The sequence below is a fragment of the Mustela lutreola genome, chromosome 8 (assembly GCF_030435805.1).
Source record: "Mustela lutreola isolate mMusLut2 chromosome 8, mMusLut2.pri, whole genome shotgun sequence".
Classification (NCBI taxonomy): domain Eukaryota; kingdom Metazoa; phylum Chordata; class Mammalia; order Carnivora; family Mustelidae; genus Mustela; species Mustela lutreola.
In genome coordinates this window covers 116,282,136-116,570,493 of record NC_081297.1, presented here as the reverse complement: position 1 = coordinate 116,570,493, position 288,358 = coordinate 116,282,136, and the positions used below count along the sequence as shown (strand labels likewise).

Sequence of the window (288,358 nt, the reverse complement as noted above, 5' to 3'; positions counted from 1 at the left end):
TGTTTCAACTGCATTACTGGAGAATACAACTCATTAACTTCATTCAAGAAAGACTGAGAAAAGCAATTAACATTAATTCCTCTGCCTTTCTATGTATCAGAAGAGAAGTTTTTAGCGTTCCACAAATGTAGATGTAAACCAGAATTTAGAAGTGATGCTAAGTAAATATGATGTAGCATGTGTCAATTCACTTAGGAAACTGGGTTTCAGATAAAATTCGTATCACTCACCTTTTTAGGGTGCCTGGGGGGCTCATTTGGTTTGGCAACTACCTTCAGCTGAGGTCATGATCCTAGGGTTCTGGGTTCTAGTCCCACATTGGGCTCCCCCTGCTGTGTGGGGAGCCTTCTTCTCCTTCTCCCTCTGCCTGCCGTTTCCTCGCTTGTGCTCGCTCTCTTTCTGTCAGATAAATAAATAAAATCTTAAAAAGAAATATCTCAACATTGGGAAAAAACCAAAAAAAATTGTTACCACATATTAATATATATATTTAATACATAATCCAAAGAAAAGATTCTCATAATCATTCACATGCCCACAATTTATAATATATTTATATTTCAGTGTAGAAGGATATATGAACATAGTATTTGTTTAGCTTTAAATATATATGCAATGTATTTGTAAGTTTAATTAAAATGTTTAATCATGCCATTTACTTTTATAGAAAAACGTTTATTATATTATATATTATATTATATAACTTTTATATTAATACTAATTTTTATTTACTTTTAGGGTGTCTTTTGAAAAGATATAATATTGTTTCACCTTGCAATTATATGTGTGACACATTAAATGTTTTTCCTCCTAATGTTCAGCTTCTCTTCCTCTTTCTTTTCTTTTCCTTTTCATCCTCTTACCAGTGATGAGGATGTACTCTGTGGCATTATATCAAGCATTTTATACAGAAACGTTATGTGAACCCCATCACATATACAAGCATTAACCATCCACATGTGTTATCCTTCTTATTGAGAAGGAAATAAAAATTTAGGGAAATTAAGTAACTTGCAGCCATTCAATTAGGTGGCAATTAATAAATGAAGTCCGTTTGTGAGCAGTATTGCCTTATCAGAGTTAATAACATTCCCTATAAGATACTCAGTTTTCACAAATTCTGTAGCTTCATGTGGCTCATAGTGGAAGAAAGAATAAACTCTCAGCATCATGTAGTCATTCTCAGTTGTGGTCCCTGGACCGGCAAGGTCAGCATCACCTGAGTACTTGTTGGAAATACAGATCTCTGGGCCCTGTACTGAATCAGAAACTCTAACTGCAACCCAAGCAGCCTATGTTTTAATTAAGACTTCCAGGACATTCTAGCTAAATTTGAAAATCAAAATCTTTGAGTACCTCCTCTCCCTAACTTATTGATATTTGTATCTCATAATGAAAATACTCCTTGATGGGAAAGGTTAATCTGGAAGGATTAATAACTAATTTGGGGGAAAAACACCTTATAGTTGAAGAGAAATGAGTGCAAAAAAATTAAATGAACTTCTTATACATTCCTTGAGGAGAAGGTTTTCACTCAAAATATTTCTAGCTATTGTGTCCTCAAATTTATGAATTGATAGATGCCTATAGTGATAGGAAGATGAGTATCGACGTTAGAGTAGAGACAGAAAGGATCTACACAGAAGACAATGAAAGAGGATGAGGCTGGTATGCAGTGATGGGGACTGAAAGAGAAATAAGCCACAAGGCCAACAGGAGCTACTTTCTATGGATGTTGAGCCATTCCAAGGACCTTCTTACCTACTTTTATGCTTTTCTTTTCTTTTTTTCTTTTTTAAGATTTTATTTATTTCTTTATTTGAGAGAGAAAGTGAGAGAGCGTGAGAGCCGGGAGCATCAGAGGGAGAAGCAGACTCCCCGCTGAGCAGGGAGCCTGATGTAGGACTCCATCCTGGGACTCCAGGATCATGACCTGAGCCAAAAGCAGTTGCTTAACCAACTGAGCCACCCAGGCACCCTATGCTTTTCTTTTGATTCATTCATTTTGTCTTTTTTTTTCCTCCTGATAGTCACTCTAGGTTATTACTTACTTAATAGGATTCACTTCATTTTGGTTATTTCTATTAATACTTGTTCAATGACTTAATTGACTTTCTAGTTCTATCTTATTTAAAATTTTATTTCGGTTCACCAGCATCACTTTATTTGCCTTCTTAATTTTACTCTTATGTTTTAGTTTTACTTATTCTAGGTATTTCTTAGTTGCAGACTATTTTTCTGTATTTCCCTGTCTCTTCATTTTTAACTTCATGTACTTTAAGACTATATAGAATAATACAAACATTTCTTTTTTTTTTTTTTAAAGATTGTATTTATTTATGTATTTGAGAGAGAGAGAGAGAAACCACAAGGGGAGCGGGGCAGGGTCAGAGGGAGAGCAGACTCCCTGCTGAGCAGGGAGCCTGAATGCAGGACTGGATCCTGGGACAACAGGATTATGACCTGAGCTGAAGGCACTTAACCAACTGAACCACCCAGGTGCTCCGAAGCAAACATTTCTGTACATATACTTTCCAGTCTTGATCACCTGGTATTACATTTACTTATGCTAAAATAAATGTTTAGGCCTCTGCTTTTAGCCAGCAAACATGAAGGGAAACTATGCTTAACTTTCCTGACCATGCTTTTAAAAATTGAAACTCCTTCTGAACATTCTATCTCCATTCTCTGCTTTAAATTTTACCATAAATTTTAGCACTGAATAAAATGTTTTAATTACTTCCCTCTAGAGTCTCAGTTCTCTGAGACTAGGTGTTTATTTCATTATTTATTTCTGTGTTCTCAGGTTTTATTTCAGAGCTTTGTACGAGGTTCAGTATATATATTTATGAAATAAATTATTTTTTCTCGCTAAATAATGATTCTTTCACTCAGTTCTTCCTTCAGTATGCTGTTTTCTTCATCCTGGTATTTCCACTAGTGAAGACAAATTGATGGTAAACATCCTTAGTTTGTAAAAATAAAAATAAAATAACCACTTCTACTTTGAATAATAGGTTAGATATTTTGACACACTCCATAATGTGATGTTATTTTTCCCACACTTTCATAAATGTTGTGGTTACAGATGAGAATCTGCTGTCAGTGTTACTTCTAGGTAAAATGTCTTTTCTTAGATTGCTTTAAGGTCATCTTTTAACTTTTGTGATCTTCAGTTTCACAGATGCCTAAGTATCAATTTCTTATTACCTATGTGGGACATAATGTGCTTCCTTAATATGGCTCTTTCATCAGATCCAAAACATTGTTATTTTTTGTGCCTCTCTTCTGGGCACAAAGAGAAGCAAAATGTGCCTCTCTTCTGGGACTCCTAGTAAAAGTATTTTGGCCCCTCTGAATCCAAGAGGAAGAACGGGTAGCTAGCTATGCCCTCTAGTCTCATTTAATAATTCTCTTCTGCTTTTCTTGACAGATTAATCATACTATGTGTTTCTGTCTGCTGTTGATATCATAGTAGCATGCTTCCCCTTGTATTTTTTTTATTTTAGATTAAAAGCTTATATTTGGTGGGACTTTATCTCAGAAACCCTGAGTTGCCTGAGTTCCCAGACCTCACAAGTAAAGTAGTGTAAATATTAATACAAAATCAATGTGACTAGGCACATATGGTCACAAAATATTAGAGGAAATATTTTTTCTTCCCTATCAATAGCCAAACCTCAAACAGACAATATTATTTTTATTTCCTGTTGAAGATAGGCATTTGCTGTTGTTGTGATTTTGGTTTGGTTTGGTTTGGTTTACATTTATAGAGGTTAGAGACTCTTTGAGAGTCTGTACGTCATGCGAGATTCTCTTTCTCAAATTCTCATATTCCATTTTGACCTGTACTTAGATGACTATTAGCATCCAAGCCATGATGATGACCATGATCAACAAATACCACCAGGCACAACTAAAATATCAGTACTCACTTCCTTCCCCAGTTTTCAACTTACACTGTGTCTTTTGGACCATTTTGAGCAGGCTTTGGTACCATTATAAACACCTCCTAGCATAGCTGCTACATCAGTTTTCCCTTCCTACTCTTTGTTTTTGGACCCAAGGTGCTGTACTTCAATCCTAAAAATTTCAGTATATACTTGTAGTGATATTTGCTATATTCTATCCAACATTGCGTTTTGTCACAAAAGAATTTTCAAAGTACCTTGTCTTCTATTTTTCTGAAACAGTTTTCCCCCTTTATCTTCTTTCCCTTACTTTCATAATATTTTAAGAATTTTAATAACCATAATTTAACAATGTTTAAAGTTAGTTGTTATGATTGGTTTCCCCCAAGATAGGCAAGTTTATTATCTATTACCTCCAATTACTCCACTCTCTCCTGTCTTACACAATTTTCCTGTCCATAAATTTTTTTATATTTTTAAAATTTAGGTAAGCCTTAATTAGATTTCCCATACTTCTAACGGATTTTTGATCACTGTTTATCTAGTTTGTATTCCTTGAATCATATTCCTTGTATCATATTCCTTCCTCTTATGTAGAAATTTCTTCCTCCTAAATGAAATCCTTAGTAAGTTTTTTGTTTTGTTTTGTTGGTTTTGTTTTATTTTGTTTTTTATGAATGTCTGGAATGATGGTGTCTCCTTTTTTTTTTAATAAGAAAATATCTATTTTATACCTACTTTTTTTAACAAGCTTTAATTCACTTTATTTTTCTTAGGTAGATATTTATTTTATGCTACTCTTAATGACAGTTAACCTGGGAATGGAATTCCGTACTAATAATCCTTTTTTTTTTTTTTTCTGAGTACCGTGAATGTAACATTGTCTTCTACATTTTAATGATATCAAATTTAATATATCAAGTTTATTGTTGTTGTTGTTGTTGTTGTTTTAGTTATCCAGTCTTTTTCCTCAGGCTGTTTAAGAAATTTATTGTTATTTATCTTATTTAGGACTGACTATACTTCTAGGAACTAATGATTCAGGATAATTCTGGAGCAGTTTTACTTTATGTCTTATATTACCTTTTTACTTTTTTCAAAGAGACTCCATTACATAATGCCCGACTATATAATTTTTGCCCGTAAGTTTCTTAAACCTCACATATTTTTTTTTCATCCTTTTCACTCTGATCTGCATTCTCTTTAGTCTTTTCTTCTAGTTAACTAATTCCATCTAAAATTGTTTCCAAGCTACTTTTACCCATGTAATGTGTTTTAATATTTTATAATTTTATTCCTAAAATTCTATTTTTAAACCTATATTCACTGCCCATGGTATCTTATTTTATGATTTTAAGATTATGTCTTAATCATTTAACATATTCATTTTTTTAAAGATTTTATGTATTTATTTGACAGAGAAAGACATAGCAAGAGAGAGAACACAAGCAGGGGGAGTGGGAGAGGAAGAAGCAGACTTCCTGTAGACCAGGGAGCCCGATGTGGGGCTCGATTCCAGGACCCTGGGATCATGACCTGAGCCAAAGGCAGATGCTTAATGACTGAGCCACCCAGGCACCCTTAACATATTCATTTTACTATCATAATGCTTCTATAAACACTTGATATTCTAAACCTATTTTTAATTAATATTCATTACATTCAATATTGTTAGATTATTTCCTAATGGGCTTTGTAATTTTACATTTTTAGCTCATAATTTGTCATGAATATCTATGAAAATGTAAAACTTGTCAGAGAGGAAAATCAAGAACCCAGAAGTCAAACCCAAGGGCCACAGGAAAAATAAAGAAACAAAAGAAAACAAAAACCCAAAACATTAGATTGAGTCTTCATCAAGGACCTGCCAACATGTACCTGACTGTATTTCAGAATTCCTGTTGGACCAAACACTATTACATAGCACTGCTGGGGTGGTGGTGGTGGGGGACTTTTTAAGTGGGTTTATCAGTAGCAATTATCCAATACCTGTATCACCATAGATGTTGCATATGTTTGGGAGAGGAGTGTGGGCAGAGAGGACAGAAAAAGTATCCCTTTGCTTTACAGATCTTCGTATCAAGGGTATCTGTACATAAAGAACTTAATCTGACATGGATCTGATTTAGATTGAGATCCTAAGCCTTGCTCTGAACCTAATGTTATAATTTTTGAGGAGTCTTGAGAGAAGATAAGTATATTTTGTAAGTGGGAGGAATATAAATCATTTATAGTTAATGCAGATTGTGGTAGTTTTAAAAAACATCCACAAATCCTTTAACACTGTTCTCCTTGAGGATAGTTTCTGTGTCTCCTTTCCTTTGAATCACAGCTGATATAAATAACTCATTTTGAATAGACTATAGTGAATAAATAGACTCAAGGCCTCTGAAACCACCTCATTAAAGGCAGAGTTGATTCTGACTTGTTCACTTGGATACTTCCTTCTGGAATCTTTGGGCTATCATGTAGCAGAAGGCCAAGGAGCATTGAAAGGCCATCTTGGTGTTCCTGTGGACTCCAGATGAGTTCCTAGACAACAGCCAAAATCAACTCACAGGCAATGTAAAGACTTTTGTTGATTCCAGCCACCAACCATGGAGTCACCCCTACCTCTCAAGTCTCCACAAGCCTATGCCCCAGGCATCATGCAACAAATAAAATATAACTGTTATGCTCTTTCTGAATTCTAAGCCCAAAGAACTCATGAATATATAAAATAGTTGTTTTAAGCCAGTAGCTTTGTGAGAATTTGTTTTACAGAGATAGAAACTCTAATAGGCTTTGTAAATTTGTTTATCTATTATAAGCCAGGAATTTGTAATACTTTATCCTGAAACGCTTGTGTAGCCTGGATTTAAGTTTGTCTTGGCATAAAAATGTAATTAGTTCAGGATGTAATTTTATATTTATCAGCTAGACTTGTGTGGGTCAAGTTTTAGTAGACACTGAAGCCACACTTACTGGATGGTACACATGTAGTTACAAATGTTTAGAAGACATTCCAGCTGCAGTCCAAGCAGCGGGGGGAGGACATAAATATGCTTGTCATTTCCCTGTGTTTGCTGGTGGATATTTTAACCAGTGTTCACATTGCAGATTATTTTTATGGTAAGGGTTTCATTTTCAAACAATGCCCCTTCAGGATCCCAATACATAGTTCTTATTCCTGTATAGATAGTAAAACCCAAGCTTCCAGGTTATAGAAAAGCTCCCCATCCATCTTCATATAGTCATTCATTTAGGGAAGCTACAACACCAACTTGGATGCTTATTGAACATGTTTTGAACTCTTTCTTTTTGTGGAATATAAGAAATTGTGCTTTCCCATATAAATTGTTCTTTCCCTCAATTGCATACATACAAAAATGCTTGATATAATTTGTCTTGCATATCCAGTTGTTATCGTAGAAGGATTTTCAGATTATTTATTCATGCATATTGCTATCCCAATATTTTATTTTTTTGTTATGAACTAAAGTAGTATCTTTCAGAAAATATAGATATGCATATGGAAAAAGGATTCATTTTTGTATGTATGGATAAATCAAATATCCATATATTACATTTTAAAGAGTTTCTTCTATAGCCTTTCAAATTTTTCTGCTATATATATATGTTTGAATAATGATAAATGTTTTTATTTTGCCCAAATGAAGTCATACCAAACATAATGTCTTAGAACTCATTTTATTTAAAATATATATTAGATATAGTATTCATATTGTTAAATAAGTATTTACTACTCATCATTTTTATTGTCTCTATAAATTTTTTACTATTAGACTATATCAAAATTTTTTGTTACTGCTTTAATGTTGTATGGTTATATTTCAAATATTTTAAAATTAAAAGCAGACTTGTGATGATTATCTGAATGTTCTGTTACATGTGCTCTATACTTTGGCTTAAGATAAAAGCTTGATTTACCTCCAAGTACAGTTAGTTTTGTATTATTTAGGCATTCATCTTTGTTATATACCTCAGTTTATATAATACTGTTTTAACCCAGTACCTAGCTTGATTGTTATGTAGATGTGCTACTTTAGTCAACTAGGAACAGACTAGCAACTTCCCAGATACTGTGGAGCTGGACTGTTCAATACAGTAGACACTAGCCACATTTGGCTCTCGACAGCACTTGAAATGTAGCTAGTCTTAATTGAGATATTCTGTAAAATCTGAATTTTGAAAATTTAGTATAAGAAAAGAAGTTGAAATATATCATTAATAGGTATAATAAGTACATATTGAAATTACAAATTTTTGGAATATAGAGTTAAATAAAATAGAATTTCACCATTTTATTTTTACTTCTATTTTTAATACTTACTACTCAGCATTATATAATAGTCTTCAATGCGAGAATGTCGTCATTCTCAGAAGAGTAAGGGACCACTGAAAGGCCAAATAGTGAATAGAAAGTTCTTTTGATAGCAAACGTTCAGAACGTTTCAAGAGGAGCCAGAGGAGGGGATTACAAGCTAAACAAGTTTGATCCTAATCATATTTATCCCTCCACCTGATACTGGATAGAGATGAAGTTTTGACCCAAGTACTTTAGCCATTAGAAGCTCTTTATAAAATAAATTCATATCTAGCTAAGAAAATCATTTATTTTTATTCTGGTCCCATGGATATGTCTGAGAGATAAAATTAATAATAAAGTTTTACATTACACATTGTTGTAGCCATTCAAAATACATATTAAAAAAAGACAATTTAGTAAAACACATTTATAGCATTTTTTTCATTTTAGAATCTTCCAAAAGTGGCTTTTTTCAGATTCAAAAGAAGAAATGAATTTGCTTCAACTCTTTAATATTATTAGATGAGATCAGAACTGAAAAATTACATCACTTAAACATAATAATAAACATTTGTTTTAAAATTGCCAAATAAACACTTTTGCCAAATGAACAAATAAAAATGCTGTTATGAGATGATACTATTCCTATTATTCCTTTATATGCTTTCAGGAACATATATGTAATATGTAAATTATCCCCATTAATTTTCTCTTTTTTACTGCCTAATATTTTCTCACAGGAATAAAAGAGTTATTGACATCTACCTTGTCTATTCTATTGTCTCAGTAAGAAAAACAGATTTAATGGCAATAGCAAAGAATCAACAAATATATAAAAGTTATAATGCCTGATAGCACGTTGTTAAGCCATCTGTCCAATGCATCATGGGTGCATTAGTCCCTTTATGTTCTCACAGAAACATCTATAGATCTGTAAGTTTTCTATAAATACTTATGTGTTCTAGTGTAGTACTATTTAAACTGCAATATCTGTTTTCATAACATTTTCCAGAATGCTTAGGTATAGTTTTTGAAAGCATATTTTTTAAAAACTGTATATTGCAAGCTTCTATTATAATTCTTGAAGTGGTGTATGTTTTCTAGAGTTTAAAAAATTACTTTGAATTTATAAAAAGATGTTTTGTAAATATTAAGTAGTCAATTAACATATGTATATAGGTTACTTAAATAGAGCCTAAAATAATACTTAACACTCAACAAGTATATATTGAATGAATAAATAACTTTTGATGACTTCAGCAGATCCTAGTGGTTGGCTAATCAATTTCCATCCCCAAGGATGTTCTGCCTCTCCCATCTGCCAGCAGTGGAGGCTAGAATAGTCAGGTCTCACGGTCCGGGTCTAACATTACCCTTGCGGAGGGAATCACATGACATAATTCTGAACAATAAGATGTATATGAAAATCCACAAGGGATACTCATGAGAAAACTTGTTTCCATATAAAAGGGACAATCCCCTCTTCCTGTGACTCAAGGTTATTTTTACTGGAGCCATGGTGGTCTTCTTAGGATCTCTGGGAGAGCCTGTAAGAATCACAGATACAGAAGAATGCAAGAATATTGAGCGCCTATAGCTATTATCATAACCATCTCTTCTTGTCACTTGATAAAAATAAGAAAAAAAAACTAATTTGTTTAAGCCACTGATACCTAGAGTTTCCTTGATAATGACTAAATAATAAGTAATATAATGACCATGATGATAATTATAGAATAAAACATTTGAAAGCCAGGTGGTAGATAATACTCAAAACAGTGACTGACCCCATTCATTATTATATCATATTGCCTTCCTGCCTCAAACCTCTGATCTCTGCTTCCCTCAAAGAACAAAACAGAGCCAATGATTATAAGACTTCTGTGGTCACATAGACTGTATATATGAGCAAGATATGTCAGTTTCAATCCCCTTATATAAAAATGTGTACTGCAGAGAGTCAATCTATTAGGATGCTCAGAGAAAAATTTTAATATAATTTGAACATAGATCTCATGCCCCTAAATTCAGATGTTTTAGATGATGCAATTTTTTTTTATTTTTAGGAAAGAAATAATGGCGAGAGGAACTTAATCCAATGAGCCAATGTTTTTATCATTCATTTTTGTCTCTACTATTAGAAAAAAATGCAATGAGTGATGGAACTTGAGTAATGACCTAGTACCTATTATTGTTCATGGTTTCCATTGTAATTCTACTTTTATTTTTGTCAAGGTCTTTATCATTTGTTTCTCTCCACAGTATGATAGCTAAGGTGTTGTTTGACCTATGTTTTGCAATATTTAAAATATAATTTGTGGACACTGACACTTCTTTCTATGTGCAGCTGCCAGATGAGGGGTTTCCCTAAAAATGAATTTTCCAGACCTCCTGTCTGCCCATTTATTGTAAAATAGTTCCCTCCAGGTATTTTAGCAGATTCAGGAAACAATTTTGCTAACATTAGCTTCACCATGTTGGGTCAGAGGCGCTTCATAAACCCTTGCATGGTCATTTTAATTTTATGGCTTTTATTGAGAGAAAATCATAAAGTAGTCTAAACCATAAAAGTATCAAAGACTAACATGCCTGTGCTTTACAAAGGCATATTTTCTATTATTTGAATATTTCAAGGTCTGAACAAATGTATTGAATATGTCATAACCCCTTTTAAATTTCTGGATCATTAAGAAAAGTTGAGAAAAATGAAAACTGCCCACTGAAACCTCACAGAAAATTGCCTGAACAAACTGATTGGAGAAATATTAAATAATATTAGTATTAAATATTAAAATAAAGTTATTTTATATTAAAATTCTAGTTATGGAATACTTGCTATATGACCTATCCCAATAAAAACATGATTAATTTTTTTAGCCAGGAAGAAGGTTTTAGTTTGCTTAAAATAATTAAATCTTCTCTTTTGTCATGAAGAGAATTATAAAATAGAATAGTTTTAGGTTAAATATTTAAGGTACAAGTTGTTTTCTGCAATGTGAATAATCATAACTAATATTAACAGTCACATTTCCTTCTACCTCCAACGTAGGTATCTAATTGCAAAGATGCATAACTGTGATATTTTCTGAAATGAAAATAAAAAAACACATGATTAGATTAAAAATGAATGTGCTCTTACACTCTAAGAAAATTATCTCTTAAACATTTCAGGAACTATTTCATACATAAAATAGAATAAACATAATATATAATATAAAAGAGATTGTGAATACTTGTGAATCAAATAGCTAATAACAAAACATTACATAGTATTTGAAATTTCCTTTCTTTCTTACTCAATAAAATATATTATCATTTCTTCTTATTTAGATCATTTCAAATAAATAATGCATTATAAATTTTCCCTCTTATTGATGTCAATCTATTTGAATCATATAATGCATACTTTTAGAGCACATTTGTTTTTCATGTTTGCTACTGTTTTTATAGTCATTTCTTCTTTCCATTTTTAATACTTTAAAGTGTTTCTCTGGTGGGTTTTTATTTTTCCTCATGACATTTTTGAGAGTTTGCTAGATATTGTCCAACTTTTCAAAGATGAAACTTCTAGTTTGTTTATTTTCTCTATTTGTTGATTTTAATCCATTTTATTTAATCCATTGATTACTGCTCATCTTCACCATTAAACTTCTTAACTTTTTGCATCACTCTATTTTGTCTGTAGCACTTAAATATGGACACAAGGTTATTATTTTTAGTCTTTTTTCTTTTAAATGTATGTAGTAAGTGATATGAGTTCTATGAAGACGATGTAACCTATAAAATTTGATATTATTTAATATCATGTATAACCTCAGTGTATACATATTGGAGGTGTGATATTTTTCTTTAGCACTTAAAAGATATTCTTCTTTTTTCTGCCATCTGTGTCGTTGCTGAGAAGTCAGCTATCAGTCTCACTGATCTTCTCTCCTAAGCAATTCTATTCTGTGTTGAGGTTAAGATGTTCTCCTTGACTTGGATGCAATATAGTTTCTATATAATTGGTATTGTTTAGGATGTGTTGGGTTCTGTGAATCTGAGAATTCACAGAAACACCAGGACATTTTGTTTGATGCCATATTCATTCAGAAGGTTGTGTTACTTTGGCCAGCTTCCTGGGTAGCTCAGTGGCTGGATTCATCTGAAGGCTCACTCACATGCATAGTACCCGCATTAGAAAACTCAAACAGCTGGGGACTAGAACAGTTGGACTTCCTCAGTTAGCTCTCTGTGTGTTCTCTCCAACCTAAAATCTTCAGGCTACCCATATTTCTTATATTGCCCCTTAGAATTCCAAAGGTACCTGTCCTAAGTGATACAGCTAGGTTTCGTATTACCTCTTATGACCTCTCCTCAGAAGTCGCATGGTGTCATTTCTGCCATGCTCTGTGACATGAAGTTTAAGAGATATATCCAGTTGAAGACGAGAGGGTTTTGTTAGAAGAGGCTGTGGAACAGGAAATGCATTGGTGAGGCCATTTGGAAATTACAATCCGCTATAAGGTGCAAACCACTTGACAAGTTTTCAGAAAGTTTCTTGGCTATAATTTATTTTGGAGATTCAGATAACATGCATCTGAACTTTGAACCCTCATGAGGGGTAATTATGATTTCAAATTTTCAGGGGAGTCTCATTTTCAATTTAAGACCAATACATATAATTCCCCTTTGTGGATTGAATTGTGTGCTGTTGTGGTGGTGGTAAAGTTTGTCATTTATTGAGCAATAGCCCTTCTTTAGCTGGGCTCTCCTGTTTCAACTCCCTACCCTGCCCTAACAAATTGTAAACTCAAAGCCTTTTTTTTCATCCTTCTATGCTTTTTAAAACTCAAACTTGTTAGGTTTCACTGTGGGAGAGAAATGGACTAGAGATAAAGGAATAATGAAGGAAATTTTGGGGTTTTGTAAATATTTTATTTCTTAATGTGGGTACTAATTAAACAGCGAAGTTCACTTTATGAAGATTTATCTGTACCTTTGTAATTTACACTTGATTTTGTCTTGTGCTCTACTTCAATAGAATTTAAAACAATCCAAAAAATGAATGAAAGTCTGTGAATAACAGATTTATAAATCATTTATAAATGATTTCATAAAGCTGTCTCCTATTTCAGCATTTAATTCTTTGTGGTTAGAGTATTTTCATTTTCTAATTTCTATTGCTAAAACTGGATGAATGGAAGTATAGAATTTCTCATAATAAATTCTTTTGAAAATGTTACTGTTTTTAATTTACCCAGGTCTGCCACCATTTAACTAGTGTATCATCCCTGTGAGAAGTAATAACAAAATTCATAGAAAGTTTTACATTATCAAAGTATATACCAAACCATATTTTGGTTTAAACTATGAACATGCACAAAAATTGTTGTATCCATGATAGAAGCAGGAATGTCATATTAAAGTATTAAAGTCAAAGAATGGATCTCTCATTGAAAAAAAAAAAAAAAAAAGGAGATAAGGAGAAAACTAGGTTTCCTAAGAATATTTTTTTAAAAAGGAAGTATAGCATTGTTATTCATACAATTTACAAATTAATTTCAAAGAAATTATTTTATTTTAGATTCTCACACAAAAATGTGTGATATATATTCTACTACCAGAGTTAAGGGTTCTACTCGCTCTAGGTAAACACCCTACATTGTCTCTGGCTTAGTGTCTGGTATTTACTTATTACAAATTTATTATAGTAATGTAATGATATAATAATATTAATATAATAATTTATTATAAATAATATTTATTCTGGTATTTAATTTCTGCTATTGTTAATTTCATACCATACACACATATAGGACTTACATGTGAAGCTCTGAACCCACTGATACTCATCAGCAAACCTGCAGTTTGCTATACTTAGCTGCATTGCCCTGAAGGAGGAGGTTTATTACTCATTTGACTTTACCCAGGATAAGACTGCTAGCCCTGCCCTAAATTGCATTTCCACCCACTGCTGTTCAAACATTAATGTTTTAATGGGCCATATAAAAGATATAGGAAATGAGAATTAGGTTCTAGATTTTTTTTTAAATTTTAATCCCCCAGTGCCCATCATGACAAGTGCAGTTCTTAATCCCCATCACCTACTTCACCCATCCCCCCAGCTCCCTGCCTTCTGCTAACCACGAGTTTGTTATCTATAGCTAAAAGTCGGGGGGGGGGGTTGTTTGTTTCTTTTTTTTACCCCATTGCTTTTTGTTTTTTAATTTCTTAAATTCCACGTGAGTGAAATCAAATGGTATTTGTCCTTCTCTAACTTATTTCACTTAGCATTATACTCTCTAGCATTATCCATATCCTTGCAAATGGCAAGATTTCATTCTTTTTTTAAGGCTAAATAATTTCCATTATATACCTATATCTATATCTATCTATCTATCTCACATCTTCTTTATCCATTCGTCAGCTGATTGAAAATTGGGCTGCTTCCGTATCTTGGCTATTGTAATTAATGCTACAATAAACATAGGAGTGCATATATCCCTTTGGATTAGTGTTTTTATATTCTTTGGGTAAATACCTAGTAGTGAGATTGCCAGAGTTGTAGGGTAGCTCTATTATTAACTTTTAAGGAAGCTTCATACTGTTTTTCACAGTGGCTGCACCAGTTTGCATTCCCACCAACAGTGCACAAGTGTTTCTTTTTCTCCATGTCCTCACCAATACCAATTGTTTTCTGTTTTTGATTTTCGCCATTCTGACAGGTGTGAGGTAGTATCTCATTTTAGTTTTGATTTGTATTTCCCTGATGATGAGTGTTGGTGAGCTTTTGTTCACATATCTGTTGGCCATCTGTATGTCTTCTTTGAAGAAATGTCTGTTCATGTCTTCTGCCCATTTTTTAAATTATTTGTTTTTTGGGCATTGAGTTGTATCAGTTCTTTATATATTTTGGATAATAACCTTTATCGAATATCTTCTCCCATTCCATAGGTGCCTATAGTTGGTTTGTGTATGTGTGTGTATGTGTGTGCAGAAGCTTTTTATTTTTTATATTTTTAATGCTTTTTATTTAGGTGAGAGAGAGAACACAGAGCATGAGGGGAGCATAAGGAGATGGGCAAGCAGATTCTCTACTGAGCACAAAGCCTAACACGGGCTCATCCCGGGGCACTGAGATCATAACCTGAGTTGAAGTCAGACACTTAACAAACTGAAGCAGGCATAAATACCCTCAGAAGCTTTTTATTTTGATATAGTTCTAGTAGTTTATTTTTGCTTTTATTTCCCTTGCTTCAGAGAACCTCTCTAGGTTCTATGCTATGGCCAAAGGCAGAAAAATTACTACCTGTGAACTCTTCTAAGGAATTTATGGTTTCAGGTCTCACATTTAGGTCATTCATCCATTTTGAGTTTATTTTTATGCATAGTGTAAGAAAGCGGTCCAGTTTCATTCTTGTTGCATGTTGCTGTCTAGTTTTTCCCAACATCATTTGTTGAAGAGACTATTTTCTCATCGCATATTGTTTCCTCTTTTGTTGAAGATTAAATGACCATATAATTAAGAGTTTATTTCTGTGTTTTCTATTCTGTTCCTTTGATCTATGTGTCGATTTTTGTGCCAATACCATACTCTTTTGGTTACTACAGCTTTTTTTTTTTTTTTTTTTTTTTTTTTTTTTTTTTTTTTTAGATTGTCTTTTTTTTTTTTTTTTTTTTTTTTTTATTTTTTATTTTTTATAAACATATATTTTTTATATACATATATTTTTATCCCCAGGTCTGTGAATCACCAGGTTTACACACTTCACAGCACTCACCAAATCACATACCCTCCCCAATGTCCATAATCCCACCCCCTTCTCCCCAACCCCCTCCCCCCGGCAACCCTCAGTTTGTTTTGTGAGATTAAGAGTCACTTATGGTTTGTCTCCCTCCCAATCTGCAAAGAAGACATCCAGATGGCCAACAGACACATGGTTACTACAGCTTTTTAATATAACTTGAAGTCTGGATTTATGATACCTCTAGCTTTGCTTTTCTTTTTAAGATTGCTTTGGCTATTCAAGGTCTTTTGTGTTTCCATACAAATTTTAGGATTCTTTGTTTTAGCTCTGTGAAAAATGTTCCTGATATTTTGGTAGGGATTGCATTAAATATGTAGACTGCTTTTGGTAATATAAACATTTAACAATATATTTTCTTCAACATGAACATGGGATGTCTATTTCTTTGTGTCCTCTTTAATTTCTTCCATCAGTTTTTATAGTTTTCAGAGTATAGTTCTTTTACCTTTTTTGCTTAGATTTATTCCTTGATATTTTATTAATTTTTGGTGCAACCATAAATGGTCAATTTCCTTAATGTCTTTTTCTGCTGCTTCATTGTTAGTATATAGAAATGCAACAGATTTCTGTACATTTATTTTGTATCTTGTGATTTTATGGAATTTGTTTATGATTTCCACTGGAAATCATAAACAAATTTATGTTTTTTGGTGGAGTCTTTTTGGTTTTCTGTATATAGTATCATGTCATCTGCAAATAGTGAAAATTTTACTTCTTCCTAACCAATTTGGATGCCTCTTTTTGTTGTTGTTGTTATTGCTTGATTACAGGCTCTAGAATTCTTAATACTTCTTTGGAAATTTAGACTATAGTAGATATTTGAGAAAAAAAATACTTAAATTTGCTCAACCAGTGAAAAATTTCTGAATTGTTCATGTTCCAGGTTTACCTCCAAGTTATGAATGTACAAAGATTGCTAAGACATAACTTACTGACTTCAGAGAACACATTGGATGGTTTTCTAATGTGGTAACATTCAGAAGAAAACTTGAGAATACTATTTAGTTAAAAAGACACCCCTCCTTTTTAAAGGATTTTATTTATTTATTTGAGATAGAGAGTGAAGGAGAAAGCACCAGTGGGCGGTGGAGAAGCAGAAGGAAAGTGAGAAGCAAGCTCTCCACTGAGCAGGGAGCCTGACATGGGGCTTGATCCGAGGATCCTGGGATCATGACTTGAGCCAAAGACAGGTGCTTAACCAACTGAGCCACCCAGGCACTTCAACACTTCCCTTTTCTATCCATGACTCTTATGTCTTTTTCAGTTTTCAAAAATAGTAAGAAAAATTAAATGTGTATGATGGTTGGGATTGCATGCTTTAATATAAATGTTCCTGGAATTTCATTTTATTTTTTAATGTGCCTGGAATTTTAAATCACTGCTCTTTCCACTATGCAATATAGCATGCTATATGTTGGCTTTTCTCAGTAAAAGCCTATGCTTCAAGGCAGGTGATGATGTGGCAAGTCCAGCCCCCATCCAGTTCAGCCTATAATTCTAAACTGAAAATAAAATATAGTAGACATTGTGATCCCCCAAGAGAACTTGGCATATGCCCCGTGTAAAGGCCAACATCAGCTGTAATTAATGTCTTACCCATGCCCCAAGCTTAGGCACCTTTGCTTTTTCTACATGAGACAAGTCATTCAGATCTCATTGGAAACTGGTCTTTTTTTTTTTCTGAAATACTTTTACCAGGCCGATCAACTGTCAAAAAGATGGATTGAATTTGATTGTGATTGGCATTAAATAAGAATTTTATACAATTTCAGATAAATTTTTTAAATTCTACCAAATGTTTTTATGTTGAACCTTAGGCATGTCACTGATAAAGTAGCTGAAGAAAATATCTGAAATTTAAGCAAAGGAATAGCATTAATTTATTAGGTTGAACACCTCATTAGTCACATTATTTGGAAATGCATTTTTCATAGATACAGATTGTTCTTTGGGTTCTCTGCACTAGACATGTATTTATTAAATCTATGTGTAATACATGTATTTTTATATTCATCCTTTCCTGGAAGACAGAGAGTATAAGATGCTATTCGGTTTTTATCAAAACAAGTTGTACCCTGCACCCAGCCACACCAAACTACATATGTTTCTAGAATATGGCTTCAGTTCATGCTGGGCCTTCTGCCTAGAATCACATTTCCTTCCCTCCTCTAATCCACACATATATAAAGTGATTTTTTTCTGCCTTGTAAACAGTGATTCATTTTGCATTATCATAAGGTTCTTATGGGTTTTGATTTGTTAATCTTTAAACTCCTCACAAGAGAATCTGCTATATAGTAGATACTCATTGAAAAATTAGGAAGGAAGGCAGGCAGGCAGGCAGGACAAGTGAACAGACATAACCAGTATATGGAATATATTCAGTAAAACATAATAGTAAAGATTCATAATATTTACTTCCCTTAAATGACTAATTTGGAGATTTTAAAGCATATAAAACCTAATGAATAAGTGAGCAAAAATGTTTTCAATTATCACCAATTCATGAAAAATTGGAATATTGAAAACAATCCTAAGCATGAAATAGTGTGTGAAATCATTAAAGAACTCAAATCTGATATTATCTGTTGGTGAAATAGCAGATTGAGAAGAGAGAGGGAAAGAGTGTTTTATATACGAGAAAAATAATTGAAATTAAAGAGATTAAAGCATAAAATGTGTAAACTTTCCACAAAAAAAAAAAAAATAAAAAGAGTCTCCAGCAATGATAAGATTATATAAGAAGTATCTTGGCATGATGCAAAGACACTTAAAATTTTAGAAGTCACAGCAGGAAAACTATTAGCAATATAAATGAACACATAAAGTTAAGCATTTCAAGATGCATGCACATGGCAGGTTTTTAGTTAAAAAAATATTAAGAATCAGAACTTTAAAAAAAAATTGGCTTTTAAGCTTATGGCAAAAAGCAAATATAAAATAGACTAGAGCTTAAGGATTCTTTTATCTTCTGCCATACCTGTATTTAATGATTGTGGAAAAAATACGTATTAGCTCTTTGTGATTAAAATTATATTATTTGGGAAAAGTCAGAGTGCCTTATTGATAATATGAATATATTGTTTATATATATAATTGTTTACCATTGTTTAAAAAACAGAATTTTGCTTCTCTTGTCTATAATTTATTTATTCATTGTCAGCATAAGAAAACCCCCCCTGGGGCATGTGAATGAATTTTGAAGAGTACTGTGTGCTTTAAAGTTACTCCAGTTTTTTTCTACTCCCATATTTTTCTTTCAGTATGAGTTGGTGTTTTGAGATTCATATCTAGTAGGAACTCATTAATCTGTGATTTCCCTTATTTGTTACCATATGCAGAGGTCTCCAGAGTCATGTAAATTATTTCAAAACACGTGTAGAAATGTGTCTTTTGTTAATGGGTGCCCAGTGCTTCCAGATCTTACCTAAGTCTATGTAATTTACATCTATTATATATGTAATAAAATCACGATTTTCCTACTCTTAAAAGAAAATTACAGTGTTCTCTGATGTAGCCTCAGTTGGATGGCTCTGGAGACTGGAGTGTCCCATGAATGAAACCTAGGAAAATATAAGTTTACTATTCCCCACTAGATATTATAGACACCACATTTTAAATTCAGGTGTTTCCTAGAATGAAACATTTGGGAAAGACTGAGATAATTCACTGATGAAAGCATATTCAAATTAATTATGAAACTGGTAATTGTTTTATGCATCTCCCTTCTTTATAGGTCCTTTTTATTTAAAATGTGCTATAATTTACTCAGATTTTATGGAACATGAGATGTTTTCATTCGAATTTACCCACTTCCCTTTACAGTACAAAATAACATAACAAAAACACCACCAGGAAATAATAAAAGTGAAAATCAAAAAGAAAACACTGACCTATACTGTTGTTATACTGAAGCCTTAAAACCAATCTGTATTACATTACGTCCTACTTGAGGAGGCATTTGGCAAAGAAAAAAGGAGAGTAACAGAGGGGTGTAGAGATGGGAATTCCAGAGTTAACCTGTTGTCTTGAAAACATCCAAACTTCATGGGACTTGGTATCCTTATGTACTGGTGTGAACTCTATTGTGTCCAAAGTGCCAGAACCAGGGAACACAAGAATTAGCTGTATACTTTACCAGAACATCGATTTACATATTGATAATCCTAGATTGTCTACGGTGAGGTTTATCTTATGTAAAAGCCCTTACATTTAGCCCCTAAAAGTAAGGGTTTTTATATATGTGCCTTCTTCAGAAAGCAAGTTCATCTACTTATCACTCAGTTTTAAAACTGACTCAGTTTTTCCTGAGAGTTGCATAGATACTTGGAAACATTTTTTACTATAACATATTTTAAGTACATCTGTATATATTCATATTGTAAATCAGTTACTGTCTCTAATCCTCAGACTTATTCTTTAGCAAATCTTTTTTGATTAGTCATTTGTTAGTGGAAACATTTTGCCTTTTTTCTTTTACCTTTATCTTTTTTTTCTTTTTGGAAAATTAAAAAGAAAAAAATCAAACAAAAGAGAAAAAAAATATTTGTGATAGCCATACCCTGGAAATGTGATTAATATCAGATCTTATATTATGTATATGTAAAATTGTTATTACAATACTCTGAAAATGTGATAGCTTTTACTACAATAATTTTTCTCAAATATTACATCTTAATATTTCTGACATTAAATATGTTTTGAAAACATTATTAAAACCTGTAGAATAACTTAAGAAGTAGTTAAAGATACTTCAATAAACCCTGACATGCTTTTATGTAGAATTTGAATTACATTTAGTTTATTGTTATTTTAAATAATTTTAACATTGATAGACTTACATTCCTCTTTAATTATTACCTCAGAATAAATTGCTAAGTATTGTGTCTGCTCAATTATTATCTAGTTAGTTCCACATTTTTATTGGTCAGTTTTGGTTTCAGAGCTACATTCCTTTAATTATCATAACTTTTAAAATGTATTAAAATATATATTCTTCAGTTCATATTCTCTATCCTTATTCTTATTTTACAAATGTTTTTTGGGCAATCTCCATGAGATTATGGGATTTTCAGCTCCTAGGATATGTTGACAATTATTTTTTCTGTATATAATCATCCTGATTTCTAATTGTCCTTAGTTATATTTTCTCACTTCATTCTTTTTCATTTTTTATGACTCAATTTCTTAAAAGCATATTACTTGTTTGGTCATCAGGAAGCAATATGCTACACATCTTATATATGCTATTTTGATAGTTTAATCTTTATACAGATACTTTGTTAGACTGCAGATATGTTAGGAAATTTGTTATTCCTTTGGTTTGATTGTGACCCATTATAACTTTTTAAATTTCAAATAATGAAAAATAGGAACTTAAATCTTATTACATGTGCTATAAAGACAATGATATTAAAAATCAATGACAATGATATATTTAGAAAATAAATAAACACTTAGATGTAAAAATACATTTCTAAATAGCCCATGAGTTGAAAATGTTACAAAGGAAATCAGGAAGTATTGCAAGATGTAAAAATGGAAATACTTATATTTGTGTACTACTACTAAAGCAGTATGTAGAGGGAAATTTATAGCTTTAAATGCTTATATTATTGAGAAAAATGATCAAAGTCAGTGATCTAAACTGTTACCTTAGAAGCTAGTAAAAAGAGTAATTTTAACCTAAAGCATATATATCTCAATAATGTAAAGACAAACCAATGAACAAAGATGGGCAAATACTTGTGTTCCAAAATCCCTCAGTCCAAAATACTTTCTGATATTCTTTTGATTTATTTTTGACCCATGGGCTATTTAAAAGTGTGTTATTAAGTTGTAGGACTTCTGCAGGAGGTAGATTTGTCTTTTAGTTTTGTCTGGAATAGCCTTATGTTTATCTATAAGGACTTTTAGAATTCTGGTACTGACGTTTAGATTAAGATAAGGCTGAGATGTGTTCCAAGTAATGTATAATATATGGTTTAAATTTTGAAATACCCCTGGTGACACCTATGGCAAGTATGTTTATATCATTTAAGGATGTGTCAGTTGATGTCTTACAACTTACTTTAATTGGTTTGCTGATTAGTTTGGCTACTTGAACAGTAAGTAGATTTACAAGATAAAATACAGGATAATCATACATTATCTGGCACTAACATGTATAGAAAAAAAAGAACATTGTTTTTCTGAAATTGAAATTTAACAGGGATCTTATATTTTGTATGCTAATTCAGGCAACCTTATCAATAGGGCATCAAAGACTCTACTTGAGGGCATCTGGGTGGCTCAGTGGGTTAAGCCTCTGCTTTCAGCTCAGGTTGTGATCTCAGGGTCCTGGGATCGAGCCCCCCATCAGGCTCTCTGCTCAGCAGGGAGCCTGCTTCGCCCTATCTCTCTCCACCTGCCTCTCAGCCTACTTGTGATCTCTGTCAAATAAATAAATAAAATCTTAAAAATAAAAAAAGACTCTACTTGAAATATTTCCCAAATTCTCCTGAAACAAAGATTCCTCACACATATCTTGATAGTTGATAATCCAGACACAAAGTGCTCCCTTTATGACCAATGACACCATAGAGGTAGTAAAGTGCCTTGAATCTAAATACTTATGTATACTTTCTTTTTCAATTATACGTACATTACTTTGACTAAAGCTTTATATAATTATGCTCTATCAAGTCTTGAGAGTTCTCTCAATTATTACAACCTGTGAATTTCTTTAATATTCTGGATAATATTGTATTATTATATTACATTATATTATGTCACATATATCATATATAAGCTATAGTTATATATTATACTTATACATTACATGTGATATATACTGTATTATATAGAATTGCATGTATTCTGTATACATACAATATATGTACACATATAATAATTACATATTACATATAATTGTATATGTTTTGTTATATATAAGTAATTTCTAATACATACACACACACGGAATTTTAATGGAGTCAACCTGAAGAGCCTCTCACTGGCAAAATATGCATAAATAAATGCACAGAAGAAATTGGAAAACACTTTCTTAGAATAGAATGCTTGCTATTAAATACAGAAGGACTAAAGTGGTTAGATAATCATTGTTAGATGCTAAAAGTAATTGATGAAAGTTTGATGAGAAGCAAGATATTTAAGTAGTCCTAAAATATATACCCATAAATTAGTTATTAATTTCTAAAGAATCCATAATAAATCCTCAGTGAAGAGATTAGGTCGACCTTACCTTAAACAGATGATCAAACCCAACCATTCTCTATAAGGGGACAAACACTGATCATGTACCTCCTAAAGCTATAACCTAAGACAGATTGATTACTTTGGGGCTACCCTTGACAAAAAAAAAAAAAAAAAAATTAGGACCTTCTACAAAATAGTGAATTTGTACTCTAAAAATATTAAAGTTAAAAAGACAAAAAAGATGAAATGTTCCAAATTAAAGAAGACTAAAGGATCATAAAAGTAAATAAAATGCGTGATCTTGGATTTGATCTAAAACCTGATAAAAACATGGGGCGCCTGGGTGGCTCAGTGGGTTAAGCCTCTGCCTTCGGCTCAGATCATGATCTCAGGGTCCTCGGATTGAGCCCAGCATCAGGCTCTCTGGCTCAACAGGGAGCCTGCTTCCCCCTCTTTCTCTGCCTGCCTCTCTGCCTACTTGTGATCTTTGTCTGTCAAATAAATAAATAAACTCTTTGAAAAAATAAAATAAAATAAAACCTGATAAAAACAATATATTGGGACATTTGACAAAATTCGAAGTTTATAAATACTGTGCATAATTAAATTTCCAGATAAGATGGTTAAACACATTAAAATATTTATTCAAAAGAAAAACCTTGATTTGGAAATATGTTTTGAAGTATGTAGGGGTAAAGGCACATGATAATTTCAATTTACTTTCAAGTTTTTAAAAAAAAATTTCATCTATTTCTAAAAAAAATTTCATCTATTTCTAGATATATAAATGATAGATACTTATATCTTCACTATTTTCACTTTATATATCTAACCATATAGATACTGGATATAATTATCTAGCATGAAAGGAAGAGAGAAGATTAAGAGCCAAATATAAATAACTGGTTAATCTGGATAGGGGATATATGAGAGTTTATTTATTATTTTTGCATCTTTTCTTTAATTTGGAATTAAAGTAAAAATCAGCATTAGCAATTATCAATAATTTTGATATTTTTATAAGAAAACCAGTGTAAATTAGGAAGGACTTAAGTTATATCCATTTTGTTTCCTTTTCCTTTATTGAAATTAAAAATAATATAATTTAAATTAAGGCATGCTTCATGTTAATATGAGTTTAACTACATGTAAGTTGGTCACCTCAGAAATAATTTTGGTTTAATATTGTTTTAATTTTATTATCTGGTACAAATTTTACAAAAGTTGCTGCATTTTTTTTTTAAAAGAACCCATTTCTTTAAACAAGAGCCACTTATGAAAGAAAACAAAAGAAAGAAGTCAGGAAATGTTAATTTAGACAAGTGAGGAATGTCAATTTAGTTTAAAACAATAGTAATTCCTCAGCTTCTAAATTGTTAACATTCATGGACTTTGCTTCCTGGGGTTTCATATTCAATGATCTCCCAATATATTGCTCAAAAGAGACATGAACCTGTGGAAATTGTTTTCATAATTAATCATAAATTATACTTGCTACTCTAAAGGCAATGATCTGTAAAAATTTAATTAAGAAATAAATAGTGCCAAGTCTCAATTCTGATTCAATAGCTCTTTGATTCATTTGTTCCATTGTATTTATTTAAATAAATATCTTGGCAATAAAATGGAAAAATGTCATAGTGGCTGCCTCAGAGATTTAACTCTTTCTTATTCAGCTTAGAGCTATCTACTTAGAATTTGGTAATGTTATATAATTACCAAGATCCCATATAACTAAATCCAAACCTTACCAACTTCTCAATATGGAAAAGCAGTTATTATACTACCCAAGAAAGCAGCCATATCATTCTCACTTGACTCTGGTTTTTGGAAGCCCAGGACTCTGTTTCATACTTAGTTTATTTCTAATAAACTTAACACAGAGCCCCACTCATAGTAAGTTTTGATATTCTTTTTGGGGGGGGGATTTTATTTCTTTATTTGACAGAGAGAGAGAGCACAAGCAGGCAGAGTGGCAGGCAGAGGGAGAGGGGAGAAGCAGGCTCTCCATTGAGTAGGGAGCCTGATGCAGTGTTCAGTCCCAGGACCCTGGGATCATGATTTGAGCAGAAGGCAGACACTTAATCGACTGAGCCACACAGGAACCCCTATAAATTCTTAATGAATTAATTAACTATGAGTACAAGGTCAACGCAGTGACTTCATACCATAATAATTATTTGAACATATACCATATAATACACATTAACACCAGTGTTGGGAATGTAATGACGAATATTACTTTTGATTAACTTAGAAATATTGGGCAACATAAAGACTTACTTCTTCCCTTGATCTTATATTTAATCAAAACCCATATAGTCCTGATTGTTTGATTTCTCCTTCACAACTTTTAAAGTTGTGTGTGAAAGTTTGCATATTGGGGAATTTTAAGATGTAAAGAAGCACACTGCCAGTGGCCTATCTTTGAAGGAATGTGAGACTGAGACATGAAGAGTGACTCCAGTTTTAAATAGAACACATAGGGTGAGCAGGGCAGTACAGACATACCTCAAAAATATTGTGGGTTCATTTATAGGCCACTGAATAAAGAAAGTAATGCAAATAAGTGAATCAAATTAATTCTTTGGCTTTCTTGTGCATATAAAAGTTACGGTGCCACTCTACTGCAGTCTATTAAATATGCAATAGCATTATATCTGAAAAACAATGCATATGCATTAATTAAATTTACCTGATCACTAAAAAATGCTAACCATCATTTGAACTTCCAACAAATCATAATTTTTTTTTGTTGGTGGAGGGTCTTGCCTCACTGTTCATGACTGCTGACTGATCAGCATGGTGGTTGCTAAAGGTTGGGGTGGCTGCAACAATTTCTTAAAATAAGAAAAAAATGATGTTTGGCAATATATTGATTCTTCCTCTCAGGGATGATTTATCTGTAGCATAAGATGCTGTTAATAGCATTTTACTCACAGTAGAACTTCTTTCAAAATTGGAGTTAATCTTCTCAACCCCAGCTATTGCTTTATTAAATAATTTATATAAGGAGAGTCTGGCTGGCTTAGTCAGTAGAGCATGCAACTCTTGATCTTGAAATCATGAATTCAGGCCCCACATTCAGTGTAGAGCTTACTTAAAATAAATAATAATAATAAGTGGTTTATGTAGTATTCTAAACTGTCATTTTATTTGTTGTCCTTTCAAAAGTCTTCACAGCATCTTCATCAGGAATAGATTCCATCTCAAGAAACCACTTTCTTTGCTCACCCATAAGAAGCTACTCCTCATCCATTAAAATTTTATCATGAGATTATAGCAATTCAGTACATCCTCAGGTTCCACTCCCAATTCCAGCTCTCTTGCTTTGCCCACCACATTTGCAGTTACCTCCTCCATAAGTCTTAAACCCCTCAAAGTCACCCAAGAAGACTGGAATCACCTTCCACACTCCTGTTAATGTCAACATATTTTGACCTCTTTCTATGAATAATGAATGTTTTAATAGCATCTAGAATGGTGAATTGTCTCTAGGTTTTCAATTTACCCAGATCCATCAGAGGAATAATTGTCTATGGCAACTATAGCCTTCAAAATATATTTCATAAATTCTTAAATAGGAAGATTTAAAGTCAAAATTACTCCTTGATTCATGGGCTACAAAACGGATGTTGTGTGACTAGACCTAAAAATAATATTGATCTCATACGTCTCAATCAGAGCTTTTGGATGACCAGGTGTATTGTCAATAAGCACTAATATTTTGAAAGAATTTCTTTTTTTCTGAGTAGATGCTCTCCACAATGGGCTTAAAATATTCATTAAACCATGTTCTAAACAGATGTGCTGTCATCCAGGCTTTGTTGTTCCATTTATAGTACACAAACAGAATAGATTTTACATAACTCGTAAGTGCTCTAGGATTTACAGAATTGTAAATTAGCATCTACTTCAACTGAAAGTCAACTGCCTTAGCTCTTAACAAGAATGTCACCCTCTCCTTTGAAGCTTTAAAGCCAGGCATTGACTTCTCTCTAGCTGTGAAAGGCCTAGATGGTATCTTTTTCCAATAGAAGGCTGTTTGATCTACACTGAAAATCTGTTGTTTACTGTAGCCCCTTTCATTAATGATCATAGGTAGATCTTTCGGATAACATGCTGCAGCTTCTACATCAGCACTAGCCCCTTCACCCTGCTCTTTTCTGTTAATGGAGATGCCTTCTTTCCTTAAACCTCATGAACCAATCTCTGCTAGTGTCAGATTTTTCTTCTGGAGCTTCCTACCCCTTCTTAGCTTTCATAGAATTGAAGGGAATTGGGACCTTGCCCTGGATTAGACTTTGCCTAAGGGAATGTTGTGGCTGGTTTGATCTATAGGGACCACTCAGCCTTTCTTCATGTCATGCTGTTTTGCTTTCTTATCATTCATATGTTCATGAAAGTAGCACTTTTAATTCCCTTCAAGAACTTTTTGCTTGAATACTCAGTTGTTTGGCACAAAAACACTAGTTTTCACTCTGTCTCAGCTTTCAACATGCATCCTCACAAAACCTAATCATTATATTGAGTATCTACTAGATTCAAAGCAAGATTATAGGGTCTAGACTATAAAAATAAAAGTTATAATGATATCAGTATTTTAGTGAAAGAATGTGCATATAAAGAAAAAAACATTTTGACATATAAGTCTGAAATTAGATACACATTATTGGAATTCAGATGAAATTAAATCTTTAATAAAATTTGTATTTTCAAACTTAGTCACATTCCTTATGCAATAGGCTAAGCTTTTTTTTTTTTTTTTAAATGTACTAACTTTGGTTGGTTAAATGTGTTCTTATTCATGTTTAGGACTCTTCTGGCTAGACAACCATAGTAGGATTATTGCTGAAGCTGAAATGATTGATTTATTTAAACCCACTGTGAGTTTACAGCTCTTAGACTGATTTTAAATGCAAATATAAACATTTTCTTTTAAATTCTAGGAATTGATCATTTCCCTAACATCTGAGGAATTATATATCTCAAAAACCTTAGTCAAAAATAGTGTGTGTGTGTGTGTATACATATATATATATATAATATATATATATAATATACCTTAGTTGGGGGTTCTTCTAGAACCAGTCTCTGGGACAAAGATTTGAATACATGTGGTTTACTTGAGAGGTAGAATAAATATCTTTAGACAATTTGGAGGTTAAGTTACAGAAGGGAGGACAACAAACAACAACAAAAATGGGTGCATTATCTAACCAGTCATCATTGTAGTAAATGCTTAATGTTAAAAAAATAGAAAAAAATTATATATATATAAAATATATAAAATTTATACACACACACACACACATATGTTGTACCTGGGAAGATAATATTAAGACTGAAATCCTAGAAGCTACAAAAGAAAAGACATCCTTATTTGAACGTATAAACAAATTTTAAAATTATATAGTAAAAGATATAAATCAAAAGAAAATAAATAAGGATAGCAGACAATGTATTAATACCTATGTTTTCCAAGATCATCTGCATGTTTAAAACTGTAAGATAAATATTCTACGAGAAAATTATACAAATTAACAATTCAAAGAGGAGTTCATTTAAATAAACTCTAAGTATACCAGATGATGTTCAATCTCACTATAAGCTGAGGACAAAACTGATTTAAGACATAAAGTAATAATGGAAAGTCACTTATTACCTATACAAAATGTCAATAGATAATAACACTTATTACAGTACCTACTATTAGAAGCTGCTCTTGTATATGTAGACTTGTAGAAATTTGCATCATTCCCTTAAGTGAAACAATTTAGTGATATTAATTATAGTCAATTATAGGTAAAAAATGCTCTTTATTCCAATGCTCCCATTCATGAGTATCTATTTCATAAAAACAAGAGGATCGATAGGCACAGAAATGTAAAATGTAGTTTATTTTTGAATTACATGTTGAAAACAAAAATTAGAAGACAAATAAATGTTGATCAATAGGAAGGGGTTGAAAATACTGATTTTTATTGTGTAACATGGAATTTTTCCCTTAAAAAAATGCTTATATCTATGCCATTGACTTGAAGAAATTTACATGAGGTGCTTTTTTCAAAGATTTTATTTATTTATTTATTTATTTGCTGTTAAGTGGGTGGAGGAGCAGAGCGAGAGAGAGAGAATCTTAAGCAGGCTTCATGCTCAGCACATACCCAAGGTGGGGCTCAATCTCATGACCCTGAGATCATGACCTGAGCCAAAATTGAAAGTCAGACGCTCTTCTGATGAGTTATCTAGGCACCCCTTCATAAGGCATTTTTAAAGTTAGGCAAAATGTTGTCTGAACAATATATAATATTACCATTGCAAAAGAATCATACTAAATCCTTGTGTGTGTGTATATGTGTGAATGAGACAGTTTTTGTTTATGGTTATATGGAAAAAAGTGCTGGAGGAAATCCACTTAGTCAGTTAGTTGTTAACTTTAGTTTTCCTTTGGTTGGAGATGAATTAGGCTAAGAAATCAGATAAAAAATGGCTTTTTAAAAAGTTATCTGTTATAAAAATAACACAAAAGATCTCCTACAAGGACATATGTATAAATGTGAGCATAGGAAATCAAAACAATATAATTAACTAAATAACAAGCTTTATTTGTATTCAAATAATTTTTTCCCTTTTTCTCATTAATGTCCTTTCTCTTTACGAACTCAATCAGAATTGTACATTTCGCATAATTCTCATGTCTTCTCAACCTCCTACACTTTGTAGCATCTTTTAGTCTTTTCTTATCTTTCAAGACATTCTCATCTTTGAGAGGTACTGGTCAAGTTTTTTTTTTGTTTTGTTTTGTTTTTGTTGTTGTTTTTGTCTTTGTTTTTGTTTTTCAGAAAATCCCTCAAGTTGGATTGTCTGATGTTTTCTCATAACTGGATTGATGTGGCACATTTTTGGCAAGAATATCAGAAAGGTTATATGCCCTTCTCAATACATCTTATTGGGATGTATGATGCCAATGAAACTTATGAGAAGTTGGATTTTAATAAATATTTTTATTTTCTTAATATATTTCTTCCATATTGCCATAATAAACACATATAAGTTATATAATCAGTATATAATCAGTTATATAATCAGTAAAAACAAGAGACAATGAATGGAAATTTGGAGCTGGTGCACTAATTAAGTTGTTTATTAACCTAGTTTATAGCCCTTTATAGGTTTCCAGTTTTGTGGAAACTTTTTAATTTTCTTATTCAAATTCCCAGCTGAATAGTATTTATTCAAAATAGAATAGTGTTTATTGCAAATAAATTGAGGCATGGCAAAACAAAAGGATTCTCATCATGTTTAAGATTTCCAAATCAGTGTAATAAAATTTCTTTCCATATCCATACACACACACGCACACACACACACACACACACAAAAGCAGTGATTTAAAAACAACACAGTGCAATTATTTTTATGTTCGTGAGAGCAAGGCCATCAATCTGATATTCAAGTTAATGGGGTCTGTTAGAAGGCACCATTTTCATTTGTGTTTTACAGTAAAATGATGAAGGAGTTTTGGAAACCACATCCCCCCTCCAAAGGAAAAAAAAAAAAATCCTAAGTATTCTTTTTAAAAGAAATTGAGTAGTGTTTAGTGATTGACCTGGCACTCTCTTGATTTCAGACGAAACAAAATAGGCCGTCTTCCAGTTCATTAAAAATATCTGATGCTAGCCAACTTTTTCCAGTATTAAATGTGTTATAGTCCTCAATTGTACGTCAAAGCTACATTATATAAATATTACAGTAATCAACTGTGAAGGTCCCAGATGCATTGTAGAAGAGAAAGGGAAGCCTTTTATCAAACGCCAGTTCCTGCTTCCTGAACAATAATACAGTTTCTTCAGTTTCTCTCTAGAGAATTGAATCTAGTTAGTATTCATGGAATGAGAAAATGAAATTTTACTACACACATGTATGCAAGTACGTGTGCTCGTGCACACAAACACACACACACACACTATGCACTCAGATTTTTCAGTGACCTTAATAACCTTTTTCCTTTATAGTTGTTTCATTGCTTTAGTGAGACATATGTGCTGGAAGTGTATGTTTTAAGACAATTTTTAATGATCTTCTAGGAAGGAGTGCTATTGCTTTATTTTTCCTTTGAAAAAGAATTTTACCTTCTGTTGCTCATCTAAATTGTAGCATGAAGTTAGTATAATGACCAGATGTTATGGTAATTTAACTAGGCCATCTTTAGTTCACTCAAATTACTACAAATTTTTTCTCAAACAACAAGAAAATTTACAGTGTTCATGTTGTCTAATTAACTTTAGTTATTTAACATGGAAGCTCAGGGCAATATCTTGAAAAAGTTAGATTTGTTATTACCATGCTAACAAGAAATCTCACGCTATCACTTAATCATTATAAGCTTTTATAGAAGTCTGAAATGTACTTTACTACCTTAAATGTATTTGTTTAGTTTCAGGCCTTGGTACAAAACGTATTTGCTTTCTAAGTGTTCATTTGGCAAATATTCAATGCTTTCTGACAGTGTATTAGAGATATAAGTATGTCAAAAACATAGTCCCTGCCTTGGAAAATCTCACTGTAGTTGTTTATGTACATAATAATATAGGGATAGATATTTTTTCCCCTGAGCTACCTTTCATATGAGAATATTGTATGTGTGTGTGTGTCTATGTTTGAAGGGCTGAGAACATTTTGAATTTGTTTTCAGTCTTGCTCTGGACATATAGACTATTATGTCCAAACCTAAGGTGAAGAAATTTTCCTATTGGTATCCCACCTTAGAGAGGCCCTGGGGGTAAACTCCTTTCCCTGTTATACCATCAAAACCAAAAGTTCATATTTGGCTGGATATGTAAATTCTAGTGTTCTTCAGGTTCCCCAGGAAAGGGACTCAGAGATACATTTTTCTTGGCAGATTTATAGGGGAGTGCTCATGGGAATGCTATAGGTGAAGAAATTAGGAAAGTAAAACATTACCTGATACCTTGGGAAGCTCTGAAGCTGAGTGGCAAAATGTTGACAAGAGAACCAATCATTAGAAAAGAATTGTACCCAAGGTGGCTCAGCAGGCTACACACCTGACTCTTGGTTTTGGCTCAGGTCCTGTCTCATGGGTCTTGAGATCAAGCCCTGCATAGGGCTCCATGCTCAGCAGGAGTCTGCTTGGGGTATGATAATCTCTCCTTCTACCCCTTCCCTTGCTTGTATTCTCTCTCTTAAAAATAAATAAATATATCTTTAAAAAAAATGAATTGTACCCAGGAAAGGTACAATGTTGACCAAGGTAGCTATTGGGAATAAGGTAGCCTAGGTCATATATATGTATTTTTATACGTATATGATTGTAATTGTATCATTATGTATATGCAAATGTACATGTATTTTGGGTATTTGTGCTTTTTCATATAAGTGATCCAAGTTTTTATATGATAAATGCTTCATTAAAATAGTCACACGTAAAAAAATTCAATACAAATAAACATAAGAAAGCATATGTAGGACCTTTCTGAAAAACTCTTCCAAATAAAACAGTACTTAAATACTATAAAGAGGATAGTTTACCAAAAATCCCTCTATAAATTCAAATACAATTTTATTAAAATTATAAAATAGCTATCAGAACCTTTATAAGAATAGCTAAGAAATTTTAAAAAGAGAGTCTAAACATAGAGTTTTTACAAAATTTAAAGAATAATTTTATTATTGTGCTACATGGAGAAATATTCATGTAAAGGAAATAAAGAAATTATTTTTAAAAATTCATCTAATAGGATGCCTGGGTGGTTCAGTGAGTTAAAACATCTGCCTTCTGCTCAGGTTCTGATCCAGTGGTCCTGGGATTCAAGTCCTGCTTCGCTGGGCTCCCTGCTTAGCGGGGAGTCTGTTTCTCACTCTCCCTGAGTGCCATCCCCACTCATTTTCTCTCTCTCTCTCTCACATAAATAAGTAAAATTAATTTTTAAAATGAGCAGAAGGGCCTACAGAAATACTAATTGAATTTAAGAGCTAAAATTCATCTAATAAAGAATTGTCTGAGGAAACAATTTCTGTCTACATTAAAATTAATTATAAAATCTCATTAAATATATTAGTGTCCCATTAGAAGAGGAATATACAAAGAAATCAATAAAAAAAGCATACACTAAACCAAAGGATTATGAAACTGACAGCACAAATCACTGGTAAAGAAGAATTTTGGTTAAGTGTTATTTAATAACAAATGAAATCTAATTAGAAAATTTCAATTACAACTCCAACATGTACTATGGAAATTTACTACAATTAAATTAAGCAAAAAAATTAATTTACTTAACAAATATGTGTTAACAGAACTTTTTTTTTTTTTTTAATTTATTTATTTATTTGTCAGAGAGAGAGCGAGTGAGAGCACAGGCAGACAGAGTGGAAGGAAGAGTCAGACGGAGAAGCAGGCTCCCTGCGGAGCAAGGAGCCCGATGTGGGACTCGATCCCTGGACGCTGGGATCATGACCTGAGCCGAAGGCAGCTGCTTAACCAACTGAGCCACCCAGGCGTCCCAACAGAACTTTTTTTAAGTGAAGAATCAGGTCTAAGGAAAGGTAGTCTGGGTGGATTTTGCAATCGAGGTATTAGAAAATAATGACAGTCATTTCAGTGGTGCTCCTGACAATTTGTGTGGCTCCTACAATTTTTGGTGTTTGTATTTTTTATTCAAAATTCAAAAGCCATCTATTATAAACATTTCATATCTTCAATAAGGTAGAAGTAAAGATGAGCATGATAAAGAGAAAAAAACTAAGATAAGAAAAATGCCAAATGAAACTTCTAGAGAATACAAACATCTTATATATAAAATATACTAGAGAGATATACATCAGATTAGATTTTAGATTTATAAATGAGAATATCAGTAAATTTGGACATACATAGGACAAATGTATACTATAAACCCTACAGAAACCAATAAAAATTAAAAATGAGTAATAGATAATAAGCTAATCGTAAAAATAAAACAGAATAATAGAAATACCTAATATCAAATTTTAAAAATGGAGAAAGGAATAAAAAAAGAAGATAAATAGAAAACAAATAATATAGGAGATTTAAACCAAAAATATTAAAAATGACATTAAATATAAAAGTCTAGATGCTTGAATTAAATGCTAGATTAGATTAAAAGGGCAATAGCTAACTATACGCTGCCTGAAAAATATCACTTAACAAATGGATTTTAATAGTTAAAAATAAAAGGATAGCAAATGACATACCATGCAAACCCTAATGAAAGTAAAGCTGGAGTGGTTATATTAATACCTGACATCTTAATGGTAACAATTATAGCTGGAAATGTTGATGCCTCATTTTCTATAATTAATAACAAAAGTAGAGAGTAAGTCAGGCTATGAAGACTAGAACAACACCATCAACCAACTGACCATATTAACATTTATAGAACACTCCATCCAATAATAAAGAATACATGTTTTTATCAAGGGCACCCAGAGAACTAAGTAAAGACTTTATTATGAGACATAAGACAACTCTCAATAAATTTAAGAGAACTAATATTATATAAGGTATGTTCTCTGACCATAAGAGAATTAAACTAGAACATAATAATAGAAATAGAACTGCAAAACTCTCCCAATATTTGGAAGTTGACTCACGGATCAGAGAGGAAATCACAAAATGTATTAGAAAATGTTTTAATCCGAAGGAATATAAAAAATGCAATATGTCAAAATTTGTGGAATGCAACTAAAGCAGTGTTTCGTTTATAGCATTGAATATTTGTATTACAAAAGATCTCTAATCATTATCTCAGCTTCCACAATAAGAAACTATAAAAAGAAGAGAAAATTAAGCCCAAACTACAGAAAAAAAATAAACAAATAAAAGCTACCTTTTTTAAACACTTAGAAAATAAAGGCAAAATTCAAAACCCGGAGCACAAGTATCTAGTTGTTCTAAATTGGGTCATGTGCCTTGCTTGGGGGAAAACAGAACAAAACAAAACAAGGTACCTTGCTTAATTCTCAAAAGATGAAGACAATTGCAATATATCTAGTTCTCTAAAAGGAACTACAGCACCATTACCACAAGAAAGAAAATGAAAGCATCATTAGCCAAAATAACAAATTTTCACCACTTTCTTATAAAATGAGCATTCTCCCCCCCAGTGAGAATACTCAAAGCCATGCTTTCTTTCTCTTTACTTTTCTGTACTATTTTACTCTTGTGGTTCATCTCATTGTATTAAATGAAAAATAATATTGCTTTCTTTCATTTGCCAAAAGTAATTATGAAATAAAGAAAAATAGACTTAAAGATGTGACCACTATACAACTAGAAATGGATAGGAGAATAAACAAATGAAGGAGTATACCAATTTGCCTTTATTATAATATAAAATTGTTATATCTTTTTAGCAATAATATTTCATTTAAAAAAGAAGCTATGGGGGCACCTGGGTGGCTCAGTGGGTTAAAGTCTCTGCCTTCGGCTCAGGTCATGATCTCAGGGTCCTGAGATCGAGTCCCACATCGGGCTCTCTGCTCAGCAGGGAGCCTGCTTCCTCCTCTCTCTCTCTCTGCCTACTTGTGATCTCTGTCTGTCAAATAAATAAATAATATCTTTAAAAAAAAAAAAAAGAAGCTATGAAAATCATCTTGTTAGAAATTTTATATAATACCTTCTGAAAATGTTACACTTAAAAACTACAATAAATGAGTTTAGATTTACCAGTCTTGAGCATTTTGTTCTACTTAAATTACTAATGATTGATATAATTAAGTAGTATTATCCATAAGTTATCACATTACTATAGGCATGTTTTTAAATTAAAAGCTTCTTATTTTATAAAAAGCTTTGAAATACATCACTTTTAATTTCTCTCTCAGGAGAATTTCCCTCTCATGCTGTTTATTTACTCCATGACTAAACCTGTTGATGAAATTTAATCATGGTGGTAAAGTAAAATCACAAATCGTATGAATAAACGAAGAAGATATTCAAATGAATAAATAAAGAATATATTCTATGTACTATATGTATAAATAGGTTTCTTTAAACATATTTTATTTATCTATTTATTAGAAAGAGTGAGAGCACAAGCAGGGGGAGCAGCAGACAGAGGGAGAAACAGCCTCCCCGCTAGGCAAGGAGCCCATGCAGGACTCCATCCCAGATCCCAACCTGAACCGAAGGCAGACATTTAAGCAACTGAGCCAGTTAGACATACCTATAAATAAGTTTTTTAAAAATTTTAGCCACATACTTAACAAATGGAAAAAATAAATACTATAAATGAATAATTGCAACCAATAAATCATCAAAACTTTTTGAAAATACCAATTGCAACATTTTTTTCAGCTCATTTCAGTAATGAGATTTGGATGGAGATACATTTTAAAGCACTTCACATCAGTCGAGAAAACTTAAGTATTTTAACGGCAAGCTATACAAAAGAAATACATGATACAAATAATAAGCCAGAGGACATTTTCATAATGTGCAATAATTTATTACTGCTAATCTAGTCCACACTTTATCAAATATTTATCCATAGATGGATTATACTAGGTAGCAGTTGGTAACAGAACATCTTGACAGTCATTTTTTCTAGTGAAACCCATGAAAATTTAAACATATATAATTCGAGATGTAATAATCCTTGAAATTTTCTTATGCATGGTAATTGTTCATGAATGGTTCCAGGGCTTAGTAGATAAGAACTTGGGAATTTTTATTCCAATTCTATTTATCCAATATATCAATTTTGTTGTTGTTACAGAATCCCTGAAGATTGAGAATCTAATGAAAGACCCTATTCCTAAAAAATAAGCAAGCACTTAAAATATTTATTCCTAAAAAATAAGCAAGCACTTAAAATATTTAAAACATGGGGTGCCTGGGTGGCTCAGTGGGTTAAAGCCTCTGCCTTCGGCTCAGGTCATGATGCCAGGGTCCTGGGATGGAGTCCAGCATTGGCTCTCTGCTCAGCAGGGAGCCTGCTTCCCCCCTCTCTCTCTGTCTGCCTCTCTGCCTGCTAGTCATCTCTGTCTGTCAAATAAATAAATAAAATATTTTAAAAAAATAAATAAAATATTTAAAATGTATATCATGTTGCTTAAATTTCCAAGAGGTTTTGAAGCCACTTGGAACTAGTTATTATTCCAATAAAATTAAATGTATATATGAAAATTAAATATTTTAATTATCTAAGTACAATTTTTAAAAAAACACAATAAAATTTAATATTTACAATGTCAAAATCTTTGAAAACTATCATGTACAAAGTATATCAGTTCGAGGAGGTTTATCATTGCATTATTATATATTTTAAAGTTAGTTATCTAGTGGAGAAAGCATCCAGTTAAACCTGATGGATTATATAAGCACTTACTTCTAATTCCTCTCATAACTCAATTAAAACAGTAGTTGAATGAATTCTTACAAAAAATAACCCACATTAACAGACAAATGGTAGAAAAGGTAATAACAGAGGAAAGATGTCAACAAAATTTAGAAAGATAAATGGGTATGGAGTAGTGGCTGTTGACTTAGCATGAGAAGTTGAAACCTAAGTGCCTATGTCAGAGCAAACTTAGCAAGAAGCTAGTAGATTTATGTCCCAAAACTCCAACAAAAATGAATAATTGACTCAACAAGTACCTTTGGAGGATGGAGGGGAAATGGAACTAAAACCAAAAAAAGATTTAAAGTTTGTGTTAGAGCAGTTAAGGATCTCAACTCTCTTCCATTAGTCCTTGCAACAAGGGAAACTGTCCTTCTTGTCTACCTGCATTCTGCAGATAGAAGGAAGATTCATCTCTGGAGAGGCCTATCAGATGGATATAGGTTCATTCTGCAAATGAATGCTACCAGAATGCCAATTCAACTTTTCAATTCACTGCATGACAGTTCCACAACACTTGATTAATTGAAAACCAATTAATTGCTCCAGTTGGCTAATATACTAACTAGTCAATTTTTGGAATGATTAATTGGCTCATTAACTTGTTTCTTTTAACTATTACCTTTAAAAATATTTCATATAAATACACACATGTGTTTATATTATAAATTATTTGTATTGAAGCATATATTTGAGAATGCATTCATGAACATTGTTAATTTATCTCTAAGAATATTAGATGTACAAAATATAGATTCAGAATTTTTTTTCAACATGATTTAGGAGAATATATGTTTAGACTTGTACTTCCAACAATACTGTGAGCCACATATTCAGAGGAAAGCTTAAATACAGCTTAAGCATTATATAAAATATGGTTTTTAAATATAGCTATATTTTTTAAATGTAGGATTTTTTGTTTTGTAATACTGCTTAGTTTTAAAATATAGTTTTAAAGATTGTTTCTCATCTCTAGTTTTGTGGAGGTAATGAAGAATATTTACTGAGGTCAAAAATGACAAGAAAGTGCAAGTCCATAGGAGTAATACTTTGGAGATGTGATCAGTCAGGGTTTATCTGCCCATCTCTGGAGCACTAAAATATACCTTTGATTAATCAAGTGAACCTCGTGTAGGGCCAAATCCCAGCACAGGAGGGGTGAGGGGAGCAAGGGCTGGGGCACAGAACTGGGTGGGGTTTCCGATATGATCATTCACATAAAGTCAGTATCTGTGGAGAGTAATAATTTCAGCGAGTACATGAAGAGGAGCCTACTGCAGAGGAGGGGGTAATACCTACCTGAACTTTGGCTCTGGGCAATTCCGAGAAAAGCACTGAATACAAAAAGGAATAGTTATTAAATAAAATGCTTAACTTTTGGCTAAAACGAATAAATGTTGACTGTATAAAACAGTAAAAATAATACCTTAGTTTGTTTAAAAAGTCAAAGTAGAATTGAAGTAGGAGTACCTGGGTGGCTCAGTTAGTTAAATATCTGCCTTTATCTCAGGTCATGATCCCAGGGCCTTGGGACAGACCACCACATTGGACTCCCTACTCCTCAGGGAGTCTGCTTCTTCCTTTCCCTCTTCACCTGCTTGTGCACAGTCTCTCTGTCTCTTTGTCAAATAAATAAAATACTTTTTTTTAAAAAAGAAATAACCCTGGATGAGCATGCTATGCTCACAAAATTCATGGGTGAAAGGGATAATCAAGTCAATAATTATGAAATAAATGGGAAAAGTTCATAATAAAATTTGTAAATAAAAGGCAAAAATCTGTATTACCTTACATAGACTAATATGTTGTTTTTCTTGTACTATTGATAAATGCTTAAAATTTCTATGATTTTGGCAGTAATTTCTATAAACTATTTTGAGAGCAAATCCAAACTTCTAAGTGAAAGTAATAGACGGCAAAATGAATTCACAAAATAAAACCTCAAAACAAAAACAAACCAAAAAATGTTCAAATCCATTTCTGTGAACCAAAGCCTTTAAGTTTTGCTTAAGTTAGTTCAGACAGGGTTTAGATAAAATGTGAACTTTGGTCTCTAACCAAACCAAATGAAAGGAGAAAATCCTTGACATTGTCAGAATACTCTTAATAACTTCAACATTTATTATTCCATATTCTTCTGTCTACAAAATATGGGAGAATAATAGGCAAATGTACATTGCCTTCATAATTATACCTGTGCTTGCTATTAGCAAACTATACCATAATTAATAGTTTAAAAATTTTTGGATGAAGTGACTTGTAAAATAAAAATTAATATCTCCATTTTTACCCTAATCTGGAGTAACCAATCTCATTAATATCTGCTAGATTCAAAATCTTAAGGAAAAACATACAGATTCTAAAATAAATCCTAGCTGGCCAACTGGAAACAGATATATTCTCACATTACAATAGTTAGAAGATGGTTTATGGGTAAGGGATTAATTACATTGGTGTAATGTATGGAGAGAGTAAAAGGGATAGTGCAGAAACAGAGCTAGAGCAATGGACTGGCATCTGTGCCAGGCCCAAGGGACAAGAGGAGAGATGTTATGAAAACCGGAAGGAAGGAAATCCAGGTATAGTTAACCTCATTGAACACAGCAGTGATCTTCCTTTTCAGGAAAGTGAGTCCTGGTGATTTCAAGGAACCAGGAATTAAATACCTGACTTCTCTTTCTTCCTTCCCATGTCTTGACTGGTGTCCTATTGGCACAACTCAAACTGAAGGCAGAGTCCTGATTACGGTGATGCAATGCATGAATACCAATATCCTGTTTAGAGATCAGAGTTGGAAAAGGTGGAAGACTGGACAGGTAATTGAAGAAAAGCAACACACTCTAATATTTTGAGCTTTGAGTAGCAAGCTACGTTATAGAAGAAAAATCTAGAGTACAATAAATAAGTTAGTTGTATCACTTCCTTTTATGTATACATATATGCTTAAGTATTTCCTTTTCCTTTTGAAGTAGAGTTAATGAAATAATGTTTTTAAAATGCTTTAAATATTTAATATCTACATGAAAAGGTATTATAACTCTATTACTATAATCATTCTTCTAAGATAATAAAAATTCCATTGTAATGAATATTTCCATAATAAAATGAAATATGCCATTTTTCCTGAATAATTAAATTCATGTAATAGGCCTTATAGGAATTTTTTAAAATTTATAATATTCTAAGTAATAAAAAGTTCAGATAATAAACAGTTAATATTAAAACCCAGGTATAAATTTTAAGGTTTCATTTCACTTTATCTTCAGGATTCCAAAGACATTTACAGGATTATTAAAGTTTATTTCCCTCCTTATAGAGCAAATCGGGAAAATTTTTTAAATGAGTTCTATTTTCTTACAATTTTACATAAATATTTCATTCCTTTTGTTAAACAAGAAGCAGAATCAAAATGGAGGAATTGTGTTTCTTGGTGAAATACAGATATATGGCACCATTTTTTATTTGTTTTTGTTATTTTACTATGGCTAGGAATACTACCTCTGCAACCACAGAAACCTGGATTAAAATTCTGACTTGAGCAATTTTTTTCTGTAAATAGGCAAGATACTTAGTGTCCATAAACTCCAGCTTCTTCATTTTAAAATAAAGATAATTGGAATATTATTAATAATAACAATCATAGAAAATAATATATATGTATCTCGTGTTTTTAAAGACAAATATCTCATTAATTTTCCACCCACAACACCAACCAACAGAGCAGATCTAAATATCTACTACCTCCTAATAGATTTAAGCAGGTTTCTGCTAGGAAAAAAACTACCTGAAAGTCTCTGTTTGAGATACTTAGCAAATTCTTTGATTGGAATGTGGTACCAGAGCAGAAGTGCTATGAGGGAATTACTTGTTCATACTACACTTGGAAAAAGTAAGGCAGATTTTAATAGAACACTTTAAGAGCCTACTATCTCTCAGCTCATCTAATAAATTATTTTTTTATGAAACATAAAGCTTATCTGTATTCGTCAAGGTTCTTCATAGACACATAACCAACAGGAGATTATATATATAACTTTTAATGTATACTTGGGCCATACATTTAATGTGTAAATGTTTGCTTATAAAATTTCAGTTTATGTTTGCTGAAGCTGCATTTATTACAGAAAGGTTAAGTGAAGTTGGACGAGTGAACGAGTCTATAAATGAAACCATTAGCTCACAGAATGCTACAGATTTTATTTTGTTGCAACATGAGTGAGTCATTTGCAAAACCTGATCATTTACTGAAACAAGGAAATTTTATCTTACTTGAATTCATAAATATCTATCTTGGACTTACTTAAAACATATATAATTTAACTGAAAAAATATGTCTTATTTTTAGTGTATAAACATATGTTAGCTTGTATTAGGTAAGAAACTATTTTTATTGCCAAAAAATGAGGTTTTTATTATAGATTAGTTGGAAATTTTACTGTTAGATATCAATTCTGTTTATTATATAGCTCAAAACAAAGATATGAATATAAATTATTTATTATTGTGAATCGATAATCTTTTTTCAGTCTACCAATCTCTATCTTGGACTTTCCTAATTTAAATATTCTGACAAGTAGTCTTTATCCATACATTTGTAAATCCTATGTTTGGTTTGGAAAATATTGCCACTGTATAAGTGCTAAAATACTTGGGGTAGTGGAAAATATTTAGAAATACTACTTATCAAGGCACTTAGGTGGCTCAGTCATTAGGCGTCTGCCTTCAGCTCAGGTCATGATACCAGAGTCCTGGAATCAAACCCCACATGGGAGCCTACTTCTCCCTCTCCCACTCCCCCTGCTTGTGTTCCCTCTCTCGCTGTCTCTCTCTCTGTCAAATAAATAAATAAAGTCTTAAAAGAAAGAAAGAAAGAAAGAAAGAAAGAAAGAAAGAAAGAAAGAAAGAAAGAAAGAAAGAAAGAAAGAAAGAAAGAAATACTAGTGTATCACAATGTGTCAACTTAATTTTTCTTTACATCCCACTATTAATCTTTTTACCCTTTTTCCTTCTTGGGTAGATTATCCTTGCTCTCAATTTCATATCAGATATGAATTTGCAAAGTCTGCATATTCTGACTATATTCCTTTTAATTAAAATCATTTAGTCTATATAATTCATTATAAGTTAAATCTAGGCATCGAATGCATTGTCTTTATTTTTACTAAAATTAAAAAAAATAAGGCAATAAAAGAAGAGATTTTGCAAATAGTAAGTGATGTATGCATTAGCTTTCAATATTCTTTATATTGCACAGTATAGATTTGTAAATATTCTAAATTAAACACCACAATCCTTCTTTAATATTATTTCCTCTAGGTATTTAATAGCACCTGAAACTTGCAGGTGCTATTACTAAGAAACTTGCAAAATCATGAAATTCTAGAAAATTGTAGATTTTTTTCCTCCAAGGAGTATCGCAAAAGTGCTAGCTGTTCGCCAAAATCTGTTTACTTCTTTTTCTTCATGGCCACTTAATCAGTTAGCCTGAGCTCTATAACAATCCATCCCAGAATTAATGGTTCAAATAAACAATCTTCTTCTTTTTTTTTTTTTTTTTCAGTTTCTAATTCTATGAGGTAGCAGTTTGGACTGGGATCAGTGGAGGTGTTTTTATGGTCTGTGTTGGTCTTACTAAGGCACCTGCAGTCACATGCTAGACCTACTAGAGCTGAATGGTCTAGGATGGCCTCCCATGTCTGAGGTTTGGCAGATCCTTGGCCAGGTTCTCCTCCATGTAGTCACTCCATCCACTTTAGACTGATTTCCAATCTCTGCACTATTGCAAAGGAGAGCAGAGGCTGCAAATCTCTTCTTAAGTCCTAGGCTCAAAATGTGCACAAGTCATTTACATCACATTCTTTTGGTTAACACTAGTCATTTAGGCAAGATCAGATTCCAGGTGTGAGGAAAAAGACCCCACCTCTTGATGGGAGAGGCTGTAGAAAAATTTTAAATTTAACATAGATACACAATTAATCTAGCTGTTCCAGCTGAATGTGGCCACATGACCAAGTTCTAGCCTGTGAAATATTGAGATTAAATGATGATCATGTTTGGTTTCAGCTGATTGAAACTTCCAAAGATACCTTTCCAAGTTTTTTCTCCTCTAATTCATCAAGACTGCAATACCTAAGGTGGCATAAGAACCAGGCAATGAGGATCAAACATTCCTCAGCCTGAGCCTATGAATAACTGTGTAAAGAGAGCATCCCATCTACCCCCCAACCCTGCACACACCCCTATTCTGCCTTCTTGAGGCAATCTTAAACTGCATGTGAGTAAATTATAATAATAATAATAAATAGATAATATAATAATTAAAATATAATAACATTAAACTGTTACTATTTGGACTGAATATCTAGTATAGGCTAACTTACCGTAATTACTATAATGACTTGACTTGGCTTTTTTTGTATAATAAATATTTTTAATAGCAAAATTATTTTCCCTTAGCAGATGTTTTTGGATTAAGAAGTCCATTCTAAAATGGAAACAACTGCATTTTATTGAAGGCAAATTTCTATGTGTGAACACAAACTTTGTTGATAAAATTATTGTAGACATGTGCAACAACTGCACATTTTCCACATAAGCCCTATGCTATTCTAAAGTCTTTGTAGAGAGATTCTTCTTTAAATCTTGTTCTGTATGTATGGTTAAATCTGATCCTTAACAGAGTTAAGGGCTGTTGAAAAATCTTCCATGATAGGTACACTATTCTTTCAAATTGGAAATCCAGAAATAACTATTTCAGGAAAAAATGAAATAATCTTTGAGTAAAATCCTCAGAGTATTCAACACTGATTTCTTTCAGAAACTCATCAGTCTTGAGAAGAAATCAGAATGCTAAAAAAAAAAGACCCTCTTAAACTCCACACAATTATTATCAGTAGCACTGAGTTTTTGAAAAAAAAGTCTTTAAAATACTGGAGTATCTTTTTATATGTATAGCACTGTCATGGCATTATAATGTAGATTTTTTCAAAGTTTTTAATTTTAATTCCAGTACAGTCAATATACAGTCTTCTGTTTGTTTCAGATGTACAATATAGTGATTTAGCAATTCTATACATTGCTCCTGGCTCATGGGGTAAGTGTTCTCTTTAATCCCTGGCATATTTCATTCACGCATGCCCACCTCTTGTCTGGTAACCATTGGTTGGTCTCTACCCTTTAGAGTCTGTTTCTTGGTTTGTCTCCTTCTGTTCCCCTCCCCCACCCCATTTGTTTTGTTTCTTAAATTTCACATATGAGTGAAATCATATGGGATTTGTCTTTCTCTGACTTATTTTGCTTAGTGTTATACTCTCTGGCTCTATCCATGTTGTTGCAGATGGGAAGATTTCGTTCTTTTTTATGGTTGCGTAATACTCCATTGTATATATTTACCATCTCTTCTTAATCAACTCATCTATCACTGGATCGCTGGGCTGCTACTAAGTTTGGGTATTGTAAATAATGTTGCAGTTAACATAGGGGTGCATGTATCCCTTTGAATTACTGTTTTTGTATTCTTTGGGTAAATACCTGGTAGGGTGATTACTAGGTCATATGGTAGTTCTAGTTTTAACTTTTTGAGGAAGCTTCATACTATTTTCCACACTGGCTGCACCAGTTTGCATTCTCACCAACAGTGCACTCGGGTTCTCTTTTTCTCCACATCCTCAACAACACTTGTTGTTTCTTCTGATTTTGATTTTAGCCATTCCAATAAATATGAGGTGATATCTCATTATGGTTTTAATTTGTATTTCCCTGATGACGAATTGTGTCAAGCATCTTTTCATATGTCTGCTGGCCATCTGTATATCTTCTTTAGAGAAACGTCTGTTAATGTCATCTGCCCATTTTTGATTTGGACTATTTGTTTTTTGGATGTTGCGTTGTTTCAAGTCTTTATATATTTTGGGTGCTAACTATTGAATATGTAATTTGCAAATATCATCTCCCATTCAGTAGGTTGCTTTTAATTTTGTTGATTGATTCCTTGGCTGTGAAGAAGATTTTTATTTTGGTGTTGTCCCAATAATTTATCTTTGCTTTTGTTTCTTTTGCTTCAAGGAACCTGTCTAGAAAAATGTTGCTATGACCCATGTCAGAGAAATTATTGCTTGTGCTCTCTTTTAGGATTTTTATGATTTCAGGTCTCACTAAATGTCATTCATCTATTTTTGTTATGGTGTAAGAAAGTGGTCCAGATTCATTCTTTTGCATGTGGCTGCCCAGTTTTCCCAACACCATTTGTGGAGGAGAGGGCCTTATTCCCATTGCATATTCTTTCCTCCTATGTTGAAGATTAATTGACCATATAACTGCAGGTTTATTTCTGGGTTTTCTATTTCTGGTCTATTGCTTTGTGTGTGTATTTTTGTGCCATTACTATACTGTTTTGATTGCTACAGCTTTGTAGTATAATTTGAAGCTTGGACTCTCCAGTTCTTTTTTTTTTTTTTTCTTTTTCAAGATTGCTTTGGCTATACAGGGTCTTTTGTAGTGCCATACAAATTTTGGAATTGTTTGTTCCAGTGCTGTGTAAAATGCTGTTGGTATTTTGATAGGGATTGCATTAAATATGTAGATTGCTTTGGGTAATATAAGTATCTTAGTAATATTTGTTCTTCCAAACCATGAGCAGAGAATGTCTATCCATTTCTTTATGTCATCTTAAATTTCTTTCATCAGTGTTTTAGAGTTTTTAGCATACAGATTTTTTGCCTCTTTGGTTTTATTCCTAGGTACTTTATTATTTTGGATGTAATTATAAATGGAAGTGTTTTCTTAATTTCTCTTTCTGCTGCTTCATTATTAGTGTCTAGAAATACAATAGATGTCTGTACATTGTGTATCATGGGATTTTACTGAATTAATTTATTAATTCTAGTAGTTTAATGGTGGAATTTTTAATGTTTTCTGTATATAATATCATGGCATCTACAAATAGTGAAAGCTTCAATTCTTTACCAATTTAGATGTCTTTGTTGTTGTTGTCTGAAAATATAGATCACTTTTAATAAATGTATTTATAGGGTTTTTTCTTTTTAAAGTAATTTATGTATATATTAAAATCCACATAGTACAGAGGATATAAATGAAAATTAAATGACTCTCTCTTCATGACCTTAACTCCCTCCATTGCTAAAAAAAAAAAAAAAAAAAAAAAAAATCTACTCTCCACAAGAGACTTCAAGCAAATTTTGTTACTTTTTTTTTTTTCACATTTTCTGTAACTGGAACTTTTACTTAATATTATAGTTTAGAGATAATCCTATCAAAAATGGGCATAAATCTCCCTTTTATGACTTTTCAACTTTAGACATTTTTGTTGACTTTTCTATGAAATGTAAGGAGGTTAGCACACTTACAGAGTTCTGTTATTTCTCTTCCACCATTTTCCCCAAATACTTCATGTATTGTTTTTATATTGTCAAGATTTAAGACATTGATGTATGCTCTATACATTAAATTATCATAAGTATTTCATTACAGTTTTTTTTAAATTTAAATGTTTTTCATTCTCACTGTCATTCCTTTTACCAATTTCTCTAAAACTGAACAAAGTATTACTATTATTTTGATTCATCTCTAGTAGGCTGAATTTCAACCACAGGTTTTATTAATTTGCATCTTAAATTGCTAATAAATTGTCTGGGAACAAAATAATTAATCATATCTTAGGTCTCAACATTTTTTAGACCTGGCAAATGTATCTTCTAGTATTGACAAATAAATGGAATGCAATAAGCTGTAAAGCCAAATTAATTTTTTTGGTTGTTTTCACTAATAAGTGATTGGCTTTTTTGTATTTGGAGACCATAGAATTTTGGCTTTGAAATGAAAACAACAATAAAACATTATATCATGTTGTTGATCATCCTGTACTAAGGTTTCTTTAGAGCTTCATTTGTCCTTTCAATCTAAAGTTTTACATTGTAATAATGTTCTGTTCCCCCTATATCATTTCAATTACCTTTATCATTTTCATGAATGCCAACTTATACTCAAAACAATAAGCACCTGAGTCTCTCTGTTAGCAGCTGTCCTCAGGTTATCAGATTCATTTTGTCTGCTCTTGAAAAACTAGAATCCCTGAGGTTTTATATCCCCACCTGGACTGAGAATAGCTATTAAACAGTGACTGATGCATGCAGGATATAAATGCTATGGTTCCCTTGCCTCTGAGTGGAACAGTTCTCAGATATGAGCTATATTGTCTCCAAAGCTACCCTGAGAGATTATGTTCATGTTTTTCCCTTCTGGTAATTTGGTATCATATGACTGTTTGGCTTCCTTCCATTTCTGTTTCCATTTCTCTACTTCCCTACTGGTCTTATCTTGGAAAAACTCATTATCTTTTTCATAGATTCTTCACCTAAAAATTTGCTTCTGGTGTATTCTTTTATTTCAGGAGAGTTTCTCCTTTTATATCAGAATATTTTTTAGTTTATTGGCTATTTTCTAGTTTTAAGGAATAGCAATTATGAATTTCCTTTTTTATTCTTACCTATCATAATTTCTTTCATCACATTCTTTACTATGATTTCTTTATCATTTTATTTTATATAATTTCTTTTAGCCAGTAATAAATATATTTGACTTCAATTTTAATTATCTATTTTATATTTTATTGTATAAAACTTATATTTACGGGGGTGCCTGGGTGACTCAGTTAGTTAAGTCTCTGACTCTGGTTTTGTCTCAGGTCATGATCTCAGGGTCCTGAGATTGAGCCCCATGTTGATTGGGCTCCTCCCCCTGGATGGAATCTGCTTGAGATTCCTCTCCCTCTCCCTTTGCTCCTCCTCCCACTCATGTACACACACTCTCTCTCTAAAATAAATGAATAAATGAATTAATTAATTAATACAATCTTAAAAAATATATATTTTATTTTATTTTTATTTTTAGTATGGTTTTCATGTCTAAGACATCTTTATTATTATGTTTCACTTATTTTCAAATTTCTTCCAGTTTACTTCTCATACTCCTTTTCAGTCTATTTCTTCTTTGTTATCTTTTCATTTCTTCCTCTCTCTTTTCTTTTTTTTTTTTTAAATATTTTATTTATTTATTTGACAGAGAGAGAGATCCCAAGTAGGCAGAGAGGCAGGCAGAGAGAGAGGGGGAAGCAGGCTCCTTGCTGAGCAAAGAGCCCAATGCGGGGCTCGATCCCAGGACCCTGAGACCATGACCCGAGCTGAAGGCAGAGGCTTTAACCCACTGAACTACCCAGGTGCCCTCTCTCTTGTTTTTCTTTAACACATTCTGTTTTCTGTTTTATTCTCAATCTCTCTCCCTCAACACTTTCAGAGTCTGTATTTTTTTTTCATTTCTTTGAAAGTGGTGACTTTTTTTTGAAACGTCCACTCTTTTCTGAATTAATTCTTCATATAATTCTTGTATATATTATGGATGTGCTTTCTGTTTATATGTGATTTGCTTCCATTTTAAACATTGATTTTAAGAGATGTCTACTTAACAACTATAAGGTTTCAGGGTTAATTACAGAATTTCCTTTGTTAGATTACAAAGCAACAGTACAGTAAGTGCTTTTGATATACCATATCACTTAATTTCCACAAAAAAATATAAGTTTATTTCTATCCCTAATTTATAAATGCAGAAATTAGGTATTAATGAGATTATATATGCTGATGCTGAAAAATTAATATAAGAAATACTTTTTCTGGCTATTATTCAGTTTTATAGAGTTAGTTTTATGTTAGAATTCATGTGCCATAGTTGTAATCACAAACAACTGTTTGCTAAAATTAAGAATATAGTATTACAAATATATTATGAATTCTGGGAAGTGTCTGGGCTTTTCTTCTACTAAAACTTGTTTTAAAATTATCTCATGGCAACAGTATTTCAGAGGTCTATTTGGACCACACTCAAAAGGAAATGAAAAAAAGAAAAGAAAGCTTAGCATCATACATTAATATTTTTAGTTCCATAATACCACATAATGTATTGCAGTGCACATAATAGATATTTAACACATTTTGATTGTATGTAATCCTAATAGTGCCATATCTGAAAATACCTTGTCAAGCCAATCTGATAACCATACAATACATTTTTCCTTTTATTTAATAATGCAAGGGAATATTTTTATATAGTATATCTGATAACAGATTGGAAAGCACTGAACAGTTTTTAAATGAAAGAGTGGAGAGAGGAAGAGAGATGGGGTAGGAAGAGAAAGGGAATGAAAGGAAGACAAAGAGGAGAGATGTGAGGGGAGGAAGAAAGGGAGAAAGGTAAGGGGGAGCAGAGAGAAAGAAGGAGAGAGGGAAAAAGAGAGAAAGAGTGAGGACATACAGTTCATCTCTACTTCCAGGGACATAGGAGTATTCTTGCTTTTTTTTTTTTTTTTTTTTTAAGATTTTATTTATTTGACAGACAGAGATCACAAGTAGGCAGAGAGGCAGGCAGAGAGAGAGGAGGAAAGGGGCCTCCTGCTGAGCAGAGAGCCCAATGTGGGGCCCAATCCCAGGACCCTGAGATCTTGACCTGAGCCGAAGGCAGAGGCTTAACCCACTGAGCCACCCAGGTGCCCCGGATTCTTGCTTCTTATTTGGAAGTTGGTTGTGGCTATATGACTTTAGCCAAGAAAATTTAAGTGGAAGTATTTACATCATTCCTTTGCCTCTTTTAATACATTTAGTCATGGAGATGGAAATTTAATTACATTTATAATTCTTAGCTTTTTGTACTGAAAACAATAAAGATACTTGTATATTTTCTTTTTTGGTAAAGTTATCCAAATTTATCTTTACTTTTTTTTTTCTTCTTCTTTTTTTTTAATCATTTGAAATGAGCTTGTATTTCTAGCTAGATAGAGTCAGGATTTTTTTTTTTTCTGTAAAATTCAATAATGCCAGTGTCATAAAGATTGTTAGGGAAGAGAAAAGAATTTCGTGAGCGCTCTGTGCTTTTGAGCTTTGTTTTTGTAAGATTTTTGTTGGGTCCCAAGCATATGGTCTGCTCCTCCACATGAAAAGCTTAACGTGTTCTCTGAGGGATGAGATGTCACTTTGGTTTGATTTGATCTCTTCCTTAGGGTAGCATCAAATTTGGTGAGATGCCTGGTCATAATTACAGCCCTATAGACCATAGGCTGTACTATTCGTGTTCAATATATGATTATCATTGCGCAGATACCTCTTTTCTATAGTTCAACACCAGAATAATGTGTACAACTCACCCCTCCCAGTTAGGAAATTGATTCAGGAGTAAAAAGCAAATAAACAAACATAATTAGCTGAGAAATTTCTTCTCCAAGGTTACTTTCTCCAGCAATTGCAGTAGATTAATATTTAGATCCAAAAGAGGTTTTGCAGAATCTTCATATAGCCTACGTAAATCTTTAAATATGTCCTGCCAACCTTATTATTATGGAAGAACTCTTAAGAATTTATTTCATTTCCCAATCTACTATGACTCATTGTATTTCTGAACTAGGGACTTCAGTTTATTATGAAAATTCTCTTTCTGTTATCTTCATTTTAAACACCTGATAACTATTCTTTGATATGAGTGGAGGATGTGAACACATGTGAAATGTTATTTCCTTTTTAACTATATTTAACTTGCTGAATAGTTTCTTATTTTATGCTTTTTGTTTATTTTTACATAAATATTTTTTGTATTATATGTGTGATTTTGTTTTTGTTTTTGTTTTTTTGCTTGAGAAAAGTAGGATTTTAGTAAAGATCACACACTCTCAGGAAGACTAAGTTCAAATACTGGCTCTGTGGTTAGGTTTAGTTATTTTTTCTTTAATTTTTTATTTTTTATAAACATATATTTTTATCCCCAGGGGTACAGGTCTGTGAATCACCAGGTATACACACTTCACAGCACTCACCAAAGCACATACCCTCCCCAATGTCCATAATCCCACCCCCTTCTCCCAAACCCCCTCCCCCCAGCAACCCTCAGTTTGTTTTGTGAGATTAAGAGTCACTTATGGTTTGTCTCCCTCCCAATCCCATCTTGTTTCATTGATTTTTCTCCTACTGACTTAAGCCCCCATGTTGCATCACCACTTCCTCATATCAGGGAGATCATATGATAGTTGTCTTTCTCTGCTTGACTTATTTCGCTAAGCATGATACGCTCTAGTTCCATCCATGTTGTCGCAAATGGTAAGATTTCATTTCTTTTGATGGCTGCATAGTATTCCATTGTGTATATATACCACTTCTTCTTGATCCATTCATAAGTTGATGGACATCTAGGTTCTTTCCATAGTTTGGCTATTGTGGACATTGCTGCTATAAACATTCGGGTGCACGTGCCCCTTTGGATCACTACGTTTGTATCTTTAGGGTAAATACCCATTAGTGCAATTGCTGGGTCATAGGACAGTTCTATTTTCAACATTTTGAAGAACCTCCATGCTGTTTTCCAGAGTGGCTGCACCAGCTTGCATTCCCACCAACAGTGTAGGAGGGTTCCCCTTTCTCCACATCCTCGCCAGCATCTGTCATTTCCTGACTTGTTGATTTTAGCCATTCTGACTGGTGTGAGGTGATATCTCATTGTGGTTTTGATTTGTATTTCCCTGATGCCGAGTGATATGGAGCACTTTTTCATGTGTCTGTTGGCCATCTGGATGTCTTCTTTGCAGAAATGTCTGTTCATGTCCTCTGCCCATTTCTTGATTGGATTATTTGTTCTTTGGGTGTTGAGTTTGCTGAGTTCTTTATAGATTCTGGACACTAGTCCTTTATCTGATATGTCGTTTGCAAATATCTTCTCCCATTCTGTCAGTTGTCTTTTGGTTTTGTTAACTGTTTCCTTTGCTGTGCAAAAGCTTTTGATCTTGATGAAATCCCAATAGTTCATTTTTTCCCTTGCTTCCTTTGCCTTATGCGTTGTTCCTAGGAAGATGTTGCTGCAGCTGAGGTCGAAGAGGTTGCTGCCTGTGTTCTCCTCAAGGATTTTGATGGATTCCTTTCACACATTGAGGTCCTTCATCCATTTTGAGTCTATTTTTGTGTGTGGTGTAAGGAAATGGTCCAATTTCATTTTTCTGCATGTGGCTGTCCAATTTTCCCAGCACCATTTATTGAAGAGGCTGTCTTTTTTCCATTGGACATTCTTTCCTGCTTTGTCGAAGATTAGTTGACCATAGAGTTGAGGGTCTATTTCTGGGCTCTCCATTCTGTTCCATTGATCTATGTGTCTGTTTTTGTGCCAGTACCATGCTGTCTTGATGATGAGAGCTTTGTAATAGAGCTTGAAGTCCGGAATTGTGATGCCACCAACGTTGGCTTTCTTTTTCAATATCCCTTTGGCTATTCGAGGTCTTTTCTGGTTCCATATAAATTTTAGAATTATTTGTTCCATTTCTTTGAAAAATATGGATGGTACTTTGATAGGAATTGCATTAAATGTGTAGATTGCTTTAGGTAGCATAGACATTTTCACAATATTTATTCTTCCAATCCAGGAGCATGGAACATTTTTCCATTTCTTTGTGTCTTCCTCAATTTCTTTCATGAGTACTTTATAGTTTTCTGAGTATAGATTCTGTGCCTCTTCGGTGAGGTTTATTCCTAGGTATCTTATGGTTTTGGATGCAATTGTAAATGGGATTGACTCCTTAATTTCTCTTTCTTCTGTCTTGCTGTTGGTGTAGAGAAATGCAACTTATTTCTGTGCATTGATTTTATATCCTGACACTTTACTGAATTCCTGTATAAGTTCTACCAGTTTTGGAGTGGAGTCTTTTGGGTTTTCCACATATAGTGCCATATCATCTGCGAAGAGTGATAATTTGACTTCTTCTTTGCCGATTTGGATGCCTTTAATTTCCTTTTGTTGTCTGATTGCTGAGGCTAGGACCTCTAGTACTATGTTGAATAGCAGTGGTGATAATGGACATCCCTGCCGTGTTCCTGACCTTAGCGGAAAAGCTTTCAGTTTTTCTCCATTGAGAATGATATTTGCGGTGGATTTTTCATAGATGGCTTTGATGATATTGAGGTATGTGCCCTCTATCCCTACACTTTGAAGAGTTTTGATCAGGAAGGGATGCTGTACTTTGTCAAATTCTTTTTCAGCATCTATGGAGAGCATCATATGGTTCTTGTTCTTTCTTTTATTGATGTGTTGTATCACATTGACTGATTTGGGGATGTTGAACCAACCTTGCAGCCCTGGAATAAATCCCACTTGATCGTGGTGAATAATCCTTTTAATGTACTGTTTAATCCTATTGGCTAGTATTTTGTTGAGTATTTTCACATCTGTGTTCATCAAGGATATTGGTCTATAGCTCTCTTTTTTGATGGAATCCTTGTTTGGTTTTGGGATCAAGATGATGCTGGCCTCATAAAATGAGTTTGGAAGTTTTCCTTCCATTTCTATTTTTTGGAACAGTTTCAGGAGAATAGGAATTAGTTCTTCTTTAAATGTTTGGTAGAATTACCCAGGGAAGCCGTCTGGCCCTGGGCTTTTGTTTGTTTGGAGATTTTTAATGACTGTTTCAATCTCCTTACTGGTTATGGTTCTGTTAAGGCTTTCTATTTCTTCCTGATTCACTTGTGGTAGTTTATATGTTTCTAGGAATGGATCCATTTCTTCCAGATTGTCAAATTTATTGGCGTAGAGTTGCTCCTAGTATGTTCTTATAATAGTTTGTATTTCTTTGGTGTTAGTTGTGATCTCTCCTCTTTCATTCATAATTTTATTTATTTGGGTCCTTTCTCTTTTCTTTTTGATAAGTCGGGCCAGGGGTTTATCAATTTTATTAATTCTTTCAAAGAACCAGCTCCTAGTTTCGTTGATTTGTTCTATTGTTTTTTTGGTTTCTATTTCATTGATTTCTGCTCTGATCTTTATGATTTCTCTTCTCATGCGGAGCTTAGGGTTTCTTTCTTGTTCTTTCTCCAGCTCCTGTAGGTTTAGGGTTAGGTTGTGTACCTGAGACCTTTCTTGTTTCTTGAGAAAGGCTTGTACCGCTATATATTTTCCTCTCAGGACTGCCTTTGTTGTGTCCCACAGATTTTGAACCATTGTATTTTCATTATCATTTGTTTCCATGATTTTTTTCAATTCTTCTTTAATTCCCCAGTTGACCCATTCATTCTTTAGAAGGATGCTGTTTAGTCTCCATGTATTTGGGTTCTTTCCAAACTTCCTTTTGTGGTTGAGTTCTAGCTTTAGAGCATTGTGGTCTGAAAATATGCAGGGAATGATCCTAATCTTTCGATACCGGTTGAGTCCTGATTTAGGACCGAGGATGTGATCTATTCTGGAGAATGTTCCATGTGCACTAGAGAAGAATGTGTCTTCTGTTGCTTTGGGATGAAATGTTCTGAATACCTGAGACCTTTCTTGTTTCTTGAGAAAGGCTTGTACCGCTATATATTTTCCTCTCAGGACTGCCTTTGTTGTGTCCCACAGATTTTGAACCGTTGTATTTTCATTATCATTTGTTTCCATGATTTTTTTCAATTCTTCTTTAATTTCCCGGTTGACCCATTCATTCTTTAGAAGGATACTGTTTAGTCTCCATGTATTTGGGTTCTTTCCAAACTTCCTTTTGTGGTTGAGTTCTAGCTTTAGAGCATTGTGGTCTGAAAATATGCAGGGAATGATCCCAATCTTTTGATACTGGTTGAGTCCTGATTTAGGACCGAGGATGTGATCTATTCTGGAGAATGTTCCATGTGCACTAGAGAAGAATGTGTATTCTGTTGCTTTGGGATGAAATATTCTGAATATATCTGTGATGTCCATCTGGTCCAGTGTGTCGTTTAAGGCCTTTATTTCCTTGCTGATCTTTTGCTGGATGACCTGTCCATTTCAGTGAGGGGAGTGTTAAAGTCCCCTACTATTATTGTATTATTGTTGATGTGTTTCTTTGATTTTGTTATTAATTGGTTTATATAGTTGTCTGCTCCCACATTGGGGGCATAGATATTTAAAATTGTTAAATCTTCTTGTTGGACAGACCCTTTGAGTATGATATAGTGTCCTTCCTCATCTCTTATTATAGTCTTTGGCTTAAAATCTAATTGATCTGATATAAGGATTGCCACTCCTGCTTTCTTCTGATGTCCATTAGCATGGTAAATTCTTTTCCATCCCCTCACTTTAAATCTGGAGGTGTCTTCGGGCTTAAAATGTGTTTCTTGGAGGCAACATATAGATGGGTTTTGTTTTTTTATCCATTCTGATACCCTGTGTCTTTTGACAGGGGCATTTAGCCCATTCACATTCAGGGTAACTATTGAGAGATATGAATTTAGTGCCATTGTATTGCCTGTAAGGTGACTGTTACTGTATATGGTCTCTGTTCCTTTCTGATCTACCACTTGTAGGCTCTCTCTTTGCTTAGAGGACCCCTTTCAATATTTCCTGTAGAGCTGGTTTGGTATTTGCAAATTCTTTCAGTTGTTGTTTGTTCTGGAAGCTTTTAATCTCTCCTTCTATTTTCAATGATAACCCTACACCTAAAGGAGCTGGAGAAAGAACAAGAAAGAAACCCTAAGCCCAGCAGGAGAAGAGAAATCATAAAGATCAGAGCAGAAATCAATGAAATAGAAACCAAAAAAACAATAGAACAAATCAACGAAACTAGGAGCTGGTTCTTTGAAAGAATTAATAAAATTGATAAACCCCTGGCCCGACTTATCAAAAAGAAAAGAGAAAGGACCCAAATAAGTAAAATCATGAATGAAAGAGGAGAGATCACAACTAACACCAAAGAAATACAAACTATTATAAGAACATACTATGAGCAACTCTACGGCAATAAATTTGACAATCTGGAAGAAATGGATGCATTCCTAGAAACATATAAACTACCACAACTGAGCCAGGAAGAAATAGAAAGCCTGAACAGACCCATAACCAGTAAGGAGATTGAAACAGTCATTAAAAATCTCCAAACAAACAAAAGCCCAGGGCCAGACGGCTTCCCGGGGGAATTCTACCAAACATTTAAAGAAGAACTAATTCCTATTCTCCTGAAACTGTTCCAAAAAATAGAAATGGAAGGAAAACTTCCAAACTCATTTTATGAGGCCAGCATCACCTTGATCCCAAAACCAGACAAGGATCCCACCAAAAAAGAGAGCTATAGACCGATATCCTTGATGAACACAGATGCGAAAATACTCAACAAAATACTAGCCAATAGGATTCAACAGTACATTAAAAGGATTATTCACCACGACCAAGTGGGATTTATTCCAGGGCTGCAAGGTTGGTTCAACATCCGCAAATCAGTCAATGTGATACAACACATCAATAAAAGAAAGAACAAGAACCATATGATACTCTCAATAGATGCTGAAAAAGCATTTGACAAAGTACAACATCCCTTCCTGATCAAAACTCTTCAAAGTGTAGGGATAGAGGGCACATACCTCAATATCATCAAAGCCATCTATGAAAAACCCACTGCAAATATCATTCTCAATGGAGAAAAACTGAAAGCTTTTCCGCTAAGGTCAGGAACACGGCAGGGATGTCCATTATCACCACTGCTTTTCAACATCGTACTAGAGGTCCTAGCCTCAGCAATCAGACAACAAAAGGAAATTAAAGGCATCCAAATCGGCAAAGAAGAAGTCAAATTATCACTCTTCGCAGATGATATGATACTATATGTGGAAAACCCAAAAGACTCCACTCCAAAACTGCTAGAACTTATACAGGAATTCAGTAAAGTGTCAGGATATAAAATCAATGCACAGAAATCAGTTGCATTTCTCTACACCAACAGCAAGACAGAAGAAAGAGATATTAAGGAGTCAATCCCATTTACAATTGCATCCAAAACCATAAGATACCTAGGAATAAACCTAACCAAAGAGACACAGAATCTATACTCAGAAAACTATAAAGTACTCAGGAAAGAAATTGAGGAAGACACCAAGAAATGGAAAAATGTTCCATGCTCCTGGATTGGAAGAATAAATATTGTGAAAATGTCTATGCTACCTAAAGCAATCTACACATTTAATGCAATTCCTATCAAAGTACCATCCATCTTTTTCAAAGAAATGGAACAAATAATGCTAAAATTTATATGGAACCAGAAAAGACCTCGAATAGCCAAAGGGATATTGAAAAAGAAAGCCAACGTTGGTGGCATCACAATTCCGGACTTCAGGCTCTATTACAAAGCTGTCATCCTCAAGACAGCATGGTACTGGCACAAAAGCAGACACATAGATCAATGGAACAGAATAGAGAGCCCAGAAATAGACCCTCAAATCTATGGTCAACTAATCTTCGACAAAGCAGGAAAGAATGTCCAATGGAAAAAAGACAGCCTTTTCAATAAATGGTGCTGGGAAAATTGGACAGCCACATGCAGAAAAATGAAATTGGACCATTCCCTTACACCACACACAAAAATAGACTCAAAATGGATGAAGGACCTCAATGTACGAAAGGAATCCATCAAAATCCTTGAGGAGAACACGGGCAGCAACCTCTTCGACCTCTGCCGCAGCAACATCTTCCTAGGAACAACGCCAAAGGCAAGGGAAGCAAGGGCAAAAATGAACTACTGGGATTTCATCAAGATCAAAAGCTTTTGCACAGCAAAGGAAACAGCCAACAAAACCAAAAGACAACTGACAGAATGGGAGAAGATATTTGCAAACGACATATCAGATAAAGGACTAGTGTCCAGAATCTATAAAGAACTTAGCAAACTCAACACCCAAAGAACAAATAATCCAATCAAGAAATGGGCAGAGGACATGAACAGACATTTCTGCAAAGAAGACATCCAGATGGCGAACAGACACATGAAAAAGTGCTCCATATCACTCGGCATCAGGGAAATACAAATCAAAACCACAATGAGATATCACCTCACACCAGTCAGAATGGCTAAAATCAACAAGTCAGGAAATGACAGATGCTGGCGAGGATGCGGAGAAAGGGGAACCCTCCTCCATTGTTGGTGGGAATGCAAGCTGGTGCAGCCACTCTGGAAAACAGCATGGAGGTTCCTCAAAATGTTGAAAATAGAACTGCCCTATGACCCAGCAATTGCACTATTGGGTATTTACCCTAAAGATACAAATGTAGTGATCCAAAGGGGCACGTGCACCCGAATGTTTATAGCAGCAATGTCCACAATAGCCAAACTATGGAAAGAACCTAGATGCCCATCAACAGATGAATGGATCAAGAAGATGTGGTATATATACACAATGGAATACTATGCAGCCATCAAAAGAAATGAAATCTTGCCATTTGCAACAACATGGATGGAACTAGAGCGTATCATGCTTAGCGAAATAAGTCAAGCAGAGAAAGACAACTATCATATGATCTCCCTGATATGAGGAAGTGGTGATACAACATGGAGGCTTAAGTGGGTAGAAGAAGAATAAATGAAACAAGATGGGATTGGGAGGGAGACAAACCATAAGTGACTCTTAATCTCACAAAACAAACTGAGGGTTGCTGGGGGGAGGGGATTTGGGAGAAGGGGGTGGGATTATGGACATTGGGGAGGGTATGTGATTTGGTGAGTGCTGTGAATTGTGTAAACCTGGTGATTCACAGACCTGTACCCCTGGGGATAAAAATATATGTTTATAAAAAATAAAAAATTAAAAAAAAAAAAAAAAAAAAAAAAAAAAAAAAAGAAATGTTCTGAATATATCTGTGATGTCCATCTGGTCCAGTGTGTCGTTTAAGGCCTTTATTTCCTTGCTGATCTTTTGCTTGGATGATCTGTCCATTTCAGTAAGGGGAGTGTTAAAGTCCCCTACTATTATTGTATTATTGTTGATGTGTTTCTTTGATTTTGTTATTAATTGGTTTATATAGTTGTCTGCTCCCACATTGGGGGCATAGATATTTAAAATTGTTAAATCTTCTTGTTGGACAGACCCTTTGAGTATGATATAGTGTCCTTCCTCATCTCTTATTATAGTCTTTGGCTTAAAATCTAGTTGATCTGATATAAGGATTGCCACTCCTGCTTTCTTCTGATGTCCATTAGCATGGTAAATTCTTTTCCACCCCCTCACTTTAAATCTGGAGGTGTCTTCGGGCTTAAAATGAGTTTCTTGGAGGCAACATATAGATGGGTTTTGTTTTTTTATCCATTCTGATACCCTGTGTCTTTTGACAGGGGCATTTAGCCCATTCACATTCAGGGTAACTATTGAGAGATATGAATTTAGTGCCATTGTATTGCCTGTAAGGTGACTGTTATTGTATATGGTCTCTGTTCCTTTCTGATCTACCACTTGTAGGCTCTCTCTTTGCTTAGAGGACCCCTTTCAAGATTTCCTGTAGAGCTGGTTTGGTGTTTGCAAATTCTTTCAGTTTTTGTTTGTCCTGGAAGCTTTTAATCTCTCCTTCTATTTTCAATGATAGCCTAGCTGGATATAGTATTCTTGGCTGCATGTTTTTCTCATTTAGTGCTCTGAAAATATCATGCCGGCTCTTTCTGGCCTGCCAGGTCTCTGTGGATAAGTCAGCTGCCAATCTAATATTTTTACCATTGTATGTTACAGACTTCTTTTCCCGGGCTGCTTTCAGGATTTTCTCTTTGTCACTGAGACTTGTAAATTTTACTATTAGGTGACGGGGTGTGGGCCTATTCTTATTGATTTTGAAGGGCATTCTCTGAACCTCCTGAATTTTGATGCTCGTTCCCTTTGCCATATTGGGGAAATTCTCCCCAATAATTCTCTCTAGTATACCTTCTGCTCCCCTCTCTCTTTCTTCTTCTTCTGGAATCCCAATTATTCTAATGTTGTTTCGTCTTATGGTGTCACTTATCTCTCGAATTCTCCCCTCGTGGTCCACTAGCTGTTTGTCCCTCTTTTGCTCAGCTTCTTTATTCTCTGTCATTTGTTCTTCTGTATCACTAATTCTTTCTTCTGCCTCATTTATCCTAGCAGTGAGAGCCTCCATTTTTTATTGCACCTCATTAATAACTTTTTTGATTTCAACCTGGTTAGATTTTAGTTCTTTTATTTCTCCAGAAAGGGCTTTTATATCTCTCGAGAGGGTTTCTCTAATATCTTCCATGCCTTTTTCGAGCCCGGCTAGAACCTTGAGAATTGTCATTCTGAACTCTAGATCTGACATATTACCAATGTCTGTATTGATTAGGTCCCTAGCCTTCGGTACTGCCTCTTGTTCTTTTTTTTTGTGTTGAATTTTTCCGTCTTGTCATTTTGTCCAGATAAGAGTATATGAAGGAGCAAGGAAAATACTAAAAGGGTGGCAACAACCCCAGGAAAATATGCATTAACCAAATTAGAAGAGATCCCAAATCGTGAGGGGGGAGAAAGGGGATAAAAAGAGGTTCAAAAAGGAAGAAAAAAAAAAAAAGAAAAAGAAAAAGAAAAGAAAAGAATTAAAAAAAAAAAGAAAACAAATAAGAAAAATATAAAAAGAAAAAATATATATATTAGAAAAACTAGTTAAAAAATGTTAAAAAAAGAAAAAGGTAAAAGTTTAAAAAAAATTTAACCAGAAGGCGAGAAAAAAAAACAAAAAATGAAAAAGAATATAATTAAATTAACTGCAAGACTAAAAAAAATCACAGGGAAAAAGCCATGAGTTCCGTGCTTTGCTTTCTCCTCCTCTGGAATTCTGCTGCTCTCCTTGGTATTGAAACCAAACTCCTTGGTAGGTGAACTTGGTCTCGGCTGGATTTCTTATTGATCTTCTGGGGGAGGGGCCTGTTGTAGTGATTCTCAAGTGTCTTTGCCCCAGGCGGAATTGCACCGCCCTTATCAGGGGCCGGGGTGAGTAATCTGCTCGGGTTTGCTTTCAGGAGCTTTTGTTCCCTGAGCGCTTTCCTTAGAGTTCCGGAGGTTGGGAATACAAATGGCGGCCTCCTGGTCTCCGGCCCGGAGGAGCCGAGCCCCGGGGCCCCACTCCTCAGTGCGCCCTCAGAGAACAGTGCCCAGTTACTCCCGTCTGCCTGACCTCCGGCCGCGCTCCGAGCTCACCGAGCCTGCGACCGGCTCAAGGTAACACCGAGCTGTGAGCTTACTGTTGGCTCTGTCTCTGTAGCCGGCTTTCCTGTTCCAATACCCGCAAGCTCTGCGGCACTCAGACACCCCCGATCCTTCTGTGACCCTGCGGGACCTGAGGCCACGCTGACCCCGCGTGGGCTTCGCCCCGGTTTTAGTCTCTGGAGCGATGTCCCTCAGCGGAACAGACTTTTACAAGTCCTGATTTTGTGCGTATTGCTCCGCTGCTTGCCGGGAGCCGGCCCCTCCCCCCAGGGTCTATCTTCCCGTCGCTTTGGATTCACTTCTCTGCCGGTCCTACCTTTCAGAAAGTGGTTGTTTTTCTGTTTCCAGAATTGCTGTTCTTCTTCTCTTCGATCTGCCGATGGATTTTCAGGTGTTTGCAATCTTTAGATAAGCTATCTAGCTGATCTCCGGCTAGCTGAAGTAGTCTCAGCCTGCTACTTCTCCGCCATCTTGACTCCTCCCCAGGTTTAGTTATTAAACTCTCTGTTTTGTTATCTGTAAAATGGGGATAATTTTATTAGTCAATTTATGGTATTATTTTGAAGATCAAATATGTTCATTCATAAACTGTGCTGAGTTTAAAATTGGTACACAGTAAGCATTTGATAATTATTGGGTGCTATTAACGATCATCCTTTTTTTTTTTAAAGATTTTATTTATTTATTTGACAGACAGAGATCACAAGTAGGCAGAGGGGCAGGCAGAGAGAGAGGAGGAAGCAGGCTCCCCGAGGAGTAGAGAGCCCGATGCGGAGCTCAATCCCAGGACTCTGGGATCATGACCTGAGCCAAAGGGAGAGGCTTTAACCCACTGAGCCACCCAGGCGCCCCTATTAACAATCATCTTTATTGGAATTCCCTGATGCTGTTCTGTATCTACCTTATTACATCTAGTCCTCCTAATAGTACTATAATTGAATATAAGCTTCATTTTACACATGAGAAAGCCACAACTCACAGACTTTAATTCATTTGGCCAAATTTTATTGACAGAAAGTGACCAAACCAGTACTGAAAGCCAATGTTAATCAATTTTTCAAAAGTCAAAAATGTGTTTTCAACAAATAACAGAGCCCTTTGTAATTTTCATAAGCATTGCTGAACATTTTTCCTTGCCTCAGCAATTATTTGAAAATTTCTTCCCAGAACACATCTCATGGACATGAGATGTTGAGTATGGCAAAAGAGACAAAGTTATTCTAGTAGACTTATAAAACAGCAAAAATGTTAATTTCAGGTTTTTGAACATGATACTATAAATAATTTAGTTTCAAACTCTAAAGACATCAAGTTGACTATATTTCTACTTTAGGTTCTACCACAATTACAAATAACTGCCTTATTTATTTTTTCATTTTTCTGGAGACTATGAACTAGTGATTCTATGAAGTACTCACAAAACAGGTCACAGTGATGTCATCTCCGAGAGAGAGAGAGAGAGAAATACACAGAAGAGCGAGAAAGAGGGGACAGTGGATGAGGTAAAGTGAGAGATCCTTCCAAATGGAGACTTTCCTACAGCAGCTCTCTCAATTTACACGTTGTTTGCAATGTCTTTTTGATGTTGTCATGCCTTACTTTATAAAGCACTGGTCTAAAAAAATCAGGAAAATTTGTAATAGTCACTTAGTTTTCTTACATTGTCTTTTATTTTCACAATGTACTTCTTCCATTCTAAACATTATTTTAAGGCTCATACCTTTCAGTTTTAAGAAAAAGAATAAAAAAGTCCCTGATGGAGTTCTGAAATCCATGCAAATGTTAAGAATGCCAATCAAGTTTGTTTAGGAACTAATTAATTCTAAACTTACTTTTGGGCAAATAGTCTGATCTTTACTTCTTTATTATTGAACTTCCCTGTATCACCCTAAACTGGATCTATTCCAATTATCCCCTATAATTTATTTCAGAAATGTCTGATGCCCCATACCTTAATTCACTGTACATTCAATACACTTTTGTAGTCAGAAAAACATTGGTTTGAACTCATTTCTGCTTTAATCTCCCAGACCCGGGACAGGGAAAGTAATCTCTTTAGTTTTCTAACTGTAAAATGAGAAAAATAATACTAACATAGAAATTTTGGGTGAAGGTCAAAGTGCGCTAATGCATGTTGAGAACAAATACTCTTAGCATATAGTAGATAAATGATAGCTGGCATTATTCTTTTTGTTTATGTTTGTCTTACTCGAGCCACTACTTTCTGTCTTGTGTCCTATTTAAATTATCAACCTTATTAATCACAAAGAGAAGTCTACAGTTTGAGATTTCAGTGCTACAAAAGGACCCTACCTTTCATGATAAATAATATAAATAATAGTGAACCTAAAAAATATTACATTTTTTTAAATTTAGAAAAACATTTTAATAACTATCTCTGGGTGGTAGAGATAAGGGGAGAGTGTGAACAGGACAGACAAGAGGAGTAGGCTTAAAGTGTTGCAATACCTGGTGAGATATAAGATTACTAATAATAAATGTCAAAAATTCAACTACATAGTATAATGTCCATGACACATTGTTAAATTTGAAAAAAAAAAGGAAATAGAACAAAATATAGTACGAATATTTTTGTGTAAAAAAACAGATACACAAATGTACACTATTTGAGATGTTTCTCATTTGATTCTCAATGTCAGAATGCTGATTCGAGACTCCTTAACTAAAAGAAGGGAATTTGAATTTTCATATTCAAATATAAAAGCATATTTGAATTGTTCATATAATAACAAAACCAAAGGCAAAGCATGAATCTATTTAGGACTTGCAGAACCAAATACTCAGCATCTTTTCTTTTTTTTTCTTGTCTTTCTCTCCCTTCCTTCTCTTTTATCTGCATAACGACTTCATCTTTCCTTCTGTAGATCACCTGCTGCTGTTAGTCCATATCATGGCTGCCAACAATTCTCTCCCACTTGGCATATACACCAGAGAGAGGCCAGTCTCCTTTTTTCTAAATCCCAGCTAGAAAGCACTGGTGAGGAATTCTGAAAATCTCAACTAAACCAGGTTTTTACCCACTCATATTCAATCATTAATTGAATACAAGGAAATGTTGTCAAGCAATACAGACATTGGCCTTGAGACCTCATTATATACATTGTATCTATATGTAAATATATATCTGTTTTTATATATAAATATATGAAATAGAATGGAGGGGAAGAGGGTTGTAGGGAAAAAAAGCAAGAAAGATGGGGACATTTACTTTTACCTAATAGCCTTATGTCTATTAGAATTTTAAGGATATTGTTTGAGGTGGCCAGATTGCCCACAATAAATTATTTGGTGGCTGCCCAAAAAAAAAAAAAAAAGTTAATGTGTGCTTAGATTGTTTAGGCTGCCTTACTTCTCATGGAGTCTCCAGAATAATGTGGGAACGCCTATTTTAATCCAATTAGACCACATTTGAAATGTTTGTGCTGTTGTAGCCAAACTCTAGCAGATCTAGTGAAGAATAATCAACAAGGGGAAGGAAACCTGTAATGGGAGAAGGAGTTCCCCAAGAAGAGAAGTTAAAGCAATAGCTGAAGTTAAGTTTATTGTGCATGATATTCATGCATCAGAAGGATGACTGTTAAATCAGTATTTGTTAAACTCAAAGCTAAACTGAAAAGCTTCAGTATCAGTTATGCTTTTGTCTGATGGTGCACATTTGGTGTAAGATAGCATTTTATCAAATTTCCTTTCCAAATTTCCTTTTAAGTTTGAAAATGACATTAGGTGACTCTGAGTTCTTTTCTCCTTAATTAGTTTCCCCCCTTACAGCAACCATGCCTGAAACCAATACATCTCAGTGCTGAGTAAAAATGAGATGAATAATAATTTAATTTTACTGCATCTATAAATGAGAGATTACAAAGACATTCTCAAATTCTGTGGCACATTATGGTATATCAAGCACAAATGTAAAAGAAAATTTTGCCTACATCCAAATAGTACATATTATTTTGTTGGGGACTATTTTGCTATTTACACTGAGATAACATTGTTTTATCCTGAAGAAAAGTAGGAAAGCAAAATTAGACATTTTGGTTGAGTTAAAAACATTAAACAAAACAAAACAATAGAATAAGGAACCAGACTGAATTAAATCCTAAGAAGATAATTGTAAATTTAAATAGAAGGAAAAAAAAAGTTAAAAAACCCTTTAAAAGAAGAGGGGGAAAAAAAGAACATATCTTCCAAAATTTGTTTTTCCTTTCTGTGTAATTCAGTGTGAAAAAGGTAACTGAAAAATCAAAATGAATTCAATATAGTCACCGTATAATTCATTCATCAACAAGTGTTTTTCATATCTACTACTTATTCCTAGAGCAAGAGTCCTAGAAGGTTTTATAGGGTTGCATAATAGTACATAATGGAGGTAAGGTAGTGCCATCTAAGAGAACAGATCGTGAATGCACAAACAGGAAGAATTGACATGACATACTCAATTTTACTATAAGAAAGTCAGTATCATTATAAAATATTCTCCAGCTATATCCAGCTTGTCCAGAAGAAGGAGTTACAGAACACATTTTTAAACCGAACTGGCTTTGCAAGTAGAGGTGTAAAGGAGTTGAAGATGACTGCAGGGATATGTATTTGTTGTATAAAATAAATGCACACAATTTATCCTGGAAAGGAGGGAAATGTTTTTGGAAAAAAGTGAAAGTATTCTAGGATTAATGGATTTTAATTCTTGATGGAGTTGAAGGATTATTCAAATTTGTAGAAAGAATGAGCTGGAATGGGAAGATGGGAAGGTGGGTTTGAGATTTTTGATACTTAAACACCTCCCCCACCAAAAAAATCCCAATCCAGATTAAATTCTTTTTACATTCTTTTAAGACACCAGAACAACTCACCATATTTATAGAAACACAGCTCAAAGCATATGTTCTAGACATGGAGGACCAAGAGAATGAACAACAGCGTGCTTCTGTCATTGCCAAAGGTGTTGAGAAAGCTTTCCTTTCTCAGCCAGTAGAATCTTCAGCAGCAGATGTGTTGCTAATAATAACAAACATCTTAAATATACCCTGCTTGTTAAGGAACTCTTAGCAGCCAAGATAATGATAATCTTTTGCATAGAATGAAATAGAAATGCAGGTCAATCACATTTTCTGTAACTTTGTAAAAGTCACTTGTAAAAGCAAAAGCCTTTTACTTTTAATTAAGCATTCATATTATATAGTAAATACATATTCTTAAATATAAAATTCAGATGGGGTGAACAAAAATTAAAAGCACCTCTCTCACTACATTATACATCTTGATATAAATCTTAATAGTGTCCTATAAATATATTTATGAAATATTTAAAATATCATTTAATTTAGCAAAATATAAATTCCTGAACAAAATTATGAGCCAAAGAACTACAGTTAAATCCATAAAGATGAACAGGTATGTTTTAAAAATGTTAGACTATGACACACATGGATTATAAAAAATAACTTGTGAGAACAAATAAATGTACCTTGAAAAATGTTTTATGCCAAGTTATAGAGATTAATCCTTCTATTTAATTGCAGTACCATACTGTTTCAGTGCCTGAAAAAAAAAAAGTGGAGGGAGACCTGGGTGGCTCAATTGGTTAAGCGTCTCCCTTTGGCTCAGGTTATGATCCCAGGGTCCTGGGATCAAGTCCCACATTGGACTCCATGCTCATTGAGGAGTCTGCTTTTCCCTCTGACTGCTGCTCCCCCTGCTTGTGCTCTCATGTTCTCTCTCGCTCACAAATAAAATCTTTAAAAGAAAGGAAGAAAGGAAGAAAGAAAGGAAGGAAGGAAGGAGTAGGTACAGTTTTGACTTCTAAGAATGTTCCTTCATTATTAAATATTTTCATGCACTAATAATCTTATTTTGAGAAATTATATCTAAACACAGTATTTCATTTTTTCCACAAATGGAGTTTTATTGAAAAGCAAAGTGAGACGACTTGTCTGTATCCAGATGTTTGCCTAAACACCTGTGTATACCACCAAACTTTCAAGTACACCAAATTTTAACCTGAAAATTATTTCTCACATGTACACTCTAATCTAGGAACATGAATACATCAAGGGGAGACCATATCCTCCAACAAATACATCCTTGTATTTGATACGAATTACCATTTTTTTCTTATGCTAGCAGTTTGAATTTCTATATTCATTCTGATTGCTAAGTCAGACTCCTGCTTTGTATATATCTGAAGTACCATTACACTAAAGGAATTACCTGGAAGAACTATTGGGAGAAAGAAAAAACAGACAACTCACCTTCGATTGTACACAAGTTATATAATTAAATGTCCACATGGGCATAAACTATTCAAGTAAAAACAAACAAACAAAAAAAACCCCTCCAAACTCAAAGTTATTCTTCACTGATTGAGAAAATAAGAAAAAATAAAACAACCTAAAGTACTCAGAGAGAAAGAACCCATTACAACTTCTACCTCACTGCCATATTGGTTCTTTTACTGCTTTAATAACTCCCCACTGCCATCACCACATTCTGGAAGATTCAAGACAAAAGGCTCTAAACTTTTCAACATTTTTCCTGTTAGAACACATATTACCACATTTGTTTCAGGTTGATATAATTGGATGGAGATCTGAATAATTTTTGCTTTACTTGAGTCTTCTAGAGATCTGGGGTATAAAGATACATACCTATCTAGATGAGTGGTAGTGGTTAAAAACTTCATGTCAGCAGTTATGGGTGAGAAAACTTTCCTCTTCTACATACTAAATTTCTGACCCTGGGTAGGTCACTGTCTTCCTTAGCCCCCTTTTACTCATCTGAAAAATGGGCGTAATATCTGCCTATGTTGTTAGCATTGTTTTAAACATTTTTTTTTTAAATAATGCACAAAATTTTGCACAGTGCTGAATAAGGAGCACCTAACAGAAACCATCTTTCATTATTACTCAGGCTTTTATATTCTTGTAGTTCCTCTTCACAGGTACTTTATTTCCAATCTTTAGCCAAAATCTAGGTTCTCTTTATCAGTGAAATAGCAGTCATGTTTGATATTGGCCTAAAGAATTCCTCAAGATCCACAGGCTCTGTGATAAAAGCTTGCTTCCAGGTGATCCATGAAATGTGTTATGTATAGGAATTGTGGTTATTTTCCTGCCATAGTATTTGCTTTGCCTTCCACCCCATTATGTACCACTTATTATTTGTTCTTTTTATTTATACTTCTCATTTCTAACTCACTAATTAATTTTATTTTTTCTGCTTATTATCATTTGTCAAATATTTTAGAATAAGAATTCCATGAGGTTAGGAATCTGCCCTCTTTGTTCTTTTACTCACTGGTTTACATTTTTTATTCACTGGTGTATCTCAACAGGCACTTCATAAATTATTTTTGAAATAACTAATGAGTCCTAGAAAAGTTTGCTTGATTACTCAATACCAAGATGGAATAGGGGTACAATTCAAAAAATATAATTTCTGGATCATCCATTCTTTATTTAAGATTTGATCTTCCCCTGAGTATAACTTAAACATAATTTTGATCTTAAATTTGTCTTTATAGTTCATTCTATTCCTCACATAAGTTATTTTTATAATCAAATAGAATAAGATATAGAAATGAATAAATAATAGGTTAGAATGAAACAGAGCAACCTCCTGGCCTTACTTTATCAAGAATTCTCTACATGATCTTATCAGCCACACACTATGGCAATAAAAGGTAATGGCAAGTCATAATCAAAAGTCCATGGGAGCAGTGACTAAAATGAAATTACTTAGGAATTCACTCCTGTTATCTGTGAAATCATTTGTATCTGCCAGTGTTTTAACAATCAGACTGTACACCTCTGATTCACACATTTGAATTTTATGGTGACTTCTTGGTAGTTAAGGAATTGATATACCATGTTTTAAAGAAATAAAATTTTCATTACTAATCATAAGTTCTAGCTAGCTCTGTCAGTTACTTACTATGTGACTTTCAAATTAGGATGACTAAAATGTTAAACCTTCCTTTAGTGAAATGCAGGAGAGAATTACAGTAGTTAAGAACTAGAACTGTGAAATCAAAGAGAACAGAAACTGTATCCCAGTTATGTAATTCACTGCAGGAGTCAGCCTCAGACAGCTTATTCATCCATTGACAGGCTTAGTTTCCTCCAAAATAGATGATGAGAATAACTACCTCCTGGGCTTACTACAAAGACTAAATGAAATAGTGGCTACAGTGCATAAGGCACAGTGTCGAAGTCTTAATGTCCAAGCACACATACCCTTTAGGAATTTTTAAGTTCCAAACTTAACATTGTAAGGTTAGATTCAATAAGATAACGTGTCAATTTCCAGTGTAGAGGAAGCATTCAGCAAATGGCAATATGAAATTCACATGAAAGAGTTTACATTAACTAATACAACAATAAAGAGGAGATGGGAAGGGAGGAAAAAAGTGGAGGGGAAAAGGGGAGAAGAGGGAAAAAAAGGTATTTATTATAACATTTCAAAGATATGAAAAATATCCATTTAATGTTGAAACCTTATGTTACTTTAATTTTGCTGAATTTATATTGTCCCCCTTTATCACCTTTTGAATATTTGCTGGCCGGTGCATTTCAGTTAGTAGTATTCCTCTGCCATTGTGTCCCTTTAAGAAACCACACCTTGATAAAGGTAAAAAGAGTAAGAAATCAAAAAAATCCTAATCAAATGTGAAGTAAAACTTGCAGTTATATTTTGGTAACCCATTTATCAAAATAGGACCAGAAACCCATAGGTCATATAGCCATAGCCTTGATACTTAAATATGCAAAGTCAAATGCTTAAAGATTGGTGGCAGCACATTGGACTAAAAGTTAGGTGACTTGATTTTTCAACTGGGCTTTATATATATTATAATTATTAGAAAACACACACACACACACGCACGTATTTATGTATGTAAATGTCCAGAGTTTTTAGTTGTACTTACTGACAGAAATATGGAAAAACACATCTACTTCATTTTCCTTGAAGTGGAAGTATATACTTGCTTATTTCCTGAGAAGGATTGTTCACATCCTCATGCTTCCATACCTGGAAGTTCCTTTTTCTACTTTTTTTTTTTCTACTTTTTTCTCTTAAACTGTTTTTTCTTCCTTCTACCTTTATATTTTCTATCACTAGCTTAACTAATAATCATTTTCAGGGATCCAAAATAATCTAAGTTAAAAAATAAAATGAAACTATATTCAAAGAATTCTAGATATTTATTGGCGTGTAAAAACCATCCCCAAATCTTGTGGCATAAAATGATAACTGTTTTATTATCATTATAGATTCTCTGGACTAGTTTTGACAGGATACAGGAAAGATGGCTTAACTCTGATTCTAATGTCTGTGGTATCAGCAGAAAGTCTCAGATAGCAGGGGAAACTATGGTTATAGTTAGGGTTAATGGCAGTGGTCCAGAATTATCCATAGATTTCTTCACTCACATGTCTGATACCTGGGCTGGGGATACTTGTAGGCTAGACTTACCTGGAACCCATAACTGGAATGACTATGTGTGGTCCTTCCTTCATCGTCTTCTTCTTCCTCGTCTTCCTTCCCCCCCGCCCCAGTTAGTTTCAGAGGCAGGTTTTAGTTGTATATCAGTTGTATATTACACCCCTATTCATTACATGAAGTTTCTTCCTCGATGCCCATCACTCAATTATCCTTTTCCCTCCCCTCCTGCAATCCTGTTTGCTTCCTAGAGTTCAGCATCTCTTATGGTTTGCCTTCCTCTCAATTTTCAACTTACTGTAGTTTTCCTTCCTTCCTCTATATTCTTCCGATTTGTGTCTTAATTCCACAGGTGAGTGAAATCCTATGGCACTTGTCTTCCTCTAAATGACTTATTTCTCCTTGCATAATACTCTCTAGTTCCATCCATGCACGTGGTCCTTTCTTGTGGTTTAGGCTTCTTCACAGTATGGCAGCCCCAGGATAGTTGGATTTTAATTTTTAAATTAATTTTTTCTATTGAGATTTAATAGATATAATATTGTTGCTGGGTTTGGCCAGCAAGCCCTGAGACAGTGAATCAAAAAATTATCCCAGACACCTAAATAAGAGAAAGGAGAGGGCGATAGGACCAGTTGCTCTAGCGGTGAAAGGTCCCGAGACTGGTGTAGTCTCTACGTTTACTGCAGTCTTAGGAATACATCAAGTAAGAGCAGAAAATAGAAAGGAATGTTAGGCTTTAATAATCAAGACGTAAACATATGGCACAATGCATGATTGAAGGAAACAGTGTTCATGACTGGTATAAAGGCTAAGGACATGATGAATACATGACGATAAGGTGAGAGTGTTTCTCATCTAAGTTAAACATTTACTCCCTCGGTGAGAGCGTTGAGCTACATTAAGGATCTGGCTAATTTCAGCTCTAAAACTTTAAAGGAAACCCAGCATTCCAGGCACTCCTCCTTTGCTTTTCAATCGGTCTCACCTTGGGAGACGTATTTCACTTAAATCTTATCTATCCTGGCACTGTGAATCCCCACATATTGTATTAGTTTTAGTTGTACAGTATAATGATTTGCTATATGTATATGTTGTAGAATGATTGCCACCACAGGCTTAGTTAACATCCATCACCACACATAGTTAAAAGTTTTTCTTTTAGTGAGAACTTTTAAGATCTAGTCTCTTAGCAACTTTCATATATGTAATAGAGTATTTTTAATTATAGTCACCATGCTATACATTAAATCCCCATGACTTTTTTATTTTGTAACTGGAGGTCGAGAAGGTCATTAAGTTTCAATGAGACCATAAGGGTGGGCTTTAATCTGATATGATTTTTAGAAAGAGGAAAGATCAGCAAAGATCTCTCATGCACCCACTGAGGAAAGTTCATTAAAGCACAATGAAAAGGTGGCCTGCAGCAAATCAGGAAGAAAAGTTTCACCAGAAACCAACACTGTCAGAACCTTGATCTTGGATTTCCAGCCTCAAACTTTGAGAAAATAAATGTCTATTTTCTAAGCCACCCAGTCTGTGACATTCTTTGGGCAGCCTCAGCACATACAGTCAAAAGGGATTGGGAAATTGTGAGCGTAGAAGTGACAAATCTACGTTTTAAAGGGAACGCTGGGGGCACCTGGATGGCTCAGTGGGTTAAACCTCTGCCTTTGGTTCAGGTCATGATCTTAGGGTCCTGGGATTGAGCCCCCACTGGGCTCTTTCCTTGGCGGGGAGCCTGCTTCCCCCTCTTTCTCTGCCTGCCTCTCTGCCTACCTGTGATCTCTCTCTCTCCCTCAAAAAAATAAATAAGAAAAAATAAATAAAGTGTATCAAATGGTAAATTGAAGAATGGAAGCAGAGAAAACTGTAAGGGTGTTGAAAATGATAAGAATATAAATTGAGTCAGTCCTTTTGGAAGGCAGCTTGGCAGTGTATATAAGTGCATAACATCTGATAAATAGATTTCATTTTAACCACTTTACAGATGGACTAACACAATTACCACAGATATTTATGCCAAGATGTTCATTGCAGCATTATTTATAATACTGCAAAACTAAGTCTAAGTCCCTGCCTATTGAAATAATAAAACCAATTATGGTATAACCATAGGGTACAACAAAATATAGAAATTAAAAATAAGTATACATATATGATTTTTACGTTCTTCAATATATATTTACATATATATGTGAAAATGAATATATGTTTTTTCAAGGCAAGTGTGGGCATATATATATGTGTATATATATATATATGTATATATATATACATACACATACACACACATGCATACCTAAATGTATATACACACACTGAATTTTCATGTGAATAAAAAATTTCTCAAAATATACCTAAGGTATGGTTAGCAGTATTACCTATGGGAAGAAATGGGGAAGTGGGTAAGGTGAGTCAAGAAAATGTTTATTGCTCTTCCATTAATACACTTCTGTACTCTTATTTCTTATAAGCATGCATTTTCATTAAATAAGTCATATATTTTAAGCCAATAAATATTACAATTATACTGATGTGTTGTATCACCTAGATGTCCATTAACAGATGAATGGATAAAGAAGATGTGGTATATATACACAATGGAATACTTATGCAGCCATCAAAAGAAATGAAATCTTGCCATTTGCAACAACGTGGATGGAACTAGAGCGTATCATGCTTAGCAAAATAAGTCAAGCAGAGAAAGATTTCATATGATTTCATAAGATATCATATGATTTCCCTGATATGAGGAAGTGGTGATACAACATGGGGGCTTAAGGGGGTAGAAGAATAAATGAAACAAGATGGAATTGGGAGGGAGACAAACCATAAGTGACTCTTAATCTCACAAAACAAACTGAGGGTTGCTAGGGGGAGAGGGAGTTGGAAGAAGGGGGGTGGGGTTATGGATATTGAGGAGGGTATGTGTTTTGGTGAGTGCTGTGAAGTGTGTAAATCTGGCGATTCACAGACCTGTACCCCTGGGGATAAAAATATATGTTTATAAAAAATAAAAAATTTTTTAAAAAGGCACTGTCAAAATATCAGAAAAAAATTACAATTATGTATAAATCTTTTTTGCGAAGTTAGGATCCTTAAATATCTGATTTTATGTGCATTAACTATATAATGAGTTGATTTCAATTTTGCTTTGTACAAAAACAACATTTTGTTTTAGAGACATTTGTTATCCAGACAATGACTAAATAGGAATGCTAGGATACATAATGAATATGATTTTAAATTGACAACACAATCGGTGAAGCAGATGGAATGCACCATATCATTTTCAGTAGATTAAAAAGAGACTATCAGTTACTTTTCATCAGAGGACCCTAAATAGGAGGCCTGTGTGCCTAACTGCCTCATTAATCACTAGGATATTACCTGTGATCTTCATTAGGGATTTTTTGTACTGCTTTATCATCTTAAATAGAATGTATTTTTTTCATTTCTCAAGACAATTAATTAATTTTAAAAAGGCAGTTATGTTTAAGACAATAAAACTTCTACCACATATTTGAAGCAATACATCCAATTTTATCACAATAGATAAGTATATCCCTTAAACTATTCTTAGTCATCATACCATGTTGTAGCAATGTATTAATTTAATAATCTGAATTGATTACTTGCTCATTAAATTTCATTTGCTGTCATCTGTAATATGGCTTCAGTAGTCTCATCTTTAAGTCATGTGATGTGAGTTGCCATTAATTTAAAATAAAATGTTTTCAAATCATTATATTGCTATTCTCCTGATACACATCCACTCTCATCTCCTTAATGATGGCATGTTTTTCTACACCTTTTTTGTTCATTTTACTATTTAATCTTCTCTTTGTATTGCCGCAATTTATGTACCCTAATTTGTGAGAATATAGTAAATCTCCAAACGATCTTCAATAAGTTTCTATGAGCCATCTGTGCAGTAGAGTACATTTGCCATATGGTATTATGTTATGTTCATAATTTATTTGAAATTTTCTGTGTCTATTGAACATTTCTTAACATTTGATTGTGAATTATATGGACTAGGTGTTGGTTTTTGTTGTTGCTTTGTTTTGTTTTATGTTTTTATCCTAGTAGGAGATAATGTAATTGGATGCTTGAGAACCCCTTAGGGGTAGGGACACATATCCCTTTATTCTGCCTTTCTTCCTGAGATATTGTATTACCTGAAAGTCATAGTATTCTTCATAGTTATTTTGACATAGGCTGGCAAATTGTTAAAATTGTCTTCTTGTTCTGGCACACATGCTTTGAAGTATATTAGAAACATAATTATGGTCTATGTCCATTCAAAGTGCATCTATATACACAATGAGAATAAGCTTAAATATACATAAAAATTCACTCATCCAGTTTGTCCACTTTTTGCCCACAGGGTTAGCCATTTAATTTAAGGACTGGTAAACTATACTTTCTAAAATCAAGACTGAGAGAAAATCTCTGTTGTTTATTACACTGTTCCATGAACCCCTGGGAGAATCTTTTTTTTTTTTTAAGATTTTATTTTTTTTATTTGATACAGAGAGAGAGAGAGAGAGATCACAAGTAGGCAGAGAAGCAGGCGGGGGGGGGGGAGCAAGCTCTCTGCTTAACAGAGAGCCCAATAAGGGGCTTGATCCCACGACCCTGAGATCATGACCTGAGCCAAAGGCAGAGGCTTAACCCATTGAGCCACCCAGGTGCCCCTTTGGGAGAATCTCTTAAGGAAATATAAAACTAGAGAATATAATCCACCCACCTAATTAAAATGATAAATGTAGGTATCTTTTCTGCCTACAGTGGTATGAAACTAGAAATTAATTATATGAAAAAACAATCTAAAAAGAACACAAATATACGGATGGTAAACAACATGCTACTAAACAAAGAATCAATCAAGAAACAGAAGAGGAAACCAAAAAACACATGGAAACAAATGAAAATAAAAACACAATGGTCTAAAATCATTGGGATGCCACAGAAGCAGTTCTAAGAAGGAAGTTTATAGCAATGCAGGCCTACATCAAGAAACAAGGAAAAAAAAAACTCAAGTAGCAACCTGACCTTACACATAAAGAAGCTAGAAAAAAAGGAACAAGCAAAGCCCAAGATTAGAAAGAAAATATCAAAGATTAGAGCAGAAATAAATGACACAGAGACTTTAAAAAAAAAAACTATAAAAAGATTAATGAATCCAGGAACTGGTTTTTTGAAAAGATAAATAAAATTCATAAACCTTTAGCTGAACACATCAAGAAAAAAAGAAAGGAAGGAGGAAAAATAACACCCAACATGACAGAAATACAAAGAATATATTGAAAAATTATATGCCAACAAACAGGGCAACGTAGAAACAGATTCTTAGAAATCTATCAACTACTGAAACTAAAGCAGGAAGAAAGAGAAATTTGAACAGACTAATTACCAGAAATGAAATTAGGTCAGTAATTAAAAAAACTCCCAACAAACAAAAGCACAGGATCAGATGGTTTCATAGGCAAATTCTACCAAACATTAAAGAAGAGTTAATACCTATTCTTCTCGAACTATTAAAAAAATATATATATATATATATATATATAGAAGAGAAAGGAAAACTTCCAAATTCATTCTATGAGGCCAATATTACCTTAGTAACAAAACTAGATAGACTCTACTAAAGAAGAGAACTTCAGGTCAATATCTCAGATAAATATATATACAAAAATCCTCAACAAAATGTTAGGAAACTGCAACAGTACATTAAAAGAAATTAATTACCGTGCCAAGTAAGATTTATGCCAAGAATGCAAAAGTGGTTCAGAATTTGAAAATTGATCAATGTCCTAAGTCACATTAATAAAAGAAAGAATAAAACCCGTGAGATCATCTCAATAAATGCAGAAAAAACATTTGACAAAGTACAACACTCATCCATGATAAAAATTCTCAACAAAGTGGATTTAGAGGGAATATACCACGACTTAATAAAGGGAATCCTTGAAAAATCCTCAGCTAACCTGAATTCTTTGATTAAAAAAAAAAAAAAAAGCTTTTCCTCTAAGATCAAAAACAAAATAAGGATGCCCGTTCTCATCACTTTTATTCAATATAGTCCTAGAAGTCCTTACTATAGCAGTTAGGGTGAGAAAAAAAAAAAAAAAGAAGAAGAAAGAAAAAGAAATAAAAGGCATCCAAAATGGTAATGAGTTTGTATTATTGTATTATAATTTATAACTGGAAGTAGGATTATTGGGCATTATGATATAAATGATTATTAGGTTCTTGATATTTGTTACAAACCATAATGCTTCAAAGAAAACTTTGACAAAATCCATATTGTCATATTATTGGTAATTTTCTTTGTGATTTTCCCCAGACATTAATTTAGAGAATATTTCCCTCTCACATAGATTTTCCTTCACCTCAGATGTGGTCTAATATTTCACTAGCATCTATTTATATTTGTGAATAGGAATAACTCAAAATAATGTTTATTTCATGTAAAAAAAATCAGTTTCTCAGGGAATATTTATATAAGCTAACCTTTTCTTTTTGAGAAAACATCTCATTTTTCAAATAGTAGGATTACTTTTTTGATAACAGCTTTATTGTAAAATAACTCACCATAGAATTCACATATTTAGCATGCACAAATTCAGTGGTTTTGAGTATATTTATAATATTGTATAACCAATACCACAATCAATAAAACATTTCCAGTACCCTAACAAGAAACTCCCTTCTGTTCAACAGTCACTTTTTATTTCCCCCAAAGTTCAGCTAGCCCTCGGTAACCACTAACCTATTTCTGTCTCTATGGATTGACCTATTCTGTATATTTCATATAAATGGAATATACAAAATTGTGACCAGCTTCTTTAATTTAGCAGAATGTTTTGAAAGGTCATCCATAATATAGCATGTGCCCGAACTTTATTACTTTTTATTTCAAATAATATCTCATTGTATGAATATAACAGATTTATTTATCTTTTCATCAGCTGATGAACATTTGGCTTCTGTTTTCATGAAAACAATTAATTTGTGAAAAAGTTGATATTTTGTAAAATTTAGTTGTCACATGGAAAATTCTTTCTCGCTTGGCATTAAATGTTACTTCAATTTTACTACTGAATTTTTCAAGTAGTTTCATCAGTGTGTCTCTTATAAAGTTTATTCTGATCTCCTTCACATTTATATTACTAATATAAATAATATTTTAAAATATGGCTTCTTATGGTCTGCTCTCAGTATAAGATGCTTCTTGTCTGACTACTCATTAATTCCTAAAACTTAGACTTCTACACCTTGAATTTTCCTGAAGTTTGTTTATTAAAGGCATTTCTCAATGGTATATGATCATCAATTGTTAGTTAAACAAGAAATCTTGGAAATAATTCACCTATTTAAATGTTAATTAAAATATAACAATGCATTTACACACCACTACTTTAAGGTAAGGTAAAGTCTCTTTCTGACCATGGATCTGCTTATTTGAGTTCTGCATCATTTCTTACCTAAACCATAATCCATCACATATTTTTTGCATGTGGTTATTGAAAACCATCCAGCCACACTGACAAGAATCATTTTAAATTTAGGCTCATTAACCTCAAGTTGGTCCTTCATGCTGTGCACAAGTCCTGTAACATTGCCTGGTGCATTCACTCTGCCAGTCTCCCAAGTTAACTGCATCTCTCTCCCTCTTCCAGCATCCAATATTTCCTTCCCATCCGTGCTCCCGGGGACTTTATCTCTCATTGGAAACATAAAACAGAAGAGAAATCCTTTGTGTTTTCACTACCACATCTTCCAGTCTCTTTCTTTAGAGCTAATACCTTCATCTTCCCTGCTGGTCCCATAGAATGGATGATCTTTCTTTTCTCCAAAGACCCAAGCTTTTCACATGTGCACCTGATCTCTCTCGCTTATTTAAGAACATCTTTTCATCAATTATCCCTACTCTCATTCTAATCATCTACTTCCTTTCCATTGGATAATTGCTATTTCTCTTGTTTCACAGATAGCTTTCTTTGACCTCACATTCTTCTGCAATTAGCAGCACTTTTTTTTAATTAGCTCTTGTGTAGAGAACACAAATAGACAAACAAAACAAAACAAAACTTTGAATGAGTTGTATAAGGCAGTTTCCAAAACAGGGCCTATTGCCCTGCTTTTTATGTCCAATAAATCCCTCCCTTAAAAAAATTTTTTTAAATTTATTTATATATTTGATTAAGCAAGAGAGAGACAGTGAGAGGAACACAAGAAGAAAGAGTGAAAAAGGGAGAAGCAGGCTTCCTGCCAAGCAAGGAGCCTGATGTGGAACTCTATCCCTGGACCCCAAGATCATGACCTGAGCAGACACTTAATGACTGAGCCACCCAGGCATCCTTGATAAATCCTTTTTAATTCCCATAGTTCACACCAATATTTTAAAATATGACTAATGAAGATAAAAGATTCATTTTTCTGCAAAACGTACATCTTTTTACCTTTTTCAAATTTATTTATGGAAAGATATGAGCATGCAACTAAGAGACATCTAACATCTAAGAGCAAACCTTTTTCATTATTTTGTCTGTAGCAGGTAAATTCTACTTGAAATTTAAAAATTATTTTGGTGAATATGGGTCTTAACTTTTTTCATACTCATTTTGTAACTTTTCCTGGCCATATAGAGGTTTGTTCTTTTCTTTTTTTTTTTTTTCTTTTTTCTTTTTTTTTTTTTTTTTTTTGGTTGGTGGATAACTTCCATGGTATAGGAGAGAAGGATAATAAAACAGTGAAAACATTTCTAGGCATTAGCCAACAGATTAAAAAAAAAACAAAAATAAAACTCCATGAATTTTCCTATTCATGTGTAAAATAAAGATCTCTGTCTCTCTGTCTCATTCTCTTTTTTGTAGCATAATAGTCCAGGACAATTCTCTTGCTAAACCTGTGATCTTGACCTACTAACCTAGTCAGTATATGGGAAAAAGGAATAATAGCATGCAGACCTGTGAGAACCAAAGCCCAAAAGACACATCTGGTCATCAGAAGGGAATGTAGTGTGCCAACAGCAAATAGTAACACTTACATGATACCATCTGCTATAGTTGAACTAATGGAGGAAAGAAAAGAGCTAATTTGAAGTAAATGATATATAAGTGGGTTGCTCATCCAAATAGAATGGAGTAGGGATGTCGTTCTTCCTTTTGGTTCAAGTTAATATGTGGGCAGTACACTGATGATACGAGTGATGTCTGCCACTCCCAAGTTCCAGAGCATTTCAAGTGATAAGTATCTCAGAAGAAATTAAACCTTTGGAAGAAGAAACAACACCAATTAATATAAGCCAAGAATCTTGGTGTTTTAGGATGAAAAATCTTATCTAGACTTTGAGTATATCAATCATCTGATTACATAATGTTTAATAAATATGGGGAAAACAATTGGTAATTTTTTTCTAAGATGAAAAATGCTAATTATTTTCTCTGGAAATTATGTCAGTTGTTTGCAGATTTTTCTGACACTTATAGCATTTGTGACAGGGGATTTTTTTTTTTTTTTTGAGAATTGTCTGAGTGTTGGCTTAGCCCTATTTTGACTCAGACTGGCTGTTTCTTTCTTTTCTTTCTTTCCTTCTTTCTCTCTTTCTTTCTTTCTTTCTCTCTTTCTTTATTTCTTTCTTTTAATGAGATAAAACATGCAAAAGTTGAAGTAGGTTAACAGAAGCTCCTAAGTAATTTTAAAGAGAAACGGATCGTTGAACATGTTGGAAGGAGAGTAAAGTTGGAAGCATTGCTTTCTTGAACATTATATTGGCCATTCCTCCAGTGAACAATTTTATTTTGAGCCTAAGAAGTGAAAGATCAGGTAAAACTACCTGGTTCTACAACAGTAATAGTGAGGCCTCAATATGATTTAAGCTATGAGAATCAATAAAGGTGTCAAAGGATTGCACAGATTTTTGAGTCCAGCAAAAGAAATTGCAGGAGACCCTTCTGGCATTGTAACAGTCCTGTTTGACATTGATTTAGCATTGTCTGCAGCCTCTTGAAGGTACATAATCCTATACATTAACAACTCACAACACCTTATTAGGGTTCTCACAATAAGAACATTGGAATTACATTATTTTTTTCCCTCTCCTATTTCCAATTGATTACTCCTTCCTTTTTCCTTGCTTTATATCATAAAATTGCCTCTGGATACCCTTAATCAATATGATATGATAAAGAAACATGATAATCTTTGCAATTAGAGAGTCATGTTAAATGCATGTATTATGCCATGACTCACACACACTAGCAAAAAGCAAGCACCCTAACCATTTCATCCCTAAGAAAGTTTAATCTCAACTAATTTTTAGGGAAGATACTGATATGTAAGGAACACTTGGACATTGTATAAAATAATACATGATTTTTTTCTTTTCTTTTCTTCCCTTTCTGCCCCCCGCACTGCACTTCTCTGTAGTGCAATGTGTAGCCCAGAGCTGGAGCATTTTGAAAATATGTAGACTAATCTTCTTTTGCTTTTTATGATATAACTTCATTTAAATGTGTTACTCTTTTGGTCTGTATTCTGCTAGTGTTTGGGGGATTATTTTCTCAATACCTATTTTAATTGGATTTATATTGTTATTCACAGATGTGGGGAGATCTTGTCTTTGAGACAATGTATTGCTCAAGGGATCTAAAATGCTACAAAGACAGGTATGTGTCTCTGATATAGTAAAGTTTAGATTTGGTGAACATATGTAAAGGCACATGAAACTACTGTAATAACATACAGGCAGATGTTAGAAAATGCTCACACTTACATCAGAGGCCAGAAAAAAATTGATTTGTAACATTTTTGAACTGAGAATAATTTTAAAGTTAGGTCCCAATTTTGAGCTTGTATATATGTGACTATCAATGGCAACTTTTCAAAGTAGTAATTTTGTTCTTTTTTCCCCTTCTATTGGTGTGTCTGGCAACAATTTTTCCCTAGCTTTTTATAGTTTCTAAAAATATATTTTGAGATTCTCAAAATACATGAAAGCAAATTCCCAGCCAGTTCTTCACTTGAGCATATTTGCAATGGCGATATGATTCTAAAAATAATATTTATGTTTAACATATCCTGCTTTGAGATTTGTATAAAAGGTTTTATAGCTTTGTGAGTTGTTAGCATATATGATTATATAAATTTGAAAAGCTGAATCCAATGCTAAATAAATGTCAGTGTGTTTGTGAGAAAAAATGTAATCATTTACATCAGCTACCAAATCTAAACATTGTATAAATATGGTAAAATCTCTAAGAACTCCTCCTGATAAAAAAGATTGAATTTTGTAACTGTAGGTTCAACAGAGGATGAAATAAAGGGCCAAACTAACTTTCTTAGACTTGTGAAGCTTTGACAGTCTCAAGATGTCAACTTGTGAATGTAGAGAAAATTAAACCCAAATGAAACTGGAGAAATAATGCAATCGTTTCATACACTTTTCAAAGAATAAAGTGCATCATAGTTTCTTTTGATGCCACACATTTCCATGTGTAACACTGGCCTGGTCATTTTTCATTTCCTCATTTCTATTTTTTTCCTTTTGATGGTGAAGATTTTCCTCTTCAATCTTAAATCCTGATGGTAAAGAAGTAGAACTCATTGCCATCTCTGAAAACAATAGGGCAACATAATTGTTTAACCTAAAAATTGGCTTGTTCACTCTACCCTTGGTGCCAAAAAATTTACATTTCTTTTGTTACTGTTGTTGATCATGTTTTGTTTCTTTTTTAACTTGTTTATTCTATAGCAGGGTTTCATAAGCTTGGAATTATCTATATTTGGAGCCACATCATTCTTGTGGCAGCCAGTCTCATGCACTGTAAGATGTTCGGAATCATCCCTGGTCTTTACTCAATAAATGACAGTCCTACACAGTTGTGACAATCAAAACATGTCTTCTGATATTGCCAAGTATCACCCCAGTAGGGAATGTGGGGACTCTAATATTAGAAATATAAAGGGAATATACATAGTGCTTTATTTCACAATAGAAGATATAGTTTTAAAAATAAGGAAATAAGCATGACAGATTGTGTGTGTGTATGTATATGTGTAAGTATATATATATATATATATATATATATATATATATATATTCCAAACAAATAATTGGCACTTAACTTACTAAGCAGAGAAGTAGTTACAAGGACGATGGAATATATGAAATCCAGATTTCCCTCATATGGCAAATACCTTATGCTTTGTTTCTTTCCATCTCAGGGAAAAGTGGTGGGGTGCTTTGCATTACTTTATAATTCTTTGGTCCATTTATGGTTTGCTGCAGCCTCCCCTTAGCTGTTTAACATTCTTCTATTTTCATACTATATGGGCAATGTAGTATGTTACTGTAGTAGGCTATCGATACATGCATGTGAGAAAATGAAATCACATTTGCATATGAAACTCAATTGTTAACTTTGGGGTATTTTATTGTGTAAAACTTTATACTGTATGTTAATATAAAATATAAAATAATATATGTTAATATAAAATTAAAAAAATACTAAACAGTGTTAAGAAATCTACATTCCCATGTTGACAATTACAGAGAATTCATTGATTTTTGTCTGTTGAAAAACAGGAATTAATAACGCCATGCTTCCATGACAACAATGACTCTCCTTTGCCCTAAAAGCTGCGGTTTTAATTATAGCTCATAGTTTTCTAATAATAACTAATAACTAATAGTATAGAAACTAGTAAGTAGTTTCTATACTAAATGTGTTTTCTTGGTGCCTGAGCCATTAAAGTTCCATTCTCTAAAAGTTGAATATTAGGCTATACATTACAGTGGAATTTATCACCTGGATACTACCCACTGACGATTAACATTAAAAAGGGTGACAATCGGGTGCCTGGGTGGCTCAGTGGGTTAAGCCTCTGCCTTCAGATCTCAGGGTCCTGGGACAGAGCCCCGCATCGTGCTCTCTGCTCAGCAGGGAGCCTGCTTCCCTCTCTCTCTCTGCCTGCCTCTCTGTCTACTTGTGATCTCTCTCTGTCAAATAAACAAATAAAATCTTAAAAAAAAAAAAGGTGACAATCAAACCACATGGATGGCTTCTAATATAGAGTTCTCTATGTATATAATATTATTATGGGGATTTCAGTATTTTTGGTGCTTCCATTGAGCAATAATAAAATAAAAAAAATGCATCATGATATGATTTTAATATTGTATACTTCAGACTATCAAGAAAAGCTTTAAAATAGCATTTAGAAATACTTATTAACATTAAAAAAAAAAACCCTAGAGTAAAATGTGTCTTTTGGATGACTTCCTGGTCTATGTCTCCTTTTTTTGATGATTAGTCTTCTGCTTTCTCTCATCTCATCCAGTCTCAGGACATCTTTGCTTTGTTCTAAGTATTATGTTGCACATCTTATGTCAAGAGTTTACATGAATAAAAACTATCTGGACCTCCATTCATATCTCCTGCCTTCAGTGCCTCATTATCTGTGCACCCACACCAGATTCAAGATTCAACAATAGTATGCCCAAGTGCCATTGTGTACTTTCACAAATCGTCTCACCTCATTACCTCACCTATAAGCTTACTAATGCCACTTTCAATCTGAAGAGGAGGAAACTGAGGCGTAAAGTGTTTTCAGTTACCTGCTGCTAGGCACACAGCCATTTCCTCCATGCCTTTGATAATTTCACTCACACATCTGATAAACTCATTTCTTCTTATGATGGCCACTTAGAACCATCATTTCCTTTTTGATAGGCATTTTTTTAAAAGATTTTATTTATTTGAGAGAGAGAGAACATGAGAGAGAGAGAGAGAAAGAGAGAGAGCATGAGCAAGGGGAGGGGCAGGAGGAGAAGGAGACTCCCTGCTAGCCTGGAGCCCTACAGAGGTTCCATCCCAGGACCCTGTGATCATGACCTGAGCTGAAAGCAGATGCTTAACCAACTGAGCCACCGAGGCACCCCGATAAGCATATTTTTAAATTAAACTTTTAAAATACTGTAACTGAGATTTTGTTTAAGCAAAAGGAAAAAAAAAATAGTGCTAATTTTCAGATCAGATAAGAAGGACTCTGTTACTGTGAGAGGCAAAGGAAAGGTATTTTAAATCACAAATCACAAGTCTCTTCTGGCCTGTGGTAAAAAATAAATTTATTTGACATGATGCTAATGGCACTTTACCTCATAAGGATGTTTGCAATGTTTTAAACTAAAGTTCATGAAATTACAATTAGAATGGGATATTCTTGGGAAAAAAAACTCTTGTGATTTTGTAATCCTTGATAGACCAGATCAACTATGAACATGTATGAGGCCTAGTTAATAATTAAAGGTCCATTTCATTCTTTTTTTTTTTTTTTCCACAGAGCTTATCCCTTAGAGGTGCATTAAAAAGTATGAATTGATAGAGAAATATAATTTTAAACTAGAAATGAAGTAAGGTCTCTGTCCAGAAGGTGACTTCTCTAGGTTTCTTATTGAAATAGTAAAGCATCTTATTGAGAAAAAAACAAACAAACAAACAAACAAAAAAAACCCTTGAGTTTAAAGTCTTTCTCTTAGAAATTAAATATCAATGTCCCTTCAAAAGGATTGTAGTGGAAATATGCACCCTATACTTTGCAATTTTATGTTCAATGAAGGTTGTTTGGGAAAATTACAGATTTTTTTAAATATTTTATTTATTTATTTGACAGAGAGAGAAATCACAAGTAGGTAGAGAGGCAGGCAGAGAAAGAGGGAGAAGCAGGCTCCCCGCTTAGCAGAGAGCCCGATATGGGGCTTGATCCTAGGACCCTGAGATCATGACCTGAGCTGAAGGCAGAGGCTTAACCCACTGAGCCACACAGGCACCCCGAGAATTACAGATTTTTATAGAATATTTCTTATTAGAATTATAAAATATGTGAAATCACCATACAAATTATGGAATTAGGAATCTTGTGCAATAAAAAATGCCATTCTTGAGGAAATGAAAGCCCAAAGTGAAGGGATAAAGAGTAGAAAAGTCTATATTCAAGGGCATAATAGTCATCATGTCAATTATGATATTTTAATGGTAAATGATTTTTAAAATACATAAGAATGGACTTTCCAGTTTTTCTTTGTCTACATATATTAATGACATTAAGCATGGATTACTAGAACGGAGACCAGAACAATCTTTAAGGTAATAGATATATATACTGATAAAGAAGAAAGTGAAAAAAAAATTTATTAGAACATAAGTTCTCTAATTTCCAATTTCCACATAAACTACTGTCAGTCACAACCTTTCAGAACATCTTACAGAGAAGTGCAAAATGGAAATAGCAAATTTCACTTTACTGTTCATGAATAAATTCTACAATGGTAATGATAGTACAGCCCATAAGAAAACAGCCTTAAGCACAAATCTAGTGAATTCCATTCTGGGGAGGTGTTTGAACAATCGGGACAAAAATTTGTCAAAGAATTCAAACACTCTGCACAATGTCAAGACTATCCACGTACTAGATGAACATTTGACAGTTGTTCTCAACTCAAAAATTGTATTTGTCCTTTGAAAACAAAAATCCAGTACTATAAAACTTTATTTCTCCAAAACTGCATTCACAGAAATGCAGAACTGGGCAAAGAGAAAGATAACAGTGTGGAGTAGAGAGCTTTAACCAGATTTTAAAAACCCATTGTGTGTGTGTGTGTGTGTGTGTGTGTGTGTGGTTAATAAGCAGACACACTGGGCATTTTCAGAGCTATTGAAACAGAAAAGTTTATACTCCAATGTTATATGAACATGTGAATAAGTTACAGATAAATAGTTAATCAAAAGCTCTATTTAACAACCAAACTTGAATGACTTATATGGTCATGAAAAAGAGTAATTTGCAATTGATATTAGAAGTCATGCTATAATTTCTTTTTTCCTGCCTCTCCCTACTCTTCCAGATACTGGCACTAATAGAATAGCTTGCATTTTCTGGAATTTGATATAAATGTAGTCGTATCATATATGGTCTTTCTAAAGAATCATTTTGATGTAGACTAGAGACTGATATGTATACAAAGTGGGCATGTCTGCATGGTGTCAACATAGATTGCAAAAAAGAAAATCTGATTGAGAAGAGAAAGATGTAGAGATGTTAGCTGGATAAAAATTCCCATAACTCTTTGGAAAGGAAGAATTAGAATTTGATATTGTGTATCATTACCTTGTTTATAAATAATCATATATCCTTTAGGTACATATTTAAATATATGTACTTTAATTTCATAGTGTAGGTTCAGAAGTCCTTGTATTAATTTGCTAAGGCTGTTATACCAAAATACCACAGACCCAATGCCTTACACAACAGAAATATATTTTCTAACATTTCTGAAGCTAGAAACCCAAGATCAAAATGTGGGCAGGTTTGGTATCTTCTGAGTCCTCTCCCTTAGAATGCATATGACTGCTTTTTTGTGCCATCATTTTGTCTTCACTCACTCATTGTATGTCTATATCCTATTCTCCCCTTTAAGGACACCGGTCATATTGGATTAGGACCCGCTCATATCTGGGGTTTAGGACTTCAAGATAGGAATTTTGTAGAGTACAGTTCAGCCCATAAAAGTCTTCAATTATTCTTTTTCTTACCTTTATAAAATCCTGAATTAAATGTTCCTAAACCTGGGCCACAACTAAACACTTCAGTTGAAAATCTTCAGGACATTTGGAAGAAAACTCCTAAGATTTGGATGAATGATGAACATTACAATGAATGGTTTCTGGTATAGAAAGTACTTGTGAACTGTAAAACGATTTATGCATCATTTCCATTTAATCCATAGTTAAAATTTTTTGTATTTTAGTGAGTGATATATAAAATATATTGCTTTGTCTTATCTTTGTTCTGGGAAATATATTTATAAATCCTTCTTTTAAAGAACATATTTTCATGACTAATTTTTAAGATGTCCATTTTATTGCCTCCCTAAATAATTTCCCATTATATTTTCAGGTAAGGTTGTTTTTCTCTCTTTTAATTTCAGTTAATAGCCATCAATTCTAATTCTTTCTTATTTTGGGGGTAGCTTTTAGAAAAACATTCACCAGAATTAAAATGAAAAAAAAAATGGTGTCAAGCTTTTAAATTTCAAATTGTAAGATACTTAGACTAAAAAATTATGATCTTTCTGCAAATGGTAAGGTTGTCTTGTTGAGATAACACAATTTGTTTTTTTTTTAAAGAGATACTTTAAGTTGTCTAATGTCTGTCTGTGATTATATAACACCAAAAATAAGATCTAAGATAGTGATCATAGTCTTTTATAATATATGCCAAATATTGTTTTATAAATTCTCTATAGGAAATAATAATCTTTTAAGTGGGTAAATGAAGCACTTTCCTCTTATGTTTTACTTCAAATATTTTACTTGTTTAACCAGATACACAACATATTTACTTAGAAAACATCCTTTATTTATTATAGACATTGTGCTTTATAATGTCTTATGTTCTCTTATCTTATGCCATATATATGCATATATATGATATATATATCACGTATATATGTACAACTCTCAAGTTAAAAAACTAAAAGTTTCTAGCAAATTTAAGCACATATAGGTTTAGAATTCCAATTCTCAAAATTTACCTTGTTAGCATTAAGCTTAATTAATATAAAATCTTCAGTTTTTGGACCCTGTGAAAAGAATGGTTACTATTGATTATGAAACTGTTAAGCAAACACTTAGTAAGAGTACATAACAAATTTCAATCTACAAAATTTCAGAGACCTGAATATAGTGATAAAATGATATTTGCTTAAGAGTCACATGAATAATAGCCACATATTGTAAAAAGAGTACAATCACTTTGCAGTAGATTTTATAATGGGATGAATTGTGTTCCCTGAAATTCCTGTGTTGATGCCTCAACTGCCAGTACCTCAGAATGTGACTATATTTGAGAATAGGGCCTTTAAAGGTGTAGTCAAGTTGAAATGAGATCCTTAGGGTGGGAAGTAATCTAATGACTGGTATTCTTAAAAAAAGAAGAGATTAGAACATAGACACACTTACAAAGGGAAGACCATTGGTAGAAGACACTATTTTCAAACCAAGGATAGAGTCCTCAGGAAAAAGAAATGAAAATAAAAATAAAAACCTTCCCAGCATCTTGATCTAAGGCTTCTAGCTTCCAGGACTATGAGAAGATAAGCTTTTGTTGCTAAGCCACCTGGAACATGGTGCTTTGTTATGGCAACTATAGCAGACTAATACAGATTGCATATAATCCTGATACATACACTCTGTTAATAAAATTATAAATATCTCTCCTTCCATTTCATGTATCCGTTTAACACGCATTTATCAAGCATTTATATGTGACAGGTTCTTGAGTACTCTTTTGAGTCCAAGGCATCACAGTTTTGAACAATACAAACAAGATCCATGCTTTTAATCAAGGTATCCTTAGGGCTAGTCTTAAGAGCATTAAATCACAAACAATTGTGTAAGCCAAAGAATGTCATGAAGTGATCATTTCTCCAGTGGAAAAAAAAATAGATTGAAGGGTTTATAATAGCTTTATGTAGCAGTGGATATATGTACAAATTGATTTGTCTTAATCCAGAGAGAAAATGACCTGTGCTCATTGAACATTATTTTTTTTTAGTTTGCCATTATCTTAAATAACCCTTTTAGCTGATGTCTTCATCTCTCTGATGGCTGATTTTGAAAGGTTGTAGGGGAAACCTGTTATTAGAGAGAGTGTGCAAAAGCAAATGTACAAACCAGTCTTTCCTTGCTAAAAACAAAAAGATTGTGCTTGACTGGTGAATGATGTTAGGCCGAGAGCTAGTGCCAGCCATTCTCCTCTTTGACTCTGATAGTTCCAACCCTTTATTTAAGGACTGGGTCACGCTGGTCTGGTAGTGCTTGCAGAGCTATCCAGTCTTTTTGTTGCGTCTTCAGGCCATCTGCCTGTGGAAGCCTTTGCTTGCATATGAGCCACTACATCCTTCACACTGAATACAGATGTTCTAGCCCAACTGATCTGGTTTTCTGAGGAAACCTTTTTGCTCATTGTTCCCATGACTTGGGCACTTATTTATAATCATAAATGGTAGAAAAAATAAAATTGCTTCTGGGCTACTTCATAGGCTTGAGGTGTATGTGACTTTTATCCAATAGTTTATATTAGATGGTTGTTTTTTAAAATGCAGTTCTCACTTACACTTTCATGGGTAGGGAAACTGACAATTTCATTTTCAACTCTTCTATATGGAAAAATTAGAAATTAATCTTAAAAGTAACATTTGCTTCCTTATAAAGTTCTCCTATGCATGTAGATTACATCCATAGGGTACTAGAGGGATTCAGAACAATCCATTACAAGAGCTGCAAAATGCACATATACCTTCCTTGGTTTTTGACACATAGTAGATAATCAATATATATTTATCACACCAAACCATGAATTCAACTTCAGAATTCTATACACCTTTGTATTTTAGTTGGTATTACTTCACATTGAACTATATAAGTCTTTGGAGTTATAGAAAACTTAGGTGTTATTTTTATACTCTTTGTAGGTCAAAAATACATGACATCATTAAGTATTGCTTTTATACTTTTTTTAGAAGATTTTATTTATTTAACGAACAGAGATCACAAATAGACAGGCAGGCAGAGAGAGAGAGAGAGAGAGGGAAGCAGGCTCCCTGCTGAGCAGAAAGTCCAATGCAGGACTCAATCCCAGGACCCTGAGATCATGACCTGAGCTGAAGGCAGAAGCTTACCCACTTGGCCACCCAGGCTCCATGTATTGCTTTTATTCTATGGTCTATAGTCTACAGTATTCTATGGTTGGGTTTCCTAACAGTGATACAATTGACATTTTGGGCTGAGAAATATTTTGTTGTGGGGGCTGTCCTGTATATTGTAGGATACTTAACAGCATCTTTGTACTGTATTCACTAGATGCCAGTAGGACTTCCACTCCCCCAACACACACACACACACACACACACACACACACACACACTCACTCACACATGAGTATGTAATAAGCAGAAGTATCTCTAGACATTGTCAAATGTTCCCTGGGGAGCAAAACCACACCCAATTCAGAACGACTGCTCTAAAGAAGTAATTAAAACACCATAGTATGTTAAAAAACAAAAGTTTTTATGCCAGAATTTAAGTTCCAACTTGGATACTTAGTAGCTTTGACTTTTAGTGTGTCACTTTATTGTCTGGGATTCCAGTTCCTCATTTGCAAATTGAGGCCCATATTTCATCTGCTGTTTCAAAAGCCTAGAATCAAATGGCAACTCCCTGAAATGACTGGAGCATAAGTAGAATCTAGAATTAGAAAAAAATAAATAAATAAAAATAAAACTCAAAGAATCTAATTTTCTCTGGTTGGTCAGAAAAATCTCTCAACAGTGACATGCAAAATGAAACATGAAGGAATAAAAACATAAGTCTTGGGATGAGGAAGATGAAAAGTAATCTGTTGCCAGGGAAAGCAAATGCAAAGATCCCAAGGTCTGTCCAAAAGCACATGCTCCTGTCCTCTCATTCTACAGTGATTTTCTCTGTTTGTTGAAACTGATCAGGTCACCCCAAAATTTGCCACTTTGGTGTATGGATTAATCTGAGTTGACAACTAAGAAAAAGCAAACACAGGAAAAGCTCTGTGCCACCCATCTGCCTAAATGTAGGGCATATATTCCCCTGTGGAGATGTTCTCCCCTCTCCCACAGCAGAAAGAGGGAAGCAAGCCTTCTCATCACAGAGGGAGACAACAGTGAGTTGAGACTGCTTAAGTAAATCATGCTAAATATTTTTACTTCTCATTAGTTTTCCCCATACGGTTACCTCTCCACAGTTGACCACCCAAGAACCCCAAACACATTTTCCTTTGCTAGTCACTCCTCCAGAATTTATCATCCTTTGTTAAAGTGGTATATAAACTTTCAAGTCTGTCTACTTTGAGTTTTTCACTTCTGTGAAGCCCCTCTGAACTTAAAAACCTTAACATGAAATAAAAGTGGTATTCTTTTCTTCTGTTAATCTTTCATCATTATGAGTTACAGACCCCATTTATAGAACCTATCAGAGTAGAGGCCAAGTTTTTTTTCTCACCAAGGATACTGTTTGCCTGCTTACCACTAGAAATTCTGGCATATATTAAGATCCCATTAATTATTTGTTGAATAGATTCATGCATGAGAATAATAGTAGTCTGATGTAAAAGGAAGCACCACATATGAAGGAACTAAAACATTATATACTATTATGCACAGCTTATGGTTATTGTTACCATTTCTGCTTTTATAGTTATATTGATATTACATATGTAATATATTCAGTAAAAAATTTTTATTTCATCAAGTTTGGTTTGACAGAAATTTGAATTTAGAATATTATCCTTTCATGTAACTTGGTTCCAGCAACATTTCTATTATATTTCATTCTTGGTCTCTAAATGAATAACTCATCAAAATTTATGAGTATGATGTGATTCCTGTTTTCTAGAATAGACATGTTATAGTTGCTTTAATTTTAAAAACTCTAAACACAGCATACCCATAAAGAACATGGACTGAGTCAGGACCCAATTTTGGTTCTTAAATAGCATGTTTTAAAAAAATAGCATGTTTAGTTAAAGAATTCCTGACTCTCTGCAAACAATACTCTTATTTTACATATTTAAGGAATCAAGTCCTATGGGCCATGTGGCATTTACCACATCGTTGATCTTACTGTGCTGCAGATTTAATTCTATGAAACTTTTATCTTTCATAATAGGTTAGCTTTAGCCATCTCTTTGATAATGCCCGATTGAAATTTTATTTTTGCTGTAAACTCCTGATTTTGTTTGCATTTTTTCTACCTAAGTTTATTACTACTTATAAACCTTTTCAGCTGCTGATAATTTTACAAGCCTTGGAATTTAAGACATATCAGCTTGTCAATCTTAACAATAATAATTAATTCACCTAAGGTTGTTTCTCTATATGGTATGATATAACCATTGTATAATATTTTGAAAAATGATTTTATGAAATAAAAGGTAAAACATGTTGTCCACCCATTCAATCACAAGAAAAAGTTATAATTTCAGCCACAGTAGTCAGTCTGACAGTTCTGCTACATGGTCACTGGCAAACCGAGACCAATCTATTTTTGAATATAGATCTGCTGTTCTATTTTTTTCTATATCTAGAAGTAATTAAAAGAGTGGATCCTAACCACTACACCAAGACTCTAGAAACTGTTAAGGTAAATTAAATGTTATGTTTCCCAAACAAGTATATTTGTTGAATAAACACCTGTATGTCACAGGCCCAAAAGGAAATATCAGAACGGAACATATTTTATTAATCACAAATTAAAATAAGAGAAGTTCAAAACTATCTATCTCTATGGCATAAAAACCCCCAAACAAACACTGAGTCAGAGGACAAAATGGTTTCTGACTGCTGATACTTCATCTCTTTAATCATTATCATGGGAATTACATGATCTTCATCAAATTATAGAATTTACCATCAAATCCTGCAAAATAAAATGAGATTGCTGTAATAATACTAAGCTCTGTATGTTGTCCTAAGTTCTGTATGTCTTCCTAAATTCTGCATTTACATGAGAAGAAAAAATGTCATAAGAACTAAGAACTAATTTGTTTTTATAATCATAAAATATTTCCTTTTTTTTTTTTTTTTTTTTTTTGCTTCCAACAGTCTTCAGTTTGCATCTTTTTACTTCTGCCTTGGCAACATTCAACATTTTATCTTATTATCACACATTTCTGGTGTCTGTGATAACCAGAATTCTGAGATGACCCAAGTTTCCTGACCACTTGTATAAACAGCTTTTCTTGATTTTGTGCAGAATGGCAAATCACTCTGGTGATTATGTTAGCTCATATGGCAGAAAGGATTTTACAGATCTAAACAGGCTCCATGATCAGTTGGCTTTGAATTAATCAAAGGAGTGGTCACCAAGAGTAGCCTGACCTACTCAGCTTAGTCCTTAGATGTGAACAAATGGGTTGAAGTAACATTCTCCTCTTGGCCTTAAAAGAGCAAATTGCCATATTTGTAGAGGCGGCCAATTGGCAGGGGCCTCCAGAAACTAAACAGCCTCTAGTCAACCAGTAAGTAAGCAATCTTATAGTCAATCACCAGGGTCTAAACCACCAACAACAACCAATGACCATGGAAACGGAAGTTGAGCTCCAGATAAATTTGTAGCTAGACTTGGTGTGCCAGGGTGGCTTAGTCCATTAAACATTTGACTCTTGATTTTGGCTCAGGTCCTGATTTCAGGGTTGCGAGATCCAGCCCCATGTTGGGCATGGAGCCTGCTTAAGGTTTTCTCTTTCCCTTTCCCTCTGCCCCTCACCTCCCCCAAATAAGAATGCAGCTAGACTGAACTTTGATTTCAACCTAGTGAAACATTAAAAAGAGAACTCAGTTACAACAGGTCGGGACTTCTGGTCTACAGAAAATATACGATAATAAGTGAGTGTTGGTCAAAGCCACTATTCTGGAGATAACTTACTTCTGAGTCACTAGGTGTGTGGTAGCTTGTTACTTGTGGAGTGTTTTCTCTAGTAATGCCCATTTCTAAAGTGTAACAGAAACTCAAAGCAATTTGACATTTCAGAGAATCATTATCCCTGTCTGTCCCCAATTTTATGTTCATTCTTAAACATATATTTATATATAGTAAAGGAAAGAATACAAGGCCTAAGTCTGTTCTGTTTAGAAGTATGTGATGCCCTAGAAATTTGAAAAGGGGTTTTAACTTCAACTTCTATTAGTCCAAACATTTCCTTTACAAAAGAAAAATGAAAGTATTTGAATTAAATCAACATGTTAAAAATGGGGTAAAAATATAAGGTATGATGAAACAAGGGCAAATAACTATAATTTATTTACATTTATTTAAACCACAGTTGAATTCTATCGTGGTTTACCCTCAGATCCATTTGTTTCATATCCTCATGTACTAGTTTTTTCTTTCTCTTTTTTTAATTATATCATTGTCTATGAACAGAGATTGAGCAATGCCAGAGAACATTCTCAATGAATATCTTTTAAAATTTATTAGCATCTGTGATCAACGATTTAGTGAAGGGCAAGGATGAAGTTAATGTTTAAAAATTAAAGTTGCAGTACTGTTGGTAACATTGCAAGTTAAAAACAAACAAAACAAATTATAAAAATCTTAACTTTGAAATATGGTGGTACTGTGAGTCCTTTTTATAAAAGCTGCAAAATGAGAATTTTTAGCTAATGAGTGAGACTTGGCAGGACATAAATGGAAATATGTTTCATTGGCCAACATGTTCTGGAGGCATATGAGTGTCTAAATAGACGACGCTCAAAAGAGTATTTTTGGCATGAAAGTGCTTCCAAACATTTTGATCAGGAATTTGATTGCCATATGTCCATATCCTCCAACTTAAACGATGAACATACTTCAGGTCTTTTGGGGTTTCTTATTTCCTGGCAGTACTCTTTTCCATTAAGCATTGAAGCTTGCAAAACGCATTGTTTTTCTCTCTTTCATAATTATCCTTGTATTATATTGATCATTTCGGTATATACTGTCTGGAATTTGTGCTAGAGCAATGACTTATTGTAGCTCAGTATTGAGAGAAGCAGCCATGTTTAGTGTTTATTTTTGAGCAATGTTTATGAATTTCCCTGTCATAACCCTTGACCATATACAGACTCATGTTTAGTCATAGATGTTAATTTTTCCTCTAAACTCATAGATTATAAACTTCTAGAATGATTTAGGTGTCATTTTCATCTCTGTTTCCCCACAGAGGTTTTCAATTTTAAAAATTTTTCAGAAAATATTTGCAAATACATTACTGAATACCATGTTTGTTCAATCAAATGACTTTATTTTAACAAAACCTGCAGATGTCACCAATGGTAGAAATCTGAGTTTTGGGGAAGGTAATTGGGCTTAAATTTTCCTAATGCTTTGGAAATCCTCAAGTTACTTAAAATGTATTTTGAGGGAGGAAATATTTTGTTAATGTTTTTCCAGTTCACCTACCATGTGCTTCAGTGTTTTTGTTCTGATACCACTGAGTATGTTAAACATTGGTAAATATGTATGCACAAATAATCCTGCTTCATGGGAGTCTGGAGGAGCTATTTTTCTTTTTTCTTTTTCTTTTTTTTTTTTCATTTAAGCAAACTTTCTAGAGCTGATACTCCTAGATGTGCATTGTAGGCAGTTGTGGTTACATGTTTTTTAAAATTTATAGAGTTTATTTTTTGAGAGCATATTTGGGTTTATAGAAGAATTGAAAGTGCAGAGAAAATGGTTCCATTTTCATTATAAATTTTTATTTCAATTATTATTTCTTGTGTGACACACTTTTGCAATTCCTATCCTCCATTTTATTTCATCTTCTAAATAAAAATTTCACTTTATTTTTTTAATGTCTATTCTGAGTATCTGAGTTTATAATATAAATGCTTTGTTAAGGAACCCTGAGAATGATGAAACAAAAAGCATCAAAATGAAATATAATTGATTAACTTATACTACAGGCAAGGTTGGCATGCTTCCTAGGAAGCAATAGAAAAGGTTCAATCAGGAGCTCAAGTACCATAATTGAATATAAAGGTTTTTGTATTTGATACCTCACCTACTGAGAAAGGGGAATTTCTCTTCTTACATTAGATAGCTGGAGGCCTCAATCTCATATTTGATGGTGTCTGGGCCCATTTAAGTTATATATCAAATTAAATAGCTCCCTGGCTGGCAGACATTTATAAGTAGAATTCTGAATGATCTAAATCTTTCAATTTAATAAAAGAGATAGTATATCTTAATAGTTTTTGTGTATTCAAAGGACTTTATAGAGTTCAACAATGACTGAATATAAAGCACTTGGAAGACAAGAAGAATGACTGGTTGAGGCAGAGAGGCATTAAATTGTCTGTTCACAATCTGTGCACCACAATCCTGATAATGGTGCATGAATGACCTTGTTTCTCCCTGTGGCAACTTGCCATGCTTGACATCTGTGGAAATTGTTGCATGCTGGAATCCCTGCTGGAATCCCTGAGACACTGTTCTCTAACTTCCATCCTTCTGCGGAACTTCTTTCCTCAACTCAGCTGCTGGAGATGCAACAGTTATTTGAGGAATGTGATCTGACTGCCCAAAACACCACTCAACATGCAAACTGAATTTAGAAAATAGAATAACCCAATTACCAAAGTGAGGACAATATGCTTGCTACAGTTATCTACTCATTCTCAAAGCTACATATGGAAATACAGTCTTTACTGAGTTTATGAGTGATTTCAGCCAATGTGAGGGGAATCCTTTCAATGACATGCTGATAATTAAGCCAACTCATCTCTCAAATGAGAGCCTTTGCAGACTCTACCCTGTATCCACCAAAGCATCCATACATTCATCCATCCATATATTGACCTATTTATGTCTGTATCTATCTCTTTTAGTCTTTTATTTGCCTTCTTCTCTCTCCCCTAAATGCATCTCCTGTTTTGAATGTTTCTCCATTTTTCTCTACTAGTTAATTACTTGTCTTAAAATTTTTTCTTTAAAATATTTTTATTGCACAGTCCTAACAGAAATATACTTCTAAATAATATCATTTTCTCAATTCTGATTTCATCTTTTCCTTAGCTCTTCATAGTCTTCCATATAATTATATACCAGACTGTCTACTTTTTATTCCCTAATTTCCTGTTTCCTCAAATAAGCTATAATAATCTTCATATCAGAGACCATATTTCATTTATTTTTGTGTCCTTCATTTTTCCTAACCTAGCACCCTATGAATTCTCAAAGCTAAATAAATAGGTATGGTATGGTATTAGTGATAATGAGTATTTTTTACATTTTCAGGCTAACAAAATTTAGAATATGAATACATTGGTGCATCTACTGTAACTCACAATTATCAATATAACCAATAATCGTGAGTTTATAATACATGTTAGACACTGTGCAACGTACTTTATATATATTCATGCATTGGTTTTGGACAGACCTGGAAGATTCAAGGGGTGAGAAAGCTGAGTAATCCTGTCTAAATGAGTTTTCCAGATTCAAGAACCAGTGTGTTGCACAACCAGGATTTACCTTCTGAGCTTTGACTCCCCATATGGGGTTTGTAATGACTACATTATGTTGTAGCTTCTCGAGTTTGGCATGTGAGATAATCACTAAAATATTCACCATTCTGGCCATCGAGTTTGGCATGTGAGATAATCACTAAAATATTCACCATTCTGGCCATCTTCCTTGTGGAGACATAATCCAATTGAATTTTTCCACCCCATTTGATTTTAGCATGACCCTGTGACTTCCTATAACATAAAATATAAATAGAAGCTATAGTCCTCTTTCTGATAGAAGTGTTGAGTGCCAGTTTATGATATATCACATCTTCTTACCACTGCTGAGGTGACTTTGGAAACTTCCAACAGTCTGTCTTTGCGTGACTACAAGAACCCTAACTCTAGTGCTGGCCCATTATGTCTATACCATGAATAAGAAAAAAAATTTGTGTTAATTCACTGCCATGTTGGGATTTTTTTATTCCTGCAAATTAACCAAGTCCATTCTAACTGATATAACAAGAATCTGTTGTTGAAAAATATATTTTTTTCCTGGTTTTTTCTTCAGCTACTTCTGCTTCTTTTTTGAAAAACAGTCTGTTTATGTCCAGATACATAACTGCGACATTATATTCACTGTTATGCCACAGCAGTTAGAAGCTCAATTCTTATGGATCAAAACTTCAGTAGGCTACCTGAGGACACTTTACCAGATCATTTGAGAGCTTTTAAAAGATTTAGGATCTGGAATCTGCTCTACATCTACCAGATCAAAATGTCTGAGAGAAGGTGCCTGGGTGGCTTAGTTGGTTGAGTGACTGCTTTTGGCTCGGGTCATGATCCAGGAGTCCTGGTATTGCTCCCTACTCAGCGGGAAGTCTGCTTCTCCTTCTGACCCTCTCCCCTCTCATGCTCTCTTTCACTCATTCTCTTTCAAATAAATAAATAAAAATTGTAATGTTTAAAAAAAATCTGAGAGAAGATGATATAATATGTATTATCACTGATAACTCACAGGAGTCTTACATATAATAAAGTTAGAAAATTAATGCCATGAATAGTATAAGGCAGCACTTTTTTCCATAGTTCAGTCCTGGGCTCAGTTTCCTCTTTGAAGCATGGCAAGAGCTATTTCTAGCCATTGCCTTAATATCCTTTTGATAAGTGACAACCATAAGCAAAAAAAAAAAAAAAAAAAAGAAAGAAAGAAAAATCCAACTTTAAATGCAAATTAAAAGTTTAAGAACATTTCAGTTTTCAAGATAAAATGAGCAGGATATAATGAAAAAGTATATTCAGAAAAATTAAATTGAGTCTCAAAATGTAATTACTTCAGATCATGTTCCTTGAGTAAGAATCCAAGTAATATGTTTTCATTATGGAAAATATATGGATGCAAACTACAGATAAGAAAAAAAAAGAAAGACAAATCAGCTATAATTTGGTATGTCTTTCCAGACTTACTTTTCTCTTCTTTTGCTATGATATCTTTAGTAGATATATAAGAGCACCCATTCAACATAAGTGATATCATGCATTAAATACTGGTTTTAAGTATTCTAGAGGATATTGCCTCCTTTTATTATTTTATTATTTCTATTGTAGTGAATAATACCTAACCTGTTGACGAAGTATTCATATTTTATAATTTATTACCCTCCATGATTTCTCAAGTGCAGTGCTTCTGGAAGGCATTTGAACACAACTCTGTTACAAATTCATGTAAGCCTAATTGAGTTAGCTAAATTTGCTGAGCTTCATTTTATAATCTGTGTAATCCTGGTACCATGCAACCCTCAATTGTCTATATTCCTTACCATACTTCTCTAAGATAAGTATCTTCATCTCGTCATAAAGAAAGACAGACTACTCTAGAGATATCCTATAGTCATGATTAAAACCATTGCTGTCTACCTCTAAAGTCATCAGACTTTCTCTCACATCCTCAGCATAGTCTAGCAGTCTTGATTATTTAATAAAAAATGAACTCTGCCTTCAAAATGAGAAACTTGTCATTGCAAAAGCTAAAATATCTATTTCTTCTCCCGATGGTATAATCAAAATGGTACTGTCTTTAGAACAAAAAATCCTTCCAGGATTCGATTATACCCTCTAGCATCTACTAAGTTCTATGGTCATGGTCAAATACTTTTCCTTTACAAAGAGAAAAATAAATTATTTGAAGTTTTCTTTTGAAGTTTATAGAAAATGAATCCCAAGTGCCTGTAGCTATGCTTGATACATAGTGAATATGTATTGGTATTTTGGTTCTATTGAATTTTATCAAAACCTATAAAGAATAGTTGACAAATTGATATGCTTTAAAAGTATGTTCTTTAAAGATGAGAATTTTTTATAAATATGAATATTTCTTTACTTCTCTTAGGTGACATTGTTTCCTATTTCCTTTATAATTTTTGTAGAATATTCTACTAATATTGGACAAGAGCCTGATGACTTTACCCAAGACTTATGAGTAGGTCTCCTGTGTTTACTGTAGTCATCATAGTTTAAATTACACCTAGCGACTCATAAACATTGGTTTTATTATAAATCGCTAAAGATAATTGTGCATGTGCACAATAACTACAAGTAAGTGGTCATTAAGTCTAATAGGTTTATTTTATTGACAAAGGACACTAATATCTATAAAGCAATATAAAACTTTCTTCTACAAACAGTAAAGATCATACAAATTTCTTGTTAGAATGTAGCTAGTTGAAATAAGGAAGACAGGCTTGATTATAAATAAGAAGCATGCTCTTTGCATTAAATGGTGTATGGCTAAGCACTGCATTCATTTGACTTTCCAGACAGCCAGAGTTGGATTCAGAAGCAGCTAATTGCCTTGGGGACCTTCCTTTGGCATCTTGCCCAATGGTCCTCTTCAGGGGCGGAGCAGCTTCACAGGCAGCACTTAAAAGCATCTGGGTTGCTGTTGTTCTGAATGCCACTGTTGACAGATTTACCATCTGCCTTTGAGAAAGACAACAGTCAGGGGAACTTTGATACTAAGCATTCACATGATAGCCTTTGACCATCAAAAGCACTCATGAAATAAAAGACCAAAATATATCCTATCAAAACTAAACTTAAAAAATGACAAGATTTATTTTTATTTTATTCTCTACAAATGAAGCATGAAAATTCATTAATGGTAGAAGATTTATTGAGCACTAACTACATGCCAATACTAAGTGCTTTCCATTTCCATGTTTAATCTGCACAGCCACCCACTTAGATTGTACAACTTTTATCTTTAAAAATAGGGAAACTAATATTTAGAGAATAAAATATTTGTTCAAGCTTACTTAGTGTCAGAGCAAAGGTACCTGAATACCTAAACCCAGGTAGTAAAAATCAGTTTACCCTAAGCTTCACCTCTCTATATATTGCATTTTTATCCACTTTCTCTTGGAAGTTCATGTTCTGGAATACTTTGGCATCAGTTGATTATTTAATTAGTGATGCAGATATACAGTATATTTCTATATCAATAGATTATATAGTGAGAATAGGTTATGCAGAATATGGTTATATCGAGATCAAGGTTGCAAATTTGATCTTTTCTTGCCTCATGAGCTTCTCCAGAAGAAAATATTATGCAAGGAGAGATTGTATTCTTAATCCTTAAAGATGTATGTCATAGGGAGGACCAGGTATGGATGACAAAAGTGCACTTCACCTTCAAACAATCAGAATATTTGTCACAGTGATGTGAAAGTACTTAAAAAAATTAGAGCACAATACAATTGTAAGGTGTATCACGTCTGAAGGATGGTATGTTTGATCAGTTTGACATTTATTAACTCTTGCAATTTAAAGAATACATTTCTAATCATCACCATGTTTTGCTTTTATGGAAGATTGATAAAATATATGGTCTTAGCAAGTGAGATGTGATAGGCATGTATAATCATATTTGCACACTATTGTAAATTATATACACTGTTTCTTTGCTTAAACATTCTTGGCCCAATGTGTAAACACTCAAATGCTGATGATCTCAATGCCATTAATAAGATATCTATGTTAACTTTAAATGATAATTTAATTTAAAGTCCCTAAACAGAAATGCATGGATACATTTAAAATTGAATTGCATCTTTTAAAACAGCTCTCTGTGGACATTGCCTTCTGTTCCTTAAAAGGCAGGCACATTCCAGCTGTAAGTACTTGCAGTTGGAATGCATATCTTGACCTAGAGTTGCCCTGCTTTCTTTTCCCTTGGGGAAATCTACCAACCTGGTTGCAGACTGTCAGTAGGAAGATAGGTAGAATGATTTATAACCAGCCTGTGGCTGTTTATACTAAAGTGCATATAGCCAAATCACACTGGACTAGAAAATGGAGCAGAAGATATTGATTCATATTTTTTTAGGAGCAGCCCTAAACCCCACAAGTACAATCAATACTGATTCTATTAACTCTAAATATGCGGTACACTAATGAATAGTAGAAAAAAATGGAAGCAATAAAGTAACTTTAAATGTAGAGGGAATCCAACATACAGAGAGATGGGTATGAATCTGAAGTTCATGATTTGAGATTACTCAGTATAAATGAAATATATTATCTAATTGAAGTTGAAGATTCTGGATCCCTTATTGGTATCAGGCAAAGAAACAAGGAGGAGGAAATGTATGGATCAATTAAATCTGAGGTCATGCATATGCATAAGCACTGATCTACAAGGGGTTGGTGAAGTGGCAATAATTGAGTCATAGTTTCACCAAGGAAGGAAGAATACTAGGATTTGAAGGCAAATACATTTGAGGACAAATCTTGCTTCATCCAATTGCTGATTGTGCAAATCTAGGTGAGTTGCTTAATTTCTGTGGGTTTTTAACATCTAATCTCTTAATTGCAAAATAGGATAATAACAACACATTGTCATATTTTTCTTGAGGCTTAGAGAAGAGGAAAGGAAGTGGCTGTCATATAGAAAGCATTGAATCAGGGCTAGTTTCTGCACTGTTCTGCTAGTTTCTGTAAGACGTCTTACTTGGTATTCAACGCCCCTCTGAACCTGATCCCACTCTTTCTTCCAGCTTGATGTCCTACAATGCCCTTTTCAAAAGTAATACTTTAAATTGGTTGGTTAGTAGTTCTCCACCTCCCTGTATTCTGTACGATTCCCACATTTTTCACATTAAAAGTGAAAAGGTGTTTAGATATTTCTCAAGTTAAAACCAGTCTTTTTGTAAGTCAGTTGACCACCAATGATCTTGAGTTGTTTAAAAGAGATGACATGCCGGTCACTTCTAGTTGGCCAGAGTGCGTTACTTTTAAAAATTCTACAGAACCTTTTAAAATGAATCTTCAAAATATTTCCAAGAGCACAATAAAATGAAGAGTTTCCTCTTCCTCACACCCTTACTCCAACATCCTGAATAGACAGGAACATATTTATGTAGCTTATATATTAGGATTCTCTATGAGATTTCCTTTACTAAAGGAAATTAAAACCAAACTATTATGATTATGCCTTAAGGAGTAGCACATAGTGGTTCAGAAATTCAGATTGGCAAGCTAGTTGAATTGATCTAAAACTTAGGAATATCACACTGTTTAGATCAATAGTGTCAAACGTAAGTATTTGCAAGGGTAAGGAGAATAACATAATGGGGTTCAGTAGAGCAGTGTAATGTAACAGGGAATGTTGGCAACAAAGGCGCATTGGAGAGTATGTGCTTCACCTCAGTTAATATTTCTGTGCCTCAGTATCTCTCTCATCTCCGTATCTATCCATCTGTCCATTCATATCTATCTATCTATCTATCTATCTATCTATCTATCTTTTTCTATCTATCTATATATTTTTTTCTTGCCAATCCAGACTTAACTACAAGCCAGATTCTCCCAAAATCTAGCCAGCTTGTCACCTTTGTCCTAACACACTACAACACTACAACAAGCACATGCATATACATACTCATAAATTTACTTGCAATTATTGAATATTGAAGGGAAGAGAATTTTGTCTTAAAGTAATGACTAAGACAGAATCAGATTCAGAAGTGATCTAAATTCCCATACTCTCCTTTCCCTTTCTCTTTTTTCTCTTCTTTACCCTGGACATATTCCATGATCTTCTGTCCTTCTCCCATATTCTAGGAGTACCAGGATGAACACTGACTACATTCAGGGAAGCATATTACATTTCTAGAGGCAGCGAGGGAAGAGGGAAAGAGAAGCAGCCCCACTGAAGAAGGATCCTCTGGATGTCCAAGCAATATGGGTATCCTATTGGGAGAGATTGTCCTTTTCCTGGAGTGATTATCAGAAGCTTCCTATGAGACCAACCAGTGAGGAGGCACTCTTACTCCTGCCCTTGTTGCTTAAGCTTGGCCAAGCCATTGTAAAAATTTCAAAGAGGGAATTATTTTCTTAAAATAGTATGGTAAGTACTCTAAACATATATATGCTATATACATTATATGTATATTAGGATTCTACTAACAAGTTCATTTTTTTAAATATAGAAATCAATTTTTCAACTTTTATACATTGGGCTTTCAGATAGAGTTTCAGGAACATGTTGTATTTAAAGTAGATTTCCTAAACTTACTGTTCTTTTCCTCTACATCTTTGACAAGCAAACCTTTTTTTTTTTTTTTAAGATTTTATATATTTATTTGACAGAGAGAGAGGGAACATAAGCCAGGAGAAGAGAAGAGGGAGAAGCAGGCTCCCCGCTGAAAAGGGAGCCAGAAGCAAGTTCAATGCCAGGCTTCTGGGATCATGACCTGAGACAGAAGCAAACACTTAACCGATTGAGCCACCCAAGCATCCCGACAATCAAGTCTTACATGCCTCCCAGGATCTGCCATTTGACTCCATAGATTCATTTCTATCTAATCACAACGCAAAATTGCTTAGTCTTTAAACCTATAAAGCATTATTTTTAACCTTTTATGGTATTTATTTTATAGTTTATATCATAATTACTTGTGACTATGTACTTGTCTCTATATTAATGCCACCTTTTCAGAGGTCTTAGACATTGTTCTTTCCCCAGATGTTTTGTGCTCCATGCTGAAATAATTATGAAAATGAGTAATTGGTTGTTAAAGCACTTTTAGAAATTAATGAGATTACTCAAATTAGATTATCTGTTTTTTCATAATAGTATGCTGGTTGATTCGTTCTCATCAATGTTAAGAGTCAATTAATGCATGTGAGTCAAATAAGTTAATAAAAATAAAGATAAATCAATTTATACATTTATGGTCCCTTTAGCTTTAGATACCCAGGTACTAAAGCATTGGTTAAATTTCCTGGTATGCGTATTACAATTCAAAACATAGCAACTAGAACATTTCCTTCTCTGCCTCTTTCTGTGTATGTATAAGTGCAACACACTCAAGACTTGATGTCATCTTCACTGTCTTACAATTTATTGCTGCATGCTTGAAGCTATTAGGTGAGGTGCACATGCCTGTGAAGGGAAAATATCAATGTTAATCTCAAAAAGAGATATTTACCAGAATCTTTTCTGGAATTCAAAATTTTGGCAAAGAGTAATATTACACCAGTTCTATAAAATAATTAAAATCTTGAGGAGAGAGCTATAATTATGAATTCTTTAGGAAGATCAGTATAAACCCAACCAAGTATTTCTCACATCTTAGGATTTGTATTAAAAGTAATGTTTCTTTTGGAGAAAAGATGTTAATAATGAAATAAGAAATAAGGTGAACCAATTTAATCTTCCCTGTAGGAAGCAAATTAAAGCCTTATCTCATTTTTTTTCTCTAAAGATTAATAGATTTTAAAAGTAGGCCTTGTGACAAGCCTCACTTGCATTATTTAAATGGACATCTAAATTGAAAATACAAAAGTATTTTTTTTTTAAATATTGATGTGTTAAGGACTTTGCAGTCTGGGAACACAAAAGAAAATCTCTTCTTATAACTACTATTCCATTTTGCATATTTGCATCACATTAAAAATACCATAATGCAAGGGTGCCTGGGTGGCTCAGTGGGTTAAAGCCTCTGCCTTCGGCTCAGGTCATGATCCCAGGGTCTTGGGATCGAGCCCCGCATCAGGGTCTCTGCTTAGCTGGGAGCCTGCTTCCTCCTCCTCTCTCTCTTTCTGCCTGCCTCTCTTCCTACTTGTGATCTCTGTCTGTCAAATAAATAAATAAAATCTTTAAAAAAAATACCATAGAGCATTTCAAAAATACACAAAAGAAAAATAATATTAAGAGGGAGTTCAGAACTAAATTAAGGAAAATGAAAAGAGGTGTCTATTGTATGATTGGGATCTGCATGACTATTGTCAGTGATGTAAGGGAAAAATCAGGAGGCTGTAGCTTTTTAATGAGGACCTGGTGAGTGATAGCATACTTTTCTTATACTATTTTATCCAGTCCGCCCAACAAATCACTAAGCTGAGTACTAAGGAGGAAAAACAGTGTCCAAGAGATATAAAGGGTATCATTTGTACAAGTTCACTCAGGTAGTAAGTTGTAGCCCAGAAATTAAACCCATGCCTCTTCTTTCCACACTACTTGTAAATAATTTGTTTTTCTGGATACCAAAGATATTGCCAAAAAAGAGGCAGTAAATACTGGCGGAATTTCCCAGTCCAATAATGTAACACCAGAAGAACAATTTTATAAGTTTAAAACATATAATACAATAAGGCAAAGAGGATGAGAAAAACTATTTTTTCAGATATGTTTTTCATTTTCTATTTCCATGATTCAGGAGAATAATATGAACGTAAATATGATGGGGTTTTAAAAATATGTCATATCGGAATGTGTAGATCATTACTATCACCTGTTTCTAAAAGTTGTTTAAGGGATTTTCTTGAGAGATAATTTTTAATCTCTATTTGTCAATGTGCTCAAAATATGGATGCACATAAATGGAGAGGGCTAGTGATATCACAGACTTTCAGCAATGTGATTCTGTGGTATATTGTTATGTATCACGAATCAATAATTTTTGAAAAATCAAAAATTTAGTATACTTTATCTTGTGAAAAGCGCTGTATAGAAAATATTTTATCATTCTAGTTTTTATGTCTTTACGTTTAATATTTTCAAAAAAGTGAATATCTATGAAACTTCTTTAAAAAAGCAACTTATATCTTGGTTATCCCATTAAGCTTTACCTACAAGAATGAAAATCCTGGTTAATTGATTAATTAAAGTAGGGAGTACCAAAAAGTGTATTACTCTAAGATCCAGGGATATTCACAAATCAGAAGACCAACAAATTATATGCTCCTGACATTTCTGCAAAGAAGACATCCAGATGGCGAACAGACACATGAAAAAGTGCTCCATATCACTCGGCATCAAGGAAATACAAATCAAAACCACAATGAGATATCACCTCACACCAGTCAGAATGGCTAAAATCAACAAGTCAGGAAATGACAGATGCTGGCGAGGATGCGGAGAAAGGGGAACCCTCCTACACTGTTGGTGGGAATGCAAGCTGGTGCAGCCACTCTGGAAAACAGCATGGAGGTTCCTCAAAATGTTGAAAATAGAACTGCCCTATGACCCAGCAATTGCACTATTGGGTATTTACCCTAAAGATACAAATGTAGTGATCCAAAGGGGTACATGCACCCGAATGTTTATAGCAGCAATGTCCACAATAGCCAAACTATGGAAAGAACCTAGATGTCCATCAACAGATGAATGGATCAAGAAGATGTGGTATATATACACAATGGAATACTATGCAGCCATCAAAAGAAATGAAATCTTGCCATTTGCAACAACATGGATGGAACTAGAGCGTATCATGCTTAGCGAAATAAGTCAAGCAGAGAAAGACAACTATCATATGATCTCCCTGATATGAGGAAGTGGTGATACAACATGGAGGCTTAAGTGGGTAGAAGAAGAATAAATGAAACAAGATGGGATTGGGAGGGAGACAAACCATAAGTGACTCTTAATCTCACAAAACAAACTGAGGGTTGCTGGGGGGAGGGGGTTTGGGAGAAGGGGGTGGGATTATGGACATTGGGGAGGGTATATGATTTGGTGAGTGCTGTGAAGTGTGTAAACCTGGTGATTCACAGACCTGTACCCCTGGGGATAAAAATATATGTTTATAAAAATAAAAAATTAAAAAAAAAATTATATGCTCCTAGTGCATGCATTATAATGAAAGAGACAAGCAGTAGAAGAAAATTAGTGTGCAAACAAATGATAAAATTCATTTAATGAAGAATTCTGTGGTTACGTGTTAAATTGGATAAGGGCAGAGAAAGTGATGGGGATGGGTAGTGGTTATGATCTCAGTTTAGAAAATCTATAGAGCTTAACCAAGGAGATAGTCATGTTTTTGGATGCCTAAATAGTATGGAGCAATCTACATATAATCCGTGGAAACACAAACAAACTGAAGACAGGTGGACATAAAAAGATGACAAGAGTAAATCGTTCTTTAGAATTTGTAGTATACAGATGAGGTCAAATAATAATCAGTCTTTATAAGGAAAGTAATACAACACAAGCAGAAATAAGAATGAGAGAGATTAATTGTATATTATGTGGAAATGGGTTGTATCTCCATCTCCACACAGATTGTATTTATCTAACTTCATCAGAGCTGGATCCTGGACAATGGAACTGAAGCAGAAATGCTACTTCCAAAGCCTTTTCAATAAACTCTCATTTGGAATCATTCCTATTCTTCTTTTTTCAGGTTCTTTGGAAACCCAGGGAAAACTTGGGAGTTAATGTGTTGAAGATGACAGACCCAGGAGATGTAATAAGCTAGGATCCTCAAATCACTACTTGGATGAGAGCTGATCCACGTAGACTTTTATGAGTGAGAAAGGACCTTTTATTTTGCTTTCCTACTGAGATATGGAGGTTTACTCATTATAGTAGTTAGTGTTGCCTTAAGAAGAAATAGCCAAATTGCTAACATTATGAAAGTTGACAAAACAAAACAAATATGACTTACATAAAGAGAAATCTTTCATTGTGGAAATGGGAAAAAAATAGAAAAAGGACTTGAATAAAAAAATTGTGTACTTTCAGTAAAATCACCAGAAGTGGGTTAAGTGAGAGGGACAAAAGATGATTGCAACAACCCTGTTCTTATGATGCATACAGATTACAGATAATAATGTTTAGTGTTTATTAGTGTTGTCCAGATGAACTCCTGTTCAACTTCCAGCACATATATATCTTTAATATAGTGCAAGGAACATGGCAACTACACCTGTCATTACTCTCATTAACTTCTACTGCTTTATATTTTTTAATCCTTTTCATCGCTCTGATAATAGCTATCCATTACCTTTGCCTATACAAATGCGATATTCCTGGAATGCACACTTGGAAAAGCAATTGTAAGTAACCTAGACACGGGAGAAACAATGAACATGCAAATGACAAAGTTCAGATTTTGTTTTTTATTTAGTCCTTTGTGTAGTTTGGGACAGTTGTTTCTGGGGTTTATTTATGTTAATCTATTTTTCTAGGCCTCGTTTGGTGAGAACAAAATTTGGACCTAATGATTTTATCAAGGTAATGCAACCTGGTGAAACACAATCTAGACACATGTCAGGCCTTTCTTAATTACACAGCTTTCCTTCATTATAGCCTTCAAACCACAACATTAATTATACTAGTCAAAATTTACCACATGCTATTAATAATATTTTAAATAAATAGTTTATTAAGGTTTCATGTTGGACACTTCCCTAAATACAAAGAGAACTGTATATATAGCTATAGTTGTTAATTTTAGTCAGTTAATATTCAGTAAAATTCTCCAGATGACAAAAATGAAGTTGTTCTAAATTCTTAGTTTCTAGCTAGTTATTCAAATTGTTCAGAAAATTCTAAATGGTAAGTTTATGACACTGTTATGAAAATCTATGGTGTGAAATTTTAACAAAACCATTGCCTTCTAATGCCATTTTATATGAATATTGATGCCAAGTATTATAAAATTGCTTCCTTTAGAAAATGTGTGAGGGTAAACTAAAGAATTCATTAAGTCCATTAATTCCTTTTCAAATGCTGCTGAAATATGTGCTTAAGGCCCCTTAAAGGTGGTTTTAATTTCTTCAATAAATTTCCAAGATCAGGAGTGTAATCTAACGTCAGTATAAGTTCTTTGTGGTTCAGTACAACTGTAACACTATGAAGTAATTTTAAATTGCTTTCCAGGGTTTTTGTTTGTTTGTTTGTTTGTTTTTAAGATTTTATTTATTTATTTTTGACAGAGAGAGAGAGGGAGGACAAGCAGGGGGAGATGGGGAGGAAGAGGAAGAAGCAAGCTCCCCACTGAATAGGGAGCCGGGTGGAGGGCTTGATCCCAGGATGCTGGGATCATGACCTGAGCCAAAGGCAGACACTTAACAGACTGAGCCACCCAGGCACCCTGCTTTCTGGAGTTCTGACACTGAATATGAATAGAGCAATATTACCTCTACTGAGTATTACCTCTACTGAGCTTTATTATTTCAGAAATTTGTAAATTTTATGTATTAGTTAATTCTAGTAACAATAAGGCAACTTACATATGCTAAATTATTTCATACTCATATCCAGATCCCTTGCAAGGTATTAATGACATTTTACAGTTAAGGATCACATTGTAAAGTAACTTGCTAGTTATCAAAGAGGTAAATTAACCTGCCCCAAATTTATGGCAAGTATTGCAATTACAATTCAAGCTTAGGTCTGTTAGACCCACTCATTTGTTTTATCACTATGATGTGTTATCTTAGTTCATAGAAAATGGGCCAGAAGGGAAAAAAACATACACGATCATTTCATGCTGCTTTAAGAAACTTGGCCTTTATCTGGAAGGCAATGGGGAAACTTGAAGCAGAAATTCCTTCCTTCCCTGGCAATTTCACTGCATGTCACTCTCTTTTGCTGTGTGCGCTTCAACCACATTCACCTTTTGGTTGTCATTTCCAAGCGTATTCCAGTCTCTGGTACTTTTCCATTCTGTTGCTTCTATACTTATTTCCTACTCATTCCTCAAATCTCAGCTCTAATGTTATTTCTTAACAAGAAATGTTATTTCTTGTTATTTCTGTCTTTCCCCAATCATTCAATCTCCTGTAAGCGATCACATTTTATTTTTCATTTGTAGCAATCAAATATATTTGTTAGATAAATGGGCTAATGAATGAATGAGCTACATGTTATGAGTGCAAAGTAGAATAGTAGAAAGAGGTTGGGCTACAAAAATAGATTTCAAGAGCTAAAAAGGGAAAGAAATCGTTTTTGTCCAAATGGGAAGGCTTGGATGCAAGAGTAGAAGAAAAAATTGAAAGGAAAGGATGGATATGAAGGATGTTATGAAAAAGCTAGATAATGCTAAACATGCTATACTAAGATTTAAAATCCTAGGGAAATAGGAATATTCAGATATTTGTAGCAGAATGCTAGATTTCTTCTCAGAGGATTACAACTCTGAGAATGAAAACAATGATTTTGGCTTAGGACACACTGAATTTGAGGTGGTAGACTTGTTGAATTTAAGGGACTTAAATATGTAGTTTGTGCCATTCAGTAAAAAAGTGGAATTAACGGAGTAAAATACATATAAATATCTTCTGATTTCTCAGAGTCTAAGGAATTCAAATCAGATAGAATCTTACCACATAGTTATTAAGTGCTGCCATATCTATGCACTTGCATAAATTGGTGATAAAGTAAGAAATCTGTAATCTGAGGGTGTTTATGAATGAATTGTAGATAACTGTTACAGCCTGACAGAATGAATCATTATTTGACCAGAAATAACATGTGTTCCATTATTTGTCAGTGGTTTAAATACATTTAAAAATAATTGTATTTGTGGTGTAATTGGGGATTTAGTGTTCAGATTTGAGGGAAATAAATGACTGAGTTAAAAATATTTCAACCAATGAACAAGCATATAGTAAGATCCTGTTTTTGTGCCTCTTGGCAATGTGATATTTGCCTTCCATAGATATAGTCCCAATTTTTTATTGGTGAACCAAAGTACAGTTCAGGGACATCTCCTTAACCATCACTAGTAATATAATATATTGTGGTTTGTCAATGATAAAAATGATGTTGATGAGAAAACATAAGGAAATTTTTTCAAAATTATGTTGCTGGTGAGGGAATGGTAACCTAGATTTCCCAAATCTATTTTTCATTTTACACAGGCTATACCTGAAATCCTAATGCTACCTAAAGGTGGCGGTGAAAACCAAGTACGTTGCATTTTATCAAGTCTATTGCTTTGATAAATTGCAACCTGTATTATTCCTTTTTTCAGAGACACTCAAGATTGTCTTAATGTTATTATATTACCCTCCATCTTGTTACCTATTACCTTTCTTTATCATGTGCTCTATTTATTATCAGAAGATCCTATCATAATTATATAGAAATAACTTCCAGGGGAATTTTAACCATTAATCTTGAAAGATGAAAGATCAAATTAGATTTTCTTCCTTAGATACCTCACTAAGGCTAATGGAAAGACATTGGTATCATGTTGATATTATGGTCAATATTATGGTAATATAACTATCATCACACACACACAAACACACACATCTGAAGTATCCAATGAAATTATTTTCATGTTTTCAAAACATTGAAATTTCCCCCAGCCTCCAGCATAACTTTCAAAGCCTGAGATAAATTTTTCTAAGTGCTAAATATTTAGGAAATTAACAATTGAAATGGACTATAAATACACTTCTATATTATGTTGGTTGCAACAATCAGATTTTTTTTTAAGATTTTATGTATTTTTTGACAGAGAGACAGAGAACAAGTAGACAGAGGGGCAGGCAGTTGGGGTGGAGCGAGGGAAACAGGCTCTTCGCTGAGCAGAGAGAGAGTCAACACGGGGCTCAATCCCAAGACCCTGAGATCATGACCTGAGATGAAGGCAGAGGTTCAACCCACTGAGCCATCCAGGCACCACGCAACCATCAGATTTTTTTAAATTAAATTTATTTATTTTCAGCATAACAGTATTCATTATTTTTTCACCACACCCAGTGCTGCATGCAATCCATGCCCTCCATAATACCCACCACCTGGTACCCCAGCCTCCCACCCCACCGCCACTTCAAACCATCAGATATTTTTATCTATGAAATCAATATTACATACTTTGCCCAACATTTCACTTTCAATAGCATGCTTTGAAAATCCTACAAGCTTTTCTAATAGTATAGAGAACTTACAATTGCTGAAAGAAAGAAAATTCTTGAAATTGTGTTCATTTGGGTAAAAAATAATAAACATTTACAGGGGCTTTGTATTTGTTTTTAAATATGTTGATGCAAAGTGTGGAAAGAGTAAGAATATTTTATCATATATCTGTGACATTTCCCAGAATTATGGGTCAGTAGGAAAAAATTTTAACTTCTCTGTGTCCCAAATTTATCATGAATAAAATGGATAAAATCATGTCTACTTCAAATATTAAATTATGTCCGGGTGACTAATGGTAGGGGCATAGGAGAATTACAATAATTATCGTTACTTTTAAAATTGGTTCCTACTTTACACATATGATACCCATTACAGGGAGTTTTCTCCATCACTTATCTTGTTTCCTACTTCATATTCCTTCTTCTTTATATGTCTCCTTCATACTTATTCTTCAAAGTCATTTTATAGGAAAGAAAGAATGGAAAAATCCAATGCGAGAGTTTGTCAAATGTTGAAAGGGAAACCACTTTCCTTATCCCTCATAAACCCAATAACAATAGTGACAAAGTATTATGTTCTTTATTGTTTAAGAAATCCTTTAAAAACTGACTCACTCTTCAAAATATGAAAGATATCTTCATAATGGTTCACAATATAGTCAAACAGATGTATTAAAGGAAGAATGGAGTATTATTTATATAAACCATATAGTGAGAATTCTGGCTCACTAACCAAGTTCCCACATGGCTTTCCTCCATCCTAACAGAGCCTTGATTTTAATTGGGTTTCTACTCTTCTCATGCAGAATCCATTTGACCCGGGATGAGCCTTAGAGTCAGCTAATCAACTATTATGTTACGTGAGCTGATTCACAGGTTCAGTAGTGGCATATGTCCAGAACAACCTAGTAAGTAAGGGATGCTTGATTGGAATAATGAGATGGAAACATTCTTTCTCTTTTCCCTTCTTCTGGAAAGTGTTATACACCAAGGTGGACTTGAAATAACTGCAGTTATTTTATCACCCACATGAGGATGAAGGCAATACACAGAAGGAAGCAAAGTTAACAGATTCATAGGACATTTCCAGTCAGAAGCTGAAAGCTTCTATCCTTCTGGGTTTCACATTATATGGAACAATAAAATTTCCTATTTTAAAGCTGGGTTGGGGTTTGTATTACTTACATACAAAGTATCCTAAATGATAAAGGATAAGATTTGAAAATTTTAATGTGATGGGAAAACTTGAGGCTTAAATTACATAAATTACATATTAGGTCCCACAGATAGATTGCTTATTGCAGAATTAGAACTTTCATCCTCACACCTCTCCCCTTCAATTTGTCATACTCTTTCTTACAGTAAGCATCTTTCGGTAGACCTCATAACAGGAAAGTATAAAGAGTAGAGTTCCAATGTTATCAGATTGTTCCAGCATGCTAAAAAACATGAAAACCCTTAGTCTTTCAAAGGGAATAGCATCTCCTGTTCTTTTCCCCATGGACTTAATTCCATGCTTACCACCTCAGAATTTGTATCCTAAATCCAAATGTTGGTGAACTATTCACCAGCATACTCACATGTGTTGTTTAAATCAGATGGTGTATTACTGAGACTAGTAAGGCCTCCTGAATCACCATTATAAAAAGCAGGTGAGTATTGGTGGTGTGACATTGACTATAGACTCATTGGAAATTTATTCCTGACATCATACATTGATAATTACTCTTTAATTATCTTCCACTACCCCTAAGTTAAAACTGCCTCTAACTAGTTTCTTTGATTTTTAATTTATAAAAGTGTTGATCTATTATATACAGTCATGGTTCTGATACTCTTCCGGATTATGTCAGTTAGTTAATGTTGTATAATATGCTACCCAAAAATTCATGACTTAAAAAAATTTAAAAAAATAAAATAAGTAAACTAAATAATATTTAAAGATAAATTAAATAAGTAACAATACAAATAAATGAGAAGCAATACAAAGAAAAACGTAAAATAAATAAAAAGGAGAAAAACATCATAAAAGAGAAAATAAATTTAAAAGAAAAGAAAAGAACCTGTTACTCTTCATGAGCCTACATGTTGACTGTGTGGTTCTACTGATTTGGGCTGAATCACAGAACATGGTTTGGCCTTCCTCACACATCTGCAGACAGTGAGAACATCAGTTTCAGTGATCATCTGTGATTCATCTCATCAGCTGGGATGATAGCCTGGGTTTGTTTTCATGGCTGGGGGAAGATTCCAAGAAAGAGAACAGAAGAGCACTGGACCCCTTGAGGTCTAGTTTCAGAAATGGCATAGTGATTAATTGTTCATGTATTTTAAACTTTCTCAGTGTCATAACATCTATTTCTTCATTCTCAATATTTCACACAGTTCAGTGTCATTAGACCTGCATTGATCTTCCTTTCTTAAGGTGAATAGATGGAGAACAATAGCATATTATCTCTCTCAAAATAACAAAACAACAATAATAAATCAGTACGATGAAGACAGACAATGATATAAACTTTGAGTGCACATAATGCATACATTTTAAAGAGTAAAAATAAAGTAGAAAAGAGAAATCGATAAAAAAATATATAATGAAGAATATTTTCTAGCAATGAGAGAGAGATGGTATTCCAGCAGATTGATAAGGTACATAGTGTATTAGAAATAAGAAAGTGAAAGAAATAGTCAGCCACAAACAACACAACATCTTGATCACATTACTGAACATTAAAACAAACAAACAAAATACTATAAACATCCAGACAGAAAATAACAGATAATTTACAAATACAGAAATATCAAAGAGGTCTCATATTTCTGTATTCCCACAGTGAGGGTACAATATAGTCTTGTAAATTCTATGCCATTTAAATTTTTCTAAAAGGATACGACATAATTTTTACCTTTTTAAATTAATTTTAACTAGCCACACTATAAAAATTAAACTTATCTACAAACCCAAATCCTATTTGTTCGCTGCCCTACCTGCCAGGCTATCTTCCTTGTTCCCAGAGGAAATGATTGTTATCAGTATGATGCATATCTTTCCTGACATGTCCTTTTTTGTAACATAGGTATTAGACATTTTATTCACTTCCAGGAAATATTTTGGGAAGTGGGGATGCAGTTTTGAATAGTCTCTGTTGTTATAATGCTTATGTTTTAGTGGAAAAAGAGAATCAAAAAATAAAAGTGGGGATGAAAGGGAAATTGGAATTAGCTTGATAATAATTGCTTCATCTTTTATACTAAGCAGCAAAAAAGACTGGTTTATTTATCAAATTAGTGGAATAAAAAACAATTTACTTAAAGGTATAAACATATCCATCATAAAAGCTTAAAAAGGAGCCTACTCTATGTTTCTCCACAGAGAAAGGAAAAAACAAAAGAAAAAGTAGAAAAGAAAATATGGAAAAGGCAAAGGAAGAGCAGCAAAAAAGCTGATGTTCAAAAATATTGCATATAAAATTACATAAAAATGAAGATAAAATTAAGATGAGCTTACCCTCTAAAAGTGAAAGGTTGAATGAGATGAAGTCCCTCTTAACACTTGTTTGGATGAGCCCTGGGTATTACACGTAAGGGATTTATCACTGAATTCTACTCCTGAAACTAATATTATACTCTATGTTAATTAACTAGAATTTAAATTAAAACTTGAAAAAAAAGTAAAACACAATTAAAAAAAGTTAAAGTATCCTCTTAAAATTAAAAAAGAAATAAACAGACTTTATCTTGAATTATACAAATAAAACCAAGTGTATGGAATCATTAAGAGACACTTCTAAAACCGAACAATCAAGGAGTTGAAGACAAGTATGACAACATGCATGTTAGGTGCTGTGTACTGCTGTGTTTATTATCTTTAACTGCCGAACAAACTTTTCCATGTCCTCCTCTCTATCCTTAGTCCCAACCTCTCAGGCCTAGGATGGCAGATGGGGAGGAGAGAGGTGTGTTTCCTGCCAGGGCTTTGGAAATGCTCTTCCCTTTCATTACCAGTCTAGATTTTGAGGCTTTGCTTCTGGGGGTTCATATGAGAAGGATACAAGTCTGAATCTGTTGTATCAGTTGTCATATTGGAAAACCTACTAAAATTAGAGGAGTAAAGCTGAGAAAGGCTAAGGAGAAACTGAAGTTGGATATAAGGAAATACCAGCTAATTAGAAACTTCACGTAGCTGCCAAGGCCAAGTTGTTATAGCTCTTCCACAATCTTATGAGTTACTTTAGTTTTTTGGGGCCAATTCATTTCCTTTTCTCTTTAAACTAGTTAGAATTTTGTTTGGGGGACTTGTAAATGTAGTAGTCTTGACCAATATCTCAAGCAAATTTTTTATTTTTAATAATAGAAAATTGTGATTTTTAGTATTAAAACAATTAGTATTAAACTAATATTAAACTTAGTATTAAGGCAATTTTGTCTACTAGTTACAAAATAATCAATGAAACAGAGAATGTCATTTTATCATGACTGAAAGCAGAACAATGGTAAAACAGCTGCTAAGAAGGTTTTGGCAAGACTAATTCCACAGCAAAAAACGTAAGAGTGAAGGAAGGAATAAAGAAAGATAGAAAGGCAGTTATCAATGAACAGAATCAAATACCTAAAAGCAAGGATGGGTTAATAAAATATATAACTTCTTGGTGAGTCTGACCAGTGATAATATTTTCCTTTAGAGAAGACTGACTTTTGCTTGTGACCTGAAATGCTTCTGGAGGCAAATTAGCCTCATTCCAAAGATGGCCTGAGATGGTTACATGCTGGCTTTATTCCTTTTGACAGCTAGTCTATTTCTGGTTCACCCTCATTCCTCGGGTGCTTCCATCAGAAGTTCACAATTTTTACCAGAGGCCCTTCTCCTTAGACTTGTGATTTTTTTCTCCTCAGCCCTATGAGTCCTATGAGATCTCTAAAAACTTTGCTTGGTTTATTATCTTTTTTCTTTTCCCCCACCATTGTCACTTTTGAAGTCAGCTATTGCTAAAGGGAAAAAAGTGGCCTCAAGGTTTGAGTTAACTTCTCTCATCTTTTTTTTCTTTTCCTAGCACAACAGTCTCACTAATTTCCTGAGGCTTCAAAAGACATTTTTAACTTTTGTTCAGTTTGTTGAATTATTCTCAGCATGAGTGTTGGTCTCAAACAATTTAGCCTATGGTTGGATGTGAGATTCCATCTCAGTAAATTTTTTCTTCAGATTAAATAAAAGTACAACTGCAATCCACAGTACTTAGAGAGGAATTAAGAAACCACTAGAGAACTTTCTTTATTGGAAAAATTGTGTTTCCCTTTTTCACATCATGGCAATCTTTATGGAGCCATAGATGGCATCAACATTGATATCCTCTAATTCTCACCCTCCCTTTGATTCCAAGGACCATGTCTAATTTAATCCAGTGCTTTCCATACCCTGTATTGCATCTATACCTTCAAAGTGCTCAACCTATGCTCACAGGATTGAACAATTTAAATGTGCTTTACCCATCTCTGGATTAAATCACTGTGTACTCCTGTTTCTGCACATTTGGCTATCTTCATCACTGCATTCTCTTCACTTTGTACTTCCGTACACTAAGTCTTGTCATCCCAAAAGTTTTCGTGAGGAAGCTTTTTCACATGGGCGACTGAATGTCTGCTTTCAATGTTGCATTTTCTGTCACCTTCCTGCAATGGTAAGACTATAGACAACCAGATCCAGTCATATTATACGCTTTATAATGACCTCCTACCTCCCAGATTATCCTCTTAGGCCTAAAGGCATATGATGCTACTGGTCCAACTTTTCTCCAATATGATTTTGCACACTATTCTCAAAATACTCTTTATATTGTCCTTTTGTTACATCCAAAGAATGTACATTGACAGCATTGCTTTTTCTTCTGTCTCTGTAGTAGCCATGATTGAGTTTGTCACCCTTCTGCAAATGAGAAGAGAATTTGCTTATATTCAGTGTTCATCTCTAATTAGGAATCTGGCTTTCCCCAGACACTGAATCTGCTTGTGCCTTGATCTTGGACTTCTAAAACCCAGAATTGTGAGGAAATCAATTTTTGTTACTGAAGCTACCAAGTTTTTGGTACTTTGTTATGGCAGCCCTAGCAAACTAACATAGAATTCATAGTTCATATCATTTAGTTGTTATTTATCACATATTGTTTCTTAGAATTATTTATATCTTCCCACATGCATAGCTTGTCCTCCCAACAGATTAATAATGTCTTCCAAAGCAGGAACTCACCTTATACTTTGTTACTTCATTAAAGATGTCCACCAGTACAGCCTGTACAGTAGAAACTTAAATATTTATTAAGCCTTTTAATTCATTAGAGTAACATTTACCTTACACGTTGACTAAACAGTTTGACTAAACTTTTTTAAACTTTCCAGAACAGGGAAATGAAATATTTTATATCCACTTTATTCCATATAAATAAATATATGATATATAGAATATATTACATTACATGATATATATTATATATATACAAAATCTACCAATATATTTTATTTGAAATAGGGAGAGAATGGAAAATCAAAAAATAAATGATTGAGGGGGCACCTGGGTGGCTCAGTGGGTTAAAGCCTCTGCCTTCAGCTCAGGTCATGACCCCAGGGTCCTGGAATCAAGCGCCGAATCAGGTTCTCTGCTCAGCAGGGAGACTGCTTCCCTTCCTCTCTCTCTCTGCCTGCCTCTCTGCCGACTTGTAATCTCTGTCTGTCAAATAAATAAAATCTTTAAAATAAATAAATAAATGATTGATCAAGCTTTCATAGTTTTATATTTATACATTAAAAAATTCCTCTATAACCATTACCTTATTATACCACCAAGATGAAGTAATGAGACAACAAAAGAAAAATAATTCTCCTTTTAAGAAACAGCTTTAATTTTCATTGATTTTATTCCTTAGTTTCAGCAAGACTTCAGAGTAAGTTAGGTTCTGAAAAAACAAACAAACAAAAAAAAAACCATTATTAGGCCACAGGGGTACTATTTAATGCAGATAAAATGTAATTTTCTCTGAGAAAACAGTCTTCTAATAAAATATGTTACTGAAAAACAGTAAGGTTTTAACTATCTGTAGCAAAATGTAAAGCAGATCATTTGAGCTCTTCAAGATTGTATCATATCACTTCATTAACATTGTTGAATAATTTGGGGACTTAAAGACAAGGTACCAATAATTGATATAGACTGCCAAAAATAGTTAAGTTATTCATTTTATGTCAATAATGATATCTATTAATTGTTGGAACTATTTGGTGAACAAAGATTGCCTTAAAATCGCTAGAAGCTAGGGAAAGGCAAGGAAGGACTCATTGCTCTAGGTTTCAGAGAGAACATGGCCTTGGTGACACCTTGTAATTTTGAACTTTCCATTCTAGATCTGTGAGACAATAAATTTCTGTTGCTTGCACACACACACACACACACACACACACATGCACAGGCAGAGATTTGGATTATGGTAAAACAGAACACTATAAAAAATAAAAACAAAACTGGTGAGTCAACGTGGTAATTGAATAAATGATTGATGCTGGGTATGTATAACCACAACTGAAAATGAAGACTCAGCATCTATCCTCAAATAAACTTTTATTTTTAGCTGGTAGGCAGAGTACAAACACATGAAATAAATTAGTAGCATTTATAAAATAACAAATGGATAAATTAGTTGGATATAAATTTAGTAAGGGTAATGCTGATAAAGTTGAAATGGAGTCAATTAGTCACAGTTTCCTATGTGAGGCCATATTGATAGTTCTTTTAAAATTGTGTTGGAATAAGACTTCTAAGAAGAAAATTTTAAAATAACATCTTTGGTGGGCTACATAAATATAGGATTTGAAGATAAATATATTCCTCCTAAAGTTTTGTGATGATAAATTTGTATCAGTTTTGCTAGACATATATGTATATATATACACATATATATATATACCCATATTATTTCTCCACCTTCTTCTGAGCATTGACAATTATATTCAAACTAGAAAATATAACTAACAATAATATCTATTATGAGAGATTAGTAAAATATTGTAATACTGTTTTGTAATTCTTTTTCTTCTTTCAAGACCAAGACATCTATCTGTTGCCTCAGTTAGTGAGAATATTGACTGTTTATATCATAGCTACATCCTTCTGGATATTTCCATTGGCTAAAAGGAGATGACTTACTCAAGAAACAGGGCTCTACCCAAGAACAACCTATATCTTATGAGCCACCCATACTAGGGTACAATGCTTGGCCATTTGCTTTGGTTGAAAACAATTCCAAATCAATATCCCTACTCCAGAGATCTTTGTGAAAAGGTCTGAGGGTTCTACTATAACTGTACTACAATTCAGCTTCTCCCTCTGACTTATAAAAGTTTAGAAAATTAATATATTGAGGCTTGATCTGTTGAAGAAACATAACTCTGAAATTGATCCCAAAATAATGCTTGCAAACAAATTTGCTAAGTAATCAGCAATGAACAATGTTTAACTTCCCACTCATTTCCCCCATTCCATATCTAGTGAATATTCAGTAAATCCTTTCGTATTGCTGGGTGAACTCTAATTTCTCATTGAACTTAAGATTTCATCTTCTATTTTTTGTCTGCTTTTCTTTTACATCATAAATAAGAGAAAGCATAATATTAGTGACATCTCTAACATATGTGATCTTCAATTTTTTTTCCTAGTGAATGGGCTTTCCTTTACATTGCATAATTTCTAATATTACCAATTCAATTTGATTTTTACTTCTTATAGACATAAACTAAGGGAACCACTTTAATAGCTTATTGAAATATTTAACAAAATTTTGTGAATGAGATTATGTTTGTGCATGTACACATGTGGAAAGGAGACTCATTTGTCAAAATTTCCAAGGCATGGGTGAACCAGGAAAATATTTAAGAAGGGCAGTAAAAAAATGCAGGAAACAAAGTTATTACTTATTCAAATAGAAATATATCAGCAATTTTTACACTTCAGTCACAATTCGTTTCATTGAAGACCTAGTAATACATTGAATAGAAATAATAACACTACTTACAAAGATATATCAGAGCTGAGCTCTGTTGTTGGGAGACAGCTTACATTACCTAACTTAATCATTGGTACAAACCTGGAAAATAGGTATTATCATATGGTTGAGAATATTGCAACTCAGAATGTGAGATATTTACCCAGGGTCATATAAGAGTGAATGAAAGAGTCAGAATTGGTATCCATTTCAGGTTCTAAATCCAATTTTTTTTTGCCAGCAATAGAGTAGGCACTTAATAAAAGTGAATTAAATTAAATTTAAGGTTTGACATAAGGAAAATTCGATAAGAGATAGAAAGGAAACATACTTACCTTTTATTAAACTGTCCTTCAAATAAATAAACTATAATACCTCTTCTACCCATCTTCATCACTTAAATATACTTTTTTCCCCAATAGCTTTAAAATATGTGACAATGGATCTCTCTTTAGTTTTCACCTGAGTATTCAAAAAATTGTCACACTACTATTGTATGTCAGGAATTTTATTGTGAATTGAATGGAAGAAAAATGAAGACATTTTTGTTGTCTTTTGGGAGATCCAATTCAAGCAAGAGAAACAAATAAGAAACAATTTTAAAATGAAACTTACCTGAATAGACCCATAACCAGCAAGGAAATTGAAGCAGTAATTAAAAATTTCCCAGCAAACAAGAGTCCAGGGCCAGAGGGCTTTCCAGGGGAATTTTACCAAACATTTAAAGTAGAATTAAACTTATTCTTCTGAAGCTGTTTCAAAAAAGAGAAATGGAAGGAAAACTTCCAAATTCTTTCTATGGGGCCAACATTACCTTGATCGCAAAACCAGACAAAGGCTCCACAAAAATGTAGAATCACAGAGCAATAACCCTGATGAACATATATTTAAAAATTCTCACCAAGATACTAGCCAATAGGATCCAACAGCACAGTAAAAGGATTATTCACCACAACTAAGTGGAATTTATTCCTGGGCTGCAAGGTGGTTCAACATCTGCAAATCAATCAATGTGATATGATATACTACATTAATATAAAAGAAAGGACAAGAATCATATGATCCTCCCAACTGATGCAGAAAAAGTATTTAACAAATACAACATCCTTTCTTGATTAAAACTCTTCACAGTCTACGGATAGAGGAAACATATCTCAATATCATAAAAGTCATATACCAAAAACCCTCAGCAAAGATCATTCTCAATGGGGAAAAACTGAGAGCTTGTCCACTCAGGTCAGAAACGACAGGAATATACACTATCACCACTGTTGTTCAGCATAATACTGGAAGTCTTAGCCTCAGTAATCAGATGACAAAAAGAAATAAAAGGTTTCCGAATTGGCAGAGAAGAAGTCAAACTTTCAGTCTTCAAAGATGACATGATAGTCTGTATGGAAAACCCAAAAGACTCTACCCCAAAATTGCTAAAACTCATAGCGGAATTCAGCAAAGTGGCAGGATATAAAATCAATGCATAGAAATCAGTTGCATTTCTATACACTAACAATGAGACAGAAGAAAGAGAAATTAAGGAGTTGATCCCATTTACAATTGCACTCAAAACCACAAGATACTTGGAATAAGCCTAACCAAATATGCAAAGGATCTATACACAGAAAACTATATAACACTTACAAAATAAATTGAGGAAGACACAGAGAAATGGAAAAATGTCCCATACTCATGGATTAGAAGAACAAATATTGTTAAAATGTTTACAGTACCTAGAACAATCTAAACATTCAATGCAACCCCTATCAAAATACCATCGACTTTTTTCACAGAAATGGAATAATTCTAAAATTTGTATGGAACCAGAAAAAAACTCTGAATAGCCAAAGAAATGTTGGAAAAGAAAACCAAAGCCGGTAGCATCAAAATTCCAGACTACAATCTGTATTACAAAGCTGTAATCATCAAGATTGTACGGTACTGGCACAAAAACAGACAGATCAATGAAACAGAATAGAAAACCCAGAAATGGATCCTCTACTCTTTGATCAACTAATCTTCTACAAGGAAGGAAATAATATCCAATGGAAAAAAGACACTCTCTTCAATATATGGTGTTGGGAAAATTGGACAGCCACATACAGAAGAATGAAACTGGACCATTTTCTTACATTGTACACAAAAATAGACTCAAAATGGATGTAAGACCTAAATGTAAGACAGGAATCCATCAAAATCCTAAAGAAGAACACATGCAGAAACCTCTGTGACCTCGGGCACAGCAACTTCTTGCTAGACACGTCTCCAAAGGCAAGGGAAACAAAGGAAAAAATGAACTATCGGGACTTCATCAAAATAAAAAGCTTTTGCACCACAAAGGAAATAGTCAACGAAACCAAAAGACAACCTACAGGATAAGAGAAGATATTTGCAAATGTCTTATCAGTTAAAGGGATAGTATCCAAAATCTAATAAGAACTCATTAAACTCAACACTCAAAGAACAAATAATCTTATCAAGAAATGGGCAAAAGACTGAACAGACACTTCTCCAAAGAAGATACACAAATGGCCAAAAGTCACATGAAAAAGTGCTCCACATCACTCAGCATCAGGGAAATACAAATCAAAACCACAATGAGATACTACCTCACACCATTCAGAATGACTAAAATTAACAGCTCAGGAAAAGACAGATGTTGGCAAGGATGCAGAGAAAGAGGAACCCTCCTACACCGTTAGTGGGAATGCAAGCTGATATAGCCACTCTGATAAACGGTATTGAGGTGCCTCAAAAAGTTGAAAATAGAGCTACCCTACTACCCAGAAAATTGCACTATTGGGTATCTATCCCAAAGATAAAAATGTTGTGATCCAAAGAGTAGTACCTGCACGTGTATGATTATAACAGCAATGTCCACAGTAGCCAAACTATGGAAAGACCCTAGATATTCATGGCCAAATGAGTAGATAAAGAAGATGTGATATCTATATACAATGGAATACTACTCATCATCCATCAAAAGAAAAATGAAATCTTGCCATTTTTAACCACATGGATGGAACTGAAGAGTACTATGCTAAGCAAAATAAGTCAATCAGAGAAAGACAATTATCGTATGATCTCATTCATTTAATGATCTCATTAAAGAAACACAGCAGAGCATCATAGGAGAAGGGAGGGAAAAATAAAACAAGAGAAAAATCAGAGAGGGAGACAAACCATAAGAGACTCTTAATCACTGGAAATAAACTGAGGGTTGCTGGAGGGGGAAGAGGTGAGCAGAAGGGGTAATTGGGTGATGGACCTTAAGGAAGGCACGTGATGTAATGAGCTCTGGATATTATAAAAAACTGGTGAATCACTGAACTCTACTATTAAAAAAAAAGAAAAAAACCTTATTGTACAATACTCACCCTTCTCATTGTGATCTGAGACAATAAAATACCCCATGTAATGAAACAAATTAATTAATTAGTTAAAAAGTAAAATAAAATAAAGAAACTAATATCTTAACAGTGGCCAAGGAAGCCCTAATACTTACTATCTAAAATTAATTTTTGTACTTTACTAAACCTACCAAATTTGTTCTTCAACATCTAAAGGATCGTATGCATCTTTTTAGAGAGGAAAGATTTTGAATACATGAAGTCTAAAACCACCACTAAAAATATGTTCAATAATTTAAACAAAAAGTGAACTGTGGTTCATCTCATCCAATCTCTTCTTTTTGAAAATGAAAGAGGATTCATTAATAATTGAAAGACTTGTTGGGAATGACAGCCAGAACCAACACTAGAAGCCAAGTGTCTCATATTCTGGGCTAATGTTTCTTCTTTGATGCTACAGAGCTTTTATCTGAGGTCTTAAGGAATCAGGTATTCTGAAAGGAAATTGGGCTTCCAACCTAATGAAAATTAAAAGAATGAATGAAATTCCAGTAAGGGTGAGGTGATATGTCATTATAGTTTTGATTACATTTCCCAATGATGGGTGATGTTGAGCATTCTTAAATTTTTCCTTGGCTTTTCTTTTTCTTTTCTTCTTTTTTAAATTTAATTTTATTTGTTTTTCAGTGTTCTAAAATTCTAAAATACACCCAGTACTTCATGCAATATATGCCCTCCATAATACCCACCACCAGGCTCAACTCCCCTTCTCCCCCTCCAAAATCCTCATTTTTTTTTTCTCTTTCCTTGGATGATGTGGAAGTTTTTGTTTTGTTTTGTTTTGTTTTGTTTTTCTTTTTCTTTTTTTTTTAGAATCTTTTGCTTTCCCCAGATCCCCTGGAGTTCCAGGGAACATGGTGTGGGATTTACTGCATAAGAAATGGTGTCTTGGAGAAAAAACAAAAAACAAACAAACAAACTTAGAGTCATCTGAATTATAGAAAATGAAAGACAAATTACTTTAAAGTCATATATTACATTGTCTTCTTTTGTATAAGAAAATTAAGACTCAGAGTGAGATTGAACAATCCTCTACAAATTTGGATTAACCCTAAGGATTTTTATGAGTGCTTTTATTCTGACAAACATAGCTCAATGTTTGATATAAATAGATACTTAATGAATGTTGAAAAGCACATGGACTATTAAACATAAGGATGATAAAACTTTTAATGAAATTTAAGATTTAAAAGAAAAAGGATCAAAGTTCGTATACTCTTGTGTCTCAGTGGTTCTTATCTAAAGTATAGAGAATAAATTTAATAATTCTCATAGAATTTTTTCTATTATTTTTTGTTTCATAGTATTCTATTTTTTTCAAGTCTATATGAAACTCAATCAAAGTAAGTTTTTATGGAGCTCCTGAGTACTATACATGTACATGCAAAATGATTAATTTTAACCATTTCTTGATCTCCTACCATGGATTCTCTTCTTAAGCCAGTGCTGTGTTTAAATACTTTTCTTTGATAGAAACTTTCTCTAATATTGAATATTTAAAGTAGGAAAACAAATCCAAACCCTCTGTCAGTTTAACATCCACCATGGGAATAATGAAATTCATAAATCAGAATGGAACAGTTTCTATTGTGAATTTTCATACAGAATCATATATATATAGGCACGCTTACATATATATACACATGCTTTACATATGTAAATTTTATCTTATCTAGCTATTTTGGATCATATTTCTTTTCAAGTGGTTTGATTTAAGAAAATTGTGACTATGTGATTGCAAAATAAGGAACTATGAAATACGTTTAAAAGCGTTTAAAGAACCTCCTGGCTTAGCTAACTTGTGTTCTAGTGTTACGAGTTCAATGAACTTCATAAATAGATAAATGTGGTTGGGGTATTGTGTATTTAAATATCCAAGCAGATATGTCCCAAAAAAAAAAGTTTATTTAGGCACTTCGGTCTTGTAAGTTTGTTGGCTGCTCTTGCCCAGCCTTATTTTAAAATCAATTAGAGAAATATTTCTTTTGAATTTGAATAAGATGCATCAGAAAAGCCAATATGTTCCACTTATATTGATAACCAAACTGGGGTGGCTTTGATGTGGCATTTTGAAAATAGAGTCAAATAAATGTTCATTTACAAATGTATGAACAGCTCAATTCATCACTGTTGAAAAATCTAAAGAAAAGGAAGCAACAAAACACCCTGACATTGAACAACACACACCCTGATTTAATGCTCAAGACAGCTCTTAGAACCTGTTAACATTGCCATGTTATCTTAGCTTTCCTCAGAGTGGGTATATTATATTAGTGATGTGTTGTAGCCTGATGATGAAAGCTATGATAAGTTTTGGGGTCTATTAAGTCTTAAAGGATAAATCTAATCTTTATTGTCTTAAAAAAAAAATAAAAAGTCTACAGCAAGTGGGAAAAAGCCATATGGTACTTCAAACCACAAGGGAAATTATACTTCTTTATATAAAATGTTCCCACTAGAAAAAAGGGTAACCCTTCTGTTTATCATTATATTTTATGAGGTAACTTCAATGAAATCATGAAAGTATTATCACATGAACAGCAAAGGATAAAATCTTTCTTTCAGGGCCCTGAAAGGATGGGAAATTTAGAATATGGCATAATTGAAGCTTATTTTCCACACTGCTAATGAGGTTCAAGATGTGGTATGGGTGAGTAACAGAAGGTTTTTTTGTCGTAAAGAAAGATGGTCAACATTTTCAAAACTTTTATGTGAGACATGAGGATATATTTTACATGCCCAATTCAGGAACTAAAATATACTTTTAATACAGTTTATGTTGATATTTTATGTGGACAGAGTTTGTCTGAGTTGACTCAAATGTTCCAGTGTGTGAAGGAAGTAACCAGCAAACATGCACAGAGAACTCTTACTAAAAACAGTATGTGTAGTGATGAGGAAATATATGAGGAAAACTGATGAAGTCATAGCAAGGGTATTTTCCATCATGAAAAATGCCAGTTCTGTCTATTCATTTCCCTTGAAAAATAGATCAAACAAAATCTTTTAGTAGACTGTTTTCTTTCACATATAACAAAGATTTTTTTGCAATAATAATGTATTTCTCCTTTCCATATGCTCTTGTATTCATTCATCAAATATGTGCCATGTGACTGACATTGTGCCATAGTTATAGTAACAGCAGTCAGCATTTATATACTCTCTATTATGTCACTTAGCAAAATAGGTGTTCCTTGCTGATCTACAGCCCACAAGAAAACTGTGAGTGAAGTGTTCATAGTTTATAGCTGAGGAAAAGGGAGCGTAGTGAGGTTTTGGAAGTGATATTCTTTTTTTTTTTTTAAAGATTTTATTTATTTATTTGACAGAGATCACAAGTAGGCAGAGAGGCAGGCAGAGAGAGAGGGAAGCAGGCTCCCCGCCGAGCAGAGAGCCCGATGTGGGACTCGATCCCAGGACCCTGAGATCATGACCTGAGCCGAACGCAGCGGCTTAATCCACTGAGCCACCCAGGCGCCCTGGAAGTGATATTCTTAAAGCTTATTATGGAACCAATATTTGAATCCAGGATATCTGGTTCTGTAACCCAAACCTTCCCTACCCTCAAGTAACACTAATGTCTCAAAGGAGAGACAGATGATTATTTAGTCACCAAAAACTAGAACACTTTTAGATAATTCACAAGGAAATAAGTATTTTGAAATCCATAAAATGGAACAAATTAAGTATTCACTCATGAAAGTTCATTTAAAAATAATTATTTTTAAAGATGATATTAGGTAATTCACTACATCAATATACTATATAACAATTTTTTTCTGCTTATTCCTAAAGCTGTGCTGAAAGAAAGAAAGGCACAATGTGGTATGACTGACTGTTCTTTTTCACTTGAGCAGAACCTGTGTAAGTGGTCAGAACCCCTGAATGGCTAGAAAGCATAGTTAATTTTCCCACTCTGAAGCAAATAAGTTTTGTGTATAAAAATTGCATTTATCCAGCATCAAAACCAGTAGTTTTAAATATGAAATAAAAATAAGTTCCTCGATGGAAATAATTATAAACAAAACAAAAATGTTATTTATCTAATTATACCCATAAAAAGTTTGCAGGGTAAAGTGGTGACTTCATCTAAGAAAGAACAAAGTGTTCATGATCAAAGTTACATTAATTATCACTTATTATGAGCAGTTTCATTGAAAGTTCATATTTTTTATTTAGAGATTTTATTTATTTATTTGACAGACAGAGATCACAAGCAGGCAGAGAGAGAGGAAGGAAGCAAGATCCCTGATGAGCAGAGCGCCTGATGCAGGGCTGGATCCCAGGACCCTGAGATCATGACCTGAGCCAAAGGCAGAGGCTTTAACCCACTGAGCCACTCAGGTGCCCCAAAAGTTCATATATTTTTATGAAAAAGTTTTTTTTGTTGTTTTTGTTTTTGTTTTTCACTTTTGCTTTTTGTGGGTTTCTTTGTTGTTGTTGTTGTTGTTTTGTGTTTTTTTTCTATAGTCTCTATGAATTACCCTTTAACCAGACACCAATAGTATTATCTCTTCATCTTTCTTTTACAAATGACCACTCTCCATAGAAAAAAAAGTGCCTTGCATAAATTATTCCATTACCTTACAAAATTCTTTGCATTTTTAAAATTTAGAAACTAAACAAAAATTAAAACCTAAATAAAAATGTATTGAAAATTAGAGAAATAACACTCTTTTGTCTTTCTTTAAAAAAAAAAAAAAACTGTCTCACCATTGCTGGTGGGAATGTAAAATTGTACATTCAATTTTTAATTTTATTTAATTTTATTTATTTTTCTAGAAAGAGGGAGTGCAAATAGTGCAAGCAAGGGATGGAGGGGCAGAGGGAGAGGGAGGGAATCTTAAGCAGACTAACTGCTAAGTATGAGCATGTTGTGGGGCTTGATCTCACAACAGTGAGATCATGACCTGAGCTGAAATCAACAGCTTGACATTAACTTACTGAGTCACTCAGTGGCTTACTGAGCATAACTTAACGAGTGCCTCTTTACATTCACTTTAGAAGACATATTGGCAATTCTAATAAGATTAAATATTCTTTCCCAGTATGATCACATAATATTGCTCCTTGGTCTGTACCCAAATTGGTTGAAAGACCATGCTCACCAAAAATCCTGTGCATGACTGTGTATAGTTGCTTTAACCATAATTGCTAAAAGTTGAAAGTGAACACAATATCCTTAAATAGTTGAATATATAAACTGTGGTATATCCATAAAATGGAATATTATTCAGGATTAAAAAGAAAGGAGTTAGGTCACTAAAAGATATAAAGGAAACTTAAATACATATTGCTAAGTGAAAGAAGATAATCTACTGGATATAGATTAATGATTCTAATTATATGACATTCTAGAAAAGGCAAGCTATGGGTGCAGTAAAAAGATCAGTGGTTTTCAGAGGATCTGGAGAAAGGAGATATGGGTGAATAGGTAAAACACGGAATTTTTTTCAAACAGTATAATTATTCTTTATGATACTATATTGGTGGATACATGTTATTACATATTTGTCAAAACTCATAGAATGTATAACAGAAAGAATAAATCTTAAGGTAAACTGTGGATTTTAGTTAATAATAATGTATCAAAACTGGCTTATAAGTTTTAATAAATAATACTGTATTAATGCTAGATGTTAATAATAGGAAAAACTGGAAAGTGGAGGAAGAGGGCTATATGAGAACTCTCTGTACTCTGTAAACCTAAAACTGCTTTAAAAGTAGTAGATTAAAAAAGAAAAACCAAAGTGGGGGGCATCACAATGCCTGACTTCAAACTATATTACAAGGCTGTGATCATCAAGACAGCATGATATAGGCACAAAAACAAGCACATAGATCAAAGGACCAGAATAGAGACCCCAGAAATAGACCCTCAACTCTATGGTCAACTATTAGTCAATAAATCAGGAAAGAATATTCAGTGGAAAAAGGACAGTCTCTTCAATAAATGGTGCTGGAGAAAAATTGGACAGCCACATGCAGAAGAATGAAACTGGGCCATTCTCTTACACCCCACACAAAAATAGATTCAAAATAGATGAAAAGCCTCAATTAAAGATGGGAATTCATCAAACTTCTAGAGAAGAACTTAGGCAATAACATCTTTGGAATTTTCCACAGCAACTTCTTTCAAGACATGTCTCTAAAGGCAGGGGGAAAAAAAAAACTAAAAATGAGTATTTGGGACTTCATCAAGATAAAAAGCTTTTGCACAGTGAAGGAAACAGTAATCAAAACTAAGAAGCAACCCATGGAATGGGAGAAGATATTTGCAAATGACATGAATGATATCCAAGATCTGTAAAACCCTTCTCAAACTCAACACCCAAAAAACAAATAACCCAGTCAATAAATGGGCAGAAGACATGAACAGTCACTTCTCCAAAGAAGACACACAAATAGCTGACAGACACATGAAAAATGCTCCACATCACTTGTCATCAGGAAAATACAAATCAAAACCACAATGAGATACCACCTTACCAGTTAGAAAGAATGGCAATACCATTTACCATTACTAATACCAGTTAAAATGGCAAAAACTAACAAGACAGGAAACAACAAGTTTTGGTGTGGATGGGAAGAAAAAGGAACCCTTTTACATTGTCACTGGGAATGCAAGCTGGTACAACCACTCTGAAAGACATATGGAGGCTCCTCAAGAAGTTAAAAATAGAGCTACCCTATGACCCGGCAATTGCACTACTACATATTTACCCCACAGACACAGATTTAGTGAAAAGAAGGAGCACATGCACCCCAGTGTTCATAGCAGCAGTGTCCATAATAGCAAAACTGTGCAAGGAACTGAGATGTCCTTCAACCGATAAGTGGATAAAGAAGGTGTGGTTCATATATACAATGGAATATTACTCAGCCATTAAAAAGGATGAATGCCCACCATTTGCAACGACATGGATGGAACTGGAAGGAAGTATGCTAACTGAAATAAGTCAAGCAGAGAAAGACAACTATCATATCATTTCACTCATATGTGGAACATAAGGAACAGCACAGAGGACCACAGGGGAAGGGAGGAAAAACTGAATGGGAAGAATTCATGACAGGGAGACACACCATGAGAGACTCTGCACTCTGGGGACCAAACTGAGGGTTCTGTAGAAGGAAGGAGGTAGGGGGATAAGATTGCCAGATGAGGAGTATTAAGAAGTGTGTGTATGATGATGAGCATGTGTTATATGCAACTAATGAATCATTGAACACTACATCAAAAACTAATGAGGTACTATATGTTGGCTAATTTAACATAATAAAAAATAGAAATAGTATGTTAAAAACTGTAAAAGAAGAAACAAAGATTTGGCTTCAAAAATAGGCAATTAATAATTTGAACATGGGTCAAAACTATTGTATAAGATATGACTCAATAAAATCATGCTGTGAATAAAGTCAGTCAAAATTAAAATAACTGCCTGCAAGGGTAAAAATAAACAAAGAAAAGACAAAAAGCAAACAAAAACAAAGGAATGCATATTTCTATGTGCTGTTTCTATATGGTTAGGCAAAGGTTAACTTTAATATGGTATTCCAGTTCTAACCAAAATAAACCTGCAAACGGCATGTTTTTGTCTTTTGATTGTGATATCTATCTAAATGTAACCTCTTACTTTAGTTATTTGACTTATAACACTAACATTTGACTATTTCTATTGAAAGTAGAATTATTCACAGTACTTCTTGATAAATTGAAGTAAAATCTGGTGGAAGTATTGATTGGATCTTATTTTTTGGTAAAGGAAGTATCTACACTGAAAAATAAAGTGTGATAATTACTAAGCATTATCCACATGCCAGTTATTTGTGAATACTTTATTTATTCTTAACTAGGTTAAGTACCTGTTGGGTTAAGTACCACTATATCTTCCATTTCAAAGATGGAAGAAACAAGACTTTAGTACTTACTTGCTCAATGTCACAAGTTTCATAATTGGTGCAACTGAGAAGTCAACCTAGGAATTTGACACAACTTGTACTCCTAAATATTTTCAGTATTACTGTAGAAATAATGCAGAAATAAAAATGTCATCATTTAACAAGACAGGCATTATTTTCAATAGCACAATGTACAATGTAAAAAATTAAAATTAAATTTAAAATTTTTATATCACCTTAGTATCATAAAACTATTTAGCAAATATGAATGGTGTAGAAATATATATACAAAAATATTTCACAAAATATAACTCTCATGTAAAAGTCACAGAAAGTGTCATGATTGATTTGTTGATTTCCAAGGTCTAATATGATAATTTAATAAATTTTAAAATGTAATTTTAAATTTAATATTTAATATTAAAATATATGCTTAATAAATGGTAATTTAAAACATGTAAATAATAATTAAAACATATTTTAAGTGATTCTTTGATTTATAAAATAATTTAGATTCTGACAATGCCCAATATCACATTTTATATGATGTTATCTTTATACATGCATGAAAAATCTAGTTAACAGGCCTCATTGATCTACTGTAGGACAATATATATCTGCCTGTAATTCATGAAGTTTCCATAATCAGATTACTAATTTAGTGAAGTTCTTTTTAACAATTATAAATTAGTATATTATGTGTTTTCGATAATTTTAGACTGAAATTTTAAAAATAAAAATAGTATATCACATAACCAAATATAAAACATTTTGTTTTAAATATTTTATTATTGAGGCACCTGGGTGGCTCAGTGGGTTAAAGCCTCTGCCTTCAGCTCACATCATGATCCCAGGGTCCTAGAATCGAGCCCCACAGTGGGCTCTCTGCTCAGTGGGAAGCCTGTTTCCTCCCCTCTCTCTCTGCCTGCCTCTCTGCCTACTTGTGATCTCTATGTGTCAAATAAATAAATAAAATCTTCAAAAAAATAATAAAAAAATATTTGATTATTACAAGAATTTTAAGAATATTTTAATTAGAGACATCCTTACTCTTTTTTTTTTTTAAAGATTTTATTTATTTATTTGACAGACAGAGATCACAAGTAGGCAGAGAAGCAGGCAGAGAGAGAGGAAGGGAAGCAGGCTCCCTGCTGAGCGGAGAGCCTGATGCGGGGCTTGATCTCAGGACCCTGAGATCATGACCTGAGCTGAAGGCAGAGGCCTTAACCCTCTGAGCCACCCAGGCACCCCAGAGACATCCTTACTCTTAACTTCCTATAACTACCACTTTCAATCATGATCATTTTTATTATAATTTTTTATTTGAGTATAGTTGACACACAATGTTACATTATTTTCAGATGTAAAAGTAATTCAAATTCTATACATGTATGCTATACTTACATAAGTGCAGCTACCATCTGTCACCATTCAATGCTATTACAATATCATTGACTATATTTTCTATGCTATGATTGTTATGCCCATGACTTATTCATACCATGACTGGAGACCTGTACTTCCCACTCCCTTTACCCCATGTTGCACCTCCCCGCATCAGTTTGTTCTATGTATTTAGGTCTGACTCTGCATTTTGTTTATTCATTTGTTTTGTTTTTTAGATTCCACATATAGTGAGATCATATAGTATTTGTCTTTCTCAGTCTGACATATTTCATTCAGCATAATACCTTATAGGTACATCCATGTTGTCACAAATGCCAAGATTTCATTCTTTTTTATAACTGTGTAACACTGAAAATAATACATTGGTCCAGAAGTGGCACCAGCAGGGGACAGAGGAGATATATGTTCTGACTGCATGTTGTGTCTTCCAATGAAAGATTCTCAGAGGACAATAGAGGGAAATCACCCTGCAGCTTGGTGCTACCACATCTCTGGCAAATACCTGGTCTGACTCAACTCAAGGCATAGGCCGCTAAACTGGCCCACTGACAAAAACAGGAAGAAAACCAAGTCCATAACAGGCAAAGAGAGCCATTGCTGATGACTGGACTGAAGGCAAATGTGGTTCAGCCACAACAGTAAGGCACACACAACACACATAGGAGACACTCTTGAAGTGCCAGGTTCTGGTGAATAGGGGCCATTACACTGCAAGGCACTACAGGAACTTTTCTTCATAGGACCACCACTTTCAAAAGCAGGAAACATAGCTGCATTTCCTAACAAATACAAATAGATGCAGATAGTTGGACAAAATGAAGAGACAGAGGGAAATTCCCAAATGAAAGAACAGTGTAAAATCATAACAAGAGAGCTAAACAAAACAGAGATAAATAATATGTCTCATAGAGAATTTAAAGTAATCATCATAAAAATACTAACTGAACTTGAGAAAGGAGCAGAAGACCTCAGTGAGACCCTCAACAAAGAGATAGAAAATGTAAAAAATAAACTAATCAAAGATGAAGAACTGAATAGTTGAAATTAAAAATATGGAAATGGAATAAATAGTGGACTAGAGGAAGTAGAAGAATGGATGAACAACCTGAAGGACAGAGTAATGGAAAGCAAACAAGCTGAGCAAGGAGAGAAAAAAAATAAGTGAAAATAGACTTAGGGAACTCAGTGACATAAAGTAAAATAACCTCTGCACTATAGGGGTGCGAAAAGAAGAGAGATAAAGGGGGCAGAAAAATTATTTCAAGAAATAATAGCTGAGGGTGCCTGGGTGACTCAGTGGGTTAAGCTGCTGCCTTCAGCTCAGGTCATGATCTCAGGGGCCTGGGATTGAGTCCCGCATCGGGCTCTCTGCTCAGCGGGGAGCCTGCTTCCCTCTCTCTCTCTCTGCCTGCCTCTCCATCTACTTGTGATTTCTCTCTGTCAAATAAATAAATAAAATCTTTAAAAGAAAAGAAAGAAAAGAAATAATAGCTGAAAACTTCACAAACTTGGATAAGAAAACACAAACCCAGATGCAGGAGGCAAAGAGAACACCCAACAGTATCAATGCAAGGAGGTCCATATCAAGACACATACATAGTAATTAAAATGGCAAAAAGTAGCAATAATGAGAATATGTTCAAAACAACAAGAGAAAAGAAAATAGTTACATATAGGGAAACCCCACAAGGCTACCAGTGGATTTCTCAGCAGAATCTTTGGAGGCCAGAGTGTCATAATATATTCAAAGTAAAAAAAAAAAAAAAAAAAAAAAAAACAACCCTGTAGCCAAGACCACTCTATTCAGCAAAGCTATCATTGGGAATGAGGAGAGATCAAGAGTTTCCCAGAAAAACAAAAGTTAAGGGATTCGTGAATTAAACAGCCCTACAAGAAATATTAAAGTAGACTTTGAATGGAAAGGAAAGATCGAAAGTAGGAGTAAGAAAAATAGGAAGCACAAATACAATAAAAATAAATATATTTGTAAAAATTAGTGAAGGGGATTGATGCATCGGTGGGCTCAGTTGGTTAAGCATCTGCCTTCAGCTCAGGTCTTGATCTCACAGTCCTCTGTTTGAGCCCCATGTTGAGCTCCCTGCTTGGTGAGGAACTTGCTTCTCCCTCTCCTTCTGCCACCTCCCCTCTCCCCACCACTTGTGCTCTCTCTCTCTCTCTGTGTCAAATAAATAAATAAAATATTTTTTAAAAATCAGTGATGCAGCAGAAGTGGTTCTAAGAGAGACGTTTATAGCAATGTAGCCCTACCTCAAGATATAAGAAAAATCTCAAGCACCTAAACTTAACACGTGAAGGAGCTGGACAAAGAAGAACAAATGAAACCCAAAACCAGTAGAAGGAAGGAAATAATGAAGATTAGAGCAGAAATAAACAAAATAGAAACAACAACAACAAAAAATCAATGAAATGTGGAGCTGATTCTTTGGAAAGATCACCCAAATTGAAAAGCCCTTATCCAGACTCATTAAAAAAATAAATAAATAATAAGAGAGGGATAAATCAATTAAATCAGAAATGAAAGGGAAGAGAGAAAAACACCACCACAGAATTACAAACAATTCTAAGAGAATATTATGAAAAATTATATACAAACACTTTGGATAACCTAGAAGAAATGGATAAATTCCTAGAACATATATCTCCTAAAACTGAATTAGGAAGAAATAAAAATTTGAGCAAACTAATTACCAGCAAAGAAATTGAATCAATAATCAAAAAACTCTCAATAATCAAAAGTTCAGGACCAAATGGCTTCACAAGTAAATTCTACCAAATATTTAAAGAAGAGATAATAACCTATTCTTCTTAAATAATTCTAAAAAAAATAGAGGGGGGAAGAAGGCTTCCAAATTTAGTCTATGAGGCCAGCACTCCTTTGATATCAAAAATAGATAAAGACAATACCAAAAAAAAGAACCATATCTCTGATGAATTTAGATGCAAAATTCCTCAAGAAATTATTAGCAAACCAAATCCAAGAATACTTTAAAGAATCATTCACCATGATTAACTGAGATTTATTCCTGTGATGCATGGGTGGTTCAGTATTTTCAAATCAATAATACATTACATCAATGAGAGAAAAGATAAAAACCATATGATCATTTCAATAGATAGAAAAAAAAAACATTTGACAAAGTACAATATCCATTCATGGTAAAACAAAAAAACAAAACAAAACAAAACCCTCCCAACAAAACAGGCTTAGGAGGAACACACCATACCAAAAAGCTCAGAACTGACACAATACTTAATGGTGAAAAATTGAAAGCTTTTCTCCTAAGGTCAGGAATAAGACAAGGATGTACACTCTCACTACTTATATTCAACGTAGTACTGGAAAGCCTAGCTATAGCAATAAGAGAAGAAAAAAAGAGAGAAAGAAAGAAACGTCCAAATTGGTAAGGAAGAAGTAAAACTTTCACTATTTGCAGATGACATGATATTAAATAGAGAAGAACCCACCAAGAAACTACTAGAACAGATAAATGAATTCATTAAGATAACAAGATACGGAACAAATATTCAGGAATCCACTGCATGTCTATCCACTAATAATGAAGCAGCACAAAGAGAAATTAAGAAAATAATCCCATTTATAATTGCACTAAAAATAATAAAATGACTAGAATAAACTTAACCAAGGAGGTAAAAGACAAGTACTCTGAAAAGTAGAAAGCATTGATGAAAGAAACTGAAGATAACACAACAAAAGGAAAGATATTCTATGCTTATGGGTTGGAAGAACAAGTATTGTTAAAATGTCTGTGTTTCCAAAATTATCCATAGATTTAATGCAATCCCTATCAAAATACCAATAGCATTTTTCAAAAACTAGAAAAAAATAATCTTAAAATCTGTATGGAACCACAAAAGACCTTGAATAGCCAAAGTCATCTTGAAAAAGAAGAACAAAACTGAAGGTACCACAATACCAGATTTCAAGATATCCTACAAAGCTGTCATAATCAAAAGAGTATGGTAGTGGCACAAAAATAGATACATGGATCAATGAAACATAGTTGAGCCCAGAAGTGAACCCCCAGTTATATGGTCAATTAATCTATTACAAATTAGACAAGAATATGGGAAAAAAGGCTCTTCAGTTGGGAAAACTGGATAAGCTCCATGCAAAAGAATGAGACTGAACCACTTTCTTACACCATTCACAAAAATAAACTCAAAATGGATTAAGGACCTAAATGTGAGACCTGAAAACATAAATATCCCAGAAGAGAGCACAGGCAGTAATTTCTCTGACATCAACCATAACAGTATTTTTTTTGTATATGTCTGCTGAGACAAAAGAAATAAGAGAAAAAATAAACTATTTGAACTACATCAAAATAAAAAAAAAAATTCTGCATAGCCAAGTAAATAATCAACAAAACTAATAGGTAGTGTATTGAATGGGAGAAGATATTTGCAAATGACATCTGATAAAGGGTTAGTATTCAAAATATATAGAGAATTCACACAATTCAACACCTGAAAAACAAATAATCCAATTAAAAATGGTCAGAAGACATGAACAGACATTTCTATAAAGATAACACACAGATGGCAACAGACACATGAAAAGATACCCAATACCACTAATCATCAGGGAACTGCAAATCAAAACTATAATGAAATATCACCTTAACACTTCTCAGAATGGCTAAAATCAAAAACACAGAAAAAAACAGGTTGTTAGTAAAGATGTGGAGACAAAGGAACACTTGTGTGTTGTTGGTTGGAATGCAAACTGGGGCATCCACTCTAAAGACAGTATGGAGGGTCCTCAAAAAATTAAAAATGAAATTACCATATGACCCAGTAATTCTATTACTAGGTTTTACCCAAACAATATGAAATCATTAATTCAAAAAATATATGAAGACCTATATTTATTGCAGCATTATTAACAATAGCCAAATTATGGAAACTACTCATATGTACATTGATAGGTGAATGGTTCAAGAAGAGTTGTATGTATATGCAATACAGTATTCTCAGTCATAAAAAAAATAATGAAATCTTGCCATTTTCAACAACCTGGTTGGATGTAGAGAGTGTAATGATAAAGTGAAAAATCAGTCAGACAAAAAGACAAATGACCATATATTTCATTCATATGTGGTATTCATGAAAACAAACAAAACAAAGAATATAGAATAAAGATACAAACCACAAATTAGAATCTGTCTATAGAGAACATAGTGGTGGTTAACAGAAGGGCGGTGGGTGGAGAGATGGGTTAAATAGGTGAAGGAATTAAGGGTACATTTATCATGACAAGCACTGAAACTAATATAACACTGTGTGTTACCTAACTGGAATTTAAAATAAAAAAACACAAAATCTACCTTCTTTTTAATATTTATGTATTCATTTTAGAGAGAGAGAGGGAGAGAGAGAGAACATGAGTGGTAGGGGCGTAGGGAGAGAGAATCTCAAACAGACCCCTGCTGAGTGTGAAGCCCAGGGGGGCTTGATTTCAAAACCCTGAGATCATGACCTGAACCAAAACTGAGTTGAACTCTTAACCAATTGCACCACCCAGGTGCTCCACAAAATCTGCCTTAAGTTTTTGAGAGTACAGTACAATATTGTTATGTACATGCACATTTAAAATAGACAAAACACATTTCTATTTTATTTTGTCTAAATGCTCTTATGTATCACAATTCAAATTGACTTTCATCAAATTCCTACCCTATGTTTATTCAGATATATATATTTTTTTAAACTTATATTTGTATACATATACCATTTTATATATATATATATATATACACATATATATATGTATATATATATATACACACACACACACATATACACATAAATGTGAATATATTTTTCCTCTAAGCTACTGATTGGACGGATGAAATGATGAAATAATTTATAGATTTTGTAATGTTGCAGTATCTTTGTGTTTCTGGGATAAATTTAATATGATTGGGATTTGTTATTCCCTTAATCTACTGCTTATTTGATTTGCTAATATTATAATAAGGGTAGTTGCAAAGATGAGAGGAACTTAAGATTTCTGTGCATGTCCTATTCTCTGATTTTAGCACTGGATTTGTGTTGGTCTTTTAATATGAGCTTGATAACTGCATAACTTCTTGTACTGTTTTAATGTTTTATTCCTTGAAAGTTTCATAGACTTCTAAAAGCCTGTCTGGACCTATTTAGTAAACAGAATAATGGTCTCCCAAGATGTCCTTGTCCTTATTCCTGGAACCTGGTGAATATATTACTTTACATGACTAAAAGGACCTTGCAGATGTGCTAAAGATTAAAGAATTTTGAGATAAAACATTAAACTGGATTAACAGGCACACCCAATCTAATCACAAACACTCATATAAGTAGAAGACAGATGAGTTGGTCAAAGATATAAGACTGAGTATGACTTGAGCCAACTTTTCTGACTTTTAAGATAGTGGAAAATATGTATATGAATATTAGACTATAACAGTAAATGACGGAAACAAGACACAAAAGAATATATGTAATGTTCCTTTTAATAGTTAAAGCAGCCTCAAATTTAAAATATATATTTTAAGAACATGTACATAGATGTTGGAGAATATAACTGTGAGTACTATTTGATGTCACTGCTTGGAATTAATCTAAGAGGTCTACAGATTAACACTCTGTGATAGCCAGCTTCCAAAATGACCCTCCATGCTTCTCATTTTCTGACATTTATGTCCTTGAGTAGTCCTTCTCTGTGTTGAATAGGGCTGAAGTGTGTGACTAATAGGATATTGTGAAAGTGATGGTTTGCATATCTAGAGGCTAGATTGTAAAAGGCATTGACATTTTTGGCTGCTTCTCTTGGAGGAAGCTAGCTACATGCTGTGAGGACAAAAAGCCCTATAGAGAGGCCCAAGTGGGAATGAATGGAGGTCTTCCACCAATAGCCCAACATTTGTTAGCCATGTGAATGACACATTTTTTAAGAAGATCTTCCATCCAGCATTAATCAAGACTTCATAATACTTAGCTCCACCCAACATCTGATCTAGTTTCTGAGAAACTCGCCATAACCACCCAGCCAAACTACTGAAGTCCTGACCCACTGAACTCTAAGAAGTAAAACATTTGTTGTGTTAAGCCACTAAGCTTTGCAATGGTTTGTCACACAGTAGCTAATGCATTCACCATTGCTTTAGCACCATCAGTACAAATGTCAACACGATGAAAATAACCAGTAACATTATTGTTAAGAAAATTATTTTAACAAGGAAAACCCTTGAAAGGATCTTGGAGACCCTAAAGGCCTGCAAACCACATGTTGAGAACTTCTCCTCTGATAAATTAACTATTACTATTTTTGTGATTATTTGGATCCACTACAACATATTTAAATATTCCCCCATTGATAAACATTTATGCCTTTTTAAAATACTCTTCTAGAACATTGTTATAAATATAATTCTTCTATTTATTCTTTAAAATAATCTTGACACAAATTTGTGATTTGCAAATGTTTGATTTTGGGGATTATTAGGTGCTTAGTAATTTTTTTTTTAAATGACACTATCACAAATTTGCATATCATTTGTTTTGTAGTTATATTGAATTAGATAGTTTGAACTAGATAACTAAATAGAGGAGGAGAGAGAGAGGAACGTGCTATCTATATTGATTCAACTATAGATGGCAGCAGAAAACTTTCAAGATCCACTTCAGTTATTTACTGGCTATTTCCATTTAGACAAATTTTATTAAATTTCAGTAGCTTCTCAGCAAAGGAAACAGTTGACAAAACCAAAAGACAAACTACAGAATGGAAGAAGACATTTGAAAATGTCTTATCAGATAAAGGACTAGTATCTAAGATCTATTAAGGACTTGTCAAACTCAACACCCAAAAAACAAATAACCCAGTCAATAAATGGGCAGAAGACATGAACAGACACTTCTCCAAAGAAGATACACAAATGACCAAAAGTCACATGAAAAAAATGCTCCACTTCACTCAGCATCAAGAAAATACAAATCAAAACCACAATGAGATACCACCTCAAACTAGTAAGAATGGCTAAAATTAACAACTCAGGAAAAGACAGATGTTGGTGAGGATGCAGAGAAAGGGGAACCCTCTTACAGTGTTTGTGGGAATGTAAGCTGGTACAACCACTCTGAAAAACCATATGGAGGTTCCTCAAAAAGTTGAAAATAGAGCTACCCTACTACCCATCCAGTTACACTGCTAGGTATCTACCCCAAAGATACAAATGTAGTGATCCAAAGAGGTGCCTGTACACCAATGTTTATAGCAACAATGTTCATAATAGACAAACTATGGAAAGAGCCAGACGTCCATGAACAAATGAGTGGCTAAGGAAGATGTGGTATATATATACACGTATATATGACAGAATAGCCATAAAAAAGGATGAAACCTTATCACTTACAATGACCTGGATGGAACTGGAGGGTATTTTGCTAAGCAAAAGAAAGACCGTTATCATATGGTTTCACTCATATGTGGAATTTAAGATACAAAACAGGGTCATAGGGGAAGGGAGGGAAAACAAAACAAGTCAAAACCAGAAAGGGAGAAAAGCCATAAGAGGCTCTTAACTATAGAAAACAAACTGAGGGTTTCTGGAGGAGAAGTGGGTGGGGGGAAGGAATAACTGGGGGATGGGCACTCAGGCGGGCACGTGATGTAATGAGCACCTGGTGTCATAAACAATTGATGAAAAACTGAACTCTACATCTGAAGCTAAGGATACACTATGTGTTAACTAATTGAATTTAAATAAAATAAGTTTTAAAAATTTCAGGAGCTTCATCTGTGAAATTGGCAAAATAGTAACTGCGTAGTCTGCAGTATATAGGTTTCAAATGGGTTCATACATGTTAGCACTTATTATAGTAGTTTGGGTCACAGAAGAAACATAATAACTACACATTGAATTACCTTTACACAAGCCTAGATGTATAAATTCTTATTCCAGTTTTATACCCAATATTGGTCTTAACTGAGCCTCACTTGGGATTAAAGGTCTGATCTTATTGAAGACTTGATGAATAGTTGATGTCACTGAACACTGATCCCCCACCTGAACTGATTTTTCACGGGGTTGGAGGCCTGTAAGGGGAGAAAAGTAAATGAGGAGCAATGGAAGAGGACAAAGACAAGTATCCTAATGAAGGCACCAGCAGGAATCTTGCCAAAGTTCCACTTGCAATGATATCAACTCATGAGAATGCTGGGCAGCAAGGAACATAAAAATTCTCTTCCTTCATAAGCACATTTGAGATTTTCCTGTGGCCTACATTAAAAAGAAAGAAAGAAAGAAGAAAGAAAGAAAGAAAGAAAGAAAGAAAGAAAGAAAGAAAGAAAGCCAGCCAACTGGGGAAGACTTTGGAAAGGATAGAGATGTTCTGTAGTGTGTGAGCATGGGCAATTACCTGTAGAAAAACTACTGCAGAAATACTGTTACAAAAGGTCAAGAAATAGCAGTTGAGAGCAGAAAAATTATTTGTCCAAGTTTATGCAGCTAATGAGCATCAGATTTTCAATCTCAGGTCATTCTATGTCCAAAGTATGTGCCCTTCCACATGAAATTAGCCACAAAAACCACTTGCCTCATTACTCAAATGCATAAATATGTGTGAGCATGATACTCTAACCTATTTCTGCAGATGACTACTGGCTACTTCTGGAGGATTTTGCTTTCAGGGGATGCTTACATAAAACCTGGAACCAATAGAGAATTCTCATTCCCAAGGTATCTTATCAGGCATTACTGCAGCATTTCAGTCCCTTCAGCATATAATTGTTCTCATCTTCACAGCTTTATAGAGTCAAAATTTTTTATGGCAAAGTCCCAGGTTCACTTTAAGAAGTGTTTCTTGACTTTTTGGATTTGCTCTCCATTCTCTGAGAAAGGAACCTACAGGAACAACCTCACAAAACATTAATAAAGATGGAATTACAGGGAGCTTCCATCAGATCAATTTTAGGCACAAACTAGTCAATCAAATTCTAGGTAAGAACATTCTAGGTAGGATAAAAAGATGAAATTCTGCATAATTTGGGGTCTCAAAGGAATATAACCTAAGTTAAAATCAGTTATGAATAGTTTGCATTCATTTCAGGGTAATGGCATAATTTTACATATAAAAATAATGTGATAAGATTTGGAATCACACCTACTTATTTGTTAAGATAAATCTAGAGCTTTGAACAAGATTTAAGCTCTTTCTCAGTATAGTAAATTGCCTTTATTAATTTTTAAATTTCATTTGCTAGTTGTTATGATGATGCATCTTGAAGTAAATATCTCTGCAACATGTCATTTAGAGAGTAAGATACCGGTTTTGCATAGTTTTAAAATGTTTGCAGCTATGTAATTCAACCAATCAAACCATTCTAAAAATATAAGTTTCTGAATATGAGAAATTGTGTTTTTGTTGTCCATTTAAAAGTGAAAAGACCAGAAAGGGCATAGTTTTTAAGCCAATGACCTTTATCATAATATGTCTTGTACTGAATTCTAAATAAAACATGCTGGTTGAAAGCCAAAGAATGACTGTCATTGAAATACAGGATTCATCAAGTTATAATGTCAACTTAGTGATGAAAATGCTTTCCTACAGTCTTGTCAATTGACAGGCTGTCATCACATATTAAAAACTGACAAGTCATTGATGAATTGGATTGTTTTTAATATTGTCCAAAGCAACTCATCTTCAAAAAATCAAAGAAAGTATTGCTCAACAGTTAAATATTCTGTTTCTTGACTTTGTAATCATTTTAAAGTAAAAGAAAGTATTTAGACAGATGTGTAGGCATCTAAGTGGAAAAGAAAATAATTACACATTATTGAATGTATTGCTAATACAATTTTGAATACATGAATTCAATAATGTATTAAACATTATTGAACTATTTAAAGAGCTTAAACTCTAATAGCTTAAATTGAACACATACCATATATATTGAGGAATATGTGCACTGATGATAAATAAAAAAGCTTACTTTAAAAACAGATTGTCTATTATTTATAAAATATTCCTAAAAGGTACAAAGTACAAAATGTTGTTTGATATTTCAAAATTTGTTTAGTTAGCTGACATGATAGAAAATATGAAAGAAATTCAAGAGCAGACTACTAACTTGAAATTTCCTTCACAATTTGGTACTAGGTCTCCTGATTCCCAGAGCTTATGTCTACTTTCTCCATGTACTCCCTTATAATGGTGGAACATGTCTTAACAAGATCCTTAAGAGTGGATTCATACACAGTAAATTATTGAAAACATGAATGTTTAAAAATGTTTATTTCACTCTTACATTTGGTGAATGCTAAATCTAAATTAAAACAGTTTTCACTTAGAATTCTGAAAATGTAGCTCTGTTGTCTACTAGCTTCCACCTTTGCTGATGACTGATGTCTTTCTGATTTTTGACATTCTGTTTATTTTTCCCCAAATGAAGGATATTGTGATTCTCATCTTTATACTTCCTTATCTGAGTTTTCATGACCATGCTGTGGATCCTGTGTTTACATTTGTGCATGTGTTTGTGTCTGTGTATGTGTGTACATGGGTGCATGTGCACTTCTTTTAATCTAGAAATTTATTTCCTAGTTATGAGAATTTTTAATCTATCTGAAAATTTTCTCCCCTCCATATTTTTGAGCCTTTATTGAATAAATACTAATATTTAGATGTAAAACCTGCTAAATGGTATTCTATATTCCTTATTTACTGTTTTGTTTTTAAATCAGGTTTGTTGATTTAATTTATATACAGTAAATTCGCCCATTTTAGGTACACAGATGTATCCATTTTGACAAGGTATGAAGTTGTGAAATCACTGCTACAGTCAAAACACAGCATAATTCTATTACCCCAGAAAGTTCCCTCATGCCCCTTTGTAATCAATTGTTCCTTCCCACACAAGGCCCTGGCAAATATGAATCTAGTTTTTTGTCTATATGGATATGCCTATTCTGAACATTCTTTATAAATGGAATCATAGAATACATGGTCTGTATGTCCAGTTTCTTTCACTTTGAATAAGGCCTTTTCAATTCATCACACATTTCAACAATCCTTATCTATGGATCCTGACTAGCATATCCTTGTATGGCTATACCACAATGCTTTATTGATTGGCAAGTTGATGGACATTTGGATTGTTTCCCGTTTGGGGAAATTATGAAAAAGCGGCTAAAATATTCTTGTGCAGGTTATCTGTAGACACGTTTTCATTTACTTGGGTAGATATCTAAGAATGGAGCTGCTTATCATATGGCAAGTTTAACTTTATAAAAAAAAAACTCCAAAATTATTTTATAAAATATTTGTCTTGTCTCCTGTGTAAGAAATGTTTGCCTATTTCAGGATTACACAAATGTTCTCCTGTATTTCTTCTATCATTTTTATGTTTTTCACTTAAGTCTATATCCATTTCAAATTAATTGTTGATATATATTTTTTTAAGATTTTGTTTATTTATTTGACAGACAGAGATCACAAGTAGGCAGAGAGTCAGGCAGAGAGAAGCAGGGGAAAGCAGGCTCGCTGCTGAGCAGAGAGCCTGATGTGGGGCTTGATCCCAAGACCCTGAGATCATGACCTGAGCCAAAGACAGAGGCTTAACCCACTGAGCCACCCAGGTGTCCCAATTGTTGATATTTTTAATGTGCAATCTTTTGATATTATTGACTTTTCTTTTTCACTATACCATTCCCTTTTCAGTTTCATTAATTTCCCTTAGTACTGCTGCATTTGTGCCTTGTATATTTTCACATGTTGTTTTTATTTTTACTTAATTCAAAATATTTTTTAATTAACTTTGATTTTCTCTTTGATTTATTGGTTATTTGGACACATTTTAAGATGTCTTCCTGTTACTGATTTCAAGTTTAATTCAGTGATGATCAGAGAAAATGATTTGTATAATTTCAACTATTTTGGCTTTGTGGGTTTATTTTTTATGACACACAGTGTGGTCTATCTGGCAAGTATTCCTTGTTAGTGCACTTGGACTGAATGTGTATCTGCTTTTCTTAGGTACAGTGTTCTATAAATATTAATGTCAAATTGATAATTTTGTAGTCTTACATAGCTTTATCTTCTTATGTAGGCTTAGTACACATATCATTATTATTATTTATTATTATTATTATTCTGTCTACTTCTAATAATTTCTCAGACAGGCATGTTGAAGTTTCCAACTATAATTGTAGATTTGTCTATTTTAAAGACAGTCTTTTCAACAAATGGTGTTGGAAAAACTGGAGAGCAACATGCAAAAGAATGAAACTGGACCACTTTCTTACACTATACACAAAAATAGATTCAAAATGAATGAAAAACCTAAATGTGAGACTGGAAACCCTCAACATCCTAGAGGAGAACACAGGCAGTAACATCTTTGGCATTGGCCAAGCAACTTCTTACTTGATATGTCTCGACATAAGGGAAAAAAAGCAAAAATAAACTATTGGGACTCATCAAAACAAACAAACAAAAAAACAAAAAATAAAAACTTCTGCACAGCAGAGGAAACCAGCAACAAAACTAAAAAGCAAACTATGGAATGGAAGAAGATATTTGTAAATGATATATCCAATAAAGTGTTTGTATCCAAAATATATAAAGAACTTCTAAAACTCAACACCCAAAAAAGCAAGTAATCCAGTTTAAAAATGGGCAGAAGACATGCACAGATAGTGTTCAAGAAATACAGATATCTAAAAGACACATGAAAAGATGCTCAATATTTCCCATCATCATGGAAACGCACATCAAAACCACAGTGAGATATCACCTTGCACCAATCAGAATGGCTGAGATAGGGGAACCCTCTTACACTGTTGATGGGAATCCAAAGTGGCACAGCTACTATGGAAAACAGTATGGAGTTTCCCTCAAAAGCTAAAAATAGTAAACTTCTTTTAGATTGAAGCTATAGAAGTTTTGGGCTTCTTTATTTGTGAAAATTATTCAAAGGAAATCATGGAAAAGTGCTAACATGGGATATTATAATAAAAAGCATAAATAAAGTTATTTTGCTGAAAGGCTTTTTAAAACATCCTTAAACACTAAGTTCAAATGAAATTGAAGTTTCTGAAGTAGTTGAAATTTGAATTCTCAATGCAAGCATGTTTCTATTTTTCTCTGTGGGTAGCAATTTTATTTTGTGCTTCTCCATTTCTTGCTTCAGTGTGACGTGTTATCTGTGCCCAACTGGAAGTGGAAGGTTCTATTTCCATGGAGGTGTTATTGTTTAATCTAAGTGACTCTAAGGCAGCTGGACCCCTCAACTCAGATAATTATATAAAATCATTTTATAAAATGATATTGTTCCCTGGAGATACCAAACTCCCAATTAATTAAAAGAAAGCCTCTCTGTTTTATAGTTTTAAAATATTAATAAACGAAGGCTTTAGAAGTTAAATAAAACATTAAGATTAAAGTTATATATTAAACTAAAATTTTAACTTCTACTCTTGTATGCCATTGGCTTTCTATTTTTAAATTTTATTTGCTGCCTAAACTCCTTATTAATCTCATTTTCTTAAAATCTTTGAGTATGTTTAGTATCTAATTTCTAGAAGACCACTAAAAAGATTAAGTATGCCCTAATAATATTTTGCCTGTAAATTTGAAAGTGTTATTTATAGAATCTTAATGTTTCTTTTCTGCAATAATTCAGAACAACACATTATATAAACCTTTATAAACATTGTATATGCTTATTAAATATCAGGAGAAGCTCAATCTATATTATTTTATAACATCAGTAAATACTAAACTAACAAATCTGAAAGTGGTAACATACTTTTATATATTTAGAGACAGGCAGAATTACCTGTTAAGTATTTCTGAGACATGATTCACAGGATAATATGGGGTTACTTATACAGAGCTCAGCTGTAAATAATGACACATATTAGGAAAGTCAATCTCTCTCATTCTCTCTCTCTCTCTTTGTTATATAAGGGAACAAATTTCCATTTGATACTATTAATGCCTCAATACTTGTAGGGCTTACATAGCTTTTAGTTTCCCTTTTAATAGGTAACAAAAGAATGGAAACAGCTGAATTAATTTTCTAGGATCAAACAAGTAGTAAGTGACAGAGAGTAGATTAGAAACTGGGTCTCTCTGATTTCTAAGTTAAAATTAGTTGTTACATATATTTTTTAAGTTTATGAATATTTTCTATTTATGACTATGATTCTAATTCCTATTCAGGTAATGATAGGATGTTTCCTTACTACAAATCTTTAAGTAGAATTTTCACCCAATTGGAAGAAAAGATATTAGGTAAACTACACCTAAAGGAATAGATTGATCTAGGCTGATTGCCATAATGTATGCTGCCATCATTTTACGTGTTCTTCTTTGTGTCACAGTGGGCTGAACCTCTACACCTCTGGGTCCCGGGTTCCCATGTCAATGTGATTCTGAATAGTTTCGATTAATGAGAGAACTCAATGGGAAATTGAAGAGAGTAAGGGAGGGATGTGACATAGAATTTATTTCCATTTTCTCTACCTCAGATTGTATCTTTCATGTTGGCTATGTGCCTCTTCCTGGCTCTCACAGGATAAACTTGGCTCAGTTATAGGTTTATTTAGATCATATTCCCACTGTTTCTTGAATCTGGTAGTATGGCCTCCTCACTTGCCCCTTCACATTGACTTTCTGCTGTTACTAATCTCTGGATAGATTCTTGGCCTCCCTTTTACCATCTCAGCACTTCCATCATATAAATAACCAATCCCGGACTTATATTTTATTTTAGATAGAATCATTTTATTTTTCTTATACAACAAAAAGGCAAAAAGTATGATGAAGATTGCTGTTAGGGAAACCCTACCTTAGTTGTTAAGTATGAACTTTGGGAACAGTAATCTGGGGATCCAGAATTGGCTGTGCTGCTTCTTAACTATGTGACTCTTGGAATTTAGAAAACACAATTAAGTTTTCTTTTTTTACTACACAAAGTAAGAAAACTATCTGTCAATGTAGATAAAAAGTTTAAAGAAGAACAAAGTATTGCATAACATTTTGCATAATGCCTAGCAGTTAAAAATTATCTTTGTTTGTTGTTCTTTTATTTGTTGTTGTCCTTATTGTTACTATTATTGAAGTCTCACAAAAGAATGTGACTTAGGACCTTCGTTGCAAGAGTTTTCCAGTGTGAAGTCTTATTTTAATTTCCCAATTTTATAGCAGAATTGAAAATAAAAACAAAAGTTTTCTTATCATATTCCAAATAAATAGTAAATAATCTTCATAGAGCATGAATTACAGGATAGATGCTGTTCTAAGTGCTGAAAGGTGGAAGAACATGCCACCCCAAATTACGCAGTTCAGCATGAAGATCACTTTGAGCTAAAGGCACTTTATCACTTTGCAGATGCAAGAAGGACACTTTTTTTTTTTTTTAAAGATTTTATTCATTTATCCGACAGAGAGAGATCACAAGTAGGCAGAGAGGCAGGCAGAGAGAGAGAGAGAGAGGAGGAAGCAGGCTCCCTGCTGAGCATAGAGCCCGACGTGGGACTCGATCCCAGGACCCTGAGATCATGACCTGAGCCGAAGGCAGCGGCTTAACCCACTGAGCCACCCAGGTGCCCCAAGAAGGACACTTTAATCTTCCATTTTATTCCTGAAAATGGGGGATTAAAAACTTCCATGTGCAAGATGTCCTTTCTATATCAGAAGAAAATAAACATTTTTGAGTGGCAAGTCAAAGCCAAGAGAATTCTCTACAAAGAGAACTTGTTAAAATAATTTGTATTTTTATTTAGCCTCCCTGTATATTTTAGTTATGTTTCCACAATTGCCTTTCTTTGTTCAATCCCATATAAAAGTATTTAGGTTTTGCCACTTCTTTGGGTCTCTGTTTCCCTAAGAGGACCCCTATGTGACATAAAACATGTAAATATGTATGCTTTTCTCCTGTTAAACTGTCCTATGTCAGTTAAGTTCTCAGGTCCCATCAAAAAGCCCTAAGAGAGTAGAGGTAAAATGTTGTCTCCCCCAACAGTGCTTTGTGAATTTTGGTTCATTTAATCATCACCTTGATAGTATTGTGGTAAGTACTATTATCATTGTGATCTTTGGACAGGAGGAAACAGAGACTTAAATATATTTAAATAACTCTCAAAGTTTCACAAGAAGTAGCAGAGCAAGGGACACCTGGGTGGCTCAGTTGGTTAAGTGGCTGCCTTAGGCTCAGGTCACGATCCCAGGTCCTGGAATCTAGCCCCACATTGATCTCCTTGCTAAACAGGGAGCCTGTTTCTTCCCTGCCTGTCATTATCCCTGCTTGTGCTTGTTCTCTCCCTCTCCCTTCCTCTCTCTTTATCAATTAAATTAAAAAAAAAAAAAAAGAAAGAAGAAGAAGAAGAAAGAAGGAAGAAAGAAGGAAGAAGAAGCAAGCAAGCAGCAGAGCACGGTTTTGAACCCAGGGAGCCAAAGTCCAGAATCTGAGTAGTAAACAGGCTGCTATATTACCACGGCCAAGTATTTTGAGGATAAAAAGGAAACTGAAGCCATTCAAATGAAACTCTTAAAATAATTCACAAAATAATCTAGTATGATGGCTTAACTCTGCATCTAATAAACTATCTTTGGCTCTTCTTTACCAAACTTAAGCTCCAGTGAAAAGATGTTCAGAGCCTTTTTCTTTTCTTTTAAAAGATTCTATTTATTCATTTATTTGTTTATTTATTTATTTATTTATTTATTTGAGACAGCGTGCAAGCAGGGGGAGGAGCAGAGAGAGAGGGACAAGCAGAATCTGCACTGGTCACAGAGCCCCACAAAGGGCTCGATCTCACAACCCTGAGATCATGACTGAGTTAAAACCAAGAGTCAGCTATTCAACTGACTGAGACACCAAGGATGGCGATTTTTTTTTTTTTAAAAGCACTCACATACTGTTCTTTCTTTCTTCCTTTGAACAATCTTTCTTCCTTTGAAACCCGGTATTCTCCTAGTAACAAGTAGTTTATTTTAAGGTGAAGTAGTCTGGACATAATATTCTAATGTGTTTTCTGTGTCTGTTTTAGGATCCTAAAATGCAAATTACTATAAAAGTTGCATTTTTGACCGTTAAATAGTATTAACATATCTTTATGGAGTTAATAATAATATTTCAGTAAGTTTGGAATATAAAAATACAGTTCATGATTATCCCCAAATAATTTCCCCTTATGTAAAAAAAAATACTGATCTGAACTAGAAAGAGGTGGTTTACATTACTGAACCTCAAATTCTATGTGGTGATTTTATGGCTATATATGGTAAGCAAATTCTGTTTTCAAAAGGAAAACAATTTCAAATTACTATTATATTTAATTTGCATATTACACAGAACAATCTTCAATAAATTTATAAAGATCATTATGAATCATGAATTTTTCTCAAGCATTGAGTAGAATGTTGTTAAATCCTTTTAAAATTTAAAGCTAAAATGTAAGTATCACTTCATAATCTATCAGGATATGAAATCATTCTGTCTATGCTAAACTTATTTTAATCTAAGCAAAGTCAGTGTTCAAGAAAAAATAAAATTTTAAAATTCACTTGAAAGACAATTTCTAGGTGACAAATATCTATCTTGAATTAGAGTCTCCTACAGAATGCCTTCCACAGGCTCAGTTACTTCTTAAATACCATAGTAATTTTAAATTCATTTTAATAAAAGGGTAAGGTACAGGAACAGGTTCTTTTGCTTTTAGGACCTTGAGTGACAGTTTAGAATGCTTAAAAGGAAAAATTTTAGAGTTATTCAGGAAAGTTTTCCCAAAATACTGATTAAAATAAGCTTAAGAATTTGTTACAATGGCCACCATTTACCAATCTGTAAGAGAGAGTAGTTTGTGCAGCTGTTTCGAAATAGCTGAGGCCAGTTTCCACAGGATATGTAGGTTGCAGCCATTAGCAATCTTCATCCTTTGGCACACCCCCAAATTATTAATACTTGTTATAGCAGCCACCACTTATTGAACACTTATTGTGTGCCAGGCAGAGAGCTAAGACTTTGACTTGCATTATCTTATTTAATCCTGGTGACAGTTCATGAAGAAGGCACTAACTAGTCTTGAACCCCTTTTAAGTACAGATGAGCACACTGAGGTTTCCTTTAGTTAAGTGGCAGAGCTGAGATTCAAACTCTATCTGATCTTCACTATCACCAAATGCAGCCTCACTAAGCAGCTCGTAAGTACCTGCGCATGGGAGGGTATGTGCTATGGTGAGTGCTGTGGATTGTGTAAGACTGATGATTCACAGACCTGTACCCCTGAAAGAAATAGTACATTATATGTCAGTTAATAAATAAATAAACAATACACTGGCACAATCAAGGAGCTCCCCCATGCCCTCCAGGCAGAAAGGGGCCCACAGACTCCCTCCCCAACCCCAGGATACAGGTTAACAGGAAATACTAAGGAAATACTAAGCCCAGTTCTCTGCCTCTAAAACTAAGTCTGAGGTGGAACAGAGCTGTACAAAGCAGTTCCTTTTGGTAGAGCTAAATTTTGTCCCTTTCTCAGCGGGGTAGAAAAGTGCATTTCTTTTCAATAGTTGAATGACTAAAATTGGCCTTAATGTAAAATCCAGCATGAGCCCCATCTGCACAGTGTGGAGATGTACCTCTGAGATACATGTTCAACTTCTTAAGCACACTGTTACAATACAGGCAGGTAACACCATATCCCAACAGTATTGCTTTCTGGTGACTTTGAGAAAATAGAAATTACACAGGGTAAAATTGCCAAGTGGTATGGTTTATTACGGTACTGTCTTCATTCTGATTTTGTTTTCTTATTTCTTATTCTCTTTATTTTTTCTGTCCATTCTCTTGATTTTTCCTCTTTACTATGAAATTTATACTTGAAAATTTCTCCAACAATTAAAACTTTAAGGGTTACATTTAATAGTTCTTATATAATTAGCTACATGGATATTTTTATTCTTAGAAATAATAAAGGCTCTTAAATCCCCCCCTCCAAAAAAAAACATCATTCCTTTCTTAGTTATCATAAATACAGATGTGGATATTCTTTAGTTATTAATCATGAAACTGTCTTCAATATACCCATAAAGGTAAAAATAAAGTGCAGAACTAGGTATATGGTTTACCACTATTTTGTGTACAGAAAGAAAAAAAAAAGAATATTAAATCTACTTGTACCTGCCTAAAAAGTCTCTAGAGCTTACATGAGAAACTAGTCACATCAGTTTCCATCAAGAAAGGGGCCAAGAAGAAACACTTTGCCTTTATTTTTTGTCCTTTTGAACTTTGAACTGTGAAAATGTATGACATTAAATACATAACAAATGTGTATTTAATATTAAGGGGAAAAATGAGGGAGAATTACTAGAAATTCCTCCCATAGACCATAGATTTATCACTACATGTTATCTCATTCAATTCTCAGAGCAACTACAATGTACATTTCAATTTCCCTTTTACAGACAACAAGAAATTGAGTAAGATTGAATCAATTTTCTAGAATCAAACAACCAATCAATGGAAGAAAATAAACTTGAATCTATCTGGCTTAGGTCTATCTGGCTTAAAGGATTATGCTTTCTACTACCTTCATTTAGTAGATGATAGGTTTGTTTCAATGGATGATTATTATAAACATGGGTCAATTTATTCAGTAGTATGAATTAAATCATCTTGTTTTAAAAAATAAGGTAACAAATTATAACATGTGATATTGAATCAATTAACTAAGTCAGGTCCACCAAAAGAGTTGACCAAGATATGTGGACGTATTTTCCCAAAGCAGCTGGTTGGAAGGTGAAATCAAAATATAATTAAGGTTGGCTAGGGTCTGCATAACATGAAACAAGTAATTTGTTCTTTTTCTTAGCTTTAAATTGACATGAAAATTTTGGATGAAAAGTTCATTTTAAAATAGTGTTTAATCCTCAATTTATCCTAATTCCAAATTTGTTTTTTGCACTGAATAGTCTAACCTAACTCTACATTCGGGGTACACTATTTTCCACAACAAATATAATTTTTTAATATAATTTTTAACCTTCAAAAGATATATTTGTGTTACCCTTAACATTTTCCTGTATTTCTTCAGAAAAATGTAGACTTCTACTAAGTTTGGTTGAAGAAGATAAATTTTAATCAATTTTTCCCAAGATTGAATTAAGTCTATCAACTCCTGGTTTTAGTTGATGTTTTTATATGTGTGTACATTTTTCAATTTATCTGCTAAATAATCAAAACAGAAATATATTTATTATTCTTCTAAGAAGAAAGACACAAAGACTTTAATTTCCACTATCCAATATTAAATAAACTTTGAGCACATTATTATAAATGTCCTTACTATGAGAATACAACCTTTCACTTATGAAGACTTAATGTAAGCAACATATTAAACCAGAAGAATTGGGGTACCTGGGTGGCTCAGTTGTTAAGCATCTGTCTTTGGCTCAGGTCATGATCCCACAGTCTCTGGGATGGAGCCCTGCATCAGGCCTTGCATCAGGCCCTGCTGGCCCTGCATCTGGCTCCCTGCTCAGCAGGAGGTCTGCTTCTACCTCTGCCCATCACCCTGCTTTGTGTTCCTTCTCTTGCTGGGTATCTCCTTGTTAAATAAATAAATAAATAAATAAATAAATAAGATCTTTAATAAATAAATAAACAAACAAACTAGAGAAATTGAGGTCTTAAGTGCAGAAGTAGAGCTGAGAGAACAAAACTTTTTAAAATGTGTTTTGCTTGTTAGGTAATGAATGTTTCCCTTGAAGTCTCTATCTCTTCTCCCTCCCTTCAAGTCTCTCTCTCTCCTGGTGCCACTTTTGAGATTTGGGGTTTTGTTTGTTTTTTTCTTTTCGTTTTTTTTTTTTTTTAAGATTTTATTTATTTATTTGACAGAGATCACAAATAGTCAGAGAGGCAGGCAGAGAGACAGGGGGAAGCAGACTTCCCACAGAGCAGAGAGCCCGATGCGGGCCTCGATTCTAGGACCCTGGGATCACGACCCAAGCTGAAGGCAGAGGCTTTAACCCACTGAGCCCCCCTAGGCGCCCAGTAATGGTGTTTTTGTTTTATTTATTTATTTTGTTTTATTTATTTTATTTATAAATACCATTACATAAATTGTATTTCTGTAATGGTATTTTTTTGTTTTGTTTTATTTATTCATTTTGTCTTTCTTAGGACAAAACAACTTAAGAAAGGCTATGATACAATGACATTTAATGCAACTCTATTTTTAAACAAAAGGCAGATTCTAAATAGGTGATAGAAATAGTCTTTTGAAAGAGACAGTGATTTCTTTGTAATATACTTCAAATATTTATTTGAAGCTAACACTTCAATTGATCTTTGTTTTTATTTAACGTTCTCAAAATTTCGTTCTCTCCTTACATTTTGTCACTACTTTTCTCATTCTACTTATCATGTACCGGGTTAGTATTAAAAATGAATTTTCCCTTAACATTTTCAGTTAGAATTTAGAACTAGTTGAAAAACTTTATCAAAAATTTCATCCTCATCTTTGAATAGATACTCCATTATTCCTGAAAAATTCCTTTAGAAGTGCAGTTTCAATGGTTAAAATAGTCCAACTTTGTGGAATGAGCAATGCACAACTTTTTACATTTAACTCTTCTTTTGTTACAATCTAATTTTGGGATTCAGTTTCAGTTTTTATTTTTTTAAGATTTTATGTATTTATTTCAAAGAGAGAGAGAGGAGAGAGAGAGAGAGCATGAGAGGGTGGAGGGTCAGAGGGAGAAGCATATTCCCCACTGAACAGGGAGCGCAACTAGGGACTCAATCCTGCAACTCCAGATCATAATCTGTCGCTTAACCAACTGGCCACCCAGACACCCCTAGTTCCAGTTTTTAAGTGAGAACTATACTATCAAGTTTAAGTGGCCCACTCAAATCTTGAACATGGTGCCAAATATTAGGCAGCTAAAATCATGTCTTGGAATTGTTTCTTTTTTTATTCACTTTTATTTGAACTTACTTTTTAAATGCACACATTAAGAAACAGTTCTTCCTAAAATTTGTAAAAATATAAGTAATATAAATGAAGTTAAACCTTTGGAATATCATGCTCTATCAGAGTTCATCCCTGTTTCATCCTGATGATAACCATGGATGTACTTGAGCTTGTACACATTAACAGATATATCAGAGTATTGATATACATCCATACACACACATACAAAATACAAAGAACTGTTAGAGGATTTCATGTTAGTATCATTCAATTCATTCCTACTAAAACCCAATTATTACTTTTACTTAAAAATATATTTTGGAGCACTCACTATTTAAGTATATGTAGAGGGGCATCAGGCTGGCGCAGTGGGTTAAGCCTCTGCCTTAGGCTCAGTTCATGATCTCAGGGTCCTGGGATCAAGCCCCACATCAGGCTCTCTGCTCAGCAGGGAGCCTGCTTCCCCCTCTCTCTCTGCCTGCCTCTCTGCCCACTTGTTAATCCCTCTGTCAAATAAATAAATCATATATATATATATATATATATATATATATATATATATATATGCATACATATATATGTGTGTGTAGATTTTTCTGAATGCCATAGTATGGCTTTCTCTGTTGCTATAAAGCTATCTTTTAGGGTGCACTTTCATGTTTTCTTTCAATTATACATTTAAGATGGAGATGGATGGTTGTAGAATTTGTGTTCTTTCAAATTTAATAGAAAATGTCCAACGCTTTGATAAGTGGATTCTACATTTTATTCATGATCATTTCTGTTCAACATTCGATATTATCAACCATTAATTTTTCCCAATTTATTGTACCTGTTATTTTTTTTTTGTACCTGTTATTTTGATGAGATTTTATTGTGTATCTTTTTACATGTCAGGCTGAACACCTGTACATATGCTTATTGGTTCTTATGTGTATTTTTTGTTTGACCAAGTGTCTTAGTATGTATTGCCTCAATTTTTCATTAGCTGTTTTTAATTACAAAATGTTATGTATTATTTATACACCCAGTATACTAATTTTTTGCTCCTAATATATAATACAGGTATTGTCACTTGCTCTATAGTTTATTTTTTCATTCATCAATATGGTATCTTTGGATGAATAGAATTTATTAATTTTGATGTTTAATTTATCAACACCTCATTTTATGATCAATCTTTTTCTTTTTATTTAGGAAATTTTTCTTTAAGCCAAAGGGATTAAAATATCCAGGTATTTTCTAAAGCCTTTAGTATTTTGCTTTTCATATTTAGGTCCGTAATCTTTTTAGAATTGAGTTTTGAGATTTAAGTAAAGTTTCACTTTTTCCCCCATATGGATGTCCTCTTATGCCAGTACCAATTTTCAACTTCTAATATATTTAATTTTTGAACTATCTACCTTTACCTTATACCCCAGTACTAACTATGGATATTAATTTCTTGTATATTCTTTCCTATATAATTTTAATACATACAGAAACAAATATAAAGACAGATTCCTTTCTCTAGCTACTTTTACATAAAAGGTAGCATCCTATACCTTCTATTCTGCACTTTGTATTTTTTAATCTAATAATATTCCAGAGGATTTTCATATTAAGAGAAAAGACTGTTTTCATTATTTTTAGTAACTGAATATTATTCTACTATACTGGCATAATTAATAGAAAAATCTATCTTTTCTGCACCACTTTGCAGTCTCTGTCATAAGTCTCACAATGACAAATGTGTGGGACTATTTCTTTCTTCTCTTGAAGAAAATTGAATCGGTTAATTTTTTAAAATTTTTTATTTTTTTTATTAACATATAATGTATTATTAGCCGCAGAGGTACAGGTCTGTGAATCGCCAGGTTTACACACTTCACAGCACTCACCATAGCACATACCTTCTCCAATGTCCATTACCCCACCACCCTCTCCCTATCCCCACCCCCAATCCCCAGGAACCCTCAGTTTGTTTTGTGAGGTGAAGAGTCTCTTACGGTGTGTCTCCCTCCGGATTCCATCTTGTTTCATTTATTCTTTGCTTACTCCCCAAACCCCCCACATTATCTCTCACTTCCTCATATCAGGGAGATCATTGGATAATTGTCTTTCTCTGATTGACTTATTTCGCTAAGCATAATACCCTCTAGTTCCATCCATATCATTGCAAATGGCAAGACTTCATTTCTTTTGATGGCTGCATAGTATTCCTGTGTGTGTGTGTGTGTGTGTGTGTGTGTGTGTGTGTGTGTGTGTATACCACATCCTCTTTATCCATTTGTTTGTTGATGGACATCTAGGTTCTTTGCATAGTTTGGCTACTGTGGACATTGCTGCTATAAACATTCGGGTGCATGTACCCCTTTGGATGACTATGTATGCTTGTATCTTTAGGGTAAATACCCAGTAGTGCAATTGCTGGGTTGTAGGGTAGCTCTATTTTCAACTTTTTGAGGATGAATTGGTTTATTTTTAATCTCTGCACTAATACCCCATTCTCTTAAGTACCATAATTTTGAAATGAATCTGAGCAAGGACCTTTTTTATTTAATTTGATACCTGCATCCATTGTAATTACAATCACTTTTTCACTCCTGATATTTATTTTTTCTTCTTAAATTTGCCAGGATTATAACAAAGTGAGGTTCTTTAAAGCAGCAATTTTTGCTTTTTATTTACCCTATTTAATTTATTTTTTGATTTTACTAATATCCACAGTTAGGTTCTTATTTCTGGCCTTCTACATGTTCATTTATTTTAACCTACTTAAGCTTCTTTCAAGCTTTTTAAGGTGACCAACTTGCTTGTTATTTTTCTGCCTCATTCTCTTCTGGTATTAATTTTAAAGGAATAACTATCTCCCTAAATCCAGTTTTAGTTGCAACTCACAAGCTATGTAACATTTTTAATAAAATTTCATTTTAAATATTCTAAAATATTTTTAATACTTAAATATATTTTAAAAATTTAAAAATATTTTTTAAATATTTTAAAATTATTTAACATTTTAAATAATTTTAATATATTTTTCTCTTTGACCTAGGGGTTACTTACATGTATAAATCTTCAAACATACAGTGATGTTCATAATTATATTTTATTACATATTTTTAACTTAATTGCATTGTGATTCATAAACATTTTGTGTACACTTTCACAAAAGTGTGATCCTTTGAAATTTATTGAAACTTATTTTAATATTCTAGCATATGATTAATTTTAATAAGTGTATTTGTGTGTGCTTAGAAAAAAAGTATATAAATTTTGCTGTTGTTGGGGGTGGAATTCTGAATATGTTCCTTAGATCTTGTCTCAGTCAAGTTAATCAAAACCTTTATCTCTTTCCTAAAGTTTTTTTTTTCCTCCTACCATTATGAGGGTTTTTTTCCCTATTATTGAGAAGACTACCATTTGATTGTGGATTTCCCTATATCTCATATTTCCTTAAGTGTTATTTTTAATAACTGTTATTAGATGCATGCAAATTTATTTTTTATTTCTTTATTTTTTTAAATATTTTATTTATGTATTTTAGAAAGAATGAGAGAGAGAGAGTAGTACAGAAGGAGAGGGAGAAGCAGGGTCCATAAGCAGGGAACAGCCTGATGTGAGCTCAATCCCAGGACCCTGGGAGCATGACCTGAGCCCTAGGCAGATGCTTAACTGACTGAGCCACCCAGGTGTCCCAAGATTCATGCAAATTTAAATTTCTTTTATTTTTCTATAAAGTTAAACATTTCATCATTATAATATGTTCCTCTTTGCCCTTTACTTTTTTCTCTTTTTTGGTAATTGCTTTAATAAAAACAAGTATAATATAAATATAGAAAATAGAATAAATTACACTTACAGTTTGATGAGTTACCATAAAGTGAATACAACCTAATTACCCAGTTCTGGTAATAGAGAATTACCACAATACAGAAGCTGCCCTCAGTTGCCCAAAGTGTTACTATTACACCCTCTTCTGAAAGGTAAGCACCATCATGTAATAAATCGGTTTTGCAATTTTTATTTTTTAAACTTTATATACATGGATTTTTTTAAAATCTGGATTCTTTTTCTTACCATTATATTTGTGAGATTTACTCATCCGTTCTTTTGATGGACATTTAAGTTGTTCCCAGTTTTTGGCTATCATGAATAGTGCTGCTATGGACATTATAATACATGGCTTTTGGCGCCTACATATATATATATATATATATATATATATATATATATATACACACACACACACACATTTTTCTGTTGGGTATTTACTTACAAGAAGACTTGCTAAATTTTTGATTTTGGGGTTTTGTTTTTGTTTTTGTTTTTTTGCCTTAAATTCTAAATTGTCTTCAAAATATCTACAAAAGGATAGAGTCTTTACCCATCTTTTAACTTTGTTTTCCATATTATAATGTTCAAATTTTCTGTGACCTTTGTGTTTAATATGCCTCTTTTAAACATCATATAATTGGATTTGGTTTTTAGCAGAGTCTGATAATCCTTTTCTTTAATAACAAAACATTTAGGCTATTCACATTTAATCTAATTACTGTTATATTTGGATTTAAGTCTACCATCTCATTTTGAATTTCTGTTCATTTCTTGGAAACTTCTTTTCCTGCTATTCTTTTTTCTTTAAGCTTTCATTGAGTTAATGTACTATTTTAATCAATAAATTTTCCTAATATCCATATTGACCTAAATACAAAGCAATAGTTCTGTAAGGATACAAAATTATAAACAGTGGCTAACCAAGAGACTAGAACTGCATTAAAAGGTAAAGAGGAACTTCAAAATTTACTATATGTTTGGTTTGGTTTGATTCTTTCTTTCTTTCTTTCTTTTTTTTCTTTCTTTCTTTCTTTCTTTCTTTCTTTCTTTCTTTCTCTTTCTTTCTTTTTTTACAATAAGCACATATTTTCTACTCACTTTCTGTAACCAGAACTACAGTAATTCTGCTAAAAGATAATTCTAAAAATGCATACAAAATAGTAGTTTTTTTCCCCTTTAATACTTTATCAGTTCAGCTTTTCCCTTTTATCCACATATTCTCAGGCCTAATAATATGATAACTATAATTTACACAGCAAAAGCATTCACAGAAAAATAATATAGAGATTATAAAGTGTTTCTCAACATAGCAATGAGAGCTGTCTATGCAAAATGACTTCCTTGGGTTCTGGCATGTGGTCTTGAGAAGTACCCTGGCCTTTGCATGAACCTTTGTTTTCATTAAGTAAATGATGAGCTCATAGTAAATGTGATATGGGAAAAAAGACTAGAGTAGTGAAAAGAATACCAAAGGAGAGAGTTTGAGTTTTTTTGTTTTTGGTTTTGGTTTTGGTTTTTTGGTAATAGTTTTTGGGGGCTTTGTTGTTGTTGTTTTTGTTTTTTTAGCTTTGTCAAGTCTTGGCACATCTGTGGGCCTCAGCATTCTCATCCACAAATAAAAGTGGTGGAGTTAGTTGATTTTAAGCACTGTACCTGGCCTAAGAACAGATTAGTGGAACTATTTTAAAGACCGATAGTCAAGCCTTACTTTCAAATTCTGCCTCTTCCTAACTATGTGATTTTGACACAGTTACCTGATTTCTTTGGGATGTGTTTCTTTTTAACCTGTGTGTTTTCTTTAAAAACCTGGGTTATTTTGAGGAATAAATGTTAAAGTACTTGGGAAGAACCTAAGTTCAGTTCTACAGGACAAAGTCAATTAATATTTATTTTCATCTTTCTAGCAGATGGTAGGCATATGATAATTATTAGTTTTACTTCTTATCGATATCTTGGAATTATATTATAAGAAAGTTCTAAATTAGTGCTGTGGAACATTGAAGTAATATTTTATTGTCTAACCTGGAATTTACAAGTCTTCCCTTCCACATTAATAAAATGTGAAATATTAATGCATTCTGTAGCACATCTTTTCTATAAAACATGTGAATCCTTAGATATCCATGATTTAAGAACCTAAAAAGTTTATACATTTAAAAGTGATATAATCTTATAAACAATATGTAGACAGTCTATCGGCAAAAACAATATAAAGAATTAGGAAAAAAGACAGCCAAGCAGAAAATTGAGTATAAAATTACTAGAGTCTAAAAAAAAGTTACTACCATGTTTAAAGCTATTTTACCCGTGTCATTTTTTATTTTGTATTATAATGTCACAATTGTAATAAATTTTACTGTAAAATGGTCAATATCAAATTTGAAGGTCACTTTGGTAATTGGAAGTGAGAGCCTCCCAAAGTGAAGGCAATTGGGAAACACAACATTTTACTTTCATGAATACGGTGATTGAGTTCTTTGACCTCTAGCTGGTGAAGCATGATATATAGTAGAACATTTCACTTCTGATATATGCATGTGAAACCCTGACAAGAATTAAAGGCAGATTTAATCTGCTGGCATTCCTCACTCTACTTGAATAATCACTAGAGTTACTCTGAAGTACTTTAGAGGAGAAAAAAAAGTAGGAAAAAAGGAAAAGGGAAAGAAAAAGAAATCAGAAAGAAAGAGAACAAACGGAGGACGGAAAGAGAAAGAGAGGGAAGGAAGGACGGGAAGAAAGCAGTTGATTTGCTTATTTTCCTTTCTACACAAATGGCATCCTAAAGGAAAAAAAAATATTTTGAAAGACTTTTAATGTAAACATGGACAGCTGTTTTAGACATTGTAACATGTGCACGTTTGAAAGAAACATCATGAAAAAAAAATATTCATGCTGAAATGTCAATTTTATAGCTCTAAGAGAGAGGTCCTAGGGTTTAGAAGTTAAAAGTGAGTTAACTCCTTGCTTATTCGAACATTAAGCTGTCAGCATGGAAGTAAGTTTAAAACTTATGATGGTCTGAAAATGTGGTGCTAAATGAAGTCTGAAGACCTATTAACCTGCCCGAGATGTAAACCAGGAACTATTATACTTTGCTGTTCAGCATGTATGCAAGTACTTTAAAGTAGTGTGTGAGCTATTAGGAAGTGAAAAATGAAGCTGAATAATATCTCTTTTTTCCCTAAATGCAGTGATAATGTTGGCTCTTTTCAGTATTCTTTCAGGAGTTGTGTACATATGAAAAATAGAATACTGAATATGATTGCTTTAATTTTTTTATGATAGCAATGCATAACTGACAATCTTTGAACAAGTTGACCAATAATTAGTTTTACCTTTGTTTTAAACCTTTACAGCAATCTAAAGGGAAAAACCTAACATTTGTAAACATACCTATCTGTAGATGACAAATGCTTTAGGTCATCACTTTTGACAAATTATTCACTGTATTAATAAAATATTTAAAAAATGAGTTTATGAAGTGAAGTATTGAGACATAATAAATATGAAATAAAAATTTAAAAATGTATTACTTTGGTAAGGAATATGACCAACTTTCCATTTGCTGTTAAAATATGTTTTTACTTCTTCAACACTGTTATGTCAAACATAGTTTTAAAAAGTTTAACAAAGGGGATGCCTGGGTGGCTCACTGGGTTAAGTGTCGGACTTGTGATTTCAGTTCAGGCCATGATTCCATGGGTCATGCGATTGAGCCTAGGCTCTGTGCTCAGTGTGGAGTCTGCTGGAGATTTTCTTCCCCGCCCCTATCCAGACTTACACTTACTCTCTCAAAAATAAATAAATAAATCTTATAAAGTTTAATAAAGACATTTATCAAATATTTTAAGATAACATATCAACTAGGTATATTTGGATCAAGTTTGGAAAGATGGAGATGTATTAAATTCAAATTAAAGGGCGTCTGGGTGGCTCAGTGGATTAAGCTGCTGCCTTCGGCTCAGATCATGATCTCAGGGTCCTGGGATCGAGTTCTGCATCGGGCTCTCTGCTCAGCAGGGAGCCTGCTTCCTTCTCTCTCTCTCTCTCTCTCTCTCTGCCTGCCTCTCTACTTGTGATCTCTGTCTGTCAAATAAATAAATACAAATTAAAAATAAATAAATAAAGTCAAATTACATAAATTGAAATAAGTTTAACCTTTTTTAAGACTGTGGAAACACATTTTGTTATGAAAATATTCTTTTCCTAGATATCCCTGTTTATGGACTTTTATATTCAAGTGGAAAAGACAGGAACCATTTTTATTCCATAAAATAGTTAAAAATACATTTTTTAAAGATTATACCAAAATATTTGAATAAGAAACCCAGAAGTTTCTCACTCAAGTTTCTTACTCTAGTTATCAGAGGATATTGATTCCAACCTAATCCAGTATGAGGTCCCACGAGCATCATATTCGTTGTTACGAGGTAAAACAAAAGAAGGCTATGACTTACTTGTTCCTCACCAAGTTTATAATCAACATGTGGAGAAGAGATGATGGAAGCAAGGGAAAGATAATAAAAGATACTGTAGCAACTGGTACCTAAATATGTGATACGCACAATATATGCAAGAAAATGTAAGAAAGGAAAAGATCAATCTAGGCCACAGGGATGTAATTTAAGTTGGATTTGAAGAATAAATAAGATTGCATGGTTTTCATGGTGCCTGGGTGGCTCAGTGGGTTAAGCCTCCACCTTCGGCTCAGGTCATGATCTCAGGGTCTTGCAATGGAGCCCCGCATCGGGCTCTCTGCTCAGCAGGGAGCCTGCTTCCCCCGCTTTCTCTCTCTGCCTATTTGTGATCTCTTTCTGTCAAATAAATGAATAAAATCTTAAAAAAAAAAAAAAAAAAAGATTGCATGGTTGTCTCCTACAGGATAGACAAGGAATTGACCTGTGCTTTCATTTGGTTCAGAAAGGGAAGATATTACCAAGTACTGATGTTGTGAAAAGAACCTCAATAACATCTGAGCTTTGATTGTGTACTTGGTTCTTTCATGTAAGCAGATGGAATGAGTGTCAGCAATAGTGCTTGTGGTCCACTTGTTCCTATATTCTCTTTGTTGCCCCGTTGCCCTAAAGACAGAGTGATACTGGTCAAAATTCTATTCATGTCTGTCTTCTTTTAACCCAGAGGGCACAACAGAGCTGTGAATGTCATTCCATTTTGATGCCGTCATGATGCACTATTGCTCCCCTACTCAAAATGTGGTCCACTGACTAGCAGCATGAGCATCAGCTGAAGGTTTGTCAGAGAGACATATCTCAGTCTCTCATCTCTAATCACACCCAAATACCAACAAATATAATCATTTTTTTTATCATTCCCTCTTCCGTGTGCTCCATACTTTCTCTAACTCACTTATAATCCCCGCTATTTCCCTATTCTCCTACAGTTTGATTATAGACACTCTCATTCTCTTTCCCCATGCCATGTTTTCCACTTAAAATTATCTTCTAATATATCACTTACCTTGCAAGTTCAACACAAATGAGTCATTAGTTCTCTCCAAATGTAATTTTACTTGGTGAAAAACCCTGTCTGGATAAGTGCTATTTTATGAATATAAATGTAAATGCCAGACATATTAATGCTAATGATTTCATGGGCCAGAAGGTTGATTAACAAGAAAAGAGGAGTAAAGCTCAGCTGTGCAATGTACACAAATAAGAAAGACAGAGTCGAAGTTTAGAGGGTGAAGATCCAAATATGGAAGAAAAAGCTCACATGAATTAGCTAAAAACAGAAATAATTATATTTTAATAAGGTAGAAACTGAAAAATAACCATTAAGGCTATTAAGTAAATCTATAAATGTATGAGATAATCTTACAAAAGATTTATTTTAGTGAGGTTTATTTTCTTGTGGCATGAAAAGGGGCACAAATAATGAACTAGAATAAAACTTGATTTTTTTATGTTGCATTCTAGTAACATGACAAGATTTTAAGGACGGAGACTATTAAAGTTTCTATAGTCTTTAACAATGTTCTTCTATGCTCATACATCATTCTTTCCTTAGATAAACTTATTTCACACAAATGGCTTTCTTATAGTGCCTTGGAGAAAACATGCTTCGTATGACCACAGGACATTTGCATAGTTCCCTCTGTAAAAACTGCTCATCAATTTTCATTCTATAATTGCTGTTTAACCACCAGATTTCAGCTCAATCATCACTGAAGTCTAGTCCATTTGTACTGAACCTTGCCTCATTCTGTATTACTTCTATTCAGTTTCCTACCTCATATGATTTTATGAGAACTAAGCAAGTAATACTTTTAAATCATTCACCACAAAGACTAAAACATGGAAAATGCTCACAAAATATTAATGACTTTAAGCATTTGCTTTTATTACTTGGATCAGGTAGCAATTTGCTATATTTTAATAGATGCCTAGATCTGATACCCCCATTCTTCCTTTGAAGAGACTGCCTTCCCAAGGCAGTAATTCAAAATTGTTTCAAACTTCTTATTATATATATTATTAAAGAGATTTCACTTCCCAGGATCAAGCAAATATAAGCATTTATTGCCTCTTGCTTCTCAATATTTATTTACTTATTTATTCATTATTTCATTAATTTATTCATTTATTTATATTTCTATGACTCTGGTCTTTGATATTTCACTAATGTTTATCCTCTGTTTTAATTCTTCTTATCCTCTTCTTCCTCTTTTGCCTCCTCTGCCTCCTTTTCCTCTGTCTCCTCTGTCTCTCTTCCCTCATGTCCCTGTTTTTTGTTTTTTGGTTTTTTTCTTCTTCTTCACCTTCATATGTTGCAACAAACTTGAAGAGGGTATTCCCTGGTGCCTTCTGATCAAAAAATACATTATAGATTGGATATGAGTTATATATTAAAAAACAGATCTATTACATAGAACTATTAATTCTTTGACTTTCTTATTCAATACCATTAAACGTTTCCCTTGCTTATCTCAGTTTTCCATTTTAACCATCTTTTCCTGTTGAGTCCTTTATAATGTAGACAATAGTTACTTTGGGCAATATTATATTATATAAACAATAGTTGTTTAAAATCTCTTCAAACCATATAATTTTCATAGTTGGAACAATATTCTTAATTCTTAATTTTAAAATTAAATTATCTTTAAAACAGCTCAACTACCTTGTTTTTGTAGAACCTGTAAAACCGGATATTTTAAAAGAAAAATTTTAGGTTTAGAAGAATTGATTTATAGTTACAACAGACATGAGATTATTCAGTCATCATAATGAATAATAATCCATTCTTTAGTCTGAAAAACTTGGCTTCATCTTTGTCCCCACCGTGTATTTGAGGTTTGTTGATTAATTAGATAAATACATTCTTTCCTTTCACTTAATTAGAAGTGATCATTGTTATAGATATGCTATATGCTTGAATGTGAGCTGTAATTAATTTTGTGTAACTCATGATATTTTGCCACATTACCAAAATCAATACTTTTTCTTGTTCTGAGTGACTGGCTGTCCATTTTTCATCTTTCCTATATCTAGATTTAAAAATAAATTTTTGCCAACTTAGTTTTCTAAGGGTAACACATATGTACTTGAGTTGGCCATTTACTTGAGTTTCTTCCCTAAGTTAATGCAGCTGCAAAGATAATGTCCACTGAGCTGGGTTAGGGTTTAAAATTATTACAATGATTTGAAAGGGAATGGTTGATGATGCTTTCTGAGTTTCTGCAGAAGGCGTTCAGCCAGAATTTTGCCAGTGATGGAGAGCAGGGCAATGCCATTATAGTTGCTGTAGTCAGCTTTCCAGTTTTTTATGTGATAAAATATATATCACAACGCTGCCTCCAATCTGTCATACAACCCAGAGTATGATGTAAATTGAATCTTGCCTTGGTGTTCCAACTTTCATCTCATCTTTTCACATACATGGAACAAGATCTTGCCAATGGAGTATTGTACGTAAGTACAGAAAACTGTCACTACCTTTGGAGTTTATAGGTGTTAAAGCACTATATAAAGTGTCAGATTTCACAGTAGGAAGTTTATACACCTGGAAAGAGCTGATCTATGTCCCACAGTTGCACAAAGTCGTAAAAGTTCAGTTGAGACAAGTGTTTATTATTTTGGTATGTAAACGTCCTATGACTTTCTCAGAACAAATCACATACTCAGATATTCATTACTACTCTTACAACCAAATGTCTTCTAGAACAGACTGTATATTTTAAGCATTTGTTCCAGTAACATAATTCCTTGTTTTCTCAGCGGAAAAGAGGCCGGTGTGCTTGTAAATACCACCTTACATTGCTTTAGCAAAACATATTGGCTATAGGTTACTTTATTGTACTTTCAAATGTTCTCATCTTTTCAGAAGAACAAGATTGAAAGCTCAGACTGAAGAAAACTGAAGAAACAGAGTAGAGAGAGGAAATAAAAGTAACTTTTGAGCAAGAAATTTGTTTAAGCAAAAATAAAAGTGATTAGACTGTTTTACATAAAGGAACTAGACCAGCAACAATGCTTGCTTTCACCTAGGTCTCCTAGCCCAGACTGAAACACATAATAAATAAGAAAAAGTGGGGGGAAGTCTTTAAAAGTCTGCTGCAGTGTCTATTTCTAATTATCAATAATGAAACAATAAGAGGTTTTCTCTTTGTTACTAGATATATTAATTATATTATGTCATAAATGAAATGGAAAATACTACATAATAGTAACAGTATTATCTTCTTTTATCTCCTAAACAGATACCCATACACAATAACATATCACCCAGGAAAAGAAACGGAGCTTGCTCTGTCCTTTTGAAAATTAAGTTGTTTTCCTCAAAAATAAATTGGCCCATTAATTTATCTCTGGTATGTTAAATTTATTATTATATTTTAGACTCTTCTGAATTTAATTACATATTTGCCTTTACCAGAATGTTTTATTTTTCATATATTTTCCCATTGCTGATCAGCATTCTGTATTTAAATTTGAGTGCTCCCTTTAGAATTTCTTTTTTTTTTTTTTTTTGGAGTGTCAATATCATTTTTTTTTATTGTGTTCAGTTAGCCACTGTATAGTGCATAAATAGTTTTTGATGTACTGCTCAATGATTCATTAACTAAGTATAACACCCAGTGCTCATCACAACATGTGCCCTCCTCAATACCCATCACCCTCTGCAATCCTCTGTAGGCAAGTAGCCTCTTTTAGAAATTCTTTAAAAAATACATTAAATCTACTCAAGGCCTTTTATTTCCACTAAAGTTGGAACTGCTTTATTTCCCCTGGTATACTCCCACCTGTAGTACATACTGTTAATCTGTCCTCTGTGCTCCCAGGATCTATTCTCACCTTTGTCCTTTTAGGAGTGAACTCTCCCTTCTCTTCCCTTCCCACACTCCCAGGCTCTCTTGCAGTCAGGTATGTCTTTGTAACTAAATTTTTGCCAGCAGGATATAAACAGAAGTCATTTGTATAATTTCTTGTTCATTTTCAACCTAAAGACAAGTTCCTGTTCAGACTCCACGTTTTCCTATTCTGTCCCAAGAACCACAAATTCAAATGCAACTTTGTTGTAAAAATGAAAGTAATTTTTTTGTGCAGAGCTGGCTAGCCCAGAAACAAGAGCCTGCCTGCCTACATTTAGATTCTAAAGTGAGGGAGACACAGGCTTCTGGTCTATTTAACCACTGGACTTTGGGGCCTCTCTGTTTTAGTAGCTGCTTCTGTTCTGTATCCCAACTTACAACACACAAAAGTATAAGCTTAAAATAACAGTGTTCTTGAGCTCTAAGGTGCTTATGTATAAAACCAGTGTGTAAACAGAGAAAACAAGATTTTTTAAAAGAGGAGGGCAAAAGCAAAACCATCGTTTGCTTTTTTCTCCCTAGAAATCTCAGCAGCTTATAAATTGGTTCTGATTTTAACAAGAAATAGTGTATAGTAAAAGTAAACTGTACTTCTTGAAAATAAGTATTTATATGTATAATTTATATATATAAAGTAAACCTTATTCTTCAAATAATTATGAATATACATATATCTCCATACATACATACAATATATATGTATATATACATACACACATACACACACATATACATATGCATACATGTATGTATGTATATGTATACATATATGCATATGTATATATGTATACATATATGTGTGTATACATATACATATTCGTGTGTGTATATATATATATTCCTCTCATATATATATATATATAGTGTTGTTGAGAGGAATAAGCAAGATACACTACATCATGTCTAAGAGTACAGTACATATATACTGAGCTTTTTCACAGCATTCAATAGCCATTCCTTTGTGCTTTGCTCCATCATTGTAAATATGTTAGACTTCATATCAGTGGTCCTCAAAGTACACTTCCCAAAACAACAGCAGTAGCAATAGCACTGGGAACTTGTTAATAATTCAACACAGATGGGGCACCTGGGTGGCTCAGTGGGTTGAGTCGCTGCCTTTGGTTCAGGTCATGATCTCAGGGTCCTGGGATCAAGTCCTGCATCGGGCTCTCTGCTCAGCAGGGAGCCTGCTTCCCTCTCTCTCTGCCTGCCTCTCTGTCTACTTGTGATCTCTGTCTGTCAAACAAATACATAAAATCTTAAAAAAAAAATAAAAAAAATAATTCAACACAGATGTATTGAATCAGAAATGCCCAGTAGGGCCCACAGATCTGTAGCTCAAAAATCCCTCCAGATGATTCCAGTGCATGATAAAGCTTGAGGGGAAGAAAATGGCTCTTGATCAACAAGCTGGTAGGTAAAGTAGAATCAGCAGTCAGTAGAAGAAATTTTTGAAATTACATGGATTTAAAAACAATGATCTCAAAAAAAATTTTTTTTAATTAAAGAAGAAATAAAAACAATGAACTCAATATATGTTTTTAAAATATCCTAACCTAGTTATTTTGCCTTCCGACAGTCAATTAGTCTTACTTAAGTCTATAAGGATTATAAATATTTTAAAATTATGAAAAATTGCAGATATAATGTAAAATTGCATTGTAAAAATTGTAAAATGTAAAAATATTGTAAAATGTAAAAAATTGCAGCTATAATGTAAAATGCTATTTATTTTTCTCAGGTAAGAATAGGCATCACTACTCAAATGTGACTGTTATTGCCATTCATATATTATGTGAAGTTTTTTTAATATGAAGACCATATTCTTAAAATTACATTAATCTCTACCATACTTTAGAAAATATATTGATAAATATGGAAGTATCCATACTCATATATACTCATACTCATATTCATATTTCATATGAATATGATATTTCCTATGTGATTTCCTATGTGATTTCATATGTGATTTCATATGTGATTGCCCTTGCATTGTTATATAATATTCAGAAATAATTGTAAAATATTTTTTATTTACCTTACACATATTTTCATATTTATTAGCTAATTTGGGAGTCCTGTTACATTAACACTGTCTTCACATAAGAGAAAACAGAAGGTTTCAAGAAATTATGAGATTTATCAAAAATTACACACTTAGCAAGTGGGACATCCAGGATTAAAATTAAGAAATTTTGAATCCAAATATAATCACTGCATTTGCAAGATAATAACAATAATAAATAAGATGCAAATCCAGTCTAAAAATTTATGTTTTCCCTGTAGTGTTAAAATGCAGATTCTTCAAAAAGAAGAATAAATGAAACAAGATGTGATTGGGAGGGAGACAAACCATAAGTGACTCTTAATCTCACAAAACAAACTGAGGGTTGCTGGGGGGAGGGGGGTTGGAGGAAGGGGGGTGGCGTTATGGACATTGGGAAAGGTATGTGCTATGGTGAGTGCTGTGAAGTATGTAAACCTGGCGATTCACAGACCTGTACCCTGGGGATAAAAATATATTATATGTTTATAAAAAATAAAAAATTTAAAAAAAAAAGGAAGAACAGCTGGGCATTGCATGATCTCTTTTGTGAGCTGCAAGTCAGGTGAATGTTCTTGGGTAATTAACTTCAGTGAATATATACACTTGCAGGGGAGGAGAGAAGAGGATTCTGGGGCCAACTACAGAAAGTGAGAGAGAGCTTAGTTCAGCCAATTTGTTTATGTAACATGGCCGGGATATTTATTTGGCATTCTCTGCGAGAGATCAATAAATACTTATTTTTCCATTACATGGACTGACAGGGAGGCACGTCTTTGGATACAATACCATTTCTAGATGGATGTTCAGGTAAGAGCAAACTTGTCTCTTTTTCTGTGCAACTTAATATTAAGTAAAAATAAAATAAAATACATATGGCAGAATGCTAAACTACTATGAAAATTTAGGAAATAAAATAGCATTTTAAAGGAATGTCATGTTTGCTGCCAGCCTCAGAACTTCTGCAAGAGTACATTCTCTCCTTCCCCTGAGGAACCCTGGTATACACAGGTAAGAGGCACATGGCCAGAGATCTATAATAGGACTTAAAACAAAAAAAAATTTGAAGAGTTTCTATATGATTATTTAAAATATTTTTTCAGAAAGAAAGTGAAATTGCTGTAAACATAATTGGAATCAATCTCCAAATGCACCTAGACATTCATAAGTTAGAATAAAAATGCTGTGTTACTTGAGAGGTGAGATTATGGTTTTTTTCCACCAAATTTTCCAGTGTGACCTTTCTTCATTTCCTACAAGTGTAGTGCAGTCAGTCTGAGGGAGCATGTCTGCTCCAACGTCCTACTGTATTTGTACGTGTAACCTTCACTACCCAGTCTTCAGTTTACTGGTAAATTGTTCATGTTATTTTGTAGGTTACCCTTCCCAGGGATCATTCATATTCAGAATTGACTTCACACGTTTTTGTTTCTGTCCCCTTTTTATGAATATTTTGTTCCTAATGAATCCCATAGTGACTCAGTTGAATCAAGTCTGATACCTGCTTGTGCCACCACTGTAATACTGTAAAAATACATTTCTCTCTCTTACCTGGGAGTTGTGTAGCCAAAAAAAGGAAAAGCAGGTACTAGTTTTCTACTGTTTTAGCCATTAATTATAAAAGTAGCATTCCAACTGAAGAGGACAAATCTGATCCGTTCATCTGTGTACAGAAAAGTGAAAAATGTTAAAACAGCTGGTTATCAACATTTTTTATGTGGCTTTTCCTCATCCTTCCAAATAGCTTGAAAGGCCATTTTGAATGGGGAGTTTGGATCCCCATAATGATGGTTTATAAGAGGTTGCTAAACAATGTTAAAGTGCCCTTTCTAAAAAGCTAAGAATTTTGGTCCTGGCTGAAGCAACAAAAGGCAAGAAGGAGAAGAAAAAGAGCTTCGCATGATATGGTGGCTTAGCATGATAGCACGGAGAATATAGGCTGGTGAGAAATTCATTATAGTACCGCCAAAAGATCTATTAGAGTCCAAAAAGTTAATACAGAGTATTAATTTATCCATTCTGATACAACATAAACTCCTCTTGTTCTAATTTTTAATGGAGAATGCCAAGCAAAATTTTATGTTAATGATTTCGGGAAAATCAAAGAAAAGTGTTTCTACTTCAGTGACTCTCAATATGTGTGCCTGAAACAGCAACATCAGCATCACCTGGGAACTTGTTAGAAATGTAAATTCTTAGGTCCTAATCAGACTCCCTTAATCAGAAGTTCTGTCAATAGTTTAGCCATCTGTATTAAAAGAAGAAAAAAAAACCATACACTTTAGGTGATTCTGATGCAAGCTAAAGTGTGAGAACCATTGTGTTATTACACATGCAGGTTTATGTGGACCAGAGTGAAGTCAAGAGTTACAGGAGATGAGGTGCTGCAGAGATTAATAAATTGGCTGAGTATGAATTTGGTGTTAAATGAATTAGAATACACATAAGCGAAATAATTTCCTGGTTTGTGGGAAAGACAGGGTATATCCTATGTGGTAATTTTAAATCTTTGTTTAAATTTTAAGAGGGTGGTATTATCTTATACTTGGCTTCCAATTTTAAATGTGAAATTATGGGTATTCAATGCTACTGTGTATGCTACATTGCTAGAAAACTTTCAGTAGCACTAGGATTTTGTCAATAAGCTGTCTCATGTGTCTCAGTTTTTCTATTTTTTAAATTGAAGTATAATTAACATATAACATAGTTTCAGGTGTACAATGTAATAATTCAACAATTCTATGCAATACTCCTTGCTTACCACTGTTAGTGTTGTCCCTATCTGTCACTACACAACACTGTGTACTAATATATTGACTGTATTTCCTATGTTGACTACTTTTCATCTCTGAATTATTTATTTTATAACTGGAAGTTTGTACCTCTTAATACCCTTCACCTCTTTCCATCCATTCCCCATGGACCTCCCCTCTGGCAACAACCAGTTCTCTGGATTTAGGAGGTTTTTTTGTTTGTCTGTCTGTTTGTTTTTTTAAGATTCCATATATAAGTGAAATCATATACTATCTGTCTTTCTCTGCCTAACTCCTTTCACTTAGTGTTGTACCCTCTGTTGTCTCAAATAGCAAGAGTTAATCCTTTATAGCTCAGTGATATCCCTGTGTGTGTGTGTTTGTGTGTATGTGTGTTTTCCCAATGCTGACTACTTTTATATGTGTGTGTCTATATACATACATAAATACATACACACACACACACACATACCACCTCTATCTATCAGTAGACATTTGGGTTACTTCTATATCTTAGTTGTTTTTAATAAAGCTGCAGTAAACAGGGGTATGTTATTGTAATATTTTATCTTTTAAAATTATGATCTATTTTGTTTTCTTTAGACAAATATCTAATAGTAGAATTATTAGATCATATTAAATTTCTATTTTTAATTTTTTGAGGAACCTCTATACTCTTTTCCAGAGTGGCAACAGCAGCCTGCATCCCCAGCAACAGTATAGGAAGTTTCCCTTTCTCCACATGTTCCCCAACACTTATTTTTTCTGTTTTTGATATAAGGCATTCTGATGTGAGGTAAAAGCTCCTTGTGGCTTTGATTTGCATTTCCCTGATAATTATTGATGTTGAACACCTTTTCATTCTGCTGGCCATCTGTGTCTCTTTTTTGGTTAAAAAAAATGTCTATTCAGATTCTCTGTCCATTTTTTAATCAGATTGTTCTTTTGGTATTGAGTTATAGGCCTTATGTATTTTAAATGTTAAGCCTTTATGAGATAGATCATTTACAAATATCTTCTCCCATTCATTAGGTTGTCATTTTGTTTTGGTGATGGTTTCCTTTGTACAAAAGCTTTTTATTTTAGTTAGTCCCAATAGTTTATTTTTGTTTCAGTTTTTCTTGCCTGAGGAGCTCTATCTAGAAAAGGGTTGCTAAGGCCTGTGTCAAAGTTTTCTTCTAGGATTTTTATGGTTTCAGGTCTCAAGTTTAAGTCTAACCATTTTGAGTTTTTTTTTTTTAATTATGGTGTAAGAAAGTGGTCCAGTTTCATTCTTTTGCGTGTATCTGTCTAGTTTTCCCAGCACCATAAATGAAAGGCTATCTTTTCACCCATAGTATATTTTTGCCTTCTTTGTAATAGATTATTTGGCCATACAAGCACAAGTTCACTTCTGGGCTCTCTGTCTTGTTCCACTGATCTATGTGTCTATTTATGTACCAGTATCCTACTGTTTTGATTTACTACCACTTTGTAGTATATCTTGAAAGCTGGGATTGTCCTATGTCCAGCTTTGTTCTTTCTCAAGATTTCTGTGGCTATTCAAGGTCTTTTGTGGTTCCACACAAATTTTAGGATTATTTGTTCTAGTTCTGTCAAAAATGCTGTTGGTATTAATAGGGATTGCACTGACTCTAGATTTCTTTCAGTAGTATGAACATTTGAATAATATTCCAATCCATGAACATAGCCTAGATTTTCATTTGTTTTGTCTTCAAATCCTTTCATCAGTGTTTATGGTTATCAGAGTGTAGGTCTCTCACCTCCTTAGTTAAATCTATTCCTGGGTACTTGTTCATTTTGGAACAATTATAAATGGGACTCTTATTTCTCTTGCTTCATTATTCAAGTATAAAAACACAAAAATTTCAATATATTTCATATCCTCCAACTTTACTGAACTCATTTATCAATTCTAATAGTTTTTTTGATGGAGTCTTTAGGATTTCCTATATATAATATCATGTTATCTGGAAATATACTTTTACTTCTTTCTTACCAATCTGGATGCCTTTTATTGACTTTCTTGTCTGATTGCTGTGACTGGGATTTCCAGTACTAAGTTGAATAAAAGTGGCAATAATGGGTATCTTTGCTTTGCTTTTGGTCTTAGAGGAAAAATTCTGTTTTTCACCATGTAATAGGATATTAGTTGTGGGTTTTTCATAAATGACCTTTATTATGTTGAGATATGTTCCCTCTCAACCCACTTGGAGAATTTTTATCATGAATGAATGTTGTGTTTTATCAAATGCTTCTTTGGTATCAACTAAGATGATCATATGGTATTTATCTTCTTAACATGATCTGTCACCTTGATTTGTGAATACTGAATCACCTTTGTGCCCTTTGAATAAACCCCACTTGACTGTGGTGAACGATTTTTTGAAATGTATTGCTAAATTCGGTTTGGTAGTATTTTGAGGATTTCTGCTTCTATATTCATGAGAGATATTGGCCTGTAGCGTTTATTTATTTTGGGGGGCGGAATATCTTTGTCTGGTTTGGTATCCTAGTAATGCTAGCTTCATAGAATGTATTTGGGAGTTTTCCTTCCTCTTCTGTTTGTTTTGAAATAGTTTGAGGATAGTAGGCATTAACTCTTCAAATATTTGGTAGAATTCACCTGTAACGCTATTTAGGATTTTATTACTGACTCAATATCATTATTAATAATTGCAAAATTCTTAAAAATAATAATTTTTAAGATCCCATATATAAGTGAAATCATGTAATATCTGTCTTTCTCTGCCTGACTCCTTTCACTTAGCATGGTACCCTCTATGTCCCTCCATGTTGTCTCAAATAGCAAGAATTAATCCTTTTTTGTATCTCAGTGATATCCCAGAGTGTGTGTGTGCTTTGGGAAGTTTATTACTGACTCACTCAATATCATTACTAATAATTGTTCAAATTTTCTATTCCTGATTCAGTTTTAGAAGATGATGTTTTGGGATGCCTGTGTGGCTTAGTCAGTTAAGCATTGCTTTCAGCTCACGCCATGATCCCAAGGTCTAGGGATCAAGCCCTGCATCAGGCTCCCTGCTCAGTGGGGAGTCTGCTTCTCCCTCCTTTCTCCCCCTGCTTGTTCTTTCTCTCTCTAATAAATCTTTTAAAGAAAAAATGTATTTCTAGGAATTTATCCACTTCTTCAAAGTTTTCGCATTTGTTACCAGCTAATTTTTTATAATCTTTTATGATCCTTTGTATCTCTGTGGTATTGGTGGTTATTTCTTCTCCATTGCTGATTTTATTGATTTACTTTCTTTGTATGATCAGGTAAATGTTTGTCCATTTTATCTTTTCAAGAAATCAACCATTTTATTAATTTTTGGTTTTTTGTTTTTTGCTTTTTTTTTTTCTTTTCTTTTGTCTCTTCAGTTTAATCTTTCTTATTGCCCTCCTTCTAGTTTTGGGTTTTGCTGTTTTCTAGCTCCTTTAGGTGAAAAGTTTAATTCTTTGAGATTTTTCTTCTTGAGGTAGGTCTAAACTTCCCTGTTAGAAATGCTTTTGCTATCTCCAAGGATTTAGGACTATTTTCATTTGTCTCAATGTATATTTTTATTTCCTCTTTAATTTTAGTTGACCCTTTTATTCAGTAACATGCTGTTTAGTCTTCATGTCTGTTTTTCCAGATTTTTTCTTGTAATTCTAATTTCATTCCATTGTAGTTGGAAAGGATTATTGTTATGATTGCAATTTTATTAAGAATTTATTAAAGGGTGCCTGGGTGGCTCAGTGGGTTAAGTCTCTGCCTTCAGCTCAGGTCATGATCTCAGGGTCCTGGGATTGAGCCCCACATTGGGTTCTCTGCTCAGCGGGGAGCCTGCTTCCCCCTCTCTCTCTGTCTGCCTCTCTGCCTACTTGTGATCTCTCTCTGTCAAATAAATAAATAAAATCTTTAAAAACAAAACCTCATCCACTCCAACCCCGACTGCAGGATAAGATTCCCTTTCTAAAAAAAAAAAGATTTTTTGGAGCCTCTATGCGATCTGTCCTGGAGACTGTTGCATGGGCACTTGGAGTGTGTATTCTGCTGTATTTGGATGGAATGTTCTCTGCTAGGTTTTTCTGGTCCTATATGTAATTATAATCCATTGTTTCTCACTTCTTTTTTGTCTGAATGATCTGTCCATTGTGTAAATGGGGTGTTAATGTCTGCTACTATTATTGTATTACTATTATTTTCTCCCTTTATGTCTATTACTACTTGCTTTATGTGTTTAGGTCCTCTTGTGTTGGTGCATGGATATTTGCAATGATATATTCTTATTCTTATTGGATTAATCCCTTCATCACTGTATAGTGTCTTTGTCTATTGATAGAGTCTTTGTTTTAAAGTCTATTTTGTCTGACGTAGAAGTGCAACTCCAGTTCTTTTTTTTTTTTTTTTTTAAAGATTTTATTCATTTATCAGAGAGAGAGAGGGGAAGAGAGCGAGCACAGGCAGACAGAATGGCAGGCAGAGGCAGAGGGAGAAGCAGGCTCCCCGCTAAGCAAGGAGCCCGATGTGGGACTCGATCCCAGGATGCTGGGATCATGACCTGAACCAAAGGCAGCTGCTTAACCAACTGAGCCACCCAGGCGTCCCTCCAGTTCTTTTTTTTTTTTTTTTCTTTCCATTTGCCTGGTAGGGTTTTCCACCCTTTCACTTCTAGTCTGTATGTGTCTTTAGGTCTGAAGTGGGTCTCCTGTAGGCAGCATTATAGATGGGTCTTTAGTGAATATGTGTGCCTGTGCCTGTGTTTTAATCCCCTCAGTAACACTATGGCTTTTGCTAGGAGCATTTTCTCCATTTCCACTTAAATTAATTGATAGCTGTGTACTTATTGCCATTTTTGTTACTTGTTTCCTAGTTGTTTTTATAGGCTTCTCTGTTATTTTTTTTCTTTTTTCCTTGCTCTCGTTCCTTCATTGTTTTCTTTACTGTTATGCTTGGATTCCTTTCTCTTAATTTTTTCTGTACCTATTACAGGTTTTTGATTGGTGGTTACTAGTGGTTTTCCATATACATCCAGGTACTAAGTTTATGGTTGCTTAGGTTCAAACATATAAAAACACTAAACTTTTATTCCTCCTCCACATTTTATGTATGTAATGTCACATTCTGTATCTATACTCTTCTCTGAAACTATTAGAATGAAAAATGATTAATTTAGAAAAGATAAGGGATAAAGGATTCATGATCAAGTTTGTAAATCTCAAATATGCATTATCTTTTATCAATTGCTTCTTAAAGGTCAAAGTTTGTTTTTTTTGTTTTTTTTTTATAATTGTCTGTCATCTTTGTAATAAAAAAATTGTCATCTTTGTCATGAAAGCTGTACCCACACTGTACTCTATTTCTTCACAGTGGACTCAGGAACTTATAAAACAACTTGCTCAAAGAATTACATTTTTTTAATGGAACACATCATAAATTTGAGTGTCATCCATGTACAGGGCCATTCTCTTCTTTGAATTGTTCCAGTTTTACTCTATATGCTGCTGAAGAAAGCATATGTGAAATTATTTAAATATTTTATTTTTCTCAAATTTTTACTGTTGCCTCACCCACTTTATTAGATAGCATTTTTTACATTAGCTCATTTTATTAAACATTTCCAAAACATTGGGTTCAGTTACCATAGAAATAACATTTTTCTTTCAGCTTATGTAGTACTTGATTACATTATATAATTAAAATAACAAGTTCAACTAATATAAGAGCTTGCAGAACACACACAACAGTCTCTTCATGACATTTAGGTGAACTTTAAGGCAGCAGAATTTGTGGATAGGTTGGTGGACCATTTTTATGGGTCTGCTTGAGACCCTGAAGGAACATCAGTATATCAGAAAGGGCATGAAGAAAGTTAATTAGTAAGTCAGGGAGATGGATTAAAAGAAGTTCTTCACCAGAATGAATGAATGAATGAATGAGTAAATAAATAAATAAATAAATAGAAGTTTTTATTTATTGAGCTTTCCATTTGAAATTTTGATATTTATATTTTTAGAAGGCTTTTATTTTTACATTTTTGTTTATTTTTTAAATTAACATATAATGTAATATTTTCTGGGGTTACAGGTCTGTGAATCATCAGGTTTACACATTTCACAGCTCTCACCATAGCATGTACCCTCACCAATGTCCATAACCCAGCTACCCTACCCTACCACCAACCAACTCCCTAGCAACCCTCAGTTTGTTTCATGATATTAAGAATCTCTTATGGTTTGTCTTCCTCCTGATCCCATTTTGTTTCATTTTTTCCTTCCCTACCTCCCACAACACCCCCACCCATCTCTCAAATTCTTCATATCAGAGAGTTCATATGATAATTATCTTTTTCTGATTGACTTACTTCACTTAGCATCATAACCTCTAGTTCTATCCATGTTGTTGCAAATGGCAAGATTTCAGGGTATTTTGATGGCTGCATAATATCCTACTGTGTGTGTGTGTTCATATATATGCACACACTCACACACATATATATGTGTATATATAGTGTGTGTGTGCATATATATGTTTATACACAAACATATAAAATATATATATAACACATATTAACATATATTAACATATATAAATACATATTTTATATATGTGTATCTTTATCCATTCATCTGTTGATGGACATCTAGGTTTGGTGGAAATCCATAGTTTGGCTATCGTGGACATTGCTGCTATAAATATTTGGGTGCACATGCCCCTTCAAATCACTACATTTTTATCTTTAGGGTAAATACCCAGTAGTGCAATTGCTGGGTCCTAAGGTAGCTCTATTTCCAAACTTTTTGAGGAATGCCCATGCTGTTTTCCAGAGTGGTTGCACCAGCTTGAATTCTCACCAACAGTGTAGGAGGGCTCCCCTTTCTCTGCATCCTTGCCAGCATCTGTCATTTCCTAACTTGTTAATTTTAGCCATTCTGGCTGGTGTGATGTGGTATCTCATTGTGGTTTTGATTTGTATTTCCCTGATGCCGAGTAATGTGGAGCACTTTTTCATGTGTCTGTTGGCCATCTGGATGTCTTCTTTGCAGAAATGTCTGTTCAGGGGTGCCTGGGTGGCTCAGTGTGTTAAAGCCTCTGCCTTCGGCTCAGGTCATGATCCCAGGGTCCTGAGATCAAGCCCTACAACAGGCTCTCTGCTAAGCTGGGAGCCTGCTTCCGCCTCTCTCTCTGCCTGCCTCTGCCTACTTGTGATTTCTGTCAAATAAATAAAATCTAAAAGAAAAAAAAATCTGTTCATGTCCTCTGCCCATTTCTTGATTGGATTATTTGTTCTTTGGGTGTTGAGTTTGATAAGTTCTTTATAGATTTTGGATACTAACCCTTTATCTGATATGCCATTTGTGAATATCTTCTCCTGTTCTGCCAGTTGTCTTTTGATTTTGTTGACTGTTTCCTTTGCTGTGCCAAAGCTCTTGATCTTGATGAAGTCCCAACAGTTCATTTTTCCCCTTGCTTCTCTTGCTCTTGGCGATGTTTCTAGGAAGAAGTTGCTGTGGCTGGGGTTGAAGATGTTCCTGCCTGTGTTCTCTTCAAGGGTTTTGATGGATTCCTGTTTCATCCATTTTGAATCATTCATCCATTTGGAGTGTATTTTGTGTGTGGAGTAAGGAAATGGTCCAGTTTCATTCTTCTGTATGCGGCTGTCCAATTTTCCCAACACCATTTGTTGAAGAGACTTTTTCCATTGAACATTCTTTCCTGCTTTGTCAAAGATTAGTTGAACATAGAGTTGAGGGTCTATTTCTGGGCTATCTCTTCTGTTCCTTGATCTATGTGTCTGTTTTTGTGCCAGTACCATATGAGCATGATGATGACAGCTTTGTAATAGAGCTTGAAGTCTGGAATTGTGATGCTACCAACTTTCGCTTTCTTTTTCAACATTCCTCTGGCTATTCAGGGTTTTTTCTGGTTCCATATACATTTTAGGATTATTTGTTCCATTTATTTGAAAAAAATTGATGGTATTTTGATAGGGATTGTGTTAAATGTGTAGATTGCTTTAGGTAGCAACGATTTTCACAATATTTGTTCTTCCAATCTCTGAGCAGGGAATGTTTTTCCGTTTTTTTGTGTCTTCCTCAATTTCTTTCATGAGTACTTTATAGTTCTCTGAGTATAGATTCTTAGCCTCTTTGGTTAGGTTTATTCCTAGGTATCTTATGGTTTTGGGTGCAATTATAAATGCGATCAACTTCTTAATTTCTCTTTCTTCTGTCTTCTTGTTGGTATATAGAAATGCAACTGATTTATGTGCATTGAATTTATACCCTGACAGTTCACTGAATTCCTGTATGAGTTTTAGCAGATTTGGAGTGGAATCTTTTGGGTTTTCCACATACAGTATCATATCATCTGCAAAGAGTGAGAGTTTGACTACTTCTTTGCTGATTTGGATGTCTTTAATTTCTTTTTGTTGTCTGAATGCTGAGGCTAGGACTTCTAGTACTATGTTAAATAGTAGTGGTGATAATGGACATTTCTGCCATGCTCCTGACCTTAGCAGAAAAGGTCTCCATTTTTCTCCATTGAGAATGACATTTACTGTGGGTTTTTCATAGATGGCTTTGATAATATAATGTTTTTTAGTTTTTCTTAACAATACCTTTCCATATTTTCCATAAAAAAAAAACTTTTTGAATCTCCATTATTATAGTCCTTTTTATCCTATTTATCCTTCATTCTATCTAACTTTATTTTTTATTTAACTTTTGCTCTCTCTTCCTTTAATGTTTTTTAACTGGTTTATCTTAACAATAACTTTCCTTCTAATCTTTTTGAACCTTCATTATTATAGTCCTATTTTATCCTATTTATCCTATTTCTATCCTTCATTCTATCTAACTTTATTTTTTGTATACATATAGGGTTTTTTTCTTTGTAAAAACTTTGGGGTACAACTTCTTCTAATAGCTCAAAATATACCCTAAATCTAAACAGGGCTTTGTTCTAGTCTCCAGCCTGAGCAAATTTGCTCCACTTTTTCTTTCTCCTACTGGAATCCCTATAATGCAAATATTATTACAATTGATCATGTCACTGAATTCTCAAATTTTATTTCATTTTGATCATAATTTTTTCTCACTACTCTTCAGATTGATTCTTTTTTTTTTTTTTTTTTTTTTTTTTTTAGATTTTATTTATTTATTTGACAGAGAGAGATCACAAGTAGGCAGAGAGGCAGGCAGAGAGAGGAGGAAGCAGGCTCCCTGCTGAGCAGAGAGCCCGATGCGGGACTCGATCCCAGAACCCTGAGATCATGACCTGAGCCGAAGGCAGCAGCTTAACCCACTGAGCCACCCAGGCGCCCTTCAGATTGATTCTTTTCCATCATTCTTTCAGATCACTGATCCTTATGCTTCCTCTAGTCTACTATTTACTATTTGTCCCATCTAATGTATTTTTGGAACATAGCATGTATTTTAGTTTTACACTGATAAAAATAAGAAAGAGGGGGAATAAAGAATATTAGTCATGGAGGCAAGCATACAAAACTCCCCCCCCCCCAACCCTGCCATGTATCTGACTACACCAGAATGCCAGTTGCTGATTGGGTTCCAGACGGAATGTTGAGGGAGTGTTGTGACTACCGGATCCACGGTGACCATCATTTTTCCTGTGGTCGAGCAGTACCATGGAGCAGCTGCCAGGCTCTCTGGAGCATGGCTTTGAACTGATCCTTGGGAAGTTGGATGAGATGATGGCGAAGCTGCTGCCAAGTGACTCGAGTCCTCGGCTGATGTTTCACAGCCTCCAGTGGGAGACACTGCTGTGTCCGCCTGTCATTGGCTTCTTGGTGGGCCTCCTCTTTCTATGCCGACTTGTTCAGTCTGTTAGAAGTCACTCCTACGAGAACCGTGAGAAGCAGCTGGCAGAAGCACTGGCTGCAGGGATCGAGGAGAAATGCCACCTCATTGACAAGGTTTCTGTAGCTGAGAAGGAGCATGCAGCAATCAAATCATCTGTAGAAAAGGCCAAACTGGAGAAAGAGTCATTCGATATCCCCAGCCTTGCAGAGTCTTACAGAAAGGGGAAGATGACCAGTGTGATGCTGATAAAGGAACTCCATTCTCTGTGTCAAGACCTGGAGGAAGAGAGAGCCAAAAGATCCCAGCAAGAAGAGCAGATGATGGAGATGCTCAAAGACTTGCAGGCCCTGGAAGACATGATGAATTTTGTTAAATCACAAGGAGCTTTTCTGAACCTGCTTGGAGACCAAGAGCCAAGCCCTGCTGCCCCTTGGCCTGGGAGTGGGCCTGGGACTTAAAGCAGTGCTGTTGCCTCCCCTCCACTCAGGCCCCCCACCTGCCAAGCATTGTTGCTCTACTTCAACATGTATCTGCGGGTCATGGTGGCCAGTGGATGTAAGGTTGGTCCTCCCCAGACTTAGTTCTTCCATCTTCACTTGCTAGACACAGCACAAACCTCCTTCGTGTTTGACTCCCCAAAGACTTTCTTTGTCTTCACAGAAGTTTGGACTTTCTTTCAGTATTACCGAAAGACATACTTTACTTAAAAGCTAATTTTCTTTTACTCTGACTGCTTATATTTCTCAAGATGTTAAATTGCCAATGCTATTTTGAGTGGTCATGTATGTGAACTATTTTTATTTATTCTCTATATAATTTTGTTTTATAATTTACAAATATATGTGACGTAGCAATAAAGAGTTTTAATTATTAAAAGCAGTACTTTTGGGTGTTTTCCAACGTTGATGTTATACATAAAAGCACCTCAAGTATGTATTTTTTTAAATTTGTATTTAAATAGCCGACTAGCATACCACTGGTTTCAGATGTAGTGTTCAATAATTTATCAGTTGCATAGAATACCCAGTGCTCATCACATCACATGCCCTCCTCATTGGCTATCACCCAATTACCCATACTTCTGTATAAGTCTTAGCAGTTTTAAAGTAGATTCCTATGGGTTTTCCACATAAAGTATCATCATCTGCAAAGAGAGTTTAATGAATTCATTGCTGATTTGGTTGCATTTAATTAATTTTTGTTGTCTGATTGATGAGGCTAGTACTTCTAGTACTAAGTTGAATAGCAGCGGTGATAATGGACATCCCTGTCATGTTCCTGACCTTAGCAGAAAAGCTCTCCATTTTTCTTCATTGAGAATGACATTTACTGTGAGTTTTATATAGATGGCTTTGATGATACAGAGTCATGTAGCCTCTATCCCTACACTGTGAAGAGTTTTGATCTAGAATGGATGCTCTACTTTGTCAAATCCTTTTTTAGCATCTATTGAGGCTATCATATCATTCTTGTTCTTTCTCTTATTAATGTATTGTATCAAATTGATTTGCAAATGTTGAACCAACCTTGCAGCCCTGGCATAAATCCCACTTGGTCATGGTAAATAATCCTTTTAATGATCTGTTGGATCCTATTGCCTAGTATTTTGGTGAAAATTTTTGCATCTGTGTTCACCAAGGATATTGTTCTGTAATTCTCTTTTTTGGTGGGGTCTTTGTCTGGTTTTGGGATCAAGGTATTGCTGACTTCATAAAATGTATTTGGAAGCTTTCCTTCCATTTCTATTTTTTGGAACAGTTTCCAGAAAAATAGGAATTAATTCTTCTTTAAATGCTTGGCAGAATTCCCCTGGGAGGCCATATGGCCCTGGGCTCTTGTTTTTTGTTAGATTTTTGATGATTGCTTTGATCCCCTTACTGGTTATGGGTCTGTTCAGATTTTTTATTTCTTCCTGGTTCAGTGTGGTAGTTTATATGTCTCTAGGAATGCATCTATTTCTTCCAGATTATCAACATACATACAATTATGTGTATTTCCTGGTGTTGGTTGTGATATTTCCTCTATCATTCATGATTTTATTTATTTGGGTTCTTTATCTTCTCTTATTCATAAGTGTGACCAGGGGTTTATCAATCTAACTAATTTTTTCAGAGAACCAGCTCCTAGTTTCATTAATTTGTTCTACCATTTTTTTGGTTTCTATTTCATTGATTTCTACTCTAATCTTTATTATTTCTCCTCTTCTGCTGGGTTTAGGCTTTGTTTCCTGTTCTTTCTCTAGCTCATTTAGATGTAGGGTCAGTTGTGAACTTGAGACCTTGTTTTTTAAGAAAGGCTTGTATTACTATATATTTTCCTCTCTGGATTGCCTTTGCTGTGTCCTACAGATTGTGGACAGCTGTGTTTTCATTATCATTTGTTTTCATGAATTTTTTTCAATTCTTCTTTAATTTCCTGGTTGTCCCATTCATTCGTTAGTAGTATGCTCTTTAGCTTCCATGTATTTGGGTTCTTTCCAAATTTCCTGTTGTGATTGAGTTCTAGCTTCAAAGAAATGTGGTCTGCAAATAGGCAGGTAATGATCCCAATCTTTTGGTATTGGTTGAGAACTTATTTTTGTCCCTGGGTGTGATCTATTCTGGAGAATGTTCCATGTGCACTACAGAACAATGTGCATTCATTGCTTTGGGATGGAAAGTTCTGGATATATCTGCCATCTGGTCCAGTGTGTCATTTAAGGCCTTTGTTTCCTTGTTGATCTTTTGCTTGGATGATCTGCCCATTTCAGTGAGGGGTTTTTTTTTAAGTCTCCTACTATTATTGTATTATTGTCAATGTTTCTTTGATTTTGTTAATTGGTTTATATTGTTGGCTGCTCCTATGTTAGGGACATAGATATTTAAAATTTTTATATATTTTTGTTGGATAGACCCTGTGAGTATAATATAGTCTGTCCTCATCTCTTATTACTCTTTGGCTCAGAATCTAATTTATCTGATATAAGGATTGCCACCGCAGCTTTCCTTTGATGACCATTAGCATGGTAAATTGTTTTCCACCCTCTCACTTGCAATCTGGAGTTGTCTTTGGGTCTAAAATGAGTTTCTTATAGAGAGAATATTGATGGTTCTTGTTTTTTAATACATTCTGTTACCCTGTGTCTTTTCAATGCCAAATTTAGTCCATATACATTCAGGGTAACTATTGAGAGATATGAACTTAGTGCCATTGTATTGCCTGTAATGTGACCGTCTCTGTTCCTTTCTGGTCTGTTTCTTATGTCTTCTCTCTGCTCAAAGGACTCCTTTTAGTATTTCATGTACAGCTAGTTTGGTGTTTGCAAATTCTTTTACTTTTTCTTTGTCCTATAAGCTTTTTATCTCCTATTTTCAATGATAGCTTAGTTGGGTATAGTATTCTTGGGTGCATATTTTTCTTGTTTAGGACTCTGAATATATCCTGCTAGTCCTTTTGGCCTCCTAGATCTCTATGGATAGCTCTGGTGCCAATCTAATATTTCTACCATTGTATGTTACAGCCTGTTTTCCTGAGCTGCTTTCAGGCATTTCTCTGTCACTGAGACTTATAGGTTTTACTATTAGATGGTGGGGTGTGGACCTATTATTGATTTTGAGGGGCATTCTCTGTGCCTCCTGGATTTTGATGCTTGTTCCCTTTGACATATTAGGGAAATTCTTTACAACAATTTGCTCCAGGGCGCCTGGGTGGCTCAGTGGGTTAAGCTGCTGCCTTCGGCTCGGGTCATGATCTCAGGGTCCTGGGATTGAGTCCCGCATCGGGCTCTGTGCTCAGCAGGGAGCCTGCTTCCTCCTCTCTCTCTCTGCCTGCCTCTCTGCCTACTTGTGATCTCTCTCTGTCGAATAAATAAATTTTAAAAATCTTTTTAAAAAAATTTGCTCCAATATACCTTCTTCTCCCCTCTTTCTTTCTTTTTCTGGGATCTCAATTATTCTAAAACTGTTTTATCTGTGGTATCACTTTCTCTCAAATTCTCCCCTCATGGTCCAATAGCTGTTTATCTCTCTTACTCAGCTTCATTATTCTCCATCATTTTATCTTCTATACCACTGACTCTTCTGCCTGATTTATCTTAATAGTAACAGCCTCCTTTTTATTAATTGCACTTCATTAATAGCTTTTTTAAATTTCAAATTGGTTAGATTTTAGTTCTTTCTCCAGAAAGGGATTTTATTTCTCCAGAAAGGGATTGTCTAATTTATTCCATGCTTTTTTCGAGCCCAGCTAGCACCTTGATAATTATCATTCTGAACTCTAGTTCTGACATATTACTAATGTCTGTATTGATTAGGTCCCTCTGTCGGTACTGTCTCTTGTTCTTTTCTTTCTTTTTTTTTTTTAATTGTGGTGAGGTTTTCCACCTTGTCATTTTATCCAGGAAATAATAGATTAATAAAAGAACAAAATACTAAAAGAGTGGCAAAGACCCCAGAATAATATACCCTAACCTCATCAGAAGAGACCTGAAATGGAGGGGGGGGATAGGAGGGAATATATATATAATCTGATGGATAGAACAGAGCTACCCACTTGATTTTGGGTATATTCTGGTCTCTTAGAAGAAGCTACCTCCCAAAATTTTAAAGATAGAAAAACTTACATATATACAAATATAAGGGTAAATACGATGAAGGTATGAAATATGACTGTAAGGATGAAAATTTAAAAAGATTTTTAAAAAAGGAATTGATAAGATAAGAGTTGGTTGGAAAAAGTTAAAAAAAAAAAAAAGGCAGAGAACATGATCAGGCTGGAGACCAGAACAAAGCCATGTGCTAGATTTAGGATATATTTTAATCTACTAGAAGAAACTTTATCCCAAAATTCTAAAGGAAAAATACCTATATGTATACAAAAAATAAGATTAAATACAATGAAGGGATAAAATATGACAATAACAATGAAAATTTAAAAAGATTTTTAAAAAGGTATTAGTAAGATAAAATAGTTTTTAAAAAGTTAAAATAAGAGGAAAAGTTAAAAGAAAAAGAAAAAGAAAAAGAAAATAAAAAATTTAACTTTGAAAGTTTAAAGGATGATGGGGGAAAAAGCCATGAATTCTATGTGTTGCTTTCTCCTAGCTCTGGAGTTCCACAGTTCTCATTGATTGGTGAACTTGATCTTGGCTGGATATTCTTGCTGCTCTTCTAGGGGAGGGCCCTGTTGCAATGAGTCAAATGTCTTTGCTCAGGTGGAACTGCACCACCCTTGCCTGGGGCCAAGCTAAGTTATCTGCTTTGGTTTGTTCTTGGTAGCTTTTATTCCCTTAATGCTTTCTGTAGAGCTCTGGAGGATGGGATTGAAAATGGAGGCCTCCTGGTCTATGGCCCAGAGGAGCCGAGAGCTCAGGGTCCCACTCTTCAGTGAACTGTCAGAGAATAGCAGTCAATCCCTCCCATCTCCCTGGTCTCCAGCCACACTCTGATCAACTGGCCTGTGATGGAGTGTTTCTATATCTGGTGCATAGCCCCATTTGAAGACTCCAAACCCAGCAGATTCCTGCCACATACTCCCACACCACTCTTCAGGAGGAGGAAGGAGGCAGTCTCTCCAGATGTGCTTCTTTTGGGGTATGTGCTTGAAGAACAGTGGCCCAACTGTGCCTTGGATAATGGTTTAAGGTAACCCCAAGCTGAGTGCTCACTTCTTGGCTCTATCTCTGTAGCTGGCTTCCCTGGTCTGATACCTGGCAGCTCTGCCACCCTAAGACACCCCCAGTCTTTCTGTGACCCCACAGGTACTGAGATCACACTGTCCTCATGAAGGCTCCACTCTTTTTTTTTTTTTTTTAAGATTTTATTTATTTATTTGACAGAGATCACAAGTAGGCAGAGAGACAGGCAGAGAGAGAGGAAGGGAAGCAGGCTCCCTGCTGAGCAGAGAGCCTGATGTGGGGCTCGATCCCAGGACCCTGGGACCATGACCTGAGCCGAAGGCAGAGGCTTTAACCCACTGAGCCACCCAGGCGTTCCTGAAGGCTCCACTCTTACTTAGCCTCTGGAACAATGTCCCTCAGTGAAGCAAACTTCTAAAAGTTCCAATTTTGTGCTCCGCTGCTCCACTGTTTGCTGGGAGCTGGCCCCTCCACCCCTTCTCCGCCAGTCTATCTTCCAATCACTTTGGAGTCACTTCTCCACACGTCCTACCTTCTGGCAAGTGGTCAATTTTATGTACCTAGAATTGCTGCTCTTCTTCTCTTTTTAATTTCCTGTTGAGTATGTAGGTGTTCAGCATGGTTTGATAACTACCTAGCTGAACTCCTGGAACCTGATGATATTTCCATCTCCTGCTCTTCTGCCATCTTGCTTCCTTAGAGGCCTTTTTAAGTGAGTAAAGAAGTTCTTTTATATTTTGGTAATTTAGATGACTCTAGTTTTAAATAAATGCATTTTACTTGATCCTGAATTGTAGATTCTTTTGAATTAATACTGTTTTTACTTCTTATATGGAGAAATATTTGTTGAAATGGATTGACAACTGAGAGATTTGTGTTCTGCATGAGGTGTACTACTGTTCAAAATTCACTACAAGACCTGCCACACAATCTTCTGACCAAACAAGAAGCCTTGTGGGTAGGATCATTATCTTATGTGTGCTTATTTCATAGGTGTCTATTCCAAAGAGAACCTGTGTAGGAACTGAATAATTGTGGAATAAGCAAAAATTAGAAATCCTGTGATACAGTTTTTATTACCCTTTCTCATATTTTTGTCTCCTAATATCTTCCCTTTTTTTTTCTACACATCATCTTATCCTAAATGTAATATTCTTTTCCTTAGATTTCAGTCACACAATAGTCATTCCATTTCGTTCTGTTTTGAAAAGAAATAGTATACCTTGGCTTGTGGAATAAGAATAACAAAAGGACATTTTCTATGGACATAAATTTATAATGCATCCTACATATGTCATGCTTTTCTTCATGGTCCATAATCTAGGAAGCAATTGTTCTTTAGAAACATGCTTTTTTGGAGGGTGGGGGAGCATTTTATAAAGTAATTCTCAATATTTATAATCTTAGAGGTGATTTTGAGTAATGTAAATGCATATTTAATTGTTATCTTATTTTAGATTGGGGACTCAAAAGCAACCTATAGAAGATACCAAATATTAATTTATAAGAGATTCCAAAATAGCTGGTTTCTAAAGCCTAGGAACACCTTTCTTATCTTTATCTTCTGGAAAATGATGAGATTCATACAAATATATCTGCCAAGTAGAACTGGTATTCAAATATTCACCTGTTTTGAAACATTACTGAAATCTTTGCAAATGGAGTCCTAAAATAAAGCACTATCATATTTTAGTTTTTACTTTCATCTCTCTGGCTCCTTTATTTGTTTATAAAATTTATAATGGATTATGGACATGTGGCATATACTTCCATTTATAATCTCTTAAAAATGTGTTTTCTCTTCTTATAATTCAGTTGTATCCAATTTGAATAATATACATATTTTATAAAAAATAAGAGTAATTGAAATATCTTTGGGAATTATTTTAAGAATAATTGAGAATTATTCAAATAAAGGACCACACCAACTGAATACAAGTGCGTATGTAATCTAGTGTTCTAAAACTAGCAAGGCCCTTACCGAAGGTCTTCTTAACATATATATGTTAAGAGCTCCTGCTCTAGAAGGCAGGAGCCCAAGTTGGGGGAAATTAAAGATTCTGACTTTCTACTGGAAAGATGCGACATTGAGGCTGCTGCTCAGATTTTTTTTTTTTTTTCCTCTCTACACTTATATTTGTCTAATTCATTCTCTCCATAGCTCAGGAGTCAGGGCTGGTTACATAAATTGCAGAGTGTGCAGAATGTATAAGATAAAAATATGAACACCTTTCTTAAAACAATGGGGAAAAAAGTTCAGTTCAGAATATTTGAAATATGAAATTTTTTTCCTTTAAAAACATGTAATTTGTAAAATAGAGGTTATAGGGGTACATGAGTAACAACCTAAACCTACAAATTGCCACCAATCTTTGGTATGTTTATCTACTTCATTGCCTACCTCCTATCTTGGAGTCAACTAGGGTTCTCTGTATTCTACTCTCTCCATTAGGTTTGTAGCAACTTATCTTCCATGTTATATTTTAAAAGTTCCTTTCTCAGGGTACTTTCTAAGCATTTATCCTTTATTTTTCATTTAGACAGATTATAATAAGTATCTACTTATTTAATATCCTATCCTCACTGGATTATAATCTTCATGAGTGTAGTACATGTGTTGTTGGACAACATGTTTTGTTTTATTCTCATGATCTGATGCTGTTACATAGTTTTACTATGCCTGTGCACAATGTGTATTGAAGCAATACTTGAATGAATGAGTAAATGATTGGAGGCCCCAATATACTAGGTAAAGAGTGTTACTCTTTAGGATGAGACTGCCAATTAAGGAGACAAGAAACTACCTCTACTATGTTCATATAGCTCCACTTCCACAATTGAGGCCAAAACTTGATAGTGTGGAATAAGGAGTTTAAAAATGTATGATCTGAGATTGCTTGCTTTCAACTTGATGATGTAGGAATTAGAGCTGAAAAGATTCCTATATGTGCTTGCCAATTGTATATTTTTGCCTCAACAGAAATGTTGATTAGCAATAGGTCTCCCATCTCTAAAACACAAAGACCAAATGACTGACATTAGTTTAATGAAGGCACAGAGAAGAGTATGACCATGATGTTGGGTATTATGTAGGTAAAGATGTATCACTAGTGAATTTTGTAATCATTGCTCCAGAGAAGACACAGTGAAAATTTGCAGTTGACCTTATAAGCAAAGCCTAATGTCCTCAGCTGAAGTTAAGATGTGAGAAAATCAATGGCCAGGAGAAATGTCAGAGATGTAAAATGACTAGAATTTTTTGAATAAGAAGTTAGGGTATAGAATTCCCCTTTGCTTATATAAGTAAATAGAAATAAGAAAGTAGGATTATTTGGTTGATACCAGCCTTTTACAAAATATTATTACAGGTAAATATAAAGCCTTATATAAAGTATTACCAGTATTTTGTATAACCACTAAGTTGTTGCAAATATTTCTAATAAAGACTATGTATTTGCAGATACTATAACATCAAAAGAAGTAATTAACTATGGTATAATTTTTTATTGGTACTGTTACCACACATACTACCACATTTTTCACTGAAGCAAATAAACATTTTTAAAAGAAGTGGAAAATTTCCAGATGTTTAAATTTAGGACCACTAAGAATAAAAAGGTTAAAAAAACCTTCTCTCAGCTGCTACTCAGGACTAAAATACTAAAAAGCCTAGATTTTTGATTCCACCACCTTATGATTAAAATGAAAAGGATAGTTATATAAAAGATTCTTGTTTTATGTACCCTTCTTTTCTGATATCTTTCCATTTCTGCCTTGGCTCTGCCTCTAGGTATTCTAGAATGGCTTCAATAGGGTATGCGTTCCTGCTAGGTGTTTCCTTGAATGGGACTGGGCTAAATGAATCTCTGCCTCATAAGCCTGCATCTTCTTAACAAGTAATGAGAACAATAAGTAGTATTACTTCCTGAAGCCAATTAATCAAGGTGAAATTAGGTAGCCTGTAGCTCTTTCTAGCTGGCAGCACAAAGTAAAAATTTATCTTAAGTAATTAGAACCTTCTGATTCTTAGCATTTTCCCCCTATATTCTTAGTTCCTCTATTTTCTACTGTATATAAATTATACATGTGTTAGAAGGTGGAAGGCAGACAAGAAACTGTCGTCCAGGCTGGGAAAGCACTTTGAGACTGCAAAATGAAACAATCCAGTCCATACCATTTACTGAGCTTTACTTAGAGAAAAATTGCAGTGGGGATTGGGTGCACAAATGATCCTGGCACTACACATTGATTCTCTACTCCTATCTGGGCTTTAACCCACAGCTTTTATAGAGCAAGGGGGCATTGTAGTGAGATTAAAGTGCAGTTGTCTAACGTGGTGCCATCTGTATACTACTCATCTCTACTTGTTACCTGAAGTGGCACCTTTGGCATGTTATTTTATCAGAACAAGGCTCTGAAGAGACCTGGAACACATAGCCCCAAGGGAAGTCATTGAGTAGGCACAAACAAAATGGAGGACCAACATGGAGTCAGTTGTCAGCACTCCTACATACTTGTTTCTTAGTACAGAGATTTGATTCCTCCCCCCATATTTAGAAGGATCACCTACAACTATGCTGATTTTATCATTTAATTCTGTATATTCTTTGTAATTTTGTGATATGTTATTTGAGCCCAGGTTGGTTTTCAACATTGCTGTATTTCTAATCTAAGCATGTTATTTTCCAGTATTGGCTTTTAGGTCTTATGCAATAACATCAAAGATTAGATGGTCTTCAGAGTTGGTCTTCAGATTTACTTTAACCCAATCTTCAAACTTAAATTTTTCTGGCCAAAGTCATGACTTGTCTATCCATTAGAGGAGGGGAAAATGTATGTTTTATCTAGTTTCTGTAAAAGCTAACTAAAACGTTCTGAAAATAATATTGGTATCTATACATCCTTTTTTTTTTTTTTTTTTTTTTGGCCTGGGGCAATCCAGAATATTGTTTTCCCATTTACTCTCCTTCACTTTTCCCAATTTGGTCACTCTATGTGAATGTCATGTCTTCCCTTTTCTCACATGCCAGGAATACCTCAATGTTCATGGTCCCATGGAAGATAACTTTTGTTTGAGAAACTCTAGAGATAAACCATTACTTACATAGAATATCCTGCCCACCCCATAGCTCCATTCCATTTGCAGTTCTTTTTAAAAAAATCTTTCCTCCCTTTTGCTTCTTCTTCCCCAGCCCCCAGTATTGGATGTGTATAGGGCAACATACAGACCTGCTTGCCATGGGTAACCATCCTGACACCAAGGGGAGCCAGACTCACATTAAGGATGATACAGAGAAACAAAAACTCATGTCGTTAAGGATATCTTTGAAATGCTGACATTTTATGATAAAGTATATTTTAGCTCATGGCCTTTACAATTGAGTAGTTTTAAAGATATACTCTTTTAAACTAGTACATATGTGTGCGCATATATATATATATATATATATATATATATATATATATATGCTGAGCACTTTCAAGATCAGCTCTCCTGGCAAATTTTCACATACACCCCTCCTCTTTTTTTAGTTAACATATAATGTATTATTTGTTTCAGGGATACAGGTCTGTGATTCATCAGTCTTACACAATTCATAGCACTCACCGTAGCATATACCCTCCCCAGTGTCCATCACCCAGCCACCCCATCCCTCTATCACCCTCCCATCCAGCAATCCTGTTTGTTTCCTGAGATGAAGAGTCTCTCATGATTTGTCTCCCTCTATGGTTTCATCCTGTTTCATTTTTCCCTCCCTTCCCCTATGATCCTCTGTCTTATTTGTCAAATTCCTCATGTCAGTGAGATCATACAATAATTGTCTTTCTTTGATTGACTTATTTCACTTAGTATAATACCTCCTATTCCATTCACATCATAGCAAATGGCAAAATTTCAGAGTTTTTTTGATGGCTGCATAGTGTTCTATTGTATATATATTCACATATCCTTTCTTGTGATATTTTTTCTTCATTGTTAAGACTCCTAGCTACCTACTGAAGTGATTATTACTATTATCCTCACATTACAGATGGGGCAATAGAAGCATGAGTAGCAAGAGGATCTGTTCGTGGTCCCATGGATGGGGAGTAAAATCTAAGTTCTCTGATTTAGGGGATATAGCTCAATGGTAGAGCATTTGACATATAGCTATTTCTTATACTGAGCTTGCATTAAGCAAAATTTTCTTAGGTTGAGTTTTAAAACAAAATAACTACTTGGAAATGTGATAAGAACTTCTGATTTGGGGTTTGTATATAAGGAGCTTGGAAATTCCCGTGCTGTTTGAACAGGTAAGACTCAGATTGAAAAATCATCTCTTCTTAGATCCATTACAGAAATGAGCTCAGAGGTCAAACCACTGCTTCCAGGATTCAAAGGAGAATCTGGCTTACCCGAAGAGACTCCTGATTGGGAATGGCCAAGGAAACCAGTGTTGGGGTAGGGAAAACCTGAACTGCTGTTGATGAATTGCTGGAGGTTCAGTGCAGACAAAAGTGAGCCTTAAAAACTCCAAGGTGACTCAGTCATAAAGGGCCCACAATACTGTGAGATTTACTTCTAAGGGCTCAACCATATTCCCATAATAAAAGAAAAAAATACCCTCTGACTTCCAGGAGGAAGAGGGGAGGTGAATAGAGCAATTTTGAAATATACCAAAGCACTCTCCTTCTTAAAAAGGCCTTCCTTAAAAGTTTAACTAGTTTAACTAGACCCTAACCCATTGGAGTATTAGCAGGGCCTAACTGACCTGGTGAAGAGAAATACCAACTCCAGCCCATCCTACCTATCTAAGGGAGGAGAAAAAAAAAAGACACCTTTAAGTCCAGAGGCACAGGTTCTGTAAAAGACCAAGACCTAATCATAGGATATACGGAAACTTCCCCTCTCCCCACGCCTCACTGTCGCATCATTAACGGCTTATTTACAACTGTTCCTTTTGCCCAGTCCATCATGTCCAGCTACCAAGAAAAAAAAAATTACAAAACATTCCAAAAACCAAAACCACAAAGAGGAAGGGGAAGCATCACAACCAGGGATGATACAGGTGCTTGGGTGGCTCAGTGGGTTAAAACCTCTGCCTTTGATTCAGGTCATGATCCCAGGGTCCTGGGATCAAGCCCCATATCAGGATCTCTGCTCTGCAGGGAGCCTGCTTCCTCCTCTCTCTTGGACTGCCTCTTTACCCACTTGTGATCTCTATCAAATAAATAAATAAATAAAATCTTAAAAAAAAAACAGTGATGATAGACATTTTGGATTTTTTAGACCAGATATTTAAAACAACAATGACTACTATCCTAAGGGCTCTCTGGATAAATTAGAGAGCATGTAAGTACAGATGGGCAATGTAAGTGGAGAGATGGAAATCCTAAGAAAGAAACACTAGAGATATTGTAACAAGAATAAAGAATGCCTTTAATAGGCGAATCAGTAGACTTAACACTGGCTGAAGAAAGAATCTATGGTACAGAGGATATATCAACAAAAGTTTTAAACTAAAAAGCTATTAGCTGCTAGCTATTATTAGCTATTAAATATTTAGCTATTAGTAGCTAAAAAGCTATTAAACTAAAATATAAAGAACAAGGAAAGGGCAGCACATAGAAAATGGTAATAAATATGATATATTAATCCAACTATTTCAACCACTTTTAATGCAGTGGTCTAGATGTACCAATTAAAAGACCAAGATTGTCCAAGTAGATTAAAAAAAAGATACAATTATGTTTTGTCTATAAGAAATATGCTTTATATATAGACACACACACACACACACAAAGATACAATTATGTGTTATCTATAAGAAACCTGCTTTATATATAGACACTGCTATATATATAGACACATATTTTTCCTATCAATTTTGTAACACTAATCAAACATTAAAAAACAACAACAACAAGAGTGGCTATATTATCTTTATACAGAACTGACCTCAAAGTAAGAAAAGTTCTTAAAGAAAGCTATTACATGATGACAAAGGGGTCAATTCTTCAAAAGACATAATTCTTTATAGTATGTGTCTAGCAACAGAGCATCAAACCACATGAAAGAAATACTGATAGAATTATAAGAAGAGATAGAAGAATCCATTTTCACAGTTAGAGACCCTAACACCTCTCTCTCAGAAATGAATAGATTCAGCAGAAAATCAGTAAGAACATAATTGAACTCAACAGCATCATTAACCAACTAGATATAATATCTTTAGAATCTACTTCACCCAATAACAGCAGAAAACACACCTTCTCAAGCTTTCATGGAACATTGAACAAGATGGAACACATTCTAGTATATAAAATATGAGCACTCTTAAAGAACTAGAAATCATACAGTGTCTGCTCTTAGACCACAGTAGGATTAAACTAGAAATCAATAGAAACAAGTACGACCCCCCCCCCCTCAAATGTATGGAGAGCAAACAACATACTTCTAAATAATACATAGATCAAAGAAGAAATCTCAGGAGAAACAATTTTTTTTTAAATAAAATGAAAATACAGTTTATCAATTTGTGGGATACTTTCTCAAAGTAATGCTTTGAGAAATTTATAGCATATAGTGCTTATATTAGACAAGAAGGAAAAAATGTAAAATCGGTTATTTAGGTTTTCACCTTAGGAAATTAGTAAAAGAAAAGCAAATTAAATCCAAAGTAAGCAGAAGAAACTAGAGCAGAAATCGATGAAATTAAAGATAAATACAGGCGGGGCACCTGAGTGGCTTAGTTGGTTTAACATCTGCCTTCAACTCAGGTCATGATTTCCAGGTCTTGAGCATCGGCCTCCCTGCCTATTAGGGAGTCTACCACTCCCTCTCCCTTTGCCTCTCTCCCCCCGGCTTGTGCATTCTCTCTCTCTCAAATAAATCTTTTAAAAAATAAATACAGGAAATGAGACAAAAAGCACATCATTTGAGATCAGTAAAATCATTGAGTCTATAGCCAGGCTAAGCCAAAAAGAAACAAAACAACAACAACAACAACAACAACAACAAAACCTTTTTAAAAGGTATGAATTAATATCAGAAGCAAAAGAGGGGACATCACTATAGAACTTATGGAAATTAAAGGTACTGGAATATTATGAACAACTCTACAGCCACAAATTTGATAACTTAAATGAAATAGACCTTGAAAGACACATTTTCTAAAACTCACAAGAAATAGATGATCTATACAATCTTATATCAGAGAAATTGAATCAATACTTAATAATCTTACAAAACAGAAAGCACCAAGCTCAAATGGGTTCATTGATAAATTCAACCAAACATAAAGGAATTAACTATTCTCTAAAATCTGTTTCAGAAGACAGAAGCAGAGGGGAATACCTAACTCATTCTATGAGGCTAGTATTGCCCTAAACACAAAAAGCAGACAAGGATATTTTGAGAAAACCAGAGGTAGTAGTTCTCATAACTACATAAATTTTTTACATAAATGTAAAAAATCCTCAGTAAAATATTAGCATATCAAATCAACAGTTTACATGAAGAATTATATGACCAAGACCAAGTGGGTTTATCCAGGTACACATGGTCAGTTCAACATTTGAAAATCAATAATATCCATCACATTAACAGACTTAAAAAGTTACATGATGGGGCGCCTGGGTGGCTCAGTGGGTTAAGCCGCTGCCTTCGGCTCAGGTCATGATCTCAGGGTCCTGGGATCGAGTCCTGCATCGGGCTTTCTGCTCGGCAGGGAGCCTGCTTCCTCCTCTCTCTCTGCCTGCCTCTCTGTGATCTCTCTCTGTCAAATAAATAGATAAAATCTTTTAAAAAAAAAGTTACATGATTATATTAATGAAGAAAAATAATTTGATAAAATCCAACACCCACTCATAAAAATTTTCATAAAACCTAGGAATAGAGGGGAACCACACATCTTGATAAGGCTATCTACAAAAAGCCTACAGTCAACCTCATACTTAATGTGGGGAGAAACTCAAAGCTCTCCCACTAAGATAATGCATGATTTAAGATGTTACCACTAGCCATTCCTTTTGGGATGGTTATTTTACACAAAGAAACATATTAATGGGATTTTTATGGAAATAATATAGTAACTTTGGCTTTGGTACTGATGGGATACCAGAAAGGTATTGGGAAATTAGCAAAAGAGAGAAAAAAGGTCAAATAAGGAAGTAACAGGCATATGAACTTTCAGGATGCATTCAAAATAAATGATTGACTTCTCTTCACATTATTTCCTTCATTCTTATTTCCTTTTGTTAATTGTTTTTAATTCTGTCCTTTTTAACCACTTTTTCTACCTTTAATGTAGCAATTCTTAATTTTTCATTGATATTTTATATACTCCCCTCCCCATTCCCACTTCTAAGGTAACATTTTAAATATTTAAGAACATATATGTTATTTCTACACTGTTTCTTATTACTTTCATGTGTGTGTGTAACTTTGTTTTATTAAAACGTAGACATTAAAGGCAAATATTTTGTCCTTTTATTTTTATTGTTTTAAAAGATTTTATTAAAGAGTGAGTGTTCGGGCGCCTGGGTGGCTCAGTGGGTTAAGCTGCTGCCTTCGGCTCAGGTCATGATCTCAGGGTCCTGGGATCGAGTCCTGCATTGGGCTCTCTGCTCAGCAGGGAGCCTGCTTCCTCCTCTCTCTCTCTCTGCCTGCCTCTCTGCCTACTCGTGATCTCTCTCTGTCAAATAAATAAATAAAATCTTTAAAAAAAAAAAAAAGAGTGAGTGTTCACAGGGGGTGGGGCAGAGGGGAGAAGGAGAAGCAGACTCCTTGCTAAGCAGGGAATCCAATACGGGGCTCATCCCAGGACTCTGGGATCATGACCTCAGCTGAGGGCAGATGCTTAACTGACTGAGCCACCCAGATACCCCCTCCTTTTCTTTTTTTAATTGTTATTTTTTAAAAAAGATTTGTCTAGAGAGTGAACAAGCATGGTGGGGGAAGGGGTGGAGAAAGAGAGAGAGAATCTCAGACTCCTCACTGAGTACAGATCCCAAAAGGAGACTTGATCCCAGGATCTTGAAGTCATGACCCGAGCTAAAATCAAGAGTTGGACACTCAACTTGCTGAGCCATCCAGGTGCCCCTACTTTTTGTCTTTTTGTTTACTGCTGTATCCCCAGCACCAAGAATTATTTCTGACACATAGAAAATGCTCCAGGACCTCCTAAAAGTAATTTTTAAATCAAAATTTGCATTTGAGAAAAAATACAGCACTTTCTACCAGCACTTCTCTAGAAGTAAGCACTTATATTAGCTAAGTTTGTGTGTGTATGTATATTCAAATGTGTATATATGCAAACATGTGTGTGTATATATATGTAAACATATGTAAATATCATGATGAAAATATTCTGGTAAAATTAATAATCATACCTGATTAATTAATTTCTCTCCTTACATAGCAATATGTGGTCGAGTAGAGTGAGGTTTGGTGGAGGAGTATACTGCTTTCATGGATTTCTCCGAAAGCAGAGTCTAAAACTCGAATTAGTGTAGTTTGTATTACTCCTTAAATGAATGAAACTCTTCTATCCAATGTTTATTACAGTCACCTCTGTCACTTCATTTCCTCCCTCTCCTTTCACTGCTCCCAGCCATGCTGACTACCTTGATGTTTTTCAGAAACAGTAAACTCTACTATGTTGGTTTCTTTCACTTGTGTCACTAAGCACAAGAATGCTTTTTCTCTAGATAGGTATCTGGCTTCCTCCCTCACTTCTTCAGGCTTCTGCTCCAATTTCCTTTTCACAAGAGCCCTCTCTGACCACCTCATCCAAAAGAGTATCTTCTCTCCCATTATTTTTAGCTTTGTGGCTTTATTTTTTTCCTTAGTGCTTATCATTTCCTGGCATTTTATTATCTGTTAATTGTTCTCCTACTAGTATATAGGCATCATCAAGCAAGGGTTTGTTCTGTTTTTTTCTTTCACCACTATATACCCAGCATAGGTTTATAACAGTATCTGTCACATCAAAAGCACTCCATGACTGTTCACTACTATACGAAAAAATCTAATACTCCTATATCACTCCAATCTTTTGTTTCACTTTTGACATGGGGCCCCTAGGTGGCTCAATGGGTTAAGCTTTTGCCTTTGGCTTAGATCATGTTCTCAGGGTCCTGGGATCGAGCCCCACATCGGGCTCTCTGCTCACTAGGATCTGCTCAGCCTGCTTCCCCCACCCCCCCACACACGCCTCTCTGCCTACTTGTGATCTTTCTCTCTCTGTGTCAAATAAATAAAATCTTTAAAAAAAAATCATGTATAACTTTATTTGCAGTATCAAAAGCAAATTGGGTCTGTGACAATAATGAAGTAGAGATGATTATAATAAAAAGTAAGAGAGTATGATCTCTGAAAATAATTTTAAAGATGGTGAAACAATCTCATTAGAGGCTAAAAATTCCCCTCAATATGATCATTTTATTCCAGATGTCTTTCCATAACTTGAGCTCAAATGAAGTCCTAATAATCCACATAGACCACAAGTGATAGTCAATAAGATGATCTGGAAATGGAAGGACAAATCTAATTAAATGAGACATACTAGTCATTGCCTTTCAGAGGTGACTAAGCAAATCTTACTCTGTGTAATTATCAGGTGATTGTACTACAGATTTTGATTCTTAAAGTGGAAAGGAAATAATTAGCACACCTATTTTGTCATAAACCTGGTCTTCTGTTTTGTCTTACCTGTTCCCCTCATTTCCCCTCTTCTCTAGCTCTCCTCTGCCCTTCCCTTTGTTCCTCTCTTCCAGGTTCCCTCTCTCACTTTCTCTTTCCCTCCCTTTCCCTTACCCATGTGAATAAACCTTTGGATACTTGGTCTTAATTACCTGTCAGACAGTATAGGGCTGGGATGAAAAGTGTGGGAGCCTGAAGATGGATACACATTACACTCCTTGCCAACATTTTATTTTATTTAACTTTTTCCCCCCCTCTGGGAAAACTGCTTCAACTGTTTGGCTTGAAGTTCCTGTAAGATGGAAATGTTAGTTGTACCTACTCTGAGGGATGCTGGGAGGAGTAAATGGTTTACTTCTTCCCTGTTCTGACACAGTCCTCAGACCACAAAACTGGGAGCTTGTTAGCATGATTTCCCTGCAGACCTGCTGAGTCAGAAACTGTAATTTTATAAAATCCTCAGGTGATATGTATGTACATTAAATTTTAGAAGTACTGGTAGTATATATAAAACATCACTATATTTATACAAAATATGACCTCACTAAATGCTGTACTAAATATACTAAAAGAAATATGAATAGAGATAAAGTGTGGTATTAGAGAAATGAATTTGCTCAAAGACCTTCTTACCTATCCATTATCAGTATTCACATTGTAGTTATACAGCTTAGGGATTTGGTCTCCTGTGTGTAAGAGGAAAAAAAGAAAAGAGGTAGAGAAAGAAAAAATATGAGACTTCATAATTGGTAAAGAAAAAGAATTGTTTTGATTCTAATTGTTCTCTTACAAAGAGTTAGTAAATAAATTGTTTTAAATTGCCCTTTAAAATTGCTTCTATAGAACTTGAAAAAGAATCATCATTTCTATATATTTCTAGATATGTGAAATCAAGTTATTACCGGATGACTCAGGTATGCGTGAATTATTTAAAGTATCCATACTTTGTTTAGACTTTGTATAGATTTACAAAAAAATCTTAAACCCACATGTAGAATTATATATCTGAAAGCTTACTTAAGATTAAAGATAGTTTCAAGGCTATATAGAACTTAACAGAAAACACACTGACTCCTTTGACCATAAAAACATTTTGTATTGAAAATATACAAATAAAAATTTGATTTAAGGCATTTTTTTACGTTATATAATGTGCTTCTGTAACCTGTACTAAAGAAAATGAAAAGCATCCACTTTTGCATTAGACTTTTCAGAAATACCTCTCACACAGATTATCACATTGGTTAGCAGCCTTTTAAAATTAAGGTAAGGGGGTGCCTGGGTGGTGGCTCAGTGGGTTAAAGCCTCTACCTTCAGCTCAGGTCGTGATCTTAGGGTTCTGAGATCAAGCTCCACATCAGGCTCTCTGCTCAGCGGGGAGCCTGCTTCCCTCCTCCTCTCTCTCTGCCTGCCTCTCTGCCTACTTGTGATCTCTATCTGTCAAATAAATAAATAAAATCTTAAAAAAATAAATAAATAAAATTAAGGTAAGGGAGGAATGACAAATATTCATTTTCTACTGTCCCACTGGGACCAAGATGCAAATATAGCTAATCATGTCCTCCTAAATACAATTATTAATCAGTTTTGTAGCAACATGTTATTCGTGCCCAGATGTATACAAATGTCCAGGTTTCTCTTCCTACAGATGGTATTAGTTGAGTTAAAGTAATCATATAAACTGAAACAAGTGATCTACCATGTTTTCCCTCTTCACAGGAAAGGGGAGGGAGGAAACCAGCACCCAACAGCCCTGAAATGCTTAATGTTCTTGATGCACTAGCATTTTTTTTTTTCAAAATCCAGGGAGATGCATGAAATATCAAAAGATTGGTTATAAAGTGAAATAACTATACTACAATAATATTCATGCAATAAAATTTCATTCTTAAAACAAAACCATACAAGTTGTAATAAGTAGCTATTCTTTTGTATCTTGAGCATAAAATAACATGCTTATAAAAACTTTTAGTTTGAATATTTTCCGGATTCAAAGTACTTAAAAATTTTATTACCATTGCATTTGGAAGAGGAAGAAATTAATCCTGTCTTATATATTTTAGATGAAATATAAAACCAAGATCTGGAAGATCTATAGTAATAAAATAACTCCTGTTTTTATAACAAAAGAATGTTAAGTTCAGTATACAAGAAAATTTCCCATGGAGATAATTATATTTTGTATTTTTAATATTAAATTATTTTCCTTTTTTCAAACTTAGCTGGAGCCAAAGATATTTTACAAATTTGTAAAGGACAAATGATAGCATATTTTGAAGTGTGTGATATAGGAAAGATGTTAGGGTTCAAAGCTGACGGCAAAAAAGAATTGTTGAGACCTCTTTGGTGCAAAAAATGGAGTTTTTTTTTTTTTTAAGATTTTATTTATTTGAAAGATAGTAAGAGAGAGAGAGCACAAGCCACAGGGAGAGGAAAAGCAGACAACCTGCTTAGCAGGGATTCCCTACATCATAGGGCTGGAATTAGGATTCTGGGATCATGACCTGAGCAGAAGGCAAACATTTAACCAGCTGAGGCCACACCGGCACACTAAGAAGGTGATTTTATTAAAGCATAGGGACAGGATCCATAGGCAGAAAGAGCTTCCCCGGGGGTCATGAGGAGTGATCTATTATTTACTTTCAAGTTGAAAGGGGGGTTAAGGATAGCATAAGTCTCTAATGAATTTTGGGAACAAGGTTTCCACGACTTTGAGGGGGCTGGCTATTGTTGGGAAAAAGTCATTTATTACTATCTAATAAAACCTTAGTCATGAGACCCTTCAGATAGATGTACAGTGGTGGGTCATATGCTTGGGGGATGATTACCAACATGTATCTTGGGAAACAGAGATAAAGGAAGTTTATCTTTAAAGTAGACTTAAAGATTCCTGGGAGTTGGGTCAAAATTGCCTTTTGCCCTTAGCAAAGAATTAACATAGAGCCAGTTGAGTCCCTAGATGAATGTCATTCAGCCTGTTTTAAGGACTTGTCAAATGGTCTGTAGGTAGTAAGGAAATGTAATAATTTTTCTTCTGCCTTTGTTTCCCACATCAATGTGTGTGTGTGCATGTGTTCATTGTATATCTCACAAATCTAGTGAGAGCTGTGCATCTGAGTCCTACTAAAAATTTTATGCACTTTGCCTGAATTCTATAGCTTTAACTATTTTATTCGTGAGGGGGAAAAATACACCTTTCTAAATGCTTTAGTAAGCACCATGGTATTATTATTTTGGCCATTTATTATTTTAACCTTTGAATAACAATGAAAGAAGATAATATTTACTTAGTGGTAATTAATTTGAATTCGTTCAGCTCCCACAATAACCTCATAAGCAAGGTACTGTTATTTCACTTACGTTCAGTATTTTTGTTATAGTTGCAAAAACTTGATTTCAGAGAAATTACATAATTTGAGATTAAAAGACCAACAAAAGGCAGAGACAAATTTTTATCCAAAACTTTTTGACAACAGAACTCATACTCTTAACAATGTATTAAATCAACTCACCTTCTTGTTTCTGAATACATAATTGATATATAAATCAATTTCTATTAAATGTAGGATGTTCCTCTAAATATTACTCTTCTCTGTCAGATTAGGAAACTTCATGCTGATTTTAAGAAAAAGATATCTTGGGGCACCTGGGTGGTCCAGTGGGTTAAAGCCTCTGCCTTCGGCTCAGGTCATGATCTCAGGCCCTGGGATTGAACCCCGCTCAGGCTCTCTGCTCAGTGGGGAGCCTGCTTCCTCCTCTCTCTATGCCTGCTTCTCTGCCTACTTGTGATCTCTGTCTGTAAAATGAATAAATAAAATCTTTAAAAAAAAAAAGATATCTTGAAGAAGTTGATGACCTACCATTAGCTTAAGGTTTATGGCCATGTTTGCCTTCTACCTAATCAATAATATTGGTTTTACTATATATATTCTATATTAAAAGACTTTAAAGGTTTTTTTGTGCTTGATTATGAATCTGATATATTTTCTACTGATATTTAAACATTAAATACCCATTTTTATTTTTATTTATTTAATTTTTAATTAAAAACATTTTTTATTGACATATAATGTGTTATTAGCCCCAGGGGTACAGGTCTGTGAATCGCCTGGTCTACGCACTTCATAGCACATACCTTCACCATAACCCCGCTACTCTCTCTCTACCCTTCTCCCCATTGGCAACCCTCAGTTTATTTTGGAAGATTAAGAGTCTCTTATGGTTTGTCTCCCTCCTGATCCCATCTTGTTTCATTTATTCTTTTCCTACCCCCAAATCTGCATGTTGCCTTTCAACTTCCTCATATGATAATTATCATTCTCTGATTGCACTAAGGGAGATCATATGATAATTGTCTTTCTCTGATTTATTTTACTAAGCATAATACCCTCTAGTTCCATCCATGTTGACACAAATGGCAAGATTTCATTTCTTTTGATGGCTGCATCGTATTCCTTTGTATATATATTTGTATATATATACCACATCTTCTTTATCCATTCACCTGTTGATGGACATCTAGGTTCTTTCCATAGTTTGGCTATCGTGGACACTGCTGCTATAAATATTTGGGAGCATGTGCCCCTTCGGATCATTACACTTGTATCTTTAGGGTAAATACTCAGTAATGTAATTGCTGGGTACTAGGGTAGCTCTATTTTCAACTTTTTGAGGAACCTCCATGCTGTTTTCCAGAGTGGTTGCACCAGCTTGCATTTCCACCAGCAGTATAGGAGGGTTCCCCTTTCTCCAGCATCCTCGCCAGCATCTGTCATTTCCTGACTTGTTAATTTAAGCCATCCTGACTTGTGTGAGGTGGTATCTCATTGTGGTTTTGATTTATATTTTCCTGATGCCGAGTAATGTGGAGCACTTTTTCATGTGTCTGTTGGCCATCTGGATGTCTTCTTTGCAGAAATGTCTGTTCATGTCCTCTGCCCATTTCTTCATTGGATTATTTGTTCTTTGGGTGTTGAGTTTGATAAGTTCTTTATAGATTTTGGACACTAGCCCTTTATCTGATATGCCATTTGTGAATATCTTCTTCTATTCTGCTGGTTTTCTTTTGGTTTTCTTGACTGTTTCCTTTGCTGTGCCAAAGCTTTTGATCTTGATAAAGTCCCAACAGTTCATTTTTCCCCTTGCTTCTGTTGCCTTTGGCAATGTTTCTAGGAAGAAGTTACTGCAGTCGAGGTCAAAGAGGTTGCTGCCTGTGTTCTTAAGGATTTTGATGGATTCCTGTGTCACATTGAGGTCCTTTATCCATTTTGAGTCTATTTTCATGTGTGGTGTAAGAAAATGATTCAGTTTCATTTTTCTGCATGTGACTGTCCAATTTTCCCAACACCTTTTGTTGAAGAGACTGTTTTTTTTTTTTTTTTCCCCCATTGGACATTCTTTCCTGCTTTGTCGAAGATTAATTGATGATGGAGGTGAGGGTCTATTTCTGGGCTCTCTCTTCTGTTCCATTGATCTATGTATCTGTTTTTGTGCCAGTACCATACTGTCTTGATGATGACAGCTTTGTAATAAAGCTTGAAGACTGGAATTGTGATGCCACCAAATTTGGTTTTCTTTTTCAACATTTCTCTAGCTATTCAAGGTCTTTTCTGTTTCCATATATATTTTAGGATCATTTGTTCCATTTCTTTGAAAAAAATGGATGGGATTTTGATAAGGATTGCATTAAATGTGTCGATTGCTTTAAGTAGCATAGACATTTTCACAATATTAAATACCCAGACTGTGACCAGGTGAACAAAATGGAATTATTTTGGAAGTATGAAGTAATTAGCTCAATCAGAAGTAAAGATTTCATGTTCATGTATGCTATCATGGTTATCACTTTTAGCATAACTTTTTGAAGCTGATTATAAATCAGGCTTATCAAAGCCTGAATAAAAATAATAAAAATCTTTGTTATTTATTATAGAGTATCATTTACTTAGGAATTTCAAGAATAATAAAAGTTGATACTTCTACAGATTTCCTTGGTGCCAGGCACTATCCTAAAGTTTCTATATGTTATTTCATTTTATTTTCACAGTAATGTTTTGTGTCACATTATATTATCATTCCCATTTTATAGATGAATGCAGAAATAGAGTGTTTGGGGACTGAGAATTAGACTGCATGCAATTTGAATATTTAGGGTCTAGAAGCTATCACAACAGCATTAGCTTTAAGAGCCTTCTCAGACATTTCCATCTACTGATAATAGGAAGGAAAAGGCCACTTAAATTTTCATAATAAAAGAAAACATAAGTTCTAAGGTATATGGCACAGCACATTTAATTTATCTGCCTAGCAATATTGTATCTTCTCTCTTTTAGTCTGTAGGAGTAGTTTTTGTTTGTTTGTTTGTTGTTTATCTGAGGGAATTACTGGTTTAATGTATTTTCTTGATGAATTTGTCCAAAGAAATAGCTTCTTCTATGTAAGTGATGAAATTGGTCACACATAATCTGGGAAAGATTTACCCTGTGTAAATCTTAAATGCTTTGTAAATTGCTATTCCTAATTAAGGTTAGATGCCTTTTTGGGCACTTGGTTAAATAAATTATTTAAATGATCCATAAACTATCAGACTTAGCAACAGGATGTAGATGCACAGTTATCTCAGTTTTCTATCATGATCTCCAGCAGACACAGGTAAATCATCTGTAAGATGTTGGGTCTCCAGCAATTGAAGGAGTCCTTTCTACTTACATTGGCTTGAAAACTTTTCTTGTTTTTTAGAGAGGGAAATTAAGTAATATTACTTTTTTTAGCTACTTTTTCCTAGTTTTTTTTTAACCCTTTGTTCATTTCTCAGTGTCAGCCATAGACTGTAAGCATTTGAAGGAAGGAACTCTGTTCTTACTCATCTTTGTATATCAGCACTTGTTATAGTAACTGACACTTAATCAACTCTCCATATTGAAAAACTACATTAAATAATGAATAGTAAATGACTCGGAAACATAAAATACATGTGAGTGTAACCATTACTACAAGCTGAACTAAATATATAATTTTAACTATTAAATTATAAGGATCATTCTGTAAGCTCACTATAAATGACACAAATGACTTCATAATTTTTATAGCTATTAAAAGTGTTCTGATGAGGGGCAACTGGGTGGCTCAGTTGGTTGAGTAGCTGTCTTTGGCTTGGGTCATGATCCCAGGGTCCTGGGATCAAGTCCTACATTATGCTCTTTGTTCTTTGAGGAGTCTGCTTCTCCCTCTGACTGCTGCTACCCCTGCTTGTGTTTGCTCTCTTCCCTTTTCTTTCCCTCTCTCTCTGTCAAATAAATAAATAAAATTTTTAAACTGTATTGATGAAACTATACATTCTTTTGCACTTTTCTAGATTTATATGATATCTTCTGATTTTCTTTTTGTTTTCAGAGTCTAGATATTAAAGTACTATACTTTCTCACCCTTCTTATGGTACATTTTCTTTCATTTGAATTGTTTTCTCTTAGTCATTGCTTATCTTTTTTGAATACCTTATAATAATTTCTTGCTGGTTTAATATTGTGAGTTGGCTAGATATCTGCTCAAGCTTAAACTTTTCCTTACCAAGTTGTTTCCTTAAATGGTTAAGTCTTGATTTACTGAATCTTCTATGGAGTTCCACTATGGTCCCGTGATTAGTAGGTAGTAATTTTACTGCTCACAACTGATGCAGGGAAGGTGTTAGGATTTGAAGTTGATAGCCAATAATTCTTGAGACATCCTTGGTCCAATAACATGGTTTTATTTAAAGCATAGGACCCATGTGCAGAAAGAGCTGCACTGGGTCATGAGGAGTGGCCCATTATATACTTCCAAGTTGGGAGGGAGTTAAGAATAATGTAAGTCTTCAGAGGGTTGGGCTAAGATTGCCTTTTGCCCTTAGCAAAGCATTAACATCAGCGCAGTTGAGTCCCTAGAGGAATGCCTGTTTCAAGGGCTTGTCAATGGGCTGTAGGTAGTAATGAAATTTAATAATTTTTCTTCTACCTTTGTTTGCCACACCAATACCTTTCTCATGTGGGCTTGTTAAACAATATAGTTACATTGCCCAGCTCCCTTTCACTGGCCTAACAGATGGTTGTAATACTTGCATTCATATTGTGTTCAACTCTTGTAGTCTGGGCTAGATACTCTTTTCTGAGTCTCACTTAATTTTTTTTTCTTTTCTGATCACTATCTCACTACACTGTATTTTCTCCAAGTACATCATCCTTGTGATTTGTAATTGCAAGTAGGAAGATTATAAGCAGGAAGATAGAGTTTATAAAATATTATTTAATGCTCATTCATTTCTTCTGCTTATATTAAAATTATATCATTGTTATATCTGAGTGAAGCTCTGCTAGTGTGATAGGTTGAATTATGCCAACCCCAGTTATATATAAAATTCTTAATCTTCAGTACCTTAAAATGTAACCTTATTTGGAAACAGGGTCTTTGCAGAGGTAGTTCATTAAAAGGAGGTCGTATAGAAGTAGGATGTGTTCCTAATCTAACATGACCAGTGAGGAAAAAAAGGAAATTGGGACACACACATACACACACACAGAAAATACCATGTGAAGATAAAGGCAGAGATCAGGGTGATACAGCAGAAGCCCCCCTCCCCCCCAAAAAAAACCCCACTAACAATGAAAATATAGAAAGGGAAACTAGAGAATCAATTCCATTTACTATAGCACGAAGAACCATAAGACACCTGGGAATAAACCTAACCAAAGATGTCAAGGATCTGTACTTGTGGAACTACAGAACACTCATAAAAGAAATTGAAGAAGACACAAAAAGATGGAAGACCATTCCTTGCTCATGGATTGGAAGAATAAACATTGTTAAAATGTCTATACTGCCTAGAGCAATCTATACTTTCAATGCCATCCTGATCAAAATTCCACTGGCATTTTTCAAAGAGCTGGAACAAATAATCCTGATATTTTGTATGAAACAGACACATAGACCAATGGAACAGAGTAGAGAACCCAGATATGGACCCTCAACTCTATGGTCAAATAATCTTTGACAAAGCAGAGAAAAATATACATTGGAAAAAAAGGCAATTTTATGTTCTTGTCCTATTTGCTATGTCAGCATTTTGTAATTTTGAGCACTTGGAAATCTTTATTTCTATATTTCCTATTTTTTACATATTTCCTATTTTTTTCAAACCTGGGTATGCCTTCTCACTTTTCTTTTTTTGTTCATTCTGTATATGTTAGGTGCAGCTTTCTTCTGTAAATCTACATAGTTTCCCTAGGTAACAACATCTACAATAAATGACTTCATCTGCTCCTACACAGAAATGATCCACAAATATTTATCTTCAATACAGACTTTCTCACTGAAGTCCTGATTAAAAATGCAATTGCTTAATGAGCAAACTTAATAAGATGCCCCTTAGGTAATTCAAAATCAACATGTTAAACATTGAACTTATTATCTTTCAAATTTGCTTCCTCTTTTAATCCCTCTCCAAATTGCTGCTGCTATCATCAGTACAATTAATGGAATGAGAAATCTGAGGTCATCTTCAATGTGTTTTCTGCCTTAATATCACCCTAACAGGCATATTCTGCTTTTTAATTTTCTTTCCTAATATTTATGAATCACTTATGTGATACTATTACTAGGTACTATTCAAAGCAAAACACAGATATTAATTCAATATTAGTGACAATCATATGAGTTATGTTCTATTATCATTCTCATTTTACAAATAATTTGAGACAAAGGAAGACATTACCCAGGGTCACACAGGAATAAGTAGACAAGATAAGATTAGAAAGCAGGGAGGCTGGATGTAGAGACTATGATTAAACAATTATCCTGTATTCTTTTTTTTTTATATATTTTATTTATTTATTTGTCAGAGAGAGAGAGAGAGAGAGAGAGCTCACAGGCAGACAGAATGGCAGGCAGAGGCAGAGGGAGAAGCAGGCTCCCTGCCGAGCAAGGAGCCTGATGTGGGACTCGATCCCAGGACGCTGGGATCATGACCTGAGCCAAAGGCAGCCACTTAACCAACTGAGCCACGCAGGTGTCCCCAATTATCCTGGATTCTTATCTCTTGAATTCATCCTCTATTTCTTTCACAAAATACTTTTTTTTAGTTTTTTGCTTTTTCATCTGAATATTTTTTGTTTCCTCCTTTCTGCCTTCCTCTTTCTTTCTCATTTCTGTATCCTTTCTTCCTTATTCTCTTCCTTTTTTCCTACACAAAATGCTATCTTAATTTTCCTCTCCACTGTAATTCAAATATTGTAAAGCAATCATTTTAAAATAAGTCTGTTATACCCTTGTTTGATACCCTTCAGTAGTTTCACAGAGCCTTTAGAATAAAACTCACTTTTCACACAACATTCAAAATGTTTATGATTTTAACCTACCTGTCTTTAATCTTATTTCCTTTTCCTTCTTTTCCCTTGTACCTTGCCATTGTTGTTGGGTTTTTTTGTTTTGTTTTGATTATAATAAATCCTACTTGGCTCCCTTGCCTTTTCAGCTTTGTGTGAGAGTTTGTAATCTCTTTATAATATCTATCTCTAGATGATGTAATTTGACTTTTCATTATCCCTCTCCTCTACTGGAAGGTAAGCCACTTCAGGACAAGGATAATGTTTATCTCATTCACTATTCTATCACAGCATGTAACTGGTACTCCGTAAATATTTTTGGATGAATGAATTAATCAGAAATGTGAGAAAGGCATGGTGTTTACCTTCCTTATGTTAAGCCTTTGAAATATGTAGTTACATCAAGAAAGAGTTAATTACTTTGTTACAACTACCATCACTAAGCACTGTGCTTTATCTATGTATTTTATGTTATTTATAATGATTATTATGATTTCTTTCAATGTATATCTTCCCTGCTTGACAGAAAACATCCTGAAAATAATATTTTCATCTTTTATTTCTTTCCTAATGATAACTTTTGAAATTTCCAATTCTATTCAAATAAGGAATAGATACATTGTATATAAAAGCAGTGATACCAATGCCATTTAATCTTAGCAATATGTGTCCTTTTTTTTTTTTTAACATCATGACAATTGTTTTACACTTAGATAATAGCACAACCTTACCATTCTTCCAGATACTTGTTTAGCTCAATTTAAGGAACAGTTCCAAGGGCCTCTCTAACTTCTAATTAGAGGCTAATTTTTTTTTTAATTTATTTTTTATAAACATATACTTTTATCCCCAGGGGTACAGGTTTGTGAATCACCAGGTTTACACACTTCACAGCACTCACCAAAGCACATACCCTCCCCAATGTCCATAATCCCACCCCCTTCTCCCAACCCCCCTCCCCCCAGCAACCCTCAGTTTGTTTTGTGAGATTAAGAGTCACTTATGGTTTGTCTCCCTCCCAATTCCATCTTGTTTCATTGTTTCTTCTTCTACCCACTTAAGCCCCCAAGTTGCATCACCACTTCCTCATATCAGGGAGATCATATGATACTTGTCTTTCTCTGCTTGACTTATTTCGCTAAGCATGATGTGCTCTAGTTCCATCCATGTTGTCGCAAATGGCAAGATTTCATTTCTTTTGATGGCTGCATAGTATTCCATTGTGTATATATACCACATCTTCTTGATCCATTCATGCTAATTTTAAGAATTAAACACTTCTGGGGCACCTGGGTGGCTCAGTTGGTTAAGCGTCTATCTTTGGCTCAGGTTGTGATCCCAGGGTCCTAGGAGGGAGCCCTGCATGGAGCCCCACATTGCCTTGAGCTCTGCACTCAGTGTGTGGGAGGTCTGTTTTTCCCTCTCTATGTCACTTCTTCCCACCTGTGCACTCTCTATCAAGAAAATAAATAAATAAATAAATAAATAAATAAAAATCTCTTAAAAAATGAGACATTTCTAAATTGATAACTTTTTATAAACAAGGATAGTTCCTTTTTAAATCTCTAAAAATTACTTAACTTTGTTTGAATTTACACAGTAATGGTAAGGAAAACCATATCATTGAGCATCACTGCTACTATCTCTTCTCCTCTTTCCAAAAGGACTATATCAAGCCCTCTCTTTTCTCCTGATACTCCTTTTACTTATCACTACTTCATTTACTCTCCTCTTAAATCTCAGGTAAAGCAAACATATAAATTGTCTGGTCTTCATTGTACTAAATTTATCATACCAACATCTGTGTTGCAACTCCTTGCCTACCCATCTGTTGCTATGGAAATACTATTCACTAAGGCTCTGTTTTTGTTTTTTTGTTTTTTGTTTTTTGTTTTTTTTTATTCTCTCACATTCTCTTGTCTTTACAACTGTGCTCTCTTCTTGCTTTATGGACTTTTCCTTCTCCACTGTGTATTTTTACTTGCTTATGAATATGCTGTAAAACTTTCTTGACCTCTATTTTTCCAATCTTCCTGTTTCATGCTAACATATTTTGAAAAAACTATAATTAATATATCTGCTTCCTGAATTTACATTATTTTTTTCATCCAATGCTGTGGGGTTTTGTTTTCATCATTCTATAGATCTGTTTGTGTCATGGACATCATTAGCATTCTTCTTACCTTACTGCTAAATCTAATGATTTATCTTGCTTAGCATAATGCCATGTCTGATTGACCAAAACCACCTCTTTTTAAAAACTATTCCTATTTAACTATTATTCAATAAAATATTCAGAAATTTTTAGAAAAGTTATGTAAAACTATCATTGTACAACTTATACATTATCACAAACTTAATACACTCATGTCTTCACCCAAGTAAAGAGGTAAAATATAATTAGCAATGAGAATTCCTCTTATGCCCAATCACTAAACCTTATTTCCTTCTGAAGTCCTAGTCCACCTTCTGTAAACATAAATGAATTTTAAAATTTTAATTCCAATACAGATAACAAACATTGTTATATTGGTTTGCAATGTATGATATAGTAGCTCAACAATCCTATAAATCACCCAGTGCTCACCATGGTGAATGTATTCTTAATCTTCTTCACCTATTTCATCCCCCATCCCCTATTTCTCTGACAACCATCAGTTCTCTATATTTTACAGCCTGGTGCTTTGTCCTTTTTTTCATTGTTCATTTGTTTTATATTTTGAATTCCATATATGAGTGAAATCATAAGGTATTTGTCTTTTTTACCTTATTTCACTTAGCATTATACTCTCTATATCTATCCATTTTGCTGAAAATGGCTAGATTTCATTCTCTTTTATAGCTGAGTGTTATTACATTGCATATATATATATATATATATATATATATATGCCATCTCTTCTTTATCTTTCACATATAAATGAACACTTGTACTACTTACATATCTTGGCTATGGTAAATAATGCAGCGATAAACATAGGGGTTCTTATATCTTTTTGAATTAATGCTTTTACTTTATTTGGGTAATTACCCAGCAATAGAATTGTTGGATTATATGGTAACTCTATTTTTAACTTTTTGAGGAAGTACCATATTGTTTTTCACATTGGCTGTGTCAGTTTGCATTCCCACAAACAGTGTGAGTGTTCCTTTTCCTTCACATACTTGCCAACACTTATTTCTTGTGGTTTTGATTTTAGCATTCTAACTGGTATCATTTTGATTTTGATTTGCATTTCCCTAATGATTAGTGATGTTGAAAACTTTTTTGCTGTTTATCTCTTCTTTGGAGAAATACCTGTTCATGTCTTCTGCCCACTTTTAATTAGATATTTTTAATTCTTTAAATCCTTTATATATTTTGAATGTTATCCCCTTGTTCGACATATCATTTCCAAATGTCTTCTCCTATTAAGTAGGTTGTCCTTCTGTTGATTGTTTCCTTTGCTGTACAAAAACTTCTTATTCTAGTGTAGTTCCAATAGTGTATTTTTGCTTTCATTTCCCTGGCCAAAGGAGACATATATAGACATATCTAGAAAAAGACATATCTTAAAAAAAAAAAAAAAAAAAAAGCTACAGATGTTGTCAGGAAATTACTGCCTGTGCTCTCCTCTAGGATTTTTATGGTTTCAGATCTCACATTTAGGTCGTTAATGCATTTTGAGTTTATTTTTTTTGTATTGTAAGAAAGTAGTTCAGTTTTGTTTTTTGTTTTTCTCTTTTTTGTGGAGCTGTCCAGTTTTCCCAGCACCATTTCTTGAAGAGACTCTTTTCCCCCACTGTCTCCTTTGTTGAAGATTGACTATATTGTGGTTTTACTTTGGGGATCTCTCTACTGCTTCATTGATTTATATGTCATTTTTTTGTTGCCAGTACCATTCTGTTTTGATTACTATAGCTTTGTGGTATGTCTTTAAAGCTTGAATTGTGAAACTTTCAATTTTGTTCTTTTTCAAGGTTGTTTTGGCTATTTGAGGACTTTTGTAGTTCCATCCATACAAATCCAGGATTTTTTTCTAGTTCTATTAAAAAAAAGTGCTGTTGGCATTTTGAGAGGGATTGCAATAAATCCATTGATTGCTTTGGGTAGTGTGGATATTTTAACAATATTTGTTCTCCCAATCCATAAGCATGGAATATCTTTCCATTTATTTGTGACATCTTTATCCCTTTCAACAATGTTTTATAGTTTTCAGAGTACAGTTCTTTCACCTCCTTGGTTAAGTGTGTTCCTAAGTGTTTATTTTTTGTGGAATTATAAATGGGATTATTTTCTGCCTTTTTGTTTTGTTATTGTAATTCCACTATAGTTAACGGGACTGTGGATTTCTTTTTCTGCTACTTCGTTATTAGTGTGTATAAATGCACAGATTTCTGTATATTGATTCTGTATTCTGTGAATGTACTGAATACATTTAACACTTCTAAAAGTTTTTGTTGGAGTGTTTAGCGTTTTCTATATATAGTATCATGGCATCTGCAGAGAGTTAAAGTTTTACTTTTTCCACACCAATCTGGATGCATTTTATTTTTCTGATTGCTATGACTAGGTCTTCCAATACTGCATTGAATAAAAGGGATGAGAGTATACATTCTTATTCTGGATCTTAGGGGAAAAGCTCTCAGTTTTTCACCATTGAGTATGTTACCTCTGGGTTCTTTACAGCTTTCTTTACAAAGTGGTGTTGTAGCTGAACTTCAGCTATGCTGAGGGTTTGTATCATGAATTGATATACTTTGTCAAATGCTTTTTCTACCTCTATTTAAAGAATTATATGGTTTTTATCCTTTCTCTTGTTGATGTAATATATCATATTTATTGACTTGTGAATACTGAACCACACTTGCACTCCAGGAATACATTCCACTTGATTGTGGTGAATGATTTTTTAATGTATTGTTGAATTCAGTTTGCTGGTATTTTGTTGAGAACTTTTGCATCTATGTTCATCAGAGGTATTGGCTTATAGCTTTTTTTTTTTTTTTTTTTTTTTTTTTTTGTAGTGTCTTGATCTGGTCTTGGTATCAGTGTAATGATGGCCTCAGGAAAGCTTACAAATTCATTCTTTTTTCTTTTTTTTTTTTTTTAGCAGTTTGAGGAGAATAGGTATTAACTCTTTTTTAAATGTTTGGTATAATTCATCCATGAAACTATCTGGTTCTAGTCGTTTTTGTTGAGAGTTTTTTATTACTAATTCAATATCATTGCTGGTAATTGGTCTGTTCAAATTTTCTATTTCTGATTTAGTTTTGGTATATTTTATGTTTCTATGAATTTTTCCATTTCTTTTAGGTTGTTCAATTTGTTAGCACATAATTTTTCACAATATCTTTTAATCCTTTGTATTTCTGTGGTGTTGGCTGTTATTTCTCCACTATCATTTCTGATTGTGTCTGGCTAAAGTATTATCAATTTTGTTGACATTTTCAAAGAACCAGCTCTTGGTTTCACGATCTGTTCTATTGATTATTTAGTATCTATTTTATTCATTTCTGCTATTATTTCCTCCCTGCTTCTGATTTTGGGGATTTATTCTCTTTTCTAGTTCTTTAGGTCTAAGGTTAGGTTATATAGTTGAGATTTTTCTTGCTTGCATGAGGTAGGTCTATATTGCTATAAACTTCCCTCTTAGAACTGCTTTCACTGCAACCCAAATGATTTGGACTATTGTGTTCTCATTTTCATTTGTGTGCATGTATTGTTTTTTTTTTTAATTTCCTTTTTGATTTTTTGGTTGACCCATTCATTGCTTAGTAACACAACCTACATGTATTTTTGCTTTTTCCAGACTTTTTGTGACTGACTTCTAGTTTCATAGCATTATGGTTGGGAAAGACTACTGATGTGACTTCAATCTTTTTAAATTCATTAAAACTTTATTTTGTGGCTTAATATGTGATCTATTCTGGAGACAAATGCAAATGTCCCATGTGCATTTGAAAAGAATATGCATTCTGTTTTAGGATGGAATATTCTGAATATGTATTTTAGATCCACCTTGTCTAATGTGTTATGCAAAGGCAATGTTTCCTTGTTGATTTTCTGTTTAGATGATCTACCCATTCATGTAAGTGAGGTGTTAAGTCCTGTACTATTGTTGTATTACTTTCAATTACTTCTTTTGTTTATTGTTAGCTGCTTTATGTATTTGTGTGCTCCCATGTTGGGTGCATAACTATTTATAATTGTTAATTTTCTTGTTGGATTTTTCCCTTCTTGATTATATAGCATCCTTCTTTGTCTTTTGTTATAGTCTATCTTTTGAACTCTATTTTGTCTGATATAGGTTGTGGTACCCTGGCTTTCTTTTCACTTCCATTTGCATGATCAATGTTTTTCCTTCCCCTCACTTTCAATCAGTATATGTTCTTAAGCCTGAGATGAGTCTCTTATACACTTTCTGTCCATTGTGTCACACTGTGTCTTTTGACTGGAGGATTTAGTCTATTTATAGTCAAAGTAATTGTTGATAGGTAGTTACTTATTGCTACTTTGTTTCTTATATGCTTATTTTAATAGTTCTTGTTTCCTTTCTTGCTTTCATATTGTTTGTGGGCTTTTATGATATACTTACATTCTTTTCTCTTTAGTTTTTTCTTTATCTATTTACTGATTTTTGATTCATGGTTACCGTTAGGTTTATATATAATATCTTATGCAAATAGCAGTCTACGTTAAGTTGATGGTTGCTTATGTTTGAATCTTTCCCTATTTCCCCCATTGCATTTTGGCCATATGGTGTCATACTTTACAGTCTTTTGTGAATTCCTGAACTGATTTTTATAGATATACTTAATTTCATTGTTTTAGTGCTTCCTACTTTCCTTACCTACTGTCTTTTCTTTCCACTCACAGTCCCCTTTAACATTTCCTGTAGGGCTGGTTTAGTGGTCATGAATTTCTTTAACTTTGTCTGGGAAACTCTTTATTTGTCCTATTTTGAATGATAGACTTGCTGAATAGGGTATTCTTGACTCTAGATTTTTTTCCCTCAGCATTGTGACTATATAATGCCACTCCTTCTGACTTGCAAAGTTTCTGCTGAAAAATCAACTGATAACATTATGGGGTTTCCCCTGTATTTAACTTTTTCTTTTCCTGCTTTTTAAAATTCTCTCTTTATCACTACTTTTTGCCATTTTAATTACTATATGTCTTGGTATGGACCCCCTTGGATTGATTTTCTTGAAGGCTATCTTTGCCTCTTGGATTTGAATTTGTTTTGAACTCTATTTTGTGACTTGTTTTGTTTGTTGGATTTGTTTCCTTATTTGATTTAGCAAGTTTTAGCTATTATTTCGTCAAATTTTCAGCCCTCTTTTTTCTCTCTTCTTTTTCTGGAATCCCTATATAGCAAATGTTATTATGCTTGATATTGTCCCTGAGTTCTCTTACTCTATTTTCATTTTTTTTTTCTCTCTCCTTTTGGCAATTGATTGCTCTCCTCCAGGTCACTAACCCATTCTTCTGATTCCTCTAGTCTATTATTTATTCCATATGGACTGTGTGTGGTCTGTGAGTGTGTGTGTAATAGTATTTTTAGACAGAGACAGTGAGCACAGAGGGTAGGGCCGGTAGGGGCAGAGGTAGAGAGACAATCTTAAGCAGGCTCCACACCCAATTCAGAGCCCAGCATGGGGCTCAACCTCAAACCCTGAGATCATGAGCTGAGCCAAACTTAAGAGTTAGACACTTAACCAACAAAGCCGTCCAGGTCCCCAAAATAGTTATTTTTAATTTCAGTTGTTCAGTTCTTCATCTCGGATTGTTTCTTTTTTACATTTTCTGCCCCTTTTTTGAAGGGTTCACAGAGATCCTCTACCCTTTTCACAACTCCACTGAGTATCTTTTTAACCATTACTTTAAATTCTCTCTCAGGCATATTACTTATCTCCATTTCATTTAGTTCTCTTGCTGTGAATTTGTACTGTTATTTCATCTGGGACTTGTTCCTCTGTTTCCTCTCATCTAATTCTATATCTGTTTCTGTGTGTTGGGAAATTTAGCTACATCCCTGCTCTTGAAAGTAGTGGCCTAATGAAGAAGAGGTCCTGTCATGCCCTGCATTACAATGTACCTTGTTCACTAGAACCTGGAACTTCAGGTAAATCTGCTATGTATCTTGTGGGTACCCTACTATGCAGCTGAGGGGCATTTGCCTTAAGTCCAGTCATCTACAGAGCCTCTTTTGACCTGTTGTGGGCAAGGTTCAATCCCTTTGTTGTTAGTGAAATGGCCTGGGGCGATCTTGGTCTTAAGTTGAGTCAGATCAGGCATCTGCCCCACATACAGTAGCATTGAGCTGCAGGATGCTTTTCCTAAATTGCCACCTGAGAATCTTACATTTCAGGCCAGCAATCAGACCAGGTACCTTTCCTCAGTGCACTGCTGGGGTGGCAGTTGTTTTGACATGTGTGATTGCCTTCCCATCTCTTCAGGGCCATAGTCATTTTGGAATAGTGCTTCCCCCTGTTGGGGCTGCTTATATACTGTCAGGCTTGTGGCACCACTTTGGGTGGGTTCAGGCCAAGGCTGAATGAAGGGAGGAACTCTGCAGGAGAACAAAGGGATAGGGGCTGACTTCCAGCAAGGTTAATGATGGCCTGCTGTGAGAAAAGACCAGCACTGCCTGGGAAAACTGACAAGACCAGCTGGGGCTGAGAGGGTAGATTCACCGAAGCACAGAGTATAGGGCAGCATTGAGGGATGGAGGAGGGAAATAGTGCCAACCAGCTCTTTTGTTCATAGAGAAGTCTTCCAAAGAGTCCTGCCCTTCCATCACCTGCTTGGAGATTAATAAATAAATCTTGCCATATACCCCAGCTGTTTTTCAACAGCTGCTTTATGCTGTATCCCAAGGACAATTGGCTGTGGCTTCCCTTCAAGAGTGGGGCCTCTGCCTTCCAGGCTCTCTGAGCCAAGCCCATTGTTTTTTAAAATTCCAGGTGTTAAGTCCCACTGATTGTTAGCTCCTCTGGTTCCCTTCCACAAATGTGCTTCTCATTGTTTGGAGCAATCTGGTCTTCTCCCCTCTCACAGACAGTCCCTATTTGGCTCCTGACCTTGTCTCCTCCCTTCTTATCTTTTTTGATGTGCCCTCTTTTCTACAGTTAGCTGTGGAGGGTCTGTTACACCAGTCTTTTGGGGGCATTTTCTAGTTTTTATACTGATGTGGGTGTTATCTAGTTGTATCAATGGGATGAGGTGATCTTAGGATCCTTACTCTGCCTTCTTGCCCATTAAGTCCATAAATGAACTTTGTTTTGAACTTTGTATAAATGTTATTAAACAGTAATATCTTTTGAGTGTCTGGCTTCTTTTAGGCAGTATTGTACTTGAGATTGTTACATGTTATACAGTGTGGTTGATTCATTTTCATTATGTGTCATATTCTCTTATATAAAATACACCTCAGTTTATCCATTCAGCTATTGATGGAAGTTAATTGTTTTAAGGTGAGAGTAATGATGAATAACAGCATTATGAACATTCTTATAAATATCTTATGTGCATATAAGGACACATTTGTGTTAAATACAAATAGGGATAGGATTTCTGGATCATAGGATATGCATAAATTCAGAATTAGTGGAGGGATTAAACCATTTTCCATAAGGTTTATATAAATATACACTTTCACAAACAATATATGAATGAATTCCAGTTTCTCCATACCCCAAACTTGGTATTTTTAAAAATGTACTGTCAATCTAGCATGTGTGTTTTATAATACAACTTAACTTTTTTCTAGGTTCCTTATACCATGTTGATCCAGTTTCTGGTTTATTTGCTTCATTTCTGCCATTATATCTTATGTCTCATTACTCCTAATGGGCTTATACGTTTTTACAAATTCTTTTATTGTTATTTATTAGGTTGCAGCAAGGAATGGAGTTATATGTATGTGTACAATCCTCTAATTTTTCACTAGACATCAGTAAATATATCTTTCCTTTCTTGCTCTAGTAAAGTCCATTATATTAGGTAGAAGTAGTTAAACTTACTTTATTTTAGTTACTCAAATTTTTAAAATATTTTATTTATTTATTTGACACATAGAGATCACAAGTAGGCAGAGAGGCAGGCAGAGAGAGGGGGGAAGTAGGCTCTCTGCTGAGCAGAGAATCTGATGCGGGGCTTGATCCTAGGACCCTGAGATCATGACCTGAGCTGAAGACAGAGACTTAACCCACTGAGCCACCTAGGCACCTAGTTACTCAAATTTTTTAGGCTTATTTTAGTCTATGTGGTTTCCCTGCCAACCCCCCCAATAGGTCATTAAAGTTATAACAATATTTTAAATTTAGAAACTCAAGAACTTGATGTCAAATTTCTTGTTGCTAATTTTATACCTACAGTTTATTCCTAAATGCAATAAAATCCTGGTTTAATTCTCTAACCATACAAATATAGTATATTAAATAAATAACTTAAATAAAAAAAATTTCTTTATCTATGGAAATTCCAGTTTAATAATTTCTAAATTTAGGACATACTTTTGAGGACCATACCAAATAATAATTTATGACTTAGTTTTAAAAAGTATGACCCTTAGATTGACAATAAAATTATCTGGCAAATAATTAGGTAACTAGCCATACTAAAAAATCATCTTGACATTTTAATAAAACCCAATTTTAAGCACTTCTAAGTTACATGTTTTAAAGATACCCCAAATTCTATCTAGCCATACAGTTTCCTTTATGCATGAGTATGTGGAAAATAGATGCAATATCTTTATATAGCAAGACTTCTTCAGTAGATAGCACTAATAAGAAATGGGATATTTCTTTTTAAAGGGTTGAGGTAAGTTATTGAAGCCCAGACCCTACTTCTTATTCCTCTTCCTCCAAATCTGAGCCAATAAACAAAGTAAATAAGATAATAATTTTATGAATCACCAAGCAAATTCCCAATACCCAATATTCCAGGTGCAGAGTTTCCTAATACCTGTTGGTGTCAGGGAAAACAGTTCAGGTAAGAGGACTAAATGAAAGAGAATAAATGTATCTGGTAAACAGGCTTGAGTTTATTTTTGTGAGCAGGAGTATGAAACAGGTATGGCCAAACTCTAAGGGATAATTATTTTTATGGGGGGCAAGGGGAGGAGGAGAGAGAACACAAAATTCATGAACATGGCTTGACTAGTGATATGGCCTACTAGTAATACACAGATGAGTATAAAGAAATTGACAACAAACAAATTCATCAATTTATTTCCTTGGGGGGGCAGGGGGGTGGTGCTTGCTTCAGCAGGACATATACTAAAATTGGAATGATACAGAGAAGATTAGCATGGCCCCTGGACAAAGATGACATGCAAATTTGTGAAAAATATCCATATTTTTGTCCTGGGTTGGGCTCCTTGCTTAGCAGGGAGCCTGCTTCTCCCTCTGCCTGCTGCTCCCTCTGCTTGTGCATGCTGGCGCGCTCTCTCTCCCTGTCTCTGACAAATAAAATCTTTAAAAAATTATTTTTGGGGTGGGGAAGTGGGTAGTGAAGGATACAGTATTTAAAGTGTTTTTTCAATTATTTATTCCAAATGAAAAGAGATGTATTAATTTGCTAGGGCTGCCATAACAAAATACCACAAAGCGGGATTCTTAAACATAGTTCTGAAGATGAAGTTAGAAGATCAAGATCAAGGTGTTGGCAGGCTTAGTTTCTTCTGAGGCCAATCTCTTTGGCTTGTAGATAATTAATTGCCTTCTCCACCTTTATGTGGCCTTTTCACTGTGTGTGGGCATCCCTGGTATCTTTCCAACTTTTTACATGGACATAAGTCCGATTGAATTAAACCTCATCCATCTGACCTCAATTAACCTTAATTATCTCTTTAAAAGGTATATGTTTAAATACAATCATTGTCTAAGATACTGGCAGTTAGAACCTAAATGTATGTATTTGGTGGAAGTGGTGGGGGACACAAAACATAGTCCTTAACAAAAGGAAGAATTTTGCATAGATGCTTTCTATTTATAAGGTAGGCATGCCTTTTCTCTCTGCCACCTAATAAAATACTAATTTGTATATAGACCTCAAATGCATGTATTCAACAGTTACATGCAATTTTATGTAACTGGTTGTATTCCTTTTATCAATAAATCATTTTGAAAGTGTAAGCATAGTAAAAAACTGATTAGGGACACAATTTCCATAGGGCCCAAAACAAGCATACTGTGTTTTTAACTCTATCTGATGTATAACAAATACTAATATTTATATTTTTGTTAATAATTAAATGAAAAAAAATAGAGAAATCATGGTGGTGTAATAGGAATCTTATTTATTCTATTTAAAACGTCTACCAGATATTCCACAGGCACTTCGAACTCACCAATTTAAGAGCAACTGTGATTGCTCTTAAATATGATTTCTTGAGAATGCCTGGGAAATGTAGGAGCCCTTGTTAACTTTCTACTCACAATTCCAGTCACCAAGCCCTTTATATTCTACCTCCCCAAACCTGTCATGCATATGTTCCTTTATTTTCATGCCTAATGTCACTGTGTAGGGATAGACAAACATGTATTTTAAGCTGCTTTACTGCATCATTTCCTTAGCTGTTATACCAGCCTCCACCTTTACTACCTTTATACAAATTTCCTAATTTTTCAGTGAGATCTTTGTAAAACAGAAACCTGATAACCCCCAAAATTAAATTTCTCCCTGTTCTCATCACCAGCAAGATGCTGTTGGAAATCTTCCTGGGGGCATACGTATCTTGTCACCTTGCTGTCTGTCTACATTTCTCACCTTTGTGGCCAAATATCCACCATGCTTATATTCAAGTATATTTAAATTTCTCATAGATTGGATCATTAAGTTTTATATGTTAATTACTCTGTCAGGAAATACACCTATTCTTGTTTCCCTCCTGGCTATCTCTTCCTTGACCTTCAGACTAAAATAGTTTCCTCTTCATAGGAAGTAATTCCTATTACTACCCCGTTCTTTAGGACTTTAGTACTTACCTACTTTACTGCTAAAGCAACTCATGTGTATAGCTCAATAGGATTAATACTACCATAATCATTTGTTCACGTGTCTGCATCCTTGTGTAGCTTGTTTGTGTATTCCTTGGACTCAGCATTAATATTTGGTGCCTTTGTTTGCTTGCATTACTGTTTTTCTTTTTTTATAAATAAAGCAATAAATATTTGGCAAGAGGAGACTTGGAAAAGTTGCTTCCTTTAACAAGTAATATTCATTCTATTTCATGATACAAATTTAAAATCTAGATTTCAAGATTCTAAGGCAAAGAGATTAGAAAATATTCTTTCTATTCTAAATGTAAAATAAACTGATGTTTGAAAAGAGAAAAATGTAAAATAAGCAGATGTTTAGGGGTGAGATTTTTGAATGAAGTGAGAATGACTCTTGAATTAGAAGCCTGCTTGGATTGAACATGAACGCATTATATATAAATGCATATCTAATGAAACCTTTGTGGATTAACTATTTCAGTAATTTATTTATTTCTGGTGTGTCACTTAACAACTTCATTTATTTTTGTGAATTCTCTGAGGTTAACTGCACTTGCCTGGACTAGTCTTGTTTGCTCCATGTGGTACTACTTGTACTGCTTTCATCTTGTGGCCTGAGGAGGGCTGGGGTATTCAAAATTACTTACTCATGTAAGCTACAATTGGTGCTGGCTTTTGGCTAAAGATTCAGGTAGGGGTTGAGAGAGTTTTGACTTGCATAAAAGGAGTGAGATAGATAGATGAGACGTCAGATTTGAAAAATTTGATTGTAGAGATTCTGTCATGTTCAGGAATTTGACTATTCATAATAATCATTGGAGAAGGATAAATATACTAAGCAAGAGACTTTTAAAATGTCTGTCTTTTCATTTTTTTTTTAATGAGGATAATTTTAGTACCTGTACAAAAGATTGTTGGGAGTAGAAAGGAACCAGTTGGGATGTAGGAGTTTCTTAAAAGGCAGATATAAAACAATAACAGCTGGGTAAAGTATTTGAAAGACAAATATATAAAATTAGTAGGATTTGACTGACTGCGTGGGAAGAAATGGGAGAGACCATGTTTGTGGTTGACATTGAAGCTTTAAGTTTGGAGAAATCGACTCTTTTGACCTCATTCATGGAGATAGAAACAGAGTGCAAACTCTGGGGGAAGTTAATGAGTTCAGTTTAATTTTTTTCTAAAATGGAGATGGCTTTGAGATTTTCAGGAACTGAAATATGGCTGTCAATGTGAAAGAGAAAAGGGGGCTAAAGGTATAATATGCAGTTATCAGGAACGTACTTTGGAAAAATAGCATTAATCAGGATGAGACTGTCACTGTTACCTATTATTGTAGGACTATAAACGGATTCAACAATACAGTAAAAGAAACCAAATAGCATGAAAAATGCTCCTATCAGAATAAGTAGGAAGAAAATATGCTGAATATATAATGTGTATTCAATAAACATTGTTTAGTTGATCAGATTCAGAGATTATATCTGAAATGAAGATTTTTTTTTTCAAGTATCAAAGTAATGACTGATGGGAAAAATCAGCTTTGATTCCTTCTTTTGTAACTAGACATTTGATGATCAATTCAAGGGTTAGTAATGAGAGACCCAGAGACCATTTGCTGAAAAATTTTTAAACAGTGGTTCCTCAAAAATGTCAATATAATAGTCTGGAATGTTTATAGCAGAGTGCAGAAAATTATGTGTATTCCACATAATACCTACCTTGAAGCCAGATTTTGATTATAACAACAGGATGAAACCTCAGGATGGGAACCACAGAGCTGGGGCTCATTAATAATATGTATATGGAGAAAATATGATAGATATAATAATAATATATAAAAACTTCCAAAAAATTTTATACCAGAAATAGTTTAATATATCTGAAGTGTGACAAGTACATTTTTAATGTTTTTACAAATCCTGGACCTATTTTTTTTATCATTATATAACTAGTATATTTTTTTCAGAAAACTCCAAAATTATATTTAAAAAAAAACTCTACATTTAGGTATATAAATGAGTATTAATATATGTATTATATCTGTGTGTATATAATTTACATTTTATAATTTAAAGAATTACCAAGAGCTATGAACATTTTCTTATTAAATAATCCATTTATCTTCGTAGAAGTAAACTTTATGGCTGCATCATAGTTTATTTCCTAATCTTGAGAAAGTATAATTTAAAATTATTAGAAGGCATACAGTGATATTGTAGTATATGAAGCAGTTATGAAAGAAATAGTCTCCAGAAATGAACAAAGAGGTGAAACCAAAAGAAGAATAAAATGACTATAGAATATTTGTATTCAACAGTGATTAGATAAGGTGGTAAGAGGAGTGGGGTTGGTGGGGAGAGTGAGTAGGAAAGACTTTGAAAGCCACACTTGAGAGATCAAATTTTATCCTGAGGGTATGTTTGTGTGTACAGAAGCATACCTCAGTAAAACCAGTGTTTTTGAAGATAATCAAGTGGCCATATGTTACAAAAGTACAGTAGGAAGAAACTGAAGAAAAGGAGATCTATAAATAGGTTGCTGTTTTCATCACAGCCAGATAAAAGTGATTGTCATAAGGAATGGAAAGAAAGAGGCAGATTAAGGGAAAACTTTTTAATAGCAAAGTCACATAATCCAGTCACTCTGATCAGAGTGAAAAAACAAATATTATATTGATATTGAACAGGAAATTGGAAGCTATTGCAACACCCCACCTCAAAATTGTAGTGCCTATTTGGAGAATAAAATGAGATTCATTGTTCAGTTCTGAATAATTAACAAGTGAATTTAACTATACAGAAATCACCAGCAATGTTGGAGCCTTGAGCAGAGAATAAGCTCTTTCAAGATAAAGAATGGGAATTAATAGAAAATGTTTGAGAGTACGTTAAGGGAGTGTCCAGGTAGGAAGACAAGAAGAGGAGGATAATCAGGTGAGAAGGAAGAGAGGCAAAAGGGGATGGATGGGGTTTGAGCAATGGTATCACATTCTAGAAAGGAATACAACAATAAGTATTTGAAAGACTATTGGATTTGGCAAAGTTCCTGGGTGATTTCAAGAAGGGAATTTATGGGAGATTGAAATAAGATTGCAGACTAAGAATAATGAAATACAGTAAATATCTTCATTCAGCCTGTAAGAGTGACTATTTAAAGGAAAGAGGAGAGATACTGTATAAATGGGTAGGAGGGAGGTGTCTTGTTTTGTTGTTTTTTAAAAGAAAACCGTAAGTTTGAAGACCAACTCAGCAGGAAAAAAACCTTTCAATCACTCTACTTTTTTAGGAATTTATCTTGAAATTTGGGGCCCAATTTTTTACCCTTTAGCCATCTCCCTAATAAATGGAAGACCAAATGCAGCATTTGCGTGATGGTTAGAAGAAAGTAAACAGGTGTGCCTGTCGTGTCTATATGGACCTATAGATTTGTGTATCACATTTTCCAGGAAGTTTCTTAAACTCTTTTTTTCAGTCCCTTTAATATCTTCAGCTTCTGAAGTTTATTGTAGCAGTTGGTTATGGAGTACTTTGACATTTAGATAGCATTCTTTATCATAATATATACAAATCAATATATATTTGCATTTGAAGACAGTTTATTAACAAAGGGAATATTTACAAAACTGTACATGCAGTAGAACTATGAAGGTTACTTTGGAGTTTAGTAACATCAAACCTCTTACCACTCCTAGTTCTGTTGGAAAATGGGTGAGGTGGTGGTTAGAGAAACCAAAAAGATCAGTAATTCTATAGAATTGGCATGTACCTTCAGCCAAAGGAAATTGCCATCTCAAGCCTCCTTGCAGGAAAGATACAGGGGAAAATAACCTGGCTATTTTGTTCTCTCTCCCTTTGGTCTCCTACTAGTGTTTCCTATTGGCCAAATCCAACCTGAATTTAAAACACATGGAAAATTGCTAATTTAATTCTTACAAATCTGCCTCACAGAGCAGAGTTTAATAGAGTGCAGAGTAGATCTGAAGGATAAAATACCCCATATATTATCAATTTAGATGACTTCTTGGAATTTTTACATTTTTCTGCTTAAGAAATCTATATAGGAGTGCCCGGGTGGCTCAGTCACTTAAATAGCTGCCTTCAGCTTCCATCATGCTCTCAGGGTCCTGGTATGAAGCCCTGTGTTAGAGTCCCTGCTCAGTGGGGAGACTGCTTCCCCCTCTACCCCTATTCCCTACTGGTGTGCGTGCTCACTCTCTCTCTCTCTCTCTCAAATAAAATCTTAAAAAACACATTTTTATTATAGGAAAAATTCCATATTGTAATAATAAAATTATTTTCAAAGACCTTTTATTTATTTATTTATTTTTAAAGATTTTATTTATTTACTTGACAGAGAGAGATCACAAGTAGGCAGAGAGGCAGGCAGAGAGAGAGAGGAGGAAGCAGGCTCCCTGCCGAGCAGAGAGCCCGATGCAGGACTCGATCCCAGGGCCCTGAGATCATGACCTGAGCCGAAGGCAGTGGCTTAACCCACTGAGCCACCCAGGCACCCCTTCAAAGACCTTTTAATCAAGCTTTTACTACTTAGAATTTATATAAGTTATATCAAGTGTGTCTTATATGTAAAGAACATTCCAAATTTACTTATTGCCTAATTTGTTTGCCATATAATTCTATTGCTATGTATCCATTATTAGGTAATAATTGTGATAAATTTATTCCTCTGCAATTGATGCTTGAAGAGATTAAGTTGTTTTTAGTTACCCTAAATTCTCACTTACAATCTAGGTATGATGCCTGCTCTGTTTGACCTCAAAGACAGATTGCTACACCATAGGTGTAATATTGAAGAAATTTTTCAGCAATTAGCTCTTCCTATGTACATTTTAAAATTATCCACTGAGCATCTTTGAGGAAGATAATTTAATAAGGATCATGGTAGATATGAAGAAGTATATAACAGATCTTGTGCTTGAGATGAATATAGTGTGTTAGAGTCAGTGTGTCTAGAAGCATGAAGAAATAGATATATAAGAGTAGTAATGTCATGGCCACGGTGTAATTATATTAGCATTATATCAGAAAAGCTTTCAGTGACCAAGGAAATAATTCAACTTTCAATAGTGAGGACAACAAGTCTCAGAAAACCAGGTAAGGTTTAAATATAGGCTCCTTTCCTAGTAGGACAAAAGGAATATAATCAAGAACTCTACTTCTGCTACCAGCAAATGTAGCCACAAACAAAGCATGTCTTTTTTTTTTTTTTTTAAGATTTTATTTATCAGAGAGAGGGAGTACATATAGGAGAGCAGCAGAAGGAGAAGAAGAAGCAACAGGATCCCCCTGAGCAGGGAGCCTGATGCAGGGCTTGAACAAAGAACCCTAGGATCATGACCTGAGCCAATGGCAGATGCTTATCCCACTGAGCCACCCAGGTACCCTGAACCAAGTGTGTCTTGAGTGAGCTTATTTTACAAATATATATGACAGAAAATATTTCCAACAGTTACCAACTGTGCTCAAAGATCATATAGGGGTGCCTGTACTTCACCTTTGCAACTCTTCTGACCACACACATTCTTTAATCCTTGTCACTACTTACAAATATTATGTTGCTTTTTGTACGGACTCTATTTATTACAGTCTGTGCTGCAAAATGCTACTTCATCATGTGTAGTAACTTGGGAGAATATGAGCCAATCTGGCTTTTGACAACTTCTTTATTTGGAGAATGCACCAATTTCCCCCCATAACTTTTCCCATAATTTCTTAAGAGAATGGAAGTACACAGGGGGAGATTAGAAGAGAAGGACATGGTGTTCTATGAGACAGTGGGGCATATAGTTGAGAGATGAGAGGAAGAGCAAATGTATGTGAATGGCAATAAAAAAGTTCATCCATATATATGTGTAAGTAGTTAATAACCTTTCCTAAAAATAGGTTGCCAAGAATTAGAAAGTCTGCACTGGGAAAAATAAAATTCCAAAAATAAAATTCTGTAATGATAATCATAATAAATTAATTTCTATTGAAATATCTCCTAAAACTGTGAGTGGAAGCTACTTTAATGATAGAAAAAGCTGTTATTATTTTATAGGCACTACTATTTTATATTTGGTGCCATCTGTGTTTACAGCTTTCTAAAGTGATTAAAAGTGGAGTGGCCATTATTTGCCCTTAGTCTATAATTGAATTACTTTGGAAATCATTGTAATGTTATATGGATTAAAGCTATGATTCAATTTATAACATGCTAATATAGTGAACAGAAATGAGTTTTTATAATGTCAAATATATAATAAAAGAAGCTACTTTCCTTCTTTTATGCTTTCATTTCTATCACATGCAAATGGCTAATCATGCTTTTTCTATTAATAAAGTTCATTTTTAAGACATTTTGCAATCTGTTAAATAGACAGCATAAGCTTGTTCAAGACACTTTGGTTTTTGTCTTGTTTAGAGTGAAGGTAAAAAAATACTAAGCCCTAAAAATAATTCTCATTACTTAAGCAGTGTAAGGATAATTTTCTAGTAAAGACAGATAGAGTGAACAACTCTCTAAATGGTTCTTTATAAAACACAACTGAGAACACATTCAGAATATGCATTTAGACACTATTAAGATTGTTATTGCAGTAGATGGGATTTTACTAGATGATTTTGGGTTTCCTCCAACTTCTTGATTCTATGTCACTTTATTAAACTCAGAATTATGTTATATCCCTTAAAAACATCCATTTTTAGGGCTTAAGTGGGTAGGAGAAGAATAAATGAAACAAGATGGGATTGGGAGGGAGACAAACCATAAGTGACTCTTAATTTCACAAAATAAACTGGGGGTTGCAGGGGGGAGGGGGGTTGAGAGAAGGGGGGTGGGGTTATGGACATTGGGAAGGGTATCTGCTTTAGTGAGTGCTGTGAAGTGTGTAAACCTGGTGATTCACAGACCTGTACCCCTGGGGATAAAAATATATGTTTATAAAATATAAAAAATTAATAAAAAAAACACATCCATTTTTAAAAAATACTTTTTTTCATTTTTTGAGAAAGAGCAAGGGAGAGAGCATGAGCAAGGGTGGCGAGAAGGGACAGAGAAAGAGGGAGAAGCAGGCTGCCTGCTGAGCAGGGGACCCACACATGGGGCTTGACCTCAGGGACCTGAGGTCATGATCTGAGCTAAAGACAGATACTTAACTGAGTGAGTCTCCCAGGTGCCTCAGAATCATCCATTTTTAAGTTTCTGGACTGTGGAAGCTGAATACTCTTAGAATATCATTAATTGAGGTATTTACAATTGACTTTTTGACAGTAAAATATGGAATAAGGGAAATCTTGGATTCTGTCTCTGTCTTCTGTCAGGTAAATGACAACCATTTTATAAATATTTATTAAAAACACATTCATACTATACACAACAGGAAACATTTCCTTAAACAATATATAGTCATTTGGTGCCTGGGAGAGCCATATAGGGTAGCAAGTGTTATGAGAGACATATAAGCAGAATATCCATCCTAATATAGATTGTGTAAGATTCTTAGAAGTAACTTTGAAGATGAAATCAGGAGGATATGTTAGAATTAACCAGAAAAAAGCAGAGGTTATTTGTAGCATAGGGAATGTTAGATACAAATTTATAGATCTACAAGGATTTAAATTCAGAAGAAGAATAGAGAGAAAGGGCAAAGAAGTAAAATATAGAAGTAGACTGAGACAAGAATCTGTCAAAATCCTAGAGAACACTGGTAGTAAACTCTTAGACCTCAGCCACAGCAACTTCTTGCAAAACACATCTCTAAAGAAAAGGGAAACAAAAGCAAAAATGAACTATTGGGACTTCATCAAAATAAAAAGCTTTTGCACAACAAAGAAACAGTCAACAAAACTAAATGCCATCTATGGAATGGGAGAAGATATTTGCAAATGACATATCTAATTAAGGTCTGGTATTCAAGATTTATGAAGAACTTTTCAAACTCAACACCCCCAAAAAACAAATAATCCAGTCAAGAAATAGACAAAAGACATGAACAGACATTTCTTCAAAGAAGATAAACAAATGGCAAACAGACACATGAAAAAATGCTCCACATCACTTGGCATCAGGATACAAATTAAAACCACAATGAGATACCACCCCACACCAGTTAGAATGACTAAAATTAACAAGACAGGAAATGACACATGTTGGTGAGGATAAGGAGCAAGGGGAACCTTCTTTATACTGTTGGTGGGAATGCAAGCTTGTACAGCTACTCTGGAAAAGAGTATGGAGGTTCCTCAAGATGTTAAAAATAGAGCTACCCTATGACTCAGCAATCACATTACTGGATATATACTCCAAAATTACAGATGTAATGAAGTGAAGTGGTACCTGTATCCTAATGTTCATTGCAGCAATGAACACAATGGCCAAACTGTGGAAGAAGCTGAGATGTCCTTCAACAGATGAATGGATAAAGAAGATGTGGTTTATACAATGGAATATTACTCAGCCATTAGAAAGGATGAATACCTACTATTTACATAGATGTGGATGGAACTGGAGGATATTATACTAAGTGAAATAAGTCAATCAGAGAAAGATAATTATGGTTTCACTTGTATGTGGAATATAAGAAACAGTGCAGAGGATCACAGGGGAAGTGGGGTCTGTTTATGATGGAGACTTAGATTTCTGAAGTCCTCCCAAGGCCATGTCCTGGGACTCTCTTTGCCATAGGATGCTGTCTTTCCTAGGCAATGTGATACCATTACAGCTTTACACATAGGAAGCAGCTTCTCATAAATAACTACCATTGTTCTCTACCTTCTCTTTGATGTTGCAATAGTTTTAGCTCAAGGCTTTCTCATTTGGCTTTGGAGCTATAGTAAAATGTAGTATTTTTTTTTTAAAGATTTTATTTATTTGACAGAGATCACAAGTAGGCAGAAAGGCAGAGAGAGAGATAGGAAGGGAAGCAGGCTCCCTGCTGAGCAGAGAGCCTGACTGAGCAGAGAGCCTGACGCGGGGCTCAATCCCAGGACCCCAAGATCATGACCTGAGCAGAAGGCAGAGGCTTTAATCCACTGAGCCACCCAGGCACCCAAAAATGTAGTAATTTTAAGAGGAATAAGAGGGGGAGAGTATGCGTGTTTCATATGTGTAGGGGCAATGGATTTATGTAACATGCATATCAACTGGAATTCCTCTTTCAAACAAAATTCAAAGGCATTCTATGCCCATTATCTCTGCTAGATGTCTTTAGATGAACTGATTACAACAACGGTACAAATGTTCTAACCCTCCCTGTAGTTATACATTTTGCCATAATACTCTGTGATTCCTTCTGTTATGGGGGTGGGGAGTTATTCCTCTTGAAAGGGGGCTGTGACTTGTTTTGGCCAGCAGATTGTGGCAGAAGTGACTGTGTATCAGTTCAGGGACTAAGATTTGATCTTTGCGTGCTCGCTTCGGCAGCACATATACTAAGATTTGATCTTTGCATAATTTTACTCTCCCTCTTATTCTTCAACCTTTGGTATAAGGATAAGCCTGCTGGGGATGAGAGATGAATGAGCACAAGCAGGGGAGCTGATTTGCCGCAGTCTGTGGAAGACAAATTCCAGATATATGAATGAGTCTAGGCAAAATTAGCACAGTTGCCTATCTGTCCCACAGCTAACTACAGATGCATAAGGAAGGTCAGATAAGACCAGAAGAATATCCAGCCATGGTGCTGAGTTGGAAACAATAAGGCACAGATACCATTTTAAGCTACCGAGTTTTGAGGTGGTCTGTAATGTAGCAATAGCTGACTGATAAAAATTCTTTACGGGCCGTAAGTGTACAGGTATGATACTAGCACCTTCACACAGGAGGTTATTACTGTGACTTTATAGGCTGCTTGTAGCCTAAACAGTATTTCTGATTCCATGAATCATAACTTCTTGATTTACTTGGTTGGTCCTAATTATAGCCCTCATAATAGACTCAAATTTTTCTGCTGGTGGGTTATGTTAGCAATCCAAGCCAATTTATAATTCTATAATAATGTCCTTTACTTTTATTCTTAATGAGACAATATTAAATGGATTAACATTTATTTTAATTATAATCATTTATGCTATTGAGAAAAAGAGACGCATATGCGTTTGCCAAAATATTCTTTGGCTAACAGGCTCACGTATCCCTTTTATTCATTATTAATATTCTTTAAGCAAATAAACTCAGACATTTTTCTCCTGAAAAAGCAAATTCCAAACTTTCTCCTAGTCTGCCTTTCTGTTTTATGATATTAAGAAGGTCAAATATCAGGGCACCTGGGTGGCTCAGTGGGTTAAGCCTCTGCCTTTGGCTGAGGTCATGACCCCAGGGCCCTGGGATGGAGCCCCACATTGGACTCTCTGCCCAGTGGGGAGCCTGCTTCCCACCCCCCCTGCCTACTTCTCTGCCTACTTAGGATATCTCTCTCTGTCAAATAAATAAAATCTTAAGAAAAAAAGAAAAGGTCAAATATCCAATAGAATATCAACATATCCATGCCCTGTCAGAACTTCATCTATCTTCCTCAACAAAGCAATTTTCTTTGTGGATTAATAACTTAATTTTAATTCAGTGGCTGTGATGTGTGTGTGTGTGTGTGTGTGTGTGTGTGTGTTTCTTCCAAAATGTGCCTGACAACATAATATAATACTTTTTATCTAGATTACCTTTTAAGGTATTTTCTGTATATTTGGCAGCATTATCTCTAATGTTTAAAAATACTTCTTGTCTTTGTTAATTTAATCAAAAGGACTAGAAATTAATAGTCATTAGCTGATTCAAACAATGAATATATCTTTTCCTTAGCATGAAAGAATTTACAATTATTCGTATTTAAATTCACTAACCAAGTTAGAGTTTTTTCTAACTACCAAGTAGATGTGGTCAAGCTGAATTCAAGGAGGATAGAAGCTGATGTGGTGGGTGGGAGGAAGAAAGAGAGAGAACGATGTAAAAGAACTAAAGGGTCATACTGAGAAGAAAAAACCAAAAACAAAACACTGTGGTAATTACCATGAGGGAAATGTTCCAAACTGCCAGTTCCAAAGATGAATCTTATCTAAAGAAATGTTTTGTTTGGCACACACAGTCTTTAAAATAAACTTTTTTAGAACTGGAGAATTTCTCCAAAATAATTTTTTTAAAAATCCATCTTCCCTTGAAAAATTAGATAATACATCCACACTGAGCCTGTGCGCTTGAATAGCAAGGGGGAAAAAAAAAGTCTGTAGTTGCCTAATGACCCTTTCTTGTTCTGATGGGGGATGAACCTTCCAAGTCCAACAATGTCAAGTGTTCTATTGCTTGTAGCATTTGGCTAAGACAAAAACGAACAAACAAACAAAAAACTGGAAAAAAAATCTTTACAAATTTCATTTTAAAAACGGTGATGTTTTTATTCTTTTGGGAAACAAAAGAGTAAGAAAGTGGGTACTATTTGCCTGGCTCAATTAACCCATTTGCTTGCCTGGTTCCTTTTGACCTCTAAGTTTCAATCCTTAATTTAAGGTTTTTGTAAAGGTTTATGTAATCAACACTTCTAGGTCACAGGTGTCAGAAACCGACTCAAATTACTATAAGCAAACAAGAAGTAGAAAGTTGTTGGCTCAAATTCCTTACTTTAGGGAGACAAAATAATGTCATCAGAAAACTATTTCTTCTCTTTTTCCATTTTCTGATGGCATTATGCTCTCTGTGGGACACATTCTCAGTCTGATCCCTCCATGCTTATGGTCTTCACTGGTCACAATACTAGATAAAGAAAGAATATTCCAATAAATCTAATGTAACACTGGTGGGCTTTTATTGGTCTGGGTTTGATCACATGTCTAACCTAAGAAGGGTAGTAGTCTCATGAACCAGGTCCAGGTTACAGGTCATCTGCTCATGTCTGGCAGGAGCAGGAAGAGTAAACTTGATCTAAAACTCCTAGAATAATATGCTGATGGTAAAGTAAAGAAGAATTCTGTGAATGGAAGGGAAAAGAGATTTAGATCAGGCAAAATGACAGTTGTTCAAATTAAGTTATAAGACTAGGGAACTATATAGTTAGGAATGTATATTTGAGCTACTAAATGAGATGATAAAATAAAAATGTTACATATGTTTCCCCCCAAATCGATTAAGTCTGTTTTAACATATCCTATATCTTGATATACATGGGCCATTGAAGAATATAGAGAATCAGAGGTGTTATTAAGGAAGTAAGATATATTATACAAGAAAAAAAAAAAAACAGGAACCAAAGATTATAGCTATCATTGCTAGCTATGTTATCTTAAATATGTCATTTATCCTTTCACAATTTTAAAAGACATGAAACTTAAGACTGAAATATATAATATACAGGTACAAATATACAAATATACATACGTACTTTGAAGAAAAATATTATAGCAAATACCCCTGTTACTACCACTCACTTTAACAATGAAAATATTGTCATCCCCTTAAGACTACCTAAGACGACCTTCTTTTATTGCATCTCTTTTCCTTTTCTCCCAGTAAAAACACTAACCTGCGTTCTGTGTTACTTCATTTTCTGATTTCCTTTCCTTTTCCTTTTTTTTTTTTTTTTTACCACATATATATTTATCCCTCAAAAAGTCATTACTTTTTCCTGATTTTAAAATTTGTAACTGGAATCATAGTGTAGGTGTATCTCAGTGACTTATTTTGCTTAACATCATATATGTAAGAATTATTAATGGTGATACACATAGCTCTTATTAGGGTGAATAGAAATTTCATACTGCAATATCTTCCTCAAGAATTGAATTTCATTATAAATTAAAAGTCTTCATTTTTGTTAATGCATTTACTTACATCTTATTTTCTCAGTAAATTGTATAACTTCAATTATTTTAGGTTAGTATTTTCTTGAATTATCTCCATTCTTTTACTTTCTATTTTGACTTTTAGATTGAATCTAAAAAAATCTTTGGTCTTTAGCTAGAGAATTTAGGCTGGTTATATTTAATTGTGATTTTGGATATAATTTGATTTATTTTTACATATTGGTTTTCTGCTGATTCTAATATTTTTATTCTTTCTGGCCTTTTTTTTTGCAATTAATTTTGTCTTATGATACTTTTTTTTCCTGCTACTTGCTGTGTAATGTTTACTTTTCTACTACTGTAGGGGTTACCTTGGAAATTATAATATGTATACTTTCAATATTCTAAATTTAGTTAGTATCATTTCTTTCAAGACAGTGTAAAATTCACAGATTGTTTTAATTTACCCTTCTCTTGACTAATTATTCCTTATATTATATTCTACATACTTAACCCTATTGAACATTATATTATCTCTTTCAGTATTTGTTTAAATTTACCCAAATATTTGTCACTTCCTATGCTTTTCTTTCTTTCATTTCAACCCTTTTGGTCCTTCTTTTTTTGCATAGAATATATTCTATAGACTTCAGTGCAATTTTTCTTGTGATGAATTCTCATAGTTTTGTCTGAAACTGTTTTTATTTTGCCTTCATTCTTGCAAATAAGTTTTCTCTTAATAGAATTTCTAGGGCTATCCTTTATTTCTTTTCAGTCTATTAAAGTTATCATTCCACTGTGTTCTGGCTTCTGCTATCGAAAAGGGAGCTGTCCATCCAACTACCACTATTTTGAAGCATATATTTTCCCCCTCTGTTATTTTCTCTGTTTGTTATTGGTTTACTATGATGTATCTAGATGTGAAAGTCTTTTGTTTTTATCGTACACTGGATTGTTTGGGCTTGGTATATTTTATCAATTTTAGAATGTTCTCACATTTTATATCTTTATATATGCATCTGACCCATTCTCTTTCTCCCTTCCTCCTGGAGCTCTGATTAGACTTGTTTTATTTGATTCCATCTTTTATTTCTTTGTCTCTCTACATAGTGACTGGTTTGTTCTAACTTATTCTCTTCATCTGAACTAATTCACTGAGTTCTTAAATTTATATTTTCAGAAATTTTTTATCTGTTGTTTATCTACATTTAAATAATTATTTTTATAGTTTTCTATTCTCTGCAGATAACTGTTAATCTTTTATTTATTTAAACATTTTAATATCATTGTTAATTTATAATCTGGACTTGAAAATTTCAATTCATTGTGGGTCATTTTCTGCATTCTGTTGTATAAGATGGTTCTTGAACATGCTGGTTTATTTCTTTTTATGGTCAGTTTATTTTGACTGGGAGCTTTTTCTCTGCTTGGAGAATGGTGGGAATTCTCTGTGACTCAGATGAAGTTAGAAACTTTCAGAGAAAAATTGTCTTTTCTTTTGCTTTTGTTAAGTTACTAGGAACAATTAAAACTCATTACTTAATATTTTTTTTGACTACTTAGGAAATGTGAATTTGAGAATGCTTAAATATGGTTTCAATTTCTAAGGGATGGTTTTTGTCACTACTTGTTAAAGCAATGGTGGGAGCCAGGGAGAGGAGTGTGTAAGATCTGCAATAAACTGTATTATGTTCACTCCACTATCTTTAATAAAATAATGTGTGACCAGAGTTAGTTTTTTCAAGTTATTTATATTTATTATGGAATCACTCCATTTAACAGAAGATTATTCAATACAAACATATCTCATTCATTTAAATTAGACCTCCCTATCAATACATATATATGTTTCACTGGGGTAAAGGTAAAATACCTTATCCAAATGGGTATCTCTAATGGTCCAGTAATCAACTAGCAGATATAAATTCTTCCTTGCTTTCACTTGCATGCACACACACTCTTTCTTCTCTCCCTATCCTAATACTCTCTCTAAATCTGTCTCCCCACTACAAACTCTTGCCCAAAACTCATCACTGTGGTATGGGCTTCTTAGCAAGTTCTCTTCTAAGACAGGGGTTCAGATTGCAGTTGAAGATGTAAACTTCCACTCATGAGAAAGTGAAGAAATCTTTGTGATAGGAACAGGTATCATTGAGCTATGAAGTTTTGGGGTTTATATACTTAGCAAACCATAATAAACTGGTCCTAACTATGATAAGTGCACATGCTTATGCTTATATTCATACTTAACTGGCTCTGAAATACACCTGTATTTAAATCAGGCAACTTCAATACTCTGAAGTATTGATCTTTCATGTGATTTAAGTACATCTGGCTCTGGTACCCCAACCATCTGGCTCTGGTTTTATGTGTATGCAAATTAGCCAAACTTAGTAGGATGATGTTGATTAGATGAGATGTCTTTCCCTAGTGGCAGTCAACACTTCTGTATTTGTATTGATAGAGTACTTTAGTCACAACTGAGACAGCTTTATTACATATACTACATACTTGCAGATCTGCTATTGCCAAATCACTTTTCTTAAAGTCTCTTGGGAATGGGGAGTGGAGTAAGGTTTACTCTTGATTCACCCTCCATTAAGACTCCCTTTTGGAGTCTTGTCTTTCTTGATGGAGCAATATAGATGGTTTCCTATTAGACTCCCCATCATGGGAAAGCCTTGGGCTTTGGGTTGTTTGTATGACATATAAGATCAGAAACTAGAAGTACAATATCATTATTGGCAAATGTATTTAGGGAAAAAGTGAGCTTATGAGCTCTGCTTGACTTTCTGGGTAATTTCATACTAGGATTTTGGTTCCTTAATTACAGTTTAATCAATTATTTGACTCTTTAAGTAATTTCTTAAAAATATTTTACTTAGTGGGGTGCCTGGGTGGCTCAGTCAGTTAAGTGTCTGCCTTTTGGCTTAGGTAATGATCCCAAAGTCCTGCAGAGTCCTGGCATCAAGCCCCATATCAGGTCCTGGTATCAATGTGGGGCTTGATAACAGGGCTTCCTGTTCATCAGGAAGTCTGCTTCTCCTTCTCCCTCTGCTCCTCCACTTCCCCCGACTTGTGCTCAAGCACCCTCTCTCTCACTTAAGTAAATGAATAAAATATTTAAAAAAAAATTACTTAGCATTTTAATTGCTTTCAGAAGGAGGATTTTTCTGAATAGGAAGTCTGATAACTACCAAAGTCAGGGTGACAATTTTTCACATTGTCAGTTGGGAGTAGAATGGATTGGTAGGTCTCCAGCTTGGCAACTTTGTGACTCAGTGATTGAGTATAATCCAGACTTTTTCTATTTCTTCCCTTTTCTTAGCTCCACTAGAGAGAATTCAGAATTTATTCTTTTGTTCCAGGTCTAACAAACAAAAACTATATGTTGACACTCTCACTTGATAGCTAAGAAATTTCTGTAAGAATTCTTATATTTCAAAGACTATTTTCTCTACAAATAAATGATGTGACAGAATATGAGTGGCATTTAGCTGATGAAAATTAACCTCAGAAGTTTGTTCTGAAAATGAGAAAACTCGGGGTGTCTGGGTGGCTCAGTGGGTTAAGCCTCAGCCTTCAGCTCAGGTCATGATCCCAGGGTCCTGGGATCAAGCCCCACATTGGGCTCTCTGCTCCATGGGGAGCCTGTTTTCTCCTCTCTCTCTGCCTGATTGTGATCTTTGTCTGTCAAATAAATAAATAAAATCTTAAAAAAAAATGAAAATGAGAAAACTCTTACAGTACTAACTTCAAAACCATATTCAATTTTCCGTTTCTTTGATTTTAAATATGCATTATAGTTTATAATATTTAAACCACATTCAGTTCTTCCTTAGAATGAATTATACATGCTAACTATAGGATTAATTTTTGCAGATTATTCATTGTAGAAGTCTGCATGGTTCATGTGTTCATATTACAAATTGGGTTGGGGTAGTGAACATGAACCAACTTCAAATCAAGTTCGCTTGGTATGTTTTATGAACATGCTTCTGATATTGAATACATGAGGCAGTTTTATGTACCAATATGCAATTTTATGATGTTTTGCATTAATATTCTATACTATACTAATATTGGACTCTGTTTGACAGCTTTTGCTGTAAAAAGGCTCCATAACTAAAAACGTCTGACTTTCAGTGGCTTACGTAACTGTGGATTTATTTCTCACTCACATTTTATATCAGTGCCTGTGGGTTAGATGCTGACTCTTATCCAAGTACAATGTCAGATGTAGGTCTGCTCCAGTGTGTCCTTTCATTCCAAGACCAGCATGATGCAGCACCCCACCTGGGATGTGATGTTTTCGTGGGAAAGTACAGGAACACAAAAGGGGCACAGAAAACTGCCATGCATCTCACAGCCTTTATTCAGAATTGTCACTTGTCACTTCTGACCATATTCCACTGGCCAAAGCAAAATCTAATGACCAAGAGGCACACCATTGTGTCAGGAGGATATTTTTTCCGTGAAGACTAGGAGCGTGAAGATGTCTACCTCAAGGGTACTTTAGTTATTGCTTTTTAATTGTTTAATATTTTTAAGAGAAACAAAATAGAAATAATATTAAAACCCATATGTTTTGAACATTAAGACCAATTTTGAACATTAAGACCAAACTGCTGCTCACTCTCGGAACAATTTGTTACTTAAACTGTAACGCCTGGAGGATTTTAATAGTTGCCAAGCACATTTAGATATGGCCTTAAGAAATACATATACTGGCAACAGGTCTTTGGGGAGAAGGACGACATACAGCTGGGGATACCTGGCTCTCCCAGGGTGGAACGCCGCCTGCTTCAGAGAAGCCAAGCACCCAGGAATGCCCAGTCAGCTCAGGGTGGAAGGAAAACCGCCTGCTTCCCTTTTCTGTTATCAATCCTTTCTCTTCCCAGAAGTGCCCGTTGTTAGATGAGTCCTTTGAATGTGCTTGTTTAACTTTATCCGGTCTGCAAGATCGGATTAACGTTTGACCTTCATCAGTCCTTCTGTTGGCTATTGTTTCTATCCAATAAAAGTGAGACTATGGAGTTGCTCGTGGCAGCAGTCCTTTTCAACTGTTGTCCCCTGCTCCCAATCTCTTGCAGCTGACTTGTTTGTGCCTAATTCTTCTCCCTTCGCCGACTGGAAGTGGCACCACACAATAAGTTGTTTTAGCAAAATGGTATTTTAGCAAAATAATATTTTTCCATCTGCCACAGAAATGTGTCATTTAATAAATCAAGCATTCCAGACAGGTGACACTATTTAGTTTACTATTCACTCTATTGTCATCTCTTCTTTACCAGAGTTAATCACTATATTGAAATCAATGTTTCACTTTTTCATGCATGTGTTCTCATTGGTCAGATAGGAGTAGGCCCTTAAGTAAGAAAAGTAGAGATGTAAAGTATTTTACCTTTATAGGAATATTGTATTTTTGGTATTCTATAAATTTTTTATCCTAAAATATTTTTCTGTATTAATAGTTGTAGTTTCATTCATTTTACCTGTTATATACTATTCTGCTATATGAATAAGTGGCAATTGTTTAATCCATTTACACATTGAACATTTTAAAAATTTTCATTAAAAATGATTTTGGTTGATTTGCTTTATTTTTGCTATTATAAATGTTGTGACAAACATTTTTGTGCATGTCTCCTGGTATAATTAAACCTCAAATGGATTTAAAGCAAAGAATATGTACATCTTTAACTTTACTCATTATTGCTAATAATTATTAATAAATGGCATCATCAATTTATGTTTCCAGTAGTTTATTAGAGCCCATTTTATCACATCATAAACGAATGATTTTTTATAAGTAGAATTTTAATATTTTTATTTATTTATTTATTTTTTATTTTTTTTATTTTTTTTTTAAAGATTTTATTTATTTATTTGACAGACAGAGATCACAAATAGGCAGAGAGGCAGGCAGAGAGAGAGAGAGAGAGAGAGAGGGAAGCAGGCTTCCTGCGGAGCAGAGAGCCCGATGCGGGGCTCGATCCCAGGACCCTGAGATCATGACCCGAGCCGAAGGCTGCAGCCCAAACCACTGAGCCACTCAGGTGCCCCGAGAATTTTAATATTTTTAAAAATATTGGTTATTTAATACTATCACATTATTTTAATTATTTTCTTCAATTAAAAGTTAGGTTGAGCACTTTTCAATATGTATTAGAATTTTAGACTTCCTTATCTATGAACTGTTTGTTAAATGATTTGGGTATTTTGATTTGTGTATGTGTGTGAGCACACGTATATACACAGATATTTGTATTTGATTTTTGTTATAGATGAGATCTATTGTTTAATTAGTTTTGCTCTGGTATAGGACATTTTTTTTCTTGTCCCTGTATTCAGCAACCTTGCTGAACTAAAATTTGTTTTATATATATTTACATTAGTCCAAACAATGATAGCTTTTTATTCTCCTTTCCAATTCTTTTAAGTTTCTTTTTTCTTCTTTTATCAACTAGGCTAGAACTTCTGTTACAAAGTTAAATAAAAGGAGTGCTTTTATTCTGAAATTAAATAGCTGGCTTCTGAAATTTTATCATTAAGTAAGATGGAAATAGTAATCTTATTTTTAAACCCAGACATGTCCTATTGGCTTTCCATTTTTATAGTTTATTCCTCATTACTATGTGTCTGGAGCAGATTATTTCTGATTAAGTATTAATTAACTATACAAGCTTGAAAAAAAAATGCAATTTTATGAAGCACACCATGTTTTGACATGCCATAATTAGTGCCAAACACAAATCAGCCACTTCTTTGGTAATATTTTTGAACATTTATTTTTGAATACTTACCATGACTCAAACATGGTTCTCTCCTCAATGAAGTTAGGCTGTTATTGAAGAAGAGAATCGAAAAGAATTGGGGGAGTATGTCACAAAAATTAGAGGCGGAGGGAGTTAACATCCTTAAATAACAGAAGATGCACCTCGTCCTCCAAGGTTGGGGAATAAAAGCAATGAGGGCAGGTACAGATGTAGGTAAAGTTGTATAGGACAGCAATTTAAGTGCAACTGAATAGCCACAATTTAAGTGCAACTGAATAGCCACGATTGTTTCAGTGATGTAGAAGGTAACCAGTTATAAGAAGTGAGGCTCTATAGAGAATTTGTGGAGATAAGAAAAGTTTTATCTAGAGACATAAAATTTATGTGTTTAAAATGATTTGTTGAAAGATAAGTGCCCACTGGCTAATAATACTTGAAATTGAGTGTTTGAGAGGTGTTTGCGTTTAGCAAATAACAGAGAATTGGTGATTGGGGTGCCTCCAATCTCTGGGATTGTAATGCAGTTCTATAACACCATTCAGAAGCCTGTATTTAGGAGTAAAAAAAAAAAAAAATCATCTTAGTTAGGAAATGTAGAGTCTTGTGTCTTACAAGACCAGGATATAGAATGTTAAGAAAAGAGTGGCTATAGTATTACATTTTATGGTCTAAGAAAGAAAATGAAGGTATGGGTTGGATAAGAAAGAAGAAATTGTTATTCAGTCCCATGTCTATGTTCTATGCTTGATTTTGAGTGGTTTTTTTTTTTTTTAAAGATTTTATTTATTTATTTGATAGAGAGCGATCACAAGCAGGCAGACAGGCAGGCAGAGAGAGAGAGAGGAGGAAGCAGGCTCCCTGCTGAGCAGAGAGCCCGATGCGGGACTCGATCCCAGGACCCTGGGATCATGACCTGAGCCGAAGGCAGCGGCTTAACCCACTGAGCCACCCAGGCGCCCCGATTTTGAGTGTTTTGAGATCAAGATTTATATTTATTTTTGCTATATACCCATAGTACTTTCTTTGCCAGGATTCAGTTAGTGATTGTTGAGTTGAATTTAATTTGTACAAGGATAATTTGATTGAAAACATTGGCAAAACAGGGGCACTTGGGTGGCTCGGTTGGTTGTGTCTGACTCTTGGTTTTGCCTCAGGTCGTGATATACTGGGTTTTGAAATCAAGGCCAGTGCCAAGCTGGGAGCTCAGCAGGGGGTTTACTCCCTACTGGGGAGAGGATTCTCTCCTTCTGCCCCTCCACCCCTACTCCTGTGCACTTCCTTTCTCTCTTTCTCTCTCTCTCCCTCTCTCTCAAATAAATCTTTTTTAAAAAAAAGTATCTCTTTGAATACTGAAAATGGGCTTAACTGTAGTGTCCAGATTATCTTTTATAACCAGTTATTTATGGGGCAGTGAAAACCACTTTTGAAATGAATCACAGTGATTTCTATTTCTTTTTTTTTTTTTTTTTAAGATTTTATTTATTTACTTGAGAGAGAGACAGTGAGAGAGAGCATGAGTGAGGAGAAGGTCAGAGAGAGGAGCAGACTCCCCGTGGAGCTGGGAGCCCGATGCGGGACTCGATCCCGGGACTCCAGGATCATGACCTGAGCCGAAGGCAGTCGTCCAACCAACTGAGCCACCCAGGCGTCCCAGTGATTTCTATTTCTGGGCAGAAGTCCACTAACAGCCTAGAATTTATCACCTTGATTTGTCCAAAACCATGCATTTTAACTGTTTTTTATTTTTTAATAAAGGCATCAAATGTAGAAACATACAAAAGTAGCTAACACACAGAGTAGTATGGTACATTTGTGTTAATCTTTTTCATGTGTGAAATGGAATAAAGGTAGGAAGAAAGAATAGTCACTGATAATATTTAAAAAGAACCAAGTGAGAAGCCTTAGTGTGGATACATTTTAAATTCCTAAATATAAAACCAAAGTAATATCCCATCATGAAGTTTAGTTCTTTGTTCTCTTTCTCCTTTCAAATACAGCATGTGACATTTTGTTCTGCAAAAACATGAGGCTTAAAAGAAATACAGTGCTTGAAGCAAAGCTTTAAACTTTGCCCATTGAAGAAATCTGTGTTTGCTATGATTTGGGGGGGAGGGTGGTGGCACATATTTTAGTGACATTTTATAATATAGCTAAAATTAACATTTTCCTAATGTTCTCAGAAATAGATCTATCAAAAGGCTACTCATAGCATTTATAGAAAATTTTGCAATTAAAAAAAACTGAACTATATTGTTCCATTCCATTCTACTGATTATAAAGTTAAATGAATTAATATAGTTTCTTTTTTATCTGATTAATTTTAAACCATCAAATTTTATTGTTAGAATTCAATAATTGTATAGTTGTAAAGGATGAGTAGGTTTGTACACTTAGGGTTAAAAATGCTCTGGGAGGGGCGCCTGGGTGGCTCAGTGGGTTAAAGCTTCTGCCTTCAGCTCAAGTCATGATCCCAGGGTCCTGGGATCGAGCCCCACATTGGGCTCTCTGCTCTGCAGGGAGCCTGCTTCCTCCTCTCTCTCTCTCTCTCTCTGTGCCTGCCTCTCTGCCTACTTGTGATCTCTGTCTGTCAAATAAATAAATAAATAAAATCTTTAAAAAAAAAATGCTCTGGGAAAGTTATAGTATGTTTTTCTCTCCAAAGTATTTTATTTTTAATTTTCTGGTAGCAAATTTGTGTTTCAAAATGAGCTTTGTAAAAATTTTATGAGAAATAAGTAAATATATTCATTATATATTCTTGTGTGTGTGTGTGTATGTATACTTTATTTAGAGATAAATTTTATTAGAATTATTAGGTATTAAATATAACAGAGTTCTTAAAGAGCATCTGAAACAATACTTTTATAACTAAAGAAAGACTCAGAAAAAGAAAATTTCCCATATAAACTGATTTGTCTTAACATATTTAAATTTTCTGCATATACATCCAAATACTAGTTGATATAAGTTATTTCCTGAATAAAAATTGCTCTAAAAGAACAAGACACATGTAAATTTTAAAAATGAATGAATGAAAAGTTAAAAAATCCTCTTCTTGTAACAGAATAAATAATAGTGCATTGATTCTGACCAATTTGGTGTTCTGTGTTTGGTGTGTCCCATGAGTTAAGTTGGCTTCAAAATGTTGATTTGAAACCCAGATAATTCTATCAGACATATTGAACTAGCACTCATTATTTTGTAAGCATTCTCTCTGATTTAATTGAGGAAGGTGGTATTGACCATAACTAGACTTGTTTTATCCCTTAGCTGAGATTTCATTTTCAGGATATCACTTACATATATCTGAGTTTCAATCTTCAATACTGCAAAGAAATGTATCTCATGACTTTTGGGAGATTGCCAGTTGTGTCAATATCACTTCCTCTCCTGTCTTCCTTTGTTTTCCCAGTCCATTTATATTTGTGTGATTTTTTTATTTGAATTTTAGAGAGAGGTATTATCAAGAGAGGATTGATATGGTCAGAATAGGAAAAGGACACAATTTGTATAAAGTGTACCTACCCACTACCAGGTTTTTTAGGCTGGTTTTTGAACCAGGGGAAATAGGGATTAAGTATGTTTAGAGGCAGAGCTTAAAAGAAGATTCAAAACTTTGTTAGATCTAGGCGCAGCAAAGCTTGGGGCCGACTGTGAACAGGACACAGAGGAGACGCTCCCTACTCTACTTTTGCAAGCACATAAACACTATATTGGTACCTCGATGAATAGAAATCTGGAAACTGATGATCCCAAAAATGATAGTCTAGATGCTCATTTCTCCTAATGTGCCCTGATGGTAATGAAGCTTCTTTAGCAAGAATCTCAGGTAGCAGATATGAGTAAGTGAGATCAGAGAAGGATGAATCACATCAGGGCAAAATCTGAGTCGTGATATTAGGCACTACGGAGGTTTGTGGGTTCATATGTGGCATCCATTAAGGACTTCCAAAAGTAGATTTGAGTACAGCAATCCACAGGAAGCTTTCTCTGCTTCAAGTCCTGGTTGCAGGTATGGTCAGAATCCTGCTTTTCAGCACATTATATATACTAATCTTCTCCATTCAACAAGAATGTTAGCATCTGGAAAGCAGATTAATTTCTTAAACTTTAATGTCCTTTAATACTTAGGAAAAGGAGAGACAATTTTTAGGTAATTTATATAAAAGTATGGGTATATTTTAAGGTGACAACAATAAAATAATTTATATTCACAGAAGTGATACAGTGACAAAGCCATTCCATATGCATTATGCTTATTTTATTTATTTTATTTATTGATTATTTTATTAACTGAGGAGAAAGTTCAAAAAGGGGAATATAGGAAAGTGTTTGCAAAGGGAACAAAGCATTTGTGCCTTAATCTAAAAATAATTACATGCCTGGCTCATCTGACTGAGAATCTCTGCTCTTTCTAAATTTATCTTGGCAATAGTGTGAGAAAAAGAAAGCCCCTAAAAGACAGATGTGTGAAATAGAAAGTAGAAATATTTCTGGACTAAGAGAGAGATGATTTAGTCACAATGTCAGCTCTGTACTTACTGTTCTTAGGTCCTTGACAGTTTGCTTTCTCTTTTCATGTAAGATTTTTTTTGCATTTATAATTCATTCTTAATTTGAATAATGATTAGCTGTGGCATGGATTGTGGATGGTAGTTGATAAACTAATGAGGTTTTAGGGCTTTAATTTTGGCTGTGGCTTGAAATTTCTGCTTAATATCAGACTAACTCCAATTGCAAAGTGACCAAAATATGTGGGTGAAGTGATTATACCATATAACAAGAAATAATAAACAATTTTGAAAATGCTTTTATTCTTCTAGATAATAAAGATATATTCTTTACTTTCAGTTTTTCTGAATTAAAGGTTAGAACAATCAAAATGGATTTATATGATACAAAGTTCTCCAAGCTACTCCTTGTCAGATCCTGGGAATTATATTTTTATTTATTATCTTTCTACATTTCCAGTTTTTGAAAGTATAAATGTAAAGCATACTTGCTTTATATGGATTAATTTAGATGCACTTTTTTCCCCCCACTTCTCATCCCAGTATATTTTAGAAAAGGAAGAGGAATAATTTGCTCCATGACTTCATGATGTGGCCCAGCAGAATCTTTCTGTAGCTTAAGTTATATTGTCTCTCACCCAGTATGTTTAGAAAAAAAAAAAATTAGCTAACTTTTGTGATAAATTTTGAGACTATTTTAATGCTGAGATAAACAACAGAACAATGCTATTTGAAAGTTGAGAGAAACCTAGGGTCTAGTCACATCATTTCCTGTGAAAGCTGGAGGCCAGTATCATTATGTAACTTACCTCTAATCAAGCAGCTAATAGCAGTGCAGAGAATGAGAACTCTTGTCTTCCTTCCTGGTCTGTTTCTCCTTTCATTAACCAACACCATAGACAAAGCCAGAAAGTTCTCATTTTGCTCTGATTCCAGCTTGTTTTCTATTGCCCTCTCCATTTTCTCATGTAAATCAGAATCACCTAAATAATTTTTTTAAATGGTCTTCAACTAATGGGCATTTAACTAAAGACAATTTAGCTAAACTAGTTTATTGTAGGTAATCTTATGTAATTATTAAGTAATCATAACTAACATTTTTTTTTAAAGATTTTATTTAATTGTCAGATCACAAGTAGGCAGAGAGGCAGGCAGAGAGAGAGAGAGAGGAGGAAGCAGGCTCCCCGTTGAGCAGAGAGCCTAATGTGGGGCCAGATCCCAGGAGCCTGGGGTCATGACCCAAGCTGAAGGCAGAGGCTTTAACCCACTGAGCCACCCAGATGCCCCCATAACTTTTTATTGAACACTTACTGTATGCCACCCTACTTCATAACAACTTAAAAATTTACCCTTACATTTTCACTTATTCCTTATTCTAGCCCTATGAAATTAGTTCTATATTATCACCTTTTTTAGACTAAAAGAAAATAAGAGTGGCTAGGAGAAGTTAAATGGTTTTCCCAAAGTTATAGTTAGTAAAGGGGAAGACGAGGAGGTGGTTAGTAGAACCAGTCACTTCCACAAGAGGTGGAGAAGTTTTCTTTCTGTAGCTAGTTTTCTCATCAACCCACAGACCAGCTCTTTTATACCCTGGATTGATCCCAACTGGCTCCCTCAACTCTGTTCCAGCCCAGCCCTATACAAGGTATACTTGGGTGGCAGCTAATCACGTATTATTGAGATATATTTGGGAATAACATGTAACTTTTACAGTTTGAATATTACTGTTCTATTGCATTTTAAAATAAATTCATGAATTTTTATTATTTCAAACAAAATTTGCTCACCTGGTTCAATGTACAGGAAATTTAAAACACTTTATAAACTGGTTATTGACTTCTTGGACCTCACAGAGCTCTTACAAAACACCATTTAAATAAACTAAGTGTAAATATACTGGAAACATATGAATTAAATTTCCTTTGAAAGGCACTGGGCTTAGAAATCAGGAGAAAGAGTGCTTCGCCAAGACATTTTATGTTTTGCCAAACCCCAAATGTTTGAAAAAGTAGTTTTAAAACATTTTATTGAATCAAAATGCTACTGCGTATACACATTCCTTAAAAATCTGTGTTTACTTATTGAATCATAAGCCATATTGTATTGGTACAAATTAAGTGATTATGGGGCAATGTGTCAAAGTATTCAGAATTTTTATATAAATTGTTTGATTATTTAGCAGTGGTCAGGGATTGACAGACCTAAACAACATATTCTCTGTTGAAGCTAATAGCCATAGAAGAACATAACCATAGTATTATTTTTTCCATATAAATATCATAGATAATTACTTCAGAAAACAAAAACTCCTTCTTAAATTTGAGGAGTTAATGTGTATTTAGCTTGAATTGACTAAAGGGTAAAGGAAACAATTGAGAATGTGACCTGGTTATAGCAGAACACTGATCTGTGTGTGTGTGTGTGTGTGTGTGTGTGTAATTCACTTAAATTAGAACCAAACATATTTCTATTTTTTTTCCAAACATATTTCTTAATATAAATAATAAGAAGCTCTCTACTTCCTTCAGTGCCTAAGTCTCAATTTATATGAACCCTACTAGGAAAAGATTTATGAAATTAGCTTCAATAACAGTGGGGGGTATTACCTACTTAATTCACTCTTCTGCCAGGTGATCCTAGAGATTTACTCCTTTGCATCTAAATGGATTTATTGTCTTCTTGTGTCCACTTCTAAAACAGAAATACCCCAGAGTGTTAGGTCAATCTGTCTAGTTTCTTAGGAAGAATGTTTGAAACTATTGGTAGATTGACAGCTGGCTGAAAACAAGGCTTTGGGGAAATAGGTTTTAACCTAAGATTCAGATGGGAAATGTCTGAGACATCGAAAGACTCCCAGTGTAAATGCTATGCAGTATGGAAAAAAAAAAAAAAAAACACAAAAACCTTACTTGGCTCTTTTAGTCAGAAATCCATCATAAAGTTCTCCATGTATGACCCTTGGCTCTTGATGAACACAGTACTTTCCCATGACTACATCAGGGTGCATGTTAAAATGTTCTGTTCCCAATTCTGCTCTTAGTCAGCAATTTCATTCTTCTTTCACTTCTCAGACTAAATATTACCTCTCAAGAAAATAGTTGGGACTATTCTATCTAAATTAGGTTCTCAATGGGTTCAGTAATCTTATATTTTGGCCTACTTTTTCATTTCCTTTATTGCATTTACTCGAATTTTGAAGTATTTATTGGTTACAAATTTTAAATTTATTCCCTCCACCAGAGAAACTCTGGAGAGGAGTAATGTCAGTCAAATTCACAATTTACTCCATAGTACTTCGTATTGTGCTTGGTGTTGAACCAATATACTTTTGAATGAATGAAAGATGGTAGAAAGATGACAAGGTAGAAAGATGACAAGGCTCATATGTGGCTTATCTCCATTGTATCTAGTAATAGCAGGCATCTTGCTAAAATTGAAGCAAATTATGGTGTTCCTACCAAATGGAAAGTTAGCAAATTAACTTTAGATGATGGTTGTTGATAGGATACTATATTTCTTCACTTGAAGTATAAAATTGAATAAATCTTTCTCCTGGAAAGAATTTCAAGGAGGCTAAGAGATTTCCCATTAAATTTTTGACTGAAAGTCTTACAGACCTGATCACCTAATGCCTGGAGAGAAGAAGCAGGCAAATGCTCCTGTATTAAAGGTCTAAGACCCTGTAACTTAGGAAAAGCTTTCTGTGTAGCTAAGCAGCTGAAAGGATTAGGGACTGAGGAGGGCAGTAAGGGAGTATGGAGGAAATGCTTCATGTAAAATTTCCTGCATATTGGTCTACTCTTGAAAAGGCTGATGTGCATATCGGCTGACCTGTAATTAGCTATTTTCTAAGCAAAGACTTCATAGATAGTGGCAGCCAAAAATCAGTGAGTCTAGATGGAGCCTTACCATGAAAACCACCTTCAATTATTCTCCACATATATAAGGTCTACTTAGAGATTTAAGCAAATGGAAAATAAATTCCCAGAGTGTTTCTCTTTAATTGCTATAAATAAGCTTTGTCTTCTAACTCTCCCTTCTTCTGTATTTTACCACAGTTTTATACCAGTGTCTTATTCTCTCTCTTTCTAACTCACAAATATCATTTTAGTGACAATTACATGTCCAGACAATGGTAATATAGTAGTATGAAAGACAAGTTCCCTTTTCTCAGAGTTTATATTGTGAACCTACATAACCTACCAATTTATTCATTGGTAAGGAAATTAAAGTCAGTCAGGCTATTATATAATTTCACTGGCTTTGAGTTTGCTCCTGTATTTGTTACAGTGAGAAGGATAGATGCAAAAAAAGAGATCTGGGAAACTGCTAAATTTCTGTACAGCGTTCTGTGTCATTTTTCTGTTGCCATAAAAGAACTAAGTAGCCCCAATGGATGATAAAGTAAGAATGTAGCAGGGATCATGCCAGTGACTGACTGAGGTGGGAGGAGGTTGCTCAAAGGACAAGTTGGCAAGGAAGACAGGATCCTCCTAGACTTGGCTGTTATATTGGTGAAGTGGTCTTGAGATTTTTATTAACAATCATTTCTGTCTCTCACATGTTTCTACCCTCATTTTTCCCCTAGTTTCTTATATTTGGAGTCTATCATAAAAAGTTAGAAATTTAAGTTGATTGTTTTCTATTCAAAAGTATTACAATTTCTGGCTGAACTGAAACTGGTCCATAGATTCTCCATAGAACATCAATAGAGAATCCTTGGTTTGTATTTTTTTTTTTTTTTTAGACTTTAATTTTTTTTATTTTTTATAAACATATATTTTTATCCCCAGGGGTACAGGTCTGTGAATCACCAGGTTTACACACTTCACAGCACTCACCAAATCACATACCCTCCCCAATGTCCATAATCCCACCCCCTTCTCCCTTAACCCCCCCCCCCCCCCCCCGCAACCCTCAGTTTGTTTTGTGAGATTAAGAGTCACTTATGGTTTGTCTCCCTCCCAATCCCATCTTGTTTCATTTATTCTTCTTCTACCCACTTAAGCCTCCATGTTGTATCACCACTTCCTCATATCAGGGAGATCATATGATAGTTGTCTTTCTCTGCTTTGCCTGAAATCACACTGGCAAAGAAAGGGAGAGTACAACAGTGTAAAGGAGAGGCAAGAACTCTTGAGTGGCTTCTTTCTATAGCAGATGTAGTGAAAACAAAAACCAGTGAAGATGGAAATTGTTTTTGCCATCAAGAGTGCCTTTATATTAGAGGAATTTACTGAACACTGGATAATTTTGATTGAGATGCAATTTATAGGCAATATTAACATTGATAATCTGTAAAGATTAACATTAAAGTCAGCAAATATCAAAAACAACAAATGGTAGTTTAACATTGTTGTTTTGATATTTGTTAACGATATATGTGTGTATATATCAAGACATAAAAATGGAAATTATTTTATACATGTAAAATAATAAAACAATGTTTAATAAAAATAAAATCTAACATATATAGCTACATATATGTGTGAATATATATATATATTCATACATAAATGGTCTTCTTGATATACACACACACTTTTTTTGTTATATGTGAGATGTATTTGCTGATCAGTTCTCCCTATTTTCTTATGTAATCATTCTTTGTTTTGCAAATGTATTTTACTTTTTCGACTACTCTTTTTCTCATTAGCCACATGAACTTGCTGAAATTTAAGTTAATTGTATCAGTAAAAATCTTTATTAGTCTTTGTTACTAGTTAAATTCCTTTTTCCCCTAGAATGGAAGAATTTCATCTTTTGAAAGAATAAAACATTAAGGAACTAATGAAGTAGAAATGCTATGATATATTTGATAGGTCCACATATAAATTTTTATTCAAATTAATTTAGGTGTATTTTATCAATGCATTCTACTGAGTGGAGGAACTATCTTCTTTGCTCAGATTTCCAAGCAAAAGACTTTCTGGTTTAGAGCAATACTTGTCCTCTTCCGCATTATTCATATGCTGATCTCCATAGACAAAAGACTGAACTACATGTTAGATTTTTGTAGAGGAAACTATGTGCATTCAATTCATCTCTCTTTTCCCCTATTTTGGTGCCAGCCTCAACAATCACAATTTTTTGTGCCTTTAGTCTGAAGCTTGCCAGGAGAATCTTTGAATTCTTAGGTCTATTTATGTGTGTTTAATTCTAGTTTGAAGTATTAGCAAGCCCTTTATGATGAAGATTTAAAGCAAATTCTCTAAGCATCCTTTCTGTCATAAAGCTGTTATTTTCGTCTCATTCTTTGTCCCTTATGCCTTATGTCTCAATTAATTCCCAACTCAGGAAAGGAAGAAAAGAGGTGTTATTCAAACTTAAAAACCCAAACACAAAGACAGAGATTTCTTTAATTTTTATTGATAATGGTATGGTAAATATTTTATATACTTACCTTATCCACATGTGGAAACAATAAAATCCTTGAGTGTCTATGTACATGTACCCACACACTTAGGAATTCACAAAAAGCTTTCTGTGAAAAAAGTTTTTTTGTTTTGTTTTGTTTTGTTGTTTTTGTTTTTTTTTGCCATATTGAAACTACTCTCAGTTGGACAATAAACTATAACTTTCAATTCTGTTTGAAACATGATTTCCATAGACTTCAATAATATATGACTTAAAGGTAACTTTATTTTTCTTTTTCATATGTTTGAGATATTTTCAGAGCAAGGACTCTGTGTACTTCAATTGTAAGTGGGTCAAGAAGATGAAATAAAAGTAACTAAAATATACTTAAAATGACTTCAAAAAGAGAGTTGATTCTTCAATGTAATCTTCATCCTCTGCAAATGTTGCTAATTAAATTTATTTGAATTATTTTACTTAAACTAATGTCTTAGTGTTCAAGAGGTAACATCATATTAAACCTGTTGCACTAATTTGTAAATATTTTTCAAAGATAAATCTGGGTCTACATAAAGCAATTTTTTTGAAATTATGAAACTTTAGAGACATGTATCCTTAATTTTCCCATTACCTTTTTCTCATTGAATTAAATATATTAATGCTTACAAGCTGAAGAGTTGATGGAATCTACCTTTCTTAGCCATATCCATATATTTCTGTCCAGCAGAATACTTCTGTATGAAAATAATAACCAAAAAACATGTATTAATAGGTTGAATTGGAAACAAATATAAATATGAAAGCTTCTGTATAATGAAATGGACATTTCAAGCTTCAATTCATTTTTTAGCAGGTTTTGACTTAATATTCTCTCTCATTTTGGATTCCTTTTAACCTATATTAGTAGAATTATATAGGCTTTCCTCCTACATCTTTGATATCTTTTAGATCATCTACTTTGTAGGCTCATTCTCTGGTTATTCAATGTTGGATTTTTTTAAAGGTTTGGTTATAAGTCATCTTTCTTCTCACTTTATATTACCTTTCTTAGCCATATCCATATATTTCTCACAAAGTTCTTTAGCTGAGGAAGTTTGTTTTCTATTTTTACCCCTAATCTTTCTTCTCAGCGTGGATGGATATAGTCACCTCACACTGCACCTTCTTTTAGTTTTCTTCTGGGGTTTCCCTACTATTTTTCTAGTTTCATGTGTCAGAAATTTAGGAGTCATGACTAACAGCTTCCTCTTCCTCATTCTCCTGTATCCGGTGCTTTATCCCATTTCATTGAATGTGTATTCTGTATTTCCTTCATCTGGTCGCTTTTCCATGGTGACCATCCTCATCTAAATTACCATTTCAGACATTAACAACAGTGATTTAGTGTGGATATTATTAATTTTTTGACTCATATTTATTTTAATTTTAGAAAAATGAGAGAAAGATACCTAGGATATAGACAATTTTGGTTGTATACTAGTCTATCATTACCATGAGTTCAGTCAGGAAAGAAGGGAGTACTAATTGATTCATTTCTATATAGTAAGTGTTACTATTGATCATAAGTAACACATAAATCACTTATTCTTGTAAATACTTAGGCCAATATTTTGTAATGAGTTTATCTAGATGATAAAGTTCTTTTGGCTATATTTGAAAATATAATAGATATTCTGTTAAAGACCTTATTTATATTTTAGCTATCATTAGACTTTCTTTTTTGTATGTGTGGTATTACTAAGAGGACATGATGACTTGAGTGATGTGTTCCAGTAGGGATCCTAGAAGGACACTGATAAATAGTGGAAAGTGCTCTACATTTGAATTAGATCAGTGTTTAAATCCCAATTTTGGCTATGTACTTTTGTAAAAACTTCCATGGTTTTCATTATTTTCCATTTAACTTCCTCACTTGTAAAAGGATAATAGTTAATACTTCTCTTGGGCTATAAGGATGATCAACTGACATACAGTTTCATGAATCCCTTACTACAAAGTTTAAAGCATTGAGAGCAACATTAAAAGCACATGTAACAGGAAATATTATTTCAATTTTTGATTTTCTTTACAGAAAGATTAGGTTCTAACATTAATCCAAAATCAGTGGAATTCCATTAACCAAAGTATTTGGTGTATGGTTTGCTTCATTAATATATGCTTATTAAATCACATCTCCCAAACCCCCTCCCCCCCGCAACCCTCAGTTTGTTTTGTGAGATTAAGAGTCACTTATGGTTTGTCTCCCTCCCAATCCCATCTTGTTTCATTTCTGTGAAGTGTGTAAACCTGGTGATTCACAGACCTGTACCCCTGGGGATAAAAATATATGTTTATAAAAAATAAAAAAAATTAAAGTCTAAAAAAAATATATATATGCTTATTAAAACTTCCTGGGGGTGCCTGGGTGGCTCAGTGGGTTAAGCCTCTGCCTTCAGCTCAGGACATAATCTCAGGGTCCTGGGATCAAGCCCTGCATTGGGCTTTCTGCTCAGCATGGAGCCTGCTTCCTCTTCTCTCTCTGCCTGCCTCTCTGCCTACTTGTGATCGATCTCTCTCTCTCTCTCTCTGTCAAATAAGTAAATAAAATCTTAAAAAAAAAACCCAAAAACTTCCTGAATATGTTTCTTTTAAGTAGCTTTAAATTCTTTATGGGAGCTATTTGGTGCATACATTACAGACTAATGAATTACATAAAATCTTGCTTCTGTTTTTGCATGATTCTTAATTTGTCATAACTGTGATATAAATTACCTTAGAAAGGTCTAATAATTCATGCTTATCTTTATAAAGCAGTAGTAGAAGACCGATTATGTAATTGTTTACTAATTTTGAAATCACCTGAATTTTGAATATGAAAATTTAAAGCTGAAAAGACCAATTAAATATAATTTGCCTCTTCTGATGGAAAAAATCATGCAATTGTTCTATTTTTTCCTAAGTAGACTGTTTTGTGTCCAATTTTCTCCAACATATTTTGCACAAAGCATATGGAATAGTTTTTTTTTTACATCTTCTATCGGGCATGTGGAGTTTGGTGAGAAAATAGATCATAAGAAAACATTTTTTTAAATACATGAAATACATTCAAGATGTGTAAGGAAAAGCAAACAGGTTTTACATGACTTAACCTATTTAAAAGGGGTGAGAAAGCATGGATTCAAAGCCTTGATCTCACTTTTATTCAAATTCTAAACATGAATGAAGAGTAAAACAGTATTTTTTTGTTTTCCATCACTTTCATGATGCAAGAAAAAAACTTACAATTAACATTTGAGTAAGGTTAGTGACTATATTTTAAGAATCTTTTAATAGTTAAATCAAACAGAAAAAGCCAATGCAGTTCCTCTGGAGCAACCACTATATAACAATCACATATTATACATTAGAGATGGACATTCACACAGTCATTCATATCCACACAAATAGCAACTTAAAGAAGCAGATGAAATTTGGGCAAATTTTTTTTAAGGTTTTATTGATTTATTTTAGAGAGTACGAGAGGGGGATACACAGAGAGGGAGAGAGAATCTGAAGCAGATTCTGCTGAGTGCAGAGCCCAACATGAGGCTAGGACCTCACAACTGGGAGACATGACCTCGGCCAGAAATCAAGAATCAGATGCCTAACCAACTGAGCCACCCAAGAGCCCCAGGGGAATTTTTTTTTAGTCTATTTCATGTTCTTTTAGCATGGTATCAGAACAGTGTAAAATTTAATTGTATACCTTTGTAAAAATGAAATATTGAACTATTTATGACTTCCTAATTTCAAAACATGATGCTAATAACTTTAGGTACAATTCCATTATCATAACAACATTATATATAGTGAAGTCAAGAAATAAAATTTTCTTGTTTTGAATTGAGGAAACTGAGGCTTAAGGATATTAAAAAAAATGTCTAAGATTACAGTTCTATGAAGTGCTAGGGTTGGATTTTAAGTTCAGTCTTTGGATTTGAGAACTTAGTTTCCAAATCACTGAAGTGTAATACTTTTTATATGAGTATATTGATAACCCAAGAGAAGGTATTATACCTTACTACTTTAACATATAGTAATATATATGTATAACTACATATAACTATATATATGTATATATGTATATAGATGTATAACTACATTCATATATATGTATAACTACATATATATATATATGTAGATATACATATATTGTGTCATTTTAGTTTTAAGACTAATCTCATTAGTTCTATAGATAATACATTTTAGGCTTGGGTTTAATTAGTCTTAGATCAAAAAGAAAGTGGCAGAGTTGAAACTTTAAGCTTAAGCCCTCTGACTACTCATGTCTGAGAAGGATTGTTATTCTAGTTGTGTGAGTTCAAATTGCTCATTTATATATGTGCTTTGTATAGTCTTTTTGAGGATGCCATGCACTTACAAGATTACTAGGTGAGATATTTTCCTCCTTACTTCAACAGAAATTTGTTTACTTTTTTTCCAAAGATTTATTTATTTTAGAAAGAGTGTGCAAGCAGGGGGAGGGGCAAAGGTAGAGAAAGAGAGGATCTTAAGCAGATTCCACACTGGATGCAGATCTTGATGCAGTGCTCCATTTCACAACCCTGACCTGAGTCAAAACCAAAAGTTGTCTGCTCAACTGAGCCACCCAGGTGCCCCAGAAATCTGTTTACTTTCTGCTATTAGCCAGATATATATTATCATGAAAAAAATGTATATAATATTATCTTTTAAATTGAAGCTAGCCCTTAAAAAAACTCAAATCTTGATTTTAAAAAAAAAAGACAAAACAACTGACTTTAATGTAGTGAGATCAGTACTTTCCTTAGTAGTATGAAAAACTCTTCTGGAAGTTCTGTGGTGTTCACGCTGCCTTGCATTGGAAGAATCTGGGAAATTATACTCAAGCCCTGGAATAGAGTAAAGCTAATTACTAACTTGTCTTAATAAATAATGTGCTCTTATCCTTTCAGTTAATCTACTACAAGTTTCCTCATTTAAAAAGTATGCTTGGGGTACCTGGGTGGCTCAGTTGGTTAAGTGTCGTTATGAGTATGTTTAGAGGGTAATTTGTTTAGTCCTTTAAAAGCTAATGATATTGGTATTATTATATCTTTTGTGGATGAGGAAAGTGAATTTTTAAAGAGATTAAAGTATTTGGCCAACATCATACATTCATTAAATGGAATTTGAAAGTATTTATCTATTGACCTGGTATTTCTCCAAATGTGGCTCATGGGCACAATTGTATTAGTACGTGATATTTTTAAAATACAAATTTCTGGCCATTACCACATATACACCAAGCTGAAATAGCTTGGTATGGACCAAGAATCCATATTTTTAACAAACAATTCAGAGGAATCTTATATATAACCGAAAACCATTCACTTATCTTTACCATAAGAATTCAGATGCTAGCCCAGGTTTTTTTTTTAAATGGTGTTATGTCAGTCAACTAGGTTACCTTCTGTTCCCCTTCTATAGAGTGGGGAAAATAATAGTTTCCCTTCATATAATTATTTTGAAAATTGCATAAGCATGTATAAAGCCTTCAGTACAGAATTGCTAGTATTCAATAAAGTTAGCTACCATTATTATTTAGTCATTTCCTTCAAGGTTTCATTGTGCTAGAATGAGAGCTTCAGAGGTCAATCTGTTCATTTCAATCATTACTGTCCTCACATTCATTTTTTCAAACTGAAAAGTCCTAATCTTCTGGGGTTTTGTGGAAGCATTCCATCATCTTGGCCATTTAAATGACCTCTTCCTGAGCTTTTTGCATCTACATTTTATCTTTCATTTCTCTAGCAATCACACTGTGGAATATTGCAGATGGGGCCTTGCAATAATTTCACAGTAGGGTAAGCTTATGTTTTGTGTTAGTTTCCTACCCTTCCTAATGCTGCCCAGCCATTTTAGTCCTTTTGTGCACATTTGGTTGGGGGATGGAGCCAAGTCATTCAGTTTCCTTTCCCCAGATTGGAACTAAGAGCTCAGAGCCCATAATCTTTAAAAAATCGTGCTTAAATTTGTTTTCTTTAAATGTATTATCTTAATCAAAATAATTTTATATTCTCATAGTGCTTTATGATTCAGAAAATCCATTTGATCAGAACCCATAAAGGTACCATCTCATTATACATTTTTATTGTTTTATAGCATTTCTTAAAATACTTATGCAAACCCACACAGGCATGCCAAACCAAATATTTTTCCCTCTCATTTCAAACCTTATTCTACAACCAATATGAGATAGGATTTAAGAATTACTCCTGTAGTATATATATCCTGTGTGTAAGAAATTTTTGAGGAATTTTTGTAAGAATAAGAAATATTTAAGAATAAAGAAAGTGTATGGATTGTGAACTACTAGAGGTGATTAAACCAAAGTCTCCTGATTTCTGACTCAGTTATAAACTGTGTTCAACTGAGTTTTGGTGGAGCCACAGAGGTGCCCCTAGATAGCTTTGATCACGGGAGTGGATGGGCCAGTGAACACTGAGCAATTGAGCTCTTCAGCCTCTTCATCAGAATAGCCCAATTTCAAGTGTTATTATCTGACATAAATCTTTACTTGAAGAAAAGATGTCATGGTTAAAACCAGATTGAAAGCTACTATACTGGTTAATAGACAATTTTTTTTTTTTTTAAATCTCCATCATCAAGTAAAATACAAGTTTTTTTTTTTTTTTTTAACAGATAACCCCCAAGTCCCAGGGACTTAGAACCATGCTATATATTCATAAAAGGACTCTGCTTCATTTTGTCCACGTTTAGGGACAATGTACAGCATTTCTGTTTACTCAGACAGAGAAAAAGTTAAATGTCTCTGGGTTGATACTGTTGGGTGCATCTGCTCACTTTTCATCATCCAAGAAAATCAGTCATGTCTAGTTTCAAGAATTAAGGAAGTTTACCCCTGCTCTGTACCATGATGGACAAAAAAACTGAAAATATCAGAAAACCAAATGACCACTGCAAATTGCTAATGTTATGTAATACAGAATGCTGAATAAAATGGAAGACATAAACACCTAATCTCATGAATCTTAGAGGAGTAAGTCAATTCTGTTGAAACAGGATCTGTAGGTGAATGATATGCATTTTCATCATAATATAGATCTATAGAAACAGAATCTGTCAGAATATAAAGAGTAGAACGTTATGGAAAATGAAACTTAAAGATCATTTATCATGTGTGCCATTGTAAAATGCTTCAGCCTTTGTTTTCCAATCTCCTTAGTATAAGTTAAAATTAAAATTAATATGACAAATGACTATACTTATTACAATAATTTCAACTTTCAAAAAGAAAATGCCATTTTTTAAAACATGCTCATTTTTTTTAAATAAAATAACAAGTAAAAGACAAGTTTTTGTTCTTAATTAGCTTAAAAAAACCCACAGTCTTAGATTAATAGTTTGTGTCATAAGCAAGAAACTAGCTGGTCCTTTTTTTTTGCATATACTTTCTATGAACCTATGATTAATGCCTCCACTATGATTTGCTCAACTCCACAGATTTGAACCAAAAGAATATATTTTGATATTTAATCCAAGAAGAGTTATGAGTCATTTTTAAATTTAATTTAATTTTTTCAGTGTTCCAAGATTCATTGCTTATGCACCACACCCAATGCTCCATGCAATACATACCCTCTTAATACCCACCACCAGGCTCACCTAACCCCCCACCCTTTCCACTCCAAAATCCTCAGTTTGTTTCTTAGCGTCCTTAGTCTCTCACGGTTCATGTCCCCTTCCATTTTCCCACAATTCACTTTTCCTTTCCTTCTCCTAATGTCCTCCGTGTTATTTTTATGATCCACAGGTAAGGGAAACCATATAATTGACCCTCTTTGTTTGACTTATTTCTCTCAGCATAATCTCCTCCTGTCCTGTCCATGTTGATACAAAAGTTGGGTATTCATCCTTTTTGATGGAGGCATAATATTCTATTGTATGTATGGACCATATCTTCTTTATCCACTCATCTGTTGAAGTGCATCTTGGCTCTTTCTACAGTTTGGGGACTGTGGCCATTGCTGCTATGAACATTGGGGTATAGGTGGCCTTTCTTTTCACTACATCTGTATCTTTGGGGTAAACACTCAGTAGTGCAATTGCAGGGTCATAAGGTAAGGACTCTCCACACTGTTTTCCTAAGTGGCTACACCAACTTGCATTCCCACCAACAGTGTGAGAGGGTTCCCCTTTCTCCACATCCTCTCCAACACTTGTTTACTGTCTTGTTAATTTTGGCCATTCTAGCTGGTGTAAGGTGATATCTCAGTGTGATTTTGATTTGAGTTTCCCTGATGGCTAATGATGATGAACATTTTTTCACGTGTCAGGGTTAGGGTTAGTCTTTTAACAATATTTTTTTCAACATTCCTCAAATTGGTAGTCTTGAAGCAACAGATGGTATAGAATTGAGCATGATAGGTATTTTATTTTTAACAGATATCTCAGATGAACTCACTGCAAAGTATTTTTTTTTTTCCTGGTTGTTTGTTTTTTCTTTTTTGGTTTTTACTGCAAAGTTTTTAAAAAGGAAGGCTGGTCTCAGAAAGTGGAGGGAGGGTGTTTCTGCTGGTAAACAAGGTTGGGCACATTTGAAGGGTCATCTTTCTTCAGATTCATCTCTTTTCTCCATTTTTCTCCCCATTTCCACTTCTTCCAAAGCAATGCCCAAATCCTAACAACAACAACAATAACAACCACAAAAAACATGGCAATGTTTGACTTATTTGACTTATGTTTTAATTATAGAGTCAAATTAATTAGATGTTGGGTGAGACTTTTAACCATGTCTGCCTTATAGCTATTACAAAATAAAATATTCATTTAAGGCACAATGGAAACTCTATCATTCTCTGATTTCTTGAGATGACAGTTTAAAAATATGAGCCTATGTTTGACTTTTTGTTTTATAAAGCTCTTCACAGTTGTTAGAAGCAGCCATCAAATACTTGATATCTCAGAAATTTTCCCCAAATTGGAATTTTATTTCAAAAGTGATACACTACAATGTAAAAATCCTGATGCATTTTCATGTCATAGATTACTAGCATTACATTTCCTTTAGGGGGGAAAAAAAAGTCTAGTACATGATAAAGCTCTAAGAGGATAGCAAAACAACCCAGAATGCCCCCATTGAGAGTCTCTATAAGAGACAGGTCCTAAGACTATAAAGTTAAGGGTTTAATTAGCAAAACAGCTCATCCTAGGTAGTTCATAGAGTGAATTAATTATAAGGAAATAGAGGAGCTAGGAAGCCAAACAAGGGATGGTGAGGCAACCAAAAATTACTAACGCAGATGATTATGATCACCTTTGGATTTGATCAAAACAGGGAGGAGGATGATATTATTATGGGTGAGAGAGTCTGCATTGTGTGAGTGGAGGTCTGGGGCCTTGGTTCCTCAGGAGATTTATGTTAAGATCTGTTCTCAAAATAAAGACAGCCAGAAGAAAAGTAGAAAGCACGAAGTAACTTATTAAAGCAAAAGTACAAACATGTTCTGCATCTGTAACTCTTGATTTAACAGGTCCAAGGTCTCAGAAGCAAAAAGGTCAGGATGTTGAGCTCTCAGGCTTATAATGTGTACTTTTGTTGTTGTTGTTGTTGTTTTTGTTTGTTTGAAATGGATGCATTCCTAGAAACATATAAACTACCACAACTGAACCAGGAAGAAATAGAAAGCCTGAACAGACCCATAACCAGTAAGGAGATTGAAACAGTCATTAAAAATCTCCAAACAAACAAAAGCCCAGGGCCAGACGGCTTCCTGGGGGAATTCTACCAAACATTTAAAGAAGAAATAATTCCTATTCTCCTGAAACTGTTCCAAAAAATAGAAATGGAAGGAAAACTTCCAAACTCATTTTATGAGGCCAGCATCACCTTGATCCCAAAACCAGACAAGGATCCCATCAAAAAAGAGAGCTATAGACCAAAATCCTTGATGAACACAGATGCAAAAATACTCAACAAAATACTAGCCAATAGGATTCAACAGTACATTAAAAGGATTATTCACCACGACCAAGTGGGATTTATTCCAGGGCTGCAAGGTTGGTTCAACATCCGCAAATCAGTCAATGTGATACAACACATCAATAAAAGAAAGAACAAGAACCATATGATACTCTCATTAGATGCTGAAAAAGCATTTGACAAAGTACAGCATCTCTTCCTGATCAAAACTCTTCAAAGTGTAGGGATAGAGGGCACATACCTCAATATCATCAAAGCCATCTATGAAAAACCCACCGCAAATATCATTCTCAATGGAGAAAAACTGAAAGCTTTTCCGCTAAGGTCAGGAACACAGCAGGGATGTCCATTATCACCACTGCTATTCAACATAGTACTAGAGGTCCTAGCCTCAGCAATCAGACAACAAAAGGAAATTAAAGGCATCCAAATCAGCAAAGAAGAAGTCAAATTATCACTCTTCGCAGATGATATGATACTATATGTGGAAAACCCAAAAGACTCCACTCCAAAACTGCTAGAACTTATACAGGAATTCAGTAAAGTGTCAGGATATAAAATCAATGCACAGAAATCAGTTGCATTTCTCTACACCAACAGCAAGACAGAAGAAAGGGAAATTAAGGAGTCAATCCCATTTACAATTGCACCCAAAACCATAAGATACCTAGGAATAAACCTAACCAAAGAGGCACAGAATCTATACTGAGAAAACTATAAAGTACTCATGAAAGAAATTGAGGAAGACACAAAGAAATGGAAAAATGTTCCATGCTCCTGGATTGGAAGAATAAATATTGTGAAAATGTCTATGCTACCTACAGCAATCTACACATTTAATGCAATTCCTATCAAAGTACCATCCATCTTTTTCAAAGAAATGGAACAAATAATTCTAAAATTTATATGGAACCAGAAAAGACCTCGAATAGCCAAAGGAATATTGAAAAAGAAAGCCAACGTTGGTGGCATCACAATTCCGGACTTCAAGCTCTATTACAAAGCTGTCATCATCAAGACAGCATGGTACTGGCACAAAAACAGACACATAGATCAATGGAACAGAATAGAGAGCCCAGAAATAGACCCTCAACTCTATGGTCAACTAATCTTCGACAAAGCAAGAAAGACTGTCCAATGGAAAAAAGACAGCCTCTTAAATCAATATTCTTGCTTCCAGGTCATTCATGCTTCTCTTAGTCCCTTTCAGAGTCTTGGGACTCTGACACTGGGCATTCTTTGTACTGCTCCTGCCTAGCTTCTACACAACAGTATAACCAGAGTCAGGTCCAATCAGCAGAAATTGGAACTATAGTGGAGGTTGTCTGGTGGGAGTTGGAAAAATGGAATAGAAACAAAGTACTGGTTATTTCCTTTCCTTGAATCCTCCAAACTCTTTATTGTATTTCTATTGGCTGAATTCAACTAGAATCCTCTTGGGAAATGATCCTTAGAAAGATAATTTAAGGGATTTAGTCCCCATCAATGGGGAGAAGTTGGGAGAAGTTCAGGGAATGAATGGGTGCAGAGCAAATGGAGAAGTGATGAGCACACACACTTTCATGACCACTCTTTGAAGACTGGAGGGTAGTAACGTATTTGAGATAAGAAATCATAACATTTTAAAATTTTATTTTTAAAAAATCATCTTGTTCCTTCTGAAAGAAAGATTGCCTTAAGTCTCTCTTTGATATTCAGCTATAATATAGTCGAATTATTGCTTCTTGGGGAATTTCTTTATACCTTTCTGATCCCTGATCATTTAAAACCAACAGCTGTTGTTCTTGTTCATCAAAGAAAGTTCTTATGAAACACAACCGTGTTCATTTTACCCCTGATTTCTTAGTGTTAGTATGATAGTACTTGACATTCTTTCTGATGTATGTGTCACATTTTAAAATCATCAATAAATATTCTGGAGGCTCTCATTTTCTCTCTAACGCTTTTCCCAAAACATCTTTGATGTCCTGTAGACTAAATTATAGTATCTTTCATTACAAAACAGATTCCACATGCATGATGTTGTTCAACTGGTAGTTTCAATTGGCATGGCAACTTTGAAACACAGTATAGCAGATTTACTGAAGCTGAACATAAGTGTACCTTATGACCAATAATTCTGCTCCTTGACAGTACTCATTAAAACACATGTTAAATTTCATAGCAGTGTTATTTGCAACAGCTCCAAAATGGAAACAATCCAAATGTTCATTAGTAGTAAAATAAATCAATCAATTTACCAATAAAATAAATTACTATAAATAATTTATATCCAGCTATAAAAGTCATAATGGGGGAGGCTATTTGAAAGAAGCTAAACACAAGAACATATATGATTCCATTAATATAAGATAGAGGAGAAAAAGTATTTAATCTATGCAAACAGAAATCAGCATAGATTCCCTGTATGGCATGGTGAATTGTGCTGAATTGTGTCCCCTCAAAACTTACGTGTTGTAGCCCTATCACATAGTACATAAGGATGTTATGTACATAATGGATGTATATATGGATGTACATAATGTATTTGGAGATAAGATCTTTAAAGAGGTGGGTTAGTTAAAATTAGGTCCCTAGGATGAGCCCTAACACAATCTGACTGATATCCTTATGAGAATAGGAGGTTAGGTTATTCAGAAAACAGGGCAAAATGTCCAGAAGAAAGACCATGGGAGGGTCTAGTCAGAGGGGAGTATCATCTGTAAGCCAAGGAGAATGATCTCAGCAGAAGTCAAACCTGCCAACACCTTGGTCTCAGACTTCTAGTCTCCAGAATTGTGAGAAAATAAGCTTCTGTTATTTAAGTCACACAGTCTATGGTATTTTGTTAAGATAGCCCTAGCAAACTAATACACGTGTGTATTATTCTTTTTGGCATAATATACTAGCACTAATTTTTAAACTTATTATAACATGTGATACCATTTTATATGTAATACTTGGCAAAGTCTTGGATAATACCCTCTAACTACATTAATATATCTGTAGCAAAACATATGAACATTCACACTAAGTGGGACAAATAATTAAAAAAAAATGCATAATAGGCCTGCTTTCATTTGTGTCAGATTTAGCTGCTAAATGAACTTTGGCATCAAATGAAGAAAAAAATTAAAAAGTAAAATAAAGTTCTTTAGTTTTTAGAGCTTAATGGATTTGGAAATGTGGATAAGTCATTGTGGAACTGGTCTCAAATAACTTTTAGGAGCATCTGGATGGATCAGTCAATTAAGCATCTGCCTTCAGCTCAGGTCATGATCTTGGAGTCTTGGAATGAGCTCTGCATTGGGCTCTCTGATCAGTGGGGACTCTGCTTCTCCCTCTCCCTCTGATCCTCCTCCCGCTTATGTACTCTCTCTCTTTCTCACTCTTTCTCTCTCAAATAAATGAATAAAATCTTTAAAAATAAAAATAATAATTTTAAATAAATGTATAATAATGTGTATTTACAGCCACTATTCTTGACTGTAGTAACAACAATTGCCTTCTCAAATAACCCTGGAATTTATTCATTGTCATTTGAACCACTAGGATCCTTAAAATAGTTTAGGCATTTGAATTAGAGCATAGTAAATATAAACATGGGGTCTTTGTGAGAAAACTTAGATCTACTGTGAGCCTTGTAGTATAATACAGCCAATATATTAAAAAAGCCAATAAAATGAGACTATACCTATAAAATAACTTATGAAGTACTATGAAATATGCCCCTGGAAATTATACTCCTTTGAGCCCAACTTCAATTCCTAGTAAAACTATGTCATTAACATAGAATAGTATTGGGACTATTAAATAGGTTTAAAAATATCACGAGTAAAACCTGATAGTCTTTTATTAGAATTATAAAACAGAGCTGATAGAAAAATAACACCTTTATCCTTATTCAGAAAGTCACTTGATCATGTCTGGTGGGAAATGCATGCTCATTTCAAGCCAAAGGAGGCATGCACCACCATCCTAAGCCCTGTTAACTAATGAACCCATTGCTGCTTTTATTTTCAATTTACATAGTCATATCCATGTGATACTGAAAACAATTTTTACTTTTATTTGCTGAGCTGTATGGTTCCTCCATAAATGAAAACATTTCACAAATCAGTATTTAAATAAATTGCCAAATGTCAGTGTGTGTCATTCACAATCTCTGTAGTTTGATGGGAGATAAGAAGGTGCTGAAAGTACCTGTGAAGATTACTATAAGATTGAATATACATCTAATACAGGAGGAGAATGGTAGAAATCTATGTCAAAGAAAGGTTAAAGAGAGGAAATGACCTTTTGAGGAAGAGACATGATACTGTGAATATTTATCTGATATCCCTTGGTCATCTTCAATTCATGCATGAGACCCAAGAGAGTACCATTTTCTTTACAGGTGTATATGTTTTAATGGCAAATCCAAAGAATATTTGACCATGGCAATAAATTTGTGACATAAAATTTTAGAAGCTGAATTCTAGATGTAATTTAAAAAAATGATGTCATTTCCTGACCTGTATGGTTCCTGCATAAATGAAAAAGTTTCACAAACTGGTGTTTAAGTAAATTGTCAAATGTCAGTGTGTGTCACTCACAAACTCTGTAGCTTTTTCTGCATATCCTTCCCTTGTCTTTCAGTCTGCAACAGTGAAAACCTGGTAGGAATTTACATTAACCACATTAGATTACCAGTGACTGAGAGTTGTAGAGGCAGGGCAAATTCTCTAACCTGTACGAGAGAGCAGACAACTTTCACATTACATATAGTGAATTATCTAGTTATTATTAAGTCTATTGTGTATCATGTATGATGCTGAAAATTTACATACAATATCTATAATTTATAAAGCAATGAATTTTCAAAATAATTGAGCAACTTGCCCATGTTTTCCTAGGATGCAGCTGACAGACCTGGAATTTGAAACTGGCTATTCAGCCTTTAAAACATACCTAGAGAAAATACTTAAGATGGGTGGGAGTAGTACTTAAAAATAAACAGCAATTTGTGGGGTTTGGAAAAGAATTTTGATGTCAATTCTAACAAAGTGAGCAAGAGAGAAAATTCTAATTGAGGAAACAAAATGTCAAGCACATATACTCACTAGAAGAAATGTTAGATCTGTGAGAGTAAGGTGTCTGAAAATAGGTATTTGAGATCTCTTTAAAGATAAAGATATCTTTTGCTATACTTTTTTCAATGGTCTGGATATTTCATGTACTTGTAGAATGAATCACCAAGCTATCAGTATTTGGTTGGAATATTAGGCACATATATAAAGAGCTCCACTTGGAGAAGCTAGATATTGGAAAAATAATATTAATATTTCTCTTCCTTAGGATAAAATATTTTTCTTATTAGAAATCAGGACATATCCCTTTAGTGGTTTGGTCCTCTGCAAAATCTCATAGGCCCCTGGTAATAAGCTTTACTTATTTCTGTATATTGCTTCTGATAACATTTATCTTTGCCTATTCTGTTAAGCACCTTTTCATTCTACGCTACACTTTTGCTATCTCCTTGTTTACCTGCTTGCTGTATCTTTTGTAGATAACCCCAGTATGTAGCAGAATGCCTACCTACTGCATAGTAAATACTAAATATGTCGAAATACATCCTGTACTTATTTGACCATCCTTTTCTGTATTTCTTGATAGTGTGCGAAGGGTTACAGAGCATGAATCTCTACAGCACTACTGATTTGAAATGCAAACGTAACTAGAAGAGAAGACGTATTAATTTGCTGAGGCCCTCACTTAAAGAGATCTGAGAAAATGAGGTGCAAAGAAGGGAAATTCTGACAGTAATGCCAAGAGAGGGAACCCCACTTAGAACTACAGACAGGGTGGTATTGGGAATTATAAAATCATAGCATATTGTTTATTTTACAAATAAAGCAACCAGAGTTTAGAAAATTGAAATGTTTGGCTCAAGGTTATTAGTTCAAGAAAAAGCCCTTCAAATATACATAGGATATTATCAACAGTAGATCATATGTTAGACCATAAAACAAATATTAATAAAATTAAGAAGATTGACACTGTTAAACATCTTTTCTGACCACATCATATTACATTCTTGCAAATCTACTGAATATTAATTGAAAATGGACACTCTTCTCTCCTTGTGCAAACTACTTGCAATAGCACATCACATAGTCTCTCAAAAACTCCATTATACTGGGAGTACCTGGGTGGCTCTGTTGGTTAATAAGTGTCTGCCTTTGGCTCAGGTCATGATTCCAGCATCCTGGGATCTGGCTTTCTGCTCAGGAGGGAATCTGCTTCTCCCTCTCCTCCTGTCTAGTGCTCTCTATTTCTATCTCTATCTCTCTTTCTCTCAAATAAATAAATCTTGGAGGGAAAAAGATTATTATTAAAATAAAAAAACACCACAACTCCATTATACTGATATGTTAGTATTCCTGTGAAAACAGTTGGCTTACAAACCACCTGAAAGTTTTTAGAGCCCTCTAAGGAACGCAGATCTCACTCTAATAGCTACTTCTATAGCAGATACTTAATAATTCCCTGGCCCTTCTCATTGCTTGAGGAGAAAGTTGTGGCCAAAATACTGTTTTCCTCTTCCTATAGCTGAATTCTTATAATTAAATGAGTATGAAACTCTGTACTTGAATTTTAGTAACTTAAAGAAATGCTTTGCTGTTTTCTGTTCTTTATTCGTTTATCATTGGTTAATCTCTGTTTTAGGTAATAAGCAAAGGCCTGCTTTCACTCAAACATAACTATTTTTTTGCCACACAATGTTACATTAGTTTCAGGTGTTTAAAATAGTGATTCATCAATTCTATATATTATGCTGTACTCACCACAAGTACAGCTACCATCCATCACCATATAATTCTATTAAAATATCACTGACTGTCGTTCCTATATTGTACACTTTATGCCCATGACCTATTCATTCCATAACTAGAAGCCTATATCTTCTACTCCTTTTCACCCATTTGGCCTTTCTGCTATGTCATCCCCTCAGGCAACCATCAGTTCTCTGTGTGTGTCTTTTTCTGTTTGTTTATTTTTTAGATTCCACATATAAATGAAATCATGTGGTATGTGTCTTTCTCTGACTTACTTTCCTTAGCATACTATCCTCTAGGTTCATCCAAGTCGTCGCAAAATGGCACAATCTCATCTTGTTTTTATAGTCAAGAAGTATTCCATTATATGTGTACATGTATCTGCGTATGTGAGTACACACTACCTTTATCCATTCATCTACCAGTGGATATTTGTGTCACTTCCATATCTTGGCTGTTGTAAATAATACTGTAATAAACATAGAGGTACCTGTACCATTTTGATTTACTATTTTTATTTTCTTTAGATAAATACCCAATAATGAAATTATAGGATCATATGGTATTTCTATATTTAAAATTTTGAGGATCCTCCATATTGTTTTCCACAATGACCACACTGATTTACATTTCCACCAACAGTGTACGAAGGTTCTATTTTCTCCATTTCCTTGCCAACACTTGCTATTTCTTGTCTTTTTTGATTTCACCCATTTTGACTGGTATAAGGTGATATCTCATTGTGCTTTAAGTTTGCATTTCTCTGGTGATTAATAGAGTTGAAATCTTTTCATGTATCTGTTGGGCATTGAGTGTCAACATTGGAAAAGTGTCCAGGTCCTCTGCTGCTTAATTAGATTATTATTATTAGGTTTGTTTTGATATTGAGTTGATGTTTTTTCGATGTTACTTAAGTTCTTTCTATATTTTGGATATTAACCCTTTATCAAGTATATCACTTAGAAGTATCTTCTCCCATTCTGTAGGTTACTTTCTCATTTTGTTGATGGTTTCCTTTACCGTGCAAGAAGTTTTTATTTTTGTGTAGTCCCACTAGTTTGTTTTTGTTTCCATTGCCTAGAGAGACATGTTTACAAAAGACTGATGTCAAAGAAATTACTGTTCATTCATTTTTCTAAGAGTTTTATAGTTTCATGATTTACAGGTTTTTATTCCACTTTGAGTTTATTTTTGCTTATGGTGTAAGAGAGTGGCTCAGATTCATTCTTTGGTATTTGGCTCTCTAGTTTTCCCAGCATCATTTGTTGAAGAGACTGTCTTTTCCCCATCGTGTATTTTTCCCTTCTTTGACATAGATTATATATAAGCATTGTTCATTTCTGGGCTCTGTTCTATTAATCTATGCGCCAATTTTTATGCCAGTACCATATTATTTTGGTTAGTACAGCTTTGTAGAAAATCTTGAAATTTGGATTTTTTTTTCCTCCAGCTTTGTTCTTTGTTAGGATTACTTTGGCTACTTTGGGTCCTTTGTGGATCCAAGCAAATTTTAAGGTTATGTGTTGTAGTTTTGTGAAAAATGCCATTGGAATTTTGATAGAAATTACATTAAATCTGTACAGTACTTTGGATAGGGTGAATATTTTAACAATATTGATTCTTCCAATTCATGAGCTTGGACAACTTTTCATTTGTGCTGTTGTTTTCAGTCTCTTTCATAAGTATTTTAGAGTTTTCAGATACAGATTTCTCACCTCTTTGGTTAAGTTTTTTCCTAGGCCTATTGTTCTTTTTGTTTCAATTATAAATGGGACTATTTTCTTAATATCCTTTTCTACAACTTTATTATTATATAACCAATTTTTATATTAATTTTATATCTTGTAACTTTACTGAATTCATTCATCCATTCTAATAGATTTTTGGTGACATTTTCATGGTTTTCTATATGTAATATCATGCCATCTGCAAATACTAACATTTTAACTTTCTTCTCACCAATTTGGATATCTTTTATTTATTTTTCTTATCTGGTTGCTGTAGCTATGACTTCCAATACTGTGTTGAATAAAAGTGATAAGAGTAGATTTATTTATTTTGTTCCTCATCATACAGAAAAAGATCAGGTTTTTTTGGTTTTCATCATTGAATATGATGTTAGTTGTGGGTTTTTCATATATGGCCTTTATTATATTTGAGGTATGTTCCCTCCAAAAATTATAAACAATGCATTTTGTCAATTGCTTTTTCTGCATATATTGAGATTTTTTTTCCTTCTTCTTGTTAATGTGATTCCTCACACTGATTTGTGAGTATTTAACTACCACTCATCCCTCAAAAAAATCCTGCTTGGTCATGGTGAATGATTTTTTTTTAATGTATTATTGAATTCTATTTGCTAATTTTTTGGGGGGGATTTTTTGCATCTATGCTTATTAGAGATATTGCTCTATAGTGTTTTTTGTTTATAGTGTCTTTAGGTTTTGGTATCAGAGAAATGCTGGCCTCATAGAATGAATATTCAATTTTCCTTCCTCTTCTATTTTCTAAAATAGTTTAAGAATTATATGTATTACCATAAGTGACGCTTAATCTCACAAAACAAACAGGGTTGCTAGGGGGAGGGGGTTTGGGAGAAGGGGTGGAATTATGGACATTGGGGAGGGTATGTGCTTTGGTGAGTGCTGTGAAGTGTGTAAACCTGGTGATTCACAGACCTGTACCCCTGGGGATAAAAATATATGTTTATAAAAAATAAAAAATTAAAAAAAAAAAGACATGTGTGACTAAAGGTATAAAAAAACAAGACTCATCTGTATGTTAACCACAACAGACTCTTCAGACCTAAAGATACATGCAAACTGAAAGTGAAGGGCTAGAATAATAAATAAATCATTCAAATGGAAATGAAGAAAGCTGGGATACCAATACTTATATCAGACCAAATAGACTTTAGAAGGACTGTGAAAAGAGACAAAGAAGGGCACTATGTAATGAAAAGGAATGAGCCCCCAAGAAGACAAAATAATTGTAAATATCTATGCATCCAACACAGGAGCACCAAAATACATAATACATAAAACAATTATTAACAGACACAGGAAGAAAATAACAGCAATAATAGCAGGAGAATTTAAGACCTCACTTATTCACCAAAGGCAAAAAACAAGGAAATAGATGATTTGAGCAACACGTTAGACTAGATGAACCTAACAGATATATCTCAAAACAGTAAAAAAAAAAAAAATCCTCTATTCAAGTGGAAATGGCTGATTCTCCAGGATATATTACATGCTAGGCTACAAAACAAGATTCAAAGAAGACTAAAACCATATTAAGTATCTTTTCTGACCAAAATACTTTAAAACTAGAAATCAATTATAAGAAAGAATCTAGAAAATATACATGTACATATAAGCTAAGCACATGCATCTAAACAATGAATGGGTCAATCAAGAAGTCAAAAAGGAAATAAAAAAAATATATGGAGACAAATGAAACTAAAAACACAGCACTCAAAATCTTTGGGATACAGAAAGTGGAGTTCTAAGGGACATTTGTAGCAATACAGACCTACCTCAAAAAATAAGAAAAATCTCAAATAACCTAATCTTTCACCTGAAAGAGCTAGAAAAAGAAAAACAAAGCTCAAAGCTAGTAGAAGGAAAGAAAGAAAAAGATTAGAGCAAAAGTAAATAAAATAGAGATGTCATAAAAAACAAAAAACAAAAACACAGACAATAGAAAAAACAAAGAAACTAAGAGCTCAATCTTTGACAAAATTAATAAATAAATAAACCAGAGAAATCAAGGAAAAAAGATAACTCAAATAGATGAAATCAGAAATGAAGGATGAGAAATAACAAACACCACAAAATATGAAGGATTATAAGACAATATTATAAAAATCATATGCCAGTGATTTGGACTACCAAAAAATGGATATATTCCTAGAAATATACAATTTCCAAAGTAAATCAAGGTGATAGAGAAAATCTGAACAGATTACCAGTAATTACTAGTAATGAAATTAAATTAGTAGTTAAAAATTCCCAATAAACAAAAGTTGAGGAACAATTATACTATTGAATTCTACCAAACATTTAGAGAAGGGTTAATACATAGAATTCTTTTTTTGTCTCCCTTCCAATCCCATCTTGTTTCATTTATTCTTCTCCTACCCACTTAAGCCCCCATGTTGCATCACCACTTCCTCATATCAGGGAGATCATATGATAGTTGTCTTTCTCTGCTTGACTTATTTCACTAAGGATGATACGCTCTAGTTCCATCTGTGTTGTCACAAATGGCACGATTTCATTTCTTTTGATGGCTGCATAGTATTCCATTGTGTATATATACCACATCTTCTTGATCCATTCATCTGTTGATGGACATCTAGGTTCTTTCCATAGTTTAGCTATTGTGGACATTGCTGCTATAAACATTCGGGTGCATGTGCCCCTTTGGATCACTACGTTTGTATCTTTAGGGTAAATACCCAGTAGTGCTATTGCTGGGTCATAGGGCAGTTCTATTTTCAACACTTTGAGGAACCTCCATGCTGTTTTCCAGAGTGGCTGCACCAGCTTGCATTCCCACCAACAGTGTAGGAGGGTTCCCCTTTCTCTGCATCCTCGCCAGCATCTGTCATTTCCTGACTTGTTGATTTTAGCCATTCTGACTGGTGTGAGGTGATATCTCATTGTGGTTTTGATTTGTATTTCCCTGATGCCGAGTGATATGGAGCACTTTTTCATGTGTCTGTTGGCCATCTGGATGTCTTCTTTGCAGAAATGTCTGCTCATGTCCTCTGCCCATTTCTTGATTGGATTATTTGTTCTCTGGGTGTTGAGTTTGCTAAGTTCTTTATAGATTCTGGACACTAGTCCTTTATCTGATATGTCGTTTGCAAATATCTTCTCCCATTCTGTCAGTTGTCTTTTGATTTTGTTAACTGTTTCCTTTGCTGTGCAAAAGCTTTTGATCTTGATGAAATCCCAATAGTTCATATTTGCCCTTGCTTCCTTTGCCTTTGGCGTTGTTCCTAGGAAGATGTTGCTGTGGCTGAGGTCGAAGAGGTTGCTGCCTGTGTTCTCCTCAAGGATATTGATGGATTCCTTTTGCACATTGAGGTCCTTCATCCATTTTGAGTCTATTTTTGTGTGTGGTGTAAGGAAATGGTCCAATTTCATTTTTCTGCATGCGGCTGTCCAATTTTCCCAGCACATTTATTGAAGAGGCTGTCTTTTTTCCATTGGACATTCTTTCCTGCTTTGTCGAAGATTAGTTGACCATAGAGTTGAGGGTCTATTTCTGGGCTCTCTATTCTGTTCCATTGATCTATGTGTCTGTTTTTGTGCCAGTACCATGCTGTCTTGATGATGACAGCTTTGTAATAGAGCTTGAAGTCCGGAATTGTGATGCCACCAACGTTGGCTTTCTTTTTCAATATTCCTTTGGCTATTCGAGGTCTTTTCTGGTTCCATATAAATTTTAGAATTATTTGTTCCATTTCTTTGAAAAAGATGGATGGTACTTTGATAGGAATTGCATTAAATGTGTAGATTGCTGTAGGTAGCATAGACATTTTCACAATATTTATTCTTCCAATCCAGGAGCATGGAACATTTTTCCATTTCTTTGTGTCTTCCTCAATTTCTTTCATGAGTACTTTATAGTTTTCTCAGTATAGATTCTGTGCCTCTTTGGTTAGGTTTATTCCTAGGTATCTTATGGTTTTGGGTGCAATTGTAAATGGGATTGACTCCTTAATTTCTCTTTCTTCTGTCTTGCTGTTGGTGTAGAGAAATGCAACTGATTTCTGTGCATTGATTTTATATCCTGACACTTTACTGAATTCCTGTACAAGTTCTAGCAGTTTTGGAGTGGAATCTTTTGGGTTTTCCACATATAGTATCACATCAATAAAAGAAAGAATAAGAACCTTATGATACTCTCAATAGATGCTGAAAAAGCATTTGACAAAGTACAGCATCCCTTCCTGATCAAAACTCTTCAAAGTGTAGGGATAGAGGGCACATACCTCAATATCATCAAAGCCATCTATGAAAAACCCATCGCAAATATCATTCTCAATGGAGAAAAACTGAAAGCTTTTCCGCTAAGGTCAGGAACACAGCAGGGATGTCCATTATCACCACTGCTATTCAACATAGTACTAGAGGTCCTAGCCTCAGCAATCAGACAACAAAAGGAAATTAAAGGCATCCAAATCGGTAAAGAAGAAGTCAAATTATCACTCTTCGCAGATGATATGATACCCAGGTCTTTTGATTCAATCACTGGTAACTCACATTTAGAGTGATTAACAATAGGTATGTACTTATTACATTTAGTAACTTGTTTTCCAGTTGTTTGTGTAGTTCTCTCTCCCTTTTTTCCTCCTCTTGGTCTCTTTCATTGTGGTTTGACAGCTTTCTTTAGTCTTATGCTTGGTTTCCTCTCCCCCTTTTTATGTATTTATTACAGGTTTCTAATTTGTGGTTACCATTAGGTTTATATATTGCATGTGTATAGCCGTCTGTATTAAGTTAATGGTTGTTTAAGTTTGAACACATTCTAAAGCACTAAAGTTTTACTCTCCCTTCTCCATTTTTATGGGATGTAATATTTTACATTTGTTTATTTTGTATATGTCTTAACTGGTTTTTGTAGATATGTGATTTTCATACTTTTATGTTTTAATCTCCATACTGACTTTATATGTGATTAATCTGCCACCTTTATTATATGTTTGTAGTTACCTGTGAAGTTTTTTCCTTTCATCCTTTCATAATTTTCTTACATTTATGGTCTTCCTTGTACTCAGAGTCCCCTTTAACATTTCTCATTAAGCCAGTTTAGTGGTGATGGAACAGTTTTAACTTTTGGTAAAACTTTTGATAAAACTCTTTATCTCTCCTAATCTGAATGATGACCTTAAGGGATAGAGTATTCTTGGTTGTAGGTTTTTTTTGTGGGTTTTTCCCCCCACTTTTAGCACTTTGAAGGTATCATGCCACTCATTTTTGGCCTGCAAAGTTTCTGCTGAAAAACCAGCTTAATGGGGTTTCCTGTGTATGTAACTGCGCGCTCTCTCTCTCTTGCTGCTTTTAAATTTTTCTCTTCTTTTTGAACTATTATATGTCTTGGTGTAGACCTCCTTGGCTTTATCTTGTTAGGGGATTTCTCTGATTCCTGGATCTGGCTGTCTGTTATCTTCCTTAGATTATGGAAATTTTCAGCTATTATTTCTTCAAATAAGTTTTCTTCCCCCTTTTCTGTTCTCCTTCTGGGATGGTTGGAATCCAAATATTACTATTCTTGATGTTGCTGAGTTCCCCTAACCAAGTCTCATTGTTTTATCCATTTTTTTTTCTTTCAGCTTTTCAGTTTGGTTGTATTCCATTATTCTCTCTCTTCTAGATTGCTGATCTATTCTGCATCTTTTAATCTGCTTATTTCCTTTAATTTTTTAGTTATGGAGTCCAGTGAGTTTCTTTGTGACCATTACTTTGAGTTCTTTATCAGGCATATTGCTTATCTCTATTTCAACTAGCTAGTTTTTTATTTCATTTATATCTTACTCTTTCATTTGGTATACATTGCTTTCTCTCCTTTTGCCTAAGTGTTTATATTTCTTTATATGTATTAGGCAGGTCCCCTATGTCTCCTGGTCCTGAAAGTAGTGGCCATGGGTAGAAGAGGTCCTATGGTACCCTGTGACAGCATGTGCCATGTTCATTAGAACTAGGAATTCCAGGGCTATCTCCTATGTGGGCTGCATGCACACTAATATTGTGGCTAAACTCTATTTTCCTTCAGCCCAGTTGGCTGCAAGTATGAATTCCTTCTTTACTAAGATATTTATAGACAAAGACTCTAATCATCCTAAGTGGAGATACTTTTGTATTGGCATTTTATTTGCAAGTATTATGTATAAAAAGGTACAAATTTAAAAATTGTGCAAATTTATCTGCGGTCAAAATGAATTAATGAGCTCGGAAACATCAATCATAAAATAATTCTTTGTTTAAAAAGTAATTGCTAAATGAAAAGCACTGTATCTCAGAACTCCAATGTTGTATCCTTTTTCTTTGTATCATTTTTCTTAAGTTGCTAGTGTTTTTAAAAAAGTAAATCCTATTTCAGATGCAGTACATTATTTCCCTAAAACAAATGATAGAATAAGATTGTTTACATCAAAAAGGGAATTCAGTGAAAAATGAAAAAATAAGCTTGCTGTTTAGGGAAGTGGAACATTATTTTTGCTCTCTTCAGGGACTAAGTTTATAATTTATTTTCTGCATGTAGGAAACAGAAGTAAAATTCACACATACTTCATTACTAGATACCCATACACTGTATGTATAGTTGACAAAAACAAAGCAAGAACATCTTAAAAAATAAAAAATCCCAGTATGTGGGTATCAGAGTTAAATGTTAACCAAATTCAAATATATTGAAGGGCTTTTAAGTGGCTTAAATAAAAATTCTGAAAAACTTGGATTGCCAATGTATATTTGAACATATTCAGTATAGTTGAAATGCTATTATCACAAGTTACAATTATAATAAACTATTCAAATTACATATATGAAAATAATAACCATTTGCCTATGTGTTAGGATGCCTCATTCTGTTGTATATTACAGAATTCCAACTCAAACTGTCTTAAGAAAGGAAAAAAGGCATTCATTGACATACAAATAAAATAATTGGGGATACCGCTTGAAGTAATATGAAATAGTAGAATTAAGGTGATGTCATCAGAATTACCAAATATGAGTGTCTCTCTCCTTTTTTCTTCTGTGTTAGCTTTATTTTGTTCCCCATGGGGTGCTGATTACTACAGGATTACAGCCTTCCATTTCCACAGCATAAGAAAGAGAACTTTTCTTTTCCAGGAGTTTCAGAAAATGTCCTTGGATTACTAAAGTGTTATTAAATTCCTAAAGGTTAACCAATTAAAATACTCAGTGTTAGCCAAGCCCCAACAAATGGCATTGTTTATGCAAGTATATAATATTCATAGGACCAATATAAGAGCAACTTATCCATATTTGAGAGGGAAATAGTATATTACATGGAAGATAAGCAAACCTTTTGAAGTCACATGGTGTCTCTAAATTTAAGAATCCAATTTCTGCAATATAATCTGAGGAAATAATCAGAATAGAAATATTTTATTCATTAAAAAATAATCAAAACTTTATCATTAGATGAAAGGGCTTTAAGGGTGTAATCACTATTGTACAGAATCATACATATAAAAGGTTATGGACATCTAAAAACATCCAAAATAGGTTTTAATTTCATAAGGAAAATGATCATCTAAAATAAAAATGCTAATATCTTCAAAAATAAAAACCCTTATAATTTCAAAAATTGAAAAACACATAAATATTTGAAGATAGGAATACTTTAAATTGTGACATATGCTTCCAAAAGATACTATCATAGTATCTTTTTAGGGATACTATGCCATTTTCCTAATTTTGCCAAATGTGTGTGTGTGTGTGTCTTCTTGTGTATCTATATAATCTTGTTACCTTTTTCAGTTCTTTAGTCTTATTTTATAAATATTCCTTTTTGAAAAGTTCTTCTTCTCTTTTCTTTCTTCTTCTCCTTTCCTATTCTTTCTGTTTTATTTTATGCTATTGAATTCACCAAGTGATTTCATAGAAATTCTTTTGCATTTTAGAGTATATTCTATTCAAAGGATTTCTCCTTTTTGGTATAACTGAGTGCTTTTTCCAAAACCTTTCCTCATACACACAGCACTATTTGATCAAGAGCTCTATTTTTTTTTCCTTTGGTATTACTTTTCTCCTTACACATCATCAGTCAAGAAAACAGTATTGCTTTTTACTCATCATCAGTCAAGAGTCAGTGTGACATTTTTCACACTTTTTCACAGAGACATTTTTCTTGATCTCAATCTCAATTCATATATGTGGTAATCTTTTTTTAGATCTATACCTGGAATGTATATTGATGTTCCCGACCCATTTACTTCTTTATCTTTGAGAAGATTTCATCAGCTTTGTTTCTACTGAGGCCGCATTTAACTCCTGTCTTCTTATTTTCTACTCTTATAGACAGATGTAGTGTACGACAAACTATTACTAGTGCACTCTGATAATAAAGTCTTCATGGGACAGCACTTATCTAAATTTATGTTCACCTACTTGAATTTTGTAGCATATTCTGAACTACTCAACAGTCTACTGTACAATTTCACAATTGTCATTCAAACCAAGATGGCTTTTTTAATTTTTTTATTTATTATTTTTTTATAATTGTGTGATAATCATGCATTTAATTTCTTGGAGAACAAAACACACTTTAGCATAACTATGTTTGTTCACAGAACACACTTGATAACACACTTCTATATGTTAGAAATGATATAATAAATGTAGAATATTGGGCACTTGTTTGGTATTCTTTGCCATGTTTTGCACCATCTAAAAAGAGATCAGTGAACTTGGACTGGAGTTAGTAGACATGGAAGAAAATATATTATTACAGAGAAGAATACTCTGTGGTCCACAACCTAAATGGGCTGGGATTCCCATCATTTGGATCCCTGTAGATTTACAAAGGTCAATTAAATTTTTGTATCTCCAATAAAGTTGATTCCCTAGTACTTTTTCAAACATCTCTTGTAAAGTATTGTTTCCCAGAAAAAAGGGATTTTGCACATGTATCTGCCTTTGTCTCTGGTCATGATCTCAGTCAGGATCCTGGGATCGAGCTCCATATCGGGCTTCCTGCTCATTAGGGAGTATACTACTCAGTCTCTCTCTGCAGCTACCTCCCCCTGCCCCACTCATGCTCTCTCTCTCTCAAATAAATAAATACAATCTTTAATTTTTTAATTAAAAATAAGATAAATAAAATAAAATAAAAAGTCTGGTCTTACTGCACCATTTAGCTCCTTTTTTTTTTCTTTAAAGACTTTTTTATTTATTTGTTTTTTTTTAATATAATTTTTTATTTTTTATAAACATATATTTTTATCCCCAGGCGTACAGGTCTGTGAATCACCAGGTTTACACACTTCACAGCACTCACCAAAACACATACCCTCCCCAATGTCCATAATCCCACCTCCTTCTCCCAAACCCCCTCCCCCCAGCAACCCTCAGTTTGTTTTGTGAGATTAAGAGTCACTTATGGTTTGTCTCCCTCCCAATCCCATCTTCTTTCATTTATTCTTCTTGTACCCACTTAAGCCCCCATGTTGCATCACCACTTCCTCAAATCAGGGAGATCATATGATAGTTGTCTTTCTCTGCTTGACTTATTTCGCTAAGCATGATACCCTCTAGTTCCATCCATGTTGTCGCAAATGGCAAGATTTCATTTCTTTTGATGGCTGCATAGTATTCCATCGTGTATATATACCACATCTTCTTGATCCATTCATCTGTTGATGGACATCTAGGTTCTTTCCATAGTTTGGCTATTGTGGACATTGCTGCTATAAACATTCGAGTACACGTGCCCCTTTGGATCACTACATTTGTATCTTTAGGGTAAATACCCAATAGTGCAATTGCTGGGTCATAGGGCAGATCTATTTTCAACATTTTGAGGAACCTCCATGCTGTTTTCCAGAGTGGCTGCACCAGCTTGCATTCCCACCAACAGTGTAGGAGGGTTCCCCTTTCTCTGCATCCTCGCCAGCATCTGTCATTTCCTGACTTGTTGATTTTGGCCATTCTGACTGGTGTGAGGTGATATCGCATTGTGGTTTTGATTTGTATTTCCCTGATGCCGAGTGATATGGAGCACTTTTTCATGTGTCTGTTGGCCATCTGGATGTCTTCTTTGCAGAAATGTCTGTTCATGTCCTCTGCCCATTTCTTGATTGGATTATTTGTTCTTTGGGTGTTGAGTTTGCTAAGTTCTTTATAGATTCTGGACACTAGTCCTTTATCTGATGTGTCATGAATTAATAAAATTGATAAACCCCTGGCCAGACTTATCAAAAAGAAAAGAGAAAGGACCCAAATAAATAAAATCATGAATGAAAGAGGAGAGATCACAACTAACACCAAAGAAATACAAACTATTATAAGAACATACTATGAGCAACTCTACGCCAATAAATTTGACAATCTGGAAGAAATGGATGCATTCCTAGAAACATATAAACTACCACAACTGAACCAGGAAGAAATAGAAAGCCTGAACAGACCCATAACCAGTAAGGAGATTGAAACAGTCATTAAAAATCTCCAAACAAACAAAAGCCCAGGGCCAGACGGCTTCCCGGGGGAATTCTACCAAACATTTAAAAAGAACTAATACCTATTCTCCTAAAACTGTTCCAAAAAATAGAAATGGAAGGAAAACTTCCAAACTCATTTTATGAGGCCAGCATCACCTTGATCCCAAAACCAGACAAGGATCCCACCAAAAAAGAGAGCTATAGACCAATATCCTTGATGAACACAGATGCGAAAATACTCAACAAAATACTAGCCAATAGGATTCAACAGTACATTAAAAAGATTATTCACCACGACCAAGTGGGATTTATTCCAGGGCTGCAAGGTTGGTTCAACATCCACAAATCAGTCAATGTGATACAACACATCAATAAAAGTAAGAACAAGAACCATATGATACTCTCAATAGATGCTGAAAAAGCATTTGACAAAGTACAGCATCTCTTCCTGATCAAAACTCTTCAAAGTGTAGGGATAGAGGGCACATACCTCAATATCATCAAAGCCATCTATGAAAAACCCACCGCAAATATCATTCTCAATGGAGAAAAACTGAAAGCTTTTCCGCTAAGGTCAGGAACACGGCAGGGATGTCCATTATCACCACTGCTATTCAACATCGTACTAGAGGTCCTAGCCTCAGCAATCAGACAGCAAAAGGAAATTAAAGGCATCCAAATCGGCAAAGAAGAAGTCAAATTATCACTCTTCGCAGATGATATGATACTATATGTGGAAAACCCAAAAGACTCCACTCCAAAACTGCTAGAACTTATACAGGAATTCAGTAAAGTGTCAGGATATAAAATCAATGCACAGAAATCAGTTGCATTTCTCTACACCAACAGCAAGACAGAAGAAAGGGAAATTAAGGAGTCAATCCCATTTACAATTGCACCCAAAACCATAAGATACCTAGGAATAAACCTAACCAAAGAGACACAGAATCTATACTCAGAAAACTATAAAGTACTCATGAAAGAAATTGAGGAAGACACAAAGAAATGGAAAAATGTTCCATGCTCCTGGATTGGAAGAATAAATATTGTGAAAATGTCTATGCTACCTAAAGCAATCTACATATTTAATGCAATTCCTATCAAAGTACCATCCATCTTTTTCAAAGAAATGGAACAAATAATTCTAAAATTTATATGGAACCAGAAAAGACCTCGAATAGCTAAAGGGATATTGAAAAAGAAAGCCAACGTTGGTGGCATCACAATCCCGGACTTCAAGCTCTATTACAAAACTGTCATCATCAAGACAGCATGGTACTGGCACAAAAACAGACCCATAGATCAATGGAACAGAATAGAGAGCCCAGAAATAGACTCTCAACTCTATGGTCAACTAATCTTCGACAAAGCAGGAAAGAATGTCCAATGGAAAAAAGACAGCCTCTTCAATAAATGGTGCTGGGAAAATTGGACAGCCACATGCAGAAAAATGAAATTGGACCATTTCCTTACACCACACACGAAAATATACTCAAAATGGATGAAGGACCTCAATGTGCGAAAGGAATCCATCAAAATTCTTGA

General features: G+C 34.1%; 2 non-coding genes across 2 annotated transcripts; one reads left to right on the top strand and one right to left on the bottom strand.

The window, feature by feature from the left end:
• Nucleotides 1–181,367: 181,367 nt before the first annotated feature.
• On the bottom strand, nt 181,368–181,470 carry LOC131840054 (U6 spliceosomal RNA). Its single transcript, XR_009357166.1, has one exon. It is a non-coding gene; the product is annotated as a U6 spliceosomal RNA (small nuclear RNA).
• Nucleotides 181,471–225,672: 44,202 nt separating this feature from the next.
• LOC131839977 (U6 spliceosomal RNA) lies at nt 225,673–225,779 on the top strand. The gene has a single exon (XR_009357099.1). It is a non-coding gene; the product is annotated as a U6 spliceosomal RNA (small nuclear RNA).
• The last annotated feature ends 62,579 nt before the right edge of the window (nt 225,780–288,358 follow it).